Here is a 288,358-nt window from a genome sequence, read left to right as displayed (position 1 = left end):
TGAGGGCGGTCTCGGTGCTGTGGTTGGCTCGGAAGCCAGACTGTGAGGGGTCGAGGGATCCATTCGTCTCGAGGAAGGCGGCCAGCTGCTTGTTGACGGTCTTCTCGATGACTTTGGCTGGAAACGGGAGGAGCGAGATGGGGCGGTAATTCTTGAGTTCGGTGGGGTCCGCTGTTGGTTTCTTTAGTAGAGCGCTGATTTCGGCGTGCTTCCAGCTCTCAGGGAAGGTGGCGGTGTCGAAGGAGGTGTTGATGATGTCCCGCAGGTGGGGTGCGATGACAGCGTCGGCCTTGTTGAAGACGTGGTGAGGGCAGGGGTCTGTCGGAGATCCGGAGTGGATAGAGTTCATCGTGCAGATGGTGTCTTCTGTGTTGATCTGGGTCCAGGCGCTGAGGGTGGTGGTGGGGGGCGTTGGTGCGGTCGTGGGGAGCGTTGTTTGTGGGCTGAAGCTGTTGTGTATGTCAGCGATCTTGTTGTGGAAGTAGGAGGCGAGGGAGTTGCAGAGGTCTTGCGACGGGGTGATGTCGTTGATTCCGGCGTTGGGGTTGGAGAGCTCTTTCACGATGTTGAAGAGTTCCTTGCAGTTGTGTGCGTTGTTGTCCAGCCGGTCCTTGAATGCTGATTTCTTGGTGGCGTGGATCAGTTGATGGTGCTTCCGGGTGGCGAGCTTGAGGGTGGTCATGTTGTCCGGTGTTGGCTCCCTTCTCCAGGCTTTCTCGAGGGCTCGGCAGTTCTTCTTGGAGCTCTTGAGTTCGTCGGTGAACCATGGGGCCTTCTTGCTGCCGGGTCTGCTAGGCGGGGTCCTCAGTGGGGCGAGGTCGTCTGCGCAGTTGTGGATCCACTTCGTGAGGTTGTCGGCGGCCTGGCTGGGGTTCGCTGAGCTGGCGGGAGGGTGTTGGCTCAAGGAAGTGGCGAGCTGGTTTGCTGTGATCTTGTTCCAGTTTCTTCGAGCAACCTGTTGCTGGTGGTGGTGGATCGTGGATCTTCTGAAGGTGAAGTGGACGCAGCTGTGGTCCGTCCAGTGGAGTCCGGTGGCGTGGCTGAAGACGATGTCCTTGCTGGAAGAGAAGACAGCGTCGAGCGGTAGATGACACGGCGGCACCAACTTCTGAGGTCCAGGAAATCCTTAGAGAAGTCCGGCAGGGCTTCGCCACTATTGTTGATAAAGTGGACAGGCTAACATCTCGGATGGACACGATTGCCCACAAATTGGATGGTCATGAAGAGAGGATCACAGAGGCGGAACGCCGCATCTCTGATACTGAGGACGCCTCTGCCACTCACGCGTCCCAACTGTCTCGCATGGACAATATATTACGCACCATAGCGGCAAAGAATGGGGATTTGGAGGCGCACAGCCGGCGCAATAACATTCGCCTTATTGGAATTCCAGAGTCCACCAACACTGGGCGTATGGAAGACTACGTAGAGAAGCTGCTTCTGGAGGCTGTGGGTACTGACGCTTTCTCTGCCCAATTCATTGTTGAACGGGCCCACCGCTCGCTGGCACCCCGGCCCAAGCACAGAGACACCCCTCGCCCAATAATAGCACACCCCTTAAATTACAGAGACCGCGATGTGGCATTGCGAGCAGCACGCAGCGGGCGAGAACTGGCTTATAAAGGAGTTACTTTTTCCATATACCCTGACTTCACTTCTATGGTGCAGGAAGAACGGCGTAAATTTTTAGACGTCAAGGCTAAATTGCGCAAAGCACAGATTGACTATGCGCTTCTGTACCCGGCAAAATTGCAGATTACTCATCAGGGGAAGCAGCGGTTCTTTACGAAGCCTCAGCAGGTGGAGGACTTTTTGAAACACCTGAAAAAATCGAACAGGCAGGAAGCGGATGCAGATGATCCTCGAGACCCCCCGTTAGCTGACGCAGATATGGAACATTAGTAAGACTCATGCATTCTTTAACTTTGAACTGGGGGCAGTGCTTGGACTTGCTTTGCAATGTTTTTGATGATGTGTGGACTGTTCAGATATTACATGGTTGGTTCAAGGTATGCCTCCCCCTGGATGCGTATAGTGGGAGGGCTGGCCTCAGGGGTCTTTCGATGTACAGTCTCTCTCTTTTGACTCAAACCAAGCCTCCCCCTGGATGGGTATGGTGGGCGGGCTGGTCTCATGGCCCCTTTGATATGCAGTAATCTTCTATGAGAATAATTGATACCCGTCCACTTACAGCTCTGTCTTGAGACGTCCCATAGACACTGGTCCATCTGCAGTTCTATGTGGGGGTGTCCTGGATGACCCAATGTGTGCCTAGTCATTTAACGTCGGGCACCTCTATCTACCTACTCGAGGCCTGGCTTCTGACTGGTGTGATGGAGGCGAGGTTGTGTCCTTTGACGGCCCCCTGAGGGCATTACCCTGATTTGGTCCACTACTTGAGTTTAGTGAGACCCAAACTGTTGTTGTTCTTTTTGTTGGGGGAAGGGAGGGGGTGCCACCACATACATATAGCGATGTTACAGGAAACCCATCTTAGCCCCGCACTGGGCCCCTGCCTTTGCTTCCCGTTGGTCAATACACAGAGTTTTCTCCTCTTACTCTACCTATGCCAGAGGCGCTGCCATATTAATTAAGAATAATGTGCCTTTTGCTGCGGTGGGTTCCTTCGCTGATGACCAGGGGAGGTTCTGCCTCACATGGGGGGGATTGGGACAGACACCGGTGACTAGTATGCTGCTATGGCCCCAATACAGACTCCCCAGCTTTTTTCCCTTCCCTATGGGATAAAATAAGCGAAATTGGACCGACCAATGTTATTTGGGGAGGGGATTTTAATGTCACTTATGATCCTGCTACTGACAGATCTAATCCTGCACCACACCACCGCACTAAAGCTGCCGCAACACTTCATGATATCATCTCTGATAATTGCCTGTTAGATGCTTGGCGGCACGTCTACCCATTTCGTCGCGAGGGTACACATTTCGCTGCTCATGCCGCCTCTTGGGCGCGACTGGACTACTGGCTCTTATCTCGAGGCCTGGGCCCTCTGATTAATACAACACAACACTTAGCCAGGACATATTCCGACCATGCACCTGTCTTGCTCACTCTTTCCCCCTCGGCCTTTGAATGCCCGCGTAGTGCATGGCGACTAAATACGCGTATGCTGTTAGATGAGGTCTTCCGATTGGAACTGGAAGATGAGATCCAAGGCTATTTTGATATCAACAAAGGATCTGTGAAAAGTGTGGAAACAATTTGGGAAGCATTCAAAGTTACCATTAGAGGGGTGTGCATATCTAAGGGAACGGGTGTATTAAAGAGCATCACTCCTACGCTTCAGAGGCTAGAGCTGGAACTACGTGGGCTTGAAGCTCGCCTATCCAGCCGCCCAGATAGGGACACTCAAAGCAAATTTAGAAAGACGCTAACGGAATTCATGGAAGAGGCAGGCAGAGAGGTGCGCTTTCGGGGCAAACACTGGGTGGAGCGTCGATATGGGGAAGGGGAGCGCCATGGCAGAGCTCTTGATGATGTGATTAGGCACCCACGACACTCCAATTATATCATTAATTTAGAACGGCATGATGGCACGAGATGCTGGGATACCGCTGCAATCCTGGATGAATTTACCACCCACTACACCACCCTATACACGAGCATGGGTCAGCGCGACCTGGACTCCTACCTAGGCGATGTAGCTTTGGGATGGCTTAGTGATGTGCACCGAGAATTCTTAAGTGCACCATTCGAACTTGACGAAGTCCGTGACGCAATCTGGGTTTGTCCCAGGGAGATCCACCTCTCATAATTTACGCATGCTTTTTACTGTCCTGGACACTGTCTCCCCTGACCTCCCCCTGGCAGCGGTGTTTCTCGATGCCACTAAGGCGTTCGATTCTGTTGAATGGGACTATCTGTTTGGTGTCATGCAAAGGATGGGCTTCCCCTCCATATTTATTTCATGGATCAAGCTCCTATATTGTCAACCAGGTGCTAAGCTGCTGATCAATGGCCATATGTCCCCGTCCTTTCCAATCGCCCGGGGCACCCGGCAGGGATGCCCCCTGTCACCTCTTTTATTCGCGCTAGTCACTGAACCACTAGCGGGTAGGCTAAGGCAACGGCATAATGATATGGTTCTGAGATGTCACCTGTGACAGATCCTTGTTTCTATGTATGCCGACGATATTACGCTTTATGTTAGGGATCCCTGCACCAACCTCAATGTGCTCCTCCGAGAGTTTGTTATCTTTGGCGGCATATCTGGGGTCCAGATTAATTGGGAGAAATCATGCCTCTTTCCTCTTACAACATCGACGTTACGCTTCCCTCTAGATTATCCACTGAAATGGTGCGACGACGAACTCCGTTATCTGGGGATTGTAATTACAAGAGATAGGTATGAACTTATAAGGCTTAATTATGGTGTAGCGCTAACGCGCATTACTGACAAGATATTCCGTTGGATAAGGCTCCCTCTGTCACTGGCTGGACGGGCCTCTTTGATCAAAATGGTCATACTTCCACAACTGCTTTATCTTTTCCTTAACATTCCGTATCATCCAGGACGCCATTTCTTTGCATTGTTAAAAACTGAGTCGATTAGATTGGGGTGGGGGGGAAGCAAGCTCGCCTACAATGGTCGATACTCACCAGGCCCTACGCTGCAGGTGGTTTTGTCATCCCGGATTTGGAACTATACTACATTAGCGCACAGGCCCACTATCTATACTATTGGGTGCAACAAAACCAATTTATGCCTCACATAGCCGCCAAATACTGGCTTGCGCACCCGATTCCACTGGATGGGGTGCTATTTGCTGCAATCCCAGTTAGAGAACATACTCAGAACACTGTGAATGCCACGGTCTCTGCGTGGCGCCATATTGTGACCCTATTGGGAGCGGACTCACTATATTCCCCGCTTTTACCACTGACCTACCATCCCGCTATGCCTCTGTTGCAGGAAACGATCTTTCATAACCTCTGGGAGAGGGCTGCACTTGTGACTTGGGGAACCTTGTACAATAATGGACAATTCCGTACTTTGGATGACCTCTTTCGAAACTTGACTCACACACCACTAGATAGTTTTCTATATTTGTGACTCCGACATGGAATCCGAGCCTTGTATGAGGATTTTCCGGCAGAGCCCCCCACCCTTGCACCTCTCCACTTATTATTGCAGCACGAAACGCCTACAAAGCTAGTCTCTTTGTTGTACCGCACCATCCAGGAGCAACAGGTGAAGCCTACTCCGCAGGCCCGATTGAGATGGAGTGAGGAACTAGGGGTCGAAATTACTGATGACCAATGGGAGTTTTGTTGTACCCAGACTGGGCGTGTCTCGGCTAGTAGCAGACTGCGCATTATACACTACAAATACCTTCACAGGCTATATTAAACACCGGCCAAAATGCATCGGTTTAGATTGCGAGACACAGACACCTGCGATAGGTGCCATGCGTCCAACGCAGACATGCTACACTTGGCCTGGAGCTGTATGATGGTCAGTGCCTTCTGGGAAGAAGTCTTTGAGGCTCTACATCGGATTACAGAGATACAACTTGACGCTACCCCACTGGTGGCACTACTTGCCTATGTCCTGCCCGTCCCTCCGTCGTCTCGAAAATATATAGCATTGGCGTTACTAATGGCTAAGAGGTGAGTGGCGTGCCGTTTGGGGAGGGGCAGAGCGCCCAAATTTAAGGAATGGCTAGATGACATGACCTATTGTCAGGAACAGTTGTCAAATTATGCTGAATTACTGCCTCCTTCCTCTTGGCCTCGAGACATTTGGTCACCCTTGACAACTTATCTCTCAGCCAGAACAGCAGACACTGATACGGCGAGCCGGGCTGACCCCCCCCCCCTCCTTGCAATAACCCCACCCTTAGCACATAATTCAACTGTACCATGCCCATTGCTCTACACTCCAAGATGAGGCTAGGTACCAACGGGCATGAGAACTCCCCTAGTTAATGTTGATTAATGCACTCCTGGGACAGAAGAGTGCACTCCTGTCCTCATGTCTGGCAGATATTCCCCCTCCCAACCCCCCCATTTCCTGTATGTTCCTCCCTGAGCAACCCCATTCATATACTAGATTGCGTGTTTTGACTGAGGAGAGTGCGGAGCATGTTGACCACCTGTGTCCACAGTTTTATTATCTTCTTCTTTGAATTTCATCCACAGAATGCAAATGTAGGATTAATGTTAGCTCATGTTCCAATGATACATGTTACATTACAATGACTCTTCACTGATTATCTGACGCGGCCGGCCCGTAGTGGTTGTAGGCGACTTGCTGTGTACCACAATGACTGATATATTGGTTTAATATGATTCATTATATTTGACGAAGGCCGGCCACTCTGTGGATGTATGCTAAACTGCCTAAGTTTGTTGTGCTACCAAAATAAAGGTTTTTTGAAAATAAAAAAAAACAAAAACAAATGTAAATTGCTCTGAAAATTGGTTATTGAGCAGAAGGGCATTATAAAATTTCCATCTGTGTGAAGTGAGTGTAAGAGTATGGTAATCTAGTATTGAACCCATCTCAGCATGTGTCAAAAATTGAAGAGTAGACGGTTTGGAAAATATGTAATCTATTCTAGAGTGGGATCTGTGACTAGGAGAGAAAAAAGAGAACTCTAAAACATCTGGGTTGGAAGTTCTCCAAACATCTATCAGCCCTCTAGAATAGATGGCTTTATGAAAGATCTTATGCATTTTGTTTGAATTAACTTGTTTTGAGATTTCCGATCTAAAAAAGGGTCCACAAGTTGATTGCAATCTCTGTCCACTATGAGATTTTCTGATGCTTGGGAAGAAAGGGGAGTGGAAAATGCATTCTATAATACTAAGTCGACACCATTAGGACCATAAACATTGCAAATAGAAAAATGGGTATTATTTATTTTAATATCTAACAAAAACCATCTACCATTGCCATCTTAAACCTCTTCAGCAATTGAATACATAATGATTTATGACATAACATTAAAACACCATTCTTGTTAATCACAGCAGGGGAGCCAAAAACAATCCCAACCCATTGCCTACGCAAAGAGTTTATATCCTGTTCTTCAAGATGTGTTTCTTGTAATAAAGCTATTTGAGATTCCAATTTTGATTAATGAGACAACACTCTTTCTTTTCTGACTGGGTTACGAATAACTTTAACGTCCAGGAAACAATAAGTAAACCACTGATCAAGGGGCAAACAAAGAGCTATTATAAAGCACGTATGAAGCAAAAAAACTGTATATCGTAACCAACCACAACAATTTTGATAGAAAATAGTAAGAATCAGAGTACACAAGACTACCTAAAAATAGAAAAGCTATACTGAAAAAGAGTATGAGAGAAGATTTAAGATAAGACATAGAAGAAAGGTCGAAATGATATAGATACTTAGCCAACCATACGAAACTGGACAGAAAATAATAGAGAAGCAAAAAAACTAATTTTCATATAAGAAAGTTTGCTGCATAACAATGAAAAAAAGAGTAGAATGATGTTACAAAAGAAAGCACAAAAAAAGATGAAGAAGAGACAAAAGAGCATAGGAAGAACACAAGCTCCCCAAATACGTATTGAGAAGAGAGAAGACCAAAAGCCAAAGAGCTTTAGCCATGAGAGTAAAGAAGAAAAGAGATAATGACATTGAGAGGGGGGAAATGAAAAAAACAGACATCGCTCAAAATAGAAACACAGAGACTTAAGTAAATATGATAGCAACAAGTTGTGGAAAGACAATGTACAAGAAAAGAAAACGTAACCAACACGGAACCGTAGGGACTTACCATACATTAAGGAGAGAGCACATCTGAACAAAATGTGGAGATTGGATAAATGGACAATACTGAATAGAGACATCTCCCTCAATACAAGAGGGAGTTAGGGTCCTGCAATAGAAGAGAAAACAAGCATTTACAATGCAATGGTCTCGGCAATATTATAGGTAGAGCTATTAGAATTGCTCATTATTTTTTTATCTTTTTTGTATCCCTAAATAAATGGCATTGTCATTTGTATTGGCATTAGCTTTGTTTTTTGCATATGTGATACCTATTGCATTAGCAGAGAGAGAGTGAGGTAGTGAGATAGAGAGAGCGAGTGAGGTATTGAAATAGAGAGAGAGTGAGGTAGTGAGAGAGAGTGAGGTAGTGAGATAGAGAGTGAGGTAGTAAAGAGTGAGGTAGTGAGGGAGAGGGATGTTGTGAGGTAGTGAGATATAAGCATAGAGTGATGTTGTGATGTAGTGAGATAGAGAAAGAGGTAGTGAAAGAGAGAGTGAAAGTGAGTTAGTGAGATAGAAAGAGTGAGGTAGTGAGTTAGAGAGTGATTGAGGTAGTGAGTTAGAGAAAGAGAGTGAAGTTGTGAGGTTGTGAGCTAGAGAGTGAGGTAGTGAGAGAGTGAGGTAGTGATGTTTTGAGAGAGAGAAGTTGTGAGGTAGTGAGATAGAGTGGAGTAGTGAGGTAGAGAGTTATGTAGTGAGAGATAGGTAGATAGAGAGTGAGGTAGTGAGAGACAGAGAAAGTGAGGTAGTGAAAGAGTGAGGTAGAGGGATGTTCTGAGGTAGTGAGATAGAAACAGTGAGTGAGTTTGTGAGGTAGTGAGATAGAGAGAGAGTGAGGTAGTGAAAGAGAGTGAAAGTGACTTAGTGAGATAGAAATAGAGAGAGTGAGGTAGTGAGAGAGAGTGAGGTAGTGAAAGAGTGAGTTAGTGATGGAGAGTGATTTTTGGTGGTAGTGAGATAGAAACAATGAGTGATGTTGTGACGTAGTGAGATAGAGAAGGATTGAGGTAGTTTAAGAGAGAGTGAAAGTGACTTAGTGAGATAGAAAGAGAGAGAGTGAGTTGGTGAGATACAGAGTGACGTAGTGAGTTGGAGAGAGAGAGAGTGAACTTGTGAGCTAGTGAGATAGAGAGTGAGTCAGCGAGAGAGTGTTGTAGTTATTTTTTGAGTGAGTGACTTGTGTTATAGTTAGGTAGTGAGAGTGATATCGAAATAGAGTGATGTTATGGAGAGAGTTAGTGAGAGAGAGTGAGATAGTGTTATAGATTTAACTTGAGTAGTGATGTAGTTATTTTTGTTTTGTGGGCGAGTGAAGTAGATATAGAGTGAGGTAGTGAGAGATAGAGAGAGTGAGGTAGTGAAAGAATGAGGTAGTGAGGGTGAGAGTTGTTGTGCTGTATTGAGATAGAAACAGAGCGATGTTGTGAAGTAGTGAGCTAGAGTGAGGTAGTGTATGAGAGAGTAAAAGTGAGTTAGTGTATTTGAGAGAGAGAGAGTGCGGTAGTGAGATAGAGAGAGAGTGAAGTTGTGGGGTAGTGAGAGAGTGATGTAGTGAACTTTAGAGAGAGTATGTCGTGATATAGTGAGAGAGAGATAGTGAGATAGAAATAGAGTGAGGTAGTATATAGAGAGAGTGTGAGGTAGTGAGATAGAGAGAGTGAAGCAGTGAGTTAGAGAGAGAGAGTGAAGTTGTGAGGTAGTGAGAGAGTGTTGTGAATTTTTGAGAGAGTGTCGTGATATAGTGAGGCAGTGAGAATGAGATAGTGAGATAGTAATAGATAGAGTTAGGTAGTGATGTAGAGAGAGTGAGGTAGTGAGATAGAGAGAGTTAAGTTGTGAAGTAGTGTGTTAGAGAGATAGTTCCTGTGGTAGTGATATTGTGATGCTGTGAGAAAGAGAGAGTTGAGTAGTGAGGTAGAGATGGAGGTAGAGAGAGAGTGAATGAGAGATAGTGTAGTAGTGTGAGAGATAGTGAGGTAGTGAGAGAGATAGTGAGTTAGTGAAAGAGAGAGTGAGGTAGTGAGAGAGAGAGTTCGAAGGGACGGTATAGTGGAGCTGAGGAGAGAGTGAAGGGATGGTGCAGTGAGAGGCTGAGGAGAGTGCATCAGTGAAGGGACGGTACCATAAGAGGCTGAGGAGAAAGTGCAGCGGTGAGTGATGGTGCAGTGGAGGAGTGAGGGCTGCAGCCTGGATGGGGGGCGGGGCTGAGCAGAGAGTGCAGCAATGAAGGGACGATGCAATGGGGGGCTGAGCAGAGAGTGTGTCCGTGAATGGATGGTGCAGGGAGAGGCTGAGGAGAGTGCAGCAGTGAAGGGACGATGCAATGGGGAGCTGCAGAGAGTGCATCAGTGAAGGGACGGTGCAAGGAGAGGCTGAGGAGAGTGCAGCAGTGAAGGGACAGTGCAGGGACAGTGCAGGGAGAGGCTGAGGAGAGAGTGCATCAGTGAAGGGACAGTGCAGGGAGAGGCTGAGCAGAGAGTGCAGCAGTGAAGGGACGGTGCAGGGAGAAGCTGAGGAGAGTGCAGCAGTAAAAGGACGGTGCAGTGGGGGGCTGAGCAGAGAGTGCAGCAGTAAAAGGACGGTGCAGTGGGGGGCTGAGCATAGAGTGCAGCAGTGAAGGGACGGTGCAGTGGGACTGAGGAGAGAGTGTAGCAGTGAAGGGATAATGCAGTGAGAGGCTGAGGAGAGTGCAGCAGTGAAGGGACGGTGCAGTGGGGAGGAGGAGTGAGTGCAGCAGTGAAGTGACGGTGCAGTGAGAGGCTTAGGAGAGTGCACCAGTGAAGGGACGGTGCAAGGAGAGGCTGAGGAGAGAGTGTATCAGTAAAGGGATGGTGCAGGGAGAGGCTGAGGAGAGAGTGTATCAGTAAAGGGATGGTGCAGGGAGAGGCTGAGGAGAGAGTGCAGCAGTGAAGGGATGGTGCAGTGAGAGACTGAGGAGAGTGCACCAGTGAAGGGACGGTGCAGGGAGAGGCTGAAGAGAGTGCAGCAGTGAAGGGACGATGCAATGGGAGGCTGAGCAGAGAGTGCATCAGTGAATGGACGGTGCAGGGAGAGGCTGAGCAGAGAGTGCAGCAGTGAAGGGACGGTGCAGGCAGGGGCTGTGGAGAGAGTGCATCAGTGAAGGGACGGTGCAGGGAGACGCTGAGGAGAGAGTGCAGCAGTGAAGGGATGGTGCAGTGAGAGACTGAAGAGAGTGCAGCAGTGAAGGGATGGCGCAGTGAGAGGCTGAGGAGAGTGCAGCAGTGAAGGGACAGTACCGTGAGAGGCTGAGAGAGAGTGCAGCAGTGAGTGATGGTGCAGTGGAGGAGTGAGGGCTGCAGCCTGGATGGGGGGGCTGAGCAGAGAGTGAAGCGATGGTGCAGTGAGAGGCTGAGGAAAGTGCAGCAGTGAAGGGACGATGCAATGGGGGGCTGAACAGAGAGTGCATCAGTGAAGGGACGGTGCAGGGAGAGGCTGAGGAGAGTGCAGCAGTGAAGGGACGATGCAATGGGGAGCTGAGCAGAGAGTGCATCCGTGAAGGGACGGTGCAGGGATAGGCTGAGGAGAGTGCATCAGTGAAGGGGCAGTGCAGGGAGAGGCTGAGGAGAGAGTGCATCAGTGAAAGGATGGTGCAGGGAGAGGCTGAGGAGAGAGTGCAGCAGTGAAAGGATGGTGCAGTGAGAGACTGAGGAGAGTGCAACAGGGAAGAGACGGTATAGTGGAGCTGAGGAGAGAGTGAAGGGATGGTGCAGTAAGAGGCTGAGGAGAGTGCATCAGTGAAGCGATGGTACCGTGAGAGGCTGAGGTGAGAGTGCAGCAGTGAGTGATGGTGCAGTGGAGGAGTGAGGGCTGCAGCCTGGATGGGGGGGGCTGAGCAGAGAGTGCAGCAGTGAAGCGATGGGTCAGGGAGAGGCTGAGGAGAGAGTGCAGCAGTAAAAGGACAGTGCAGTGTAAAAATAAAAATATGCCTTACCTATAACATAAACTAAAATCAACATACATACCTGTCTGAACAACTCCGTGCACAGCGGTGCACATCGCTGAAGGGAATCGTGACGGGCCATGTTGAACCTAGAAAAGAGAGAATAAACATAAGATTAGCAAAAAAAAAAATGGCTTACCTCTGAACGAAAACAGAGACAGAGAGTGAGGTAGTGAAAGAGAGTGAAAGTGACTTAGTGAGATAGAAATAGAGAGAGTGAGGTAGTGAGAGAGAGAGAGAGTGAGGTAGATAGAGTGAGACAGAGAGAGTGAGGTAGTGAAAGAGTGAGTTAGTGATGGAGAGTGATTTTGGTGGTAGTGAGATAGAAAAAATGAGTGATGTTGTGACATAGTGAGATAGAGAAGGACTGAGGTAGTGTAAGAGAGAGGGAAAGTGACTTAGTGAGATAGAAAGAGAGAGAGTGAGTTAGTGAGATAGAGACTGACGTAGTGAGTTGGAGAGAGAGAGTGAACTTGTGAGCTAGTGAGATAGAGAGTGAGTCAGCGAGAGAGTGTTGTAGTTATTTTTTGAGTGAGTGACTTGTGTTATAGTTAGGTAGTGAGAGTGATATGGAAATAGATAGAGTGATGTTATGGAGAGAGTTAGTGAGAGAGAGAGTGAGATAGTGTTATAGATATAATTTGAGTAGTGATGTAGTTATTTTTGTTTTGTGGGAGAGTGAAGTAGATATAGAGTGAGGTAGTGGGAGAGAGTGAGGTAGTGAAAGAATGAGGTAGTGAGGGTGAGAGTTGTTGTGCTGTATTGAGATAGAAACAGAGAGATGTTGTGAAGTAGTGAGCTAGAGAGAGAGTGAGGTAGTGTATGAGAGAGTGAAAGTGAGTTAGTGTATTTGAGAGAGAGAGAGTGCGGTAGTGAGATAGAGAGAGAGTGAAGTAGTGAGTTAGAGAGAGAGTGAAGTAGTGAGTTAGAGAGAGAGTGAAGTTGTGTGGTAGTGAGAGAGTGATGTAGTGAACTTTAGAGAGAGTGTCGTGATATAGTGAGAGAGAGATAGTGAGATAGAAATAGAGTGAGGTAGTATATAGAGAGAGTGTGAGGTAGTGAGATAGAGAGAGAATGAAGCAGTGAGTTAGAGAGAGAGAGAGAGAGAGAGTGAAGTTGTGAGGTAGTGAGAGAGTGTTGTAGTGAATTTTTGAGAGTGTCATGATATAGTGAGGCAGTGAGATAGTGAGATAGTAATAGAGTGAGGTAGTGATGTAGAGAGGGTGAGGTAGTGAGATAGAGAGAGTGAAGTTGTGAAGTAGTGTGTTAGAGATATAGTTACTGTGGTAGTGATATTGTGATGCTGTGAGAAAGAGAGAGTTGAGTAGTGAGGTAGAGATTGAGGTAGAGAGAGAGTGAATGAGAGATAGTGTAGTAGTGTGAGAGATAGTGAGGTAGTGAGTGAGTTAGTGAAAGAGAGCGTGGGGTAGTGAGAGTGAGGTAGTGAGAGAGAGAGTTTGAAGGGACGGTATAGTGGAGCTGAGGAGAGAGTGAAGGGACGGTACCGTAAGAGGCTGAGGAGAGAGTGCAGCAGTGAGTGATGGTGCAGTGGAGGAGTGAGGGCTGCAGCCTGGATGGGGGGCGGGGCTGAGCAGAGAGTGCAGCAATGAAGGGACAATGCAATGGGGGGCTGAGCAGAGAGTGCATCAGTGAAGGGACGGTGCAAGGAGAGGCTGAGGAGAGTGCAGCAGTGAAGGGACGGTGCAAGGAGAGGCTAAGGAGAGAGTGCAGCAATAAAGGGACGGTGCAGGGAGAGGCTGAGGAGAGAGTGCATCAGTGAAGGGCCGGTGCAGGGAGAGGCTGAGGAGAGAGTGCATCAGTGAAGGGATGGTGCAGGGAGAGGCTGAGGAGAGAGTGTAGCAGTGAAAGGATGGTGCAGTGAGAGACTGAGGAGAGTGCAACAGTGAAGAGACGGTATAGTGGAGCTGAGGAGAGAGTGAAGGGATGGTGCAGTGAGAGACTGAGGAGAGTGCACCAGTGAAGGGACGGTGAAGGGAGAGGCTGAGGAGAGTGCAGCAGTGAAGGGACGATGCAATGGGGGGGCTGAGCAGAGTGCATGAGTGAAGGGACAGTGCAGGGAGAGGCTGAGGAGAGTGCAGCAGTGAAGGGACGATGCAATGGGAGGCTGAGCAGAGAGTGCATCAGTGAATGGACGGTGCAGGGAGAGGCTGAGCAGAGAGTGCAGCAGTGAAGGGAGGGTGCAGAGTGCAACAGTGAAGGGACGGTATAGTGGAGCTGAGGAGAGAGTGAAGGGATGGTGCATCAGTGAGAGGCTGAGGAGAGTGCATCAGTGAAGGGACGGTACCGTAAGAGGCTGAGGAGAGAGTGCTGCAGTGAGTGATGGTGCAGTGGAGGAGTGAGGGCTGCAGCCTGGATGGGGGGGCTGAGCAGAGAGTGCAGCAATGAAGGGACGATGTAATGGGGGGCTGAGCAGAGAGTGCGTCAGTGAAGGGATGGTGCAGGGAGAGGCTGAGGAGAGTGCAGCAGTGAAGGGACGATGCAATGGGGGCTGAGCAGAGAGTGCATCAGTGAGGGGACGGTGCAAGGAGAGGCTGAGGAGAGTGCAGCAGTGAAGGGACAGTGCAGGGACAGTGCAGGGAGAGGCTGAGGAGAGAGTGCATCAGTGAAGGGACAGTGCAGGGAGAGGCTGAGCAGAGAGTGCAGCAGTGAAGGGACGGTGCAGGGAGAGGCTGAGGAGAGTGCAGCATTAAAAGGACGGTGCAGTGGGGGCTGAGCAGAGAGTGCAGCAGTGAAGGGACTGTACAGTGGGACTGAGGAGAGAGAGTAGCAGTGAAGGGATAATGCAGTGAGAGGCTGAGGAGAGTGCACCAGTGAAGGGACGGTGCAGGGAGAGGCTGAGGAGAGTGCAGCAGTGAAGGGACGATTCAATGGGGGGCTGAGCAGAGAGTGCATGAGTGAAGGGACGGTGCAGGGAGAGGCTGAAGAGAGTGCAGCAGTGAAGGGACGATGCAATGGGAGGCTGAGCAGAGAGTGCATCAGTGAAGGGACGGTGCAGGGAGAGGCTGAGGAGAGAGTGCAGCAGTGAAGGGATGGTGCAGTGAGAGACTGAAGAGAGTGCAGCAGTGAAGGGATAGTACCGTGAGAGGCTGAGAGAGAGTGCAGCAGTGAGTGATGGTGCAGTGGAGGAGTGAGGGCAGCAGCCTGGATGGGGGGCTGAGCAGAGAGTGCAGCAGTGAAGCGATGGCGCAGGAAGAGGCTGAGGAGAGAGTGCTGCAGTGAAGGGATGGTGCAGTGAGAGGTTGAGGAGATTGCAGCAGTGAAGGGATGGTGCAGTGAGAGGCTGAGGAAAGTGCAGCAGTGAAGGGACGATGCAATGGGGGGCTGAACAGAGTGCATCAGTGAAGGGACGGTGCAGGGAGAGGCTGAGGAGAGTGCAGCAGTTAAGGCGACAATGCAATGGGGGCTGAACAGAGAGTGCATCAGTGAAGGGACGGTGCAGGGAGAGGCTGAGGAGAGTGCATCAGTGAAGGGACAGTGGAGAGAGAGGCTGAAGAGAGAGTGCATCAGTGAAAGGATGGTGCAGGGAGAGGCTGAGGAGAGAGTGCAGCAGTGAAAGGATGGTGCAGTGAGAGACTAAGGAGAGTGCAACAGTGAAGAGACGGTATAGTGGAGCTGAGGAGAGAGTGAAGGGATGGTGCAGTAAGAGGCTGAGGAGAGAGTGCAGCAGTGAGTGATAGAAATAAACATAAGATTAGCAAAATAAACCAAATGCCTTACCTTAACTGAAAAACAGCAGCATACATACCTGTCTGAACCACTTCGTGCACAGCAGTGCACACAGCTGCACGGAGACGACACGGGCCATGTTGTATCTAGAAAAGAGAGAAAAAAACCTAAGATTAGCAAAATCAAAAAGATAGATTACCTCGAACATCAAAAGAGCAGAATATCGGAACCAGTTCGTGCACAACGGTGCACACAGCTGCACGGAGACGCCACGGGCCATATTGGACCTGAAAAACAAAGAAATAGACATAAGATTAGCAAAATAAACAAAATGCCTTACCTTAACTGAAAAACAGCAGCATACATACCTGTCTGAACCACTGCGTGCACAGCAGTGCACACAGCTGCACGGAGACGCCTCGGGCCATATTGGACCTGAAAAACAAAGAAATAAACATAAGATTAGCAAAATAAACAAAATGCCTTACCTTAACTGAAAAACAGCAGCATACATACCTGTCTGAACCACTTCGTGCACAGCAGTGCACACAGCTGCACGGAGACGACACGGGCCATGTTGTATCTAGAAAAGAGAGAAAAAAACCTAAGATTAGCAAAATCAAAAAGATAGATTACCTCGAACATCAAAAGAGCAGAATATCGGAACCAGTTCGTGCACAACGGTGCACACAGCTGCACGGAGACGCCACGGGCCATATTGGACCTGAAAAACAAAGAAATAAACATAAGATTAGCAAAATAAACCAAATGCCTTACCTTAACTGAAAAACAGCAGCATACATACCTGTCTGAACCACTTCGTGCACAGCAGTGCACACAGCTGCACGGAGACGCCACGGGCCATATTGGACCTGAAAAACAAAGAAATAAACATAAGATTAGCAAAATAAACAAAATGCCTTACCTTAACTGAAAAACAGCAGCATACATACCTGTCGGAACAACTTCGTGCACAGTGGAGCACACAGCTGCACGGAGACGGCACGGGCCATATTGGACCTGAAAAACAAAGAAATAGACATAAGATTAGCAAAATAAACAAAATGCCTTACCTTAACTGAAAAACAGCAGCATACATACCTGTCTGAACCACTTCATGCACAGCAGTGCACACAGCTGCAGGGAGACGCCACGGGCCATATTGGACCTGAAAAACAAAGAAATAAACATAAGATTAGCAAAATAAACAAAATGGCTTACCTCCAACAGCAAAACAGCAGCATACATACCTGTCTGAACCACTTCGTGCACAGCAGTGCACACAGCTGCACGGAGACGCCACGGGCCATATTGGACCTGAAAAACAAAGAAATAAACATAAGATTAGCAAAATAAACAAAATGCCTTACCTTAACTGAAAAACAGCAGCATACATACCTGTCTGAACCACTTCGTGCACAGCAGTGCACACAGCTGCACGGAGACGACACGGGCCATGTTGTACCTAGAAAAGAGAGAAAAAAACCTAAGATTAGCAAAATCAAAAAGATAGATTACCTCAAACAGCAAAAGAGCAGCATATCGGGACCAGTTCGTGCACAACGGTGCACACAGCTGCACGGAGACGCCACGGTCCATATTGGACCTGAAAAACAAAGAAATAAACATAAGATTAGCAAAATAAACAAAATGGCTTACCTCTAACAGCAAAACAGCAGCATACATACCTGTCGGAACAACTTGGTGCACAGCAGTGCACACAGCTGCACGGAGACGCCACGGGCCATATTGGACCTGAAAAACAAAGAAATAAACATAGCACGGAGACGCCACGGGCCATATTGGACCTGAAAAACAAAGAAATAAACATAAGATTAGCAAAATAAACAAAATGCCTTACCTTAACTGAAAAACAGCAGCATACATACCTGTCGGAACAACTTCATGCACAGTGGAGCACACAGCTGCACGGAGACGACACGGGCCATATTGGACCTGAAAAACAAAGAAATAGACATAAGATTAGCAAAATAAACAAAATGCCTTACCTTAACTGAAAAACAGCAGCATACCTACCTGTCTGAACCACTTCTTGCACAGCAGTGCACACAGCTGCACGGAGACGACACGGGCCATGTTGTATCTAGAAAAGAGAGAAAAAAACCTAAGATTAGCAAAATCAAAAAGATAGATTACCTCGAACATCAAAAGAGCAGAATATCGGAACCAGTTCGTGCACAACGGTGCACACAGCTGCACGGAGACGCCACGGGCCATATTGGACCTGAAAAACAAAGAAATAAACATAAGATTAGCAAAATAAACCAAATGCCTTACCTTAACTGAAAAACAGCAGCATACATACCTGTCTGAACCACTTCGTGCACAGCAGTGCACACAGCTGCACGGAGACGCCACGGGCCATATTGGACCTGAAAAACAAAGAAATAAACATAAGATTAGCAAAATATACAAAATGCCTTACCTTAACTGAAAAACAGCAGCATACATACCTGTCTGAACCACTTCGTGCACAGCAGTGCACACAGCTGCAGGGAGACGCCACGGGCCATATTGGACCTGAAAAACAAAGAAATAAACATAAGATTAGCAAAATAAACCAAATGTCTTACCTTAACTGAAAAACAGCAGCATACATACCCGTCTGAACCACTTTGTGCACAGCAGTGCACACAGCTGCACGGAGACGCCACGGGCCATATTGGACCTGAAAAACAAATAAATAAACATAAGATTAGCAAAATAAACAAAATGGCTTACCTCTAACAGCAAAACAGCAGCATACATACCTGTCTGAACCACTTCGTGCACAGCAGTGCACACAGCTGCACGGAGACGCCACGGGCCATATTGGACCTGAAAAACAAAGAAATAAACATAAGATTAGCAAAATAAACCAAATGCCTTACCTTAACTGAAAAACAGCAGCATACATACCTGTCTGAACCACTTCGTGCACAGCAGTGCACACAGCTGCACGGAGACGCCACGGGCCATATTGGACCTGAAAAACAAAGAAATAAACATAAGATTAGCAAAATAAACAAAATGCCTTACCTTAACTGAAAAACAGCAGCATGCATACCTGTCGGAACAACTTCGTGCACAGTGGAGCACACAGCTGCACGGAGACGGCACGGGCCATATTGGACCTGAAAAACAAAGAAATAGACATAAGATTAGCAAAATAAACAAAATGCCTTACCTTAACTGAAAAACAGCAGCATACATACCTGTCTGAACCACTTCATGCACAGCAGTGCACACAGCTGCAGGGAGACGCCACGGGCCATATTGGACCTGAAAAACAAAGAAATAAACATAAGATTAGCAAAATAAACAAAATGGCTTACCTCCAACAGCAAAACAGCAGCATACATACCTGTCTGAACCACTTCGTGCACAGCAGTGCACACAGCTGCACGGAGACGCCACGGGCCATATTGGACCTGAAAAACAAAGAAATAAACATAAGATTAGCAAAATAAACAAAATGCCTTACCTTAACTGAAAAACAGCAGCATACATACCTGTCTGAACCACTTCGTGCACAGCAGTGCACACAGCTGCACGGAGACGACACGGGCCATGTTGTACCTAGAAAAGAGAGAAAAAAACCTAAGATTAGCAAAATCAAAAAGATAGATTACCTCAAACAGCAAAAGAGCAGCATATCGGGACCAGTTCGTGCACAACGGTGCACACAGCTGCACGGAGACGCCACGGTCCATATTGGACCTGAAAAACAAAGAAATAAACATAAGATTAGCAAAATAAACAAAATGGCTTACCTCTAACAGCAAAACAGCAGCATACATACCTGTCGGAACAACTTGGTGCACAGCAGTGCACACAGCTGCACGGAGACGCCACGGGCCATATTGGACCTGAAAAACAAAGAAATAAACATAGCACGGAGACGCCACGGGCCATATTGGACCTGAAAAACAAAGAAATAAACATAAGATTAGCAAAATAAACAAAATGCCTTACCTTAACTGAAAAACAGCAGCATACATACCTGTCGGAACAACTTCATGCACAGTGGAGCACACAGCTGCACGGAGACGACACGGGCCATATTGGACCTGAAAAACAAAGAAATAGACATAAGATTAGCAAAATAAACAAAATGCCTTACCTTAACTGAAAAACAGCAGCATACCTACCTGTCTGAACCACTTCTTGCACAGCAGTGCACACAGCTGCACGGAGACGACACGGGCCATGTTGTATCTAGAAAAGAGAGAAAAAAACCTAAGATTAGCAAAATCAAAAAGATAGATTACCTCGAACATCAAAAGAGCAGAATATCGGAACCAGTTCGTGCACAACGGTGCACACAGCTGCACGGAGACGCCACGGGCCATATTGGACCTGAAAAACAAAGAAATAAACATAAGATTAGCAAAATAAACCAAATGCCTTACCTTAACTGAAAAACAGCAGCATACATACCTGTCTGAACCACTTCGTGCACAGCAGTGCACACAGCTGCACGGAGACGCCACGGGCCATATTGGACCTGAAAAACAAAGAAATAAACATAAGATTAGCAAAATATACAAAATGCCTTACCTTAACTGAAAAACAGCAGCATACATACCTGTCTGAACCACTTCGTGCACAGCAGTGCACACAGCTGCAGGGAGACGCCACGGGCCATATTGGACCTGAAAAACAAAGAAATAAACATAAGATTAGCAAAATAAACCAAATGTCTTACCTTAACTGAAAAACAGCAGCATACATACCCGTCTGAACCACTTTGTGCACAGCAGTGCACACAGCTGCACGGAGACGCCACGGGCCATATTGGACCTGAAAAACAAATAAATAAACATAAGATTAGCAAAATAAACAAAATGGCTTACCTCTAACAGCAAAACAGCAGCATACATACCTGTCTGAACCACTTCGTGCACAGCAGTGCACACAGCTGCACGGAGACGCCACGGGCCATATTGGACCTGAAAAACAAAGAAATAAACATAAGATTAGCAAAATAAACCAAATGCCTTACCTTAACTGAAAAACAGCAGCATACATACCTGTCTGAACCACTTTGTGCACAGCAGTGCACACAGCTGCACGGAGACGCCACGGGCCATATTGGACCTGAAAAACAAATAAATAAACATAAGATTAGCAAAATAAACAAAATGCCTTACCTTAACTGAAAAACAGCAGCATACATACCTGTCGGAACAACTTCGTGCACAGTGGAGCACACAGCTGCACGGAGACGGCACGGGCCATATTGGACCTGAAAAACAAAGAAATAGACATAAGATTAGCAAAATAAACAAAATGCCTTACCTTAACTGAAAAACAGCAGCATACATACCTGTCTGAACCACTTCGTGCACAGCAGTGCACACAGCTGCAGGGAGACGCCATGCGCCATATTGGACCTGAAAAACAAAGAAATAAACATAAGATTAGCAAAATAAACCAAATGCCTTACCTTAACTGAAAAACAGCAGCATACATACCCGTCTGAACCACTTCGTGCACAGCAGTGCACACAGCTGCACGGAGACGCCACGGGCCATATTGGACCTGAAAAACAAAGAAATAAACATAAGATTAGCAAAATAAACAAAATGGCTTACCTCTAACAGCAAAACAGCAGCATACATACCTGTCTGAACCACTTCGTGCACAGCAGTGCACACAGCTGCACGGAGACGCCACGGGCCATATTGGACCTGAAAAACACAGAAATAACCATAAGATTAGCAAAATAAACAAAATGGCTTACCTTAACTGAAAAACAGCAGCATACAAACCTGTCTGAACCACTTCGTGCACAGCAGTGCACACAGCTGCACGGAGATGCCACGGGCCATATTGGACCTGAAAAACAAAGAAATAAACATAAGATTAGCAAAATAAACAAAATGGCTTACCTCCAACAGCAAAACAGCAGCATACATACCTGTCTGAACCACTTCGTGCACAGCAGTGCACACAGCTGCACGGAGACGCCACGGGCCATATTGGACCTGAAAAACAAAGAAATAAACATAAGATTAGCAAAATAAACAAAATGGCTTACCTTAACTGAAAAACAGCAGCATACATACCTGTCTGAACCACTTCGTGCACAGCAGTGCACACAGCTGCACGGAGACGCCACGGGCCATATTGGACCTGAAAAACAAAGAAATAAACATAAGATTAGCAAAATAAACAAAATGGCTTACCTCCAACAGCAAAACAGCAGCATACATACCTGTCTGAACCACTTCGTGCACAGCAGTGCACACAGCTGCACGGAGACCCCACAGGCCATATTGGACCTGAAAAACAAAGAAATAAACATAAGATTAGCAAAATAAACAAAATGCCTTACCTTAACTGAAAAACAGCAGCATACATACCTGTATGAACCACTTCGTGCACAGCAGTGCACACAGCTGCACGGAGACGACACGTGCCATGTTGTACCTAGAAAAGAGAGAAAAAAACCTAAGATTAGCAAAATCAAAAAGATAGATTACATCAAACAGCAAAAGAGCAGCGTATCGGGACCAGTTCGTGCACAACGGTGCACACAGCTGCACGGAGACGCCACAGGCCATATTGGACCTGAAAAACAAAGAAATAAACATAAGATTAGCAAAATAAACAAAATGGCTTACCTCTAACAGCAAAACAGCAGCATACATACCCGTCGGAACCACTTCGTGCACAGCAGTGCACACAGCTGCACGGAGACGCCACGGGCCATATTTGACCTGAAAAACAAAGAAATAAAATTAAGATTAGCAAAATAAACAAAATGTTATGTTATGTTATGTTACGTGGATTTGTACTGCGCACAGCTGCCCCAGCTAAGGGGCGTCCCGGCGCACGGCAAGGTACCACGCAACAACCACTGGAAACACAACCGCTAAGAAAGAGCCAAGTTAAAATAGAAAGGTTTTAATAGCCCTGCGAAAGGACAAGAGGTCTTCCAACAACCGAATCCCCACCGGAAGGGAGTTCCACAATTCGGCTGCTTTGACCCGAAAAGACCGGCCACCAACACGGCACAGCTTGTATCTGGGAGTAATAATACGAGCTTGGCCCAGAGATCTCAAATGCCGAGTGGGGACGTACCAGGTCAAGAGGTCCATAAGAATTTGAGGAGCCGTACCATTTAAAATCTTGAAGGCTAGACACAGTACCTTGAATTGAATTCTAGCCCTGACTGGCAACCAGTGCAGAGCTTTCAAAGTACTGGAAACAGGGCAGAATCGAGGGAGACCAACAATTGCCCTAGCAGCGGCATTCTGCACCCGCTGAAGGCGGGTGATTTCAGCCTGGTTAGCGCCCACCAGAAGGGAGCTGGCATAGTCCAGGCGTGATATAACAGTCGCCTGTATAACCAGCTGCCGGGTGCGGGGATCGAAAAACTTCAAGATTGGACGCAAGGTCCGGAGAATTCCGAAGCAGCAGGCCGCCGTTTTTTTTGTATGCCCCTCAAAGCTGAGAGTAGGATCCATCCACACTCCCAGGTTTTTCAGTTCCATCACCGGAAGAGGGGCCGGCCCAAGCTCCGGAGGCCACCACATATCCCCCCAGAGATCCGCCCGTCTGCCGACGATCATGACCTCGGTTTTCTTCGAGTTGAGCTGGAGACAGTTGGTCTTCATCCAGCTTGCCACTGCCCTGAGTCCACTCTGAAACCTGGGAGCGTCCTGTTCTACATCCCCGCTGATCGTAACCGCTAGCTGGGTGTCATCGGCATATGATACCATGGTCATACCCCATTGCCTGACAACCTCAGCCAGCGGTCTCACGTATAGATTGAACAACGTGGGACTCAGCGAGGATCCCTGCGGCACTCCCTGTTTCAGAGGATGGAACTTGGACTGGAACGGTGGCACCGCAACGCTGATGGCTTACCTGCAACAGCAAAACAGCAGCATACATACCTGTCTGAACCACTTCGTGCACAGCAGTGCACACAGCTGCACGGAGACGCCACGGGCCATATTGGACCTGAAAAACAAAGAAATAAACATAAGATTAGCAAAATAAACAAAATGGCTTACCTCTAACAGCAAAACAGCAGCATACATACCTATCTGAACCACTTCGTGCACAGCAGTGCACACAGCTGCACGGAGACGCCACGGGCCATATTGGACCTGAAAAACAAAGAAATAAACATAAGATTAGCAAAATAAACAAAATGGCTTACCTCTAACAGCAAAACAGCAGCATACATACCTGTCTGAACCACTTTGTGCACAGCAGTGCACACAGCTGCACGGAGACTCCACGGGCCATATTGGACCTGAAAAACAAAGAAATAAACATAAGATTAGCAAAATAAACAAAATGGCTTACCTCTAACAGCAAAACAGCAGCATACATACCTGTCTGAACCACTTCGTGCACAGCGGGACTACACAATGGGACTACGTTTATGTACAGATTTAAAGATAGCATTTGTATAAACATTAGATAATGATTATATGTGATGAAACAACATATAAATGATCTATGAATTTGTAAATGATCAAGAAACATATTTGTGAAATGATGAAACAAGTAAATATGATGCAACATACCAATTGATTTGGATTATGATTGTGGCTGAGAATAATTAACATTGTTAAAATTGGTGAACGGGTTGTTCTATAGGTACAGTGCACACTAGAGCAGGTTATTCCTGTTCATGGTTTGAATACTACTTTCATGTGGAGCCAACACATAATTATAGTGTAGCACCCTTGTGTTTAAGATAGGTTGAGTCAATTAATAGTGTTTAAATTGTGTGCGCCTCACACCCTTCGGTGGGTATTGATTTTGAGTGCAGTTTTAAACTGCCATTTAGACATTGCAAAATAAACCATTTGCCAGGCCCAAACCTTCCTTTTTCATACATGTAGGTCACCCCTAGGGTAGGCCCTTGACAGGTTAGAGGGCAGGTTGTAGTGTATTTAAAAAGTTGAACATGTACTTTTTAGTTGTACATGTCCCGATAGTGAAAAACTCTTACATTAGTTTTTCACTACTGCAGGGCCTACCTCTCGCACAGCATAACATTGGAGATACCTTATTACATTTAATAAGTGATAATATCCAAATGGGAAGAGGTAACCAGTTCATTTTGGTGCCTTTGGAATTGTAATGAAAAACACTCTCTCATGGCTAAGTCAGATTTTAAATTACAATTTAAAAAATTTGACTTTTAGAAAGTTGGGATTTTCCTGCCAAAGCCATTTAGTGCCTGCCGCCTGTCTCTGGGTCACATGACTGGTTGTTAATTGACAGTTGGGCTTTGTGTTTTTCTTCTAGACAGCCACAAGCAATTGAGAGCTTAGGTATGTCTGAATGCGCTATCACTGGCAGGGTCGGAGGGAGGAGCTGGGCAGAACCCTACTTACACTTGAATAGGCTATGTTCTGCCTCCACACAATGGGCTGTATGCTACCTGTAGTTAGCCTGGAGCCAGGGATGGGAAGGAAGGACGCCTGTGAACTTTAAAAAGGACCCTCTAGAAGTTTCTCCCACTTCGAAGGAAGGCCCAGGTATAAATATTGGACCACAGACACAACTCTTCAGTGCACTACTGGACCTGTGGATAGTGTACCAGAAAGAAGGACTGCTGTGCTGCTAAATGGACTACCACTCTGCTGGACTACTACTCTGGAGGACTGCTGCCCTGCTGTACTCCTGCCTGGGTGAGAAGGACCAGACTTGCATTTGTTGAACCCAGGACCCTGGAGGGACTCCTAGGGCTTTTTGGCTGGCCTCCTGATTATAGCTTCAAGGACAGAAGGCTTCAACAACCTTAAAACCAGCAACTGGACTCTGCCACCTGTGAGACCTACCCTGCCAATTGGCGCCATCCCAGTCCGGGAATCTTAGAAGGGGGCTTAAAGGTGCCATGACAACCTATCAGTAGATCCAGCACAAGTGATGCATCTCCTCTGCTGCATGGCGCAACCCTAACCAGAACCAATGCATCACCTCTGGTGGGAGGATTCTCTCAGCGCAAGGACTCAACATCAATCTTGCAGCCCGCATCAGAACCACTGCGGTGCGTAGCTTTCCCAATGCAGGCCCTCACATCGCAAATCTCTTGTCGATGGCTTCCCTTGATGATAACGCAGGTTCTCGCATCACAGCTATTGGAACCAACAAATCACTACGACTGCGTGACAAATCCTCTATGCCACATTGCGCATTGCAAGCCCTCGTTGACGGGAACCCTAACAATGATGCAGGACCTCACTTCGCAACTTGGCAGCTTCTCGGAACTAACACATTGCCTTGGCTATGTGACGCATCCTCGACCTTGTAACGCTCTGCAACTAGGAGTTAAGGTAATCTAGTTCAGTGGGCCTAACTTGTTACTTGATACTGGCCTGCGCTCCATTGCGGTCGGCCGGAACATGTGTCTTTGTCCCCTTCCGGTGTGACAGTTGGCGCTTTGTGCATTTTGGTGCTATTTTCACTTAAATCTTTAAAATCACATATCTCTGCTTCTACTGATTGGATGTTTGTTGTTTTGGTCTTGTTTTATTCATTATAATTTTTTCTATTGTTCTAAACTGGTGTGGGCTTTTTCTTGCACTTGGTTTTACTTTATTACTGTTTGAAGTGCTGAATAAATACTTTACACCTTGTCACTTTGTTAAGCCTGACTGCTCTGTGCCAAGCTACCAGAAGGTGACCACAAGTTAATTTGGTATTTATTTGTGACTACACCATGACAAGAATTGTGGTTCCTGCTAGAGTAGGGGTTTACCCTCCTCAAGTAGTAATCTAATTTCTTACAATCCCCATAAGAAACATTTTTAAATATTTTATTTAAATCTCTGAGAAAGTACTTTTACACAAGCATAAAGATTCACCTTTACAAACTGAAATATGCTAGTTCGACAAATCATGTAAGCAAGCTAAATCAAAACTGATTGCTACTATCAAAAATGGCAAAAGAAAACTTGTAATTGTAAATCAATCAATTGGTATTAATATAGAGTGACTTGTCACCGAGAGGGTATCCAGGAGCTGTGCTACGAGTGTTATTGGAAGAGCCAGGTCTTGAGTCCCTTTCTAAAGATGGGCAATAATGATGAAGTGCAGAGGTGAAGGGGAAAGGTGTTCCAGGGCTTGGCGGCAAGGTGGGAGAAAGAGCGTCCTCCACAGCAACAGTTGAAGATGTGTGGTATCTGAGCGAATGCGAGGTGGGCGGATCAGGGGAAGTTCATTCAGTGTTTCATGTAAGTGGGTCCTTCGTTATGGAGGGCTTTGTAGGTATGGGTCAGGAGCTTGAATTGGCATATTTTCGGGATGGGAAGCCAGTGGAGGCCCTTCAGGTGCTGGGTGATGTGGGTCCGCTTGGATAAGCTGAGGATCAGTCTGGCCCCTGCGTTCTGGATGGTCTGGAGTCTATTCAAAATCTTGATTGTGGTGCCTGCATAGCGTACTTTGCCGTACTCAAGTCTGCTAGTGATGAGGGCCTATGCCACCTTTTCCTGGTGCTGATAGGGAGACACTTGAAAACTTTGAGGAGCATGCGAGGAGTGTGGAAGCAGGCTGAGGCGACGGCGTTGACCTGGCGTTTCATGGAGAGTTTGCTGTCCAGGATGACGCCAAGATTACAGGCGTGGTCTTTCGGAGTGGGTCTGAGTTCTGATGGCCAACAGGAGTCGTTCCAGAGGGCGGTGTGTCTGCTTAAGATTAGCACTTCAGTATTGTCCTTGTTGAGTTTTAGGAAGTTGTCCTTCATCCAGGCTGTGACATTCTTCATACAGTTGGGGAAATTGGTCTTTGTCAAGTAGAGGTCAGCTGAGAGCGAAAGGACGAGCTGAGTATCGTCAGCGTAGGAGATGATGTTGATGTTGTGGGTTCTGGCAATGCCTGTGAGTAGTTTCATGTAGATGTTGAAGAGGGTTGGACTGAGGGATAAGCCTTGAGGAACTCCGCAGATGGTGTGCTTGGGTTGTAAGGTGAAGTGAGGGAGACAGATTCACTGGGTGCGACCCTTGAGAAAGGATGCCATCCATTTCGGTGAGTTGTCTGGGATTACAATCTTGAGCAGTCGGTGGATGAGTGTGTGGTGAGAGACTGTGTTGAAAGATGCGTTACAAACTTGCTCAGGGGATAGGCAGGAGATGCTGGGAGGAAGCAAATTGGTGTGATCTTGTGACTGTTGCAAAACTTAAGGATAGTAAGGCTGTTTGGCATACACTTGCACATGGTACCCACAAAATATTTAAGGGTGAAGATTTTTATTGCCAACCTTAAGTTTGGATACAACACTTTAAAGAGCGTTATACTCTTCTGGTAAGGATAGAGTGCTTAGTAGAGAATATATCATATTTGAAGAGTTTGAGTATGTCCAAGGGTATTTTCCCAGTCTTCTTCACTATGGAGGAGACCTTAGCAACTGTAAAGACCATGAAAGCTGGGAAGACTCCAGGAATAGATAGGAATTCAGGTGACCTTTATTAATCAGATCCTGTTGTATGGGGGGTTCATGTTGAATTCCCTAACCAATGCAATAGATAGGGGAGCTGAGATGCCTGAATCATGGAGAGGTGCCAAAGTCATACCGATTTATAATACTGGGGATAAGAATAATCCTGCCAAATATAGGCCAATAAGTCTGAATGATAATGCCCAAAAGATATTCAGCAGGCAAGTACTGGCCAAAATACAAAATTGGATGTAGGAAAATCATTTGATATCACACCTCCAGGCTGTATTTAGAGCTTATATGAGTACTATCAACCAGTTTTTTCATTTTATTTAAATTCTTTTGTAGACATTAACCCTGAGAAAGGGTCTTTTGTATATAGTATTTGTCAGTCTAAGGGAAGCTTTGATCTTCTACCTCAGACAAAATTGTGGGCTATACTTGAAGATTTGAAAATGCATCAAATTTACTTTAATAAATAAAACGTCTCTCCATCAAGAACTATGCTCAAGTGAGATGTGGTAGGAAGTGAAAACTAACGTATTGTATAATTATCAAGAGGGGTGTGGTCAACCAAGGATGTGTCCTCACCCCTACTTTATTCACATTATACATAAATGGGGTGACTGACACACTTTGAGTGTACTAATGATTCCCCTAAATTGGCTGGCCAGAATGTTCCTGCTCTTACTTCTCGCAGATGACACACTACTAACCTCTATGTCCACTATGGGCCATAAAAATATAATAATAGGAGACCATAAGTAAGATTGTTGCCGGTAAGAGATCTCTTTGCGACCCCACTAACCCATCTGTACTCCTCGGAGGGCACTCTGATCACCTGAACAAAAGTGGGGGTAAAAAAATGAGGAAATGCAACAACTTAGAAAATGAAAGCACTATGGGAGGTCCAAGCACCTCGAATGCATTGGGAGGTCTACGCGCATCAAGAACTGAAGGAGGACTAAGCTCCTCAAATAATACGGGAGGTCTACTCGCCCCAAAAAGACTACGTGCTCATAACAGCACATCTCATTTGGATGCCCTAAGTGGCTCACAATATCAAAGTGCTAATACGGATCCCCTTTTATCCAATGACACTTCTAATGAGTCCTAAGATGAGTATATTTTGGACCTAGATCAAATTGACGACGACATCGACCGTAACCTCTCTGAGGAGGAACACCCCTCCTCCTCAAAGGAGATTATATTTGACCCCCTTGGCGGGGAAATGTTCTCCCCTGACAACATACAACATACCCTAGGAGCTCACAGTGGTGGCCCCAAAAACATGTGTGTCAGGCCCACGCTCCATCACAGACACCTGGGGCATGCCCAAAATAGTAGGACATTTCCCTTGCACAGACTGCAGTGTATGCCATTTGACAACTGCATCTAAACAATTAGAACTTGAGCAGGGAAAAGTATGGACCCAAAGAGACCACACTAACTGCAACTCACTAAATGTCATCTATCTAATCACCTGCCCCTGTGGGCTTCGTTACATAGGAATGACCACCAGAAAGACCAAGCAGAGAATATGTGAACACAGGAGTAACATCAGGTGTCGGAAAGCAACTACAAAAATGAGCAGTCACTTTTTACAGTACAACCACACCACCAACAATCTACGCTGGACAATAATCGAACAGATCAATGGGGGTAGAAACATCTCCAATAGACTTTTTGAGAAAGAACAAAGATGGGTTTATAGATTGGGAACCCACCTAAGGGGACTGAACGATGACATCCCTTGGAACTCAGTCCTTAAATAAAATTCCTTAGTGGTTCCTTCCAATCCCAGCTGTACTTCTAAACCCACAGGACTCAGTCTACCTGGCTGCCCTCTCACAGCCTGGCTGGGGCTATAACCGAGAATTCCACCTCTTCATCCTAGTTAACTGATAGCCTAAGTGCGCTAACCCCTCTATGTCACGCAATTCGACTGGAATCCTATTTGAGAATCACGATCCTTATGGAGAATAGCAATTCTGACATCAACTACCTGTTTTTTGTCGCCCTGGTTTCTCCTTCGCAATAAAGTTTCTCCAACTGTTACCATGGTAACACTTTGGTGTCCACGCCCACCCCTTTTCGGAGATGCATTACGTTCCGACCGCACTATTGGGGACCCGCGCACACACCCGCGCTGCCTCCTTCATCCATTGGTCTACCCGCTGTGACAGAGGCTCCCACCCCCGGTACAGTACGCGAGCATGACTCTTACCAATCAAGCAACACCTATTGGATGATGAATCAAACCCCACGCCTACCCCTCCCCGTAACCACGCCCACCACGGAAGTGTGGCGCGAAAACATCCGAACATTTATACCACTACGTCGGAGTCCACATTCATCTTCAGGACCCGTAAAGGGGGTGGCAGCAGGTTCCGAACGGGTGCCTTGCGTCGAGGGCGTAAGTTGGCTATCTGGACCAGCAGCCCTCCTTGTTCGATGTCATTGAGCTAAGTAGAGCCTTTTCATTTCACCGCATTTACTGTTCGGTTCATGTTATCCCTCTCTACAGGGTGTGCCAATTACGCCACCACCCCCCTCCCGAGATCCATGGTGTGTATTCGATTCACCATTCAAGTGAGACATTTTAATTTTATGTTTTTTACAGGTGGGGTCACTGGCCATTGAGGTCCATTGATCCTATATTCTACACGTGCTAGCGTTCCCAGCAAAGGCTACCTATCATTCGTACATCACCTGTAGCCCACTGCACCCCCAATAAATCGAGTGCAATCTCCCCTGGGGCATATTATGGTGTTAACAATAATGTTATGTCGCCATCCACTGCCCTGTCGTCACAACTGGAGCACTGCAGATATACCAATGAGCCTAGCAATCTTCTAATCGTTTGTATTGTGGAGAAGTGTGGCTCACTGGTTAGAAACGGCAGACCCTGAAGCAGAGGTCAGGCCCGGGACCAGGGTTCAATTCCCGACGTGGCACAGTCTTGGGCTCAATGTCTGCGGACTCGATAATTCTCGCCTCGGTGCCTACTTTAATCAGGGGTCCCCCTCTGCAACTCTGGGCAATAGCTTGCTTAATCTCCGCAACGGCCCCAACATCGCTGGGATGCCTGGCTTCACCTTGGGGGTGCCCTGGAGGGGGCATCTCACAGGGAAAGCCAGGATGGGTTCCACAGCGGTATACAGCGCCAGGATGCCCCGAGATGGGGCGGCAGTGCGCTTTACAAGTATACACACATACATTGTCTCCTATGTGTATGTCTCTGTCCGTTTTTCTCCACAGGTGCATTTCTTATGACACATTGAGAGGTCACCTAATCGTTAGAACCTCAAGAGGAGTTTGCTCCTTTTAAATGCACTTTTTACACATTAAATATATTTTTTCACTTTCACGTCCCTAGGTTAGGGTGAGCCTTAGGGTGCTCATACCGCCGGGGTTTAGTACACCACTGTCCTGATGAATGCCTGGTAAATCTACACCGTTTCAAGGCAGAAACATGTTGACTGATTCTTAACTTACTGTAAATAACCAAACAATTTATTTGGACCCTTTTCCTACATGATTTTAAGTCTGTCCCAGTGATCAAGCAATAAATATTTTTTTGATACACTGCAGACATTCTTAGACATCACTTTCACCTCTTAACTCACTACACGTCTATTTCCACAATAACCCGCTCCGCAGTAGTTCTGGCGTTGCAGCACACTGAAGAGGCACTCAGCCTCTTCAGTGGAGCCCGATGATGAAGCATGTCACCAACCAGGTTGGTGAGTGAGGGCTTTTTATACTGACCTTAGAGGGGTCATTGACTTCTTTTTGCTCCATTTGTATCCTAGTTATGCCCTTGGACACTCTTGCTTTGTTTGAACAATCATAACCGGGGACTAAGAGTGTTCTCCTGACTCTCCCTACCTCTCCTTTTGTTGTCCCAAAAACATACGGCCAGGTTTATTAAAAGATGGGTCAAGCACCCACTCGAAAGAGAGGCAAGAAACATCCTGAAGTTAGAATGCCCACGTCCCGTCATCCAGGACAAATACTGCCCTACACCTAACCTGGACCCCAAACTCATCAAGTTCCTATTCAACTTGGGCAGGGATCCCAGGAAAGGTATGGAATGCTCCTTCAAATGCTGTCAGGACAGCATGCTTGATATGCTTGGCCCATCGTGCCGCATGATTGATTTAATTGAGGAGAGCTATATCAACGGTTCGGATCTTGCGATGATGGAGCCAGAGAACATTATTCCTCCTCAGTAACGCCAACGCTTCTCTAAATACTGAGAGAAGGAAAGTGGTATTGTCTAAAATTGACCCCAAGCTCTGCGACATGGCAGAAAAGGAATCCTCATCCTACCCAAATGGCCTGCTCTTTGGCAAAGATATGATTAAGGGTTTGGGAAAGTATGTGGCACCCTTTACGGCTCTGGATAAAGCGCAATCCAACATGTGCAGAGTCTTCAATCCAAGTGTTTTTGCCAGGGCCGGCAGAAGGGGTCGTTGTGCCGGCCACCTCTTCCAGAGACCCTTCTCAAGGCAAAGAGGTTTCGGACGCCCGTTCCAGCCTAATGCTTCATTCTACCCTCAACGAGGTCGATCTTTCCGCTCAATAAGCTTTAGAGCCAGAGGCGCCAACCCCTCCAACACCTCAAGTAAGTAGCCTTCCTCCTCATTCTTCATCTTTAACGCAGAGTGTGGGGGGTCACCTAAAACATTTCCTACAGGCTTGGAAACAAATTACACATGATCCTTGGGATTTAGAAATTGATTAGGGCTTCAGAATAGATTTCACGGAAAAACCCATTGAAGTTTTAACTCCCAAAGTGTTAAACCTGACATTAGAGCAACAATCTATCGTGGCAGAGGAGGTAAATTCAGTGTTAATGAAGGGCGCGATCGGAGAAGTTCCTTGGGAACGCAAGTTTTTCTTGAGCAACATTTTCCTAGTAAAAAAAAAAGGACAAGGGGTGGAGACCAGTAATAAACCTAAGACAATTAAACCAATATCTCACCTACAATCACTTCAAGATGGAGGATATCCATCTCCTCAGGGACATACTTTTAGAAAAAGACTGGCTACTGAAACTACACCTAAAAGACGCCTATTTCACGATTCCAATGGCAGAAGAGTCACAATCCTTCCTTCAATTTGCATGGAACAACCACGTTTCCCAGTTTCAAGCTCTCCACTTTGGCATGTCTTCAGCCCCTTGGTGCTTTACCAAGGTAATGAAGGCCATTACCACGGTCCTGAGAGAAAGGGGTGTCCGCCTCATAATCTATTTAGATGACATTCTAATCATGTCCCAAGACCACTCTCAAATTCTAAAAGACTTGAACACCACTGTGAACTTAATAGAGAGTACAGGTTTTATTATAAACAGAGAGAAATCCATCATGACTCCCACCAGGTCCCTAGAGTTCCTGGGCTTCACGGTAGACACTGTGAAGTCTGTGCTTTTACTTCTTGCAAAGGAGATATCCAAGATTCGGAAAGAGATACGTCATGTTCTGAAATTACATCTTGTAACCTTAAGGGAAGTAGCCAGACATCTGGGCCTACTATCATCATCTATCCAGGCTATCTTCCCTGGCCCTCTACATTATCAAGCCCTTCAGAAACTGAAGGGCAGGGCCCTCCATTCTGGTATTTGGTACAGAGACAAAATTCACCTAGACACAGAAGCCAAGGCAGAACTGACTTGTTGGTTAGAGAATATAGATGCATGGAACGGAAAAGCCATTTTTGGGGCATCCCCGGATTACGTACTGGAATCGGATGCCAGCCTTCATGGCTGGGGGCTTGTTTTCAGATTCAGAACACTGGAGGTTTAGGGTCCTATTCAAAGAGTTTGCACCACATAAACTTTCTGGAGTTAACCGCCGGGCTTTATGCCCTAATGAGTTTCAAAGAATCCCTTCGGGGCGGGGGGGTTAGTCGTCCTCAAGATGGACAATATGTCAGCTGTCACCTATATAAATTGCCTTGGGTGCACGAGGTCACCAGACCTCTACAACCTAGCCAAAAAACTGTGGATGTTCTGCTTGGAACACCAGATTTCCCTAAGAGCAGAATAACCTCCGGGTCTAAAGAATGTCTGTGCGGATTGGAACTCAAGGTTCCTCGTAGATCACACCGATTGGAAATTAAACGCAAACACGTTCAAGAGTCTAGACTATCTTTGGGGTCCCCTAGAAGTAGACCTCTTTGCGGGCAGACTCACGTCCCAACTTCCCAGATACTTCAGCTGGATGCCAGACCAGGGTGCTCTGGTGGTGAACGCCTTTCTCCTACAGTGGAATGACATTTGGGGATACGCTTTTCCCCTCTTTGCGATGATCCAACGCTTCCTTCAGAAGTTGAGGACAGAACGATCTTCGATAGTCCTAGTAACTCCTTTTTGGCCGTCCCAAGCCTGGTTCCCAATGACTTTGGAATTAGCTTACGAAATACCTTTTCTACTTCCAGCTTCACCGCCTCCTAAGAGACATAGACGGTTTGGATCACCGGCTTCTTCTGAACGGGACTTTTGACCCTTTTTGAACCTTCTTACCTGGAAAGTAACAGGCGAGCCAATTAAATCTCTGTGCTTTATGCGCAAGCTTCTTCTCTCCTCCAAGAATCTTGGGTCCCCAGTACACACTAAAGATACAACGGCATCTGGACAAGATGGGTTCGTTGGTGCCTGGAAAGGAACCTGGATTCCGTGGAGGTGCCTATTGTGCATGTAGCAAATTTTCTTGTCGAACAATTTGAAAGAGGTCTTTCCTATAGATCAATTAACTGTTATAGATCTGCCATTTCTGCGGGTCAATTCTTTTAAATGGCAGAACTATTAGGAAATACCCTATCATTTGCAGAATTATGAAGAGTATCAGACTTAAAAGACCGCCAAAACCTAAATATGACACCCTCTGTGACGTTAAATTGCTACTTGATCTATTTTGTAACAGGCCGAAAAATAACTTGTTACATAATAAGAGACTCTCTCCATCAAACTAGCTTCTCTCCTTTGTCTAATTTACTGCCGTAGAGTTTCGGACGTTAAAGCTTTGGAAATATATAATAGACGCGTTCGGTGTCAGATTTGAAATTATCAAATGAACTAAAACGATGTCAGATATGATTTTTACCCGTTTTGACGCTTGTAAAAAATTATGTGTGGTGTATTGCATGAAGTAATATCATTCAAGGATGGACCCTCATCGTACCGCTTGAGTAAACCAACTTCTTATATCCTTTGTTAAGTCCTTCAAACCTGTCTCTTTTTCATCCATAGCTAGATGGGTTAAACTGGCTATGTTCGATCTCCTTAGGTTTCAGGCACATTCTTTAAGAGGGGCTATGGCTAGTCAGTCCTTTTGGAAAGGAGGTAAGTTGGATGATATTCTATTCTCAAAGCAGCAGACTGGTCAAGCTCCTATACCTTTGCAAAACATTACTGCAAACCTTTCGAACTCATGTCTGATGTAGTTCTACTTGACTACCAAAATGCATAATGTAGCCTCTGGTCTTGTAATGAAATTGCGATTCTCCTATCACCATGACCAGATAATCTGGATTTCACGGAGGCTAACGTTATCCCAACCCTCCCTCCCTCCCGGGAGTTGATTTATTATACTCTTCTTCTTCCAAGAAAAGTTTGTTTTAGGTGTAATGTTTTGTTTAGATTACAATAAAACTCCGTTTTTTGACTGTATTTTGCCTTTATTATGTGTAGTATAAATTAACACCATTTATTTTTCCCCTTTACATAGGGCGTTAAGTACAAATCCCTAATATTATGTATTTTTCAGATAATTCGTCTTGATTGGCTCATCATCATGATCCGTTGCAAACAACTCTCGACTCCTCGCTTTTCCTCTGTTCCAAGGAGATGCCTTCCCTGCATAATGCCAGCTTCTGGACTTTGTTACCTTTAGAAGAACGTTTGGTATTGCTCTCACTGCATTTAAAAGAGGTAGATCTCTGTGCTGCTGTTGCCAAGTTACACTTCTTTATTCTAGAGCTTTGCTTTATGATGTAACTTTTAACTAGCTGTACTTGAAGTTGCATTAAAAGAATAATGCATAATGTTAGCCTCTGTGTATTTAATGAAATCCAGATTCTCTGATCATGGTAATAGGAGAATCGCAATTCTTCTCCTCCAGTGGAAAGTATGCTTTAGAAATAAATGATACTAAAAACAAAATTACGGCTTTCATCCACACAGGTCCTTCAGGGGGAAGGTGAAGATGTGGACCACTGAATTGGAGAAAGTTAAGGATTTAGACTATTTATGGGACCGGTTAGCGAATACACTGTCATGGTTGCCCCAAATTATTAAAGGTCAAATTACATTACAGCATACAGGTTCAGTGGTCCGGAAAAGACTTAGATCTTCCAACTTTTAGCATATATCACCTGCATTAGAGATTTACAGTGCAAGAAGGCTTGGTGCTGTGCTTTATGGTGCTGAGGTCTGGGGGCAGATACTATCATATGTCTGACAAAAGTAGAAAATAGGTTTATGAGATCAATTCTCAATATGTCCCAAAGAACTCCACTTCTACCTATGTGCTTTGTCTTGGGTCTCAAGAATATAGTCAATATTGCAAATCTCAAACCCATAACCTATTTGGTCTGGTGCAACAAATTGCTTCCACCTTATAAGGAAGCATTTGAGGAGTTGAAATGGTTCAATATATTTTGTGAAATAAAATGGTTTCATCTCGTCAAGTGCTGCTTGTACAAGCTGGATCTGCATCTAGCCTGGGATGTCCCTGAGTTGATCACAATAGGGACGTTGGATCAACTGAACACACAATACTGGCTGCATGTGCATGAAATGTGTGTACTAGAGTGTACAGCAGGTTACTTGACAAGAAGAATCCTTAATTTTAAATGAAATCTGGAATTTTAACAGTTTATGTATTTTATAGTCCCGCCCCAAGCAAGATAAATTTTTGTGAAATGCAGACATGATATTTTACTAGATAATAATTTTCGCAGCAAATGGCGAGAGCCTCCTGATAGTTCACTTCTTTTTCCATCTTGTAAAGTAAAGCCTGACTCAGAGCACATTTTTTGTTCTTCTGTCCGTCCTACCACTATTTAAGGAAGACCTAGATAATCCCAAATTGTCGATCATTGGGCATGAGCTAACATGCGGATTCTATATGAATTTTAAGATCAGATAATACTGTGCGGATGGTGCGGATGGTGTTTGTTGAGTCGATGGGCCATATGTATAGGTAATCTCAATTTACCTATTCTTACTGATTCGGTATTTAAGAATAGGTAAATGGGATGTAGATAATTATTCAGTAAATATTACCGAATCAGCAAGATTCAGTAATTAAGAATCTGTATTTACCGATTCGGTCATTCCCAATCATTCCTATGGGCCTGGAGGCCCATAGGAATGAATGGGAAGCCATTCAGTATTACCGAATCGGTAATAGGGGGAACATTTTCAAGGATGGCAGGGTGTCACATTGACACCCTGTTGCACCCCTGAATAGTGCATGGGTGCACATGTGGCACACTGCCACTTCGCACTGTTGTAAAAGCAAAATAATTGCTTTTGCAAAAGTTTTCGATATTTACCACCAACTTGTAGTTGGTGGTAAATAACGAATCCTTAACTCAAGAATGCACTAACTTGAGTGCACCCTACATTACGGATTCGGTAATTTACCGAATCGGTATGTTAAGAATTCAGTAATTTACCGATTCCTTACATTACTGATTTGGTAAAATACCGAATCCAGGAATCAGGCCACCTACATCTGAAAAGCCCAATACCGGTCGGTAATGGCCGAAATTCGGTAATTTCGGCCGTGACCGACCGGTATTGGGCGACCTACATCTGGCCCGAAATTTTATATTTTGCCTGACAGTTAAGCCATAGATCAACTGAAGAATTTTTAACCCCTTAATATTTTCATGTAATGGAATCAAGTTGCTCATATGTTTATTGTTTTAATATTGAAGTTATAATTATGAATTGTTGAATCAATCGATTTTATGCATGTTGTACTGGATTTTTCCTGTATAAAATATTATACTATTAATAAAAAAGCATTTCCCAGGTGAAGATGGATAATCCAAGTCAATAAACTCCTTTAATATTGTTTTAGGTCTGGTATTTATAATAATTTTATGTGTATTATTATCTCTCTCATGTATACTCTGTTTAATTTTATTATAAATATTGTGTTTTGATTTGCTCAGTCACTTGAAGTTGTTTGGTATTCTTATGTACTTTTTTGAGTAATACAACTAACACATAGCAAATTAATTGTTAAATTCTAAGGCCTCAATTATATGTTGCATTGTACTGGTGGAGTGCCAAGTCATCCGTATTTACTGATACTGTGTAGCAATAGCCTGCCAGTTCTGTGCAATCATGAGTTAAACTCCACTAAGACAGTGGAGTATTACGAGTATTATCAGCCCACCTTATACAGTCACCAATTTCTCCCTTATCATAAAGTACTTCTGTCTAGCTTGATTTTTTCTAGGTTACAATGTGCTAGGTCCCTGAGCTTACCTACTCTGGAGTTTAATTGTTGGGCGTACTCTAGGAGGCCCTGTGCATCACCACCTGCCTTCTTTTTCCATGCTTCTTTGGTCATCTCCAAAAGACTATCAGCCTGATTCATCATTCTCCTGTTTTGCAAGCCCCTAATAGCGATTCATAACGAATCTCTATTAAGGACTTGCAAAACGGGATTCATGTAGGAATTGCAATAAATATTGCGATTCCTACATGTTCCTTATTTGCGATTAGCTAATTGTTAATCGCTAATAAGGAATAACTCCCCATGCATTCCTATGGGCCTAGAGGCCCATAGGAATGCATGGGGAGTTATTCCTTATTAGCGATTAGCAATTAGCTAATCGCAAATAAGGATGCGATTTCAAGGGTGCAGGGGTGTCCGAAGGACACCCTGTAGCACCCCTGAAATGTAATCTACATTGGTGTTGCGCACACACATGTCCAAAGGACATGTGTGTGTGTAACATGCAACTTAGAAAAATGCATTTAAATGCATTTTTCTAAGTTTTTGCTATTTTTCCCGAGAGGTCTGACCTCTCGGTAAATAGCGGCCCAAAATTGCAATTTCGCAATTTTAAAATGCTTCATGCATTGCATTTAAGGAATCTCAAATAGAGATTCCTTAAATTCAATTCTTCGCAAATGTGCAAATTCTTAAATAGCGAATTTTGCATTTGGGATGATGAATCCCAAATGCAAAAATTACACTCGCAAAAGGCAAGATTCTGAGAATCTTGCCCTTTGCGAGTGCAATTTAGCTTGATGAATCAGGCGGATTGTGTAGGCTGTGGGCTTTTAGGTTTAAACCTATAATAACTGATAAAACCCCACTGGAAGAAAAATAGCCCTCACCGGTGAAAACATATAAACACTGAAAAAACACCTGCACAACCACAAACTAAATGCCATTCAAAGAAAGGAAAAAGAGAGTGAAAGAGTCATTTTTTTCTTCCTGAAGAGGACAATACAATTTAACTGTATTAAACAAGCTAGCAGTAAGAAAGACTTGCTAACATTATTCTGCTTGAGTTTTGTTCTTTAGGGATGCCACTAAAATATGGTTTCTTCTTCCTTTTACTTTTTCCAGTTTTGTGGCCTTTGGTCTAAAGATGCAGGGTTTAGTTTCATATTTTATGAGTAGTTTAATTATTTTATAAACTGAAGAGAATCAGGAAATATCAAACTCATATTTGATATTTTGGCTTCATTTGTTTCTTTCACTGATAGGTAAAATGGCTGGTTTCATAAAAATCTTTCCTAATATGTGTCATCACATTTACCCACAGAGAATGGGTAAAAACGCTTTATACATCAGACCATAGTTTCTAGTGGGTCTGTATTGATAGTAGGTGAATTGCCAACACCTCAGGCTTTAAACATTTAATGCAAGGTATAGTGACAAGTATATATATCACCAAGCATCTGGAATAGTGGTGAAAACATGACACCAGACTTTTGGAAAACATGAAACGCAGTGTCACTTGTAATGCTGTGCAAAAAAGGTTCTTTCCAACTTCAACAAAGATTGGAGTGATATTGTTTGTATTTGCAGTGATTCAGCTATGTATATAAAAAAGTTGTGTGATGACCTGTCAAATTGATACCCGAGCTGAAATGATTCCCTGTAGGAGATCCTTGCCACTTATTAGATGGTATGCTGAAAGCATTTTTACAGTCTTCAGAGTTAATGACGGATGCTATTGACTTTTTAGTCCATTCTGGTGCACTGTTTTCTTATGCACAGGAACTAAAACGCAAATATTTATCATTTTGTGCTTTATGTGGCATCAAAGAAAGAGTCATCCCAACTGTGTCCCTTAGCTGATGGTTCTCATCCCAAGGGTCTATGAATGCTGAGAGGGCCTTTTCACAGAAGTTTACATGGGAAGGAAAGAGCGAGCACACATGACCCAAAGACTCACTGAAGAAGTATTGTATGGTGTACTACAATAAGATTAATTTGCAAAAATCTATTTAGACCTCATATACACTATGGGGTCGATTCCGATCCGGTAAAATCCCCGTCCGTACGAATCGTATCCGGAGCCGTTTCCGTACGACTCGTACGGACGCCGTACGACCGGACGATTCCGATCCCGATCGGCCGACCCGGACGCGATTCGTACGGTACACGTCGATTCGTACGGAAAAGCGCACGATCACCTACACACCGTACGGCGCGTATCCCCCATGATCGCAGGGGTACGCGCCGTACCCCTGTGATCATGCGGGGTACGTGCCGTACACCCAGCGTACATGGGATACGTGCCGTACACCCACCGTACATGGGGTACGGTGCGTACCCCATGTACGCTGGGTGTACGGCACGTACCCCGCATGATCACAGGGGTACGGCGCATACCCCTGCGATCATGGGGGGTACGTGCCGTACCCGGGGGTGGCGTTCCGTACCTGTTTCGGCGCGAACTCTGCATTTATGACTGTTTTCGGCTCCCGTAGGAAAAGGGTCGTACGGCGCGTACCCGACACGAATCGTACTTGCTGGGTCGTAAAAACCAGCCGCGAACCGTAGTGATGTCGCGTACAGCCGGTTCCGAGTGAAACTCGTACGGAGATTTGAGTCGTACGGAGTCCTGTACGACTCGTACGGAGTTTGGCACCTGGTACGGGTCGTACTTCGTCGTACGTACGGGACGTCTACGGGTACGATTCGAATGGGGAAAAAACTCTCCGTACGATGATTCGGAGCGCATTTTACCGGATCGGAATCGACCCCTATATGTACACTGTTTATATACCATGTTCTTACAGTGAGGAAAGCAAGCAATAATAAAAGCAAAACGTTCCATAAACACCGGAAAAACACTTTTTCTGTTGTTTTTAGTGGCGCGAAAATGTGTAACCACCGATAACAACTGTTTTTTAAGATATTGAACACTGAAAAAAAACACCAGAATTTACCAAAAATAGAAACTGAAAACAGGAAAGCCTAACTATGTGGTTGTCTGCAATACAATAACTCAAAGGAAGAGCATCCTAGGTTGCTCTGTACCTGACCCTGAATGATAAGAAGGGCCAGTGGAAGAATGTGATCCCAGTTGTTACCCTCTCCTGTGAGCATCTTTTTCAGGGTCAGCTTTAGGGTGCATTTATAAAGTTCAACTAATACATAAGTTTGGGGATGATACACAGATGTTTTAATGTGGATTAAGTTGAGGACCTTACAAACATCATTCATGAGTTTTGATACAAACGGAGTCCCCTGGTCTGTAAGGATTTCCTTGGAGAATCCTATTCTAGAAAATACTTCAATAAGTATCTGAGCAATGTTCTTAGATGTGGGTGTTTTAAAAGTTATAGCTTTAGGGTAGCACATAATCTAAAATGACCAAAAACGCATTGGTTCTCTTTTGTAGATTTTTGTATTGGGCGAATGAGATCCATTCCAATACATTTAAATGGCTTCCCTACCATGGGGATAGGTTGGAGGAGTACAAAAGGAGGTCTATATGTTTTTTTTCGCTGGCACTTGGAGCATTCTTGACAGTATTTATTTGTAGTCACACAAATACCTGGCAAGTAGAAGTATCTAAGGACCATTTGGGCCATCTTTTTACTCCCTGTGTGTCCGGCCAGGATGGAAATGAGAAAAAACATGATTTGTTCCATAAATTCATGGGGAACTAACAACTGGGGTTCTTCTCCTATTTTACCCATCTGATATAACAACTTTTTTTGTATAATGAATTGGGTATAGACTGAACTGGGGGTAACTTGTTTATATGGGCCTCTCTCCAGGTGTTTTGTAAAGTAGCCTCATTGGACTGGGCGTATTCGAAGTCTTGGTCAGCTGCCAGGGTTCGGAAGATAGCAGGGCATTTTGGAGATCTTCCCTTTTGGAGCTCCCCTTTCTTGGCTGATAGAGCGTACATTGTTAAGAAACGCATCCAAGAAATCAGGATTGTCAGTGCCTAGGATCACATTCTGAAACACTACATAGGACACCCACTACACCTAGCGTTACACCCTTCAAGGTAGTTAAAGATATGTGAGCTACACGATGGTAAGTAGACATAATATCGAATTTTAAATATCGATGTGACAGAATATCGATGTTTTAATATCAATGGTAATATATATCGAATTATTTAATATCGACTACAAAAATATCGTTTTTAGTATGTGTACTTTAATATCGAAGTAAAAAATATCGAATGACAAAATATCGTTGTTTTAAAATATCGTTAAAGTGTCGTTTTTAGTAATATTTGTTTATTTATGTGAATTTTTTTGTTTGTATTCAAAATTTGTAATTTTAATGTGTTTATAAAAGCTATTTTTTTATAGTTGTTTACAATTCATATATAAGTTTAGGAGCAGGATGTTGGGTTTATAGGGGATAAGGGTGGGGAGTGTTTTAAAAATGTATAAATTAAAACTAATATTTTTTTAAATTAATTTAATTTTAGATTTTTTTTAAAAAATTCTATATATTTATAGAAAATATTTTAGGAGTGGGATGTTGGGTTTATAGGGGATAAGGGTGGGGAGTGTTTAAAAATGTAGATATTATAGGTAAAATATTTAATTTATTAAAATAAAAAAATAAAACATTTTTTTAAATTTTAAAAAATTTAAAAAAATGTAAACAAAATTAGGATTGAGTTGTAGTGTTTATAGTGGATAAGGGTTGGGTTTCTTTGTAAAAAGTAGATATAGGTAAATTGTTAAAATTTTACAATTTATAACAAATAAAATTGGAAATATTTGTTAAATAATTTGTATTGATTTGTATTGTTTATAGTGGATAAGGGGGGTGATTTTTTTATAATTTACATTTTTTTATCCAATATTTTTAAAATGTATATAATTTAATACAAATTTAAAATGTTCAATGAATTTGTAAAAAATGTAAATTAAACAAAAATCTTAATATTTAGGGGTGAGTTGTAGTAGTTATAGGAGATAATGGTGGCAAGTGTTTAGGAAAAATTTATTATTTATTTATTTATAAAAAAATCAAAACCTTTAAGTATTTTTTGTATATTGATTACAAAATGTTTAAATTAAAATAGATTTTTAAAATATTTATATATATTATTTTAGTATATTATTACATTTTATTGTATATATTGGATTTGGAATTATTATTTATTTTTTATTAGTGTCCAGCACCTGCCCCAAATTAATGTAGACTGGAGTGGAATAGTAAAATATATTTAATTAGTGTCCAGCACCTACCCCAAATTAATGTAGACTGGAGTGGGAATAGTAAATTATATTTAATTAGTGTCCAGCACCTACCCCAAATTAATGTAGATTGGAGTGGGAATAGTAAATTATATTTAATTAGTGTCCAGCACCTACCCCAAATTAATGTAGACTGGAGTGGGAATAGTAAATTATATTTAATTAGTGTCCAGCACCTACCCCAAATTAATGTAGATTGGAGTGGGAATATTAAATTATATTTAAATATTGTCCAGCACCTACTCCAAATTAATGTAGACTTGAGTGGGAATAGTAAATTATATTTAATTAGTGTCCAGCACCTACCCCAAATTAATGTAGATTGGAGTGGGAAGAGTAAATTAATTTCAATTGGTGTCCAGCCCCTACCCCAAATTAATGTAGACTGGAGTGGGAATAGTAAATTATATTTAATTAGTGTCCAGCACCTACCCCAAATTAATGTAGACTGGAGTGGGAATAGTAAATTATATTTAATTAGTGTCCAGCACCTACCCCAAATTAATGTAGACTGGAGTGGGAATAGTAAGTTATATTTAATTAGTGTCCAGCACTTACTCCAAATTAATGTAGACTGGATTGGGAATAGTAAATTAATTTCAATTAGTGTCCAGCACCTACCCCAAATTAATGTAGACTGGAGTGGGAATAGTAAATTATATTTAATTAGTGTCCAGCACCTACCCCAAATTAATGTAAACTGGGGTGGGAATAGTAATTTATTTTTAATTAGTGTCCAGCACCTACCTCAAATTAATGTAGACTGGAGTGGGAATAGTAAATTATATTTAATTAGTGTCCAGCACCTACCCCAAATTAATGTAGACTGGAGTGGGAATAGTAAATTATATTTAATTAGTGTCCAGCACCTACCCCAAATTAATGTAGACTGGAGTGGGAATAGTAAATTCATTTTAATTAGTGTCCAGCACCTACCCCAAAATAAGGTAGACTTGAGTGGGAATAGTAAATTAATGTTAATTAGTGTCCAGCACATACCCCAAATTAATGTAGACTGGAGTGGGAATAGTAAATTAGATTTAATTCGTGTCCAGCACCTACCCCAAATTAATGTGGATTGGAGTGGGAATAGTAACTTATTTATGTTAATATATACATTTTATACAATTTTTTGACAAAAATGAAACAAAAATATTAGTATTACATTTTCAGTTCATATAAATATATTGAGTCATATATTTGGCAAAATATTTTATGGTCATTTTACATTTTTTTTTTTTTTTATTTTTTTTTTTAAAAACCTTTATTGTACAGAGAAGGCTCACAAATACGGGCCTACAACCCAGCGGGCCGGCCACCACAAAGAAGAAACAGAGTCAACAGCACCGAAACGCATACAGAATATCACAACAAAGCATACAGGAAATAAGGGCTAAAAGCCATATAGCAACCAGCAGGGGCAGGATACGTGAAGGTTGATTTTCTAATATAGAAACGGGAATGACAGAATAATAACAGGTAGGAAGTCTCGGAGGGTCGGGGTGGGCCGCGAACAAGCCGCGTTGGAAGATACAGGATAACGCAATAATGACAAACACATATCGATAAAGGCAGAATAGGAGTCCCGCCAGAAAAACAGTGGCAACCGCCGTGCAGCGCCCACCCACCACAACAAGAACATATCATATCAAACAGGATCGAAAAAAGCTTATCAAATAAAGCCCTCCGTCACACAACCCAAAGAAAAAAAAACCCACGAGAGGGGGGAAGAAGGAAAGAAAAAGAAGAAGAAGGGGACAAAAGGGGAAAGGAAGAACGCCACCTCAAGCACGCGCCCCATGGCAAACGAGATCGGGACCCACAAATCGGTATACAGAACCAGTAGTAACTGGAGCAAAATTACGTAGTGAGCCCAAGTCACAGTAAGACCAAACGGTTAGTGCAACAAAAATAACCCACCCAGGGGGACATATGCTGAGACCGCGCCCCGAAAAAGAGGACACACAAGAGCCATAGAACCAAAGAATAAGAAAATGAGGGGAGAAAACCCCAAAGAAATGACAGACCCCCCCCCCCACCCCACAAGCCCACCCTGCACCCCTGCAGAAGGCTATGGCCTACCCCCCAGCAGCGTGCCTGTCGCCCTAATCAGAACCCGAAATATAGAAGAACTAAAGCAAGATTGAACCATAAAGACAAAAAAAGAGAAAAGGAGGAACAAGGGAGGAAAGAACACGGGAGAGGGCCATAAAACAGAATCATATGCTCCCACCCTCCCGTCCGAAACAGCAGTGCCCACGGGAAGACAAAGATTCTAAGGACACATTACAGGAATACGACAAGAATCCGACAAGGTCATACCGTTACCAGCCGCTCATCCAACCACTACAAAACACCAGTCCACAAAGACAAGATCGTCTCATCCCTGTCCTTGTTTTTCCAAATCTGTGGCAGTCCCCCTCACGAAGAACCAGACCATGAGGAGCAGGAGGCAGAGAACAGGGAGGTCAAACTTCAATCCGCAGAAGATGTTTTGTGTACCACTTGGATGATCTGGAACAGTCAGAAACCATTGTACACAATGCAGGCACAGTTCCGAAGATGATCTGAGGAAAGCCGACCCGGCGGAGTCAGCACAGGATCTACGGTCGGCCATTCGAGGAGATGAAGCACAGGAAGAACCATCGCGTCCGGTCCGGACAGGACCCGGCCTACCGACCCACAGCCCAGGAGAGGACACATCACGATGGAGGGCAGCGGAACTCCGCATATCCGCAGAAACGGCAGCCACGGGTCCATAATTTCCAGGATAGTTCCAGCCGCACCCAGTAGCGACGTAGCCGCACACGCCAGGGGGGGCTCAAACGGCCCAGCGAAACAAGCCTCCTCCAGGTTATCAGCGGGTGCGGCCACCGGAGCACCCCAGGAGCGCAGGGCAGCGAGGACGTCGGCAAGTGTAGGAACACCTTTACAGTATCCGGCCTCTGTGCCACATCGTGGACCACCGCCGCTCATCTCGGTCCGGCTGAGATATACAGTGTCGGCCGCCATTTTGGAAGCCCGGCGGGGTCGCAGCGATCCTCGACCCCGGCCCGGGCCGCAGCAGGGCAAACAGAATTCAGCCAACCATCAGCAGTGGCACTTCCAGAGCAAGAAGGGGGGCCACCAGAAGAAAGGATCGCAGGCCCCCCAATGCCACCGGCCCCGTTCTCCGAGTCCGGGCGAAGGCACTCAAAATGGCCGGACCGGAGAACAAAGGGGGGGGACAAGCCACATCTACGGTCAGCCCCGTCAACGGAAGGCAGCGCCTCCACCCCAGGCCGCGGGACCGTCTGATCAGGCCAGAAAGCCGCAACCGGCCTATCTGCACAACCGCCTCGTCGGCCGAGCCCTCTGCGCCATCAAAGGCCGGCCATAGCGTAGCGCCCCGTCCGGGCGCCGCCGAGGAGACTCAGGCCAGTCCGCTCCAAAGGCCCCGAAGCGAGCGAAGGCACAGCTCCGGAACCACGGCACCCAGAGACAACCGGAACAGACGGTAAGTGCCTAGAGATCGCCGCAGATCCACAGCATAGCAGGAATTGTCTTCCCGGGGCAGGATAAAGGCAGGATTTATGTTTCGAACAGGAAAGTAGACGGAGCCGAGCTAAAGCGCGGCCATCTCGGACGCGAGCTTGGCTCCTCCCCCTTACATTTTTAAATGTTTATTGAAATTGTACATTTTATTAAATAAACATATTTAACATAGATGTAAGTATTGTTTGAAATTATAAAAAAATACAATTTTTTCACATTATAAACAATTTTTATATTGTTATACATGTTGGTTGTACATAGTATTTTAAAATTAATATTAATATTAAAAAGATTAATATTACTTTTGTTAACAATATATTTAAATGAAGAAAACATTTTAACAGGTATTTATATAAATTTTGAAAAACATTTTTACAGATTTTTGTAAATTTTCCCAGATTATATGAATTATAATAATAAATATTATGTATTTTATAATATTTATTTTTATAATTTTAAAAAATATATAGATTTTGTTAAGTATTTTAATACAAGTAAAAAATAACACTTTTTTTTACATAGTATTGATTTTATATTCCGTAAAGGAATATTTTAATAGATTAAATAATATGTTTGTAATGTTAATATTTTTCTTTAGTTTTGGGTCATTTATTTTGTAACCGCTTTAGGTCGTTTTGTGTCATTTGGATGAAGACCAGCTCGCGGTTGGGAGACACTTCACGTCGCTGAAGATAAGGTTTGTTTTATATGTTTTAAGTGTGTTTTATATTAATTTTGATAGTAGTTTGGTACTATTTAGTGTAGTTAGAAGTAAGTTAGTTGTATTAGGCATTTTGATATGTTGTATTTACGTGTGGTGGATGTACGTATTTTTTGTGTTGTTTAGGCTTGTTTGTAGAGTTAGTGCTTCGATGTTTTAAGTATTTTTAGGTGAAATCTAATTTTAGTATTACTGTTAGTAGGTGTTTATGTGTTGTTTTATGTGGGTGGGAATGTATGTTTTATGTATTTTTATTGCAGGAGTTCATGATATCGGAAGGAGTCGTTTTTTTAGAGGTGTTTGTTAGTTTTATTAACTAATGGATTTTTAACACTTCTTTAAATTTTTCAGTTTTCCTGGAGCGTTTGTTCTATATTTTATAATTTTTCGGGTTTTTTATGGTTTTTTTGAAGGACCTTCGTTGAATGGATTATTCAGTTTTGGGACACTTGTAATTTTTCTTTTTTTTTTTTGGGCAAACTTTTTCTAAACTGGATTGTTTTGGTGAAAATGGATTCTACAGCCTTTGGGATATGCTTGGTAAGTTTTTTAAATTTTATTTATGGTGAGTGGGTAATGTTATTTTGATTATTGTTATGTTTTATTTATTTCAAATATTATTAATGTGTGTATATATATATATTATAAAATATTACATATATTGCACACATTAATTATTTTTTAGATAAATATATTATTGTTATTTACATTGTATTGTTTGTATTTTTTAGTACTGTTTTGTTGTTTAGAGTAATTTAGGGTAGTGTTTTGGCTATTATGTTGAGGATTTCAATGCCTTTTGTGCTAGGGTACAACTTTACTTTTTGTTCTAGGTATTTGTGCATTTGCTTGGTTTGTTTAGATGTTTTTGGAGTTAGTTCAGTAATGGTTTGTTCCATTCGGAACTCTTGATAGCGTTGTTCCTTTTGTAGGCATTTAATAAATGTTTCTAAACTTGGTTTAGTTCTGGCATTATGCCAGCCTTCGACAGTGTTGTTTGTTTTTGATTCCCCATTTAAGGTGCTTCAATAAACGTTCCACCAGGCTATTAAGAATTTAGGATTTCTCCTGTGACCAGATCCATGGAGTCTACCGATCCATGTGTTCTCAAAGTAGTCTAAGAGTGGACTTAATTTAGCTTCATTTTGTTTGTAAAAGGTGCTATCTATTAAAATGCTATAGTGTTCTGCAACGTCTGTTCTGGAACGTAAGCTAGTGCTGTTAGTTTTTTTATTTGATATGCAAAAGATGAATTTGTTGTATATTCTATGCTTAGGGTTGTCTTTTGTAAATGTCTCCGTAGACACTGGTTAAAGTGATAATAGCATTCTTGGATACAGGTATTGGGATGTATTTTTAAAATACTTGAAAGCATTGCTTGTTCAAAATCAAGTATTATTTTTTCAGGGGAATAGTCATTAGTCTTTTGTTTGTTAGTGTTTAATAATTCCATATATGTGGAATTAGTTTTATTTGGGAGCAGTGCATAAAGTAGAGGCATGTTGCAGTTTTGATATAGGCCATGTATCGTGTATCATTGGAAAAAAGGTTTGGGACAGATGTTAAAAGTCCCATCCATCATCCAATATTGGCTTTGCTGGAGTTTTAAGAGGTTAATAGCTGTGCCAAAAATTATCAGTCTTTTGTCATTGTTTTCATTGTCGTAAATGACAAATGGTCATTTGTTTAAAGTTATAATTTGGTCAGGATTTAAAATGATGTCGCTATTTGTTCTAGGAGGTGGAGTGGTAGTGGTAGTTGTTCTTTTGGTACGTAATATTGTTCTTTTTAGGGAAACTATATTTGCCATTTGGGTAGTGGCTGTTTTAGGTATTTGGAGAATCTGTTCTTTTAAGATGACGCTTGTTGGTTTTTGGGAACCTGTACTTGCTTCTTTTATGTTTTCTAATGCTGTTCTAACTTCAATTTCTGTTATGTTTGGTGGGTGGTTGTGTTCCCTAGTATAAAGTACTGTTGCTTCCCTAGTTGTTGGCCTTCCGTAACATTTGTTGGAGTAATATTTGCAACATTTCCAATTAACTTTCCTCCCAAATTGTTTTTCTTGGGTATAAGTGTAACCCATGTAGCAGAGTAATAGTTTTCCTTTCTGGCTGCTAACAAATTCAGCTCCTTCTGTCATTTTGTTGTTTGTTATTCTATAAGAAATATATGTTATAGTTATTTAAAATATAGCTGTATATTTTAGGTTAACTTTAAAAACATTTCTATAGTATATACTTACATTTTTGGAAATTCTGTCTTTGATTTTGATGTCCTTTGCTGTTTAGTTGTGGCCTGTATTTTCTGTGTTTTCTTTATCTGAAAGACAAAATGCATTCATTTGTGTTAATTGTTCAGATATATTTTTTAGGTTGCAGTTACAGTTTTTGCTATAAGTTTTACCTTAGACTTATTTAATGTTTTTATAAAAATCTTTCGACATACTTTGTTAGTTGTATATTGGTTTTCTGAGTTCTGTTCTCTGTTCTTTGTCAGTAGAGTATTCTGTAGTGGTAGGAGAAAATAAAAAGTAGATATGCATTAGTAATTGGATCATGTTTGTTATTTTTAAAATTTTAGCAGTTAGTTTCATTTAGTTTATTGTAGTTACTTACTTTTAATCCACTGAATTTTATGTTGAATCTTGATGTTCTTGTAGGTGTAGTCGAATTTATCCACAGTATTTTCTCCTGTCGTTTTTTTTTCTTGTTGTTTGTGTTTAGTGTTTAATTGTTTATATAGTGGTTTAGAGTTAGTAATTAGTTTGCTATTGGTCATTTTATATTTGCAGTGTTTTTATTGGTTAGTTTGTATTTTTGAAAATATGTTTGGGTATTTACTTTCCATATAAGGCAAACGCTAATTAATATTTTGGTGATTTAATTTTATATTATTTATTTTAATAGTTTTAGTTACATTTCTATCGTTTTGAATGTATTTTAATTGTAAAATGTTATTATATTTATAGTTTGTTATGAGATATGTGTATTTTTGTGTTAATTTTATTTTTAAATGTTAAAACGTATTATTATATATTTCTAATAATTTTTTATATTTATAAATTAACGATGTTATTGTTGTCGATAATTTTACTCTCGATATTTTTTACTTAGTGGTTATTTTTTTAGTAGTCGATATTTAAACATTTCGATATGTATGTTGTCGATTTTAGTGAGATCGATGTTTATGGACATTGGACACCGCCACCATATTATTCCCTTTCCGCCTCGGTCACAAGGCGACCAGGGCGGTAAAGCGGCGGACGGTCTTTCCGTCTGCCGTGTTCCTCCGCCTAATACGGCGGGGGGAATCCGGGCATAGGTTTTGGTGCCGATTGCCTCCGTCTGGCCGGTGGTGGCTACCGCCAGCCTGGCAGTGATTCCTACAAGATATGTTTTAATGTCCCCGCGGACACAACGTATCCTTATTGCCCTGCCAGGAAGAATCTGTGAAGGTTGTACTAGGCCACTCTGTATCACTGATTGTCTTCATCCGGAATCAAGTAGAGAAGTTACCCATTTGTCATTAATTTGCAAACTTACATAAAAGCAATTTCCAAACTCCTGGGTATACAAGATGGAACGGGGTATTATATTAACTTCTATAGGTTCCTCTGCTAGTTTTCTAACTGGGCAAAATCTTGCTATATGGCCCTACTTACCACACTCAAAACACTGGGGACCTTTGTAAAGGGGATCCTCTGACTTCACATTTGAGTTGGGGGTGGTTCAAAAGTATGTTTATGGGGTCTTGTCAGGGCCAGTGTTGGTGTGATTCCATTGCCCCTTTTCTGGTTCTAGGAAAACCCCAGAGGTTGAGCTCTTGCATAAGTAGTAGCCATTTCAACAGCCTGGTCCACTGTAAGATAGGTTTGTTGACGTAGCCACTTCTGGGAAGATACTGGAATGACTTAAAAATATTGTTCTATGTATATCAGAGTCTATGGGGGTCATTAGGATGGCGGGCGGAAACGGAGAACGGGACCGCCCGCCATAAGGGCGGGGGTCCCATAGGGGGAATTAGGATGTGCCCGCCACAGTGGCGGGCACATCCTACATGTTTAGCATTGTGGCAGGCGGTGCACTCTGCACCGCCCGCCACAATGCTAAACAATACTGAACGCATTTGCATATGCAAAACGGCAGGCACCGCGCGGTGCCTGCCGCTTTGCATATGCAAATGTGGGGGGTACCATAAGTATCCCCCCTGTGATTACCCACCTCTGCCATCACCTGGGGACCCCGCAGGGGGCCCCCACAGCACACACCGCCTGCCTTTCCGTGGCGGCATTGCCGCCGCGGAAAGGCCCCTTACACCCACCATCGTAATATGGCTGGCGGTGTCCTTTGGACACCGCCACCATATTATTCCATTTCTGCCTCGGTCACAAGGCGCCCGCGGCGGTAGAACGGCGGACGGTCTTTCCGTCCGCCGTGTTCCCCCCCGCCTAATACGGCGGGGGGAATCCGGGCATAGGTGTCGGGCGGATTGCCTCCGTCAGGCCGGCGGTGGCTACCGCCAGCCTGGCAGAGGCAATCCGCCCGATATCATAATGGGCCCCATAGTTTCTTGTTTTGTATTTTCCTTTGGCTATATTTCTCAATAGGGAGTATCTGCCTGTTGGCTACTTAACAAGTGGCCTGAACTTCTCCAGTTAGAAGAGCTGCTAGAAAGAAAGCCATTTCTCTGGAGGCCATGCTGATGCTCTGGCGTCTCTCTCGAAGTATAGAAAAAGGCATCTCCAGGAACATATTTCTGTAGTGCTACATTAGTCCCCACATTAGTTGTGGTTCTAACACCCGGATGATTGGAAGTGATCTAAAACGGATCTTCAGTGACCTTATGCAGAATCTCTACATGGCTTTTTTTTGTGTCTCTGAATATGTCCCTGTCCACTTGTGCGTAGGACATCTGTCTTTCCAGGTCCCATTCTAGCTTTCATTTTCTTTGAACCAACTGCTGAACAACTGCATCCATTTTTCTCAATGGAGGGCTGTCCGCATTTTCCACCATGTGTAGGATGGGGTAGATTTTTAACACACTTGAGTCAGGTGTGACTGACTGTATGTTCAGTCAGCTTGAGCATGTCTTGAGCTTCTCTTTCTCTTCTTCGTTCTCTCTTAGGATTCTTCGAGCTCTGGTGGACCCAGGCAGATATTCACCCTCAAAGAATGATAAGCCAGAGGTAGTGAACCGAAATAGTGTTACTTTTTCTTCTTTTAGATTGCCATGGGATAAAGGGAGGGAAGGGAACGTGAGGACACCACGGAAAGGTAATTTACCTAATAGAGAGGCGTGGCTTGTAAGTACAACTGTGTCTGAAGTACTGGTTCTTGTTTCCTCAATGGAGGTACTCCTAATCCACAAATAAAATGTTCCGGGACACATTCCTGGGGAGTAGTCGGGGTTGTCAAAAAGCGGCATTAGAGAAGAGGGAAAAGAGCCGAGACTGCATTTTACGATGGTTTGTGACCAAACGTCCATGGTCGCTTTTGTGATTGGGGATAAATAAAGACTTTTGGGTTGGTGCATCTTCTCCAAAATGAGAAATTTCCACAGGGAGGTACCTGTCACAGCTCTGTCATGGAACAGCCAATGTCTTTCAGATCTGTCCCTGTTCCGGTCAACCAGAAAGCGTAATTGGGCTGATTGGCAGTATAATTGGAGGTTCAGGATGCCCAGGCCTCCAGCATGAGGTGGGAGGTAGCTTATCTCTTTCTTCATCATGCGTGGCCTCTTCCCAAGCCACACATATTGATGTAGCCCCATTTGCAATTTGGTGATCATCCCTCTCGGAGGTGCCATGGGAAGTGTTTGGAAGAGATTTAGGATCTTAGGTAAAACAGCCCTTGCCAAGAGATCTGATGATGTTTTCAGCAGAGTAGATCAGATCTGATTTGTCTAAAGTATAGTAGTTGAGAGTAAAAATCATCAGTGTGGTAGAGGCCAGCTGAATCCCTAAATTGGGAGCCGACATCTTCACCCACTGGATAGGGTATTGTGATGCAAATTGACCCACCTGGGCTGGGGACAATGACAGCACCGGGACTTGGCTACATTAACCCAAAATCATGAAGCCAGGCCACAAATCTCCAGTTTGGTCAAGAAGGCTGTAAGGGCTGAGGCGGGTTTGTCAAAGGTCACCAGCACGTCATCAGCGTATAAGCTGATAGTGTGTTGTCCCCTCGAAGGCAGCCCGGCTGATCATGGGGTTGTCACAAACCCTTTGTGCTAAGGGCTCCTTGTACAGAGCAAATAGCAGAGGCGGCAATGGGCACTAGGGAAGGGAGTCGTGGGGAGGTGGTAGCAATTTATCATACCCATGTCCTAAATCTCTCGCCCATTATCACGTGGCTTTCTCTATGATGTGTAGTATGCACATAGTGTTATCGCTTGTTTGTCTCTAGGGTGTGGATCCCGCTTGATCTGGGTCGAAGATAGATGACATATAAGGGATCAGTAATAACTTGAGATCCACACTCAAGAGGGAAATAGGTCGATATGAACTGCACCGTTGATTGTCCTTGCCAGGATTACGTATGTCCGCCAGTGAGGCAGTCAACATTGAGGCAGGAATGGCACCAAGGGTGGTAAAGGTGTTAAACAATCTTGTGAGAATCGGGGTGATAGCATGACAGAATGTTTTATAAAAGATAGCTGGATACCAATCAGAACCCAGGGATTTCGAGGATTTCAGTTAAGACATGGCTGATATAACTCCTTTTAAGTGTGTGTGCATCTTGGAGGTTTGTTGTGCAGTTTACAGGGTCAAGGTGTTGGCTCGTTTATAACTCGGCATAAAAATCTCAAAATGTGTTTGCTATTGATCTATCGTCAGTAATGTGTTTTCTTTTTGGGGTGCGTAGTGAAGACACTCCAGAGGCCTGCTGTTGCGCACGCAGCCTATTGACCAACAGGCAGCCACACTTGTCCCCACCGACATAAAAAGAATGGCAGAGGTGAAGAGCAGCATATTCAGCCCTATCAAGATCTATTCTTGCCAATTGCGAGAGGAGAGCCGTCAGTTGACGCCAAACCCTTCGACACTCGCCGGATTTCTGATGGATAAGTTCCAATTCTTGCACCTGCTGAGAAAGGTGTTCCCCTTTCTCCTTACCCAGTTTATTATCTGTGGCAGAGATAGCAATGAGTTCCTCTCTTATAAACATTTTGAAAGCTTCCCATAGTGGGCAATAGAAACCTCTGGAGCGTAATTTAGTGAAAGATAGTTAGGTATGGCTTGATGGACCTGTGTCAGGACTTCCGGGTGCTGTAACATTGTATCTCTCATCCGCCACGTCCGTGTTGGATATTCCATCAGGGGGAGTGCCATTGAAAGTGATACCACTGGGTGACCAGACAGCGAAGCTGGAAGTATCTCTGTTTTGGAGGTTAGTGTGCATATGTCATTCTTACAAAGTAGATAACTTAACCTAGAGTAGATTTTGTGCACATGAGAGAAAAAGGAATATTCCTGCGTGTGACAGTGGAACATTCCCCACAAATCCGCTCCAGTGTAGACATCACCCCAGTAAGAGCTGTGTAGTTTCTTGTCTTTCATTTGGGGCATAGTTAGTGCCCACCACAAATGATTGCGAGTGAGAGAGGAGACGGCCCTTCAGTTCAGCCCCCTTGGATCTGATCCCATCCTTAAAAGTATGTGTCACTAAGATGGCCACTCCTGCTGTTTTAGTGGGTGCGGAGGAGAAGAATAGGTGTGGGAAGGTGCGTGAGTGCGTGAATGAAGTCAATGACTGTCCTTTGAAAGGAGATTGTGTCTCCTGGAGCAGGTATATATCTGCCCCTGAGGTCACCAGGTATGACAGAACTGCTCTGCATTTTATTGGATTATTGAGGCCCTTCCCACTGAGGGCAAGAACCATAAGGGTTGTGACTGACATTATTCGTACCGATAGGCCTAAAGGCTGTAGTAAGTGTCATTCTGTTTCTAGAAAAGCACCCGGTGTCTTGTCTCCCAGACCTTGCTGATGCCATATAGGTACTGTGTTGTGCCTGCTGTGGAGCTGATATAGCCCCAAACTAAAGAACTACAAGAGAACACAAATGAAAATAGTAATGGAAACATGAACGCACTATTTAAGAAAATGGATGTACTGTACCAAAGGTCCGAAGATGAAGGGTCTGAACCATGGCCACAATTCCCCGTCCCCTGACCCACCACCAGGCTGGCCAACAGTATGAATAATGATAATGTGACATGCCCAGCAATCAACTCCAGCACCACTTATTGACCCTTGGCAATCGTTACAGGATCTGGACGAGTATTCCCCATCCACGCCCTGTGTCCATGCTAGCGAGGCTGGCGATTTGTTGAGCCGGACGGGGAGGTCTTCAATGGCGATGTGTCAGCTTCTATGTCTATGCCCAGTACACAACATGTTTCTTCTAGGAAACGTCGCTAGAAAAGTTTTTTATCCAGACGAAAGATGAAGCGAAATGGATGTCCCCCTGAATAGGGCACCCCCATGCTCAGCAAGTGAAAAGTGGCAGATCGGAAGGCTCACCTTTTCTGTAAGATGATCGCCGCCAGATCCTGGTAGAGAGTTGGTGGTTGGTTTCTGAAATTAATTGTATGTTTCTCCCGGGACTTGTGCACTATATTTTCTCTCACCTGAGAATCGTGGATGCAAACCAGAATGTCTGTGGGGGCCTTCTCTGATTGCAGCAGGCCAGCTTGGTGAACTCGGTCTATTTTTATTTTCATGTCTGGAGGGACTTTCAAGGTGGACCGGAAAAGCTCTGTAACGTAACTGGATAGATCCTCGTCTGCCTCCTTTTGATGAAATTCGGCTGATTCAGATATTATTCCAGCGAGATCTGTTTTCGAGATCCTTGCATGGGCCTGAAGATCGAACGGCAGTCTCACCAGGCTGTGCTGCCGGGAGAGTCAGGACACACAGAACACCATAGGCCGTGATCTAGATCAATGCCTTTTGGAGATAGAGGACACTGAGCTGAAGCAGAGTTTTGACCCCAAAGTCTCAGATGTCCAAGCGATTGTGGAGCTCAGATTAAAGAATAGCCAACACAGGGTGGTCACACCAAGTGAAGTGGCCCCTGAGTTAAAGTCAGGGCACCCTGTTCCAGCCCCCAGCGAGGACAGCCGAAAAGAAGTCCCAGCATTGGCAGCTTCCGGGCGCTGAAATACCACAGGTTTTCTCATGTGCAATTAAGTTCTCTCTGTTGTGACGCTGGAGGGTGTGTTAGCCTGAATATTTATAGGTCTCTTGTGCCCTGCACAGAACTCCCTCAGGGCTGAGGGACGGGGGCATAGGGAGTGGTTTCCAGGTAAGAACGACCACGTCCCCACGTGCAAGGTGGTGTAAATAGGGTAGCCAATCAGCCGAATGGCTACTTCCTCGCTGGTATAACTCGGGAAACACTGAAGCAGAGTGTGACAATAGGCGAGGCCGACCCCTCCAGAGCCCGCCAAGACGGAGGCTCACAAGTTCAGCCCTAAGTCCACACAAATGATAGGCCCGTTGCCCACTTGCCGTTGTTTCATAGCTGAAGCACTCTGCGCCTCAGGGTATCCCAGAAGGTCCCTCCTCAATCGTTAGCAGGGCTGCCGCTGTGGACCCTAGAAGAGCTCTCTTCCCTCAGACACCCTCCAGGCAGGTGCCAGCCAGCACAAGCACCTCTGTCAGTTCTTGGCCTGAGAGAGCGTCCCAGACCCGGGAGGCAGTCCGCTTGTCACCGTTTCACCGCGGCGCTGGGTGAGTAGATGTTGGTACACAATCTCTGCAGATTCCTTGTAATCATTGACTCTGATTGGAGTTTGGTTTGGGCAGCCTGGACTTGACAAGCGCCCCTCGCGTGCTTCCACAGCCACGTTGCCCTGTTTCAGATCAGAGCATCCAGCCGTTGGCATTCCCTGTAGGCCTCCCAGCTGCCGGAGGCCGTTCCCAGAGCCAACCAGGAGAACCGGGAGGATATGATTCTGGACAGTGTATGGGGCTGCACTCACGTCTGCAAAGTGCCAGACCCATCCTAAATCTGTTTTGAGGTGGTCGTGCTCTGTTGTACGGCTGAGGCCGGCGGCAGGAACAGAGAGGAGACAGGAATGATGTCTTACCCATCTGCCATCTTGGCCATGCCCCTGAACTTTTGTTTAAAGAATGTGTTATGAAATCCTTTTTCAAAATGGAGGCCGTTTATAGCGCTGACCCATCTTCTACTGTCAGCTCTCCCACCATCCGCCTCTCAGACCTTCCCAGTAAACAGTTGCATACCTCACTAATCCCCTTGGGATGTGGTGGGACTAATCGTCTTGCCCGGGATCGCTCTACATCTCCTTCTTGATCTGTTTTCCGCCTTTGCTCCTTGTCTCCTTATGGTTGGGCCGAGCCTCCTGCACTTCTACACGTTAGCCGCTCAAAGCCAGTTCAACCCCGTCTTCTTCTCCGCCCCGCTCTGCTGTGTGCATTAGGGAACTCGTCCACACCAAAGTGTCTCCTATCATTGGCTTTTGAGCTTGACTCCTCCTGTCTGACTGTACTTCCTGATAAAAGTCATTGTCCTCATTAAAGGGGCAGTGTGTTTGTACAGGTTAGTTGTGATCCAATGACGAGTAAGAGTCACATGAACTCACAACCCTCCATGATTGTCTTTCCTCATAAGGCTGGAAGAAAAGAACGGAGTCGTGATGTAAGGTTTGTTCTGACTTCTGGCCAAGGAACTCGGATCAAGCTCATAGTGTCAGGATCTGAAACCCGGACCATGGCGCCTACCTAGTGTTGAGGAACTACATGTCCCAGAAGTCCCGGCGACATGGAGGCGGGAGCTACATATTCGGACTGAACCCGGAAATAGGGTTGTATCGGATTCTGTTCGTTGAGCTGAGCTAACGGTGCAGCTGCCCGTTAGTCACTTGCTTTCCGTGGTGCTTCGCAGGTCTAGTGGCGAAGACACGGACTTCTGCTAGTTTGACCCGGCTGGGTTGGAATCTTTACCATTTCTGCAGAGGAGTGAGGGGGCGGTCTCCCTACTGGAGTGGTGTGGTGTGGTGCTTCGTAGAGACTGTTCTGCGTGAAGACACAACCACCCTTGGATCGGTGTTTCCTGGACGGAGGAGGTGTGTTGGCTGACACGCTCTGCGGCGCTGTGGTGCTTCGCTGTCTTGAGCGCGAAGACACGGACGCTGGACATTGTTTTCTTTTACCAGACTTGGGGAGGTAAGGCTAAGGGAAGCCTCTTGCGAGCAGCGCTTCGAGGGAAAGAAGAGGAGCCTGTTTACTGCCAACAGGGGAGCCCAGTGACACTGTAGACTCCATGGGTGATTGGCGGTAGGCAACGAGGCTACCATACCTTTTGAGCCTCCTTGTTTTTTATTTCTTCTTTCTTTGTTTTCTCGTTTGTTTTGGGCTCTGGTGCTATAACATTGGATTCCAGCTCTTGCTTCTGTGACGGAAAAGAAGGAGGGGTGTTGGTGAACCTTTGATGATCTTGCTGTTAGAACCGGTGAAGGGCGAGGCCTGACATGCTTATTAGTGTCTTCGGGGTGTGATGCTCTGGTACCTCTTGGGGGGCTTCACGCACGAGAAGAGCGTCAGGTGACCACGTTGATTGTTCCGCACCGGTACTCTTAGCAAGGTATGATTATCGCCTCATAGAGAAATCTATACAGAGAGGTGCCCTAGAGTGGTTGTATCGGGTTCTTCCTTTGTCTTTCAGGTTGATACCTTTCAGGCCGCACCATCCCGGCCTTATACATTTTCCCTCGCCAGACCACCTCTAAGCTCTGGGTACAGGTTTGAACCGAGCTTGGGGAGGTCTGGAGGTGGACCCTTTTGAGCATCACCCGGATCCCGAAGAGCTGGGCGATACCTGACAGAATCCGATACCCACGAATTACTGCTCTTCTTGGTCTGGGTGATTCGCAAACATGGCAACCTTGGATGACGTACTGCAAGCTCTTGTGCTGGTACAGCAGGAGCTGGCAGATTCCAAGGCTGAGACCGCAGCTTTGAGGGAAAGGGTGGATAGGCAGGCTTGCAACCCTTTTGATGCTTCTTCATCCAACCCTCAGATACACGTCACGGTTCCCCCGCCAGTCCCCTTAGCCACACCGGAGAGATATTCAGGGGACCCCCTTAAAATTCAGACTTTTCTTACGCAAATAGCATTGCACTTTTCTTGTCGACCTGCGTCTTTCCCTACTAACGTCTCTAGGCTCGCGTTTGCAATATCGTATCTCACTGGGGATGCGGCCGATTGGGCGGGTCCGTTGGTGCGGAACGATGACCCACTGCTTTCTAACTGGGATGATTCCAGGAAGGAGTTTGAGAGGGTGTTCGACCGGAGGGCAACCACGTTCAGTGCGGATAAAGAACTTTTGGAGCTCAAGCAGGGCAAAAGGGACCTAGTGTCCTATATGACGGCGTTCAACCGCTTGATTGGGGAGACCGCCTGGCCGGAGAAAAAAAGAATGTCCTTATACTACCAGGGATTGTGCGAGGAGATGAAGGATGTGTTGGCACAAATCGATCCTCAACCCACCTCCTGCATCGATCTCATTAACCTCACACTAAGGCTAGACCATCGTATGTCTGAAAGGCATGGGGGAGGACGAAGGGGGGAGAAGCCATCTCCGGTAAGAGAACTGGATAATCGATCTCAGGCCGCTCCTAAGGACGTAGGGCCGGAACCGATGGACATAGGGGCCGTTAGGCCGCCCTTATCTAGGACTGAAAGAGAGAGCCGCAGAACTCAGGGTCTATGTCTCTACTGTGGCAAAAAGGGACACTATGTCCGAGATTGTCCGGTTAAACCCAAGAGACGGAACACCTATTTTCCAGGGAAAAAAGTGGCGGTGAGTGTGGTGGGAGACTCTGATAAGAGTCTTCCGTTCACTGTAGGAGACAGGGAGGAAACACGGGGTGCAGGATGGCAGATACCCTCTTTGGCTATAGCGGAATAAAAGAACTCGGAATCGCACATAATTTTGGACATGCTGTTGAAAGTCCATCAAACAACATATCCCGTCCGGTCCATGATCGATTCAGGTGCCACGGGGAATTTCATTGGCCAAGGGTTGGTACAACGGCTAGGGCTGACGCGAGTGCGCAGCAAGAAACCTGAACCGGTGTTGGCTGTGGACGGCACCCCTTTGAAGTCGGGCCCTATTATTGAACACACGGAAGCATTAGAACTGACTCTTCCTGGGGATCCACACGATCATGTGGAAAGTATTGTCCTCAATATCATTGAGGCTCCTCAGTATGAGCTCATACTGGGCATGCCGTGGTTGTGGCGACACAGTCCTACCATGGACTGGCGACAAAAAACTATACAATTCCGGTCTGGGGAGTGTGTGTCGCAGTGCATGAAGGACCACCGATCTATAGCTTTGACTCTCGCTCTGGTCCACCAGGTGGCCACGGTGGCAAAAAAGGAGGTAGTGCTACCGTCGGAGTATGTGGAATTCCAGGACGTCTTCAGCGAGGATAAGGCCGAGAGGTTACCACCCCATCGCGAGTATGACTGCCGGATTGACCTGGTGGATGGTGCAGTCCTGCCTTCCTGTAGGGTCTAAGCCCTTTCCGAACCAGAGAATAAACATCTACGCGATTATTTGGATCACTACTGTGCCTTAGGGTTTATTCGACCATCACGCTCTCTGGCTGCCTCTCCACTCTTCTTTACAGCTAAAGCCAACAGGGATTTACGGGCCTGCATAGATTATCGCGTCTTGAGCAACAATACTGTGAGGAACCGGTACCCGCTTCCGCTCATCCCCGTGTAGTTGGACCAGGTGAGAGAGGCTACCATTTACACCCGCCTCGATCTTCGAGGGGCCTAGCACCTTGTCCGTATACGGCAGGGAGATGAGTGGAAAACAGCGTTTAAGACACGATATGGCCTGTACGAGTATTTGGTCATGCCGTTCGGGCTGTGTAATGCCCCGGCGGCATTCCAATATTTCCTGAACGATGTGTTGAAAGAATACCTGGACCGCATAGCGGTCGTGTATATTGATGATATACTCATCTATTCTGCTTCCCCTGCACAACAATCCGAGCACGTGTGTATGATCTTACAACGCTTGCAAGAGAACCATCTTTATTGCAAGTTAAGGAAGTGTGAGTTTAGTGTAAGGCAGGTGGAATTCTTGGGAGTGATCTTGAGTCCCCAAGGGTTCAGTATGGCGGAAAGGAAAGTGTCAGCCGTGCAAGAGTGGCCTATCCCCAAGAACGTGCGAGAGGTACAACGTTTCCTTGGTTTCGCCAACTACTATAGGCGTTTCATTTCGCATTTTTCACAGCTGGCAGTCCCAATCACCCGGCTGTTGAGGAAAGGTGTTCCTTATGTATGGACTCCGGAGTCTACGAAAGCGTTTGTACAGCTCAAGGAAGCTTTCTGTTCTGCACCTATCCTACGCCATCCTCAGGTCGATGTTCCTTTCATCGTTGAGGCGGACGCGTCGGACTTGGCTATAGGCGCAGTCCTGTCACAAAGGGACCGGGAGACAGGACAGTTGCATCCGGTGGCGTTTCTGTCCAAAAAGCTGAATCAGGCCGAGACCAACTATACCGTGGCAGAGAAAGAACTGTTAGCGATTAAACGCGCCTTCCAGGAATGGAGGCACTACCTGTGGGGGGGCTCAACACCCTGTCACGGTATACACGGATCATCGCAATCTGCAGTTTATGAAAACCGCTCGAAACCTATCACAGATGCAGATGCGATGGACTTTGTTCTTTGCGGAATACAATTTTGTAATAACCTTCCGTCCTGGCATCGACAACCGAAAAGCTGATTCATTATCGAGACAAAGCGAAGAAGATGCCACGAGCCTGGTAGTCCCGGAGGCCATTGTGCCACCTGAGAAGGTTTTGTGTGTGGTCACAGCGGACACATTCCTGGATCTGGTAAAGAATCATCGCACTTTAGCCCAATGGCAAGAATGGGTTAAGATGGATAGACAACGCTCCTTGCATCATGGTATACCATTACATCGTAACCGACTGTATTTGCCCCAGCATGAAGTGTGCCAGAAGGCGTTCAAATGGTGTCATAATGCGGTGTTAGCGGGACATCCCGGATGCAAGAAAACACTGTCATCCTTGCAGCGATCCTTCTGGTGGGAAAACATGGCTAGAGATGTGAAAACCTGGGTATCCCAATGCGACACATGTGCTCGGGCCAAGGGAGAGAACTGTAAAGCGAAGGGGTTTCTGATGCCGTTGCCCACTCCTTCCAGCCCGTGGCAGACCATCAGTCTCGATTTTGTGGTGGGATTACCTATGGATCAAGGGTGTAACACGATCCTGGTGGTGGTGGACAGCTTAACCAAAGCCGGACATTTCCTTCCATGTAGAAACTTGCCTACGGCCGCTCAGACAGCCCAAATGGTACTTCAACAGGTGGTCCGGTTGCATGGCCTCCCTAAAGTCATTGTATCAGACAGGGGACCGCAATTTGTTGCTCGGTTTTGAAGGACATGGTGTAAGGCGTTACGGGTGGAGGTGGCCTTATCCACAAGCTTCCATCCGCAGACGGATGGCCAAACCGAGAGGTTAAATCAGACTCTCAAGAAATACCTGAGATGTTATGCAAAGGAGGCCTCTGAATCATGGGTATCGTTGTTGTGGCTAGCGGAACTCACGTATAACAACTCCTGGCACAGTTCCATCAAGGAAACCCCTTTTAGGGCGAACACCGGGTACCATGCCAACACGTTGCCTGTGACGGTGCCAAGCGAGGTACAAAATCATCCCTCGGTACATGCTCAAGTGACGGACCTATTGAGGATTCACAAGCGCATACAGGCAGAGCTGGTCCGGTCCAAGCTCACATATAAGAGGTGGGCAGACCTCCGTCGTCAAGCTGGGCCACAGTTATCGAGCAGGGGACCGGGTGTGGTTATCCACCAAGAACATCAGGTTTCGCTATTGCAGTGTGTTCCATCCTCGCTTCATTGGTCCCTACGTGGTTGTCCGCCAGGTGAATCCGGTGGCGTATCGGCTGAAGTTACCTGCATCCCTGCGGATTCATCCGGTTTTCCATTGCAGCCTGCTGAAGCCGGCTATCAGTCGCAGGCGCGTGGCGGTTCCTCCCGTGGTGAGAGATGGCCAGCTGGAATATGAGGTGTGCAGGATCCTGGATTCCCGGTACCGGCGGGGCCGGCTTTGGTACCTTGTGTCATGAAAGGGCTATACCTCGGAGGAGGACTCGTGGGAGCCATGCTCGGGGGTACATGCTCCGAGGGCAGTGCGTCTGTTCCATGCTCGCTTTCCAGGGAAACCCGGTTCTAGGAGGCACTTGGGAGGAGGACGTACTGTCAGGATCTGAAACCCGGACCATGGCGCCTACCTAGTGTTGAGGAACTACATGCCCCAGAAGTCCCGGCGACATGGAGGCGGGAGCGACATATTCGGACTGAACCCGGAAGTCGGGTTGTATCGGATTCTGTTCGTTGAGCTGAGCTAACGGTGCAGCTGCCCATTAGTCACTTACTTTCCGTGATGCTTCGCAGGTCTAGTCGCGAAGACACGGACTTCTGTTAGTTTGACCCGGCTGGGTTGGAATCTTTACCATTTCTGCGGAGGAGTGAGGGGGCGGTCTCCCTACTGGAGTGGTGTGGTGCTTCGCAGAGACTGTTCTGCGCGAAGACACAACCACCCTTGGATGGGTGTTTCCTTACGGAGGAGGTGTGTCGGCTGACGCGCTCTGCGGCGCTGTGGTGCTTCGCTGTCTTGAGCGCGAAGACACGGACGCTGGACTTTGTTTTCTTTTTCCAGACTTGGGGAGGTAAGGCTGTTGGAAGCCTCTTGCGAGCAGCGCTTCGAGGGAAAGAAGAGGAGCCTGTTTACTGCCAACAGGGGAGCCCAGTGAGACTGTAGACTCCATGGGTGACTGGCGGTAGGCAACGAGGCTACCATACCTTTTGAGCCTCCTTGTTTTTTATTTCTTCTTCCTTTGTTTTCTCGTTTGTTTCGGGCTCTGGTGCTATAACATTGGATTCCAGCTCTTGCTTCTGTGACGGAACAGAAGGAGGGGTGTTGGTGAACCTTTGATGATCTTGCTGTTAGAACCGGTGAAGGGCGAGGCCTGACATGCTTATTAGTGTCTTCGGGGTGTGAGGCTCTAGTACCTCTCAGGGGGCTTCACGCACGAGAAGAGCGTCAGGTGAACGCGTTGGTTGTTCCGCACCGGTACTCTTAGCAAGGTACGATTGTCGCCTCATAGAGAAATCTATACAGAGAAGTGCCCTAGAGTGGTTGTAACGGGTTCTTCCTTTGTCTTTCAGGTTGATACCTTTCAGGCCGCACCATCCCGGCATTATACATTTTCCCTCGCCAGACCACCTCTAAGCTCTGGGTACAGGTTTGAACCGAGCTTGGGGAGGTCTGGAGGTGGACCCTTTTGAGCATCACCCGGATCCCAAAGAGCTGGGCGATACCTGACACATGCGGGGTCCGTCTGAGACTATGGGACAATGGCAGCATCTTTAAAGAGCTCCACCTTTGTCCTACCAGTATTTGTTCTAGTGTTTACCCAGGGCCACTGAAATTATGCAATTGTGTGGGCGTGGCAATTTTTGCATAGTTATAGATTTGACGCATAATCCATCATCTGCCTAATAATCTGCAGATTTTAACGAAAACAATTGTTTTGAGCTGAAACGATTAAAATGTTACTAAAAATGCAGCAACTTGTGTTGCAGCTCAGTGAAGGCCCTTTGCAGAGCTGGACTGATCACCTTTCTGTAGTTTATTGCTATAGTTGAGTGTTAAAGTGCTACTAACGAGGTACAACTAATGCCCAAAGAGTGTTACCAAGTTTAAAAATGATGAAATAATGAAGTAATAATATGACCAAATGTGCTGCATTATTTCTTGCTGCATAATTTATTCAACCCGATGTATAATTTGGCCCTCTCATGCTGCATATTTCCAGTGGCCCTGTGTTTACCCATGCAGCCTCCAGTATTTCAACTTTTGTAGTTCTGCTGCTCTTCCTTGCGCACATTTTCTTAATGCACCTCCTACCTCAGCTCTCTTGGCCATGCTCTGCTCCCAGTGTTCACCCACACCTGAATTATTCAGTCTGAGAACATCATTACTACCCTACACTAACTTAATGTACTTATGAAGTAGCGCAATGGAGAGACAATACAAGCATATCATAAACATATCAACATCATAAAAGCATACAAGGTCGACCATATACCTTTGTCCTGCCCAAGGCAAAAATGTACAAGTAGGATCTCCTACACCTGTCGCTTCCTATAACTTATGCATAAGCTCCCACCTGTACACAAGCAAATGACAGTTTCACCAATTTGAAACCACATGTATCACTTTTACACTTAAAGTAATATTTTAGCTTGAACTCTGTCGAAAGCACCTTAACTTGGTTAGAACATTACAAACATGTATTTTGGAGTGCTGCTGAGTAAATAAAATGGGTCTTTAAATTTTGTAAAAAAAATTTTAATTACCTATTTAGGGGTTGATTACGATGTCATCCGGAAAGGCTCAAAATGGAATTGGATTCGTCTGAATCCGATTCAGAACCCGCCTTTCCGACCGACTCGGACACATTTGCCAGTGAACGATAACAATGGCTGGAAAGCGTTCAGACTGTCCGACTCGATTCTGAAAGGCATTGGAAGTAACCAAGTCGGTCGGAGCCGAATCATAGCAGTCTACGGACTTCATTTCCAGCCGAGCGATTAGGATGTCAGATTCGGCAGCCTTTCCGAATCGGTTGTTCCGAGACAAATCGCCTGTCGGAATCTGACTTTGGGGGTCCACGCAGGCCCCCCTTCACCCGGGGCCCTCCGAATCGGGCTTGTGGGGGTACCCATGGGTCCCCCTTCTCATCATGCATAGTGTGTCAGGCACCATGGGGTGCCCGCCACAGGGTGCAAGGTTTTCCCCAATCACCCCTTTTGTCAATGGGAGCCTGTGTTCACGTTCGGAACACAGGCTCCCATTGAAGTCAATGGGAATCCGACCAAACGATGTTGGGAAGCATCGTAATCGGTCGGTCGGACTTGCAGAACCCAATTCGTTCAGAAACAATTCCAAAACCGAATCGGTCTGAAGAGTTTCCATCGTAATCAGCCCCTTATTGTGTAATGAATCAGGCATCACACAACAAATTACCTTTTTTTAAACTACATGCAACATATTGTATTTACTCATTGGCAGCAAGTATCGTATTGAAAGCCAGTATGTTTCAGCATGTGTTTCTATGGCAGTCTTCGGCGTGCTGATCACTTTTACATGTTCTTTTTGCAACGTGGCTCATGGCAATAAAGTGATTATGCTGGGTTGAAATAGATTTCTGGGGCAAAGGATTTGGCTGCACATTTCTCCTGCTGCCCATGTAAAATATCTGCATGAAAAAGGTCAAGGACCAGCACCTCTAATAGTGTTGAAAACATGGTTATCAAATGTTTTTTATTAAGAATTGTGTGTTTAAAAGCTGGACAACAATTACAAAGAAAATAAATCATCTTCACTATCTGGTTGATATTTGGTTGCCTCCTTTCTCTGTGAAATAAAAACAAGAACGCAATGTCAGAATTTCTCCTCTAACACATTAACTTTTTTTTTTTTTTTAAAGCTCTCAGCGTCTTTCAAAATTGCATTGAGGAGAACCTAATACAGCATTATTAAAGGGATGGATCCAACGGTACCAAGAGATCAATGGTTAGCATTCTGCACTTTACAAATGTGGTCAGTAGCAATACTATGGAGAACTGGGTGCATGCTGTCTTTCTTCTGGACGGTTACCAGATCACTCCATGGCATCAGGCACATGTGCTCTGGCTATTTAAATACGAAATGCATTCTGGGAGTTTTAGTCCAGATTAACTTCAGTTTGAACTAATTAGACTAACATTCCAGATCAAAATGGTGTTGTATAATGGAAAATTGGACTGGAATATATTGTTTGCAATCATATGATGTCTGGTAACCCTGACAGTCAACAGTAAGTTTGACCATGTAAATTATTTCTTCATTGAAGTACCAGGCTGACATCAGGGCCGTCCTGGAAACCAAAACTAGCCCTAACTAAATTGTTCAAACCAGGCTCACGCTGTAGCAGGCCGTGACTAGAGTGGGTACATGGGGATTCTGGTGGGTGATTGTCAGAGTGGCAGCATGTCCACTTCTGCCCTAGCCAGGGGTGCCGTGCATCCCCTGCTTTAGCAGCTACAGCGGGGGTCCTTTATGGGCCTCTTCCGTCTGCAATTTAGCAGATAATAGTTCATCATTAATGCCGGAACACAGGGTCAATAATAGAACAAGCGGGAGCAAGGAAAAGTGACAGCTTGGTACATAGAACAGGGAAAGAAGGAATTTTAGAAGGTAGGGGGAAAAGAAGGAAGTATGGATGAATGAGTAGGTGGATAAATGAGTATGTTGATGAATGTGTGGGTGAAAGCATGAGTGAATGCTAGGTGGATGGACAGGTGATAGAACGGCACAGTAAACAGAATGGTGGATTGATGAGTGTGTGTATGGATAGACAAGTATAGCAGAGTAAAGGAGTAAATGGATGAGCATGGATAGGTGGATGAACACATAAAAGGTTGGCAGAGTAAACAGATGGAGGGGTAGGTGTATGGGTGGACAGGTTAAAGGATGGCAGAGTAAAGGGATGGATGGATAGTGGATAGGCATGTGAAAGAATGGCAGAGTAAAGGGATGGATGGTGCATGGATGGGAGTGAATGGATAGGTCGATCAACAGGCGAAAGGATGGCAGAGTGAAGGGATGGATGGACTGGCAAATGGATGACAGAGTAAAGGTGTGGATGGATAGGTGGATGGATGGATGGTCGAGGGGATTAATGGATGGCAAAGTGGATCAATGGATCTCAGAATGGATGGATGGATGGCAGAAGAGTGTGAGGATGGTTAGATAGTAGAGAGTCTATATGGATGGATCGCAGGGTAGATGGATAACAGAGTGGATAGATTGATGGGTGGCACAGTGGATGGATGGGTGGCAGAGTAGGTGGATGGCAGAGTGGATGGACGAATAACAGATTGGATGGCGGGAATTGTGAGAGATTGAATGATGAAAGAATGAATGGCTGACAGAATGTAAAGGTGAAATAGTCGCTATCAGTAGGTCGATGGAAGGGTGAAAGAATGAATGGATAGATGCTTGGATAGAAGAAAAAAGGAAGCTGTTGCATGGAGGGTTCAGCTCACCTGCTTCATTTGCTTGGTGGCATGAGCTCTTGAGTTCGAAGTGGGGGCTATTTACATTTTCTGGCTACTCCCTTGGCCCTAGCTGACATTTTAACTGCGTTTTTTCAGCAGTAATACTTGCCATCTGAAACAATGTTAGCTTCCAAAGAGGCCTCTAACATGATGCAGCCTGACAAATGTTTGACTCAGCAATTTAAGGGCCAATGGTGGTACATAAAGCATCTGGCATAATAAGCTACCTCATAACTCAGCCTCTTTTGGATGGTGTCATCCACCCTGTAATCGTGTTCACCCTCTGAGCAAGCCACAGACTTTCCATAGAGTTCATTGAGGTCACTAAACCTTCACACCACATCCCTAAAAAAATACAGCTCCATGGAATTCAATTGGATTGCATGCCACAATATCAAGCATTCTTAACTTACTACTTTTATTATAGCAACCACTTGCTGCTCAGCCATGAGTACTCCATGTCACTCCTTTCAGCAGTCAATTGTAATGTGTTTGAAATGTTTGTCATATATCTGATAATGTATTTGGGCTTCAGCAGACTGTTTCACACAGTCATGTTTATCATTTGCTTTGCTTTTATATATATCTAGATTTTTGGATATTGATTTCCCTTTCCTGGTAGTTGGATTCCAAGTACACGTACAGCTTATTTTAGGCACTGACATTTTCTTTATAATTGACGTGGATACAATAATGACCAATATGCATATTGTAGAATAGATTCAGCACGAGAATAATCTATTTATTATAGGTCCCATGACAGCACAGGTGCATTTATGGCTTGTACCTAGGATGCCTGTTTATTTCTTTCTGAGGAAGCATTAGAGAAAACATTTGAATGGTGATGGTTAATGGTATTCGGCTATAGATGGTACATTCTCTGGTGCAATGGCATGCACTGTAAAATTAAAATGATTCCTTACATGAGTGTGGCCTTTCTGATTTCTAAACCTTGAATTTCAATCTATCTATTTATCTATCTATCTATCTATCTATCTATCTATCTATCTATCTATCTATCTATCTATCTATCTATATACAGTTTGACTGTTTGACTGCCTGTAAATGTTTTTTAAGAGCAAGAGGCATTAATCTTTTGACACATACTCATAGGCTTGTGGAGATGATTAACATCTGCCTCAATGAAAACAAATCTATTCAATAAGCTTCTCTACAAATAAACACAAGGTGCAGCTATGGGCACCTGTTTTGTCCCCAGTTATGCCAATTTTTGGGTTGGCTGGTGGGAGGAACAGGTGCTCTGGGAAACAGAGATGTCTAGGAAGTCTGGCCAGATAGTAATCTGGCTCAGTTACATTAATGGCGTCTTCTGGGTTTGGAATGGTCAGGAAAATGAATTGCAAGACTTTTTACATGACCAGAACTCCAACAGTGTAAATTTACATTTCACAATGCCCTATAGTAAAAGCACTGTAGAGTTCCTTGATCTGAGACTAACTGTAGTCAATATTTCTTTACAGTCCAAATTCTTCAGAAGAAATACTGCAGGAAATATTTATTCTACATGGTCGCAGCAGTCATGCACCACATTTAAGGTGGGGTATCCCTTACGGGGAATTCTCTCAGCAAAACGAAATTGTAGCTCAGAGATGGAATATACAACAGCCTGTGATGAAATGATTATCAGATTCAAAGTGAGAGGGTACTCCAAAAAACGTCTTGATATTGCAAGAAAAAAAGCTGACCTAATAAGCAGGGAAAAAAATTCTATTTGAACAATCAAAATCTAAAACTAGTGATAAAAGTGGAATACGCTTCACCACCAAATTCTCTGAAGTGGCACATGATTTACATAACGGTCTAATTAATAGACGGGACATTTAAAAACATGATCCAATTTTGTAGGATACCATAGCTGAATGCCCTAAGATTACCTAACAAAGAAATACCTCACTTAGGGAATGCTAGTACACAGTTTCTTAAAACCCAAAGAAGGAACATGTGTCCAAACACCAAAAGGATTCAAAATCTGTAGTCGTTGCAAGGCCTGCAGATTTAGTAATAACATTGAATATGTAACACTGTGAATATAGAACACAGTGAATATGGAAAATCAAAAAATGTATAACTTGCAGCACTGATATTATGTAGTATATGCCACTGTTTGTCCTTGTGGAAAGTAGTATATAGGGTCCACCATTTTCCCAATAAAGAAATGCATCCTTGAACATTGGCGAGCCATTACTAATAATGATGAAACATACAGCACAGCAAGGCACTTTAACAAATACCATGTAGGCGACTGGAGAGTAGGAAAATTCTTTGGTCTAGACACAATACCAAAAAATCCCAGAGGGGGAAATCGACAAGTCATCTTGAGGAGATTGGAATCAGGCAGTAGGATTCCAGTGGGGATGAATGCAGATGCAGAATTATCCATAGATTTGTGAGATGATTTAGGGAGTTCATAACCCTTTTGACCTCAGCAGAGTTCTTTGTAACAGTAGCTTATTTTAACACTAGCACAAAATTAGGTGACTTCTATGGGCTTGTTTTTTCTAGTTAAAACATTTTTTTCATTATATATTTTTTGCAGGTGATTTACGATTGCACCTTCTTCAAAGATTTATAAGAAGCATGTTGGGATCGAAGTAAAAAACTATGAATTGCAAAATAAAGCTCCTGCAGCTTGATTCCTGGTCATTATGAAATCTAAAATTAGTACTCATAGGATGATTTGTCGATGTGATTAAATAAATATAAAATAGAATCAATCGAATAAGTCATTGATACACTGTAATTTTAGTAATAGTTACTTAGCTAAAGATTACATGAAATTGTTTATACTTGATGAACTTTTTTGTAAGTATGGGTGAATTTTGCGGATCTGCGGTCCGCGAATTCGCACGAAATCGCAAAAAAGTCAGCAAATTCGCAGATTTTCCCGTGAAATCGCAGATTTTTTTGCGATTTCCATCTACTCAACTGGAGTACTTTCTACTGGCTAATCAGTAAGTGCTATCTTGTTGGGTAAATGTATAGTGCTTTTCCTACACCGCAGCTGCGTAAAGGGCCAGAAGATTTGTCTCCACTGACTATGTGTGCCTGTAACTTTGCCATGGCGCCAAAAACGCTGAGGTCCCTTGAGTGAGCTGTCCATTATAGTTGGGAAAGGGCGGGAAGACGTTTGATACCGCTAGTGTGTGGTGCAGGGCTTCTATGCGTGTCAACATGCCTCTTGTGTATAAAGGGTCAGAGAGCGAGCAGGGCAGCAGGTGAGGAGAAAGCAGCCTCCTGGTCACAGGAACTACACTGGGATTGCGCTCGAGAAACTCATGGATTCAAAGACCTCCCTCGAGTATTACAGCTAATTTTCGACTGCAGATATGGGGTTAAAGTAGACTTGCCCAGCCTCGACCGTGCTCACTAATGTTTTGGGCTGATTAAAACGTTACTGAATTTGAACTTCAACTCGGGCACCTGCTTTATTTATATCTGTAAGTGCTTCCTGTTGAGGTTTCCTTTTTGTGACAGGAGCCTCGTGCCAGAATGAATCCTGCCCTGCATAGTTATCCACGAAGATGCCACCGTTTTGTGCAATACCTCTACTCAACTGGAGTACTTTCTTCTGGCTAATCCAGTAAGTGCTACCTCGTTGGGTAAATGAAAGTGCTTTTCCTACACTGAAGCTGCATAGGGCCAGAAGATTTGTCTCCACTGACCATGTGTGCCTGTAACTTTGCCACAGCGCCAAAAGGCGCCAAGGTCCCTTGAGTGAGCTGTCCATCATAGTTGAGAAAGGGCGGGAAGACGTTTGATACCGCTAGTGTGTGGTGTGGGGCTTATATGCGTGTGAACATGCCTAGTGTATAAAGGGTCAGAGAGCAAGCAGGGCAGCAGGTGAGGAGAAAGCAGCCTCCTGGTCACAGGAACGGGGGTTGCGCTCGAGAAACTCAGGGATGCAAAGACCTCCCTCGGGTATTACAGATAATTTTCGACGGCAGATATGGGGTTTAGCACACTTGCCCAGCCTCGACCGTGCTCACTAATGTTTTGGGCTGATTAAAACGTTACTGAATTTGAGCTTCAACTCGGGCACCTGCTTTATTTATATCTGTAAGTGCTTCCTGTTGAGGTTTAATTTTTGGCCCACAGGAAGCACTTACAGAGTTAAGGCAGGTGCTCGAGTTGAAGCTAACACTGTAACCATTTTAGAATGGCGCCAGCAAGCACTCTGGCAGCTTGCCGGCGCCATTCTAAAATGGTTACAAAGTTAGCTTCAACTCGAGCACCTGCCTTAACTGTGCTTCCTGTGGGCCAAAAAAAAAAATACGCCCGCTCACGAATTCGTGAATTTTTCGTCAATTGCGCGAGATTTGCGGATCGCGAAATTGCCGAAAGTTCACAAATTTCGCGAGCAGATTTTGCACCCATCTGATAAGAATATCACATTTGGAATCTGTGAAGTTTCTCCACTAGAAATGAATTATGTATAGTATGAGAATTAAAATGAATTCTCATTCCATTTGAGTAATCCCTCTGAATTTAATTCTAACATTTCTTGGGAAGAAGTCTTTGAATTTAATTGAATTTAGTGTTTTAGGTTTTGGTAATTAATATATTTTAGAAGCTCTTTCATGTACTTTTGATGATGAGAATGTCTTCTACTTCAATCGAAATGTAAGAATGCCTTTAAAAATACATAATGGCAGCTATGAGTCACTTGGTCAAGACTGAGTGCGGTCGAAACGTATTGTGTTTCTCTGCGTTACTTCCAAGTAAAAATACTTTGCAAAACAACTCGTAGGTGTGGCTCATCTTTCCGAAACCGTGAAATCAAGGTTGGGAACACAGAGAATATGAGAACGGTTTGCGGCCTGCCGTCGTACCGGGGCTCTGACGGCAGGCGGCAAACTGTTCTCATAATCTCCGTGTTCCTAACCTTGATTTCCCGGTTTCCGAAAGATGAGCCACACCTATTAGTTGTTTATATATATATATATATATATATATATATATGTGAATACTGTTACAGTAGTTTTCATAGTAAATTTAAGAGTATGATAACAATATTTATGATTGGTCTGGTATTTTTATGATTCTAAATTTGAAGAGAAAGAATTGATAGCATATAACCAATATTCTTCTCTTGCTATTTATTTTAAAGTTCATGTTTAAAGATATTGGTTCCTGGGTCTGTGCAGTTACTGAAACCCTGAATTTCACCAGTGGATAGTAGCAGGCTGCTTCCATGCCATTCTGAAGGTGTGCACTTTTTTGGTGATTCTGTCTCCGTAGCCAGGGAAATTCAGACTTCAACTGAAAGACGTGAATGTTCTCTAAATCTAAATGTGCACTCTCATAAAGTCCAAGAGCCTTCTATATTATGTATTTCTGACTCTGTCAATATTGTGATAAGCGGTTTTTAACTGCCCAAAGATAATGACAATCAGTCTGTCCTTTGATCCTCACGATTGGAGAATGAAATATGAAGAAAGTACCTAATATTGTTTTGGAGAATACACACTAATATGATAATGCCCTTGACAGGTATTCTCAGTCACCTGTAACACTTGGGGTGTTAGTTGAAAAAGAGAGAACATGAGGATAAGAGAATTTGTGTGGATCCTGTCAGGTTACCGAAAGACACTGCTTTTGTCCTACAAGACTTCTGTCTTTTGGTTTATTGTGGGTACACAAACACCCAGCCCTCAGATCCCAACTGTAGTGTGACTGAAGACGTTCACCATATTAAAAATACCCTTACACATTGCATTTTGGGCCTGTTTGCAGTAAGGCAAACAGGAACTACTAAAAAAGTCAGTAGGGTTGTCCCTGGGAACTTTTACCCCATTGGTTAGGGCATGCCTTGGAGTCACCCCCACTCACTAGTTAGTGCCAAACATAAACGTGGCATTCCAAGGCACCCTCTTCAGAACACTCTGGAGCTGTGGAAGATCAGAAGAGGACTGGACCAGCTGTCTACCCTGAAGGACTGGACCTGCTTCCTCTTGTACCAAGGACAAAGAACTGGACTCCAAGCATCAGTTGGCCAACTTCCTGTGTGGCTACAGGGAAACAAGAAGCTGGAAGTGGCCTGTTTCTTGAAGAACCCAGATAGCTAATGGCAACTGGACCTTCAATGGACCCTGCTGTTTGCCTCTGCTTGACACCCTGTGAGTCACCAATGCCTCCCCAAAGGTGGTGGGCTCTTAGAAGGGTACTACTGTTCTTGATTGGGACTGACATATACTGGTGGAGAGGGTACTCCATCACAACATGTTGCCATTTCGCCAATGACCCTTACTCCCCAGGGCCATGTGAGAAGTTTAGCCATGGTGGAGACAGAGTAGTCTTTGCTGTGGCCAGTTAAGGTCCACCCACAATTAGATTTGGCGGGCGCACCACTATATTAGTGGGGAACTCTGACACCATTGCAATGGAGTACCCTCTCCGCCAATATATAAATCAGACTTAAAGTCAGAAGGTAAAATATTTGAGCAGGAAGAACCTGAGAACCTTGTTGGTATATCCTACCCACCTTTAATTGCAGTCACCCTCAGCCCATGTCTAAGCCCCAGTCTACTATGACCATTCATTATCGTTGATGCTTTGTGACTCTTAGTGATAGTTTTACTTTAAACTTTCAAAACTCATCTCTCTCGTTCCTCTTATCAGATTGTTGGGGTCATGGTGTCGTTTTGTTTACTGAGTTTAACTCTATATTCCTAATTCACTTTGGAATTTTTATTGTTTGGCATTTTGACTTTATTACTGCTTTGGTACTGCATCATACTTTCCACATTATGCTTGTCTGTTCCGTGGCATAGCTACTGGGAAGTTGAGATCCGGTTAATTTAGTGACTTTGAGGGTTCACCATGACAGGGGTTGTGATTATTCCTTGAGGTGGGTAGTGACCTACACCAAATAATAATCCATCTACTTACTACCAGTTACTGAAATGATAATGGTTGGAGCAATAGGACTCCCATGTTTTTGATTTGGCAGTCTGGTGTCACAGTATACCCACAGCCCCCACCCTTAATATTTTCAGGAGTTCACAAGAGTTGTCTCTGCCCAATTTAGGCCATCCTCTTGTTTGCTACTGTGAGGCATTTCACACCTATTCAAGGCTGAATGCAGGTTAATAGCTGGCAGAAGCTTATACTAATTAGCCTCTGACAGTTCAAGCAGGTAAAAGTCATCTTTCTAAAAGTTACTTTTCCTTAATAGTTAGTAAAAATCCAACTTCACACTGAACTGGATTTTTAATTACTATTATAAATAGTTGTTTATATTATTTTTATTTTTTAGCTGGTCTCCCTCCTGAGATACAGTTTTAGTGGGAAACATCCTTTACAACGCAACTTTTACCACGCAGTGCCTTTACGACGCAACTTTTACAACGCAAACCATTACAACGCATTGCGCTGGGGGGCGCTCTAGGATAGGGAATAAGTTTAATTTACTATCCCACACCTTCCCTAGTGTCCACGGGGACTGGAGTTGGAATAGTAAATTAAACTATTCACTATCCAGCACCCCAAAGCGCTATGCGTTGTAAAGGTTTTCGTTGTAAAAACCGCGTTGTATAGGCATGCGATGTAAAAGCATGCGTTGTAATGTCATACATCCAGTATTAGTATTTTGATCTGTATCGACGGAAATCTTGCTTTTCCTACTAGACCGCTCCCCTGAGTTGATTTTTTTAACTGAAACCTGGCTCCATGATAGTTGTGATCCAGATATAGTACAAGCATTGCCCCAGGGGTACGTGATCCAGAGAGTAGATAGAACCTCAGCTAAAGGTGAAGGAATTGCGATTGTTTATAAGGACCACCTCACTTGCCGCCTTCTCGGCAGCCCTCTCCTGAACTGCGAGAATGTCCATTTCTCTGTACAATTCTCCCCTCTTCTCTCACTTTCAGGCATTTTGATCTACCGCCCCCCCCCCGGGGACAGTAGGCGCCTTTTGTAACTCCCTGATAGAAAATGCTATCCACTTAGCCAGCACCTCCGCAAATGTTATGCTTCTCGGTGATCTCAATCTTCACTTTGACGACCCTAGGTCCACAGTAGCAGTTGAATTAGCAAAGGACCTTGCGTCCATCCAGTTGGTGCAAAAAGTTCTTCTTCCCACACACTCTCAGGGATACTGCCTTGACCCAGTATTCTCCAATTTGGAAACTCTCTATGGAAACGACCCGATCCCTCTCCCCTGGTCCGATCACCACTTGGTGCCCCTCTCCTGGTATACAGTCAAAATATCGAGTTAAAAATATAGAATTGCAGTAATATCGAATTAAAAATATAGAATGGACACAATATCGATTGGACAGAATATAGACAACAAAAATATCGAATAGAATAGCAGTAATATCGAATTCAAAATATAGAATGGACAAAATATCGAATGGACAGAATATAGACAACAAAAATATCAAATTTGAGGTAAGTTAATATCGATTTTTTAATAATATTGAATTTTTTTAAGTGTTTTTTATGTTAGTATATGTGTGAAAAGTGTATATTTATTTTATAATTTATTTTAAGTAATTAATTTTATGGTATTTATTTTTGCATAATATAATTCTGTAGCGGTTTGTGGATTTATAGGGGAATAGGGTGGGAAGTAATTTAATTATAATTAAATAAATATTTTAATTTATTTATTGGTATTTATTTTGAATTAATTGTTAATTAATTTTGAATTGGTAATTAATTAAAATATAATTGGTAATTAATTTGTATTAATTGATTAATTGATAATTATGTTAATTTTATTAATTTATTTTCTGTAGCGGGTTGTGGGTTTATTGGGGAATAGGGTGGGAAGTAATTCAATTCTAATTAATTAAATGTTTTAATTTATTTATTGGTATTTATTTTGAATTAATTGTTAATTAATTTTTAATTGGTAATTAATTGAAATATATTTGCTAATTAATTTTTATTAATTGATAATTATGTTAATTTTATTAATTTATTTTCTGTTGCGTGTTGTGGGTTTATAGGGGAATAGGGTTGGAAGTAATTTAATTCTAATTAATTAAATGTTTTAATTTATTTATTGGTATTTATCTTAAATTAATTGTTAATTAATTTTTAATTGGTAAATAATGTCATTATAATTGGTAATTAATTTTTATTAATTGATTCATTGATAATTATGTTAATTTTATTAATTTATTTTCTGTTGCGGGTTGTGGGTTTATAGGGGAATAGGGTGGGAAGTAATTTAATTGTAATTAATTAAACATTTTAATTTATTTATTGGTATTTATTTTGAATTAATTTTGAATTATTTTTAATTGTTAATTAATTAATTGTTAATTGGTAATTCATTTGTATTAACAGGTAATTATTTTTAATAATTAATTTTTATTTGTATTTTTAATTGATCAATTATTATATTATATTAAATTGGTAATTACTTTTAATTAGTTTGTAATTGGTATTAATATTTAATTTATTTTTATTCATATATGAAGTATTTACTTTCCCTACTGTTGCACTCACTGGAGCGGGAATAGTAATTTTTACTCCTACGCTATCCAACGCTTTCCCTACTGTTGCACTCTCTGGAGTGGGAATAGTAATTTTTACCCCTACGCTATCCAGCGCTTTCTCTACTGTTGCACTCACTGGCGTGGGAATGGTAATTATTACTCCTACGCTATCCAACGCTTTCCCTACTGTTGCATTCACTGGAGTGGGAATAGTAATTTTTACTCCTACGCTATCCAACGCTTTCCCTACTGTTGCACTCACTGGAGTGGGAATAGTAAATTGTACCCCTACGCTATCCAACGCTTTCCCTACTGTTGCACTCACTGGAGTGGGAATAGTAATTTTTACCCCTACGCTATCCAACGCTTTCCCTACTGTTGCACTCACTGGAGTGGGAATAGTAATTTTTACCCTCCCGCTATCCAACGCTTTCCCCACTGTTGCACTCACTGGAGTGGGAATAGTAATTTTTACCCCTACGCTATCCAACGCGTTCTCTACTGTTGAACTCTCTGAAGTGGGAATAGTAATTTTTACCCTCCCGCTATCCAACGCTTTCCCTACTGTTGCACTCACTGGAGTGGGAATAGTTATTTTTACCCTCCCTCTATCCAACGCTTTCCCTACTGTTGCACTCAATGGAGTGGGAATAGTAATGTTTACTCCTACGCTATACAACACTTTCCCTACTGTTGCACTCTCTGGAGTGGGAATAGTAATTTTTACTCCTCCGCTATCCAACGCTTTCCCTACTGTTGCACTCTCTGGAGTGGCAATAGTAATTTTTACCCTCCCGCTATCCAACTCTTTCCCTACTGTTGCACGCACTTGAGTAGGAATAGTAATTTTTACCCCTACGCTATCCAACGCTTTCTCTACTGTTGCACTCACTGGAGTGGGAATAGTAATTTTTACCCCTACGCTATCAAACGCTTTCCCTACTGTTGCCCTCACTGGAGTGGGAATAGTAATTTTTACCCCTACGCTATCCAACGCTTTCCCTACTGTTGCACTTACTGGAGTGGGAATAGTAATTTTTACCCTTACGCTATCCAATGCTTTCCCTACTGTTGCACTCACTGGAGTGGGAATAGTAATTTTTACCCTCCCGCTATCCAACGCTGTCCCTACTGTTGCACTCACTGGAGTGGGAATAGTAATTTTTACGCCTACGCTATCCAACGCTTTCCCTACTGTTGCACTCTCTGGAGTGAGATTAGTAATTTTTACCCTCCCGCTATCCAACACTTTCCCTACTGTTGCACTCTCTGGAGTGGGAATAGTAATTGTTACCCCTACGCTATCCAACGCTTTCCCTACTGTTGCACTCACTGGAGTGGGAATAGTAATTTTTACCCCTACGCTATCCAATGCTTTCCCTACTATTGCACTCTCTGGAGTGGGAATAGTAATTTTTACTCTACCGCTATCCAACGCTTTCCCTACTGTTGCACTCACTGGAGTGGGAATAGTAATTTTTACCCCTACGCTATCCAACGCTTTCTCTACTGTTGCACTCACTAGAGTGGTAATATTAAATGTTACCCTCCCGCTATCCTACGGTAAAAATATTGTATATTTTTTATTAATATTATGTTCATATATATATTTGTATTAAAAAACTACATTGTATGTTTTTTTAACTTACATTATTTATTTATTAATTTTAAGGTTATTTAGGTATTTTAAGTATGTTTAAGTTAATTATATTTATTATTTCATTAATTTTCAATTACTTTTAAAACATTTTAAAAAATCGATATTTTGACTAACTATATTTTTTACAACAATATTTTTGTACTTACCTGTTTGGAGATTGGGATTCGATATTTTTGCATTCTATATTTTTTCCTCGATATTTTGGTACGTCTATATTTGTGTAATCGATATTATTCCAGTGATCCCCCTCTCCTGGTACCCCCAATCTTTTATCCACCCGGCTCCTCCTCCTTGTTCCCTCATCCGCCCCTGGTCCAAGCTCCCCCAGGAGAAATGGATCCATGAACTGGGAAAGAACATACTCCCGCCTACCTCCTGCCCGGTGACAATGTACAACAATTTCTGCAGCTGGGTAGGTGACTCTTTAAACACCATCCTCCCTAAGGTCCGGGTCACCAAAAAGCACAGCTCCACCTGGTCACCTTGGTACTCAGCTGAATTGCGCATCATGAAATAGAGTTGTAAAGTCTTAGAAAGAAGATGGGGGAAAGACTTTGCAGCTGAAAGCAAACTCACTTATAGGGATGCTATATGCAACTATAGAGAGGAAATGAGGAAAGCTCAGGCAACCTTTTACGAGGCAAAAATCGGGCTAGCTGCCAACTCCACTAGAGAGACGTTTGCCATAATAAAAAGACGTCTTAAATGTCTAGCCCCCCGTCCCGGCTGACCCCCACGGAACTCGCTACGAAAACCAAGCTGAATTCTTCGATAACAAAATCCTGAATATTTGAAAAACTCTTCCTCCACTCGACCCTTCAGTGACCAGCCCCACAGCCGTCCCCCCCCCCGCCATCCACCACCTGGAACATTCCCCCCCTCTCCTTGGAGACGCTTTTTGCCTACATTAAAAAGTGGATCTCCAAGAGACCCGGCGCCTATGAACATCTTAACCAAAGTTGCCTCCACTATTGGCCCCACAATCGACCATACGATCAATGCTTCGCTCGGCTCAGGCGTAGTGATGGAGCAAGGATTCGCACGTACAGCACCTTGCTTGAATTCAAGAACCTCGAATAACTTTAATGAACTAAATCAACTTGTTTGTCTTACTAATTTTCCCTTTATTCTGACATTTGGGGTGTCCCAGCGAAGCTTGCTTATGTGTTTACTAATCCTAAAAACGCTTGACACTAAAATTGCTGCTGCTACGCGGGAATTTCTTCTGCGCATGCGTCGGTCATACCCATGTGATGTGACGTACTCGCAGTTCTGATGGGAATCTGTTGCACTTGCGCATTAGAAATAAGATGGCTGCTTTATGTTCTCACATGTCTGAAGCTTGCAGCTGCGCTTTTGCTATGCTGTTTGTTTTGCATTAATTCTAATGCTATAATTATTATAAAGTAATTGGAGTAAATATAGGGATTCCTGGTATACAGTGTAATCATTTATTTCTGTGTTCTAAATTGTTTTCCTTTACTTTTCATGTATCGTATCTTTTGGGCCTGGGAGGTGCTTACTACTCCATCCTAGAAGTCCCTACTGCGCAAGTCACCATGGCAGAGGTAAGAAAACCTTGTAGCAATGGAACCCAGCCAGCTGGCAGCCACAGCCAAGATGCTCCTGGGATCCGACCTGTGACCCAGCAAGACGAAGCTGAACTGTACTGCATTTGTAACAATTGTATATAAATATTGTATGCACCATTGTTATGTGTAAAGCACATGTCATGGGAACCCCAAATTCGATGGGCGGTCCCAGAGAATGTAAATCATGGGCTTGAGAAAGTCAAATCCTAGTTGGTGTGATGACCTGTCCTTTCTTTTGACCAATCGAAATTGGGGATTCTTACACTTGCAACATTTGGGGGATGGTACACTGACCCAAAAACAGTATAACTAGCCTAGGTTTAGCTAGAGAAATTGTCCCACTTGTCCGAATAGCTGACCTGTCACTGACCCAACGCACTCAATAGCTGATCGAGAAACAGAGGTGCTGCGGAGCACACTGTCAGACTGACTCATAGACCCTGTCGGGGTTTTGAGAACCTTAAGTGCTGGCGATGCACTTTGCTGGGGAATTCGAGAACCCAATCGGGGTTTTGACTGATAACTGCAGAGAGGGTGTAGCGCAGGCGTTGCAACTGAAACTGCGGGTGCTGGTCTCAACTTTGATGGTCCTGTCCTGATCCTAATCTGGTTTTCCTGTCCTGGGGTCCATTCTGCACCTGCTGGCCTACTGGCGACTGTCTTCCTGTGGGTTTCCTCTGTCCTTGACTGGCCCGTGGCCAGGGTTGGTCTCCACACCGTTCTAGGTAAATATAAATCTGTGAGGGAAACACACTTGCGTCCTTTTTCTCTTTACCCTTTACTGAAACCTTGCAAAAAAACGTAATTGCATATGTTCCTTTTTTCCTTACCTTTCCTTGTGATAAAATACGGAAGTCGTGAAAGTGCCTTTATTAGCATGTTCCATTTTTTCTTCTACCTTATAGTTGAATAAAATACTGTCTCTGAATAAATAGATGTTCCTTCTCTTTACCCACCCTTTCACTGAACTAAAGAGGTAATTCTGAATTATTAGCGTGTTCCTATTTTTCCCTTCCTTTAACTCATGGTAAATTCAATATCGTCATTTAGATTTATGTTCCTTCTTCTTACCCATCCTTTAGGAAACACCATTTCCAGTCTGATTCCTATACGTTAATTTTCAGTATGCTCCTTGTTCTTACCTTCCCTTTAGACCTCTAAATGGTTGGCCTTATTTTGTTCCTACATGGATATACACTTTTTATGATTCTGATTATTGATAGTTTGCTTGCTGTAAATCTTTTACTTTCAAACACTGAAGAAGATTAGATAAAGGTTTTCAAAACTTCCCATGTCTCTGGTTATTACATGAGTGCAAATGATAAATGTTTTGGTATATTTTGACTGCTTATCTTTTTCAGCTAGCTCCCTGATCCATTGCGATCATAGGTACCCGTGACTTGGATTGGTAAGTCGGGTACATTGGAAATAAATAGGAATGAACTGGGTTACTGGTAGTAGAGTGTAGGTTACCCGATTAATAAAATTTGGTAAATTGAAATTTATGGGTCCAAATGGGCATATGGTAAAAATTATAGTCGGGTGACCTGCGCGCTCTATCAGTAATTTTCTGGTAGCAGAGGAAATGGTTAGGGACTAGTTAAAGGTAGGTAGGACCAGTTAAGATCGGTAGATAGGTTATTGCTGCTAACTGTGAAAAATGTTGCTGCTAAAAGTATCGATCGATCAAATGTAAAATTGTTGTTTTATTGCTTTGAAATGTTATGAAATGTTTTAAAAGGTTTTCTGATATGCTGCTATATTGATATATGTACTAATACACTCGTTAGTGATTGTTATATGTTTGTCTGGAATCCCCGGGGGCAGAATAGCGGGTGGTGAGGAGAATCCATCTCGCAGTGAGGTCAGTTGCTCGAGGAAAATTGGTGCAGGTTAGGCAGATCTGGAAGCACTAATTAGGGTTTTCTGTATAAATGTATGAATAAATGATAGCAAAGAGTTCACTGGCAAAACTTCTATTGTGATATCACCTAGTAAGGGTCACACGGAAGGAGTAGCAGGTTCGTCTGAGCTTGATTGATAGCATAGGGGTTCACTGGTGAAACTTTTGGCTTAGTATATATCCCAAAGTGGATGAGTCAAAGGAGTAGCAGGTTCTCTAATGCTTGTATGAAGAGTAGGCAGAAGGGATCTACTCGCAGTATTTGAAAAGTAAACGGAAGAGATTTACTTGCAGTGAAACAAATCTTTTCTTTCTAGACACTCGAGTACAGTGGCAAATGTTTTGCGTGGTAAATTAAACAGAGCACTTGCACTTTAAAAGGTAGAAATTGAGTTTTCCGTTACCTTGTGAAGGAGGGAGTCAGTTGCGGAGCTGCGCTGATGTCACTCAGTGCCGCGCTGGTATTGGTCGAGACAGCGGGCGTGTAGCTGAGACAGCATTGTAAAGGAGGGGTGAGCACAGGAGCATGAGAACTCGTTTACGAGAAACGCCGCGCACATATTGGTTGAAATTATTTTGAAACCGCGCATTTGATTGGTTGCTGAAAATTAAAAGACGCATTTGTATTGGAAGAGATTTTTGTAAACAGAAGTAATTTGCGAAAAAGGTATATGTGGTATTTGAATCATCCAGAGTTCCGACCGGATCCTAGATATCAAGGGTTTGTGAAAGATCAGTGGAGAACAGCTAGATACGACATTATGTATGGGAGCAAGAGAAAGATGACCCTAGTAGACAAAGTAAAGAATTATTTCAAGAAAGACAAGCCTATCAAAACTAGAGAAGGAGTTATCATTCCACCACCTAATACTCCCGCATCATTTATGATGTTCGACAGAGGCTACCATGCTTGTGTATGGTCGGAAAATTGGGTGGAATATACTAAAGATGATGGAATTTTGGCATTTCCGTTAGAAGGTACCTTTAATGGCAGGATACTGTTCAATTTGAGAACCCGAATGAATGATTTACATCTCAGACCTAGACTAACGTAGTATGAGGCCTTAGAAGAATGGGAAATAGAAGCTTTTGAGCGAGACAGACCCAGAAATGACAAAGGGTTGACAAAATATTACCCGAAAGTAAATAGAGAGATCCGAGAAAAAAGAATGAAAGAATGGAGACAGAACATGATGGTAGAAGGACTATATCCTGTAATAACAGTAGACGAGCCCATGGGAGGAAAAAGGACAGAGAAAACAAAGCATTTAATGACCAGTGGTGATTCAGACGATGATTATCTGGAGGATTTATTAATGAAGAATCCACCACCCTATAATGAAGGACCAAGATCCTTAAGTGGGAGAGATACATGACTGAGGCCTCCTTATCAGGAGGAATCAAGATCCCTAAGTACGGGAAACCCATTCCTGAAACCTAATTATGGTGAGGGACCTAGTATGACACACTCGACTGCCCCGTGTTTTAGCCCTCCGTTAGTTCCGCAAATAGTACATGAAACCTCCATGGAAAGGGTACTGCAGGATAAAGAGCGAGAGGCTTTAGTTAAACAAAGAACAGAATTAATTCAGAAAATCTCCCAACTGAATACAAGTCCTGAAGCTCTGACGATTCCAGTAACTATTGGACCAGTTGTTCCTTTGTACGGGGATAAGCAAAGTAGTCCGAAAACTCCAATTATAACCCCATCTGTAGAACAGCCAAGAAAAGAGCCCTTAATAGTAGATGATCAGGCAAGGGAATGCGAATCTGTGATTTCCTTGATGGATTTACCGATAAGGGAACCAGAAGGAAGTTCACAGAGAAAGAACACTCCTTTCACTTCGAGAGAAGTGCAGATTGAGTCATCTTCGGGTACTAGAAGTGCCACGGTAGTGACTCCTGAAGAAATCGAAAGATGGACCCGAGAATTAGAGAAACCAAATCCTCACCAAAAACCATTGGATATATACAAACTGAGAATAGAATTGGAGGAACTGATGGCTGGAAATGTGGGTTTGGACAGACTGAACACCCTTAGTGAAGAGGAATTGTTATTCATTTGCAAAAGTATCACCCGTAATACCCGAGTGTTCCATGAGAAATTAATGGACACTGAGGCTAGTATGGGAATAGATATTGGTGAATCTAAAGTGTTGCAAAAACCCTACAGAGCAGAATTCTCAGACAAAGATTTGGAAAACATGAATGTGTCAGGGAAAAAGGTACAGATCAGAGAATTGTTAAACCTGTTACAAAAATGGGGGGAATTAGAAAAATGGAAGGCCAGATGGGCAAAGAAAAAAAGAGGAAATTAGATCCAAACAAATGGCTTCTGAGTATGTCTTAAAAGAAGCAGACAAGGCAGAAAAATTATATCCTATGCGAGGAGTACCAGGTGGAGGATATGTACATGTTCCATGGTCCCGACAGGATATTGTGTCCTTTACAAATGACTTCCCAAAATTACGAGAAAACCTGTAGATTGGTACAGACAGGTCGAGAGATTTGTGAAAGTTCAGAAATGTCTCCTGAAAGATCTAGATGGTTTCTTTGACATTGTAGTTCCTGTAGATCTGTGGACAGAATGTAAAATTGCTGTTGATTGGCCTAGTGAAGAATTCCCTAGAGACCCGAAGGCAGGGGCTCCTTCAGGGGATGTCATGAAGAAGTACAACCAGGTAATGTTGTATCTAAAAGGAAAGGTGCCTGCAAAAGAAACTGATTGGACCCGAATAGATAGAACTACCCAGAATCAAGATGAAACTGTGCATTCCTATTATGAACGAGTGTTACAGGTGTTCAAAACGTACAGCGGACTGGATAACATTGAGATGAAAGACATGACCCACTTCATTTATCGATTTGTGCTAGGGTTAAGGCCTGAGATCTCACAGTGGCTCAAAGACAATAAAATTTGCTGGCAGTCTAAACCAATTGATGTAGTCCTGAAGTATGCTAAATATTGCGAGGATGAGCTGGCAGATAAACGGAAAGAGTTAAAGGAAAAGGTCATGTGGGCACAGGTAAAATTAGCAGAACACCAGGAACAACAGTTAAGTAAAATGACTAATAATCAGACTCAAGGCCCCGGGGGTGGGGGAAAGCCCAGAGCAAAAATGAGCCGAGAGGAGGCAAAGAAGAAGTTCCCCTGTCACTGGTGCGGAAAGATAGGTCACTGGAGAGACGAGTGTAAGGCGGTGCAGAATGGTAATGTACAAATTAATGATTTAAATCCACAGACGCAGAATGAAACTCCACGGAAGACCCAGCAGCAGGTAAAACAGAATCAGTTGCCTCGTGCACCTAGGTCAAATTATAGGAGCAAAGCACAACATAGTGAAGACACTGATGGTTGGGAAGGAAGGAAGGATAGAAGTGCAGCGACTTCACAATTTCTGTTGAATGACACATTTCTCTGTGATGACACCTACTGACGGTGCCTGAGGGGGGAGGACGAGGAGTGCGTGCTTGGCACCTCCTTGCCGGTGGACCAGTCAGGGCCATACATTGAAGGAAAGGTTGAAGGAAATGACGTCACCTTTCTGTTGGACACTGGTGCTACCCGTTCTACTGTGAGAACAGCAGACGTTCCAAACCTACCCCTCTCGGGAGAAGCGATCCAAGTAGTGGGCGTTTCTAATCAGTTAATTAGTACCCCAGTTACAGAACCCATGGAGATTAAAATTGGAAATTTTAAAGAAATGCATAGATTTTTTAAAGCAAGATGTTCTATGTAGCAAGGGGTCTTTTCGTCTATTATTGACTTTAAATTTAATACTTTCTTATCATGATTTTAAATTGTAAAGTATTTATTATCTTATATGCAAAATGCTATTTTTATGTGTATGTGAATGTCTTTTATGATGTAAATCGAATAAAGACCTCTTGACTGACTGGCATAGATTTATTGTTTGTGATTCCAGTCCTGTAAACCTTCTAGGACGAGATTTGTTGTGTAAAATGAACTGCACTATCTTTTGCACACCAAATGGCGTCGAAATCCAGACCCCAGATGAAGATGGATTTACAAATTAATGTTAGCAAGACTTGACTCAGAAATTAAAAGACTGACAATACAAGACTTACCTGAAGAACTCCAGGAGACAGTGAAACCAGAAGTATGGGATTTTACTGGAAAGGATGTAGGATTAATGGAAAATGTTGACCCGATTAAAATAGCCATAAAAGAAGATGCAGTCTACCCAAATACCAAACAGTATAAAATGAGTGCAGAAGTGAAAGCAGGAGTTGCCATTGAAATAAAAATATTGCTAGAAACAGGAATTTTGCAAGAAGTGTTGAGCAGTCCTTGTAACTCACCGATAATTGGCATAAAGAAACCGAGCGGTAAGTACAGGGTAGTACAGGACCTGCGCATGGTTAATAAAATTGTTGTTCCTTGCTGTACTGTCGTGCCAAACCCTGCAGTGATTCTATACCAAATACCATGGAATGCTGGATGGTTTACCGTCATTGACCTATGTCATGCATTCTTTTCGATTCCCTTGCATCCAGACAGCAAATTTCTTTTCTCATTTGAGTTCGACAGCCATGTCTACGTCTGGAATCGTGTCCCTCAAGGGTACACGGAATGCCCTTCAATCTTTAATCAGATTCTGAGAAAATGCCTTGAAACCCTAGTATTGCCCGGAAAATTAGTCCTGGTGCTTTTAGACGACCTCTTGGTGGCGTCTAAAAGCAGGAGAGACTGTGTTACTGACACAATTGCCTTACTGAACCATTTAGTTGAAGGTGGACATAAAGTACCACCAGAAAAGCTGCAATTCTGTACCTCATCTGTGAAATATCTGGGGCACCAGATAGAGAGAGGTATCAGGAAAGTTACCACAGAAAGAATTAGGATAATTCGAAACATGGAATTGCAAATACCCAGAAAGAAATCAGAATGTTTCTAGGAGTTGTAGATACTGTAGGCAGTGGATTGTGGGATTTGCAGTCCTAGCAAGACCATTGATAAAAAGGACAAAGAAAGGAGCAAAAGATCCAGTGGAATGGGATGACGAAAGCAAGACTGCTTTTGTAAAACTGGGAGAGTGTCTGTGTACTGCTCCTGCATTGGGAATGCCTGACTATTCAAAAGATTTTGCACTGTTCTGTGACACACGAGATAATTGTGCACTTTCAGTCCTGACCCAAATTCATGGTTTGACCAGATGTCCAGTGGCATACTTTTCTTCCACATTGGACCCAGTAGCAGCTGGATTACCTGGATGCTTGAAAGCTGTAGCTGCAACCTGCACGAGTCTTGAACAGAGTGAGTCCATTGTTATGGGACATCCGGTAACTGTGTATGTTCCACTTTCTGTTGTAATTCTACTGACAAGAACAAAGACTCAATATCTCACACCAAGTCGGCTGACTAAGTATGAGAGAATCCTTGTAGGTGCAGGAAATGTAACAATTGCTAGATGTAATATTCTAAATCCAGCTACCTTACTGCCCAGCTCATTCGCCGCAGAATTGAGGGAGGAAATTGAACATGACTGCATTGATTTGACTGAATTTAGTACAAAACCACGCCCAGACATAAAAGAAAACCCTTTAATTGACAAAGATTATGAGCTGTTTGTAGACGGCTCATGCATGAGACATGAGGAAGGTGGCCTAAGTGCTGCCTACTCAGTGTGCACTCTAGGAGGTCCAGTGGAAGCATCCTATTTACATGGAGTCAAGTCTGCACAAATAGCTGAATTGGTTGCATTGACAAAAGCCTGCAAATTTGGGAGGAACTCGAAGATAACCATATATACTGATAGCCAATATGGTTATGGGGTTGTGCATGATTTTGGCCAGTTATGGATGCAAAGGGAGTTCCTGACTTCTTCGGGCACCCCTATTAGAAATGGAAAATATGTACAGGATTTACTGGAGTCAATCCAGTTACCAAATGAGTTGGCTGTGGTCAAGTGTGCTGCTCACAAATCTGGCGATGACAAAGTGACAGCAGGTAATCGATATGCTGACCAGTTAGCCCAACATTGTGCAAGATACCGAATAGCAATCAATATAAAGGTTGGGGGAAATGGAAACAGCTGCCAACTTTTTATGCTAGAGGGAGTGAATACCTGGGAGGAAGTGAGGGACTTACAGGAAGATGGAAAAACGTTGGTTGCCAGAGGAGGGTGGACGATGGTGTCATTGTTTACTTGGATGGTATGCCTGTATTGCCAGACTGTCTGCTTGCTCCTATGGCTAGGTTGATACATGGAGACACACATTTAGGAAGAGACACCATGATACGAATGTTTCGTCAGACATGGTTCAATTCGAAATTCAGAAACATAGCAGAAGCACTCTGCCAGAGGTGCCTGGTTTGTCAACAATTTAACCCTGGAAAGAAAACTGTAGTGTTACCAGGAAAAATTGGAAAGGCAGAGGGCCCTTTTATTAGATTACAACTTGACTTCATTCAGTTGCCCCCTTGTCGAGGAACGAAATACCTACTTGTCATTGTCTGCCTGTTTTCAAAATGGGTGGAAGCTTACCCTGCACATAGAAATGACAGCATTACAGTAGCCAAACTATTACTTAGGGAACTAATACCTAGGTACGGATTCCCAGTCACGATTGAATCAGACAGAGGAAGTCATTTCCAGAATGAAATATTAAAACAGATCTGTGAAGCATTTAAAATCACGCAAAAACTGCACTGTGCATATCGACCAGAGGCGTCTGGAGTGGTAGAACAATTGAATGGCACAATTAAAGCAAGATTGGGAAAGATGTGTGAATACACTCAATTGGAATGGCCAGATGCTCTGCCACTTGTGTTGATGGGACTCAGAAGTATTCCAGATCGGAACACGAGCTTGAGTTCCCACGATGGGAAGAGAAATGCGGCAAGCATGGGTGCCAGGATACAAACTGATAAGCATATCTGGTGATTTGGTACTAGAGTACTGTAAAGAACTGGCTGACCAAGTGCGTTCTATCTCTCACCAGGTTGGGGGAGACGCCGTCACCAGGCCGACGACTCCAGCACATGACCTGAATCCAGGTGACTGGGTCGTAATAAAGAAACATACTCGGAAAAGTTGCCTTGCACCGAGGTGGGGAAAGCCACGACAGGTGACCTTAGTAACCATCACCGCTGTGAAGTGTGCAGGAGTACCTCGCTGGATCCATGCCAGCCATACGAAGAAAGTGACTGAACCTGAAAAAACTGAAGCTGAAGGTTGCCCGGCTGAGGGGTCCCAAGATATCGGTCCTAAAGTAGCTGAAGAAGAAAAACCGAGCTCCAGTCAAGATGATTGGGTCCCAATAATCGACCTGACTATCGACCCTATACAAATCAGAAGACAAATCTATTTAGATAGACAGTGGGATAGTGAGGACGAGACAGGTATAGAAGAAGGTACTCAGATCATCGAAATCCAAGTCAAATCTGATTCTGAGGAGGACCAGATAGGGAAAGAACAGGTAATTGACACTCCACCAAGAACACCTGCGCCAGAAGAGGGACAGATAGAAATTACGGCGGAAGTTCAAGCGGAAGAAAGTCAAGAGTTCGAAGAGCTTGAACAGGAACAGATAGGACTAGACAATTGTGTGCAGGAAGAAGAAATCGAAACAGATCAAAGCCAAAATCTGCATACACCTGAACAAGACCTGTTTAGGGACCAGGCAGAAGAAACTGATGAAAGACCTGGACCTAGTCAGTTAGGGAACGATACAGAAGACGAACTTGATCCCAATGTGCCACAACTGAACGAAAACAAAAGAGTGTTTGAAGAAGGCCAAGACACAGTGCCAGTTAAAAGACTTAGAAAAGGTGACTCAGTACCTAGATTTGTGAACAGACTGAGATTGCGTCTAAAGACAATAAACGAAGAGCCTGAACAGATAAATGAGGTCTCGAGTCAAACTGACCCAGCCGTAGTAAAATCTAAGAGAAGAAGTGCTCGTATAAAGAAACTTAACAACAAATACCCGAGTCCTGAGTGGACTTACTTTGTATTGGAGGAATTTGAGAATCTGGAAATAAGTGACGAAAGTGATGAAGAATTGATTACTGATCAAGCCAAAGAAGAAGCGAAACCCACCTGAGAAGTTACTCGAGTAAGCAAGCTGTGCAAAGTTACAAAGAGGGGTTAAAGCTTCTTGTGAGCCAAAATGTCTGATTTTTCTGTGAATGGGAGACCGAGACGAGGTTGTTTAAAAACATGCTGCCAAGTATGTTTATGTAGTGTAGCAATAGTACTAATACTTTGGATAGGACTAACAATAACTATTCCTTCTATGATGAGTAAAAACCCAAGTCTGTACCCAAATAATAATCTACCTGACGACACTGTAGAATCACACACTAGAAGTACACCACAAAGAGTAGACGCACTAGACAAACCACTTAGCCTGAAACAAACAAAGTTAGACTTAGAAGCACCAGATGAGGAAGGATTACACTTTAACAAAATCAAGAACAAAACTCATTTAAATGTTTTCGCAAACCTGTTAGTACATTATGTAGAAGCTATGGAAATAGATGATTGTTATGTCTGCATGAAGCTACCCACTTCAGTAGCTGAAGGTGTGACTTACCACCACTTGCCCTTAACCTATGGAATCTCCTGTAGTATTCTAGCTAGTCTATTTTATAGAAGAGGACCTTTGCAGTATTATTACTCAAACCTTGATGTGACCTTTTCTGAACTTCCTGTTCGAAGAAACCTGAACCCTGTACATACAACTAGAGATGTAGCTAAATACATGAGTGATTATTTTCTAACTGTAGGTAAAATAAATATAGATGACGCACACAAAGATAACTTGACCTGTTCGTTACACGAAAAGGAGAAAGAGTTTCTGAACATGGTAGAGAAAAGAAGAGAAAGTTTCCAAAAGAAAGCCAAAGACAAGAATCAGAAAATTCCTAAATGGGCAGAGAGTATAGGGAGCACCTCTATTGGTGGAGCTCACGCTGCCATGTTCCTGGATTTCGAAAAGAAAGGGAAACTTTGTCTTCGTAGAGAAATGAATAGTTATTATAATAACATATTCATTGGTTCCAGTGAATGCGAACATAATTACAAGGTAATTGGGGGTTGGGGTTTCAAAGATGGGTCAGAGCCTGTGTTTCCCGGAATTTATTTTATATGTGGGAACAAGGCTTATTTCAAATTGACCGACCATTGGTACGGGAGCTGTTACTTTGGTATTGTCTTCCCAAAGATATACCATGTGGGGAAAATCACTGGAAGCACTGAAAAAACTAATGAATTAGTACGCACCAAAAGAGAAAGTGTTGGTGAAATAGTAGGCGATATATTTAGTGCAATGATACCTACAGTGGGAGTGGCTCTGAATACACACAGAATTTTCAAATTGTCAACAGTGGTGGATAGGTTATCTACTGACACTGCTGGAGGTTTCCTGATGGTCAATACCGAATTGGTTGCGGTCAGATCAATGGTTTTACAGAATCGACTTGCTCTTGACACATTATTGGCAAAAGAGGGCGGAGTCTGCAGAATGTTGAAAGCGCAACATTGCTGCACTTACATACCTGACAAAAGTGTGGCAATCAAAGGGTATGTGAGGAACATTACAAATTTGGAAAAAGAGCTCAAACCACTTGAGGTTGACACTGCATGGAAGAGACTTACTGATGGTCTCTCTGCTGTAGGTCATTGGTTTTCTAACCTAGGAAAAAGTCTTTTGAGTAAAGTACTGATGCCAATTGTGGGGATAGGTATAGCAGTATTCATCATAATAATCTGTTGCAAATGTCGAAAACACCAAAAGAACTACACTGTGAACAAGAGAGGAGTGAAATGAAATGTCGATGAACTTGAATTAGAAGAATTAAATAATCAGATTTATAAAAGGGTGAAAAATTCTCACCCTAATAAAGAGACTAAAGAAAAGCTGAACCGAATGTTTGAAGAGATTGAACTGTGAAAAATGTGAAAAGTTGGCATCTGGTTCCATTAATTTGTGATGATATAAAATATCATCAAAGAGGGGATTGATGGAGCAAGGATTCGCACGTACAGCGCCTTGCTTGAATTCAAGAACCTCGAATAACCTTAATGAACTAAATCAACCTGTTTGTCTTACTAATTTTCCCTTTATTCTGACATTTGGGATGTCCCAGCGAAGCTTGCTTATGTGTTTACTAATCCTAAAAACGCTTGACACTAAAATGGCTGCTGCTACGCGGGAATTTCTTCTGCGCATGCGTCGGTCATACCCATGTGATGTGACGTACTCGCAGTTCTGGTGGGAATCTGTTGCACTTGCGCATTAGCAATAAGATGGCTGCTTTATGTTCTCACATGTCTGAAGCTTGCAGCTGCGCTTTTGCTATGCTGTTTGTTTTGCATTAATTCTAATGCTATAGTTATTATAAAGTAATGGGAGTAAAATATAGGGATTCCTGGTATACAGTGTAATCATTTATTTCTGTATTCTAAATTGTTTTCCTTTACTTTTCATGTATCGTATCTTTTGGGCCTGGGAGGTGCTTACTACTCCATCCTAGAAGTCCCTATTGTGCAAGTCACCATGGCAGAGGGAATGGTGGGAATTGTAGTAATGGGACCCAGCCAGCTGGCAGCCACGGCCAAGATGCTCCTGGGAACCGACCTGTGACCCAGCAAGACGAAGCTGAACTGTACTGCATTTGTAACAATTGTATATAAATATTGTATGCACCATTGTTATGTGTAAAGCACATGTCATGGGAACCCCAAATTCGATGGGCGGTCCCAGAGAATGTAAATCATGGGCTTGAGAAAGTCAAATCCTAGTTGGTGTGATGACCTGTCCTTTCTTTTGACCAATCGAAATTGGGGATTCTTACACTCGCAACATTTGGGGGGTGGTACACTGACCCGCAAACAGTATAACTAGCCTAGGTTTAGCTAGAGAAATTGTCCGACTTGTCCGAATAGCTGACCTGTCACTGACCCAATGCACTCAATAGCTGATCGAGAAACAGAGGTGCTGCAGAGCACTCTGTCAGACTGACTCATAGACCCTGTCGGGGTTTTGAGAACCTTAAGTGCTGGCGAAGCACTTTGCTGGGGAATTCGAGAACCCAATCAGGGTTTTGACTGATAACTGCAGAGAGGGTGTAGCGCAGGCATTGCAACTGAAACTGCGGGTACTGGTCTCAACTTTGATGGTCCTGTCCTGATCCTAATCTGGTTTTCCTGTCCTGGGGTTCCATTCTGCACCTGCTGGCCTACTGGCGACTGTCTTCCTGTGGGTTTCCTCTGTCCTTGACTGACCCGTGGCCAGGGTTGGTCTCCACACCGTTCTAGGTAAATATAAATCTGTGAGGGAAACACACTTGCGTCCTTTTTCTCTTTACCCTTTACTGAAACCTTGCAAAAAACCGTAATTGCATATGTTCCTTTTTTCCTTACCTTCCCTTTTGATAAAATACGGAAGTCGTGAAAGTGCCTTTATTAGCATGTTCCATTTTTTCTCCTACCTTATAGTTGAATAAAATACTGTCTCTGAATAAATAGATGTTCCTTCTCTTTACCCACCCTTTCACTGAACTAAAGAGGTCATTCTGAATTATTAGCGTGTTCCTATTTTTCCTTTCCTTTAACTCATGGTAAATTCAATATCGTCATTTTAGATTTATGTTCCTTCTTCTTACCCATCCTTTAGGAAACATCATTTCCAGTCTGATTCCTATACGTTAATTTTCAGTATGCTCCTTGTTCTTACCTTCCCTTTAGACCTCTAAATGGTTGGCCTTATTTTGTTCCTACATGGATATACACTTTTTATGATTCTGATTATTGATAGTTTGCTTGCTGTAAATCTTTTACTTTCAAACACTGAAGAAGATTAGATAAAGGTTTTCAAAACTTCCCGTGTCTCTGGTTATTACATGAGTGCAAATTATAAATGTTTTGGTATATTTTGACTGCTTATCTTTTTCAGCTAGCTCCCTGATCCATTGTGATCATAGGTACCCGTGACGTGGATTGGTAAGTCGGGTACATTGGAAATAAATAGGAATGAACTGGGTTACTGGTAGTAGAGTGTAGGTTACCCGATTAATAAAATATGGTAAATTGAAATTTATGGGCCCAAATGTGCATATGGTAAAAATTATAGTCGGGTGACCTTCGCGCTCTATCAGTAGTCCCTCCACTCTGGAAGGAAGCAATGGTTAAAACCCTTCTCAAGAAACCACACATCGATCCCGCAGATTTGGGCAACTACAACCCTATCTCCCTTCTACCGGTAATATCTAAAAACACTAAGAAATATGTAAACCACGCCCTCTCTGAGTTCCTGGAAACCTCCAACCTGCTCCACCCCTCCCAGACTGGCTTCCGGCCTAGACAGAACACAGAGACTGCTTTGCTGGGGGTTGTGGAGGAAAACTGGAAATTGTTAGATGCCGGAGGCGCGGCAGCCATCATCCTATTAGATCTGAGAGCAGCCTTCGACACAGTGAATCACCAGGTCTTGATTCACCGCCTCGGCAAGCTGGGAGTATCTGGTGCTGCCCTGAGCTGGCTGCGCTCCTTTTTGGAAGGTCGTACGTTCCAGGTCTTTGAAGAAGGCATGAGTTTCAAACCTCGGCTCCTCCAGTGCGGCGTTCCTCAGGGTTCGTCGCTGAGCCCCACACTTTTCAACGTGTATATGGTCCCCTTGGCATCTATTGTGGCCCCTTTTGAGATCCATATGGTCACTTACACCAACGACACCAACTGGTCGTAGCCCTAAACCAATCCACACCATATTTCACGACCTTGAAAGCCTGTCTTACAGAAGTGGTAAACTGGATGGGTTCCTCCCATCTGAAACTAAACGGAGGAAAGACTGAGGTCATGACCTTTGGCAACTTTGATAACTCTGCACTTAGAACCATCTGGCCAGCATGTATGGGTCCAGTTCCAACCCCTAAGCCTGAAATAAAGAGACGGGGCATCTGGATGGATTATAACTTGACGTTCCAAGTGCAATCCAGCAAGACAGTGGCAACCTGCTTTGGCTTGATCAGAATAGCAAGGAAAGTGCTCCCCCTGCTTCCTCCCCAAGTCAAGAAAACCACGGTCCAGTCTATTCTGGTCTCCAGACTGGACTATGGCAATGCGCTCTACCTGGGATCTCCCACCTCGGTAATCAATAGATTGCAGGTTATCCAGAACTACGCAGCTAGACTGTTGACGGGAACCCCACATCTGTCCTCCGCAAAACCCGCTATTAGCTTTAAATCTCTTTGCATTGTTCATAAATCGCTTCAGGGGCTAGGCCCGCCCCTGATCTCAGCCATAGTTCAGCCTCACAAATCTAGGAGAAAGCTGTGCTCGGGCGACCTTTGTCTCATCGCAACCCCCAGAATAAAACGTTCTAGAAGAGGCGGCAGACTTTTCTCCTTGAATGCAGGCAGACTTTGGAACGCACTGCCTCTTCACCTCCAGAACGAATCCAGTCACTGTTCCTTTAGGAAACAGTTAAAAACCTTCTTATTCCCCTAAAGCAATTTCTTGTTCTGTCCATTGGATCAGTAGGTAGCCTAGGGCTGGGAGGCCCCAGGGTAGCCATGCGCTCTATAAATGCCCTTTTCATTTAATTTCATTTATTTTTCTACATAGGACAGTTAGGCCTGCCACAGTGAAAATAGCGTTTTGGGCCCTGTCACTGTAGGATTACGGTTATGTTCATTTTCTACATGTCCCACATTTAAATACCAAGCACTTTACCTAGTAGGCTGAAAGGTCTAAATTGGGGTGACCTATTAATATTTAAAAATAAGGTTTTCTTCTGTTAAAAAAGGGTTATTTTGACAGGTCATACTGTAGGGTTTACGCTTCAGTAGTCAGGCTACACTGGGTAGGCTTGAAATCATGTGTGTCCTGCTACTGAAGGGGATGGCGTAGTAGGTGCTGCAATTCACTAATGCCATTTGACTTCCAGGCTCTGGGTGCACGTTCTAAACCTATACTAGGGACATATAGCCAAGTTAGATGTGCCAATTAAGAATAAGCCAACTTGGCCCTGTTTAAAGGAGGAGCACATACACTTTTACTCCTAGTTAGCAGGGGCAAAGTGCAGAGTTCTAAAGCCAGCAAAAGGCAAAAAATTGGCATTGACCACGCAGAAAAGGCAGATTTCCTACACTGGTTACAACAGTACCCATACTGTGGTCAGTTACTTAGCCTGGCTTGGGTTTCGATTTCCTCCCCGCAGTGATGCGCAAGGGTGTTGTCCTCTGCATCCCTCATTTTCCAGTGGTATTTGGCTAATGCCCCTTGTCTGTCAGGGGTCTGGTTTCTTAGACCATGCTCGAGACGAATTTGGGATTGTGAAATATGTTGGGGGATTGAGAACAAGTCCTTAAAGAAGGTTGATTGTGCAGAGTTTAGGGAGATGGCGTCTTTCAGGTTTAGGATTTCCGAGTCGTACGAGATCAAGGGTAGGAATTTTGCTGAAATGACTATAAGCAAATGGCCTGTAGAACACCCTGTGAGTTTTTTCTTTAAAACCCTGAAGGCAAACTGCAGTTGTTTAGCTCTGGTACGGCCTTGTCCCAATTGTAATTTGAAGTTGAGGTTACGGTCTATTTGGAAACCTAGATATTTGTATGAGTCTACCGGGGACAAAGGTTGCCCATCCAGGTACCAGATGAATTTGCGGTGTGCCTTTGTTTTAACTCGTCTGGCAAAACACATCACTTTTGTTTTTTGGTGGTTGATGGTTAATTTGGCCATGGTGGTGTAAGCTCCTAGTTTGGTGATGAGTCGCTGTAGACCTACAGGTGTTTGTGCAAGGAGCACAATGTCATCCGCATATTGTAGACTGGGTGTGGGGACGTTGCCCAGTTTAGGGGGGTCAGATTGAATTGACCGTAGTTGTTTGTCAAGGTCGGCAATGTAGATGTTAAAGAGGCAGGGTGCCAGCACACACCCTTGTTTTAACCCATTAAGGGTTTGTACTTTTTGGTTATGCTGTGCCAGTCACCTTTCCTGACCTGAACCCACGTCTGGGAGTACAAATTGATTATGGCGTCCAAGAGTTTGGTTGGGACACCCCAGTTGTTCATTTTTACCCATAGCTTGGCTCTCGGGACTTTGTCGAAGGCTGCTTTAAGGTCTATGAAGCATGCGTACAAAGGCCTGGATTTTGCAAGAGCTTGGTTGGCTGGCAGGGTGACCGCGGAGATGTTCTTAAGTGTGCCCATCCCTGCCCTGAATCCTGTTTGGGTGTAGGGAATGAGGTTGCTTCTTCTGACCCAGTCCTCCAAGTCTGCCAACAAGTTTGATGCATACATTTTTGCCTCCACATCGATTAAGGCTAACAGACGGTAGTTGGAGGGGTCGGAACGGGCACCCAACTTATATATTGGGTTTAAAATACTGCCCCTCCAGGAGTCTAGGATGGTACAGGATGCAAGGATAGAAGAGAAAATTGGCGTGTGGAGTTCGGACCAGAATGAAGAATTGTGCCAGAACAGGCCGTTTGGCAACCCGTTGTTGTCCTGGTGCTCCCTCGGGTCTCAGTGTTTTAGTGATTTTTAGAACTTGCTCCTTACAGATTTGCAGAGAATATTCGGATGCTTCAGGGTTGGGGGTGATTTTGACGCTGCCTGCTACAGTTGACTTCATGCCTGGTTCGGAACCACGAGTTGCCGGACAGACTGTTGACATATCATTGTATAAGTAATCGATGTGGACTCTCCAGGAGTCCTCCATGATGTCAGAGTTGTAATGCCGGTTCTTGCCGTTCGCTATCTGGTTGATTATTTCCCAGAAAAGCCTAGAGTCCTTTTGTTTGGTGGAATGGTGGAGTTTGGCCCAGAGTTGTTCTTGGAACGCTATTTTTGCTGCCTTAATGTCTCTTTTTAGGTCTATTCTGGATTTGGTGATAGTTGCAGGAGGTCCTGGGAGGGGGCGATAATGTATGTGTAGAAGAATCTTAGATCAGTGATTTGTCCAGAGTATCGCAATTCAGGATGTTATCGCTAACTACTGGATCATGTCTATTTGGCAGCAGTGAATGAGCTTTTAACAAGCATAATATGAACCTCTGGCCTTGCAATAAAATACAGATTTTCCTTGCCAGAAGAGTGAAGGAAAGCTCTGACTTTATTAAAGACACTGGGGTGACTATTATCTCCCTCCCCGTGTCTATCTTTTCAGATGTTTTTTCCCTTCCATTTCATTTTGTGTAGTACAGAAGTTCTTCATTCTTTTAGCTTCAATTGCTACAACTCCAGATTCTTTGTAAGGCTTAATCTAAACAGGACATGTATGAAACTCATGCGCCAAGGCTTATGGATATCCTGGCGAGTTTTTTATGGGTTCGAAAGAAGTTGTTCTGCTGTATCTGTTGGGTTTCGTTTAATTGTGTTCTTCTATTTCATTCATTCATTGACTTTAATTTGTCTTCACGTAAAGAAAAGAATCGATTTCATGGTGACTGTTATACATGGACTAAGCTCGTGATTGATTGGTGATTTCAATTTTCCTCAACCTGTTGTTTGTGTGGCCAGGGTTTTCCGGGAAATTTAGTTTTCTGATATTTGTGGCTGCTATAATAAACGAAGCACGTTGAGAAAGCATGATATTCGCTTCTGTGTCTTTAATATAATTAGGACTGCCCTTCAATTCTCCGAGAATGAAAGTCTGCGTTCCAAACTGTGTCTGAGTGGAGTACACCGCCCTCTTATGGGCAAAGACAATAAAATCTGTGTAGTGCAGCATTTTTTATTCTCTACTGTTAATAGCTCAGAAGCTCCACATGGTAACCAAGCGGTTATCCACCTATATGGTGCTTTTTTTACACAGAAATATGAAAAAACGAATCTAACATATCTCTGAATTAAATTATAGGGCACTGCGTAGCCATTCTAATGGTAGCTAGTTCTCTCTGCAAGTCCGAATTAACAATAAAACCATAAACGAAACACGCCGTATTATGGATGCACACAACTCTACAGCAGGCGCATTGACCCACATGTGATATTGGGTCGTGGTGGTGGTTTAACAAGTTTTGTTTGCTGCCTCGAACGGCGCACTTCTACTTTTCCTGCCCAAATTCCTTGTGTCCTCGTTGCGTGTCAACCGTATTTTTCACGTGGGCGAGTTAAAGTAGTTTCGTGATGAAACGCGTGCATTATTCTGATCTATATTGAGAGTGACAGCTATGGGTCTCAATTTCTATGGTAGCTGTCGATCAAGTTCTAATTATTTTCGTACCACAACACAGCTACAAGGAGGACTGCGAGGTGCTACAGTTTGCTAATATTCTAATATGGGGAGCTGGGTTGGGAGTCAGGGCCGGGTGGGCTCGCGCGCTGCCCCCTCCTCTCACACCGCGCGCGGCCGCGCGCTCTCCCCGGAAGGATGTTGACAAGCCACGCTCCCTGCGGCCCTGCGTGGCTCCGCCCTATGACGCAGTTTGGAGGTGTAGTCCATAGCAGCGCTGCTATTGGTCCGCCGAAGAGCTTATCAACTCAATCTCCCCCTTCAGCCCCAGAGAAAGGATTGGGGGTAAAGGGTCTGAGGGAGCCGTGTTAAGGGGGGCCCCTTGCACCTCACAGAACAGCTGACCCAGCCCAGGAGAGCGCCCCCGAACCACACCCACAGCACAGGCCGACAGAGGGCGAGGAGGCGGAGAAAGAGGAAGGAAAGGGCAGGGTGCTGCAGGAATTTCAATATCTCTCTCAGCAATAAAACTCCCAGGTCGAGCAGGGGCGGGAGAATCCGACAGTACACGAGAGGAGCGGACCAGGACAGCTGTGGAAGCAAGTGCCATTCAGGAGGCTACCTCAGCACGTGAAGTCAGAAAGGAAACACAGCGCCAAGAAACCCACCGCTGTCTCAAGAGGAGCTGATCATTTTTTCCAAAACCAGCTGATCTATTTCATTTTGAGAGACTGGTCGATTTCACTCCGCGTATTCATAGTCAAGCCTGCAGGTGCCGAGCCTGTGATCAGCGCACGCCAGACATTCCCTGACCCTGCTGACTCTTGCTTCTTGCTTTCCCGATAAATAATTGTGTATTCGGCCTCACAGACTGGGTCCTCCTCACCGAGCGATTCTCCTCCTGTTTGTGAGTGTGGGGAGATGTTCCCGCTTGACTCAACCTGGAACATTTCCTTCGCCGGCTGCGGCTTCCTGGGTATTTACCACATAGGGGTAGCCAGCTGCCTGCAAGAGCATGCCCCCTTCCTGGTGGGCAATGCCAAGAACATCTACGGGGCATCAGCCGGCGCACTGACCGCCACCGCCCTTGTCAGCGGAGCCTGCCTGGGTAAGCTTAACTTTACTCAATGTGTCTTTTAACTTTATGTCATGACTTTACATTATTATACATGACGCATGAATGCAGTTTCTAGGCGCGGTTTCCTAGGGGGACCATATAACAGGTGTCACTATTGTCCAGTCTGATGATACGTGCACAACACGAACTTTACTACCTATAAAATAGTAAGTACATTTTATATATAATTTCACAATGCACTTCAACCATTTTTAAGTGTAAATATTAGCAGTTACTATTGTAGGTTTAATAGAACTTAATGGTTCTGTGCGTACTCTATGAGCCCTAATTTCTATAATCGCGAGTTTTCATATATTGTTGCACACCGCACTGCTGCCGGTTCTAAGAACTCTGAATAACCGGTCTGTGATCTAGTGGTACTTAAGGATTGTAGGTGTATTTCACGAACTCTACCTTCCATATTATTAATGAGTCGTTTGCATATAGTGCTGACCATCGCACTTCTGCCATTTCAGCGCTGACAATAACAGGTGTAACTATTACTTGTTTTAATGATACTTTATGGACATAGACGCACTCCCAGAGCCACACGTTACTGAATGGGTAGTTCCTGACACAAGTGCCTTGGAAACTGTTCTCCTGAGTTTCCATTCACCACAGCAGAATGCACTTTTGGGTGCCACCTGAACTTAATTTGTGTTGGTGGTTGCGGGATGTGGGACAGGGACTTGTTTCTCATCACCAGACTCTGGCTTATTATTAGAGATGGAAAGGCAGCAGAAGAAGAGGAATGAGTTAGAGAAAGATAGGAAAACAGTGACAGAGTGTTGAGAGGTGGGAAAAAGGGGTAGGAGGTGGAATCAAGACAGCCAACCTTGGGTTTCTACAAAAGTGAGAGCCTCCGAAGAACTTTGCTCCCCTGTACATCTATCTATCTATCTATCTTCTTAAAATTTAGCACTAGCTATTTATATTGTATGGGGCAGTGATGGCAGCGTCTGGCTGTGTACATCAGAGTGCACTTAATATGTTTATGGGGTACCTGGAAGGGTTGAGGAGGTTTTGGGGTTTTATATTCTTGTATTTAGAGGTGTGTGGCTGAATAACATCAAGCCATGGCAGTTGGGCTACCACTTCACACACGCAAGGCGGAGGCATCGTCAGAGCCAGAATGAGAACACACATTAGCAAAGCCAACAGGTTTGCCTTTCATGTGCTAACACATGCCTACAGCATTTATACTTGACAGTTTTTTCTTCAAAGTCAGATCCAGTGCTTAATTTGAGCCGGTGGTATGCAGTGCTCAATACTGGCACTTATTTGTCAACGCCGGCAATGTGACAGCCTGCCACATGGTGGCGCTGTTTGTGTAATTTGGAGATGAGCAGAACAACAGTTATTTATTAGTTCAGTATACATTAAAAAGGACTAATACATGCCTCCCAAGTCAATCTTATAGCTTTGGGGGCCTGGAATAGTTACACCTGTGCGAGTGTGATAGTCAATAGTTGTGATGTTACTGGTACTGACTACACTGGTGGGGGCAGTGGGTAGTGCAAGCTGCAGTGGCCTCCTGACGAGGGCCCTGGCACTTATGCCAGATCTATTGGCTTTTGCCATGCTTTCCACTCAGTCATTTAGCATTGCTGGAGTTCAAGAGTGCCCACCAGAGCTGCGAGCATCAGATGTCTGCAAGATGGTACCAGGTGAGTCCAGTGTCCAGTCTTCATGTCTGACACACAGAAATGAAAACACTGAAGCTTTTTTGGAAAGGTGTATTTTCTTACTAAAAGCAACATAAGGCACTTAATAAACAATTACTTACAAGGAACAAGATTTTCGGGAAGGATCTCCCAATGAGCACATGAATGTGTTCCCACACACAAAGAGAACTAGATTTATATGAATCCCATTAATGATGTGGAGCATGTACTGGGATTAATAAACTTATGGGGTGCTTATATCTGCCTGTCACAAAATGAGGATGGGTCACCAAGGTGCATTCTCAAAGCGGAATAAATAAAACATTCCATAGCAGCAGAAGACGCCAAACTTGTCTTTTTAAAGAAAATTAAAGGTCTTCGATGCAGCTTTTTACATGGGGCAAGTACCCGTGAAGATACCAGCTAAAGCTATGAACAACGTGGGGGGGGGGTGACGCCCTTTTAGCTTAATGCGCGCTGCAGGTCTGGTGGGTTGTCGTAGAGGGGTACATCAGGGTGTTCTCAAAGACGCCAAGTAGTTCCATGGCATCAATGACATTTCAGTTTATCTTGGCATCCTAGCCAACAGTACTTTGTAGACAACATTTCCGTATCTTTCAGAGCAGTTTAATAAGCTGGGATGGTGCCCCCTTTTCACTCTGACTGGTGAACGCTGAGTGTGTGTAACCAGTACAGTTTCATCTGCATGTACAAAACCATTTGGCGACTTGACCGGTCAAGTCCTAGCAAGATGCTGCTACTTACTTGGCGCTATACATTTTTGGCGCAGAAGTTGTGGGCTAGTCTTTAGTGAAGAGCGTCAAGACTTGCCAGATGCCCCAGTGCACTTCCCCCCCAAAATGCTGCCCATCTTTTGACTTGTTCCACTCTCGCAAGGGCCTGTTTGCCACACACACTCGTCCATTACGGAAGTAGGTACTCCTCATTCTGGATTCTCCATTGTTGGGTTCGTTCATGGGGGGCTTAGGACCAGTGCTTGTTAAATAGATGGGCCCCATAATATGGAAGCCTGTAATAATTAGTGCCACCACTGTGCGCCCTGTCGGATGCTCATCTCTGCGTTCAGTCTGTTGTCAATCATTCTGTCGTACTGTGACCCATTGTGTGAGTACTTCACTTTCGTGATATTTTTACCAACCTGCTGTTGCAGGTATTTTTTGGTCTGGCGGAGAGTGATTCAGTAGTGTCACAAGAGTGTTTACAATCTATACAGAGAAAGGTCAGCCAACCCCACCTCAACAATTGGTTGTTTTAAGCATCGTTAACATTTTGATCAGCCCACATGCATCAGCTATTAGATGAGGCAACTATCTTTCTCTTTTATTATGTATGTAGATTTACCCACACCCTGGCATGAGGCGGAAATCTTACAAGCCTACATGCTGTAAAAAAATAGAAATAAACACGGACACTTTATCCAGCAGGTGGGAGAGTTCTTACACTTCTTTCTTGGTCCATATTCTCGTGATGGGGTGTCTGTACAGAAGGAATGTATGATGTTACAACGAATTCCGTTGCAACGCATGCCTTTACCACGCATGCGTTACAACGGAATTCGTTTACCACGCATAACATTTACCTCGATCGCATGCGTGGTGACGTCATATGTCGTTAAGAGAAAGCGGAAGTTTATTTTCCGTTTTCTCTTAAACGACGCTGATTAAATACATTACCCAACGTGACTTCAGGTGAGTTTTTTTTGGGGGGGGGGGGAGACCCCTCCAAACCCCCCCTTTTTTACTTTTTACCTTTACCACATATACCTTTACTACAAACCTCGTAGTAAAGGTATGCGTGGTAAAGGCTTTCGTGGTAACCACGCATGCGTTGTACTGCATGCGTGGTTATCGATTTCGTGGAAACGGCTTCGTTGTAATGGCCGTTTCCCGTACAGAAGCTGTGTGCCCTCTTTCCATCCAGATGTAATGTATTTTAATGTGATTGGCCCCAATAAAGGGTCAGAACCTTCTCCCTGAAGAACAAAAGACCTCCCCCGGAGCGAGAGCATGTTCTTTTGTCCTCCTCCTGGCCTTGCTGGATAATTTATAAATACGTGGCACATGAAGGTCCTGTGAATCGCTGTTGTAGGACAAGCATTCTTTCATAAACACATGGAAATACAAATACAAATACAAACACATGGGTCAAGAGAAAAAACATAGAGCACCGATAGCAATTCAAGAAGTAGCTCCTGTGAAATATACGAAGATGCTGTGCCATCTCTTCGAGTCCTGCGTAGGTGGATGACACGTAACGTTTTGGCTCTTACCTTTATCTTTTCTATGGTTTGTGTTCTTTCTATATGCTAGTGCTAAGAAACCTTTTCGGTTTGCGAGCACCGACTGAAAGCTAGATCACATAACCTATCCATTGTTGTTTTTATATCAGCACTTTTTGTTTTAGCCTTTTTAGCTCCACGCTTTCTAGGGTTTTTTTTGGGGCGGGGCGCCCACAACCATCATCCAACCCATTATTGGAGCCCTAGAAATGGCTGCTACAGTCAGGTTGAACATACAGTCCTGTAATGTACACAGGTTTATCCACCCCTTTAGGTGAAACACACTGGTGTATTCCGCAAGACCATCTGTATTCCTCACAGATCGGAGGGTTTAGTGGTGCCACTTAGGACAGTTCACTTTGTGGCAGTATTGATAGGCTATCTGATGGCATCAAGGGCATAGCAATCAATGCTGTAATTGGAAAACATGTACTCCATGATCCCATAAATTGGGGATCAAGGTGTGGCAGAGGAGAGGGGGTGGTGTCACGATCAGTGGAACTTGAAAATCAGTCTGACAGGCAATTTATACATTTATTTAAAAAGAATGTATGGAATGAAATTGCCAACAGGGAGAAATGGGACATTCAATGTGTTCTGGTTTACTTAATTGGTCACGAAGAGGCTGCATTTTAAAATATCGTACAGGGTTAAGACACCTGCTGCAGAGATCTTTTTGTGGCCAGCAATTTTGAGGGGATTAAAATCGCTGTGGAAAAAACTCTGGTGGTTAATACAGTTCTGTGAGTTTTGTCCAGGCACAGTTTTGGCTGCAAAGTACATAATGTAACATGCAGATCACATATTTGTATTTTATGTTAGAAAGGTGAATGGTCTACTGTTTTCGATACTGAGAAAATCCTCTTGCTTCCAGTTCATAAGTTGCAATCCTTCTTTAAAGCACAGTGATCTGTTTATCTGCATTAAGGAGCTGCCGGCAAACTATAAGTCATGGGTTTAGATCCGTGTTTCCCAGACTGTGAGCGAAAGCTGTTTTCGGTCGATAACCAAAGTCCAGGCAATAAATAAAGATGACTTTAAATTCTGTGTTTATGTGTCACGTTTGCTGTGCTTCAAAGAAAGAGGTCACATGTCGGGCATCTGCTGCTTATTTGTAACAGGGGTTAGGGTTTACAAATACTTCATACTTTGCATTCAGATAAAGAAAAGTGAAGTGAATGTTATGACAATCCTGCTGGGGTACATGCAGCGTGAAGGGAAAGCTGCAGGATGTAATTTTTTCCTAACACACAATGAAATGTAAACTGCTGTAAATGAACGGTACGCATTCAGTAATTAAGAGAGCAAAATGAACCACATTTTTTTGTAATTCTGTGTGATAGAAACAAATATTTTAGTAGGATCAGAACAGATCAAGACACTTTACTTTGTGATGCACAAATGATAAATATTCATGGAAACCCAATTTCATTTGTGTGTCGTATTGTTTTATCTATAAAACGGTATGTACACATTTAGTGACCACTTAAATGGAAAATGTGCTTTCTGTAAATTGGCGTGTACAACACTATGATGCTTGTTACATTAATAATTTCTTTGCCTTCTGTCCATTTAAGCTAGGTGGGTTGTAAACATTTGTGATAGTAAAAAGTGGGTTTGGCTCTGTAAAGTTTGGTAAGCACTGATTTAGATCCTCACTTGGTTTTTTCTCTCTCTTTTTTTATTCTAAGCTTGCGTCAAAGGGTTCCTTTAGGAATTAATAAAGTCTTGTTAGTACAGACAACCCCTAAAAAGGTATAATTTTATATCATGACCTTGTGTTTCTCACGACCATTCACTCTTAACATAGAAGGTCTACAATTATGGATAATATGAGTCATACACCTTTGATAGATATGTTTATTTCAGTTCATTAGAACCATAGCTTTACACAGCACAATTCAATAATTAAGAACATTCATAACAATGACGATAATAAAAATGATGGATTACATTATCCAGAAGCTCATGATGAACATAAACTTTAACATACAAACTCGGGAGGGGTTAAACCAAGGATCATATACTAGTTTAATTTCTACTGTTCAACAACCACCGCAGAGCAACCATACAGAAAATTGGTGTTAACCTGCCCATGGGCATTGCTCATATAAAGTAAACAATCATGAGGAAAATGCGCTGTCAACCTTAACACTACATGGTGTGCATGCCACCCAGAGGTCTCTGTGCTAAAATACGTGTTTTCAATGCAAAGAAAAGATGGTACTCTGCCAAGATGGAGTTCCGGCCCACAAATCCTTACGTGTGCAGCAGTGTCGGATCAAATTCCCTTTATCCTAACATGGCTAGCTATTTCTAACCATATATTACCTCGTCTAATACTTAGAAGTAAAGTGCAGATGTGATAGTGTAAACTTCACTATAAAGTGCTGAAATGAAATTGAACAGCATCAGGGTGGACCACTAGCTTGTTGCTCCTTCGTAGGCAGCAGTGTCACCTCATGTTCTCTGTTTCTCAGTCCTTATAACCCTCATAATCGTATGTAATATTTCTGTATGTGATGTAAAGTGCTCCGACAACCTTTACTGTGATGATTAGTGCTATAAAATAATTAAATACAAAATAAATTATTAGGCGCCATTTAAACAATTATTTGTGTAATTACTCATATGCTCAGATACATCTTTCATTCTTACAGTGCGTGCAGATCTTTTATATAGGGAGCTGAACTAAGTAGGCCTCTGTGTCATAGTTTCCCTGAAGTACTTGTGAAGTGATAAGCTGTGTGCCTTTGTTTCATTTCATGGGCATCTAGGTGTTAGGCTCCACATAACTACCAGCCAAGATGATACTTGCACAAAAGAAGGGCTCATGCCCCTTTAAATTAAGCCTTTGGTTTGAGCCCCTCTGGAAGTGAAAATAAGACAGTCGTCTTGTATTATGTCCGGTTGTCGGAAAATGACACCAGGACAAACTCTGCATATTTTCCTGTGTCGGCCTGATCCCAGATCTGTCCCGGAAATGGCTTCCAGAACTGGGATCCAGTGCAATCTTCCTACATTCCAGTGCTGGTATCATTAAAAACAAGCATTTTCAATGCAATGGGTCTCGCATTTGCGAGTGTTTAAAGCTATTGCAAAAAGAACAATTGATGGACAGAATGCAGAACAATGTCATACATTCACCCCAGTACAGAGTCATTTGTTATAATTATAAATCATTTTTATTGCTGTCAGGATTATATTGTTTACAAAAGTATACTAACAAAAGTATAAAACTGTTGAAAGTTTTGATAGGACAAACGTGTGAGGGCTTTACTTTCTTCCTAAGCTTCTCTGCGCACACACAGGAGTCCTTCATTGTTCCGTCACCCTGCAGAGCTAAAAGCTTATCACGAGGCAGGCACAGAGTGGGTCTCGGATACATTCAGACGAGGGGCCTATGACACACTGGTGGTTGTCTCTGCCCGCCTGTCTACTTGTCTGTCCTCGGCGCAAGGAAGCCGCCTCCGCGATGGACTGGTTGGAAGAGGGGAGGTCAAGGGCAGGCCGGCCTGAATACCCCCGGCCATCGCGCCTGCGGGTTTGGAAGTGACGCGCAACTGACGCTGTGCCCATCCGTTTTGTAAAGGTTACATTTTCGATCAAATATATTGTATCAACAATCCTTTCGAGCATCTTTTTTTGGCGAAAAAAAACCGACTTCCGGGCACAGCACATGTCCAAACCGGGCACACTCTTGCAAGCACAAGCACGCCTCACTTCCGGTACAGTCGGTATTGTGTTGAACATGCTTGGCACCATGCCTAAAGGCCGCAATACCTACAGAAGCTGGCTAGCTCTGTACATTACGTACTGACTAGGAATCTTTGTTTGAGGAATAGTCAGTTCAGCAACAGAAAACATCAAACACTGGGGCAGGGTCCTTAAGTACACCACAGGCCCAAATATGAGCCCCGTTGGTCAGTCAGAGAGCAGCTGATTAAATTGTTCTTAAGAAGAACATTTTAAATCCAGCTATTCAAGCAAGCTTTTTGTGATTGAGTCGTAATGAGTAATGTAGCAGCTGTCCTAACCCCAGTCTCGCCCCTCCCCTCCCCCCATTGCTCTGTTCTGTGCAGTTAAGGTGCACGGGCCACCGCTTGAACGTTCCAAACACCTTCCATGGGCCTGTATGTGCTTAATTTCTTTATAAATGGCTTCCACTAGGAAACAAAATACCATATGTTGAGGTGGACTGGCAAGTTTGAGACTGAAATGAAATGTAGTCTGTCTGTTTTAGGAATTGGAACAATCAGGGTATTGTGAGTAGTGCATCACTTCTCTTCCTCGTTGAACTTAAAGTCTCTGCGTTAAGTTCGACCATTGGACTTGCCCATCAGGCTTGGTTGCATGTCTTCCATGTCCCCGTGGACGGATTACGTGCCAAGGGCACTGTGATCGCATTTATTTCTCTGAGCTGGGCACCGCTCCTCAGCTTGTCCATACATTCTATAAATTATTGCATAATCCAGGTCGTTCTGCTTGGCCTACTTGGTGCATTTCAACAACCCCTCCCTATCCCCAAAAACTTCCTGAAGTAAACTTTGTAGAATCGCTGTGAAAATAAATCACGGACCGGGCCTGTTAAATCTCCTTCAGAAATTCATGTTCTTTTACTTTTGACATATATATTATTGCGTGAATGGTTTTCTGCTTGCTAACTAACTCCTTTCATGTGGTTGGACAAGACACTGGAAAGTTTTTTCTTCCTTTCTCCTTCAGGTCTGGTACATGGCTCTCATCTGCAGGTCAGGCCTCGCCTCTCTTTAAGTTAGCTGTGCCAGTGTGAGCCTAGGCCTCCTTTCCTCCAGCTGATCATGAGTTCCCTGCTTTACTCCAGATTGGCACCTCGCCAGAAATAGTCTTCGCAAACAAATGGTCAAATATGGTTGTCAAATTGATGAGAATCGGTGTATTGAATGTTGTTAATCTAACCGTGATCTTTTTTCCTTTGAAAACATGTGACATAAATAATATATGCCACAGCGCATTAGGACCGAGCACGTATGACTCAAGTGTTTATAGAACACAGTCTTCACTCTGGAAACAAACATTTTCTGTAGTTCTTACTGTGTGCAAACATTGAAGGACAATAACCTGCAGGCCTCATATAAATGGATTCTAGAGATTAGAAAAGGGCAGGCCTGAGACAGGTATGTGCAAGTGTGTTTATGTTAGGGAAGTCGACCAGATCGGCGGTATGTAAATTGTAATGAGTTGATGCATGAATGCTGGACAATAAGGTGTAGAGTGTTAGTGGTAGTGTTGTATGTTATATTCAATTGTTGATAAAGTGAATAAAACGTAGAATATAAACCGGGTAATATATGTTCTCCTGACTCCCAACATGTGGGCGGAGCCAAATCCACTCTCCTGGTGATTCATATATAATTGTCTGGGGACAGCTGTGCTGTTAAACCAGACCATAACCAGTATTGGCAATGGTAAGAGTAAATTGTAAATTGATACTTGTATAGCGCACTACTCACCCGCAAGGGTATCAAGGCGCTTGTACGAATACCGCTGTGGAACCCATCCTGGCTTTCCCTGTGAGGTGTCCACTCCTGGGCACCCCCAAGGTGGAGGCCAGCGTTGTGGGGGCCGTTGTGGAGATTAAGCAAGCTATTGCCCAGAGTTGCAGAGTGGGACTCCATGATTGGAATAGGCACCGAGGCGAGAATTATCAGGTCCGTGGAATTTTTGAGCCCAAGACCCGCCGAGGCGGGGAATTGAACCCTGGTCCCGGGCTAGACCTCTGCATCAGGGTCTCCATTGAGCCACACTTCTCCACTCCACTAAGAGGTCTGGCTTTAAAGGCATGTTGTATGATAATGTGAAGCATTACAAGTATACACCATGGGAATGGATATGTATTTGTGTGGAATTAAAGAACTGTAGAATAATATTGGTGTAGGTTAAAAGGTCAAGTGACAGTTGTGCTGTCAAGCCAGACCTAAAAATCCATGTTGGTTAATGACTGCCCTCTTCCCACCTGTGCTGATGTCAGGTTTAAACAAAATACATTATCTAGGTATCTAAGACACTTTAATAGCATTTCAATGTTAAATGTGTGCCCATTAAAGTTCAAGCTCAGGCAGCTGGATAAATAAAATTATCACAACTGTCTGGAGGGGAAGCATTTTATCTGCAGAAGCAGACACCTACACCCCAATCAAAGCATGTACTTCTGGCTCCCAGAATGTGGACATGGCCAAAGCCTCTCTCCTGGTAATTCTCACATAAAGGCCAGACCATAAAAAAGTCTCTCCAAGCCTCAAGCTGTGCCGTATGTAAAGGTAGCCATATCATCTATTTAACCAGAAGCTTCCAGATTCATGGTGTGTTATGAGTCTGGCTGTGGCAAAATGTATGCATGCCTTTATAAATCCCTAGTCGCAGAGGATGTCATCAACAAAGGGCTTGAGATGTGAAGTCCTGCATCTGGATGCATCGTGCACTGGATTGTTCTGAAGGAGTTGCAGGGTTTGCAATTCAAAGCCCTGCATCATCGTTGAGGCTGCCGTTGACAAGGGGCTTGCGATGGGAGGGCCTTTGTCATACAGCTGAGGGTCCGAGGAGGCTGCAAGGGTGGTGCAAGATCCTTGTGCCAGGAGAGTCCACAAAGCAGTGGCTATGCGTCGGTCCTGCTTGGGGTTGCACCACACAGCGGAGGAAATGCTTTGGGTCTGCCGGGTCTGCAGATGGGCTGGCAGAGAACCTTCAGGCCGTCTTTCAAGTGTCCTGGACTGGGGTGGCACCATATGGGAGGGCAGAACTCACAGATGGCAGAGTTCAAGTTCCAGGTTTAATGTTGATGGAAACCTGTTCTGTCCATGAGACTTATGATCAGGAAGCCAGCCAACTAGCCCTTGAGTCACTCTGGGGTTCTGGCTTCTGAGTTGCAGATCCAGTTGTTCCCGCCCAGGCAAGAGAGCAGCAGGTCAGCAAAGCAAAGTGTCTGTCCTTCAGAGCAGCAGTCCAGCAGAGTGACGGTCCTTTCAGCAGCACAGCTGTCTGTCTTCTTGGCAGAGTCTTCCACAGGTCCAGAATTGTACTAAAGAGTCGGGTTTGAGGGTCCAAAATTTATATCCGGCGCCAACTTTGCAGTGGCGGATGCGTCTAGAGGTTTCCACTCCCCTTAGGTTGCCCTGGTGCCAGCTTGTTGGCGCTCACTAGACTAGTGACAAACCCTTTGCGAGAGTGCTCAGGCAGTACCTTTGTGATGTGCAGGTGTGGTAGGTGACCGCTCCACCCCCTCATTAACTCAAGAGTGGTGCATCCTGCCAACACCTATCTTCCCTTTTTCTCACTGTTGGGAGCAATACACAAAAACCAACTGCCAGCTACACCTAGTCATGTGACCCAGGATCAGACTGTAGTCACCAAATGGTTAGGACAAAAATAATGCCAACTTTCTAAAAGTGCCTTTTTCAGAATTGTGATAATTTTTTTTTTACTTTACCATTAAAGAGGGCTTTTAATTACCCCAAACTCGACCTGTCTACCTTCTCACAGTTGGAAGTTACAGCTTATTAAATGTAATAAAGTGACTACAATGTTTTCCTATGGGAGAAGTAGGCCTTTTCACTAAATTAAAAGTAGATGCTCTACTTTTTAAATGCACTGACTGCACCCTACCCTCTGGATTGTTCAGGGCCTACCCTAAGGGTGGCTTATATGGATTTAAAAGGAATTTTTGGGCCTAGTAAAATATGTGTGCCAGATTGAAATGACAGTTTAAACCTGTACACACACATGCTGCAATGGCAGTCTTCAGATGTTTAAAGGGCTACATAGCAGGTGGCACAAGCAGTGCTGTAGGCCCACTAGTATTATTTGATTTACAGGCCTCATGTTTAAAGTAGAGAGAACAAGCACTTAGCTCACATTACCATTGCTAACCAGTGCTAAAGACGTTAAGCAAGCAAAACCAAAGTCAGCAAAACATCAGGGTTGAAGACAAAAAGTTAGGGGGAAACCATACCAATGATGCCAGGTCTAACAGTCATCCAGTGTTTATTTATTGTTATCACTGTTACTCTTTAAGTATAAATCTTTACAATTGTGCTACTACTTATAATGGCATCTTTGATGGTATTTACAGGGATTTCCCTGCCAAGAAACTAATCAAATTACAAATGGTATAGAATTATGCTGCTGTCGCTTTGCTAAGCCTGATGAAGTAGAGGGTGGAACGCAGTAAACGTTCTTTTGTCCACAAGGCCTTGCATGGCCAGTGGCCCAACCAAGGTAAAGTACTCTTATCGGGCACCTAAGGTTAGCCACCAAATCAGCCTCATCACCCCCCTGATGCAAAACGCTCAGAAGGCAGAATCGTGCACAAGTGAGGATAACCCCTACTTAATTTCCTACTTTACCACATTCATCTTGAATCCGCCTTGGGAGAAGTTCTGGAAAGATCTAGAAATGTGCCAATGTTTCCAGGCTTGTAGACAATGCCTCTGGATTACTGATTTGCAAACCAGTAAACCGTCAACAAACAATCCTTGTTATACGTTAGCCTCTTCATCTTCTGAGTGTTTAGAAGCAGCCCAGTGAGCACTGAACATGACAAAAGCAGCTAAAATAACGGGTGAATGTTTGACTTTAATCAAAGAGGTGAATATTTTCCTTGTTTATTCTTAAAAGAATATTTAGCTAATATCTACTTCAATATAAAAAGATGAGAAATACCCAAGAAAGAACATTGTTAAAGAAGGAATTCAAACAAGCAGGGTCGAACGGGGAGTGTAGAAGGGTTAAAGTATCCAGTTAAACTAGAGGAAAGTAGAAGAGCGAAGTGAAAGAAATGAAAAGAGCTAGTGACTTGAGGAGGAGAGGGTGGGCCCGGAGTAGCTAAAACATTAATTAATGTAAAACTTGTAAACAAGTTAGGAGTTTCTTGATGTCTAAAAAAGGGGGCCCAGCTTGGTTTGGCAAAAATCCAATCATGGAACTCATTGAAGGCAGAGGAAATTGCACGATTAAACAAATATATGCAGAATTGATAGCAAGTAGATAGGATGATCTAGGAAGATATGAAAGCAAGTGGGCCGAGAGACTCCGCGTTCGGCAGGACAGCTTCCATCTCTCACTAGAACTGGGCAGGAACATTCTTTGTTCTGCTGCACTCCAGGCCCAACATTACAAAACTATATACTCACTATATTATACGCCTGCTAGGATTGCACAATGGGGGGGGGGCACATCTGGTACTATTTGCCCTCGGTGTAGTAGCACAGATGCTGGGATAGTACACATCTTTGCTACCTGTCTAAGTTTACAGCCATTACACAAGGCAATAGAATCCTTCTTTGGGAGATCTTTGGGAATTGATACTGCTCTTACACCATCAAGGATCATCCTAGGAGTGGAAGGGGAGGGTATGGATATATGATGTTAGCACGCATACTTTTAGCACGCAGACCATTACCACGCAATTTTTACAACGCAGGACTCTTTACCACGAATACCTTTACAACGCAATACACTACAACGCAGGTACTATTACAACGCATACCATTACAACGTAAGTATAGGTAAGTATATAATATGTTAAAATAATGTAATTATTAGTAATATTTTTTTTAATTAATAAATTATTATTTTAATATTAAATATTTTAATTAATTTGTAAATATATGTTAAAAATACCCCTGTACCCCAAAACCCAAACCCATCCCTAAAACCTAAAAATACCCCTGTACCCCAAAACCCAAACCCAACCCTGAAACCTAAAAATACCCCTGTACCTCAAAACCCAAACCCAACCCTGAAACCTAAAAATAACCCTGTACCCCAAAACCCAAACCCAACCCTGAAACCTAAAAATAACCCTGTACCCCCAAACCCAACCCTGAAACCTAAAAATACCCCTGTACCCCAAAACCCAAACCCAACCCTGAAACCTAAAAATACCCCTGTACCCCAAAACCCAAACCCAATACCCCTAATAAATGTTTAAAAAAAAGATAAACTTACCTATACTTACGTTGTAATGGTATGCGTTGTAATAGTAGCTGCGTTGTAGTGTAATGCGTTGTAAATACATGCGTTGTAAATACCCTTGCGTTGTAATGGTTTCGTTGTAACAGATGCGTGGTAACGGTTGTATACCGGAGGGTATAGCTAACCCAGATGTTATTTTATATTCTTGGCAATGGCAGTGTTACGTCTTTGTGTTGCCTCGGCATGGCTGGATCCAATGCCCCCTACATTTCATCAATGGCTGGCCAGACTTCTCTCTGTTTATAACCTGGAGAGGGGGATATATGCAAGGAAGGGCAAAAGGGGAAGAAGATTAGGCTTGCAAATATGGGAACCCCTGAATAATTGGAAAGATAGGTAGGATATAAGCACGTATGTATGTTCCCCATCTGTTTCGTTATCTATAAATCCCCTCTATTTTTTTGTAATCTTCTCTATGACCATATGCTAGGTACCTTTATTTTTTTTCGGGGATATTACTCCTTGTGAAGAATTGCGTTTTACAGGGGTTATAGGGTTTTCAGGGTCTTGCATTGCTGTGCCCCAAAGCTATTCTTTGTACATGTCATAACTTAATTTACAATGTGATTTATTGATTATTTGTTTGTTATTTCATGTTTATTTTTGTACTGTGCCCTGCCAGGGTAAAAAAGGGGGAAAAATCTTCAATAAACATATTTAAAAAAAAAAAAAGTAAAACTTGTAAAGCATACTGCCACTCACAATGGAGCATTCTGGCGCTAAGGTTGAATCAGATACTCAGCAGAAAAGGAAGATAAGAGGAAAGTCGAAAATAACTAAATATGGAAATAACAGAGTGCATCAGAGGACAAGAAGAGCTAGGTTTTCAAGTGCTTTTTGAATAGAGCTTCCGATTCTGTGAACCATAAATGGCTGGGGATTTGGATCTATGTCTTAGATTCTAGCGTCAAGAAGGATTTGAATAATAAGGGAGTGGGGAATGGGAGGATTCTTTTGTGTACCGGTAACCAGTGTAAAGTTTTTAGAGCTGTGGAGGCAGAATTCCATCTGGGGAGTGTTAGCAGAAATCTGGCTACCGGAGGTTGCATCATCTGGTGGTGGAGAATTGGTTTGAAGATTTTGCATTGAGACTATTACAATAGACGAATCTAGAAGTGATGAGAGCAAAAGTGACCGTTTTCTCTGCAGATAATGGAAGAAACTCAAAACATTTTCTTATTATTGGTTTTATTAAGTTGAAACGCATTCTTGCCACTGCAAGAGCTTGAGGGCAGAAAGAGAGGGAGGTGTCAAATGTTACTCCTAAGTTTCTTGCAACATCTACTGTAGCAGGAGGGGGGGGGCACAGAATTCGGCCACCGTTGTGTTGAAGAAAAAAATTGATTTACTGAACAGCAGGATATCCGTTTTATCTTTGTGGCATTTTAGATGGTTGGATTGCATCTACAGGATGACTTTGGTGAGGCGGTTTTTGAAGTTTTAGTTCTTAACCAAGAGACTGTTTGTCCAGCAATAGAATCAGCTGCATATCATCAGCGTATGATGTAGTGGCAATTCCAAAAGAAGCAATCAGGAAGATTAAGGGGGCATGCATATATTGAATAGTGAAGGGCTGAGAGACGAGCCCTGCTGACCTCCTGAATCTACTGGTCTTTCTGTTGATGAGAAAGGTCCTAATGTGACTGCTTGTCTGATTGGTTAAAAAAGATTTGATCTGAAACAGGGCTTTATGAAACAAGCCACAGTGCTTGATCCGTTGTAGGAGTATGCAGAGTGAAATGGTGTCAAACCCAGCAAAGAGATAAAGCAAAATCAACATTGCATTATTCCGGGTCCGTTTTATGGTGTCAGAAACTTCCAGAAAAGCTGATTCTGTGGAATGTTTTGGGGTGAAAGCCGATTGCTGGGGATGAAGTGCATTGGAGTTTTCCAAAAAGGGAATTAGTTGGCCATTGCACCGTTTTTCAAGCATTTAAGTTGATGCAGGGAGCAGTGAGATGTTGTGACATTTGGACAGTGTGGTGGGGTCTGCAAGAGATTATTTTGGAGAGGTTTCACGACTGCCAGTTTCCACTCTGAGGGTACCTCAGCCATTGACGGAGGTGTTGAGAATTTTAATAATAAACTGTTGACAATGTCAACAACGTTATGAAGAATGGCATGGGGACAGGGGTCATTGGGGAAACCAGATTTACAAGAGAGTATGGCCTGTTGTGACTGAGACAATGTAATCTCCTGAAAGGATGCCATGATTGCGGTCCCTGCCTTTAAGAAGGTATCTAATAAAACAGTCAGAAGGGGGCACAGTGGTTGGGAAATCCTGTTGATTGGCATGTATTTTCCCTTACAAGAAAGAAGAGATCTGATTGCATAGATTTTAAGAAGGAGGAATGTCTCTAGCAAGTGCCTTAGGTTGTAAAACGGATTTTGAGATATAAAAAAACAAAATTAGGATCAAATTGGGTCTCTTCAGTCTGGGCAGCGAAGTATACTTTTTTGGCTACTTTAATCTGGGAATGGTAAGCTTTTGCACAGTTTTAAAGCTAAGCAGGTCCTCTGGATTTTAGACCTGCTGCCATTTGCCTTCTAATTGTTTGCAGAGCAAATGTTGCTCTGCTACAATCGAAGAGAACCATGGAGCTGAGGGGTGGGATCTGTGTTTCTTCGAAGATATTACAGGGGCTAAATCATTAGCTGTATTCGTAATCCAGTTATTAAATGAAATGAGGTCAGCTAAGTTCCCTGTGGGGACCGGAACAGAGGTGGATAAAAGTGAGGTTAGGTTGGGGTCAGTCATCATCTTTCCCCAATTACGTAGACTGTGGGGTCCTGTAGTCGTGGTAGACAGGAGGGGACTTTTCTGGGTTGATCAAAATTCAAGGTTGGGTCAGTTTGTGATCCGACCAAGACTGGTGAATAGGGGCTTCTACTACCAGGTTGGAGTTGTTAGAACAACCCTCATCCAGGGCATGTCCTGTGATATGCCTAGGAGAAGTTACTTGCTTGTTGAGGCCATTAATGCTCAAGGTAGCAAAAAAATTAGATACATTGGCTTGTTGCTGATTTCAAGGTGGTAATTTAAGTATCCAAGAAAAGTGAAATTTGCATCTCGAAGTAGAAAAGGTACCAGTGCTTCTCGCAAGGAATCTAAAACGTAGATCCTGGGACCGGAAGACAGGAGATTAGACCGCCTGCAAAAGATTGAGTGGGGCTAATCTTAAAACAAAGGCCTGGGGTTTCTGCTCCTTTCAGGGTCTTTAAATAAAAAGTGTAGCATTGAAATGTATTGTGGAAAATGATGGCAAGACCACCTCCGAGACCCTTCTCTGTCTCCCCTAAGAATAGTATACCCTGTGGGAAGAGCAAGGACAATATCCGCGTTACAGCATTCTTTAAGCCAGGATTCTGTAATAAAAAAATTCGAAATGGTGGTCCTCGATCAAGTTGTGGACTTCTTGTGCATGTTTGCTAATAATTACTTCTTATCGGGACTGTGGGCCTGGATAGTAGCAAGTGACGGCTTTACTAAAAGACCAAACTCGCCTACGGACATGATGCAAGCTAATGGGCTCTTGATACACGAACGTGACCACAGTGAGGAGCAAAATGCGTATAAGATTTCAATAAGTCTGAGGAAAGAAAATGGCCTAGGGTGACGGGGACAGGGGCTGCGATCGGTTGCAGATGGGCTTGTCTTTGGCGCGCCAGTGGCACAACTGCACTTCTGTCAGGGGCGGTGGGTGACATTTGAAAGTGGTGGGGCGCAAAGTAATTAGCATCCAGCACCGTAGCGAGCGAGCGCAGCGAGCGAGCCCGAACCCCAAAAGGGGGGTTTGGGGGGATAACCCCCCCACGAAAATTTTGAAAAACAAAGAGGACAAATCGTGCATTTTCAAGCAAATTTGAGAAAGCAGGAAGGTTAATAAAGCAATTGTGAAAGTGCAGTTATTACATTAATAGATGGCATAACATAGGTAGCTGCTTATTCAGTATAACCACAGAGCTTCATACATTCCGTCCTATTACGCTCAGGTGTTGAATTCAGACTATAAGACTTTCATGAAAATCTCAGCTCTAAGAGTAGAAGAAGTTGCTCAGCAGTTGGGAAAATGAGAGGCAATTACTTGAAAGCAAACTGAAAGCAATGCATCAAGTAGTAACTTAAAGCAATGCATCCAGCAAAACTGTGCATGCAGTCAACCATACAAAAGTAAACTAAAGCAAGTGTGAACCTGTGAACCTTCACTTTGAAAGCAGGGTGCTAGTCAACAGGCCAGTCACATACATTTAAACTGAAGAAGAGTACACCTCAGCATGCAGGCACCAACATAAAAGCACCAAGCAAGTCAAACAGTTTAATGAAAGAAAAATGAAAGCAATACATCCAGCAAACTAGACAGTGACTCAAAAAGTAAACTGAAGCAAGTGCACACTGAAAGGAATGCGCAGTCATTAGTCAGACATTCACATAAAAGCAACTTACCAAGACACCTAATCAATTACATGGGAAAAAACTTGAGCCAATGCATCCAGAAAACCAGACCAGCACACCAAAGCATCCCACCACTGATAGGATGGCAGCTGTGCTCTTAGGGTCACCCCTCAGTTTTTTGGCAGGGTTGAGCACCCCCCACTTGTATGCCCTGTGTGTCTGAAAGGGAGACAGGCAAAAGGGGTCATAATGGGACATCTGGCACAGCCACTTTGTAATCGAGGTCACCCACCCAGCTCAAGACTGAGTTACAGGCTGATCCTAAATCTTTAAACAACCACAAGGGTCTCCAGCTAGTTGGTTCTTGAGCCAAAAGAGTCCTCAGCTCACTGGGAGTCTTTACATCGCGCCTGAGATGACATTACAATGTCCCTTAATCCGGAGCAACTGTGGGGACTGGTCTGGGTCTGGATCTGGATCTGACTTGGTACGAGCAGGATACAAAAAGTAACGGGTAGGTGGTAACCCACTTCAAGTGAAGGAGCTGTAAGGAACCTACGCGCACTGGTGTTGATACCACTAACAGGGCAGCTCTGGCTTTCTCAGGGTGGGTGTCAGCTGTGTGATGAAACCAGCATGTGAAGCAGTTACCTCAAACAAACTAAAACCAATGCACGCATCAAGACAAGGATTTACATGAAATCAAATAGAAAACCACCATCAAGCCAGGTAGTCACCTAAAGGCAAATTGAAGTGACTGCACACTATGGGAAGTGCACTTCACCAGCCAGCCTATTACACTAAAGGAAAATAAAAGCAATGCTCCCAGTAAACAAGACAACATAAATTGAAAATGTTTCCCCGCAGGACCAACAGTCACAAAAAGTAAAGAAACAGAACGAAGTCAGAGGCACTCCAGGAATCCAGGTAGTCACACAAAATCATAACTGATTGAGCAAAGTGTGTACTGAAAACTATTGCAAATAAGACAATTATATCAGAACAAACTAGTCACAGGAAAACAAACGCATGCACCCATCAAGCCGTGCATCACAAGTCAGCAAACTGAATCCAATTAAACCAGCAATACTTGGTGTCACCCAAAAGCAAAGTATAAAGTGCACTTCAGCACCCGAGATGCAATATGTACACACAAGGTAGTGGCACTCTTACCTGCAATAGGCGTACTTTTTGCCCTTCTTGCCCTGGACGGTTTTCGGGGAGTCGTTGGAAGCGGGGGAATGCTGCAGGAAGTAGTTCATGCGGGCTTTCCAATCTTTCAAACTAAAAAGGAAGAATAAAAAGGCACGTTAAAAACATGTCCCTCTTGGCAAAAGCGAAACAAATGTGACAACGAACTACAGTAAGCATGCACAAAGAATGACAGGGGTCACAGTGGGGGATGGGCATGCACAAGATCACATGGCGCGGCCGCAGCGCTGGAAGCAGCGTGCATCTAATTTTCACACACCCACTCACTCGCGCTCTCAGACACCCCAGACTTTTCTAGTCGATTCCAGAGCCAAGTATGCGGCACAAGCTCGAAAGAACCACCACAATCCCGGAAGTGACCTTTACACCAAGGTGCGGTGAAGGAGTCTCAAAGTAAAGCTGATAATCGCTTTCCTGCACTCTACATATCATCGCGTATTTACAGACGTTTATGTTAACCCTTTGTTCGGCTCATTTATCGGGCACTGATGGGATTTTGGGAAGGAAGGCAATGTACCCAGATGTGGGTATCGGTCGCAAAAGATATACTCGCCCCCCTTAGTAAGAAAAGGAAATCTTCCTAAGTACAGAAGAACGAACTTCTTAGTCAGCCCTTTGGGGCGCTTCAAATCGATCTGCACTTGCATATTTCTGCAGCAGATGTATTAACCCGCTGAGGTAAATAAAAGGGGCTTTCACACCAATTTAAGTGCACTGGCGAGAAAAAAAACACCTTTCTGTTACAATGTTCTTTAGAACGACTTTGGAAATCATAATCGATTCCATTATCATTTTAATTACATAAAAATAACTAGTTATACAGCCGCCATCGAATGCCGGGGTAGCCTAGCCAACAAGGATGCTACATTGAGGACGGTAGTCAGAACAACTGGATACTCGCAGTGAAGCGCGCCAACGAATGGCCAGGGGTAGTAGGCGCTATATAAATGCAATTCCCAGTTTCCCTCGTAATACAATAGGTACTATCCTGGGATTCGGCAGAACTCCCTTCCCATCCAAAACTGTTTAATGTACATTGGCAACAGAGGTCAACTGACAGCAAACATGACGTACATATAAACACTGCGCAGACAGGGCTTACAGGCAACTCTCGCCAGCAGTTCTGCAAACAAGAACACACCAAGCCCAGACTACTGCATGTGATCACTTTCAGATGCTTGTAACATTCCTACTCCCATGGGTCCCGCTGCCCCTGTTCCTTTAACCCTACTGCAAGACCCACCTCCTGCCTCACAACACATGGATTTGATCAACCTCATCGCTGGTACACACATCTGCTTCCTAGGACCGGTTTCTGGCATTAGAGCTGTCTTCAGCCAGGCTTGCTTGAATCCAGTGGCAAAGTGAGCAAGGGACTCGCGTCTGAGCATACCCTGCCAACTTATGGCGAACAAAGCGGTACAAAAGGGGTTGGTGATGGACGGAGCATCTGAACCAATCAAACACTCACACCCAGTCAATAGATCTGGGTTTAATCCATCACCATTCTTTAGCCCACTCTGCCACCCCAGTTCAGACATGGCCTGCTGCCTGTCAAGCAGAGATGTTTTGAGGCATGGGCAAAGTGGGCTCAGGCCTGGGGCCTCTGCCTTTAGCGCCACCCCTCCCTCCCCCCATGGAGCCAGCTCTGTTCTGCAGAGAGTCTTGCCCTGACAACCTTGAATAATATTTAAACAGATTGTTGTACATAGCGTTTTTGTATCATTTATTGTTAATATTATGAAAGTCTATTACAGACATATTGCAGACAAAATGTGTTTATGATTCATGCAAAATCCATACAAAATATTCTTTTAAATCAATACAGAACCTCACATGTGAGAAATGGGTGGGTGTCACAGAGATATTAGTGAGCCGCTGCTGTGTTACAAGACTGAAAACACACATCACTATCCCTGAATATCACATTTAGAATCTGACCCAAGAGGGCATGAAAGAGATGAAACTGGATCCTAAAATCAAAGCTGTTCCGAAAATGGGTCCCTAAATACATTTGACCCAGGGCCCGCAAAATCCTTAAAATGTCCCTGCTGCTGTCTATAGCCACAATCCAGCTTTCTGGACAGGGAGAGAGCTGGCAACAAATCACAGAAAACAGAGTCTCAAAGTGACACTGGCATTGCAAGGGCACCCTAATGAAGAACTGCATCTGTGCAGCCAGGAGGCACAAAGGCCGCCCCATCATGGCACCAGCTTCATCCACTCGGTGAATCCGCGCCAGCATTTGCCGCACACAGACCCGGGTCCACAGTTTACTTCTGGAACTAACTCATTAATAGGTGGATGTGGATCAGGGGGGAGAAATAGAGAAGCACGCATGAAAGTGATTAAATCTACTAAGCATTTTAAAGTAATGAGTAGTTGAACATACATGATGAAGTTCAGCAGTATTTAGCTTTTGCATCCTAACCATAATGACACGTCACATGAGGGCTTGTAGAGAATTATATAGTTATCTACATATAATGTGACTCTCTTTGGTATAAGGGTACCTTTTGTCCCTCATATTATCAGTAAACTGCCCCTCAATGACGAATGGTGAGAGCCATTTGCAGGAATAAATGAGTGCAGGGGTGTAACACAGGCCCCTGCAGCCCCCGGGGGGCCCTCAACCCTTCAGATGGCCCTCAGCTCTTCAAGGGGCCACCACTCAACCCAAGTCAAATCATATCTGTGAGATATGGGACACTTGGGTGCCCTCTTCACATTCTGCAGCGATACACCATTTTGCATTAAACAAGTTGTCAGTGACAAGTTTCTTCCTATAATGTTACGATTGGAAAATGGCGCATGTGCACTCATGCGTGCTTTCAAAACATGATGTACTAGAACATGTTTTCATGTCGAATTTTTGAATCAACAAATTAATGTGAATAATACAACCGTCGCTTCACACACAGTAGAAGACATTTTGTCCCCCAGAGTTACACCATTACACATTGAAAGTTTGTAACCTCTCTGACCAAGGGACTCTGTACCAAGGAGCTACTACAGGGCTTCAACCCGTAGGTTCCCCGTAGTATTTATTTATTTATTTATTTATGCAGTTTTATATAGCGCGGACTTTGCCCGAAGGTGTCAGAGCGCTTCACAAAAGGAACAGAAATGGAACATAATGAGAAACATTACAAAAGCATACGTTACGTTACATAAATAATAGTGACATTTGTGATCAAACAATATACATGAGGTATTAAAAATTGTGAGCAACCAAAAATACATGAGGAAGTAAAGATAATAATGACAATTGTGAGCAAACAGAATACATGAGGTAGTAAAAATTGTGAGCAACCAAAAATACATGAGGTAGTAAAGGTAATAGTGACAGTTGTGAGCAAACAGAATACATGAGGTAGTAAAAAGTGCACAGGAAGAAAAAAGTGACAAGTGTGCAGTTACAAGAGAAAACAAAGTATCATTTTAGGTGTAATACTGCAAAAGGTGCTAGACACTCAGGCACACGAACAAGCGTTATGTAGGCAAGGTGGCACTTGTGCAGGTATCAAAGATAAAAACATGTGAGAGCGGGGTGGCGAGCTTGGACGGACTTAGTAGGCTTTGCTATCGCCCGTTTCTGGAGTTTCGTTTCGTTGCCGGGTTTCCCTTCCCATCCTCCGTTTCAGTGGCCAGATACAAACAGAGCTCTGTGAGATAAATTAGCTCCGGTGCCATTCGGCTCAATGAATTAATAAGAAGCGGCGCAGCAGCAGTGGGGGAAATGGCTTCCCTTCCCCCCTCAGCAGCTCGCCTCCAGCGAGCAAGCCAGACATTTTGCAAATGGACATTCCCAGGTGGATGAGGCAAAGAAAAATACATACGGTGTTTTCTGCTAAAAAGAAAGCAACGGTAGAGCAATATTTGTTTTCCCTTGTAACCAAGCACCAAAAACACGTGACCAAGCATTTGGCAGGAACTATGCGTGTCTGTGTTTTTTTAGTTGTTCGTGCCAGGAGATACGAGTTAAGTTATTATTGCGGCATAGAGGGTTCTAGATGGCATTAGCATGAGATAATTGCATATCACACAATGATGACGAGCAAATCAATTACCACTGCGGTGTGTATAAAGACAGCTCTGCGATCTACAGCTAAAATCGGAATATTCCGACCCCCTTCATGTAATGGACGACGGGCTTGAGCAGCTTACACAACAGGCTGTAAAAAAACAATAACGGGAGAAAGGTTCCCAAAGTTTTCTTACCGCGGCGCCGACATCCTAGCAGTCCGTGCGTCAGACAGTGTGTGTGCCACGCTGACGCCACCCCCAAGCGCGGCATCCAATGGGATGCTGCACTGGTGGACAGCAGCGCAAGGATTGGCTAGCGTGGCATATTTGCTGCTCGCCCTGTCGCCCTCTGTAAACCCGGGCTGTGGCAGGCGAACAGCACCCCTGGGTCCCGCTGGGGACCTTATAGTGCGCATGCTTGGGAAAGTTTTCAACTTTCCCAAGCATGCGCACTAGAAGTTCCCCAGCGGGACTGCCCACTACGGTCTACTGCAGCCTGAGTGTCTGTCACTCAAGCTGCAGCAGGCTACACCCCCCCTGCGCATTCCCGGCGGCTGATTGTTCAGAGCAAATTGCAATGTCTTTTATTTAGATAGGCCGGCGGCCGCGATGCGTCCATGGTGGCTGGTGGGGCTACGCCCCTACGCCCCAATGGACGCACCGCTGCTGACTTCTGTCCACATTTAAGGGCCACGAGCTCCAACAGGCTCCGCCCACCCTTGTACTGATTAGAGTCTACTGTCCAATCAGTCACAACTAATGTTGCAAGTTTGTAGGTTTTTAAGTACATTTCTAAATAAAGTGTCCCCCGGGTGCTAGCAGGAACAAACACACAATAGTGAATTAAAAGATCTGAAAATTGGCGTGTGTTACAGATTGAAGGCGCGACCGCGCTGCTTTCCACATTTAAGGGCTATGAGCTCTAACAGGCTCCGCCTACCCTTCTTCTGGTTGGAGAACGCGCCCTTGAGCGTCAGCGACGACTAATGCGGCAAGTCTGTAGGTTTTTAAGTACATTTTTTAATAGAGTGCTTCAGTGCTTCACAGGTATTAGCTGGAACAAACACACAATAGTGAATTAAAAGATATAAAAATCGGCAGATTCCAGATGGAGAGCTTGAGGAAGCTGGAAAGATAGAAAGAAGTAGGCGAAGAAAGTCCTGCCTCTGAATGGGAACGTGAGTTCTAGGTACCTTTCATAGAAAGGACTATGGTGCTGACAGCGAAGTGAGAACTGATGAGAGACAGTGCCTTCTGAGCGCACAGTTCCTTACCGAGAAGGGTGCGTGCCCATTAGTGTGTCTTTCCTGGTGACACTCATGCCTCCTGGAAGAAGGCGCCTGCCAAAGACCTCACATTGTGCGCCAGAAATGCCGGCAGGCCCTGCTGACTCATAGTGCAGTTAAAAATCAGTGCCTTGGCATCCAAACTCAATCTAATAAAGGTCACATATTGTTTTTTTATGTTTATAGTGTGTAGTGCCATCGGGGTCTCAAGTCTGCTGGATCTATCCAGATCATGGCCATGATACATGCTAGTGTGCTACTGAACTGGGTCGCTCTTTATCATCCGTCCTATTCGCAAAGCTAAAAGTCCTCTCCAGCTTTCGCCACTAAAAGGGCTTTGTTGCTAACTAAAACTACTTTTTGCCAACTTTTTCGAAAAAAAGACATGGAAATGGGATGATTTTATTTCTACAATATACTTTCTCTGGTGCAGAGGGCAGGAACTGAACCCTCTTTTAAGACTGCATGTGAGATGGTTTTTCTTGTGTCGAGGTTTTCTGGCTTCTTCGAGATGCTCCTTATGCGTATGAAGCCTTAAAGACTCGTAAAACCCACTGCGCTTGCTTTCGGGCGGGACCGAAAAGTCCTCTGTAAAGTAATGGACATGTACCCCCGCCCTGAGTGCCCCAACTGTACTGATGTCTGGATCCTTAATGCTGATTTTGGGTGTCCTAGGTAAACACTGATCATGCGTGTGCGACCTGTCTCAAGAATTCCGGTCTTGCTGGACGGGGAAGGGTGCCCAAAGTGCTTCCCTTGAAGTGGTGGATGGCTACTGCCTTTACCAGGATAAAAGCAGCACGAGTGCGGTGGTGGCAGCGTATCATGTAGTGACCAGTAGGAGTGACAGTCGCGGCTGGCATGTCTCGTGGGCATGGTGTAGTCGTGCGGTGGGCGTGGGAGTTGCGCGATGGGGTGTTTAATTTAATTAATAATAATTTTAAAAACTTTTAAACCTACGTTTTTGCCGCTCCGGCCGGGTCCCGTGTCTTCAGGAAGCAGGCAGCCTCTCTCCCCTCCCCCTAAGTCAATCATAACACTCTAATGGAGTGTTGTGATTGTTCGGGCCGCCGCCCAGGAAGGACTTTACGGGGAGGTCATGTTCTCTATGTAGGCTGCATTGCAGCCTACATTGAGAACTATAGAGTGCGCATGACTGGTTTGGGCAGCCCCAGAGGGCCGACCAAGCAGTCCGCGCCCTCGGAGCACTGGGCACACCACTCCTCCCCTGCCCTAGAGCACACCCGCCCACCTGCCTCCAACCAAACCCTTCTGCTTTCTCGCAGTGTGGGAAGCAGAAACATAAAATTATGGTTATTACCATTTTATGTTTCTGCGTCTCGCACTGTGAGAAAACAGTGGGGCGACACTCCTCTGCCTTAGTGGAGGAGCCACCCCTGAGGAGTGAATATGTCCTTTTTTTACCTGTGTCACTGGAGATAGGCTTAGTGGCTCACTGTTTTAAATTTTCGCTGCTGTGTGCTTAACTTGCCCTTGGCCTACATCAGGTTGGTGTGTACAGTGCATGCAGTGCATGTGTGGTGTACATGTGCTGAATGTATGTGTGCCTGTAAATGGTACAATACCGGGCGAATGAAGTTCTTTGTAGTGCACGTATGTTATATGCATCTGCTGGGTGTATGTGTGCTCATGAGTGGTGCAATAAATGAAGGATGTAGTGCTGTGCAGTGCATATATAGCGTATGCCTGTGATAGGTGTATGTGTGTCTGTGAGTGGTCCATACATGAAGGAGGTAGTGCAGTACACATATGCAATATACATGTGCTGGTTGTATATGTGCCTGTAAATGGTACAGTACGTGGCTGACTCTGGGGCCAAAGCCTGCTAGTCTCCCAGCTGGCTGAGGAAACGTCACCCAGAGAATCAAAGACAACCTGTCCCTGGAGCATCAGCACCTACCTGCATGCTAAAACCAGTGTTCCCTGTGAGGAAGAGGAGAGTGTTGGAGGGAGCTATGTCCAGTGGGACATCCGGTCAAGTAGATTACCTTAGCAAACTGTAAGAAGATGGTTTATGCACTGATTGGGTCATTGCCTATGGGCAGGGAAAGTCAGCGACCAAGGTATGCTAAAGGAGACCTGCCATGAAGTGAGCCGTGATCATCACTTTGTCAAGTGGGTCATCGCCCGTGTACAGTGAGGAACCGATGACCTCGTATTCCAGGAGGGGCTGCTGTGAAGAGATTGCCATATGGAATGGGCTGTCGCCTGTGTGTGGTGGAAAGTTGGTGACCCATGCATGATAGGAGAAGTGAAGAGTTTGCCATGTGTGGTGGTGGGCCATGGGTCCTGGTTGTGAGCCGGCGACCTCGTATGACGGGAGGAGCTGACATGAAACCAGAGGGGCCACCAGGACCAAGCAAGAAGTTGGACCTGAGTGGGATCGTCACCGTAGAGATACCTCTGTGGGAACCCATAAGGACCTGCACCATGACTGAGGACCATGTCGGAACCTTTGACTAATTCCACCCCCATCCATTTGCTGTGGGAAGGATCAAAGAACGCACCCAGCTTAGAGGTACCATAAAGAACCTCTGGTTTCTGCAGCTGCATGACCGCGTGTGATGAATTTGAGACTGCTGAGCACAGCCCGTCTGGATCTCATGAGGAGAACTTAACAGAGACAGCCGCTACAGCTCCTGCGCTTGTGGAGGTGGCATGCTCAGCTACTCCGGTAGCACCAATCCTGCAGGTCTGAGTAAGTCTGCCCCAGAGGGACTTGATGCCCAGATTCAAAAAGTGGGGGTGGTGATGGACAGAGTATCTGAATTAAACAGAACACTCGTACCCAGTCAAAAGATCAGGGCATGATCCATCACCGTTTTTTAGCTCACTGCACCATCCCAGCTCAGAACCTGGCTATATGCAAATTAGTCTGTCCCTGGCCCAGTGCATCATGGGAACAGGGCAGACCAAACTACCAAGCCAATTCTTTACTGGAATGGAAACAAGCTTCCGGGGACCGGTTTCTGGCATTGCAGCCGTCTTCGGCCCGGCTTGCTTGAATCCTGATGGTGCAGTGAGCAAGGGACTCACATCTGAGTATTCCCTGCCACACTTGTGGTGGCTAAAACGATTCAAAAAGTGGGGGTAATGATGGACAGAGTATCTGAATTAAACAGAACTCTCGTACCCAGTCAAAAGATCAGGGCATGATCCATCACCGTTTTTTAGCTCACTGTACCATCCCAGTTCAGAACCTGGCTATATGCAAATTAGTCTGTCCCTGGCCCAGTGCATCATGGGAACAGGGCAGACCAAACTACCAAGCCAATTCTTTACTGGAATGGAAACAAGCTTCCGTGGACCGGTTTCCGGCATTGCAGCCGTCTTCGGCCCGGCTTCCGTGAATCCTGATGGAGCATTGTCATTCCTGTGGGCAGTACGGCTTCTCTAGAGGACTTCTACCCTTTAGAATGCATGCACGATTGCTCCAGAGCCTACATAATAACTAATGCATATAGGACAATCTGAATAACTGCTCCATTTTTACATTTAAGACATTTGGAAAGCGCATGTTCTGCCGTCAGTGTGGTCTCAAAGCACTAACGGAGCTGGCACCTTCCAGCCTACCCTGTACATATCCTCATTAAAAATTGCATAACCTTTAAGTTCTTTTTATGGTATTGATGTTAAACTGACCAACTTTGGGTCACGTACCCCAGTTAGTATGCTTTTAGGCTCAATGTGTATGCATAATTGTTAACGAGTTAGTATTGGCTTGGATTGTCCTCATCCAATTCTCTGTATGCAATATAGAAATTAACGTTCCTGGCCACCCATCACAACTATTTCCTCAATAGTGGCGCCGCAGAGTGAAGTCCTGACCACTTTAACCTTAGAATCGATGTTTACTGACCGAACAATGTGATTTCCATGCATCCTGGTGCAGAGGTTCAGAACACATGGAACAAACCATGTTGTGATGTTTACACCTAGGTGCAGCAAGTTCCGGCACTGCTTTGTGCGATCACTGACATTTTGCATATGATTGCATACATATGCATAGGGTTGGAATACATACTTATTGTTCTTTTCCAGACTCTATTGTACAGTGCTCTGGTCTCTTCCAGGACTAGGTAAAATAGAAACTAGTCATTTCTTAGAAAACGGGTACCTATAGTAATGTGTTCATCATAGGAAAATCAAAACTGCAAGTACCAGAGTGTGCAGAAGGAAATGAAGCTTGCTAACCCATTTCTGTCTGATCTGCAGCCCTCTCTTCTGTTTGTCCTCTGAGGCCTTGCTTGGCCTGGCCTCTACCCTAGGTATAATGGTCAACCTGGGCCTACCTCTAATCTGTTTTTTTCTTGCCATCTTTGATCGTTGAGATTGAGGCAGTCACGGAAGCCTGAGCTTTTATGTTCTTCCAGATAAGATAGCCATGGCTACCGAGTAACACCCCGGCAGGGGCCCCCTGGCTCTGAACTTCGCTGGAGCCTCAGGAATGCTGCAGAGCGGGAGGGCCTGAACTTTGTTCCAGATCGGGCTGCAGGGCCGTCAGCAATGTGTTTTTCTATGGGTTGAGTTCTTAGAAATGGGGAAGTCCTGAACACCCATCAGAGGCGTGGTGTGTTTGTGTGCCTAGTCCCCTCTTGCAGATCAAATCACTTCTTTAAAAGAGTATTCCTTGAGCCGCCCCCTTCACTTTTGTGGGAAGTCCTGGGCTTTCGTTTAACAAGCAATTGAACTGAAGAACCCAATTAAACTTAACCAATTATACTGAGTTATTAGGTTACCTGTGACACAAGACATCTAGGAGCCTGAACATTTCTACCCAGCTGTAGTCCTAGACAAATGATGTTCCTACACATCACAGCCTTCTTTATTACCCTTTTTTTACCCCCCTGCCCCACACCTGCTGCCTTTATTAGATCCAAAACTCACAAGTGTCCCTCATGGCTTCTTTATCAAGTACTTTATCACTGGCTCGCAGCGCTTTACATGGTGGGAAACTACGGGGGCTAAATTATGGACAGGGTTGGCTGAATCTGTCATATGCGACTTTCGACTACTTGGCATCTTTACAAAGTCAAACCCCAACACTTAGCACACATAACCCCGGTACTGTCTAAAGCCTCAACTGCTGCACCATTTGTGTAAGGTGCATAGAAGCCAAAACAGACAACGGTGTCAGATGAAGGTTTCATTAACTGGACAATTGTTCATGTTTTTTCAAAACGGAAAAACAAAATAAAATAGAAGTAAAAAAATGGAAGAAATGTATTAAAGGCCTAACATCATTTGAAAAAGTCCCCCCTCTTTTCTTTTCATTTTCTTTACACAGTTTACCCTCTGGTCAGCAGTGACAATTCTGCCTGAGGTGGGACTCCAGAAGAGGACATGGCTCTGAGTTGGGTGGCCAAGTGGCACTTGGTAAATCCAGGCCTGCCAATGGCCAAGCCCTACTACCAATATGAAACGTGAAGTCCTTTGATAAGGACTGCAGGAATAGGGTGTATGGTGATATTTTCTACTGGAATCATAGGCAAACGCTATTAGAGATGGGAGCAATTTTGTGGCGACTGTGCCATGGGCCCTAACATAAACAGGTAACAGAACTCCAGTCAACCCATGGCTTGGTAGTAAAAGACCGCATAATTGGGGTACAGTGGGCCATTCACACCTCTGGCACCTGGTACCACTACATGATCGCTAGCTAGACCCAAACAAGGGGCAGGACAGTCATTCACATGGCTCATCTACGCGTGCTGACGTTTTAAGGAGTGTCCTCTGACATTGAGGTGCTGGTTCCACACCAACTTCCCATTGCAATGCATTGGACGGGGAATGTTTTGGGGAGCGGGAGCATACAACATTTCACTCTGTGGCAAAATGGTCAACCTGCTTAGCTGCCAAGTGGTTCCATGGTGTGCGTTCCTGCAGTGCTCAATTTGTGCCAGTGGTTTCATGTGCTCAGCACTGGCACTTTATTCTCAACACCGGCTCTAATGAAAGGCTACATGGTGGTTCTATCAAATTTATGAGATGAGCCGACAGACTGTGTTTAATAATGTGTATGTATATTAAAAATATAATATCTGCCACCAAAGCATTCTTATACCTTTGTGTGGCCTGTCGAACTAAGGATTGTCACACCTGTAGACGTGAGATGGTTATTAGTTATGTTGGCACTGTCATTGGCAGCGCTGGTCAGGGCAAGGAGTGGTGCAAGCTGCAGGGGGCTCCCGAGAGAGGCACTGGTATTTAAAAAAAAAAAAAAGCAAATTAAGCACCAGTGCGTAGCTCCATTTGGCCAGTCCTAGTTTTTTACCCAACAGCATTTGGATGTCCAAACGCTTACTAGTGTTTTAACGCAAAAAGTTAACCAGCCCCTAGCCTGCAGCCGACGTGGAAAAGGCCCGAGTAACAAGATAACGGGTCCGGCTGTGGCAGACTGTGCTTGAAGCGAATGAGTAGCTAGCATATAGCCGTTCATTGTTTGTTTATGTGGTCTATCATTTTATTTCGTTACCTCGACCATAGACAGGGAGTCCGGTGTGCCCCTCAGGCATGAGGTCTCCAGTGTGCCCTTTGAAGAACCTGTGCCGCGAAGACTGTCTCCGCCGAGGGTACTGGCGGTGAATGAACCCAAGTCCCCTCCCCGCCTCAGGGCCTGAGGTGTGCAGTGCACACACGGCGCGGAGGCAGGCACTTTAAGCAAACAAGCCGAAGGCCCCTGTAGATGAAACGCCCGCATGCGCACTCAGCAAGCGCACACCTCTGCAGGGCCCCTGCCCGCTCCAGAAATAAAGGGAATATATATTCATTCAATCGTACGTCTTAACCTAGGCCGTATCGATACCCTCAACGGGTGGCAGAGTGTTTTTTTAATTAATTCTAACTCTCTATTCTTTTTATTAAATGTGTAGTTTTGCGACCTTTGCACATAGCTCTGTAAGGTCGCAGAAATGTCCTAACTAGACGTCAAGTGGCAGCACCTCATTTATGTGGACTTCATGTCAGTCTCGTTCCTTCAGACAAAAGCACTAACATTTCTGAGATTGAATGGAACAAAAAAAATTGCTAGTCCTCAGTTTCGTAATGCTGTTGAATTAAAGGCGACCGCTGAGCCTGCTTCAGGCGAGGTCGCCCCCACACACCGCTGCTCCTGCCCGCTGACTGTCAGGTGCTCTGCTCTGCTGCCTTCGTTTTGCCTCCTGTGCTCCTGTGCTAATCCCTCCTCCCCCATCTGCTGCCTTTGTTTTTTTCCCTCTGTGTATTCCTTTCCCCCCATCTGCTGCCTCATCTTTCCCTCTGTGTTTTCCTTTCCCCCTCCTGCTGCCCTCCCCCTACCTGTGTGCTGTTCTCTTCAGCCGGACGACCCAGCGCCAGGACCCCTAGCCCCCGCAGACACCAGCCCACCCGCCGGACCTACGACGCCACCGAACTCAACGCACTCAACACCGGCCGATCCCCGGGATGCTACCGAGCCACCCCAAGACGCACCCACGGACCCTTCAGCTGCCACTCGTGCAAGTTCACCTGCAACCGGACCTGCACCACACCAGCACCCAACAAGCCGAACACCAGCAGCAACCACCTGAAGTGCATCCTGCTCAACACCCGCTCCGTCCACAGACACACCATCGAACTCTGGAACCTCCTCGACACTACATCTCCAGACGTTGCCTTCCTCACGGAAACCTGGATGAACGCCTCCTCAGCACCCGACATCGCCATCCCGGACGGATACAAGATCACCCGGAGGGACCGCGCCAACCAGACGGGAGGAGGCATCGCCATCATCCACAAGAACACCATCCGCATCACGTCCAACACCGACGACGCCATCACACCCGCCGAACACCTGCACTTCCAGATCCACATCGACCCCAAGACCACCCTCAGAGGCACCCTCATCTACAGACCCCCGGGACCTCGAACACAATTCAGCGAAGACATCGCCGACTTCATCAGCCCGCACGCCCTCCCTTCCGCTGACTACATCCTCCTCGGGGACCTCAACTTCCACTTGGAGAACAACAACGACCGCAACACCACCACCCTGCTGGACAACCTCATACACAATAGCTTCAGCACACAACCAACGCTCTCCACGACCGCACCAACGCCCCCCACCACCGCCGTCTGCGCCTGGACCCCGATCAGCACCGAAGACACTATCCGCATGATGAACTCCATCCACTCCGGATCTCCAACCGACCCATGCCCTCACCACGTCTTCAACAAAGCTGACGCCGTCATCGCACCCCATCTGCGGGACATCATCAACACCTCCTTTGACACCGCCACCTTCCCAGAGAGCTGGAAGCACGCCGAACTCAGCGCTCTACTGAAGAAACCATCAGCGGACCCCACCGAACTCAAAAACTACCGCCCCATCTCCCTCCTCCCGTTTCCGGCCAAAGTCATCGAGAAGACCGTCAACAAGCAGCTGGCCGCCTTTCTCGAGACGAACGGATCCCTCGACCTCTCGCAGTCTGGCTTCCGGGCCAACCACAGCACCGAGACCGCCCTCATCGCAGCCACGGACGACATTCGAGCCCTACTGGACAACGGGGAAACAGCGGCCCTCATCCTCCTGGACCTCTCCGCGGCGTTCGACACCGTCTGCCACCGCACCCTAGTGCAGCGCCTCAGCAACGTCGGAATCCAGGAGAAGGCACTAGAATGGATCATCTCCTTCCTCGCCGGAAGGACACAGAGAGTCCGCCTACCCCCGTTCAGATCTGAAGCCACCAAAGTCATCTGCGGCGTTCCTCAAGGCTCATCGCTCAGCCCCACCCTCTTCAACGTCTACATGAGCCCCCTGGCGGCCATCGCACGACAACGCAACCTCAACATCATCCCCTACGCCGACGACACCCAGCTGATCCTCTCCCTCACCAACGACCCCGCCACCGCCAGAACCAACCTACACGAAGGGATGAAAGACGTAGCCGAGTGGATGATGAACAGCCGCCTGAAACTGAACTCAGACAAGACGGAAGCTCTCATCCTGGGCTCTTCGCCCTCCGCCTGGGACGACTCCTGGTGGCCCCCCGCCCTGGGCTGCGCACCCAAACCTACAGACCACGCACGCAACCTAGGATTCATCCTGGACTCCTCCCTCTCCATGACCAGACAAGTCAACGCCGTCTCCTCGTCTTGCTTCAACATCCTACGCATGCTACGTAAGATCTTCCGGTGGATCCCCACCGAGACCAGGAAGACGGTCACCCAGGCCCTCGTCACCAGCCGACTGGACTACGGCAACGCCCTCTATGCCGGAACCACCGCCAAGCTCCAGAAAAGACTCCAACGGATCCAGAACGCCTCAGCAAGACTCATCCTCGACATCCCCCGACACAGCCACATCTCCGGACACCTGAGAGACCTGCACTGGCTCCCGGTCAACAAGAGAATCACCTTCCGTCTCCTCGCCCACGCACACAAAGCCCTGCACAACCAAGGCCCAAGATACCTCAACAGCCGCCTCAACTTCTACACTCCCACTCGCCAGCTTCGATCGACCAGCCTCGCCCTCGCCGCCGTCCCCCGCATCCGAAGAGCCACCACAGGAGGAAGGTCCTTCTCCTTCCTGGCCGCCAAGACCTGGAACTCCCTCCCGACCCACCTCCGCCTGACCCAAGACCACCTCGCCTTCAGGAAGCAGCTCAAGACCTGGCTGTTCGAGCAGTAGCAGACCCCCCTACCCCAAGCGCCTTGAGACCCTCCGGGTGAGTAGTGTGCTATATAAATGTTGTTGATTGATTGATTGGAAAGTCACCCTCACACGTGTATGTGTCTGTGAGGTAAGATCAAATACCCAGATCTATACCTGCATTCACCCACAGCCCGCAAATGTGTTGTATTGAGAGAATCCAAGGTGCCCCTGTGAGGTGCGTACATTCTGCCAGCCTGGACTTTTAAGTCGCATCACTTTGTATTCGGTACTTGTACCTTTACCTCCTCACTAGAAATGCAGTCAGGCTCGTACCGCGATGCTATGCGATGCAGATTATGCGAACCGAAAACCAGGGCTGGCAGATTACTTCTAATCTAGCCACTTCATGGCTATTTGTACCACGGCCTCAAGTGGAAGCGCAGAACTGAAAGCGCCAAGCATGGGTTTCCTGATTTAAAGGATTTACCCCAAGATTCATCATTGTCCCGTTTTGCGAGTCCTTAATAGCGATTATTAAGGAATTGCTATTAAGGACTTGCAAAACGGGATTCATGTAGAAATCGCAATTTTAATTGCGATTTCTACATCTTCCTTATTTGCGATTTAGCAATTTGCTAATCGCAAATAAGGATGCGATTTCAAGGGTGCCAGGGGTGTCCAAAGGACACCATGTAGCACCCCTGAAATGTAAATGTAGCCTGATGTTGCGCACACACATATCCAAAGGACGTGTGTGTGTAACATACCACTTAGAAAAATGCACTAAAGTGCATTTTTCTAAGTTTTCGCTATTTACCACGAAGTCAGACTTCGTGGTAAATAGCGACCAGAAATAGCGAATTCGCAAATAAAAAATGGTTAATGAATTGCATTTAAAGGAATCTCAAATAGAAATCTGCGAATCTGGCCCTTTGCGAGCGCTTTTTTTGCATTTGGGATTCATCATCCCAAATGCAAAAATCGCAAATTGCGAAATCGCTAAATAGCGAGGAATTGCATTTAAGGAATCTCTATTTGAGATTTCTTAAATGCAATTCATTAACCATTTTTAAATTGCGATTTCGCTATTTTTGGCCGCTATTTACCGCGAAGTCTGACTTCGTGGTAAATAGCGAAAACTTATGTTACACACACACACATGTCCTTTGGACCTGTGTGTGCGCAACATCAGTCTACATTTACATTTCAGGGGTGCTACAGGGTGTCCTTTGGACACCCCTGGCACCCTTGAAATCGCATCCTTATTTGCGATTAGCTAATCGCAAATAAGGAAGCTGTAGAAATCGCAAATAAAATTGCTATTTCTACATGAATCCCGTTTTGCATGTCCTTAATAGCGATTCCTTAATAATCGCTATTAAGGACTCGCAAAACGGAACAATGATGAATCTGGGGGGAGGTGGTGTGCAGAATCGCATCTGCTGTGCAATTTAAGAGTTGCCCAAGGGTGCAGTTTGTTATTTTTATACCAAACTCTGTCTCTTTGAACAAATGAAATGCTGATTTTAGTTCTAGTTTGGCGCTCCTGTTTGTCCTGAATATTTTCAGTGTTTCTGCAGCAGCATTTGCCGTGCTGCACGCGCCAGGCGATCTTGCACCGCTGCACCTGACGCTATAATGACAGCCTTCATGTGTTCTGCTGTGGGTGAGGGGGGACCTTGCCCTGCTGCAGCTGGCTGTTGCTGTGGCTGTTAAATACAGTACGTGAGGTCGCCTGTGCAGTACCTGGTTTGTGTGTCTGGGAGCGCGCAGCAGTGCGGCTGCATGCACAGCAGCGGTGGGCGTCCTTATGCAGCTGAAGGTCGAGTTCTTTCCATAAGTCAAGGGACAGTTCCAAAGAACAGGGGGAGGTGGTGGGGTGACAGAGTCGTCACGAGGCAGCTCCCCCTGCCAACGCGATTGTTTACAGTACACCGTGTACGGAAAGCCAACTCGGACATTCCCCGGGAGCCAAGTATGGGCAGCGCAGTGCCTTTGTCTGCATCAATGGCTCGTGGGCCTCTGGAGCACCCAGAAGACGCCAGGCAGGATTCTATGATTTTTGCGGCATGGACAGATAAGGAAGATGCAAGGCTCCTCAAATTTGCATTCAAAGTGGCACATTCTGTGATGATTGCATCTCAGTCGATGACCCTGTCCCTGAAGCTGATTTGTGCGGACCCTCCCTGGGCTGCAGCTCCTCCCTTACAACCCCGCTTTTACAGCTGTAAAGGGCTGCTATCATGAGTTGCTTTTCATCTAGGAGAGCTAAACTGCGAGGGCTAGCTAAGAGAGCTAGCCGGGTCTGGTGGATTAGTGGACAAAATAGTCCACTGTAGGGGCCTGTGTTTAACCTCATGGTCGTAGGTTCAAATTCCGTCAGGTCCACTCAGCCTTTCATCCTCCTGTAGTTGATAAAATGAGTACCATTGAGTTGGGTAACAATAAACATGTTATTCAGGCCAACATACCCTTCTGGGTGAATGTATGCTTTACAAATACACGTTAGGTCAAACACATGTTATGTAGAATGGGTGTCCGGTGTTACCTCTGAATGGGCAGCAGGGCAGGAGGCCCTATGCAAAGACAAACTTGCAGAATGTGTGGTAGGACTATAGGAGGGAGCTTCCGTCCCCTAAACCACAGCCACACCATGGCTGCTAGGCCTAGGGGAGAGGGCCCCCTTCCATGGGCCCAATTGCTGCAAGGAACTTCTCTGAATTGGATTGGCAAGGAGCACCAGAGGACTTCTGTGAATGGCTGTATCGCACTGTGGCGAGGGGTGGGCTGAGGGAGGGGCCCTGGGCAGCTGCCCATACTGCCCATGCCTGGTGCCAGCGCTGTGGCAAGGGGCAGAGAAAGGGTGCCAGAAGAAGCACGTTTCCCAACCATAGTGTGGAAGTGGGAACTAGGCCCATAGAGTGAAGGGCATGGCTGGACAGTGGGAGTGGACATACAGAGAAAGAGATTGTACAATCCAAGCTGTATGCATGTGCACAGAGAACTGATTGCTGCATGATTCAACCCCATCTTATCACTAAACTACACTTTTCTGTGCTAAATAATAGAGTACATTCCTTACTACTATGCCTAACACTAAAACGTTCTACTTTTTTTTCAACAAACGTTATTCACAATTTTAATGAACTGTGAACGAGAAACAGGAGCACAAATACAATGATTGAATATCGGTTGCATCGAGCCGCTAACTGTTATAAAATGCTCATACTTAAATACTTTTAAGTGGTAAACGTAGGAGATGACATGATTGTTATTAAGGATAAGGATGCCTCTTGAAACATTTTACGGGAGCGGTAAATAGTGGAGTGATTGGAAGTGTGAGATGTCATTTGCAGATTTTAAACAAGCATTGGCAGAGCCAATAGGTTGATTGTTGACTGCCAGCCTTTGATGATGCTGGTTTTATCTTGTTTTTTGTAAAACTTAATTGCGGGAAAACTGCTGACCCCTCACCAATATTAAAATGTAAATTTTTTTTTTGCTCTAAAAAAAAAAAAAGCACACCTCTTGACAGTTATCTTAAACACTGAAGGGAGTTACTTCTTTGTGTGTGGATGTTCTCCTTATGAAAGATCAGAATGTCATGTGGATTTGTATAACGCACTTATCACCCAAGGGGTATCTAGGCGCTGAAGTATGTGAGTAGACATCCGGCTCCTAGTTGAATAGCCAGGTCTTCCATAGCCAGGTCTTCTGTTTCTTGCGCAACTCAAGTAGGAATGGGGAGGTCCTGAATGGTGTGGAAGGTCGTTCCAGGATTTGGCAGCGATCTAGGAGGAGGGACCTCCTGATTTGCCCCTGCAGATGTGTACTCGCGTGAGGTGGAGTGTGGCTGAGTACAGTTGCCTAGTGGGTGAGTGGAGGTTGAAGGAGGCAGGTACAGCGTTGTGGAGGGCTTTGTATGAGTGGGTAAGCAGTTTGAATTGGCATTGCTTCTGGATTGGTAGCCAGTGTAGCTTTCTGAGGTGGGGCGTTATGTATGCGCTGCAAGTGATATTGAGAATGAGTCTGGCGGTGGCGTTCTGGGTGGTCTGGAGTCTGTATGAGTTGATTTGTAATGCCGGTGTAGAGAGTGTTGCCGTAGTCTAGAATGTGGTAAAAGTAGAAGTAAAATGTGAATGACAACAGACCAGTGGCTTACACGTGCATTCTATATATAATTTTAATAAAAGCAAAATGTCTTGGTCATCGTCTAGCCTAAAAACCATTGTATGGGGGTTTTCTCTGCTGTTTCTGTGTCCACCGCTTGCACCAATTCCTTATCTTCTGAGCCGTCTTTGTGTGGATACTCTGATCTGCTGCATATGTTTTGCCTCGATGGTTGGTCTCCAAGGGCGAGCTAGGTTTTGCAGCTGTCTACCAAAGTTGCTCAGTAAAGCTTGTATTTCACTTACAGTGCATGTCTCGGCATCTCCATGTCCCATCGTGGGAATCTGTCTCTCTGTCACAGTGTATCTGTCCCTAGGGTTGATGTGTTTCTCTAAGCAAAACAGTGGTCATAGTTCCATGATTTGTGATTTGATAAAGATCTGGGGATGGTACAGAATTTGCATAAAATACTATGTAGTTGTGTTTAACAGTACACTGTGGATTCTGTGTCATTTAATAATTGTTTAGGAATCGTTTAGACCAGTCTAAAATATACCTTATCGGATTTTTCCTTGCGTTTGCGGTTTAATGTTTATATGTCAAAGAGGAAATATCAGGGCCTCTGCTGGCTACACATAATGAGCATCCTTTTCACAGGTCGATTGTGGGCGCTGCAGTGGTGGGCCTGAGTACAGCTGGAGAAGGGAGCAGGAGTCTGGTACGGTGACCTTGTTGAACCCTTCACTGGTACCAGCGCTGCCCGGCTGACTCTGGGAGCGACAGGTGCTCTCCACCAGTGTCCTCGTGAACCCCCTCCCATATAGCAGCTTAAGTGAGGGGTAACTACTAAACGTTTCATAGTTTTAGATTGGCCTATGTGGGGCTGCAGACAAAAGCCAAGCATGACTAAAAAGTGGCAGTTCAGCGACACGCTCAACAAAAGAGAGGAAAATAAATTATATAAAGAAAAAAGTTACAAAGAGAGCAGAAAATTGAGTTTTAGAAAGGCAACTAAGAAAAATAAACGTGAGAAAAGAAGGAATTGCGGTAGCTGGAAACTGGACTGGAGAAAGGGAGAAGTCAGAAGGTGAAAGTAATAATAGTTGCAAAGAAGGAAAGAACAGCAAAGTGAAAGGAATGTTGGTCGAAAAGGAAGAGTGAGAGCAAGGATGGATGGTTGAAAGGATGGAAAAAAGATTAAACGGATCCGTTTGTGAAAGGATGGAAGAAATGATTGATGGAGGAATAGATAAGCGGATAGGAAGATGGACAGAAGAATGAAAGGGAAGAAATGATTGAGGGGAATTAGATAAGCCGATAGAAAGATGGACAGAAGAGTTATTGGGGAAGAAATGATTGAGGGGGAATAGATAAGCGGATAGAAAGATGGACAGAAGAGTGAAAGTATGAAGGGCTGGAAGAGTAAAAGGATGATAGATCTACATGCAAAGTGAATGGTTGATCGATCAATGGATAGACGGACGAAAAGAAGGATGGATATGTAACATTGATCAATATGTGAACGGTTGGATGTGATTTCAGTAGCTGGTTAAAATAGTGACACTATGGATGGAAAGGTGAAAGGATGATGGATGAGTGGAAGGGTGGCAGGATGGATGGACAGATGAGCAGGTGCAAGGGAGAAAGAATCTATGATTGGAAGAGCCAGGCTTACTTTCTTTGCTCGCTCGGTGTCATTCGAGGTTTGATTCAAAGTGGGGGGTATTTTAAATTTCTGGCTACTCTTGCTCACCACCAACACAGAAAATTACTGCATGACCCAAAACACGAGATGCAGGGTCCAGTGACCTGTTTCCCTAGCCTATTGTTTGTGAATTCCCGTTGGTGAATACATTGCCCAAGTGCCAGTGTATTCAGTGACTCTGTAATAGTGTGTTCTCCCTTTCCTCTTGTTTGTGTAATCTGTAAGTGTGCTAGCGCTAGCAGTCTCCGTTTACTTATTATCCAAATTTCAGTCCATTGATGACAGCGAGAGAAAAAGCTACATTTTTAACTGTATCCGATGGGTTGTCCTACATTTTTGTTCAATTTACAATTTATCTTTTTCGTTTATTTTCAGCCCTTTAGGTTTGTCTTTATAATACCGAGGCTCACTGTGACTTATCCTTTTGGAGAAGGAAGAAAGAACAGGGGCCTTGCCTTGGACGCATTTTCCATAATCTTTGATTGACCGAGAAAAGGAGGAAATAACTTTTCATTTACTTTTTATAATGTAGTGTTGGCGTTTAAGTTTCTTACCACAACAAACTAGCATCTGATGTTTTATTAGTTAGTGGTCGTGCCAGAATGATGCCGTCTTCACACAATGCAGCGTACCCAGGCATTATATGAAACGGGCACATTTTATGTGATTGTATTTGCCTCGCAGAGCCTGCGGTAACAGGAATTTCTCATTTCCAGTCGCATGCACATTGGCAGTGCCTGGGACCCCTTTACAGGCAAATGCAATACTTGATAGCACGGCATACAGAATGAAAATATAATCTATTATTTTGAAAAAAGTCAAAACACATCCAATCCTTCGAAAACCACAAAGTAAGAAGAACACATAGTTAATTGTATTATATTTTCCATCCATTTGTTCATGTTCGAGCAGTACTTAATTTAAGCCAGTGGTTTCAGCCGGGGCCACGCGGACTCGTTTTTGTGGACCTCATCAGACTTTGACCCGGAGCAAGCCAGAGGAAAAACACAAAACCCTGCAGCTTGGCGCCCCCTTAAATTGACGTATTTTGGCCTCCGTACAGTTGGGTTGCAGCTGCCCAGAGGCCCCGTAAGGGAAGATACGGTATGCTGGGCACGCTGCAGCCTGGCGCGGCGCCAGGTGCTTCTCAAGAAACATGGGTTCCAGGAATTGTTTGCACAGCAAGTCCGATATCTGCGCTCGCGCGGCCCCAGCTGAAGAAAACAGCAAAAGCAATCAGTGCTTGTTGCACGCGAGAGAAGAGCGTGTAGGTAGTGGTGTTGACCGAAGGTGCCCTCCAAGGTGGACTGGCAAGGTTGGCAACTTGACCGCTGATTTCTTACTTAGACTATTTACTTTAATTATGGGCATTTTGCCAAACCGTTCCCGTTTCGTAGCACTGGAAGTACTGCTGCACAATTCAGTCGACCGCGGAAATGCGAAGGCCGAATCTGCAGTACATAATAATAATGGCATATTGATTACTTTTTTTACAGAACCCCACGCACGGTAATGGGAAGTTTTATTAGTCATGACAATTCTACTGGTTTTCTAGACGCTCTTTGAGTTATGTAGCCCAATGGTTTTCATTTTAGCACTTTCAGTTTCTCACACATTTAATGCAAGAACAATAGCGATAAAAACATAACAATCCCAGTTCCAAAACGAGACCAAAAACTTGAAGGGGAGTGTGTGAATGGAAAGGGCGGGAATTAGTGTTTGCAAAGAGAAGCAAGTCTTTTTTGGGAGAACGTTTTTTATTTCCTCTTCAGAAAAGAGGTCTGGGGAGAAAGGATGTCCTTTCGTCTGCATCTTCTTGCAAATAGGGGGTCGTAAGGGACTTTCATTACGCAAAGTCTCACAAAGATCCTGATTATTGGCCTACTGGTAGCTTGGGAGAGTACCCAATGTCCTACGTCTATGCAACCTGCATAGTTTTCACTTCAATTTCGCAACATTTTTACTGCGATTGCCAGGATTTCGTAACAGTGGTTGGGCACGAGGCAATATTTTTGTCATTAACCATGCAGGGTTGTGGTGGGGGTTTGGCGGAGAAACTGTCCAGGCAGATCTTCCTCAGTAATTTGCATATCACAGACAACTGTGTCTGGATGATTAAAACTAGTTGGGCATCATATGAATGAACATAAATTGTTTAAGGATGGATTTCTCCCTCACCCAAGGTAGCATGCTTAGTAAGGTGCCAAGTGGGTAGAATTAAAAACATAAGTGAATAATTCAACTCTTGTTAGATAAGTCAACATGTTTCATGCCTATTTAATGGCTTTCTTCAGGACCCACCCTCTCAATTTAAATCACCCAAGTAGGTATTTTTTATTTTCAGTACAGAAGAAACATACATAGAGAATCTAGGTTTAACATGCGTTGTACTATGATTTTCTGTACGATTTGACCCTGATTGGTTAATGGTAATGCCTCCACTCTAAGGATCCAAAGGAAAGAAGCCTTCCGTGCTTTTCCTCCTTACTTTGTTCTGATCAAAGTTATGTGATATGATGAAAATAGAAAAAACATTTATGTAATTAAAATAGAGAGAAGAAATCCCTTAGCACCTGATTTAGGGCATTGAATAGGGCTGAAACATGTCAACCTTCGTTACAAGGGTTGAATTATTCCCCACTGGTTTCTAATCCACCAGAAGGTAGTTTTAACAGCTGCCCTCTCTACATTACCCACACCTGATCATTGAGGTCTCCACCTCCACTGACGTGGACTCCTTGTATTCCATCTACAGGAGCTCCCCTGCTTTGTCAGTGTAGAATCCCAGTTGGTGGTCTGTTTCACCAATGCGAGGATGGGCCCTATGACGAAGCATGTCACCCCTGGGAAGGTGAGGGCTTCCATCCTTAAACAATGTATCTTCAGTAGGTTCATATGAGGTCAAACTAGTTTGAATTATTCAGGCACCATTGTTTATGATCTACGAATCATTGTTGCCATCAGGCCCTGCAAGCAGACACAATTCACACATAGGCTTTTCCGGAAGGTGCCTGCACCCATTTTACTAAGACAAAGAGGCAGTGCCTGTTTTGTTTCATATCCGATATGTGGGACTCTTATCCCATTGGATAAGAAGTCCAAGTTCAGGGCAACTGACTACACTCCACAAATTTGTCTATGTTTCTTTTCGCTTTTGATTTTTACGCATATCTTTAACTAGTTCAATGTGGTTTTAACTATAAGTATGGATGTGCCCTCAGACCCTAGCAACCCCTTTCTGTCGATCGTACCCAGCTCTCCTGATGACTATTAACGGGATGCCAGTCTATTTCCCTTCTTGGAATATTCTTTCCATGCTTTCTACCATGTGCCTTGAGGCTGACCAAGATCTTTCTACAGGGTATCTCTGTAGTTACTTCCTCACCTTGACTAGCCCTGCACCGAGAGGTGCCCCAGTGTCACGTGGAGGAGACCTGCGTGAGCTTCCATGCTCCAGAACCCAATCCTGCATGCTAAAACATTTCCAGAAAATTTATTTTGTTCTTTTTTTAACATTGGGCCCCACACCTCCCCTATTGAGTCTCTTGAAATGTCCTCCCTTTGTGCTTGTAAACAGCTGCAAGGCTAGGTGTTTCTCCGTTATTTCTTCTAGGCTCCCCTTGTTCACGTGTGAAGAGCAAGGAGTGGAACCCGGGGCTCAGCAAGTGCCACTTCCTTTTTTATGCTCAGCAAGGAAGTGATGCAAGAAACCCCTTTAGCTGCTTCCCCATTTCCTATGCTTCCTTAACTCTGCGTGCCAGGCCCTTGCAATGTTACAGAATAGATTACACGCAGCTACCTGTAGGATCCAAGCGTACCAGCAACACTGGCTAAGGGCTGAAGAAACGCACATGAAAATGTGCACGCCTGAACACTATCAAAGTTTTAGAATGTTTTCTCGAAGACCCTCTTAGACACAAATGGACCCTCTTAAACGGAATTATACTCGGAGGGAAAGCCTGGTCACTTCGCGAGAAGTTATGAAAGGCAGCGTTTTCTCAAAATGCAGGTCCTTGGATGTAGTGCATCTTCATCTGTGAATTTGTATGTTCGAGGCATGTGGGCTGCTGAATTTATATCTGTGCATAGATCGCCGCCTAGTGTTGGGTCCGGATGATTGCACATTGTTGTCCTGGAAAAGTCTTCGAAGTATCACGAGATAGGTGGCTCCTCCCCTGGACTACAGTGCGCATGGGCATCCTCTCCATCCTCAGATTGTTTTTTTCCGCCATTGGGTTCGGATGTACTTTCTTAACTCACGTTCGGAATATATGTAAAAACTTTTTCACAAGGCCAAAAGGCCTTCGGGGCGTCGGTATTGTCTTTCGTTCGGTGCCTCTTACTTGTTCCAGTTGTTCGAGCAGGACGTCGAAGGCCGCTTGCCTTTTTGACACCAAAGGCCCCATCGACGATCGACGATGGAACGGAGTCCATTCAAACGATGTCCCGTTTGCAACTCCAAATACCCTCACATCGATGTGCACCCGGTGTGCAGTAAATGTCTTTCACCGGACCATGACAAGGCCAGCTGCATGGCCTGTTCTCGATTCAGATCGAAGAAAACTCTTCGGCGCGCCGCAAGACAGTCGGCACGGGAGTCAGCGCCCGAACCGGAGGACATCTTCCAGGCTGACGACGAAGAGGGTGTAGGAGAAGAGGATCCTGATCAACAGTCAGATCCCGCGTCGGAGCAGAACTCGAACTATGATGAGGACGAAGAGGAAATCTACGTCCATGATGAAGACATCGTCGAGGTAGGAGACGACGCACAAGCCATCGGAGCCGTCGGCGACGACTCAAGCGATGAGCAAGGCCCAACCGCAGTAGCGGGGCCCAATAAAGACTCTATACCTTCCAAGGCTCAGGTCGAGGCATCGCCGGAAGCCTTAGCCAAGATCTTCATCCACGTTCTATAGCCCCGCTTCCAGGCCCGGCTAAGAACATTTCAAAAGAGCCATCGGTCAATCAACCACAATCAGTGGCAAAATCAAAAAGGAAACCTACAGACACTAAATCGAAACCGAAACTGGTGAAAACCGTCATCGGCTCGACAACTTCGGAACCGATCAAGTCAAAAAGTGTCATCGACCCCTCTGGGTCGCAAGGAGGTGTCGACCCGAGGAACGGAGCGACTAAGCCCGTCTCTACAGTCCAGCACGTCACGCTCACGTCGTCGACGTCCGGTCCAAAGATGGCGACGCTACCAGAGGACTCAAGACTCAAAAGACCCTCGATCCGACGCTTCGGAAGCCACTAATGGTCAAGGCCTTCGAGTCAAAAACAAACCTCAACCCCAAAGAACATATCACGTCGAAGCAACAGAGCGTAACGGCTGCGCACCAACAGCTTGAGTCGACGCCTGGCCATAAGCAACATGCTGAACACTCGAAGTCGGTCGGGTCGAAAACAACGCCTCCCTCGAAGAAGGTCAGTCCGTCTTCTATGCTTACGGCGCCCATAAAGTACGGACTGCCCCCAACCGCACGACCTAAGGCAGTGCAGCTCCAAAAGGGCACCAACACATCCAAATCATTTTCGGTAGCCTCAAAGAATCAGCCCATGGAGGAGGACGTTCTGTTCCAGCCCCCATCCTATGACAATCAGTCGAAACTATTCATCGACTCCGATTCAGGAAGACTCACGATTTATAGACGGAAAATCATTCCAGAATATCCTATGGAGTCATACAAAATACCAATCAAAAAGAAGAGGGACTCTGCCACCTCACCTGCTCTTTTTGAACCTATACAGTCCTTTGGACAAGAATGTGCCTATTCTCCCACACATGTCACTGAGGATGTAGAGGAAGGGTACAATAAAGAACAATTTATTTATCCTATTGACACGGATCAAGAGGAGTCCCAACCATGGACCGAACCTGTTGACCCTGATGAGCCACACACCACGCCTGACACTCAGTCCTATGCGGTCAAGACATCACCTACTGAGGATACTGCTGCGTTTAACGCATTAATTGAGAGGGCAGCCCTTAACCATGATGTGGATATGCACGCTGACCCAGTAGAGGAAGACTTTCTGTTTGATACCTTCTCAACTTCAGAAAGATCAGTGAAGACGTTGCCTATGCTTAAAGGTGTGCTCAAACACGCTAGTGACAACTTTAAAGAACCAACAAGGGCAAGGGTTGTGAACCCCAGAATTGAAAAGAAGTACCAGCCTGCGCCTGTAGACCCTACGTATATCAAAAGCCAACTCCTGTTGGACTCCTTGGTAGTGGCTAATGCTCGTAAGAGAGCGAACTCTCAGACAAGTGGTGATGCTCCTCCTCCGGACAAAGAATCCAAGATCTTGGAAGCTTCTGGCAAACGTGTGGCAGCACAAGCGGCTAATATTTGGAGAATCTCCAATACACAGGCCCTCTTAGCCAGATATGATAGGGCTCATTACGACACGTTAGAACAGCTACTGCAACACCTGCCTGATGCTTATAAGGAGGGAGCAGAAATGCTGATACAGGAGGGGAAGCTAATCTCAAACGCATCCATTAAATGCGCGTTCGATGCAGCTGACACAGCAGCTAGGGCCATCAACACTAGTGTGATGCTCAGAAGGCATGCCTGGCTACGCATATCTGGTTTCAAGTCAGAAATCCAAACAACTCTGCTTAATCAGCCAGTTAACCCTGACTTTCTATTTGGTCCTGATGTAGACACGACCCTAGAAAAAATGAAAAAGGACACGAAACTGCCAAGTCCATGGGAGCTCTACAGTCACAACAGTTCAGGGGCGGTTCCTTTCGTTGCTCCGGTAACAGGGGAGCTTCTAGGGGACAAGCATCGCAGCAAGCCCAATACAATAAAGGCGGCACACAAACCACCTATAACAAGAACAATAGGGGTGGATACCGTGGGAACAGCACCAAAAGCAGAGGACGGGGAAATAATAATGCCAGGTCCTCCACCACCAATAAACAGTGACGTCTTGTCACTGCCCCCGGACAATATAACACCGGTCGGGGGAAGACTTCAGCAGTTCCTGCCAGTCTGGGAAGGCATTACCACAGACAGGTGGGTGCGACAGCTTATACAATACGGATATTGTCTAGAACTAACCTCCACTCCACCCAACATACCCCCAAGGCACCGTCCTATGTCCGCAGAGCACATGCACTTATTGCAGCAAGAAGTCATCTCCATGCTGCAAAAAGGGGCCATAGAACTCGTGCCTTTAGAACAACAGGGTACAGGGGTGTACTCTCTGTACTTCTTAATCCCAAAAAAGGACGGGTCTCTCAGGCCCATTCTAGACCTCAGACCCCTGAACCAATACATCCTGTCAGAAAATTTTCACATGCTCACTTTGCAGCAAGTTCTACCATTGCTCAGCCAGGGGGATTACCTGGCAACCCTAGATCTGAAGGATGCATATTTCCACATTCCCATTCACCACAGTCACAGGAGATATCTCAGGTTCACCATAAACAACCAGCATTACCAGTTCAAGGTCCTGCCTTTCGGGGTCACTACAGCCCCCAGAGTGTTTACCAAGTGCTTGGCGACAGTAGCTGCGCACCTTCGGAGACAACACATCCATGTCTATCCATATCTGGACGACTGGCTTATCCAAGCAAAGTCGGCCCAGCAATGTGCCAGCAACATATCCCACACAATTCACCTCCTGCACAGTCTGGGATTTTCACTAAATTACCAAAAATCTCATCTTCAATCCACACATCTACAACAGTACTTGGGCGCAGAAATAAACACTCTGACAGCAACAGCACGGCCAAACTCAGCAAGAGTCAACAGCATGCAATTGCTGATTCAAAAATTCAGGCCCCAACACTCACTCCCAGCGCAAGTGTTTATGCAGCTGATAGGCATGATGGCCTCCTGCATCTTTATAGTCCCGCACGCGAGGCTGCACATGCGTCCGCTTCAGGAATGCTTGGCGCGACAGTGGAACCAGGCTCAGGGACAACTAAAAGACCTAGTGTTGGTGACCGGTCGTGCATACAACTCTCTGCATTGGTGGAACACACAAAACCTTTGCAGGGGACGACCGTTTCAAGAGCCTGTGCTACAGATAGTGCTGACAGCGGACGCATCTCTCCAGGGCTGGGGAGCGCATGTCCTCCATTACACAGTGCAGGGCCTATGGACGACGCAGCAGCAAAAGATGCACATCAACCTACTGGAACTGATGGAAATCTTCATGGCAATGAAGGCGTTCAAATTGCATTTGTGCAACAAAGTCGTGCAGATCCGGACGGACAACATGACTGCAATGTATTACATCCAAAAGCAAGGAGGGACACACTCTCCACAATTGTCACACCTAGCACAAAGCATGTGGAAGTGGGCCATTCAAAGGAACATGTTCCTCATGGCGGAACACCTCCCAGGCAAGGACAACCAGATGGCGGACCTGCTCAGCAGGCACAGCCATCAAATGCACGAGTGGGAGCTCCATCCCTCAGTGCTACAACCGTATTTCCAGCAGTGGGGTCATCCAGAGATAGACCTATTCGCCACACAAGAAAACGCAAAATGCCAAACCTTCGCCGCCAGGTTCCCACACTCGCAGTCTCAGGGCAATGCGATATGGATGAACTGGTCAAACAGATTTGCGTACGCTTTTCCTCCAGCACCGCTCATTCCACTGGTAGCGCGCGAACTGCGCCAGCACTCCATGACGCTCATCCTAGTTGCTCCAACGTGGGCAAGGCAAGCATGGTACCTAGAACTTTCAGTGGTGCCCCACCAGCGACTGCGACTCACACCCAGTCTCCTCACTCAGAGCCATGGAGACATTCAGCACCCAGATCCGCAACAGTTGAGCCTTGCAATATGGCTCCTGAGGTCATAGAGTTTGGCTACCTAAACCTGCCCCCTGACTGTATGGACATCATCAAGGAGGCTAGGCGGCCTACAACCAAGGTGTGCTATGCGACAAAATGGAAGCGTTTTGTCATTTATTGTTCTAATAATACCATAAATCCGCTAGATGCATCAATGCAAAACATCATAAGTTATTTATTGCACCTCTACAGATGCAGTCTGGCCTATAGTTCCATCAGGATACATTTAGCTGCTATGGCAACTTATCTTCAGAACAGACAGCACCTTTCCCTTTTCAAAGTGCCTGCCATTAAAGCTTTTATGGAGGGACTCAAAAGGGTAATTCCTCCAAGACGCCCACCTTCACCTGTCTGGAATCTAAACATAGTTCTCACCAGACTAATGGGTCCACCCTTTGAACCTATTCACTCTTTTGAAATACAATTTCTGACATGGAAAGTGGCCTTTCTAGTAGCGATCACATCGCTAAGAAGGGTTAGTGAGCTGCAAGCCCTCACTATTCAGGAGCCTTTCATTCAGATTCATGCTAATAGGGTAGTGCTGCGTACCAACCCTAAATTTATGCCTAAGGTGGTGTCACAGTTGCACATTAACCAAACAATTCAACTGCCAGTATTCTTCCCAAATCCTGATTCAGTGGCAGACAGAGCACTGCACACACTTGATGTTAAAAGAGCTCTCCTGTATTACATAGACCGGACTAAAGATTTCAGGAAATCTAAGCAACTGTTTGTTGCCTTCCCTCCACAGCACAAAGGCAACCCAATTTCAAAATCAGGTATAGCCAGATGGATTGTTAAGTGCATACAGATCTGTTATCAAAAGGCTAAACGCACATTAACAGTTTCCCCAAGAGCTCAGTCCACACGCAAGTTAGGGGCATCCATGGCTTTCCTAGGTAACATTCCTCTAGAGGATATATGTAGAGCAGCCACATGGACCACCATGCACACATTCACCAAACACTACTGCGTGGATGTACACTCCAAACAGCAAGCTGCTGTAGGTCAGTCTGTTCTCAAAACTCTTTTTCAGACTGCTGCAGCTGGCACGGGCAACCGCCGCTAAGGAGGATACTGCTATTTAATCTATGCACAGATATAAATTCAGCAGCCCACATGCCTCGAACGGAATATGCTACTTACCAGTATGCATCTGTTCTTGGCATGTAGGGCTGCTGACATTTATATCGCCCGCCCTCCTCCCCGGTGCCTGTCGCAGCTGTAGCACTCAGAATAATTCTCAGGCATGGTCATCACTTACTGTATCATACTCCATCTCTGCCACAATGGCGAAAAACAATCTGAGGATGGAGAGGATGCCCATGCGCACTGTAGTCCAGGGGAGGAGCCACCTATCTCTTGATACTTCGAAGACTCTTCCAGGACAACAATGTGCAATCATCCGGACCCAACACTAGGCGGCGATCTATGCACAGATATAAATGTCAGCAGCCCTACATGCCAAGAACAGATGCATACTGGTAAGTAGCATATTCCCTTTCTGCCCAAAAGCGGAGCCTATGCACTGTTTACAAGCTGTGTGTCCGCCCTCATAAAAATCAGTGCAGTGTGTTAGAATGCTTGTACTAAGTACATGATGAATGTAATAGAATGGTTGCAGTCTGTGTAACCCTACAGTAAGCACATGATGCGAAAACTGTAGTGTCTGTCTGCACTCAACACATCTTATGCAATGTTACCTGTATGTAAGTCTTGCTCGTGTGCCACTGGTGTAGCCTGTTGGTGCTGGAGACTGTCTGAAGGTCTGGTCTGTTTTGAACTGGTCTGTTTCAAGGGTGCACTTCTGCCTGAATCTGGGCTGTGCGTGATCTCTTGCCACTTTGCACATGTTGGTTCACTCGCATCTGGGTGTAAATAGATTTGTGAAAATGTAATCCTGTGTGAAGGCAGTATTATGATAAGACATGCAGGAAAAGTGGATGCAGGGATTCAAGCGGCAGAGATATGAGTATTTAATGTGCCAATATTCTATTGGGTGTGGTAACAGAAGGTGTGAGACTGAGGCAGATGGGTGTAGTGTTTGACACTGAATGGGAAGTACTGAGCACGTGAGAAGTATTTTATGTTATAGATTTATACAGCGCACACCTACTCCCAAGAGTGTCCCGGCACTAATAGACAAGACAGCACCTAAGGATAAGACCTAAGAGTAGGGAGTGTTTAAAGTCTGTAATAGTATTGTGGTGTTCATCTGGGGAAAATTCAGGTTTTGTAGGATTCCTGGAAGGACAGATGTCTGTATATGGTGCGAACTTAACATTGAGAATTACTTTAAAAGTGCAGTGGCCTGTACTGAGTCAAGGTGACCTTATATGGCTTTCAGTTGATGGAGCAGGACCATCGTGATATGAGCAGATACTGATTGAGAGGAACCCCTTCATATGTAACTAAGGTCGAGATACAGGTACTGAAATGAAAATAAAATTTGTAGAGTGCACTACTACCCTGGGGTGTCTAGGTGCTAGACTCAGGGAAAGAATAGCCAGCTGAACTGAAGCAGGATGCGAGAGAGAAAGCCATGCTTACAAAGCCAGGTCTTGAGGGCTTTCCGGAAAGCCAGCAGATACATTTTCTTTTTTAGTTTAAGGGGTAGGGAGTTCAAGAGTCATGTAGTGCTGCCCACAAAGCTCCTTCCACCCCGTTCAGCTTTTTTACATTTAGGGGCAACCAGAGTGTGTGTTGCAGCAGAGCGGAGCATTCTTGATGGGATGTACCAACAAAAACTTTGCCTTAAGTAAGGGCGTCCACTAACATGAAGCGTCCTAAAGGCAATACAGAGGGCTTTAGAATCTATGTGCTTCTGGATGGGGAGCCAGTCAAGGTGGATAAGGGCGGAGGAAGCAGATTCACGTTTGGCAATGCCCAGACGTAGTCGGATGGCCACGTTTTGCAGGATGTGCAATTTATTAAGGCATTTCTTGCAGATGTTGACAAACCGGGCATTGCAATAATCGATTCTAGAAAGAATAAAGGATGATATCACAGTTTTCTGTAATTCCCTCGGGATAAAGGGGAAGGTTTCATTGTAAAGAATGAGCCGGAAGAGACTGAATTGATGTGGCCTTCAAAGGAAAGTTTATTGTCAAAGACCAGTCCAAGGTTTTTGACCTTTGTAACTGGGGTGCTGATTGTGCCACATTCTGGAGGCCGCCACCTGGGGTACCAAAAGGAGGGGTTCCTTCCGAAATGCAGAACCTCAGTTTTACCAGAGTTTAGCTTCAGACAATTGTGGGACATCCATTTTCCAACCTGAAGCATGCAGTTGTGGAAACGCATGGCCGTGTGTACAGGGTCACATTGACCACAATTTGGCTATCATCGAAGTAAGATACTGCCGTAAACGACGTGATCAGTTTGACCAGTGGGGATGACATGAATAATTTTAAAAGGGTCAGGTTTAACGATGAGCGACAAATTGTTTCCAGTTAGTGACAAAAGATTTAATAAGAGGAAGTGCTTGACCCTTGATGCCTTTAGATGAAAGACGGCCAAGAAGTATGTTGTGATCCTAAAAGGATCAAGGCAACATTGCCTCCTGCATTCATTCTCTGTCTAATTTGCTCTGATGCAGTAATTAGAGCCAGTTCCATGCTGTGAAGGTGTCTAAAGCCAAACTGGGAGTTGTCAAAGTGACCTTGCTCCTCAATAAAGGATGGTAGTTGAGAATTGATGGCTTTCTCAGTGATTTTTGCAGGAAATGGGAGACATGAGATGGGCGGTAGTTATTAGGATTCGAAGGGTCCAAATTTAGCTTCTTGAGAAACGTCTTCCACTTCATTAGGAAGTATCCTGTGCCAGACATCTGATTGAAAATGTATGTGAGATGCATGGAGATAATCTTGGGTGCAAGATGAATTCTTATTTGGTGGGTGGGGGGGGGGCAGGGGTCGAGAGGGGAGCCTGGTTTAATTTGGGTGAGTAAGGTCAAGACATATACTGGGGAGAGTGAGGAGAATGTGGATAGTGACCAGGTCATTTTTCACAGTGGGCTGGAGGCCAATTGACTAATCTGTAGAATTGGCAATGAGTCCTGATGGTCCAAGAGCAATGTGTAGTCCTAGATCGACTGGCAGGACCTCCGCAGCAGAGGCCTTGGTATGCCTGTGATTTGTTGATAAAACTGTTATAATTCACCTTATCTTGAAAAAAACAAGGCTATTGAACTACAAAAAGCTTGACTAATATCGTTAGTTTTGTTTTCTGGGGGCATGGTTAGCTTTTTAACAGTGGCAAAGACTTCTTTCGAGGAGTTTTTTAGAGGACTCTATCTACTGAGTGTAGTAGCAAGTTTTTATATTGTCTTTTTATATTGTTTTTATATTGTCTTTTTATATTGCTAAAGAGCGCTTGTACAGCCCTTTTACGGTTGGGCCATAGTTAAGTCTCAATTTTCTGTACAGCCTGCGGCAGGCCCGTTTCTGGAGTCTTAGATTTTCTGTAAACCAAGGTTCGGAAGGCGAGGTCCTTGGACTTATGTGGGGCTAGCTGATTAAAAGACTACAGTTGATCCATTGATGATAGGAATTGGCTGCCAGGTCAAGGTCATTAGAGAGAACCCGCGCAGTCATGGCTAAGGCAGTTTTTAATGCATCAGTATTGATGGTATGCCAGGGGCGAGAGGGCCCCTCAGGTAATGGCCGTGCAGTAGTGGAAATGTCCGCTGTAAATTTATTTATTTATAAAATTTTATATAGCGCGAACTTGATCCCGAAGGATATCAGAGCGCTTTACAATTTGAGGCAAAGGTACAGCATGTGCAGCAGAAATATGCAGCAGGCATACATATTTACATAAATACATAAGTATATACAAAGACATATATGCATACACGTACAGATACATGCACACAGAAGAGACCAGTTAAGGGAAGATGGTCACAAGAGGCCGCTGATTTGTTCTGCATTCCATTAATCAATTGTGTGTCTTACACAATATGGCATAGTCTCATATGCCCCAATTGTCATTCGATATATCACCAATCTTTTAAGGCAATGAAATAAATTCAAAGGCCCCATCAAGCACCAAGTTTTGCCATTGATTCTTTAGACTTCAACAGACAGTTATCCAATAAAATATCATTTATACAAGTCTTTTCCTGGTCACTGGTTTCATTACTACTCTACTGAGAATGAAAGACCCAGCCACCAATCAACGAGGAGCCTTGCTGGGGGTAACAGTACTAAAAAATATGCCAATTTACATAATCAAAGAGGGAAATGTGGTCCTGAAAGAGGTAAAGGCATTTTCCTTCTAGCAGATTTAAAAACCAAGCTTGACTTCAGTATTTAAGGCCGAACATGACCACCAAATGGAGGGCTAGGAGAATTTGGAGATGAGGGTTGTAGGAAAAGATTCAATCATGCAGGTGACCTGCCGAATGGGCGGGTTCGCTGACTAGCTGTTCTATTAAATCACAAATCTGCTCACATAACGGACATGATGGATAGTATGGCCTTAGATTTTCTAGGTGGTTAAAAAAAGTAAAAAGTTATAAATGCTCATAATCGAATAGCATTTGTTAAAGTCTTTCCTAAAAGTTTAGAAGATTGATATCAATTTATAAAATGTTTGTGTAGCAGCAAAGCTCAGATATGCTCTTAGTGTTTAGGAACTTTCTTAATGCATCATTACAACTCTGTTAGTTTGTTAACGAGCATGGTCTGTTTTATATAAATTGGCTACATAGGGAAGCGCTAACAACTCATGTGTAGCCGCAAAGCTTGCAACTTTGGTTTGTGTATGATTCAGAGCCCCATAATGAGTTGACATCTTTTAATAGGAAAGAGCATGAATCTAATTTGAAATATTTTCTGTTGTGCTAGCTTATGTAACTGTTCCGACAGGCAATAATGAGTGTCCAGAGAATTGTATGAATCAATAATTAACTCCTTCGACGCTGATGACTGAACCGCTCCGTCATCAGCCGCGGTGGCGCTGTGCTGATGACGGAGCGGTTCCGTCATGGCCCGCCCGACGCGCCTGCGCGGCGCTGATTTCGCGTCTGCGCGGCGCGTTCTATTGAGTGGTCGGTGCCATGACGGAACCGCTCCGTCATCAGCACAGCTCACCCGAGGCTGGTGACGGAGCGGTTCCGTCACCAGCGTGTGAGCGCAGCGCGGCCCCCCGCCCCCTTAGTGCTGCGGCGGAATAGCCGCCGCAGCGAAGAGGTTAAGGATGACAATCATTGTTTTGGATTTTAATTGTGGTTTTGAGGGTCAGTCTTTTGAGGGTCAGTCTTAACGGTTTGTTATCCAAGGTGTTCCCAATTTCTCTCTTGGGTAACATGCCCATGGATTGATATTGTTTTCTACTCCTTCTGTGATTGACCCAGTGACATGTTTCTGACTGCCTTTTTTGAGTTAATGACTAAGTAGCAGTCCTTTAGAAAGTTGGCTATGCATGCATGATCTTGTCTGAGTATACCAAACTCGAGACACCATTGCACTCTTGTGGTACTCTTTGGCAAATGGAAAAGTTTTCTGTATGTGCTACATTGGATCAGATCCTAGGCGGAAGCAGTTCAGTCGGAGAATCCTTGACGTCTGTAGGCCAGTGCTGGCAGGAGCTATGCTCTTGTTGCACATTAAAGTGAACTAGCTGTCGGGCTATATCTTTGGTCTGAAGTATACTTAAGCCTAAAGTGAGAGTAGCACTTCTGTGTCCTATATTTACCAGATGGCGTCTTGGTGTCCCTCAAGATAATTGGAAGTGGCACAGAATCAATGGACCAGAGTGCCATTTTTTCTTGCATATTTCCCTACCTACGATTTTATTTAACTCATTGAGGTTTAACGTATCCTCAAAGTTGAACTTGCAGTTTGCTTAAGACAATATAGGTTGGATCTATTATTACAATGTCATCAATGTACAGCAGGATTTGGATCCAATGATTGTGTTCTGGGAGGGAATGATCTTGCTTTACCATTATCAGCAGTGTACAGGTTAAAAACCACTGGATCCAGGCCGCATACTTGTTTGAGGCCTCTAGTGACTATTATTTGGGTATGCCATGACTTTTACCAGTTTTAGCTTTTATCCAGGTATCAGAATATAGTAACCTCCTAATGTCCCTCAGAAGAGCAGTTGGAATTCCCAGTGCTAATAGTTTTTTCCCAAAAATATGTATGTCTACTTTGTTCAAGGCTGTAGATTAATCAATAAAGCGGGCACAAAGAGGACCCCCATTTTGTGTGATGTGCATGCCATGCCAAATACGATACGGTCACAATATTGTCTATTGTTCTGCAATCGTGCTTTAATCCAGTTTGGAAAATGTGATAATTTTTTTTAGCAGAGTTTTATATAGCGCGAACTTGAACCGAATCGGGTATCAGAGCGCTTTATATAGCACCAGTTAAGTTACGTGAGGATACACGTTCATTTTTGTTAGGCACGGGGAGATTAAGTGATTTGTCCTGAATCACAGGATGTTTGGCGTCGTTACGAGACTCGAACCCAGATCCCCAGGTCCGAGGTCGAGCGCCCTAGCCGTTAGGCCAACTCCTCTCCCCATGATTTGGTTTTCCTCTAGCCATGCCTCTAGTTCTTTAAGGATAATTATTGCCTATGCTTTGCCTTCTACATCCAGTAGTGAAATTAGCCGGTAACAATTCTGACCCGAGTCATTGCCTTTTTTAAAGAGGAACATAAGACTGAGCCATGGCAGTATTCTGCGACGGAAGCTTGTTGAAATGATTCTTTGTACAACGGTGGTGTCCAAGTTGCCCAGTAGTCTAGATTGGCTTTTCGCAATGTACTAGGTATTTCATTAGGCCCTGGGGCTCCACCTGATTGACACTGCTTTCAGTCAAATTAGTATATCTGTGTTGCTAGATTTTAGTTTGATGTTATTTTGACACATCCTTCAGTGACACTAGTATTGATGGAGCAAGAGTGGTAGAAAAATCAACTGAAGAATGCTAGGAGGCCTAGGGTAGGGTTTACTCTGCACTGGGGCTAGAATATGTCTGCGTGAGACGCTGTCCGTATGTTGCGTCCCTCATATTGCTGCAAATGAGGGCTACAAAAGTGCAGAACTAAAAATAGAATGAGCATCGTCATGAACAAAAATAAACATGCCAAGTCACAGGCCTGCATTTTGTTTATGGAAAGCCAATCCCATAGAGGAATTCTCCTGTGTGAGCTGTAACCGCCCTGGTGTGTCATCGCCACCCTCACTCTATTGGCTGAAGAGTCACTTCTCTTTGGAATTCTAGCTCCATAATTCAGGGTTTGAATTGAAGTGGGAATGTCCCTGGAGCAGGCCCTTGCCCTCTGTACAGGCATGGAGCTCACCCAAATAAATTCTTAGCGAACTGCCAGAGCAATCTAAAACCTCGTTGTGGGGTGTGTTGCTGTATCTCTTTACAAGCTTAAGTGCAGAGATCCAAGTCCTAGTTTTGGCACTGGCACAACTCCGAGGGCATCTCCACCTGCTGACCTTCCAAGCAGCTTGAAGTGTGATGCGTGGGAGGTTGATCTGGTGATGTCTGCAAGGCTGATTTATAGAAGTGAAGTGTGCTATCTGTCGGAGGGTGGTGTTGGATTGCTCTTGGGTCAACCAGGAAGCAGTTCGGCTTCTTGGAAGAGTGACGTTGCTGGGAAGGAAGAACCTGTCGGACATGCTGGCAGCCCATCTCTTTGGATATCCGCCTGCCCCGTCATGTAGTGCAGTCATCTTGGGGTGTATCTCAGGTGAGCCCAGCCCATGAGGGTGCAGGTTTTCTCCGCATGTGGTGTATGCTGTATTTTTGGGGCTATTGTATGCATCAACATCAGAGCAGCACTGAGCCCAGTACAGGGTTAAGGAAAGCAGTCCAAAGCGGCGTCGCCCTTTACACAGACTTGGATCTCGTCCAAAGAACGCTTGTTGCGAGCTGCCGTGGGAATCTAATTCCTGCGTTTGGATGTGGAATATTCTCTTCACAGCCCAGTGCAGGCTGGCACTTGTAATTTTAGTAGCACATGTCCCCGCTCTGACGCAGCATGTATCTCTGCTGGCGAGCTTGGATGTGCTCCATAGTTCGGAGTGCAGGCAGTTCATGTTTTTGGATGGGCCTCCGCTCTTCCTACGCAGGTATCTCTGTGGTAGTGGTCATCTGCCCCATCATGTGCTTGGATGGGCCTCGGCTCTGACCGCAGGTAATAATAATAAATAATAATAATCCACATTTGTAAAGCGCACAATCACCCGTAAGGGTCTCTAGGCGCTGGGGGCCGTTGGGAAGATTAAGCGAGTCACATGGTGCTGGGCTAACCTGCCGCCGGAGCCGGGGATCGAACCCTGATCCCCAGATTCCAGCGTCAGTCGCCCTGGCCGCGGCGCCACACCTCTCTGGTAACTCTGGGTAAGTCCTCATCTGCCCCATTGTTGACAGTCCATGCATTTGAGTGGACCTCTGCTCTTACTCTGCAGATAGGTCTGTGGGGAAGTCTTCATCTGGCCCGTCAGGTGAGTGCAGATAGTCCATGTGCTTGGAAGGGCCTCAGTCTCTGTGAGTGTTCACATGTTCTCCGTTGTTTGCAGTGCAGGCAGTGGCAGTCCTGACAGTACAGATATGGGATGGATGTGAATGGGCCTGGGCATTGCACAGCTTTCAAAGTGCAGGAGATGCCTCATTTCCAGGGGTGCAAGTTTCTCTTCCAATGTCATTGACAGATGTGAGCTGGGCGACCCTCCAAATACTACCCTCCAGTGCACTCCATGCTTAGGAGGGTGAGTGGGCAGTTCATAGTCCACGAGCATTCAGTACCTGCCTCCTCTGCAGAGGTACCGAATATAGAAGCAATTTCTTCCAGTCGTGATATGTTCTGCTGAACTAAAATTCTCTTTCATGGGGACTGGTGTGTTAAAAGCCACTCTTTTCTCATGGAATATGAAACAAATCAACCCAAGCGAGGTGGGACCTCCAGGGTGTGAATCAACAACCTAAGGCAGCAACAAGGCAGCAAGGCCTTATAAATCTGCATTATCATGTTGCTTATAAGTTAAATCAAGTAAAATATAAATGAAGAACCGTATACCCTAATTTAAGCATTCCTGTTTAAGGACTTTCTGCAAGAAACAGGACCTCACATTTTTCCTGATCTCACTTTACACTTGGGTCATTAAGGAAATCCTGTCACAACATAAACCTACCAAGACTGGACCAGGGATTTGTGTATGTACTGGGCTCAGAGTGGATACAGTGGTTACATTTGAGGTTGTCCTTAGACTATTTCGGCAACTCCACAGGCCAAAGATCTGACTCTGCTTTGGGCCTCTGAGAGCAAATAGAGGTGTATGTGGGACAAGCCCGTACATGTCTTATTACTTGATCAACGATACATCAGAAGAAGAAACTATGACACAATGTGTGATAATAGGCCTTTTGAAGTAGAAGACACCCTCACCCTCTGCCCTAATACATCCCTCTATGAGGCATCTATTTCCTGATTGTCTTCATAGACACCAGCAATTGGCACTTGCTTTGCACGTTCCTCTTTCTAGGCTTCTCCAACGAGTAGCTCGTGAGCTACCAGTAACTCTCCAGCTACCTGTAGTAGCTCTTCTATGTGCAGCTTAGCCTACTAAATCAATAGCTTTTGATTGGTTGAATTAATATTTGTATGGCAACATTGACGAGTGTGTATACAAGATGAAAATGTGTATGTTTGCAGAAATCATAAGCTGTTTTTTGGAAAAAACAGCAGAATAAAAAAAAAAAAATATATATATATATATATATATATATATATATATATATATATATTTGAAATTTGAGTGACAAATCGTACAGCGTTGGGGAGACTTATTACTAGTATTATTCCCATCTTATGGTCTGGCTTTACAGCACAACTGATGCCAGACAATTATGTAAGCATCACAAGAAAGGGACTTAGGTGCCGCCCACATGTTGGGAACCAGGAGTACATGTCTTTGATTTGGGCAGAAGTTGTGTGCTTCTACAAAAAAAAAATGCTTGCCCTCCACGCAGCTGTGATCATTTTGGTTGTTTATCCAGCTGCCTGAGCTTGAACTTTCATGGACACACACGTGACATTGTAACAGTATTTAAGTGTGATAGATAGATATAGAATCGATGATGTTTTTCTCTGGCAGCACCACAGGTGGGAGAAGGACAAACATTGAATTTACTTGGATGTTTAGGTCTGGATTGACAATTGACTTGTCATCTGTGTTTGCATTTGCGGGGCTTAGCTAGATCTTAGGGCTTCTTTGGGCACTGATCGCGGTGTTTTGGCCGCCATCTTAGGTGGGTGTGCTGTCGACTTGGGCCGACTTTAGGCGCCATCTTTGAGTGGGTCCAGTGGCTTCACTCGCAGGACTCCCGCGCACTGGAAAGGGTATTTAAACCACTCCCTTTTGGCCACAGGTAGACCTACTTGCATTTACTATTCGCGCGCTCCTCAGCGCTGTAACTGCCTTATTTTAAGCTTTTAATCCGCTATTGCGACTTGCACTACTACTGTGTGGGCGCTTGTGGCTGTACTCGGGGGGTATTTAGGGGGCATACAGTCAGGTACTCACTTGCACTGTAATTGTTGACCCACCCGCATTTGCGGGGCTTAGCTAGATCTTAGGGCTTCTTTGGGCACTGATCGCGGTGTTTTGGCCGCCATCTTAGGTGGGTGTGCTGTCGACTTGGGCCGACTTTAGGCGCCATCTTTGAGTGGGTCCAGTGGCTTCACTCGCAGGACTCCCGCGCACTGGAAAGGGTATTTAAACCACTCCCTTTTGGCCACAGGTAGACCTACTTGCATTTACTATTCGCGCGCTCCTCAGCGCTGTAACTGCCTTATTTTAAGCTTTTAATCCGCTATTGCGACTTGCACTACTACTGTGTGGGCGCTTGTGGCTGTACTCGGGGGGTATTTAGGGGGCATACAGTCAGGTACTCACTTGCACTGTAATTGTTGACCCACCCGCATTTGCGGGGCTTAGCTAGATCTTAGGGCTTCTTTGGGCACTGCTCGCGGTGTTTTGGCCGCCATCTTAGGTGGGTGTGCTGTCGACTTGGACCGACTTTAGGCGCCATCTTTGAGTGGGTCCAGTGGCTTCACTCGCAGGACTCCCGCGCACTGGAAAGGGTATTTAAACCACTCCCTTTTGGCCACAGGTAGACCTACTTGCATTTACTATTCGCGTGCTCCTCAGCGCTGTAACTGCCTTATTTTAAGCTTTTAATCCGCTATTGCGAATCGCGCTACTACTGTGTGGGCGCTTGTGGCTGTACTCAGGGGGTATTTAGGGGGCATACAGTCAGGTACTCACTTGCACTGTAATTGTTGACCCACCCGCATTTGCGGGGCTTAGCTAGATCTTAGGGCTTCTTTGGGCACTGCTCGCGGTGTTTTGGCCGCCATCTTAGGTGGGTGTGCTGTCGACTTGGGCCGACTTTAGGCGCCATCTTTGAGTGGGTCCAGTGGCTTCACTCGCAGGACTCCCGCGCGGTACACTATAAGAGGAGATGCATAGGCAAGCGCGCAGCGTGGGCGCGCAGCGGGCGCGCCGGCGTGGCGCCGGAGGTGCGCCAGAGGTAAGCCCGTTTGCGCTCCGGACGCGCGTAGCGCTGGACACGCTGCTCCAACTCGCCTGGCATACTCCAGGGAAGAACTCTGCTTGGTGAACCAACACCCTAGCATGGGAAAACAACTGGCCTCCCCGGCGGTCCCTTTGATGAGTGTAAATTGCGGACTATTGAATGTCCGTTCGCTCTGCAAACATCATGCAGAGACGGCTCTTCTTATTGATTCATTGCAGCTAAATATTATGTTTCTGACTGAAACTTGGACCAGAGCGGAGAGTAGTGTGGAGCTTGGCTGGGCTTGCCCGTCAGGTTATTCTATCAGGCACATCCCGCGAACCAATGGGAGAGGCGGTGGAGTGGGCTTTATTTTTAAGGACTCTTTTTCGTTTTCTCATCTTGAAGTTAAATCAGTCAAGGGCTTTGAGCTCATGGGCTTCTCTCTGAAAGATCAGAGTGGAACACTGGTTGCGGGGCTACTTTGTTATCGTCCTCCCACCAGTGTGATATCATCTCTTCAAGATCTGATAGATCTGATCTACGATCTATCCAATTCCCTCGCCAGATTTTTAATCCTGGGCGATTTTAATCTATGGCCCAGCGGTCCTTATGATCTCGCATATCGAGATTTTTGCCAAGCATGCAATAATCTTCATCTCACGCAGCTTGTGTCCGCCCCTACTCATGTTAAAGGCCATATCTTGGATATGATCTATGCAGCTGAATCGTTAGTCTCGATCAAGGAGGTTGTGGCCCAATGCTGGACAGATCATGCACTGATCCATTTTTCTATTCTCTTACCAGCTGGGTCGCTGAGTAATAGCGTCCCGGCCAGGCCTAAATTTAGGAGGCAATGGGCTCGGCTATTGAAGGGCTCTAACTTACCCACTCTTCTGCCTAGGGTTTTTGCCTTGGGTCAGAATGTGGAGGAGAGCTATTCCACTCTTTGCCAGCAGCTGCTTGAGTCGCTCGATAAGGTGATTCCACTGCATAGGGTGAAAGATAAGCCGCTAAAAGCCACCCCCTGGCTCTCTAGTGACCTTCTCCAGCAGAGACTTCGCTGTAAACAGGCGGAGCGGGTCTGGAGAAGGCACTACTTGGAAGCAGATAAACTGCTTTATAAAAAAAACCTCCAGGACTATAAAGTACAGATCAGGATGGCCAAAGCCAAGTTCCTTGAGGCTACCTTGGCTAAAGCAGGTAATAAGTCCCAAACTTTATTTAAACTGGTTAAGAACCTTTCCAATCCAGCCTGCGCCACATCTGCCATTCCGGCCTCTCAGGAACTATGTGACTCTCTAGCCTTGGCCTTTGAGGAAAAAATTAATACCATCTTGAATGGACTTTCTGCCTCCAATCTGACTAGTCTACCCGCCTCCTGTTCCTCAGATCTGGTCAGTAGTGCAACTCGGGAGGTTCTTGTGGAGGAGGCAGCACAGCCCCGGCTGACCTGCTTTCCCACTCCTTCCCTGGAGGACTTCTGCCTGTTGGCTAATGGTGTGTCATCTGGTTCCCCGCTAGACCCATTACCACATAAGTTCTGGAAGCTGTTTCAGGGGGAGCTTTTTCCACCGCTCCATTCCATCTGCTGCCAGTCCCTTGCCACGGCCTCGGTCCCGGATAGCTGGAAACTGGCAGTGGTTACTCCACTGCTAAAAAAGGCCACCTTGGACCCTTTATGCCCGACCAATTATAGGCCCATTTCACTTCTGCCTTTCTCGGTAAAAATCTTAGAGAAATTGGTCACTAGGGTCCTGTCCAGCTTCCTTGAATCCAACGACCTTTTGGACATGGCCCAATTTGGATTCAGGCCGGCCCACGGCACGGAGTCTGCCTTGGTGACCGTTCTGGACGACCTGCGTTCGCGTGTCGACATGGGAGGAGCGGCGTTCTTGGTGCTGCTCGACATGTCGGCCGGGTTCGATACGGTTGACCATGCGGTTTTACTTGGCAGGCTCCGGGAGTCCGGGGTGACCGGCTTGGCCTTGGACTGGCTGGCCTCGTACCTCTGTAATAGGCAGCAATCTGTGGCCTTGCCGCCTTTTCGATCAGCGGTAAGAGATGTAAAACAGGGTGTGACGCAGGGCTCTGCAATTAGCCCGATTATTTTTAGTTTATATCTTTGCCCTCTAATAAGTTTGATCAAGTCATTTGGCATGTCTGTCATCAACTATGCCGATGACACTCAACTTATTTTTTCTTTTGAGGGCAGGGAAGCGGTCTCCATGGAATCCTTTCACCGCTGCATGACTGCAGCAGCGGATTGGTTGCGTCAGAACTCGCTGCAGTTCAATGGAGCAAAGACTGAAGTCCTCTATTGTTCATTGGACCGAACGCCCCGTCCTCTGCCAGAGGGGTTTTGGCCTTCTTCTACTCTAGGCTCTGTAGCGGCGGCAGAATCTGTCCGCAACCTAGGCGTCCTGTTCGGGCCTAGCCTCCAGCTGGATGCCTTCGTCAATAAAACCACGGCGACTTGCATGTTACTGCTCCACATGTTGCGGAAAATTCTTCCGCTACTTCCCCCCTCGGCAAGGACGGAAGCAGTGCGTAGTATCATCCTCAGTAGATTAGACTACTGCAACGCACTGCTTCTGGGGGCCCCTGACACCTTGGTCATGAAGCTACAACGGGTGCAGAACATGGCAGCCAAACTAGCTCTTTCACGGCCATGGTCTGCCTCGTCTTCTCTTGCGCTTTCGGATCTTCATTGGCTACCGGTTCAAAAACGGATTTGTTTAAAATCTTCTTGTCTGGTTTTCAGAGCCCTGCATGGGCTTGGCCCAGTGATGTTGCGAGATCTATTCTCCTGGTACTCCACTGCCAGACTTCTGAGATCCTCTTCGGCCTTCCTGGTCACAGTCCCCAGGATAAAAAGTGTGAGGATGGGCGGCCGCTCTTTCAGCTTTACGGCCGCCAAGCTTTGGAATTCCTTACCTTTGTCCCTAAGGTGCAAGCAGGATCTCTCGTCTTTTAAAAAGGATCTCAAAACTTACCTCTTCCCGAGAGCAGTGTAGTTAACATCCGTAGGAATGTCTGTGGTCAAAGTGCCAGGATACCCTTTGGGTGACAGCTGCGCTCTATAAGTATGCCTACATTTACATTTACATCTGAATCTGACCTTTTAACCCACACCAGTATTACTTTGCTTCCACACATATACATATCCATTCCCTTGCTATTAATTGTAGTGCCTCACGTTACCATACAATATTTCTTTAAAGCTAGACCTATTGGCATTGCCAGTGCTTGTTTTTGCATTACTGCTGGCAACAGTACCTGCTGCACGGAGGGGATCACTTCCGGTATCTTGCATAGAGTGCCCAGTAATGTAATATTGTTTAATGTGGTCACTATTACAACACTTATAATATTAGTAGATCTCGATGCTGGAATTTAACAGAACCAGTGTATCCCAAAGCCAGGCACTGAACTGCTCTCTTCTGCCTGACTCTGAATTGACAGATGTTAGTCACCATACCCATCTATAGTTTATCCTCTTCCGAATCTCCCAGCAAGAGTTAAAGTGTAAAGTAATTTTATGGGGAGCACTTCACAGCAACAACTTGATGGAAACCTCCAAGCTGTTCCATAAAGAACACTCGGCACAATATTAAATATAAATGACATTTTGCACACTCTTTAACTGGGCCAGGTTTGAACCACCAACTCAGATATGGGGTGCCTTCTAGCATGGTACAGAACCTTCTGGTCCACTATCTGCATATATTAAAGGAGAAGCACCCAGGTTAGGTGTGATTTGAAGAAAATGATGACAGCAGATTCAGTGCTTCATGAATGATAGTCTCGGAGGTGTGAAAAGACCTGACGGCTTATCTTGCTTCACATTTGGCCGGACAGATTCAATCCTGTAACACAACTGTCATTTTGTTTTTGTTGCAGGTGAAGCTGGTGCCAACATCATAGATGTTTCCAAGGAAGCCCGCAAGCGGTTCCTCGGCCCCCTGCATCCCTCCTTCAACCTGGTCAAGATCATCCGCAAATGCATGTACAAGACCCTGCCCGATGACTGCCACCTATTGGCCACGGGGCGCTTGGGCATCTCACTGACCCGCGTGTCTGATGGCGAGAACGTGCTCCTCTCAGAATTCAATACCAAGGAAGAGCTGATACAGGTGGGTGGACAGCTGGCCACGGTCGCGGCTGGTGGCAGATATGGCTTTGGCAGGGTGGGTTGAACCTGTAGGGTTGTACTGGGGTGGAGAGGCCATTGCAATGCTACATCAAGAAAATGCGGGGTGACGGGTGGAGTGGGTATGCAAGGGAAGTTGAAGGAAGGAGACCACATGGGCTATTGCTTCCTCATCGCATCACAGTGGGAGTCATTTGTCGATGCGGAACATGTTGAAGTGTCATTATGTTGGTGGAAGACGTGCTTTGCCCCTAAAATCCTGTGGATCAATAATGTACATAAGCAGGGGCAGTCTGTGTCACACGTGCACCCTGGTGGAGGTCATTGAATATACTGCAGGGACTTTGAATATGCACCCTGAGTGGGTTTGTTTAATGCCCTACCATTGACCGGATCTGAATTTACTTTTAGAGTTTGAAGAGGGCTGGTGCACCGGAGATTAGGTAAGAATAAAAATCATTTTCTTGTGCTCTAAAACCCGTCCTACTCATCCTTGCGTCTCTATCTGTAGGAAGGAACATGGCGGTTTGTTTCGGGTAGACAACAGATTGAAGAGCTGACTCCTTCATAAAGTATACGTTGACAGCATTCTGAACAAAGTAAACGTTTGCAAAACGTGTTTTTTGTGTAACGTCTGGCCAGAGGGGTGGCGAGGAGAAGAGCGCAGGCCAGACCTCCTGTTCACATTTGTCACTTATACCAGGGCCCTATTTAGAATCCATTATTTCTGTTCACTGATGCCACATGTGTGAATGGTCATTAAATTGTAGCACCTGAGCTGATATTGCTAACTCCGTGCAGTGAGGTAATATCATAATGCACATAAAAAAAAGGGCCAACGTTCACTTACCTTGCACGTTTAATGAATTTACAAATATGGGTTGGCTCTACCAGCCAAGAGGTTCTGTAGAGCTCCCTTTATCAGGGCCGGCTTTGGCGCTGTTGGCGCCCGGTGTGACAATCTTTTTTGGCACCCCCTCCCCCCATGACCTCCTTCTCGGATTCCCTCACTACCACTGGGCAAAAGTGGCCCTCATGCCTTAATAGACAAACTCTCACATACATTTCATTTGTTTTAAAGCACTGGTAAAAGCTGAGTTTACTAATAAGAATGTACCCAAACAAACCATTTTCAGCAACATTAGGAATAGATAATGAAAGACGGGGGGGCATAATGTCCTAACCTATTTTATGTACTTTGCATGCAGCTCTTGGATGACAGTTAGCAACAGTCACTGTTCTATATTAGGGTTGTATCTTATGAACTGCTGTGACAACAGGCTATCGGTGACAAAAGTAGTAATCAACGTAGCTATCCACATCAAATACCGATCTGTGATCTGCACGGTATGAGTTCTTTGCAGTTGGCATATTAACCCTCTGCGCTACTTTATAGTGAGTCATAGCTGCCTCTAGGCAAAACTCTGATCTCTCACTCTAGCAGGAACATTAATCACAAGAGTTGTCTTGACATTTTTAATGCTGCCTGAAAAGTGGCTGCACCAAGAACTCTGCTACAGGTGTTTATAAATCATAATTTATTGCTAAACACAGCGCCCCCCCCCCCCCCTTCGCCGAGATCAGCGCCCCTCTCCCCAGGTCAGCGCCCAGTGCGGTTGCACCAGTCTCACTGCCCTAAAGCCAGCCTTTGCCTTTGTTGCTACATGAGGTGTTTGGTGATAGTAATGACTGCTTTTATTTTTCTTCCAGGCCTGTGTCTGCAGCACGTTCATCCCTGTGTACTGTGGCCTGATTCCTCCAACTCTGCAGGGAGTGGTAAGTGCTCGTTTGTTGGGCTACCAATGTATGTTATGCCATGTTTGGTCATGCGTGGGTTATTTCTAGGGCAGCAGCATGCCGAGGTAGTGGCCCCAGGGAGTTCTCGCCTCTGTGAAGTGGAACTACTTCCCCAGAACGCGCCCGCGTATGCTCAGTGCACCCTATGAGCTGATGCGAGTTGACGGCTGCTGTCGGCTTGGCCGAGGTTGGCTTCCTGATGTGAGCTATGGAGGCTGCCTGCTCCCTTCCCCCCACTGCTGCTTGCCATTACTCAGGCCTTGCGCCATATCCCTCCGCTGGGGACATGGAGTTTGGACAGGAATCCTGATGACACCGTGCATTCCGTGGCTGGGCGCAGCTGGCATCAGTGGAAGAGCTTTTGCACTGGAGGACAGGCAGGATGGGCAGAGCTTTGCCAGGGAGCTCAACGTGGACAAGGCAAGATCGTTGCCAAAGTCCAAAGGCCAAGTTGATGTAAACTTGAAAATTACAGTCCATGGATGGAGGGCTAAGTCCTTAATTCTGTAATGAATTAATTTGCATGAAAGATAATGATAAACATGTGCCTGTAACTCTACGTCATACATCCCATATAATGCTTCTATTGAGTTGTGATATATCGTGATAGTAATCTCTTAGGTCAAATCTTCAGCCTGATGTTGTATAGGGTGTCTCTGAAAGGGTTCCAAGTGGAGGAGGGGATTGTGAAAAGTCAGTTACAAGGAAATGCAAGGCTAGTGACACCGCACTGAATTGTTTGCTTTCCACGGGGGAAGATTACAGGATTCAGCAGACAGTGGCGTGGGGCTGGATGAGAACCACTGAAGCAAGTGAGGTCATTGATGGCTGGATTAGTGAGACCCATTGAGTGCATGCAGCACAGCTGTAGTTGAGGAATGAGTGAAAGCCCACCAGCTTCTAGGACTCTGCGGTGACTGAGTGAGGCCTCTTTGAAGCCAGTGATAGGGGAAAGAATGAGTCTGAGTTTAAAAGAGATGGTGCCTGTGATGACATCCTTGGGGAATGAGACACTATTGAGCTGCATATAGGCAATGATACAGGAATGAGTCTGGCCATGTTAAAGTGTATGAGGCGGCTTTGGAGTGTTCAAGATTGATGTTTCAGGAATGCGTGAGGCTTTGTTAATAGGTGTGAGCCGGTGATGCTGTGAGGAGGGAGCCCCTTGATGTGCAAGAGGGCAGTAATGTGAAAATAAGAAAGACGATGTTAGAGCAAAGAATGCCAAAGCTGCACTGCCATCAGACAGTCTCATTTGTTCACTCTTGCCATCTTCTCAGGGGCATAAACCTGTTTAGACTGGTAAAGGTTAGGCAACATCTGTTAGAAACTCTCCTGTTGCGTTTGTCAGGTTTTTCCCTTCTGGCTATCCATGGAATCAGCTATTTGTGTTCAGTGAACATTCTTACTGATCTGAAAGAAATCCATCACACCCTTTTAAACCCCCCAAAATCAGCTTCCAGTTTTTCCAAATAATATATATTTTGAGAGGAAGGTGTACCTATTAATAAAATTTTAAGGCTACAAAGAGAAGGGTGGATTGTCTCAAAAATGTGGGAGACCTCTTAACTTTCCAGAGATGGTTTGAGGGCTATTGGTAGTTGATAGAGATCGGAAATTGCCTCGTATGCTCTGGATTGATCTGCCAGTCTGATTTTGATGTCGTGGATTGGAGCAGTTTTTCTGAGTCTCTTAATTTAATTCTGGGTTGCACAGTTCATTTTAAGGGGTAGCACTACTTTTGCTCTGCGAGTGGGCCCATACGTAACCAGGCAAGTCCCCGCTGGTTCGATAGAGATTGCTCTAAGGCACTGAGGGAACTGAAATGTTCCCTCAAGACGAAACCACGGGATTCACAGATTATTAGGCTCAGTAGAGAAAGGTATAAAAAAGAGATTAAAAGGAGGAAACTTGCCTTACAGGCAGAAGCATGGGCAGATCTAAGAGAAGCTGGGGAAAGAAAAGATTTAGCGGGGTTCTGGAGAATCATCAATAAACCGACCTTTTTAGAAAAGGATTCTCCGGAGATAGGGGCTAATATTCTTCCGGAGCAATGGGTAACCCATTTTAGGGGTTTATATAATTACGAGCCGGGTACCCATGTGGAACCACCGGAATTTTTAAGTCAGGCCCCACCAGTTACATTCACTCTTAAGGAGATTATGACAGGGATGGAGGGTCTAACAAAAAATAAAGCCCCGGGCCCGGACGGAATTCCGCCAGACCTGTTCCTCAGTAATATAGATCTATGGGCTCCCTTGATGACTAGGGTCTTAAATACCGCTATTACCTGTGGTCTCCCCCCTTCATGGTCCAAGGCGATCATTGTACCAATTTTTAAGAAGGGTAATAGGGATGACCCGAAGTGCTATCGGCCCATTTCCCTGATTGACGTATCGGCCAAACTTTTGGGAAGGGCAATCCTGAATAGACTGACGGAATGGACAGAAGAGAACAACATCTTCTCGGATACCCAGTATGGGTTCAGGATAGGGAGGTCCACCAGTGACCAGTGCCTAAACCTATATATGCTGACTGCCAAGTATACCCTGGCCAGCGACGAACCCATGTATATGGGATTCATGGACCTGGCAGCAGCATTCGATCACGTCAACAGAGGAAAGCTGTGGGATATGATGTCAGGTATGGGGATAGAAAGTGGCCTAATCACCATACTGAGGGAACTGCATAGTGACACCACGGCCAAGGTTAGATTCAACAGGGAGGGAGGCCTGTCTGACTCCTTTCCATGTAGGAGTGGAGTCAGACAAGGTTGCATACTTGCCCCTTTTCTGTTCTCTCTTTATATCAACAACCTGGAGCAGTTCCTTCTGGGTTTAAAAACAGACTGCCCGAGGGTTGGGCTGCGGCATATCCCCGTCCTGCTTTATGCAGATGATGCGGTTTTATTAGCAAGAACACCACGCAGCCTACAAACCCTGATAGAGGGGTTTGTGGAGTTCATGAGTAACCTAGACCTATTTGTTAACCTAGGGAAATCATATGTGCTTCTGGCCGGCAAAAAACCTTTCACCAAATTTGTTTACACAATTGGCTCACATTGCTTGGAGCAGGTCAAGACGTTCTCCTACCTCGGGGTAACTTTTGACGGTGCCCTGCAATTTACCCCTCTGGTGACGGAACGTTGCACAAAAATGATCGCTTCTAATGGGGCAATAGCTGGATATGGCAGGAGGGTGGGCAGATGGAGTCCGGAACAGGTGATGAATCTGTACGGCTCCATAACATGCTCCAAAGTAATTTATGGGGCAGAAGTCTGGGGGTTTGTGAATACAATTAGTATCCAACAGGAAGAAAATAGGTATTTGAAAGCAATCCTGAGGGTGCCACCCAGCACGGCTGGTTTCATAGCCCACAGGGAGTTAGGGAGACCATATTTGGAAGATTTAGTAAAACTTAGACCTATAGTGGCGTGGTTAAAAATATGGATAAACCCGGATGCGCATTTAAGTAGAGAAATACTATTGGACTGCCTAGGTAGGACCCATTCAATGCGCATCCCCTGGCTCAAATACGTGAAAAATACCCTGGAGGAGATAGGGCTGGGGAATCTTTTCACGAACCCTGCCATTATTTCAGCACAGCACAAGAAACTAGTAGGGGAATTATTTTTGGGGCAAGAAACCCAACGTCGAGCTGATGCTGAAGGAGTGAAAAAGACTGTAAGGGCCCATGGATTGGTAAAAAGTGTGGAGGGTATGGAGCCTTACTTATTTCTTCTGCATAATGCACAGGACAGATTTTTAATGTGCCGTCTCAGACTGAATCTGCTCCCCTTCATGTTGGCTATACCTGCAGGGTTTACCTCATCTATTGAGCAGAAGGGTCCCTGCGGCTGCGACAATCGGTCTCCGCAGGATACCCTTCACTTTGTTTTGCTTTGTCCCTATTTTTCCATGCCCAGGCGTAGATTCCTTGTAAATATTTTAAAAAAAGCGCGACTGGAACACGCCAGGGATGCCCTAGTATTTCTGTTAAAAGCCTCTGACCCATTAACGCTATGTAGCATTCTGAATTTTATTAAAGTCGCTATTCGTTTAAGACAGACAGGCGGAGATGAATGAAAAATTGTGAATTTGTATTTATTTGGCCCTTTGTTGGCAAATCTTTTTACTGTATCAATTATGTACAAGGATCCCAATTAGTATTTAATAATGTTTTATTCTTATTTGTGTATATAAATGTGCTTTTATGGTGTTTTTTATTCACCGAATAAAGATTCTTGAATTGAATTGATTGCTCTGCGAGTGTCAATCTGCATTGATTGAGGTAGCATTGAGACTGCCACCTCCATGGGGACACATTCAGAGGAGACGTGGCTTGGCATATGCGGAATATGTTAGATTTTCTCACTGACATTTGGCTCCTTATAAAATCATTAACTGCAAGCTGGACATGTCCGGCACAAGTCCACGCTGTCACAGCATCCTTCTTCCACACCCTGAGGATGCTGAGGAAGATCTTCAGATGGCTCCTGAGCATCACTATGAGAACCGTCGCCCACACTCTCGTCACCAGCAGGCTGAATTACATGAGCTCCCTCTGTCAGAATCACCAAGCAATTCAGCAGAAGACTACAAACCATCCAGAACGTAGCAGCGGGACTCATCCTCAGCCTTCCATGCAGGACTTATATCACAGGACACACCAGGAGCTCCACTGGCTCCCAATACACAAGCATGCTCCGTTCAGTTCAGTTCAAAAGCTTTATTCGATTTGTAAAACAAACCATACAAGCAGAACAAAATTACCTGTGTAACATACATTGCTAAAAATACATCAAGGTCACTAAATTTAAAAACAATCTAAAAACCATCGTAGACATAATAATAAAAAATGTTCTAAAAACATGATTTGACCGGAAGAAATGGGTTTGGACAATACATATTCTGTTGCCTAATAAAACTAAATTCATTTATAATACATTATACATACACAAACAAATATACAGACAGGAAGCCAAAGTTAAACCAAACACAGTCAGATGTATCAAATGACTATGGCTTTCCTGGCAGCTGTACATTTTAATATATATGATGCTACGAAAAAGCAGGTATCCATATCCTTTAAGGAGCATAGTAGCTGTAAAGCATTCTTCGTAGAACGAACATTGTTTTTTAAAAAGACGGGCATGCTCCATTCAAACTCCTCACCCAGAAAAGCACTGCACAATACAGGCCCAACTGGCCTAAAGAGTTGCACCTCCTTACAGCAGAGACCCCTCTGCTCAGCTGGACTCCTACTCGCACAAAAATCCCATGCATACACAGAGACAAAGCTGGAGGTCAAGCCTTCTCACACGTCGCTCCTAAAGCGTGGGACGATTTCCCACAGCCCATCAGAGCCTCTTCCTCTCTTTTTTTCTGCAAGACGCGAAAGACTTGGCTCTTCGAATTACCTTTATCCCACCCTTCAAGGCGAGGCTCTTGCACCTACTTAGCACCAGGATACCCCCGCAGGTGATAGCTCACTTTACAAATACACATAACATAAAAAGCCCAAAGGCCTCGGACAGTCCTCCTTATTTCCTGAGGTGCGACTGACTGCCGCAGCCCTGCCAACCTTCTACTGTAACTTGAACAGTGTGGAAATCTGTCACATTTGGGCCAGGCCATTTGTGAGGTGCCTTAGGCTGGATAAACATAATTCTAAAACTAACCTCAATGGTAACTAGTGTGGAGAGTGGTATAATTGGGTAAGCAGTTGGGAAGAAGATGTGGCTTAACGGTTAGAGTGGGCAACCTTGAAGCTGAGGAACTCAGTTAGAGTCTGGCGGCAGGCTTAAACATCCTGTGATTTTGGGCAAATCACTTAATCTCCTCGTGCCTAAAATTGAATGTGTCTGTCTGTAATGCAACTAATGGTCATGTAAAGCGCTCCGATTCCTTCGGGTCGAGTTCGCTATATATTAAACTGCAAACAAAAAAATAAAAAATTGCACAAAAGAGGTGCAGCTTGGTGAGTGAGCTGTAGAAGGGGTAATGTCCAACGTGCAGAGGGAGATGAGTAAGACATTGGAGCTTAATAGTACTGCTCACACGTCATGTGGTCCTTTGTACCCCAGCCTCTGGTGGGCTTGACACATGAGGCAACTAACTCCTGATTCTAACAATGGAGTCCAGTGGGCTCGGCTCTTGATAGGTGTCTCTTACCTCATTATCTTTAGTTGAACACACAATTGCCATTTCGTCCTTAGTGCGTTTTTGAAGAACATTTTTGAAAATGTAAGCGGTGATCTCTTCAGCCCAGTTGATTCAAAAGTCGATCGAATGCTCTTAGGACACTCCAATTGCACCCTTTTTGTGTTCTGCACATCGTGGATTTTCCCGCTAAAAACGAGACAGGAGGCAGTTGGAGTGTGCAACAAACTGCATCCTCACTTGTCATGTTCAACTGTGAGCTGTACTTGCATTTCTGCCTCCAAAATGTCTGTTTGAACCTGCTGCCTCACCGAATTGTTTCATGATCTCTGAGAGAAAATAATGACATTAATCAAACTAAGTCGGCATTGTAAGCTTAGGTGCTAGTTGCTCTAACGATCCGGAAAAAATGTGTCTTAATTTGTCCAAAGCGTTCCCCTTGAGTACTGGCCTGTGTGTGCTGGGGCCAAGAGAAGACACAATTGAAAATGGCAGCGGCGGAGGCGGGAGAGTCGCGCGCATGGAGTTTTACAGCTTTCCCGGTAAGCGGCTCACGTGCCTTCCACGCGGATGGCAGCCTCGTGTGAGGGAAAATAGGTGAAAGGCCACCGGGCGAGAGTTATTTTCAGAGCCGCCTGGTTAATAATATGTAGACAGTGCAGAGCAGGGTGCTGACAGGGGAGTTCCAGCTGCTTCCACAACACGAAGCCAGGCGTGTTGTGTCACTCAGTGTTTTTGTGGTGCTGCATGCCACTTCGGCAAGCCACAGCTGGGCGTTTTTGGGAAATTAAATGTTTACGCCTTAGAGTATCTGCGGTTATACCGTGTTGGCAGACTATTGCATACATGCCAAACCATTTTTTGTGGAATGTAGACAATTCCAATGTCCAGTTGACACAAGAGAATGAAGCCCTCTTTAAAATGTTTCACCTTAGGTTTCGCCCTTGTGATTAATAATAAACAGTTTTTTGTTGTAAGTTGTAGCTTTATGACTAATTGTACAATATAAGTTACAGAAAGTCTGGTAAAGTGTTATGACTTGTTTTATGTACAAAAAAGGTATTGTTTTGTGTTGTTAGAAGTGGTATGTGCGGGTAAGTAAAGCAACATTTTGAAATAATAAAGAGGGAAATAATAGAATTCATTAATGTAATAGCAATATTAGGTGTTTGAGGAGTCTGACAACTTTTGGGCCTGGTGCCACTGTACCTGCTGCACCACTCAAATCATGCCCCTCGTGCCTGCAAGATAACTACATTTGTAAGTGCCTGTGTAATTGTAAAATATATCAACATTTGTTGTTCAGAGGAGTTCTTACAGCTTTTACCCCCGGTGCTACTGCACCTGAAGCACCATTGAAATCATGACAACAGTGCCTGCTAGATAACTGCACTTGTGAGTTTCGTGTTTAGTAGTACAATTTAGCAATATTCTGTGTTTAGTGGGATCCCTAGAGCTTTTGGCCCCGGTGCCACTGCACCTGCTGAATCATTCAAGGCAATCTCCTTTTAACTGCAAGGTAACTGCAAATGTGACTGCCTGTATAGCAGTAAAATATAGCAATATAAGGTGTTAAAAGGAGTTCTGACAACTGTTGGGCCCGTTGCTTCTACACATGCTGCAACATTCAAATCATGACCCTAGTGCCTGAAAGATAACTGTACTTATGACTGCCTCTTTAATATTAAAATATAGCAATATTATGTGTTTAGTAGGGTGCCTAGAGCTTTTGGTCCAGGTGTCACTGCACCTGCTGCATCATGCACCTGTGAACTACATGGTAACTGCAATTGTGACTGTCTGTTTAGTAGTAAAATATAGCAATATTAAAAATACATTTTAGTAGAAAGTAGTATGTGGATCAGGATTTCAGGACCCTCATTGCATCTGGCTCAGAGCTTGGTGGGTCAACTATCCACCGTCACCCAAAAAACAATGTAATGCAGTTTACATAATTCTATAATGTTGATTTCTACCACAGTCCCTGGCATACTCTGGGTCAATGCCAACAGTGATCTGTGCTGCTGAGCCAGGGGGCAAGTAACAATAGACAGCGGATGGCTGAAAGGCACAACATACCCTTTTGGCAGCGACAGGTAAACGGCTCCGTCTGCTGAGGTTTTCAGTATTGATAACTAACACAAGCGCATAGAATGCCAGCTGAGGGCTAAATTTTAGGAGGCACTGCAGAAGGCTAGAGCGTAAGAGGGACATCGTGGACATACTCGCGCACAAGAGGTACTTTCACAGCCACATTCTGCCAACAGCGCTATAAATGTGCAAACTGCACATTTCGGCCCGCAGGCTGGTTCTGTTTGGATTTCTGCTTCAAGCGGATATTCAGAGGGGCTGAGACTGTGCCCTTTACAGCGGCAGGTCCGACCCACTAAACAACAGCAACAAAGTAACGGGCTGCACCAAATGCTAAGCGGACCTTTGGCAAGAGAGCCAAAGAAGCTGCCCCAGATTAAGGGGAAAACGGCACCCGCCCAGCGGGAAATTGCCCTGTACCAGTAAGGCCAATCTGCCATGATTTCACATCAGAAAACTTAGGATCGATCCCGGCTACCCTGCCTGACCAAAATGTGTGATTGTAGGCAATTGCTTAATTTCATGTACCTTCTTCTCCTTTAAGTTCACGTTTGAGAGCGTCCTGAAAACATCATTTTGGGATGTGCGCTGTACACACCCTCTCTAGAATATGTTTTAAGAGACTTTCATATTACTCCACTTGAAATAGCAACAGACACTACATGTAAGGTACATGACCTCTGTCTTGTCACTTGGTTCATTGATGGCCTCCACTTCAGAGCTTTGTGGGTGGGGAAGGGACGCAATTAAGGTTTCACATTCATGTTTAGAAATATACTTATTGTAAAAGGTCACTCGGTGCGATGAAACTGTCCAATGTACTGGATGAAGTGAGACCCACCCGCAGGTAAAACATTTGAATTTTGAAGAAGCTTTATTAGATTGTTACATGAAATTCTGCATGTATTGTATTGCTTGGGCGGCTGAGTGAGGCCGACGGATGAGCTCTCTGCATTAATCTGCTGGCTCGCCCAGCTCCGGGTGCAGCAGATCAGAATGGCGATACCTTAGTTGGCAGGGCCCACTCTGTTCCTGGCAGGGTGGGCCCTGCAGCAAGTCAGGACTGAGGTTCACAGAGAGAGAGCTGTTCGCAATAGCTGCCCAGCTACCAAACCAGAGAAAAAAATAGAAGCAGGACAGATCCTTTAATATTAAAATAAGCTTGAACACTAAGAAGCACCATAAACAATGTATTTGGTCTAGCAGGGACCGGTCCTGAACACCAAGAAAGACGGATGTAGTCCTACCCAATAGTGGCAGTGGGCTGGCACTCAGCTGGCATCAGTGACAGGAATATGAAAGGAATTGCTTAAAGACAATTGAGTCAAAAACCCTATAGTGGGAAATAAGAACAACAGTGGCATGAATTCACAAAAGGAACATGTATTTGCGGTGCCAGTGATATTGTAGAAAATAAACAGGCCATGACAGTTCAGTGCCAGCTTTGACATCGCCCCCGCCCTACGCACGCACATTCACTGTGTTTTTGCCTGTGCACGAGCTTGCAGTTTTCACACCTGGCCGATGGCTCCGCTTTTGCAGCGACAATGTGGCATATTTGCAGCAAGTTTACTAGTGTGCTTGCACAACCTTAAAAAAAATAACGAGGTCAGTTGGACACATGTAGATTCTGTTCTCACTTGCGTGTAAAGCTACCAGCTGATGGCGACCAGCTGCCGTGCCACTCGTGAATCACCGGCATACTCACGGACTGCGCATACAGACAGAACAAAGGAAAAAGAAGGTATCGCTTTTTAGGTCTCGCCTGTCGATGCGCATGCGCATCGAGCAAGCGAGACTATAGGGGCTCATCCAGACTTTATCTAACTTGCAAGGAATCGTGGCGATTCCTTGCAGTGCCCGTGACTTTTAAGCTCAATGCGCATGTGCATTGAGCTTAAAAGCGCGTGCACATGCCCCCAGCCGCCTGCCTTGCCTACTCTCTCTCACAGCCTCCCCCAGCTCCGCCCCCTCACTACTTGATTGCACGGCCGCTAGGCCGTGCCTCCCCTACTCTCCTCCCCCCTCCTCCTCTCCTCCCCTGCCTGCCTGCCGCTAGGCCGTGCCTCCCCTACTCTCCTCCCCCCTCCTCCTCCTACTGCCGTGTCGCACCTCTCCCCTCTCCGCCCCCTCCCCTGCCAGCCGTGTTACGTGTTCTGCTGCTTCCCCCTGTCCTGTCTCTCCTCCTCTCCCTCTCTATACCCTCCCCCTCCCCCCCACCACTCCCATCAAGTCCCTCTGGCCCTTCCCTCCTCCCCGGACCCCTCCTCCCCTGCCCCCTCCTCCCCTGCCCCCTCCACCCTTTCTTGTCTATTGCACTTCTCTGCCATCTGTCTTTTCTTGCGGAGTGATGCTGGCTTTCACAGCATGCCGAGCTGCTGCGTGCGTCCCTTCTACATTAACTGGCTCCTCTCTCTTCACCGACCACTTTGGCGATCGGCGTCCTGAAGCAGCAGGTAGAACAGTGTGAAACAAGCAACAGGGACCGATGCTGGGGATTAACCTTCCGCAGACCAAAGCCACCCGACCTGTATAACTCTGTGTCAGTGGTGCGTAGTGTCCTGTGGCCGCATCCAACACTTCCTGTGCAGTGCATATCTGCCCTGGTGAAAATACTTTCTCTGGGGAGTTTCCAGCAGTTTAATGGCTTCACTGGTATTTCCTAGGGAATGGGGCATTGCACAGGAGAGTGTGCCGTCGCCTTTCGGTATCTTTTTATGCGTCGTCCCGCCATGTACTATACTGTCCCCTTGCACACGTACAGTTATATGAGAAGGTGCTCAGCAGGGGTAGGCTGCATACATCCTTTTGCTGCCACTGCTCCGAATGCTAGTCTTCGTTCTCCCTGCTCCTCAGTTGCGGGGCTGTGCTCACACCGCAAACAGTGGTCATTAGAGCTCGGCCATACGTGTCAACGTTTGGGAGTAAGCGAGAGGGAACTTAAAGTTGTCCCAAATTGGTTTGCACGTTAACTTGCATTTAGCTAAATTCTTTGTTTCTTTATGGAATGCATTAAAATCGCCAATCAAAAGGATACACTTCTTTTCAACGTGCAGGCTTCAAGACAAACCAGCATTGGCCAGGTGATTATTTATGCAGCCCCTCACCCTCCAGGCTCATGCTGTGACAGCACACTCCTCCATCCCTATGGGCGCCCAATACTCTCCCCCTCCAGGCTTGTACTGCAACATTACACCCCTCCACTCAAAGACACTCCCACGCCCCTCCCCCCACGCACCCCCCATGAACATACTGTACCATTGCACTCTTCCATCCCAGGACACTCCCAGGTCTTCACCCTCAAGACTCATGTTGTGCATCACGCTCCGCCGTCTCTGGAGGTGCCCAAGCATCTCACCCTCCAATATGGCACTACGACGTCACACCCACCTTCCTCAGAAACTCCCTGGCCCCTGACCCTCCAGACTCTTACTGTGACTTCGTACTTCACCATCCTTGCAGGCGCTAAAGCTCCCCACACTGTGCCACCCCACGCCTCTATCCTAAGATACTTTCAGGCCCCAACTCTCCATTCTCATACAGTGTCATCATTCCCTCCAACACTGGACACTCCCAGTCCCCCAACCTCCAGTCTCATGCTGTGCCATCACACCCCTCCATCCACAGGTACTCACACGCCCCCCCACCCTCCAGTCTAATACCGGTGCAGTCACACACCTCCGTCCCCAGGCACTCACAGACCCCTCATCCTCCAGTCTCATGCTGTGCCATCACACCCCTCCATCCACAGGTACTCACACGCCCCCCCACCCTCCAGTCTAATACCGGTGCAGTCACACACCTCCGTCCCCAGGCACTCACAGACCCCTCATCCTCCAGTCTCATGCTGTGCCATTTCACTTCTAAATTCTCATTCAACTCTTGTATTGCATCCTCTTACTCCCTGGCCCTGTAATCTCCAGTCTCGTATTGTGACATCATACTGCTCTATCCCCAACCACTCACATCCCCCCCACCCTACAGTCTGATTTTGTGCAGTCATGCTACTCCTTCCCCAGGCACTCCCAGGCTGCCTACCCTCCAGTCTCATACTGTGCAGTAACGCTTCTCCTTCCCCAGACACTCACAGCCCCCCACACTCCAGTGCCAATCTGTGCAGTCACACTTCTCCTTCCCCAGAAACTCACAGCCACCACACTCCTCCTTCCCCAGACTCTCACAGCCCCCACACTCCAGTGCCAATCTATGCATCTAGCGAGTCACCCTGCTGTGGACGGATTGGTTAGGCAAGTGATGCTGGGTGGGTGTCCAGGTAGCTGGCATTGGCAGTGCGCCTTGGAGCATTCAAGGATGGGACAATATTTGCAAATCAATCTTGAGCGACATCTGAGAGGGTGGCTATTTTAAATCCTACCAGGACCGCCAGAGTTCTCCCTTAACAAATGCCAATTTTTCCACTGCCTCCAACTCTAGCCTGCACTCTCTGATCACCAGGCAAGGCCATACCGGGCATCAGGTGTTTCCCTAGGAGGCTGAAAGGTATGGATGCCGGTTTGGGGGCTTCCGGTTGCCTGCTAAATGTATTATAAGGCCGACAGCTGATAAACCATTTGCTATTGGCCAGCTCGCTATGGCACCGAATTTTGCACATTACAAGAATGTGTTCAATTGTGGCCCGCGCCACACAAACGCGACATCGCCATTCATCAGCCTCCTTGTACCCACTGGAACCTGTGAAAAGTAAAACTCACAAACTACACATTCTTCCCTGCACTTGTGAAAGGGCAATACGAATATTTAGGCCGAAAATGTTCTGCTGCACACTTACACTGCAAGCTAGCGCCATCTAATACTTTTTAAAGAAATAAACTAAAAATAAATGTATCCATTCCAACTAGACCGACATCAGCGAGCCTTGGTCCCAACGCATTTCTTCGGAATGACCTCTTGCTTTCCAACGTGCTCAGAAATACTTTATGGCCTTTTATGCTTCCATATCCAGCAGACAGCTGCAGTGATACACTTTTAATAAACCGGTAACTTGAAGCGTCACCAAAGTAAAGAGAAGCTTTTTATTGTGTTTCCGGTGAGGCTTGGAGCGAGCCCTGCCTGGTGCCTGCACCCCGCTGGGCCCATCCCTTCAAATGTTCACCTGCTGTGAAAAGTCAAGTGCCTCCCTTGCCCGGCAGTATACTTGAACCCTGCCAGAGGTCACTTACCCTATTCCATGACAGGTATGGCTTTCCTGTCTCTCCTGTAGTTGTCTTTCGTGTCCCACCTATGTCAGGGGTTGCCCTTTTACTCTCCGGGGATGGCACTACTGGATGCTGCCCCTTCCTACCAGGGTTGGCCTTTTAGGCCCACCCTCTTGTTGCCTCCTTCTGTCGACAGGACTGCAGCATCCCTAAGCAGTAGCAGGCACCATTACAATATCAGGAGATCTTTTGGGCAGGATAGATGTACATAAAGCACAGACCTGCATTCCCTGTTAACTTGGCCTGGAGCTGGATGTGGGTGTAGACATTCAGCTGCTAGTGCACATTGTTTTACATCAGAACATTTTTAGACTTAAACAGCAGCTACCATGCCATGTTAGAGAGCACTGGCTGCAAGGTGCCCCTACTCTCCTCCCCCCTCCTCCTCTCCTCCCCTGCCTGCCTGCCGCTAGGCCGTGCCTCCCCTACTCTCCTCCCCCCTCCTCCTCCTACTGCCGTGTCGCACCTCTCCCCTCTCCGCCCCCTCCCCTGCCAGCCGTGTTACGTGTTCTGCTGCTTCCCCCTGTCCTGTCTCTCCTCCTCTCCCTCTCTATACCCTCCCCCTCCCCCCCACCACTCCCATCAAGTCCCTCTGGCCCTTCCCTCCTCCCCGGACCCCTCCTCCCCTGCCCCCTCCTCCCCTGCCCCCTCCACCCTTTCTTGTCTATTGCACTTCTCTGCCATCTGTCTTTTCTTGCGGAGTGATGCTGGCTTTCACAGCATGCCGAGCTGCTGCGTGCGTCCCTTCTACATTAACTGGCTCCTCTCTCTTCACCGACCACTTTGGCGATCGGCGTCCTGAAGCAGCAGGTAGAACAGTGTGAAACAAGCAACAGGGACCGATGCTGGGGATTAACCTTCCGCAGACCAAAGCCACCCGACCTGTATAACTCTGTGTCAGTGGTGCGTAGTGTCCTGTGGCCGCATCCAACACTTCCTGTGCAGTGCATATCTGCCCTGGTGAAAATACTTTCTCTGGGGAGTTTCCAGCAGTTTAATGGCTTCACTGGTATTTCCTAGGGAATGGGGCATTGCACAGGAGAGTGTGCCGTCGCCTTTCGGTATCTTTTTATGCGTCGTCCCGCCATGTACTATACTGTCCCCTTGCACACGTACAGTTATATGAGAAGGTGCTCAGCAGGGGTAGGCTGCATACATCCTTTTGCTGCCACTGCTCCGAATGCTAGTCTTCGTTCTCCCTGCTCCTCAGTTGCGGGGCTGTGCTCACACCGCAAACAGTGGTCATTAGAGCTCGGCCATACGTGTCAACGTTTGGGAGTAAGCGAGAGGGAACTTAAAGTTGTCCCAAATTGGTTTGCACGTTAACTTGCATTTAGCTAAATTCTTTGTTTCTTTATGGAATGCATTAAAATCGCCAATCAAAAGGATACACTTCTTTTCAACGTGCAGGCTTCAAGACAAACCAGCATTGGCCAGGTGATTATTTATGCAGCCCCTCACCCTCCAGGCTCATGCTGTGACAGCACACTCCTCCATCCCTATGGGCGCCCAATACTCTCCCCCTCCAGGCTTGTACTGCAACATTACACCCCTCCACTCAAAGACACTCCCACGCCCCTCCCCCCACGCACCCCCCATGAACATACTGTACCATTGCACTCTTCCATCCCAGGACACTCCCAGGTCTTCACCCTCAAGACTCATGTTGTGCATCACGCTCCGCCGTCTCTGGAGGTGCCCAAGCATCTCACCCTCCAATATGGCACTACGACGTCACACCCACCTTCCTCAGAAACTCCCTGGCCCCTGACCCTCCAGACTCTTACTGTGACTTCGTACTTCACCATCCTTGCAGGCGCTAAAGCTCCCCACACTGTGCCACCCCACGCCTCTATCCTAAGATACTTTCAGGCCCCAACTCTCCATTCTAATACAGTGTCATCATTCCCTCCAACACTGGACACTCCCAGTCCCCCAACCTCCAGTCTCATGCTGTGCCATCACACCCCTCCATCCACAGGTACTCACACGCCCCCCCACCCTCCAGTCTAATACCGGTGCAGTCACACACCTCCGTCCCCAGGCACTCACAGACCCCTCATCCTCCAGTCTCATGCTGTGCCATCACACCCCTCCATCCACAGGTACTCACACGCCCCCCCACCCTCCAGTCTAATACCGGTGCAGTCACACACCTCCGTCCCCAGGCACTCACAGACCCCTCATCCTCCAGTCTCATGCTGTGCCATTTCACTTCTAAATTCTCATTCAACTCTTGTATTGCATCCTCTTACTCCCTGGCCCTGTAATCTCCAGTCTCGTATTGTGACATCATACTGCTCTATCCCCAACCACTCACATCCCCCCCACCCTACAGTCTGATTTTGTGCAGTCATGCTACTCCTTCCCCAGGCACTCCCAGGCTGCCTACCCTCCAGTCTCATACTGTGCAGTAACGCTTCTCCTTCCCCAGACACTCACAGCCCCCCACACTCCAGTGCCAATCTGTGCAGTCACACTTCTCCTTCCCCAGAAACTCACAGCCACCACACTCCTCCTTCCCCAGACTCTCACAGCCCCCACACTCCAGTGCCAATCTATGCATCTAGCGAGTCACCCTGCTGTGGACGGATTGGTTAGGCAAGTGATGCTGGGTGGGTGTCCAGGTAGCTGGCATTGGCAGTGCGCCTTGGAGCATTCAAGGATGGGACAATATTTGCAAATCAATCTTGAGCGACATCTGAGAGGGTGGCTATTTTAAATCCTACCAGGACCGCCAGAGTTCTCCCTTAACAAATGCCAATTTTTCCACTGCCTCCAACTCTAGCCTGCACTCTCTGATCACCAGGCAAGGCCATACCGGGCATCAGGTGTTTCCCTAGGAGGCTGAAAGGTATGGATGCCGGTTTGGGGGCTTCCGGTTGCCTGCTAAATGTATTATAAGGCCGACAGCTGATAAACCATTTGCTATTGGCCAGCTCGCTATGGCACCGAATTTTGCACATTACAAGAATGTGTTCAATTGTGGCCCGCGCCACACAAACGCGACATCGCCATTCATCAGCCTCCTTGTACCCACTGGAACCTGTGAAAAGTAAAACTCACAAACTACACATTCTTCCCTGCACTTGTGAAAGGGCAATACGAATATTTAGGCCGAAAATGTTCTGCTGCACACTTACACTGCAAGCTAGCGCCATCTAATACTTTTTAAAGAAATAAACTAAAAATAAATGTATCCATTCCAACTAGACCGACATCAGCGAGCCTTGGTCCCAACGCATTTCTTCGGAATGACCTCTTGCTTTCCAACGTGCTCAGAAATACTTTATGGCCTTTTATGCTTCCATATCCAGCAGACAGCTGCAGTGATACACTTTTAATAAACCGGTAACTTGAAGCGTCACCAAAGTAAAGAGAAGCTTTTTATTGTGTTTCCGGTGAGGCTTGGAGCGAGCCCTGCCTGGTGCCTGCACCCCGCTGGGCCCATCCCTTCAAATGTTCACCTGCTGTGAAAAGTCAAGTGCCTCCCTTGCCCGGCAGTATACTTGAACCCTGCCAGAGGTCACTTACCCTATTCCATGACAGGTATGGCTTTCCTGTCTCTCCTGTAGTTGTCTTTCGTGTCCCACCTATGTCAGGGGTTGCCCTTTTACTCTCCGGGGATGGCACTACTGGATGCTGCCCCTTCCTACCAGGGTTGGCCTTTTAGGCCCACCCTCTTGTTGCCTCCTTCTGTCGACAGGACTGCAGCATCCCTAAGCAGTAGCAGGCACCATTACAATATCAGGAGATCTTTTGGGCAGGATAGATGTACATAAAGCACAGACCTGCATTCCCTGTTAACTTGGCCTGGAGCTGGATGTGGGTGTAGACATTCAGCTGCTAGTGCACATTGTTTTACATCAGAACATTTTTAGACTTAAACAGCAGCTACCATGCCATGTTAGAGAGCACTGGCTGCAAGGTGCCCCAGAGCTTCACCATCAGAGCGCTTTAAATCAGCATGCTTATAACAAGCAAGACTAGCACTCTAAATTACTTCCAAGTTTGCTTAGCATAAGCAACAGCTAACCATTCACAAACAATGTTTATATACCAATTGCAAATTAAAAAAAAATTAATGCAAAGCATTGTCATTTACAATGCCATTAACTCTAACTTTAATGCTGCGAGACCTATTGCATTGTAAATGCTTGTTTTTTTTGAAGCGGCTCGTCTGGGGAAAAACGCACAAGCTCGCTCACAGATTAAACCCAGTTTGCTACAAACTAGCCTCCCTGTCATAGGATTGCAATGGGATGGAAATGCAGCAATACCACCGGTAGGATTACGGCTTCACAGCACTGTAAATGCTTAACCATAGAACATCAAAAAGGAAGAAAAAAAGAATACAGCTGTTAAGGACCGTTGAGATGCGTGCTTACACAAGGTGAAATCAACAATAAATGCTTCAAATACTTGCAGACACAGCAAATAAATGCTATGCAGCCATAAGCTAATAAAAGATGTTCCCATCAAGGCGTGCGGAAGAGACCTGGGCTACCTGGGCCCCGGAGCCTGATAAGAGAAAAACACACAAGGAACACAGGAAAAGAACGCCTACAACTACAACCAATAGAAAGGAGGAAAAGAACATTGACAAGTACACAGACCAATAAGAAGGGAAGGCGGGTGTAAGCCCCTTTTAAGATATATTTAATACAATAGGCAAAACCTAAAAAGGACAATGTTTTATACAGCTGCTGATTTTTGGCAAGCCTCATCTGGAGCGTTATTCTAGGTAGTAATATTGTAGCCACTTTAGACTCTTCCTTTACAGTAAGTTTTCAGCTTTCGAGGCATCCTCTGCAGCATTACCTCCAGTTTTGCAGGGTAATCGGGAGCACAGCATTCAGTTCCAGATTCTGCATTTAAAGCATTGAACAAAGTATGGGGAGAGCCTCGCAAGGTGATGCAAATTCTGCACCAGAAATCATTTGTTGACGAATACAAGGTCCTCTACTTGTATAGGACGGGAAAAAGGATGGAGAGAAGAAAATTAGAGATAAATAAATAACTGGGATTTTAAATGCAGCTGACAAGTAGTGGGGCGAAGGCACGCACGATGTGAGCTATGGCTGGAGAGCAGAGCTCAGGATACCATTTGTTTTGTCACATTCAGGGCATGGCTTTAACGTGGATCAGATCTTTTCTGCACCAGCGGTCTCAGGCAGTTCATCTGTCTACTTACTCCGCCCCTTATTCCCCCCTTTCCTGTGGAGTCCCACAGGGCTCTGCCCTGTCGCCACTTTTATTTAACCTTTATATGCAACCCCTTATAGCTTCCCTCCGTCACACCCCGGTTACCATTTTCAATTACGCCGATGATTTACAGTTGATCTTCCCTGTTGATTCCACCCCTTCCTCCCGTGCCAACTTTCAATCCACCATGCTTGCCATCTCTGAGTGGATGCACTACAGCCAGCTGAAGCTCAATCCCAACAAGACGGAGTTAGTACTGATGGGTGGGTTGGCTAAGCCTTGGAACTCTAGCTTTTGGCCCTCTTCCCTTGGGTCTCTGCCCGGCCCTGTCAATTCGGTAAAGAGCCTAGGCGTAATCATATGTAGTGACCTGTCTATGAGGCCTCAAATTAATGCAGTTACATCTTCCTGTTTCTTTCATTTGCGCAGAATTCGCAAAATGTATAGGTTTCTTACCACCGAGGCACTCATTCTCGTCATTATGGCTCTTGTCACCTCCCGTATTGACTACGCTAACACCCTCTATGTTGGGATACCTGCTTACCATCTTCACCGGCTGCAGCTGGTGCAAAACCAGGCAGCGAGACTGGTTTTTCACCAGCCTAAACATCAACATGTCTCGCCCCTGTTGAAGAGACTGCACTGGCTCCCAGTGGCTTATCGCTGTATGTTTAAACTTGGCTGTACTGTCTTCAAGGCCCTTTCCGAGCAAGCTCCTGTATTCATTACGTCTAGCCTTCAGCGTTATGCTCCCACTAGAGATCTTCGGTCCACTTCACACAACTTGCTGATTGTCCCAAGGTATAAACGCAAAAAGCATGGTGGCCTGTGCTTTTCTTTCCAGGCCCCCACCTTATGGAATTCCCTCCCGATCTCCCTCAGACTTTGCCCCAGCTATGTTTGCTTTCGTAAATTGCTCAAATCCCACTTCTTTCAATTAGCCTATGAGTAACCTCGGTGCACTGTCTCCCGCATTTTTTTTTGAGCGCCATGAAACCGTTTGGTGAACGAGCGCGGTATAAATGTTTTTAACATAACATAACATAACAAAAAGTTGATAAGTGATGGGTACCGCTGCCTGCATGACTTCAGATCCAACTCCACACTGGATTGACTCTAGAAACAAAGTACCTGTTTTGTGGCAGGGAAGGCAATTATTAAAATGTTAGCATTTCTTCTCTGGAAGATTTTCTACTGATGCCTGGCAGCTGAGGCTATTCGCACCAGCTTTTCATTCAAAGCTGAAATGCAAAGGGTATTAAAAAGTAATAAAGGAAGGATTTGTCTCATAAGCCTGCCATATGTAGATCCCATCTGGCAGGCTCGAGGCATATAACTTCAGTAAACCCAATGGGGTGTGGGGCGGATGAGACTCCAGCACTGGGAACCTTGCTGTTAAAAAAACATGAAGCCTATTGACCTATATTAAAAGATTGGTTGTAGATGGTGAGCTTATATTTTTCAAAACATAAATTACTAACACATTAAGATTTTAAAGTAAATCTTGTCTGTCACTTGGGCTGTTTATGATCTTGATGTGTATTGGCCATTAACATACGTGAGACGCAGGGGTCCTTGCACTGAAATAGACCTGTTAGTCACCAACATAGTTTATGATAAAAGCTCTAGAGTATGCCAGACTGGCAGTGAAAGAGGTCTGGGGAGAGCCTCTGCGATTCGTGTGTCTTTGGGTTGCCTGCCTCTCTGATCTCTTCCCCAACTTAGACAGTGGCTGAAGCGATGTGTTCTTGTTGGCCTTCATAAATTGGTTCACAACACTCTTAATGGCCACAGTGTGTGTGTGTGGAGTGAAGTGTGGACCAGAAATAGGAACCTGAGGGTGGGTGTCCAATCTCCCACCACCTCTCCAGTGACCAGGGTTTAAAGTCTCCAAGAAACATCCCTTGTGGCAGTCATGAATCCTGTTGGGCATTAAGGGACACCGCACATTTAGACTGAGATTGGAAACATTCCTTTAAGAGTTGGTCTGGCATGGCATTACCATGACCGTACTGCTGGACAGACACAATGCTCCTTTGCTGAAATTTCAAAGGATGTTCCCAGGTTCAGGTATCTTCTAGAAACCCATTTGCTAGATGAGACCCAATTTGGGTTCAAGTCTGATCGTAGCACGGAGTCGGCTCTGATTAAAGCCATGGAGGAAATCCGAGTCGCTCTGGACAAAGGTGGGGCTGCTGAACTCCTCCTTTTGAACCTGTCGGCAGCATTCAATATGGTCAGTCAATCATAGGTTATTGATCGACTGTCTCAGGCTACTGGGAATCAGAGGAAATGCTCTGGCTTTAATCTCCTCTTTTCTTTCAGACAGACTTCAATCTGTAGCTCTCAGTCAATCTGAATCCTCCCCTTTCTTTTTCCCTGGCGGGGTCACACACTGATCCTCTATTAGCCCAATCCTTTTTTAATATTTATGTGATGGAGTTGGCTTCACTAGTCTAATCCTTTGGCCTCTCCGTTACTTCTACGCTGATGACACACATTGTTGCATCAGCTTTTAATCCAGGCACCGAGGTAGCTGCTCATTTCCACGACTGTATGCTAGCAATCAGCTCTGAGAGATCAGACACTGCATGAAATTCAATTCTAATAAGACAGAGGTTGTACTGTTTCGCAATCTCCCCCCCCCCCCACTAATCCCCCACGTGGTGGCCAGAAGAAGTAGGATCCCCCGATGCCAGTGACTAAGGCCAGAAGTCTAGGTATCCCTTATAGACACAAATCTTTCCGATAACCAACAAGTCAGTAATACTTTTTCTTCTCAGGGCAATTAAGAAAATACTCCCTTTTATCCTGTGATCATAGCTTTAATCCTCTCCAAATAAGATTACTTCAATGATCTCTATATAAATATGCATGAAAAACTTCTTAATCAGGATTAAGTTCAAGGCGCTCTGCACTGCCTTCAAGGCACTGCACAACTCTGGCCCTGCTTTTCGTAAACACTCTTTTGAGTGGTATGTCGACAGCTTTGCTCCTCTGGAGCCAAGCTCGTGAGGGTTACTAGAGCCTGCAAGTCCAATTGGGTAGGTAGGAGCTTTACCATCGCCAACTGCAAGGTTTGGAACTAACTCCCCCCTCACATTTGAGCTCTGCCCACCCTAACCTCATTCAGAAAGGAGCTCAAAACATGTTTTTTTAAAATCTAGGCCCTTACTTCCAAGCTCTCCTTGTTGTCATTGGCACCCTTGTGCCAAGACACCCTCAGGTGGACGTGTTCTTTTATAAATCATTTTAACATAACATTATATAACATGCAGGCCTCACGGTAGCATGGAACTCCATTTTTCTCTTCAACTCCTGGGCAGGGTGCAGGTTAGGTGATGCCTCATACAGGGGCTGGACTCAATGGGGGTTTAACATTTATATAAAGATCTTCTGGAATTTCAGATTAAATCTTCATTGTAACTTGTAACTTGTTTGAGTACATGCTGTCGGCTGGCCTCCAAAACGTTTTGTATCCTTGATAAAATCTTTTCAGGCTGTGTACAGCTAAAACAGTTTGTGATGTGACACTGAAGTGAGACTTGTTCACAACTAGGTACGTACAGAATGTTGATACATGTGTACAATATAGCTTCAGATAAAATGACTGTCTCTTCAACAAGCTGACGTGATGGGAAATTCAGAGGTTTGCTGGCAGGCCTGCTCATCTAAACTGCATCTAGAGCTGGGGAAGATGGCTGTCACTTGACCGGTTCTGAAAATCTACCCCGCCGGGTGGACTTGGTGTGATTAGGTGACTGGCTATTGGCCTTTCAAGGTAACCTCTTGATTTCAGCTTAGGCCGGTCTGCTTCCCTCTGCAGATGGCAGACCTTCATGTTATCCTACAGTAAAAGATCGATCCCCAAAATATTTCAATTAAGGTAATTGATTGGAATCAAGTGTGGAAATCCTCCTACTAATTATCATCAAATACAGTAACTCTACTTCTTTGCAAAACTGCTAAGCAGGTAACGCAATATCCATAACACTGTATTTTCCCAAGATGAGTTATCAACAAGATGGCACAAGCAGTAGACCACTTCTCAGATACATGAGCACTGCAGCAACTGGAAGGTGACATTGTCACAATATCACAAAAAAGGGTATAATTAGTACAACATGAAATAAGACTTTACCCTGTATCTTATCCCAAAGTAAGAGTCATGGTAGAACGGGCCTTCGGGTGTGGTAACTTGAGTTTCCTTTAATCGGGTGAGGCTGTAAAACAAAAAACTAAAATCAATGTTACAGCCTCTTCTGAGAATTCTGCCCTTAATTAACTCAGTTTACTCCATTCTGCCGCACTTTTCCTCTTCAGCCGGAATAGATTTGAGGCCTAGAATAAAATGGTGGTTCATAAAAGAATATCCTTTTCTTTAGAAACTGAAATGCCTGTAGGCGCATATGAGAATAGGTGCTGTTAACCGAGCTACTTAAAGAACACAGAAGACTAAAATGTGTGGCTCACTGATTTAGTAATTTTGTACCAGTTGTAGAATGGAAAAGACATCGAAACTTTGCGGAGCAAATCTGCGAAACATTCTTTCCAGACTGTTGGGTAAAGCCGGCACAGGTTTTGAAGTGGGGGAGGGGGAGAATCCACCCGCTGCTCAAGTTTGTGGTTGTGGGTATGGGGGTGTTGAATGTGCGGGTATAGTTGTGTTTCTCGGTGTTAGGTGTATTGTGTGTGTGGTCAACAGACAGTCCCATGGACACGTTCCCCACAGTACCTATGCGAAAATACATGCAAAAAAAAATCTTCATTTGACTGAGGGGAGTGGTCCCTCTGCGATCCACCCAAACCCAAAGTGTCTGAGTACTCCTACTTTGCCCAGTATGCTCTATTTGTATGTGTTTTTGATGATATGGGCAATGGGGACTGGAACATTTCTCTTCATTATGTGGCCAACCAGTCAGACCATGTGTTTGACCTCGCAGCGCCATGGTACTCCTTGGTAATACCGCAAAAGTACTGTGGCCTGAAATGTCAATACATTTTGAACTTTCATTTTACAAAAACTATTGAACAGATTTACAGCAAATCACAAAAACGCATGCTCTCTGGGTAAAGATCTAGCTTTCTAACAAATCTGGTTGTTGCACTGTTCAAAATTCCTATGGGAAATTGCATGTGGAAGAAGATTTTTGGGCCCCTGCCTCTTTTTTTTTTTCACGACCCTTCCCCACTCCCCACCCCCTACTTCATGGAGAAAAAAACACCACAAAATACCGACACCAACTCAACAACATAACAACATAACGCACAAAAAAGATCATAGCAACACAACACGGAAAAAGATTACAACACAGACCCACAACAAAATAACAACTGAAGCAAGCAACACAACAACCAGCTCCATCCAGCACCCATTCATTTTCACCACTTGGTAACCTTCAAGTAGTGGGCATTTACTATTCTATAATGCTTGTACTTTAAAGTGAAAGTATTTTGGCCTGGAAAGTGTGCATTGTCGGGTTTCATATATAAAATATGAACGGCAGTTTTTGGGTATACAGTCTACATCTAGGGACTCCTTGGGGGTGATGGTGCTCATATGTCCCTTGCCCTGGCGTTTCAGAGTATTTGAACGCTGTCTCCTGTCTCTGGGTCCAATGACGTATATTGTGTACCTCGAATACAGTCCACATTTCATATATAGTATATGGGGCCTGCATGTTTCTTTTTGGGATGAAGTACAATGATGGCATTTGTGTTTTATTGGTTTATGTGTTCAGTCCCCTTAGTGAGCAGAAGGCTAAGGTAGAATGATCAAGTGCTTTGTAAAGAAGGTGTTGAAATGCTTTCAGTCCCTGACCAGTCATTGCCATTCTCTTTCCAGAGGTACGTCGATGGAGGAATTTCAGACAATCTGCCTCAATATGAGTTGAAGAACACCATCACAGTATCACCATTCTCAGGGGAAAGTGATATCTGCCCACGGGACAGCTGCACCAACCTCCATGAACTGCGTGTCACCAACACGAGTATCCAGTTCAACCTCAGCAACTTGTACCGGCTCTCGAAAGCCCTCTTCCCACCAGAGCCACAGGTAACCAGTCATGCCAGGGCCTTCATCCCTCAACAGAACTCCTATACACATTGTGTTTGAGGCTAAAGTAATAAGGTGTACTGCTGCCTCGTGACCCTGTCCTCGTCCTGCTCAAGTCCAATCGTGCAGTGTTTTCGGGATCACAGTTACGGGCTGTACCTATAGCTCACCCCATATTGTATTCCTTGCTTGCACAGTTTTAGGGGATCATTTTGGTATTTATATAGGATTTCTATATGCAGGGGATCTGCCAGCATCTATAGAAAGGGTGCCTGCCACGTTTAACCCAGTCCTGTTCATCATGATCCGCTAGTATCCATAGAAAGAGTGCTTGTCAGGGGGCAAGCATCTATAATAACGGTGCCTGCCACCTTTAGCCCCGTCCCATTCACCTTGATGCGCCAGCAGTCACTGAGGTTTACGCCGTTTGAGAGGTGCGTTGAGTCCCCTATAAAGAATTTTTAGTATGCCTCAGGATTGGTTTATTTTTAAATTGTTGAAGCAAAAGTTCTATACAGTGGGGGCATCAAATGGGCTAAAAGTGGCTTTTCGGTGTTTGCATAGAAAAGCCAGGATGTGTAGAAGAGAGCGCACAGTAAGACAGTTCAGTGAAGTTCATTTCCATAGAATTTTTTTAAGACTACCATGGTGTACGCTGCCATGTACCTGAGACCATTTCACTTGTAAAAATATATATTATATACTGTTGGTAGAGGTCTGTAGCAGTGTGTCTGGGAATATGAATCTAAGATGGCTTGTTAATGAGCTCTACAGGGACTAAGTACTGTTGATGCAGTCAGATGACTAAATACTACAAGTGTAGTCCATGGATGGACAAAGGGTGGTGGTTGAAGTAAGAATTCTTCATGTTGTGTTTTGGTGCTATGCATGCGGCTTGGGGAGAGTGCTCCAGGCTTGGCCAGGCAACATGTACATGTGTCTTATTCATGTTTCTTTAGATGATGCGAGCTCAGTATTGCAAGGTGAACATACACACCAGTCAGGGCTGCGGCCTCGAACTCAGCTGGGTCCAGAGTTCGGGAAGAGTCGAGCCTTTATTTCTCTTAATTCTTAGCTGTTGACGGTTCTTATCTTCTCCGGGAGCATATTCCAAAGTTTGCATGTCTGTACAGAGAAGGAACTTCCATCAATGTTGATATTTTGCAAGGCAACATTAATCGTTGTGGGGCCTTTCTGTACCCAAAGTTTCCACTTTGATTTACAACCCAAGTTTGGATTGTGAACCTCGCCCACACTCTCTCTCACCCACCGAATACCACCCTTCCCCCTATTACTGCAGAACACTCCACTGACAATGGCACACCCCACCCCCCCCGACCCCAGCTCGCAGTTCAGCTCCCTATTCAACAACCTGCCTACGGCCTTCACCTCCAACGCTAGCCCCTACTCACAGCTCGACCTGATTTTAACAACGCTCCTACAAGTCAAAGAAGAGGTCAACACCATCAAAGAACTCCTCCACACACACCCCAGAAAACACCGACCTACAACCAACACCTCTGTGTCCAACAAAGGTCACACCCTCCGCACAGGCCCTCGCTTTCATCTCGCTCCAGGGGTGAAACGGGTGGGCTCACACTCTACGCGCTGGCCCACTATCCCCGACCGCAACAACGGCCACCGCCCCCGTCGTGCTCATAACTCCCTGATGGCTCATGACATAAACACCCTCCTCCGCTCATTTGGCCCTGGCCCGGTAAAGCGCACAACGCCCTCACAACTCCCCATACCCACAATTCTCTCGAATCCCATTAGGCACCCAACTCTAAGCAGCCGATGCGCCATCCCCAGCAATCTCAGAAAAATACCTCTCGAGCTAGAACACTCAACCACCCCTCTCACCCCCAGACTCAAATGCATCCTACTCAACTGCAGATCGGCCCAGAGGCATTCCTCCAACATTGCAGATCTCGTCACATCAATGGATCTTGACCTAGCCATTTTGACGGAAACATGGTTAACTGAAGCCTCCACACCTATCATGGACATATTAGTCCCCCCCAATTACCACATAATTAGACTTGACAGAACCGACAAGACGGGCGGGGGAATCGCATGCATTTTCAGGAGCAACCTCTCGGTTGCTAAATTAACCTCCCCCTCCATCACGTCTTGCGAACTCATGTGTCTTGATATCTCCAGCGAGGGCAAACCAGTATGTGCTCTACATCTCATCTATCACCCGCCTAGGGACAACCTCATCTTCACCCAACAACTCATGGACACGATCGCATCCAACGCTGGTCGGCAGATCCCGCAAATCTACCTGGGTGACTTCAATCTCCACTGGAACGATCAGAAAGACGCAGTGGTGAATAGTCTCAAATCCTTCCTTGACGCGTTTAACCTCATTCAAATATGCAACAGCCCAACACACGACAAAGGCTCCATACTTGATCTCATCATCGCCAACGAAGACTCCACCCAATTAGGGGCAATCCAACCTTGTGATTGGTCAGACCACCACATTATCTCCTTCTTCATCAATGAAAAGGTTAAACCTGTCTCGGCGCAACCCACCAAATCTAAGATCTGGAAAAGGGACATGAAGAACCTTAACCCCAACTCCCTGCCTCCCCACCTCACCAATAGCCTCCTTCCCCCTCCTGGCACCTCTGATGTTCAATCACTGACTGACCACTACCTCGACTCTATGAACTCAATAATCAATGAAGCCGCCCCACTGCAACTAAAGAGTCTCCACCAAGATCTCGAACCCTTGGTATGATGGTAGACTCAACGAAGACAGGCGGGCTATGCGAATGGCAGAACGCACATGGAGATCAGTGCCCTCATCGCGGCATCGCAAAATGCTTAAGAGCAAGAGAAATGCCTACTTTAGGAAAATAAAGCGCGCAAAATCTGACTTCTTCAGCCTCCAGTTGGACCAAGCAAAAAACAGACCAAGAAAGCTGTTCGAACTAGTCAAAACTCAAACCAAGACACAACCCCTTCTCTCAAACGACTCAACAAACATCATCCCACACTGTGAAGACTTTTCTGCCTTCTTTAAGCTAAAGACAGACAACATAAGGAATGACCTCCTTATTGACGTAAGACGATACCCGAGCATCACCAAAACGCCCGACACCATCCTAAAAATAACGCCTCCTGGTCGTCTTTCGAAACCTACTCTGAAGAAGCAATACACAAACTGCTCGGCTCACTGAAGCCTTCTAATCACCTCACAGACCCATTACCTGCCAATGCTGTTAGAGACTTCATCCCCGTGCTTCTCCCACTCTGGACAAAAATCATTAACAGCTCCCTTCAGCAAGGTCTCATTCCAGACTCCCTCAAAGTGGGGCAAGTCACGCCCATACTCAAGAAACCGACAGCTGATCCGGCTGACTTAAACAACTATCGCCCTATCACCAATATCCCCACTTTGGCCAAGCTGTTGGAAAAATGTGTGCAACTCCAACTTACAAAACACATTGATCAGTTCGAACTCCTCGACCCTCACCAATCAGGTTTCCGGGCGAAACACAGCACAGAGACGGCCATGACTCACATAATTGATGACGCCCTCCAAATCCTGGATCGCAACGACTCCTGCCTCCTCATTCTCCTGGACCTCTCCTCAGCATTCGATACGGTCAAACATGAGAACCTATTAGAGCTCCTAAATACCAGAATGGGCTTATCAGGGACTGTACTCAAATGGTTCACTTCCTTCCTTCACAACCGATCCCAGAAGTTCAAGATTAACAATGTGCTGTCCTCTCCAGTGCCAGTAGATTTAGGCGTCCCACAAGGATCTTCCCTCTCACCCACGCTGTTCAACCTCATCATGGAACCACTCGCTACCCTGCTCCAGGCATCCAATGTACACTTCCACATGTATGCCGATGACACTCCACTATACCTAAAGGTACAATCCCCGGAAGATATCAAACTTCTGAACTGCACACTTAGGAACACCCAATCTTGGTTGGCCGACAATCACCTCAAACTAAATGCATTGAAGACTGAGTTCCTCCTGATTTCACCCCCTTCGAAAATTTCCACCACCCAAATATGGCTCAATCACCTAACCGCATTCAATGTCCAACCCACCATCGTGGACTCTGCGAAGTCTTTAGGCGTCACACTTGACGCAAAGCTCAATATGCAACAGCACATTAGCAAAACTACGAAAGGAGCTAACTTTCAAATTACACTCTAAGGAAACTCAAACCCTTCCTCCCAGCCAAGGACTTCCAAACTGCTGTACAAGCCCTAGTCATCCCCCGCATAGACTATGGAATTGTGGCCCTCAGCGGTCTCCCCCAAGCAACAACAGCACCCCTAAGAGCCTCCCTAAATGCGGCCGCGAGACTCATTTCGGGATCAAGGAAACACTCTCATATAACCCCTGACCTGAATTTGCTGAAATGGCTTCCACTCGAAGCCAGAATACAATTGAAAATCGCGATTATGACACACTCAGCCATGCACCACAAGGCTCCCACCTACCTCACTCAAAAGCTGACTATATCAGGAGGTTCGAGATCCAATAGAAGTACTAAAAGTCTGCTCCTGAAACCTCGCAGATTCCGTAAGGAAAAAACGTACAAGCGCTCCTTCTCAGGAATGGCTCAGAGGATCTGGAATGCACTCCCTCCTGAAACGAGGACTATCTCCTCCACTGTACTCTTCAAGAAAGAAGTGAAAGCCATCCTTATGGCCAAGTTTACATGATCCACACTGTTGCTGCTCAGAGTCTATGCACCGATCTTGAAACGTTGGATAATTAGTGATCCATTAACTTTCTGTTCATGACCTATTGACCTCTTTTGCAGTTGGATCATAGACCCTGCACCGTGCTATAGTATTGTCTTTTAAGTGTTTACTGGTATCCACTGATCCCCATGGCAGCTGGACCGGAGTCCCGCTGCACCACCCTATCCTAATGTCTATTTGAATGTTTATTATTATCTTTAGACCTGTGTTGTAGCTAGCTCAGACTCAGCACTGTCTTATATCTTTGTCTATTTGAGTGTTCTCTTCTACCTCTTGATCTCTATTTTAGTTAGATCATAGACTCTACACCACCTTATTCTACTGTTTAGCTGAGTATTTATCTGTATCTAATGCACATGACTGTTATCCTATTATGCTACCGTGCACTATACTGTACCCAATTACGATGTCTACTCACCCTACTGTAAAGCGCTCTGATATCTGCTAAGATCTTGTTCGCGCTATATAAAACTTTGAATAAATAAATAAATAGGGGTTTGAAATATATTCTCATTGGCACTGGTAGCAGGGTAAGTCTTTGAAAGTAGTGATATTGTTGTCCATTCTGCTTAAGTTAAGGACCGTGTCTGACAAATTCTGAATCCTTTGTAGCTTGCCAGTTAGTTAGTTTGTAGTGAAAGTGAGGTGGAGGCCATTTGCAAAGACCATATGATCCATTACATGAGTTATTCAGTGTGTGATCCCTAAGTTGATAAGGTACGTCTGAGTAGTCTCGGAGTTTACAGCCAGTCCCTTGTCAGTTTGTTGCTTTGGGATGGATGATGGGTGGCGTCTGTAATCACACCAGAAGAAAGCCTTTCTCAGAAGCACTGATGACGTTTGCTCCTCCTGTGTGTTCTTTCTCCGCTTACTGATCTCGGTAGTGATTTTCTTTTGTATTGTTTCCTCCCACAGGTGATGAAGGATATGTGCCGACAAGGATATCGGGACGCCCTACACTTCCTGAAGAGAAACGGTATGCCTGCCTGGTCCATCAGATGGTCCCTAGGGACCTGACCTCTAGCACTGCACTTACGCCCCCGGCACCCTGCTCTAAGCACAAGAGCTTTCAAAGATCTGAGTAGAGACTGTGGCCTTACTGTTGCACACGTGCCCCTTACAGCAGGGTGTGAGCCCAGACCTGCCAATTAAAAAAAACAATCGGTGTATAAGGGGTGGGGAATGTGGCCTTGGAGGTGGCAGAGCCTCATGCAGAGAAGCACCTAGGAGGGACTTTTGCCCCCTCCCTACCACCAAACCCTCTTCTGTCCCCCCCACAAGAAAAACCTTACAGAGGCTGGTGCAGATGCACCCCTTAATGGACATCAGCTGTTCAAAGTTATGAAAGACTAGCTACAAATCCACTTTTTACAGTGGTTTCCAGCTTGTTTTCCCTGCCACTGTGTGCTATCGGCTTCTCTCTGGGTGACTGTGTGAAGGGTAAAGGGAGACAATATCATGTGCCACATGGTGGCACGGTGTGAGTTGGCAGGTCGGTGAGCCGAATAACTTCCACAGTTCACTGGAAGAAGGGTCTTGCTGCTCTGTATGTAGTAGCTAATGTTGCAGTGGGGTGGGGTTGGGTTGGTAAGGCTTGAGTCCTTTGTACAGCACATTTCCCAGAACGAAGAGGCAGAAATCCCTTTACTATGTCGTTTCCCTGCATCTAACTCCTGCGTGCTCTTAGGTTGCCTCTGGCTGTGGTCAAAGGCTCTGTAGACTCTTTCTCGGATGTCTTTGCTAACACGTGCCTCTGTGCGGGGGATGGGATGGAAGGAGGAATTGGGTACTTTTGAGCTGTGTTAAAACATTTTTTTAAAATTGGGTCGGAGGTATTGATACCAGATATGACATTACTTTGATCATCATTACTAAACCGTATCATTACTGACACCCCTTTATGGCATCCTCCCAGCACCTCAACTCCCTAACCAAGACATTAAAATGACCATCACTAATCCTCCATCACTTAGATTTCTATTCCCTGTTAGAATGCTCATCGCACACACCAATTATACAAAACAGCGATGAATGAAATGCTTGAATTACTTGCAGCCGCTGGTAATCACTTGGGCCGCTTTCCAATCCATTGTTATTTTGCATACCATGGCACCTCAGTTTGGACCCAGCTATATGCTAATCAGATTTGGCCCTGCTACAATGCATTCTTCCCTAGTGCTCTGTTCTATTGTGATTTTAATTGCAGGATTATATTGTTGTAGTTTTTAAGTACGTTCATTTTTAGTGTATCCAATTCATTGGATCTGTTTAATTATTTACCATCTTCGGTCCTGTTATATTTTCTATTGTAATTGTCTTTATTGTATATTTATAAAGAAGGGAGATGTGTTCTATCAATGCATCCTCCTCAGCGTTCCAAGTACCTGCTGCTCAGCCAGTGTGTGAGGTCATGTAGATTGTTGAGTGTTTGTGGGGGAAGGAGGGTCAGTTGAAGATATGGGCTGAACAGCAAGGAGGCCTCTCCTGGTGGGGCCCACTTAACAGCTTACCTACTTGAAACTGAGATGGAATATACCTTCATACACCCTACACTATGGCTTTTAGACTCCGTTTAAAACACTGGTGAGGATCAGGACACAGCCCACCAGTGTTTTCTAGCATCAAACAGCCTGCACTCCAGGGCATTTTTGAGGATACATTAAGATGCACCACTGTACCAGCTGATGAGCCCATAATTAGGTTACAACCGGTCCTGGGTTGCTTGTGTCCCGGTCAGGGAGGATCTGTCTGGGTCCAAACTGAGGTGACATGATGTGCAAAATAGCAATGGATTCGTATGCGGCCCAGAGTAATTACCAGTGACAATTCAAGCTTTCCATCCATCCCTTTTTAGGTCTCGCACCTGGCGAATACAGCGCGAAAGCGCAGTCTCGCCTGCGAGACCTATAGTCACTGGTTCTGCTTCCCAGGAGACAGGAGATGGGCTCGCGCATCTGTAATCAGATCAGGTCGCGGGCGGACAGCATGCCAGAAAAACACACACACACACGCACACGCACAAACACAAACACATGTGCACAGACACACACACACACGCACCCCCCCCCCCCCCCATCACTGGGCTCTTTCTGCTACAGGCTCAGTCACTCTGCCGCATGCCCCCCTCAGCCGTCTGCTCCAGTCAATGCGCACTCCTTTTCGCAACAGCACAATTGCATTTTACTTGTTGTAATTACTCCCGGGTCTGACACCAGAAAGGACCCGCCCCACAGACCCAAACTCGTGCTCAAGGCTTCAGCTACTGGCCGGCCACCCACTCACTCGGGCTGTGGAAGGAGCGAAGACCTCGGCGCTGCCCGGGTGTCACTTGGCAGCCTCTCTCAGCAGGTAATCTCCTGGGGCAGCCTCTTTCCACGGGCGGGAGGGCGTCTGTCGCACTCACAGCGACCACCACGGCTGCTAAGAGCGCGCACAGGAATCCGGGGAGATGAGACTGTGCGCACATGGTCACGGGACAGCAGTGTACCAGAGGAAATGAAAAGAACTGGAGAGGTTGGCAACGCGACGTGACGCGGTAGAGGCCGGGTGACTCTTAACCCACGGGTTGCGCCACAGAGAAGGTGCTGCGTAGTGAAGTTAGACTCATTTTACTTGTTTTTCTTCTTCATTCCAGGCGATGTGCACGCGAAGGGCACAACGCGCGCATGGCGTGCTTGTTTTCTCAGGCCGCGCTGCGCCAACAGCTTCTCCTCGTTTTTTTTTTGTGGCCGGCTGTAGCTCTCCATTGATGGGGCTGCGGAAGTCTCTCCTCACGCTAGAACTTTTTGGGACAAAAGTAGTAATTTTAACAAGTTATTAATTCACTGTGTTATATATTTTATTTTAAGTATTTTGTATAGCTCTTTGCCAGCTAACACTGAAGAGGTTGTACCCTGTCCGCAAGTGCACACTAAAGAAATTGTGTGCGCCCTGCCAATGTGCTTGGAGGATACGTCACCTCCCCTGCCAAAGCGTAAAGGGATATAGGGCACGCTATACCACCCGCTAGCAGTCTAAAAGCAGAGCCCGCATTTGCTAAGCGCAGGGGGGAGACAGCGCCCCGGATACCAAGACGTCCCCACGAGGTAGCGCCCACCCTGTTGACGTGCACAGAGGAGCCGGAGCCCACCCTGCCAACGCGCACTGGTGAGGCAGTTCGCACCCTGCCAGCTCGACTCCAGGAAGCAGTGCCCCACCAGTTCGCGCACACTGTCTGCCCGTGCACGGTGGTGACACCGTACACTGCCTCCTTGTGGCCGGCGGGGGGCCAGTGCACGGGTGGAGCATGGTACACAGTGCGGACTTGGTGCACTGCCTGCTAGCCTGTGCCATGCCAGCCCCCTGCAGAGCATGCTCCATGCCCGGACGAGCACCTGGGAGTTCAGTACAGCTGCACGGCGGGGGCTCAGGACACTGCCTCCTTGCCCCCGCCCCCTGCAGGCTATGCTCCCTGGCGGGGCGGGGGCTGGTTTCATTACCTGCGGATTATCTTCTTGCTGAGATAAACCCCCGAATCAGTCTCTTTCATGTTCCAAAAGCCAATTTCCTATCCCCATTACCTTCTAAGTCAGTCAACATAACCCAGTCTTTTTTCTGTTTATTACAGGAGTTTTTCTTCTGTATCACAAGCCTCTGAAATTCGAACAAAGGGGATTTGTTGCTGGGGCAAACCCATGTAGCCCGGTGGACCTATCTCTACATTTAAACACAACTGGCCAGAGGAACACCCTAAGTCTGGTATATGAGATCACTATGAACATCTCTAGATCAGAAGAGCCTACAATAGGCTGTCCGTGGAGTACCAAGCAGTGCATACTCTGGTACACCGACAAACGTTTTTGTAATGGGCCATGAATAGCGTTGAAGACCATCAGTTGTTATGTGACTTGTGTTATATAATTGTATGCTGGTTCTTTTTTTTTGTGTTATAGCATTTTTAGGTCGAGTTAGAACAGCGCTTGCGCTGTTGCTCGACTTATAGTAAAGGGGCTTTTCAAAGTGCGACCCACTGGCCTAAAGCTTGCGTTCATGTGGCCTAAAGCTTGCGTTCATGTGCGCGTGAACGCGCGCTAACGCCATCTGCCTTAAACAGCCTGCAGGCTCCTCTGCTGCTTGCATTTCCCCCTCCCTTCTCGCCCAGTCCTTCACCTCGGCGTGCCTTCACCCCTCCTTTCTCCCCTTTTGGCCGCTTTAATTTTCTCAGTTAGCTGCGCACTCTCAGTCTCCTCTCTGCCTTTTACCTCCATATTTCTTGCTCTAGGTCCATTCCTTTCTCCCCATCGTTTCCTTCCTCACTGACTTTATCTGCATCTATCTCCCTATCCTTCCATCCTTCCTCTTTCTCCACCTTTCTTCCTCTGTCTTTCCCCTCCTCCCTCTCGTGTGTGCTTTCTCCACGTGCTTCTGTCTCCTCCATAGTTGATTTCCCACTCCCTGCCTCTGCCGCCTTCTGCTTGCACTGGCAGACTGTCCGTTTCCTCTCTGCCAGTGTCTGCTTGCTAAATATTGCAACTGCTGGTTTTATACCACCAGCCTAGGTGGGGCGTCTGCTGTGGGGTATGACCTAGCCATATTCCTCTGCCAGGCTTGGACCTCGTCTATGGCTCTGTTTACACGAGCAGTGTGGAGCCCTGCCGCTCCCGCCCCTTCCTGCAACGGGCACACTTGAAGAAGCAGGGCGCACTGAGCCCTTCTGCACTTGGCGCAGCCCCTGGGCTGGTGACATTTCTTGCCTCTCAAATCTGTGTGTTATATTTTTTTTCTTGCTGTTGCCGTGCTCCCCCGGGTGTAATGAACTTTGTACTAACAGGCCTAGCACCTTACGATACCCACGCACAGCGAGGCTTTGCCCAAGCATTCCATGGACTGCACTAGTTTTTCTGCGCAAGCACATCCCAGCTCAGTTTCAGGTGCCTGCAGAGCCAGCTCACCAGGCTCTACTCAAAGTGCCCACAGCCTCTCGGTGTATCTATGCTCCCCGACGTAAGCTCACGTGCCATGGCACATTTGAGCTCTGCTCCAGTTGCTTACTCTGCCTGGCACCTCCTGATATGATCAGGTGGTGAAAGTGTCCAAGTACACCCAGACTTCGACTAGGGTGCCAGGGCACGCAAAGGGCGTTCCTCTGGTGCTGACACTTCCCGATGTGCCTGGGCACTGTCACCTCTCAACACACTTTTTTGTGAAGTGACTTCTCCTGAAACCTCTTAGCGTTGTTTTTAACATGAATCTGTCATATTGCGCCCAGGTACAAAAAAGCTCCTCTTAGCGCAGAAGTAAGGTCTTCTGTGCGCTTTGTATCAGTAACTTACATTGATTTTCAGATCACTAACGTTGCTGCAAGTTTTCCAGGACCCCGTGGTAGTGCTGCATTCTGGTGCTGTTAGCTTCGGCGCTTGATGCGAGTACTGCCAGCCTCCGTGCTCAGGTCTGTGCTTCTGATCGGAGTCCATTGCTTAGTGTGATACTGGCTGGAGGGCTCCATTGTAGTGCCATGTACCACTGGTGCCAGTGCTCATTGGTGGTTCATTGTACAGCCGGCCCAAGTTCTTGGTGCTAGTGCCACAGAGCGCAAAGTTAGTGTTGTGTGATACTAGTCATGGGACTCTAATGCTGATGGCTCTAGGGATCAGTGGTGGTGCTGTGTGTTGTCGACTCCACTGCCTCTTGGTGTGCTGTGTACTTGTGGCTTAGGAGTTGATGGTAGTGTAATGTAAAGAAAATGTTGTTTTAGAAAAGTAAGACCTGAAATTACTTCGCCCCACTAATCCAGACTGTAGGCTGTAGTATGTGAAACAATTATGGTGGTACTTTAGTGCCTATCAGTAATTTCATCTGAAATGACGCGGTACCCTGAAATGGGTGCACTGTCCACCAGGCAGCTAGTATATAGAGTTGAAAACTACTCCGTGCGCATGTTAATTATGAAAAGCAGGTAATTGGCGTCTGTGAGGGACACACACCACCAGCCGTCACTGCTCTCTTTGCCACCAGCCACACACACACCACCAGCCGTCAGTGCACGGTTTCAGCAGGCACACGCACATCACCGGCCGTCAGTGCACACTTTCACCAGGCATACACACCACCAACCGTCAGTGCACTCTTTCACCAGGCACACACACCACCAGCCTTCAGTGGAGGAGTGTGGCTCACTGATTAGAGCTGCAGACCCTGATGCAGAGGTCTGGCCCGGGACCAGGGTTCAATTCCCGACGCGGCAGGGTACTGAGCCCAAAAATGTCCACGGACTCGATAATTCTCGCCTTGGTGCCTATTCTAATCAAGGGTTCCTACGCTGCAACTCTGGGCAATAGTTGCTTAATCTCCACTACGACGGCCCACCCACGGCGGGATGCCTGGCTTTCACCCTGGGGATAGCCAGTAGGGGTTATCTCACAGGGAAAAGCCAGGACGGGTTCCCAAAGCAAGCGCCTTGATGCCTTCGGGTGATACGTGCGCTATATAAATCGCAATACGCAATACAGTGCATGCTTCCAGACACACACACCACCAACTGTTAGTGCACGCTTTGCCAACAGGCACACACACCACCAGATGTCAGTGAACCCTTCCAACAGGCACACACACACCACCAGCCGTCAGTACACGCTTTCACCAGGCATACACACCACCAACCGTCAGTGCACACTTTCACCAGGCACACACCACCAGCCGTCAGTGCACTCTTTCACCAGGCACACACCACCAGCCTTCAGTGCATGCTTCCACCAGGCACCAAACCACCAGCCGGCAGTGCACACTTCCACTAGGCACACACACCACCAGCCATCAGTGCACAATTTCTACAGGCACACACACCACCAGTGCACGCATCAATTGTTAACGCATCCACAATTAACTATTGTAGCAATCGTAGTATGGCACACTTTACTTTTAAACATGTCAGTGCACACTTTTCCACCAGGGACACACACCACCAGCCTTCAGCGCAGGCTTCCAGACACACACATCACCAGCAGTCAGTGCACGCTTTCACCACCGGCCGTCAGTGCACACTTTCACCAGGCACAGACACCATCAGTCATCCGTGCATGCTTTCACCGGGAACAAACACCACCAGCCATCAGTGCACAATTTCTAGAGGCACACACACCACCAGCCATCAGTGCACACATCAATCGCAGTATGGGGCACTTTACTTTTAAACATATTCATCTAAAGCGCAGCATGCCATCAATGCCACAAAAATAAATACACATTTTTTTTGGCCTACAATTTATGGACTTTTGTTGCAATTGGTGTTGCAATATTTAGCAATGCCAATAGCTCAAACTTAATTAATGCGAGACTTATTGCATTGCAAATGCTTGTTTGTATACTTTAGTGCATCACACACACATCAGCCTGGGCTCAACAGTGCTCCGAGACCAATCCTAAAACTATAGTGAAATATTACCCTGACGCTGTCATGTGCCTTAATGATGAGCCCAAGTCTAACCCTAAAACAAACCCTAATCCTAATGTTCACAACTACCCCAACCCCTGTCCCCAATCCTAACACCGGTTGTATTAAATTAAATCCTAAAAGGAAGGCATATGGTGGTAAATATCAAGTTAATGTGTTTCTGTAATTAGATTATCGCAATAAAGTACATTACGTTTCTTAAAATGGGAAAGATAACCGCAACTTCAAACACTTGGAAATCATTTTTAATTTAAATTAAAGAAGTGCTCTTTTCTATACGCGGTGCCATCTGGCTATTGTTCCAAGATGGACATGGCACGGGGGTATTAAATAACGACTGTTGAAGCCTGTGAATGAAGCTTAAGAGTAACCAACATCAAGTAACTGTAGTAATATGCTGCTTATAACACGAGGAGAAAAATGAACCCTTCTCTCTTTCTGCCTTTTGCCTTTTTCTCTTCTCTTTTTCCCTCCACTCATGTATACTCCGTGCTCCATGTAAATATATATTTTTTTATACAATAAAAAATTACAGAAATAAAAAAAAAAGAAAAGGACGGCTACACGCTTTCAATATAGATGCTAGCTCTTTTGATGGTCTGCATCGCCACCATGTGGCCACTCTGAAGCACCGCCAACAGGGCAGTTTATTTCTTTTCTTCTTGCCGGAATGGGAAGGGCGGGAGAGCTGTACTGCCTCCAGGCTTTTGCAGTAAATCCCGTTGGAGCTGTGCTGTGTTTTGTGGGGTATGTTGCCGGACTGTTCCTAGGTTTTGGACCATTGTGGCTTGCAATATTTGCAAAGGCTCTCCCAGAGTGAAGGGATTGCACCAATTTGTCAGGAGGAACTGGGTAGAGACACAAGTTTTTTATGCCTGCTTTTGCAGGTCAGTGGTTGCTGCTTATGTGACGTCAGCTGCTTAATATACAGGCTGCAATCAATACAATGATCAAGGCGGTGCATGTGATGCTGACACACCAACCAACACTCCGCCTGGCCACAGTCAAGGTGTTTGCATACAGACAGAAACATCCCCTTGTCATAGTGGGGCAATTTAGCACTGTCCACTCCCTTGGGAGCACGCAGATGTCCACCCCAGTCTCCATCACCCAGGACGTGGTCGGAATGCTACTGAGTTGCTGCACGGTGGAGCAACTAGCACGGTCACAATTCACCTTTTAAGTGCACCTACCGGCCATTGACGACATACTGACCACTTCCAAGACCTGTTTGAGACAATTGGGTGCTTTAAGGACAAAATAGTGTTGCTCCTCATCGACCCCTTGGTCCAGCCAGTTGCCCTGTGGCACGGACACATTGTGTTTCACTTCCCACCCAAGGTCGACATCATAGAAATGATGGAGGGCCTCACGCCCCGGGTCTCCCTATTAGTGATCATCAGAAAGTCAAAGCAGCCAGGGGAAGTGAGATTGTGTATTGACATGCGCCTCCCCAATGCTCCCATCAGAGGTACCTCATGCCCACAGTCAAAAACATCAACAGGGAACTGAGCGGGGGAAGGTGGTTTTGCAAAATGGACCTGTGTTCGGAGTACCACCAACTATTACTCTACCATGCCACAATATTTTCCACTTATTTGAGACTCCCCCACTACAAAAAACTTAATTTTGGCATAATATGCTTTACGGAGGTTATCCAGAATGCAATCAGGGAAGTACTAGCAGGCCAGGCCAGTGTTATCAAGGTCAGCAATTACATCCTTGTATACGCCAAAACTATTGAAGAACACCACACTCACATAAGGTGCGTGCTACAACTCCTGGAGGAGAAAGAAGTGACACTCCACGGAGTCAAATGTGTGTTCATGCGGAATGGCTAAGACGACAATACCTGCTCAGAAGCAACCCTTCATGTCCCCAAGGCTGAAAGACTATTGTGTGAGCAGCACGGGTGATGGTGGGGGGCGGAGTTTAGAAATATGATCAATTATGTTTGTTATTCTGTGTAGAGATACAATATTTGCCAGGGCACTCCCACAGTGAAACGAGTGTACCACGTTGATAGGGGAAATTGGGAAAGGCACAAGTGTTTTTCTACCTACCGTTGCAGGTCAATGATTGCTGTTTACGTGACGTCAGCTGGTTAATAAAATAGGTTTAGCGGGGTTTCCGTCAGCTTGGTGTCAGTGGTGCCCTATAGGCAGCGTTCTGTGGTCTTTGAGGCCAGAGTCCCGACCTCACATGGCCCTCCAGGACGCAGTCAGGATTCCGAGGAAGATATTCACGTATCCAGTTTTCATTCCCATCAGTCACTTTTCACGAGAGCGTGCAGTAATCTATTGCTGGCAGAAATTACTTTTTTGAAAGTCACGGGATGCTTCAAGCCTTTGGTACGAGTCAGACGCACTATAGTACTGGGGTTCATAGGTCTGGTGTCCAGAGCATCCCAGCGGCCCTAGATCGAATCGGCGGAGTGACAGAAATGCTGTTTTGCCCTACACCCCGTTTCTTCTGTACCCTGGGAGCTAGCCACCATCCATGATACACAGTGCATACCACCTTTCTGAAATACATTTTTGACCACCATTCATTCGAAGGGGCCGTATTAAGGTGTAATGGGGTGCATTCAGTCTCGGCCAGTGCACATCGATTCTGCTTTGAGAAGGTGTGAATTAGAAAATTGTCTGTAGCTTGAACAAACCCCGTTTCCATTGAATGATAACACCTCCTTACCCACCTTTCCCTCTTTCTATTCCAGGCCTCCTTCACCCACCCCGGCCCACAAGTGGCGTTGCCCTCCCAGCTCCAGAAGATCCGGACAGAGCAGACAACCAGGAAGAAAAGGACGTGGTCGCCGAAGATGCTGAGGCGGATAATGCAGCCCTGGTGGCTGCGGAAGAGCACATCTTTGAGCACCTCCCTCAGAGGCTGAACCAAGGTATAACATTGCGCCTGCACATGATTCCTGTAGTAAGAGTTTAGCTGCCGCAAGGGTAAATTCATGATAAGCAAAATACAATTTGATGCAGGGTACAGGTTTCCTTTTAGCCTGAAGTCATGTGCGCGAACCTGGCGCCCATCAGTTTAGTCAGCTATTTTTCAGGTGTGACTGGCTGCAGAAACGCATTCTGGGAAATAGGCGAACCAATGATAAGGCGCAGCCTCTTAAAGTATTGTGCACTTGACCTGGCTGCCTCCTTTATTAGCATTGCTGGCAAATGTCTGGGAAAGGCCAGAGATTGAATGTGAAGTCCTAGACCGGCATATATATTCTCTAGTCTTTGTTTCATATCCTCTACTCTCACATTTATATTCTTCTGCTTCACATGTATACTTGTCTAGCTCATAACATTATCCATCTGTCTAACGCCAAAGCCCTCTAGGCTTGCATTTATATACCCCTCTCTCAGGTTTGCACTATGTAATCCTGTAGAGTTGAGGTGGGTTGTTCAAACCTTAGATGATCTTGCCTTTGATAGACACAGGCCCTTGATAAAATGGATCTATTCTGTGGCCAATTTACCCTTTTAGGATCACTAGGCTTGGGATAGCACCCCAGTTTCTCTCCAGGCCAGGCGCTCACTAGCCGTGGGTAGAATACGTGAACTCTAAGGCCGAGACAGATGGGCAAAATAAGTGCCAGGACTCTCGTCCGGAGACGACTGCAGCTTGCACTACACATTGCCTCTGCCAGCGCTGCCTGTGATAGTAACAACACGACTACTAACCATGACACTCCTACAAGTGTGACAATTTTGACTATTTCAGGCCTCCGAAGCTAGAAAAATGGCTTGGGCGGCAGGTAATAGTCATTTTTAATGTATATTAAATAAATAATTAACTGTTGTTGTGGACATCTCTGAATTAGCCAGACAGCACCACCTTATGGCAGACTGTCACAAGCGCCGGTGTTCATAATTAAGTGCTGGTGCCGAGCACTGGAAACAACTGGCTCAAATTAAGCACTGGTCCCACTGCTCTCTTTCTCTTCTCTCATTCCTTCTCTCTGTTCTTCAACTTTTAAACCATTTTAGACCTGATTGAATTTCCTTTTTATGATTGCATGCCATACTATATTTTAAGCCTATTTCCACTCCCTTTTTCTCCTTAATGCCGTTCAGCCCTGGCCGAAGCCTGTTTGGAGCGTAGAAGCATCCTGGGATCCATCTCCAACCTTCTTCCGATGCGACTGGCCTCCGCCATGATGTTGCCATACACGCTGCCTCTGGAGTCTGCTGTCTCCTTCACTGTCAGGTGAGTCGGCCCCTTCGCCAGCCTGAACAGTTAACACCTGCAGGGCAGCCAATTAGAGACACAAAAAAACATTGTACATCGTACTGCAAGGTGTCAGTGAATGTAATATTTGTTTTGGTGTTGCATGGTTGTAACCTAAGGGCAAGATCTACTTACCATCCCCTATACAAAGCTCAGTGGGCCACTGTAACTGTCCATCTTTTCTGCTCATACCGAATGTGTGGGGATATTGTGAATGTTGATTGTAATTGCATTTATATAGTGCTTTCTACCCCTGATGAGGCGTTGGAGCTCCTTTTCGGCTAGCAGCACGCTACTCCGGAACCCAAAAAGGATTAGTGGTGAATTAATCTAGGGAAATGTGAAATTAATTCGAGCTGTGGACATGTTAGTCTATTATTTGGATTGAAAAGGATACTGGAGGGATAGAAGAGGGATGGGTTTGCGTTTACATAGCTCTTGCTACCCCGTATGTGGTATTGAAGTGCTTTTCAGCCGGTAGCACGCTAATCCGGAACCCAAAAATGATTAGTGGTGATTTAATATAGAGAAATATGAAATAAATTTGAGCGGTGGACATGTTAATCTGTTATTTGGATTGAAAAAGGATGGTGGATGGATAGCAGTGCGAAGGATTTCCATTTATATTTATATAGTGCATGCTACCCCTGATGAGGTGTCAATGTGCTTTTCGGCGGATAGCACGATACTCCGTGATTGTGTGTAAATATGGCAGATATGTCCATGAGGAAAGGTGGTTTATCCACTTTGTAGGGACATTGTTGCTGGGAAAGTTTACTTGAGCCCTACAAGGGGTCCCCCTGAACCTGCAGAGTTGTGCAGAGGTCTAGTGCTCTGCTGGCCACAGAACCCTGAAATCGGAGCTTGTTGACAGGGATTGTGAGCTCTGCTGTATGAAGGCAGAGGTAAAGACATGAGATTATTAACATTTTTCCTGTACTATTATTTTAGGAGGTTTATTAAAGTGACATATACTTTAAGTACTAACCATTTATAGGTATGGAGTAAGTTATTCTTGTAGTATACTGTTTTGATTCAGACGTCACACCTTCTACTTGAACCTGAACTTGACTGCTCGTCCATGCTGCTTAGGGAGTCAAAGGCTTTGGTAAATCAACTTTAAATCACCCAACAAGTTGCCAGTATTCACTTAGTGGGGAATACAAGCAGTCTTAACTGCAACTTGGTACACCTGGGAAAATGTCTCATTAACAATTAGGATATTTATAGCCGTTCAGAGACTTTTTTTTATCTCGGAGTAAGGAGAATGCTAAGTGATCTGCCGGACTTCTAGCTGACCAGGGTGAGTGTTAGCCAGTTGGGTGGTAACAGATTTCTGGGTGGCCTGGTTAAACTCTCGAGAAGCTTCAGAGTCAGCCTCTGCGGCCTTTATACAATGTGGCTGCTACAAGCCAGGTGCGGTAAAAGCTATGGGTTAACCAAGAATGTATGGTTTCTGTTATTTTGTCTCAAAACTGGTCGAACCATCTCCAGTTAGGTATCTTATTGAGTTTAGTGACCCTTCAGTTTGTACGTTTGAATGTCATTGGATGGCTTACTTTCATTCAGCCTAGTCAATTCAATAAGTATGACAGAATTTTTAAATAATAGCGCATATTTTAAATGTCTAGGAGCCCAATACATTTTCAGTATGCACTTTATGTATTCAATTTCTTTCTTCCTACCTTACCTTCCTGTTCTCGTATACCACCATCATTCTCATCTAACTTTGGAAGTTTGGGAGGCATGTCTGTTAATATTTGTACACGGGACCCATGCCTGTGAAACCGCACCAGCCACCCGCATGGACGACTTGGCCGGCATTCCTTACTGGACACTTTCACTTATAAATAGTAAAATTCCAGTGTTCAGAGTGCGACTTTGTCTGTCCGAAAGGGAGAAGTTTTGAAATATATATATATATATACTGCAGTCGCGGGCCCGTGGTGACTCTAAACAGGGTCACCTATGACGGGAGGTAATGCCTGGAGTTCATGCGCAAATGGCAGCGGCTTTGAAACAGGACTATGTTTTTACCCACTGGGGTTTGACATTTCATTTATCGATGCAAACTGGTTGGCAGGCTCACAGAATAGTTAATTGTTAAAGTGCGAACTACTTGAACCAGAAAGCCACAGGAGTGGCCACACCCACTGAGGGAGGTTCTAGAATGTATTTAGGAGCACTGTTCTGCCTTGACATTTTGCTTTTATGAACGCCACCGAAGGAGGGGGAAACTCGAAACGCGTTTGGCGAAGGGAGCAATAAAGCACGTCGACTGCCAAACCTGTGTGCTGCATTTCTTCTCTATAGGGGCGATATCCATTTACCTGGCAGCCTATCCATTGAGGCAAACTCTGTTGTTGAAAATATATATATATATTTAATATCGGTCTCCGTTTCACTTTACCAACGTAAATTCATATATATATTTATATTTAGTGCAGGGGAGGTTCTGCACGTTAAAACATCACTTTACTAAATTCCCGTGAGTGCTTTCCTGTTTTCCGGTCGACCTGGATTTTCCACCGTTGTGGAATCATTTATATGTGTTTGTTTATCTATTGACATGCTCTATCTCTGTTTGCACTGATCCCTTACAATTTCGATTTTTCTCTTCCCACATCAGGCTCCTGGAGTGGCTGCCGGATGTCCCTGAAGATATCAGGTGGATGAAGGAACAAACAAGCAACATCTGCCACTGTGTGCTGACGAAAGCCAAGAAGAAGCTGGGCAGTCAGATCTCTGCCAGGTAAGACTTCCCCCTATTTCCTTCTGCAGTGGGCTCCTCTTTGGGGGTCAATGGGAGGTTTGATTAAGGGATAGGGCTGGGCTCAGGCCGTTATGTAATGGGCGTAATCGATATCAGACAGGTGGTGACTTCTCCCAGCTCCTGTGGGTCAGGAATACTCCTGTCCTTCCCATGAGCCATTCCACCTTTCTTCTCCCATCTTTGAGGTTGTGGTGCTTATTGACAGCGCTGAATCAATATCTCTTGATTGCTGTTTCCATTTCTACACAATATGGCTGCGGTGTAAGAGAAGATGAAGAACTCTATTACTTTGTTGAAATTAGTGATTTTGAAGACGACACACACAAAACTTATTTTAAAATTCTGTTTATTAATTTTCAAATCCAGCATAGTTCTAGAGAATACAGCAATCGTGGAGTACAATAATGGCAGAGGTACAGAGAACAGTATATGTTAGAAGTAGACATTGTTATTCATAGTCTGCTGTGGAGAAAAGCAGTGGGAGGGGGAGGATTGGAACAAAGAGAGAAACAGTCCCTCAGTGGGATCATGTAACAACATTTGTGGTAAAGGTGACTGCGTAGGAAGGTCCATATCATGCAGTAAATTACAGAATGCAACAGTTATTGGTCCTTTCGAAGAGGATTATGCTTACTCAATACCTACTGGAGCTGAAGGCCCAGCCTCTGCATCGTCTTGCTCATTCTCGGCTGCGTCCACTCGGGCATAAAGGTACCTTTCAAGGGGATGCTAAATATCCTTAGGTCGGGAGCGTATGACCATGAGTTCCCAGAAGGCAGTAAGCTGTTCCTGACTACGCCTCGTCTTTGAGCCAGTCAGTTGCAAGTGTCAATGCTTGTCAACCCCTTCCCACACAAAACCTGACGCCCTTTTGACATAAAGGAACGCAAATTAGATGGCATCAGACAATGTAGTGGAGGGATGACTTGGAGTCCTTCTGCCTGGATGGGCACAGCTGTGGGATGTGTTGTCTTGCCATTTTCAGTTGCTTTCGGGGACATCATCCCAGATGTTTGAAGGGCTTTTCCAATGTCAATGGCATGGCCCACTTTGAAGCCTTGGTGTAATGGAGGACACTGATTGTCCGGGGGGACCTGCGTTTGTAAAACTTTGATGTTTGCAAGGATCTTGTTTGCCTTGGTGATGCACATGATCCTTCTATTTCAATTCAATAAATCTTTATTTCGGCACATTGTGGCCATAAATGATACATAATGCATAAAACGTTAAAAACAGCAGTTCATGGCATCTTGGTGGTAAAATAAATGGAAGCTTACATGCAGTTGGAAGGGAGTTTAAGGAAATACAATAAAAATACATAATTTAGTTAAGAAGGCAAATATAAAAACATATATTTAAAATACAGTTGTACAGTTCCAATGGTTCCTTAGGAGTAATTCTTTATTCCTACCAATTATTGAACAAGACAGAAGAAAACACGCATATTTGATATTTAAACACAGATTCAGCCGATTATAACTCCAAACACTGTTTCATGCATACATGACTTACAGCCAGAAGAAATCTTGTCTCGTGTTGGTTTTAAATACTCTGTAGGCTTCATTGTACGATCGCAAACCTATAGCTTTACACAGTGGCTTAATCCACCTTTTCCTGGCTGTTACATAAGCAGTACAGAAAAAGAGGATATGGTTGTCATCTTCTTTTCTTCTAAACTGGCAACACGTACATCTCTCACTTACTCCAGATCCAGCTGATTGTGACCACCTTGCTACGGTTACATTGGTTTTCAATATTCCATACCTAAACTTCAGATATAGACTTTTGGCCAACGGTGGACGGACCTCATCCAGAAAGTCCTCAAGGTTAGGAGAGTCCTTAAAGGCCAAGAAGTTTCTAGTAATGGATCCATCAGCATGGCTATTTGGGAGAGTATCACCAGTTTTTTACAGCTTTGCCTCAGACTTAGAGGCTCTTCCCAAAGATGTGTCAGCCCAATTCTAAACAGCCATCATCGCACATGCTTCAACCATACATTGGTATTATAGCAATCCAGCCTCATTATTTCCATAATCCCAGCTCTGTACTCACCAAGTTCAGGCGAGCACCAAAGTCTCACCCAATAAGAGAGTGGGCGGAGAATTGCATAATGATCTGTACGCTTCATACTTAAATCGAGCATTAGGGGAAGGAGAGGGGTCCGTTTTGGTATTTTTAGCAAACTCCTGTAAAAATTATTTTCACCTTTCATAAAAAGGTTCCCAGCTATTGGGCCCCAGATTTCTGCGCCATATAATGCGGCAGTCTGGGCCTTAAACTTGAACACTTCTAATGCCGGTGATACCGATTTGCTAAGGCTCGCCCCGTGTTTCTTTACAATCGGTTGACAATTCTGTGTCAGAATAGGTTTGCTTTTCTCTGCTTGGGTTTTCCACGTATTCTTTAAATCTAGAGAAACCCCCAGGTAGGTAAAATTAGAAACAAGATCTAGTTTTTGATTATTTAAAAATAGGTTCCCTTTAAAGGTTTTATGCGGATTCAGGGCCATAGATTTAGTTTTTTTCGCATTTATTTCTAGGCCTGTTTTATTACAATAGATTTGAAATTAATTTAGCAATGCTTGCAGACCTTTGGGAGTTTGAGAAATTAGGATAGTATCGTCCGCAAAGAGAAGCGCAGGAACCCTTTCTCCATTTAGCTTGGGTGCGTCATTAATGCACTCATCCAAATGGGCTGGGATATCGTTAACAAACAGAGAAAAGAGCGTGGGGACTAACATGCACCCTTGACGAACCCCACGCATTATTGGAACAAGTTCAGTCAGTTCTCCGTTTCGTCCCCAGCACACTCTTGCATAGTTGTTTTCGTGGAGTCTTATGATCTGTTGTAATAAACAGACTGGCAACCCCAACGAATACAGACAATCCCCTAAACGATTGCGCAAAACTAAATCAAAAGCGGCCCTCAAATCTACAAATGCCACATATATATGACCTTTTCTTAAAAAAACATATTTCCAGCAAAGGCAACAAAGTCTAAAAACCTGATCTATCGTGCTTATACTACTTCTAAAGCTTGCTTGGAACTTCGTAAGTATGGCATTCTCATCTATCCAAGAATTCATACGTGTTAAAATATGCCTTGAAAATAACTTCTGTAAAATATCCATTAAACTAATAGGTTGATAGTTAGATGGATCGTTCCTATCGCCCTTTTTGAAAATTAAAATGATTTCCGCGCCCCTCCAACTATCAGGAAAAACTGTACCAGCAGCCAGAATATTAAATAATCTATTAATATAAGGTGCCCAGATGTTAACATCATGTTTATACAGATCACCTGGGATTTTATCAAGGCCTGGTGCCTTACCAATTTTTACTAAACTGATTGCCTGCACAGTTTCTTCTAATGTAAATTCCAAAGTGCCAGTGCTAATTGAATACCGGGGATACTCATTTTCCTTAACCTCCATGTGTAGTGGGACTCCATACAAATGGGTAAAATGGTCTGTTCTTCTAGAAACACATCTTGGGCAGTCCTACCCACATGATTCCCGTTTGCCACTAGTCTCCAGAATCCCACATTATCTTTTGTCTTTGCTGCCAATAACATAGTCTCCCAACAATCCTCATCCCAGTCTGATCTTGCTCTTGCCTGGATCAGTTTATACTCCTTTATTGTCTTCCTTATCATATCTGGGACTCTGCCTTTTATAGCCTCTATAAGTAATGCCTTACCTACACGGCAGTCCTTGTTATACCACGGATGTCTGCCTACTAAACCAATTTTGTTACAACAATTTTTCTTAGGCATTTTAGTAACATGGGGTATTAATGATTTGAAGAACCCATAATGAAGATCAATAAAACATTGTCTCCTGCCATTGAACTTGCGTAACCTGAAAATGTGTCAGCTAGAAGTGTATAAATACCTGCTAACACTTCCCCATCATCTAGAATTTGTGCCCATTTAAGTGATCGTCTATTGTTGCTTACAAGTGGAGCATCATTAGAAATGTTGCCCAAAACACAGATCTCGGTCACAGGGCTATTACTCGGGAACAAAGATTGATCAATTGACAATTGGAGTGGGTGATGATCACTTTCAAACCTAGGCATAATCTCAAGGTCTCTCAAATAAGGCCAAATATCAAAGGATGCTAGGATATAGTCTATACGGCTTTGAGAATTGTTTTTCTATTTGTTCATGATGTTTGTGCCGAATATGGCTCTCTTGAGCAGGGCTGTAGTGTTGGCCTGTTTATGGGTGACAGGGACTATGTTCATGTTATTATTTAGTCACCCTTGTACCTAGACAAGCCGGCCTTCAAGGCACTGCTTCACTTTAGTTAATTTAGAATAAATATCACTTTGAGGATTTTGCAGGCAAAATGTTTTCAGTAGATGGTTTTGTTGTTGTGGTGGTGGTATATATTTCTGGGTTAGGTGTCATTGGTGACCATGTGCATGCTGCTTTGCTTCTGTGTTTCTGTTTGAGAGATCTGAAGGAGCCGTTAAACCAGATTGGTTTTTTTGGGGGGGGGGGGTGCTGTCTTGCTGCACTGATACTTTGTTGTGCAGGTGGTAAGGATAAGGTTGTCAACGCTGTTTCTGCCATTCCAGTGCATTCTACTGCAGCCTGTGGGTGCTGTGAGGGTTGCTTGTTGTTGGGAAATGGAGAAGGTGATGCTGTTTGGGGGTCTTTCACCAGTTAGTGGAATTCCAAGTCTTTCAGTTTTAATGCAGGATGAGGCAACGAGGTGTTACGGGGAGGTGCTCTATAGGTTGATGTTTCCAAGTAATAGCATGTATTGTATTCATTAGGAGAGCTGGATCAGTTATCACAACAAACACTGAGTACCCTGGCTCATAATGCAAGCAACAGTTTGGGTTCAATCCATTTGCAATATTTTGAGTAAGCTAGCTGGTGAATAATTAATAGTTATTAGAAAGGGTTCTAAATCATTTATCATACTGAAGTCTGCTTGTGTCAATGACATTGTGGAAATGAAATTGATTAAAGTTTTACAAAACGTAAGGTTTGCCTTTGGTCTGCAACAGAGGAGCATGTCGTTGTGTTCATGTTGGTTTTGTTGAGGTAGTAGGACGGAAGTTTCTTATAGGATTGTTTGCTGATAAACTAGGTATGGTTCAGGTCTATCTACTTGCTTACGTTTTTATTTACTCTCCCCTTCCCATTGCTTTAATTAGCTTGTCTTTTCTTCTTACGCTCTCTTTCATTTGTATCTGAAGTAAATTACCCACCCCAGTGTCTGCTTTACCTTCTGTCAGTGTACATATTCTCTGGACCAGACTAAATTGACTCTGTGCATAAATTCTTTTTTTTTTTTTTTTTTTTTTTAATAGACGCAGATCTGCTTAGTCTTTTTGTACAAAAAACAAGATTAACATTCAAACCTATACCTACCACCAGGTGCTGTACTTCCAGTTTCCTATGTGCTCCATATGATACGTGAGCGTATGCATTTATTCCTAATGTCTTCTGATTGGGAAATCATCACTGTCCTCTCATTACATTCTATTGGTGAAGCTGGGAGAAGCTGTGGTCTGTACTGTGTCTCGGGGTCTTTTGAGGAATAGTATACTCAGTGCCTAATTTGAGCTGGTGGTTGCAAGTGGGGTCCACCAGCAGTCGTTTTTGCGGAGCATCACTTAGCCTGTCTCTTTAGTATCGCCATATTTTCTGGAATGAAGCATTGCGGGAAAGCCTCGAGCGCTAGGCCAGTGCCATCGTAGGCTGCTCTAGATTCTTAGGTGAACTGAAACGGTGGAGAGAAGAGGTTAGGCTCCGGCTAGGAGCAAAGGTGCCTCTCTTGGAGTCCTGGTTCCTTCAGACTGCATTCTGTGAACATGGCCAAATGAACTCGTATACCAGCTCATAGGATAGCGCCACAAGCCGGTGTCCTTGCATGAAGCAGTTACATTGATAAAGGATGACTGGCCTGTGGGACTCTGTGGAGTATTCTCTGACCAGCTGGTAGGCTGATTTAGCCTTGGTGTTAACATCTACTCTTTTTGTTTACCAGGCTTTATTACCACCTGGAGCTGAGGAGAACCCAGAGCCTGCCGGTGCCCATGGTTCTGAACTACAGCGAGGCGCTGCCCAAGTGGGTGCGGAGCAACACCTCCCTGATGGACGTGATGGTCAAGTGGGAGGACTACCAGAGGCAGCTCATGCCTGGACTCTTCAGCATCAACCTGGACATGCAGGCCTCCCTCTTTCACCAGCAGGACCAGCAGGGCCTTCAAATGAGGCAGGTGAATGAGCAGGAGTGCCTACAGATCAGGCAGGAGGCGGAAGGCCAGCAGCTGGAGAGTCTGGAGCCCTGCTGAGGATGCCGCGAGAGCAGTCCGCCTCTATGCTACAGACCCAAAGACATCTCAGTAGCTTGTTTCTCAGCCATCGTCTGCTCACAGACCCCCTACAGGTTTAGTCTGTTTGTAATGACGCTGATCTACAGTGGACTGGGCAGAGACGTCTTTTGTAAGGACGACTAGAATTGAAAGTACTTATGCCTGTGTTTGCTACATTATTTTATCAGGAAGCACTTTGCAGGTGGTTACTACTTCTAATAGTGTGTGTATGTATGTATGTGTGTGTGTGTGTGTGTGTGTGTATGTATATGTATGTGTATATATATATATATATATATATATATATATATATATATATTTACATATATGTATATGTGCAAATACATGCATATACTTGCATATCTTTATACTTGAGTCCCTCGCGACTCCATATTAAGAATATGGCAAAAGTCTCATAGGAAAAGCACTTCTTTTCATTTCCTTGTTCTATTGTGTATATAACTAAATATATGTATGCTATACCGCATATATTCAAATATGCCCGAGTGGACAGTGTTGTAGCAAATACGTTCTCACTCCTGAGTGAGAGGGGGCAAATGCCCTTCAAGACAGAACATCAATCAACTGTGAAAATGATGCTCGTATTACTGCGCCGACTGGTGCACTCCTAGGCAGCAATGTGTTAAAGCATTTCAAACAGGGGCAGTTAAATTCTCTTGCAGATTACCGTGGCAAATATATTGCTGCCAATATAGTTTAAATATTTATGTGTGCGTATTTATATATCATCGGAGAGGGGTTTTAATTATATAGTAAAGCTATATTACTCTTCCCCTTAACTTCCCACAACTATGACCCAGAGCCCTAAAGGATCAGGAAACTATTATTCCAGTACAAAATCACTGTTTAGTTTCTAAAAAAAAAATATATATACAAAAAGAGCTAGTCTTCAAATGTATTTTTTCTACATTGTTCACATTAATAGAAGTAGTTTAAGAATAATAGCGCTCATATTTTGACACATTTCTCAAAATTGTCTCACTTTTCAGTATTTTCTGAAAATGTAGCACATCCTCCCCACTTTTTTGTGCTGGAAGTTTTTTCACCTTCTTATAGGGTGGCTCACCTGTGAATAACCACCCAGCATGGCTGAATGGCAAATACAATTCCTTTCTTTACGATTGTGAAATCCTCCACATATCCTTGCGAAGGACAGCAGAGCACACAAAGTTTTAAAGTGGATTTTCCCTTTATAGTTTTTCTTGAAGAGTGGATGAGGATTGTACACTCTATACAGAAGTGAAAGTATAATTTGCAGTGAGTGTGCACTTGTAACTCTGTATTTGTTTTCAGTTGACTGAATAATAAATTGGACATCATAGTGAGAGTGCCAATCACGGACACCTACCACATGCACTTTTCCACCAAGTCCGCGGTTTCATTATACGAGATCGATTAAAAATACGAACTAAATGTGTCCAGCTCATGCATTAGGCTGAGAAGTGGCCTTTGTAAAAACAGATCCTTTTCATTAATATTAATCTGAGTAAGAGATGACCTCTCACAGCTCGACTTGTGTTTCCTCCCTAAATTGCCCATCACGTAACCAAAGACCATAGTTGCAGGGGAGAAGGACAAACTCATATGGCTGTGCAGTGATCTCATTGAAAGAAATGGACTGCCTCATCCAGAGAACTATACAGAACTGGTGATTGGAGTTAAATCTAAAAATCTATTGATTGAATGCGAAATGTACTCACTGTTATTCTAAAATGTTCAAAGTCCCTGTATTACAGAAAACCCATCGCTCAGAGATAGTGCTGAATTTTTCTTTAATTAAAAAAAAACATTGAACAATCTAATTGGATTCACCGTTGGCAGGAATCACTGTTAAGTAGCTGTGCTCTGTAGAACCGCATAAGGAGATTATTTTAAAGTACAGTTTTTGTACATGTAAACAGTTTGTAATACAAGAATAGCACCATAAAGGAGAATTTTTTGGGGGGTAAAATTGCAAACTGTATTGTTCATCAGTAGGACTCATCACAGGCGTCCATCTTCTGTTCGTCGTCAGATGTCAGCGTGTTTGCTGCCTGAATTGGCCAATTCATCTGGTTGGTTCATGCAGTAAATTTGCTGACGTCTTCTGGCACATTTGACTGTTGTTGACAGAAATAGTTCCCGCATTTAGGGTGGGAACATTCCACACCACTTGCTGCGTTTGTGTGCCACAGTGTCCAGGGATATCCGCCAACGCTTTGCTGTGAATTACAACAGCACTGCAAATAACAAAAAATCACTGCAAACATTTTCAGTTCCGAGTATATTGGGTACTCATGGAAAACTACTGTGATTTGAATAGCTACTCTTTTTTTGTTGGCGATGCCACTTTGAAACAAAACTTCTCTGTTTTTAAAACTCTTAGATGCTTCTAGGGCAAACACTGTTGGCGTGGCTGTCCAATAATCCTTGACATTTATGTGAGGCATGCAGGCACAGTGAATACTTAAGATTCCTACACACCAAACTCCAGCTCCATTGAACGTGCCATGCTTGTATTGTTACTCTTGAATAACAAAATCCTTATAGAGTTAACCTGAGTCAAGATGTTAATGTTCTCAACACCTGCCTTATTCTCTCAATCTTCCTGGGTTCTTCTTTTTCAGCTTTGAGAATCAGTACACAAATTACCTTCGTAGGAGTTGACGTATGTAACGCAGGGGTTCCTAACCTGGGGTGCCTGTACCCCCAGTTGCTGCGAGATGGCATTCTAGGGGGTACGACAAAGAATCCGAATAGGAATCCGGTGAGACTTTTGTAGGGTGTGCAAACATTAATCAAACATTTCCTAGGGGTGCGGTGCATAGAAAAGGTTGGGAACCCCAGAAGTAATGTCACTGCCACATGGAATTATGCAGGTTTCTTCAGTGACGAGGTGGGAGTAGTCTGGCGCCATCATGGCTGGAGAGGCATATTGGATAGGCCAATATCTGCTAATTGAGTCTGGCCCGGCATTGTGAAAACCTTTTGATAGGCGTAATTTGAAGGTTTTTCAGTATGGTTTGCTTCGACTTTTGCCATTGTCTTTCTAGCACCTGTGATTATCTCCTAGCCAGTTTGCCCTGTTATGCATATTTAGACTGCTAGCCGTTGTGCCAAACTCAAATATTGAAATATTTGAGATAAAAAAAATGAAAGCTGTGGAAAGTGGACCAAGAATCCTGACTGAAACTATGGGCAGACGAATCTGGGAATATGGGTACATTATTTGACGAAGAGGCTTCCCCATTGATGGCCTGTAGTGTTGCATTAACCACATCGACGCTAATGACGAGCTCAGCTCGTCATGAGGTACACCTCTCGTACGCTCATGACGAGCTGAGCTCGTCATGAACCGCGGGTTTTTAAAAACTTCAACGCACAGCGGGAAAATGTGCTGCACCGTTGCGGTTAACTGCATTGTGTCACATATAGTTCTTATTTATTGCTTACTTGATAAACCTGTATAAGTCCTTAAAGACCTGCAGTGGGCTGGTTAGCTCTGCAGTTGATTGGTTAACTCTGAGCTTGTCACACATTGGTTGTGTTTCAGATCTGATGGAGCACTTACAGTATGTGCATTTAGACCTGGAAGGGTCATGTTGAAACCAGGGCTGGATGGGCCTTTTATTCCACTGGCCATTTCCCCGGTGGGCTGGAGCCTTTGGAGGCTGGGTTTGAAAGCCCAGGGGCCATCCTGGTATCTGCCACTTTCCCCAGCTGCATCAAGAGAGTCATCAAGAGAGAGGGATGCAGGGGGAAGGTAGAGAGAAAGTGATCATAGAGAGGGAGGAGAGGATGATGGACGAAGGGAGGGAGTGAGAGAGGATGAAAAGGAGGGAGTGAGAGGGAGAGGGAGCTTGTGCGAGGAGACATCAAGAGCAGGGCTGGTTTGAAAGTTTTTGCCAAGGGTGCTTTATGGTTTCCTGTCTGGCCCTTGCTAAAACAGGCAGAGGCCACTAGCAGCCTCTGATTGCGAACTGTATATTTGTAAAGGCAACCGAAGGAGACGGCAGAGGTCGGAGTCTTGCTTCTTGGCACAAGCAGGTCTCTAAGTTGTGTGCAATGCAACAACAGTATGTTGGCAAGTGAGGACCTGTGTGCCATCTTCCACCAGGGTCAGGCTGAACCGCCACAGATGTTGTTGCGATCTTCACAGATCCCCATTGTATCCACCAGTTCCCAGAACATATCTTCATTTGAAATTGCTTTCAAAATGGTAAATATTATGAGTTACACACTTACTGGTCAATTTTATGAAAACAATCTATCACAAATTACTTTACGATCACCTATGTTTGAATGGGATTACCATTTAAGTTAAAAGGAATAGGTTCCCAAATCCCACGTGTAATTAGACTATTTCGTTTTATTTTCAAAGCCGTAATCAACTGGAAAATACCTCAAGGAAGGGGCTTGAATTTCAGGTGACCTGGTTATGACTTGTAATTTGCTTTGTGTCTTCCCTCTGTTCCCATTGCATTGTGTGAGAGGTCTGTAAATGCTATATAACACTTGGCTTTATTGCAGCAGAGTAGTTATGTTTTAATAATTACTGTACGCATTCAAACATGGAGCGCCTGTGTAACAGCGATTTACCTCAAAAGTGACAGCTTTGTGTTTCCAAACAAGCGTGGAGATGGTTGAGTAGCCTTTTGTGGTTTGTGGGTGCTATGTTATGAATGCTGTACCTGTGCAGTGGTGGGGCTGTTTACTGGCACTGCAACGAAAAAGTAAAATATGACGTGCAATAAAATAAATAAGGGGAAACAAAATTGAATGTCGTGATCGTCCTAACAGGACACAACAAAACGGCGTCAATGTAATTGACTAAAGAAACCATCAACATTTCCAATAAACAATTATGTGATACAATTTATCTTTTAGTTTTATGTAAAGTGAGTCATGAAAAATGCATATTTTGTTGATCACTGGAAGAATACTTCCAAGTATGTAGTGCAAACTGCTTAGCAGTTAGGACTAGTCCCCTTGCCCCCTACTCTCTTCGCACTTTTGTTAGAAAGTAGGTTGAATGTGGATATCTCGGTTCAAGCTAAGCAAAATACTGTGTGTGCTAGAGTTTGCAGTTTATTTTAGTACTTGCAAAACCCAGCTGAGCAAGGAAGGGGAAACATTTAGATCGAGGCATGAGAGCTGTAGATCACATACTGTGCATAGATCGCCATCTAGTGTTGGATCTGGATGTTTACACTTTGTTTTTCTTCGAAGAAGTCTTTCCAGTCATGAGATAGGTGACTCCTCCTTTTGGTGATAGTGCGCATGGGCATCGACTCCATCTTCAGATTAATTTTTTCCACCATCGGGTTCGGATGTTAGCTGCTGCGCTCCGGTACAAAGCCATTTGTTCGGTTTCCCTCTGTGCGCAAGACACTCACCCTCAACGGTATTGTTTCCGATCGCGTATACCATTCTTTGCGTGTCGTGTTTAATTATAAAAACCCTCTTTCGATTGGAGAGCTTGTGGTAGGCTGTCAGGCCTACTCGAGTCGGTTTGACTTGCAGTAGATGGAAGGAACTCCCTTCTAATTCTGCCCTTGGTGCCACGTGAAGTACTGCACACTGACTCACAAAGTGTGTAACCTGTGCTTTTCTCCTGAGCACAGAGAACAGGACTGCAACGAGTTCGAGGCTTTCCGCTCCAAGAAGACGCTTCGCGACTGTCAGGTTCGATGTCGTGACATGCAGAGTCAACACACAAGCTCTATTCCAGACCTCTTCGGACCAGAATCTGATGAAGAAGCCAGGGACGCTATCGGGGCCGAGGAGGAACAGGAACCGATCTCAGTTTCCGAGTACAGCTCCAGCCAGGATCCCGCATGGACAGCGTACTGTAGGTACGGAATCTCCCTCGCCCCGACATCCATCTCAACCGAAAATAATTTTCTGGACCAACCCACGCCCTCGGGCCCGGTCCGCCCCGAGATCACGCTTCTGATGCCCCCCCCCCTTCTGGCTCTGCACCGAAGCCTGCAAAAAAGCCTTCCGGATCCGAAAAGCCCCACTCTAAATTGGGCACGGAGCCAAAACCTTCGGGATCGAAGCCAAAAATTCCGGCTCCGAACCACATTATTTGGTACAGAAACATACTTCGGATTCAAAGACACCAACTCTGAAATTTTCGGCATCGAAACCTTCGGCGCCGACTGATGCACCGAAGTGACCAAAAAAGCACAGTTTTGACGATCCACTCGATAAACCGGACCCGAAACAGATGGTGTTGTTTATTAATCCTCAGACTGGACATATTACTACAAAAGTGACTCTAAAAAGAAGGACTGATGCAGAAGAGGACTATCACATTCCCTTGAAGAAGATAATTGTTGGAACTAACTCTTCCCCCACCTCCTCTTCCTCCTACTCTTCATTCACCCTCTTCTCAGTTTCTACCTGTGCCAACTTCACCTGAAAATTCACCACTTACACCTCACAGTCAGGATGATGGGGATGATGATGATATTCAGCCTATACCTACAGACCTATGGAACGACTACAACACTAACTCGCCCACAGGCAATGATCCTGACTTATACCCCACCAAGCCCTCTCCACCGGACGAAAGTGTAGGCCACATTGAATTGATGGGTAGGACAGCTAATTACCATGGGGTGCAGCTCCACAAAGATTCTCTTGAAGAGAATTTTCTCTTTGAAACCCTTAGCAGTACACAAAAATCATCCCACACGTTACCCATGCTCAAAGAGAAGATTAGGCATGTAGACAATATCTTTAATGATCCTGTCAGGGCACGTATCCTTACCCCTAGGGTAGATAAGAAATCTAAGTCAGCACCATCCGACCCAGTCAACATAAAGGGACAATTACCATTGGACTCATTGGTGGTGTCCGACGCATGCAAAAGAGTCCACTCCCAAACTACAGGCGATCCTCCACCCGCATATAAAGAATCTAAGCTTCTTGATGCTTCTGTGAAAAGGGTAGCCTCTCAGGCAGCAAACTTCTGGTGCATATCTAACACACAAGCATTGTTAGCTAGATACGACCGTGCACACTGGAATTAAATGGAACAATTACTCCAATTTCTACCCCAAGAACATAGAACTAAAGCTTAAGACCTAGTGAGATAGGAACAACTTATATCAAATAATCAAATCAGGTGCTCCCTAGATGCTGCGGACACAGCTGCCAGAGCGGTAAACACCAGTGTCCTGTTACGAAGGCACGCCTGTCTTCGCATATCTGGGTTCAAACCTGATGTCCAGACTTCCATACTAAACACACCCTTAGATAAGGAACACCTCTTTGGTCCAATGGTAGATTCTTCACTGGAAAAGATGAAGAAAGACACTGAAGTGGCCCTTCAGTCAACACAAGGCCGTGGTTCCTTTCGGCGCTCATTCAATCGAGCAGGGTCCAAAAATACTTCCTCAGAGACTACATCCACCTACAAGGGCAATAACCAACCCTCTGGCTTAAAAAATTACTTCAGTGGGGGTTGCAGAGGAGACAACGGCAGAGGTAGAGGGTCAGACACACGTACCTCCCCCTCTAATACAAAACAGTGACTTACCTATACTTCCTCCCGACCACTTAACACCTGTCGGGGGAAGACTGTCACATTTGTTACCAACTTGGCAGTCAATAACAACAGATAAGTGGGTTCTATAGATTATCCTTTCTGGTTACTGCCTGGAGTTCATCAACATTCCTCCAAACATTCCTCCAAAGGCACACAAACTTTCACGGGACCACCTACACCTCCTCCAACAAGAGGTACAGTCTCTATTTCTAAAAAGAGCTATAGAACCAGTACCGCTACAACACCAAGGATTGGGCGTGTACTCGTTTTACTTCCTAATACCCAAAAAGGACGATTCTCTCAGACCAATATTAGATCTCAGGGAACTAAATGTATACATAGTCGGACCATTTCCAAATGGTAACACTTCAACAAGTACTACCTCGTTTGCAAAAAGGCGACTTTCTGTCTACTCTAGACTTACATGACGCTTACTTTCATATTCCAATCCACCCTGCTCATCGCAAATTTCTCAGGTTTGTGTTAGCGGGTCAACATAACCAATTCAAGGTACTCCCATTCGGAGTCACTATTGCCCCTAGAGTCTTCACAAAGTGTCTGGTGGTAGTAGCTGCTCATCTAAGAAGACAAAGCATCCATGTCTTCCCATACTTGGACGACTGGCTCATCAAAGCCAACACATACCAACAATGTCTCAAGCATACTTCCATAACTATTCAGTTACTGCATCAATGTGACAAAATCACATCTTCAGCCAACCAATACTCAGAACTATCTAGGAGCCACCTTAGATACTCAAAAGGCTCTCGTGTTTCCCAACACAGCCAGAATTTGCAACATTCAGGCTTTAGTTCTCCAGTTTCAACCCAATCAATCACTTCCAGCTTGGGTTTATATGCAACTGCTGGGGATGATGGCATCTTGCATCATGATAGTTCCCCATGCCAGTCTGCACATGCGTCCACTTCAAGAATACTTAGCCAGTCAGTGGAACCAGTTATATGGTCAATTAACCGATCTAGTGTTGTTAAGCAGCCGTACTCATCGCTCTCTGTAGTAATGGAACACACAAAATGTATCAAAAGGACAGCCCTTTATAGACCCGGTTCCACAGATAGTACTAACAGCAGACGCATCCCTAACTGTCGGGGGGGATCTCATCTTTGGCAAAACACACTGTACAAGGCCTGTGGAGCCAACAACAAAAGTTGCTCCACATCAACCATTTAGAGTTGATGGCAATATTTCTGTCAAGACTTTTCAGACCCATCTAGCAGGCAAAACTGTCTTGGTTCATACAGACAACATGACAGCTATGTATTACATACAAAAAATGGGGGCGGGAAACACTCTCTCGAACTGTCCCACTTGGCCCAAGACATCTGGAGGTGGGCTATTCACCACAAGATCTATCTTCTAGTGGAACACCTCCCAGATTGCGGACCTCCTCAGGAGGCAGAGTCACCAAATACACAAATGGGTACTTCACCCTCAAGTTCTCCTCCCATACTTCCAAGCTTGGGGAGTCCCTCAGATAGATCTGTTTGCCACACACCAAAATGCTAAATGCCAAGCTTCGCCTCCAGGTACCCACACCCGTTATCCAAGGACAATGCACTATGGATGAACTGGTCAGGGATATTTGCCTATGCTTTTCCGCCTCTCCCACTCATTCCATCAGTGGTTCGGAAACTCAGACAAGTATCTCTCACATTAATCCTAGTAGCTCCTACATGGGGACGTCAACCTTGGTTCCCAAACCTGTTGGAGCTCTCTCTGGTCCCACATCAAAAATTGCATTTAACTTCCAGTCTCCTCACACAGCCATGGATAAATCAAGAACTCAGATCTCAAACAACTGACTCGCGATCTGGCTCCTAAAGTCATAGAGTTTGGTTATCTGAATCTTCCACCAGACTGTATGAACATCATTAGAGAGGCTAGAAAACCTACCTCAAGAGCTTGTTACGCAGCTAAATGGAAACATTTTCTTATTGCAATAACAATCATATCAAACCTCTTGATGCTTCAATACAAAACATTATCTGTTATCAGTTACACTTGCAGCAGTCAGCATAGGCTTATACCTCCATCAGACTGCATCTTGCTGCAATAGATGCGTATCTTCTGAATAGACAACATTTATCGCTATTTAGAGTGCCTGTAATTAAAGCTTTTATGGAAGGACTAAAACAAGTCATACCACCAAGAATTCCAACTGCCCCAGTGTGAAATCTTAACATATTCTTCACAAGATTAATGGGCCCACCCTTTGAACCCCGGCACAAATGTGAACCAAAGTTCCTCTCTTGGAAAACAACTTTCCTCAATGCGATCACTTCATTGAAGAGAGTGGGTGAACTACAGGCACTAATCATAGAACCTTTTTTCCAACTACACAAAGATAAAGTGGTTCTTCGTACCAATCCCAAATTTCTACATAAGGTAGTATCTGCATTTCACAGAAATCAGTCGGTAGAATTACCTGTATTCTTCCCTCAACCTGACTGTGTTGCTGAACGAGCTCTACACACCTTGGATGTCAGAAGAGCCCTTTTGTACTACTTGAAAGAACAAAATCATTTCCTAAGACCGAATAACTCTTTGTTGCTTTTGCACCGCCTCACAAGGGTAATCCTATCTCTAAATCAGGTATTGCAAGGTGGATTGTTAAATGTATTCAAATTCCACATTCACGCTAGGGGTCACTAAGGCGTTCTTAGGAAACATTCCTATAGCTTACATTTGCAAAGCTGCAACATGGTCTACACTGCACACATTCACAAAGCAGTATTGTGTAGATGTGTTAGCATGACAACAAGCTAATGTGGGTCAAGCAGTACTTAAACACTGTTTCACACAACTCCAACAGATACAGGATAGCCACCGCTTTTGGGGGCTACTGCTGTATAGTCTGCACAGCATGTGATCTGCATCTCACTTGCCTCAAATTGAAAATGCTACTTACCCAGTATACATGTGTTCTTGGCATGTAGGGCTGTAGTTACATGCGCCCACCCACCTCCCCGGGTACCTGTAGCTGCTGTAGTTCTCGCTTTACTATACATACAGATGCATGCACATCTCTATTCTTTACTACTACTCCATTCTCACCCTCTGCGGGAAAACAATCTGAAATTGGCGTTGAAGCCCATGCGCACTATCACCGAAAGGAAGAGTCACCTATCTTGTGACTTGCCAGGCGTCTTAGAAGAAAAACAAAGCGTAAACATCCAGACCCAACACTAGATGGCGAACTATGCACAGCATGTGACTCAACAACTCTACATGCCAAGAACAATCAATCAATCAGAGTACTTGTAAAGCGCACTACTCACCCGTGAGGATCTCAAGGCGCTAAGGGGAGGTGGGTGCCGCTACTGCTCAAAGAGCCAGGTCTTGAGGAGTCTTCTGAAGGCGAGTAGTTCTTGGGTCTGCCGTAGGTGGGTAGGGAGGGTGTTCCAGGTCTTGGCGGCGAGGTAGGAGAAGGATCTGCCGCCGGAGGTCGTTCGTTGGATGCGGGGGACAGAGGCGAGGGCGAGGCTGACGGAGCGGAGCTGGCGGGTGTGGGTGTAGAAGCTGAGTCTGCTGTTCAGGTAGGCTCGTCCGGCGTTGTGGAGTGCTTTGTGTGCGTGGGTGAGGAGATTGAAGGTGATCCTCTTGTCGACGGGGAGCCAGTGTAGGGCTATCAGGTAGGGCGTGATGTTGCTGCGGTGGGGGACGTTAACGATCAGTCGGGCGGAGGAGTTTTGGATGCGTTGTAGTCGTCATAGGTGTTTGGCTGGGATTCCTGCATAGAGTGCGTTGCCGTAGTCCGGTCTGCTGCTGACGAGGGCCTGTGTCACCGTTCTTCTTGTTTCGGTCGGGATCCACTTGTAGATCCTGCGGAGCGTGCGGAGGGTGTTGTAGCAGGAGGAGGAAATGGCATTCACCTGCTTAGACATGGAGAGGGAAGAGTCGAGGATGAATCCTAGGTTGCGTGCATGGTCGGTGGGTGTCGGTGCTGTTCCCAGTGTGGTCGGCCACTAGGGGTGGGTCCAAGGATGAGGACCTCCGTCTTGTCCGAGTTCAATTTCAGACGGCTGCTCCTCATCCAGTCGGCGACGGCCTTCATTCTCTCGTGGAGGTTTGTTTTGGCAGTGTGTGGGTCCTTGGTGAGGGAGAGGATGAGCTGGGTGTCGTCGACGTTGGAGATGATGTTGAGGTTGTGATGGCGGGCCACTTGTGCAAGGGGGGCCATGTAGACATTGAACAGCGGAGGGCTGAGGGATGAGCCCTGGGGGACGCAGCAGATGATGTTGGTGGCTTCGGATGGGAAAGGTGGGAGGCGGACGCTCTGGGTTCTGCCGGAGAGGAAGGACGTGGTCCAGTCAAGGGCCTTCTCTTGGATTCAGGCTTCTTGGAGGCGTGTCTTTAGAGTGCGATGGCAGACCGCGTCGAAGGCGGCTGACAGGTCCAGGAGGATGAGGGCTGATGTTTCGCCGTTGTCTAGTTGGCGCCTGATGTCGTCTGTGGCGGCGATGAGGGCTGTCTTGGTGCTGTGGTTTCGTCTGAATCCGGACTGGGACGGGTCCAAGATGTTGTTGTCTTCGAGGTGGCGGGCCAATTGCATGTTGACGATTTTCTCGATGACCTTCGCCGGGAACGGGGGCAGGGAGATGGGCCGGAAGTTCTTGAGGTCCTTTGGGTCCGCCTTGGGCTTCTAGAGGAGGGCGTTGATTTTGGCGTGCTTCCACCTTTCCGGGAATGTCGCTGTTTCGAAGGAGATGTTGATGACCTTCCATAGTTGGGGTGCGATAGCTGCGTCTGCTTTGTTGAATACGTGGTGTGGGCACGGGTCTGACCGAGATCCTGAGTGGATGGAGTTCATGACCTTGCATGGCTCGTCATCGTTGACGTTTGACCTGGAGGTCAGGCGGTTGGCGCTAGTGGTGTTCGCAGGGGAGGTGTAGTCGGGGCAGTCGTGGTGTTGAAGCTGTCGTGGATGTCAGCGATCTTGCGGTGGAAGAAGATGGCCAGTGAGTCGCACAGTTCTTGTGAGGGCGGGATGTCGTTGGCGTTGGCGCTGGGGTTGGAGAGTTCTTTTACGATGCTGAAGAGCTCTTTGCTGTCATGTGCGTTGTTATCCAGGAGGTCTTTGAAGGAGGATGTCTTGGCTAATCTAATGAGGTGGTGATGTCTGCAGGTGGTGTCCTTGTGGGCTGCGTGGTTGTCCGGTGTGCGTTCATGGAGCCATTTCTTCTCCAGTTTCCGGCATGCGCGTTTGGAGATCTGGAGCTTGTCGGTGAACCAGGTGGCTCTCTTGTTGGCGTGGCTGTTGGAGGGTTTCTTGAGTGGGGCGAGGGTGTTGGGGCAGTTGTCGATCCACTGTCTGAGGTTGCGGGCTGCGGCGTCTGGGTTGGTGGGGTCGGTGGGTGGGTTCTGGGCGAGGGTGGTGATCAGCTGGTCTTCGGTGACTTTGTCCAGCAGCGGCAAGGCAGCTGTTGGGTGCGGTGGTGCGTGGTTGGTTTCTTGAAGGTGAAATGGATGCAGCGGTGGTCGGTCCAGTGGAGTTCGGTGGTGTGGTCGAAGGCAACGTGGGTGCTTGTGGAGAAGATGGGGTCCAGCGTGTGGCCGGCGGCATGGGTGGGTGCGGTAACGAGTTGTCTGAGGCCGAGGTTGGCGGTCAGCGTGGCGGAGTTGGCGTCGTCGTTGTTCTCGAGGTGGAAGTTCAGGTCCCCAAGGAGGAAGTAGTCCGTGGAGGTGAGTGTGTGGGTGCTGGTGAGGTCGGCGAAGGAGTCGCAAAACTGAGCCCGGGGTCCGGGGGGTCTGTAGACGAGTGTTCCTCTGAGGGTGGTGTTTGGGTCGGTGTGGATCCGGAAGTCTGCATGGGTGGCGACCTTGAGGGTGGACTTGTGGACGATGGCTACTCCTCCTCCGATTCCGTTGGCGCGATCCCTGCGGGTGATCTTGTAGCTGTCTGGGATGGCTATGGTAATTTCGGGCTCCGAGGAGTCGTTCCACCAGGTCTCTGCTCAGAAGGCCACGTCTGGGGCGGAGGTGTCGAGCAGATCCCAGAGCTCGGCGGCGTGTTTGTGTGCGGAGCGGGTGTTGAGGAGTATGCAGCGGAGGTGGTTGGGTCCAGTCCTTGGAGGTTTGGTGGCTCGGTCGCAAGTGAAGCTGCAGGCGCGGCAGGAGAAGGGTCCTTGGGTCCGTTTCGGGGCGGCCTGGAAGCAGGTGTGGTTTTGGCTGGCGTTGAGTGTGTAGAGGGTGCTGGCGTCGTAGTGGAGTCTGGTGTTGCGGCGTTCATGAGGTCCAGGGGGTTTTGGGGCTGGTCCAGGCACGGACGGGCGCAGACGGGCTTGCCTTAGGCGTGACTTCGGCACGCCAGCGGCGCACCCGTAGCGCGCGGCCGCGCAGCATCTGGTATATATGGGGAGGGAGGAGCAGCTGGCAGGCGGGAGGCGGGAGCAGCAAGTGGGCAGGGGGCGGGGAAACAGTGAGACAGAAAGCAGAATGGGGCGCAAATAGGGGGAAAACAGTGGCACAGAGATCAAGAACGGGGCACAACCGAGGGGAAAAACAAGTGGAACAGAAGCAAAAATGGGGCACACAGACCGGGAGAAACAGTGGCACAGACAGTAAAAACAGGGCACACAGAGGAGGAAAACAGTGGCACAGAGGTCAAAAACTGGGCACAACAGGGGAAAAGCGAGTGGCACAGAAGCAAAAATGGGGCACACAGAGGGGGAAAACAGTGGCACAGAGGGCACAAATGGGGCACAGAAACGGGGGTAGAGCACACTTACCAGCGGGTACTTGGCAGCAGGGGCAGACAGGCAGAGCTGCGTGGAGGGGGAGCAACCTACCAGGAGAGTCAGGGGTCGCTCACCTCACTGCGCAGTGTATGGCATATATGGGGAGGTGGGAGGGAGGAGCAGCTGGGAGACTGGAGCAGCGAGTGGGCAGGGGGCAGGGAAACAGTGGGACAGAAAACAGAATGGGGCGCAAAGAGGGGGAAAACTGGCACAGAGGTCAAGAACGGGGCACAACAAAGGGGAAAAACGAGTTGCACAGAAGCAAAAACGGGGCACACAGAGGGGGAGAAACAGTGGCACAGAAAGCGAAAACGGGGCACACAGATGGGGAAAACAGTGGCACAGAGGTAAAAACGGGGCACATCAGAGGGGAAAAACGAGTGGCAGAGAAGCAAAAACGGGGCACACAGAGGGGGGAAAAAACAGGCACAGAGGGCACAAACGAGGCACAGAAACGGGGGTAGAGCACACTTACCAGCAGGTACTCGGCAGCAGGGGCACACAGGCGGAGCTGCTTGGAGGGGGAGCGACCTACCAGGAGGGTCAGGGGTCACTCCTACTGGGTATGTAGCCATTTCCTTACAATGCAGGCATTACATCGTAGTGCCTATACAACACAGTCAGTACTACGACTACGACGTTACCACGAGTTCCATTACAACGCAAGTCATTACAACGACTTGCTTTAGGCAATGCGGTATTGTACTAATACACGACTGGAGTTGAAATAATACTTTAAACTATTCTAAAGTCCAGCACCCGTTTTAGTTTCTGCACGAGTGTGAGTTCTCCAATTAAGTAGTGAGGAATCCAGATTTTTTGCCACAATACTTTGAAAGAGAAGCTTGCTCAGGCGTGGCAACAACTGAGCACTTACTAAGTTTTAGCAGGAGAGGACAGCTTCGCCATGATAGCACATAAAAACATTGACTGAAAAAACATAATTGCAGAAGCTGATTCAGGAACGCCTGCTATAAAAATATCTAACATACACAGGGCTGTGTGACTGGTGCCACCGCAACAGGTGCTGAATTTTCCAGGGGGCACCTGTTTGGAAGTATTTTATGGTTTTAAAAGCACCTGCTACTCCATTGTTGGCCTCTGGCAATTTTCATACAGCAATAAAATGTCAAGATAACTCTGGTGATTCATGTTCTTCCTGGAGAGAGGAGGAGTTTTGTCTAGTGTAAGTTTTAATTCATTTTATGGTAGCACAGAGAGTTAATGTGCCGTGTGGGGCACCAATAAACATTGTCGTGCAAGGCGCCACCAGCGTTAAAGCCGGCCCTGAACATACATAACCAACTCACTAAAAACATTCCTACTAGCTCCTAAATCCCTGTACCAAATACTTACTGCATATATGTTTAGATTAGGGTAAAAGTACTAAAGTAGCCAAAACTATATATACCCAACACACAATGCGTTTTTGGCCTTGTAGTGGGGTAGGGAGGCCCTGAATCAGGTTAGCTACGTCTGTTTCGGTTTTTCATCCTGGGTCAAGAACAAAATACAAAACAGTGACCTCTGCTGAAAACAGAAAAGAGAGCCCGGTATACATCTGGGCCTTTATAATGTGTCATGCGCACTGTTAATGTTTGCACCATGATGCACCTTTAAACAGGTGCACAGGGTGCAAACCTGTGAAGTGCACCCAATTACAATAAACTTGGGTCTGTCCTAGGGGCAGCACAATCAATGGGATGCAGAGTGGCTGCTTTAATCAGCCACTCAGTGTTTCAATGTGCGGGAGGCACCCACTTGCACTTAGAGAGGGACAGAGATCTCCCGGCAGGCAGGTGCAGTGTATGACTGCACTCTCTTGCAGGGGATGTCTGGTCGGTCCATGGGAAGTGCTTTGACAGTGTGCCACCTTTATATGGTGCACTGTTAGTGCGTCTCCTGATAGCTTCTTTGCCGTTGCACCCTCATCCATAATATGGCAAGGGTGCAGAGGTAAATAGATTCCCTCATTTGATGCTACATGTGCACTTGTGAAATCACTATTACAGAAGAGCCCGCACAATCGTATGCGACTCCTTTTGTAATAACAAAGTCACCTGAATGCACACACAGCGGGAGAAAACACCTGTTGCTCCCCAGGGCACTGTATGTAATATGGCTCCCGAATGTCAAAATGTGAAACCAGATTACTTGGATTCAATACTGGCTCCCCTGCATGTTTAAATTGTGTGTTCCTAGGCAAACATTTTATTTCAGAGCCTCAGTTTACTTTATTATCACACATGAGAGCACTTTTATATACTTAAGTTCAGGATGTCCACCATACAAGCACCTCTTATTTTTGATTTAATATACTGTAATGTTGCTCCATCTACAATAAGAATCTAGGCCATTTTTAGGGTTCACATGACTACTTTAGGGGATACGTGAAGGGCCTGAGGACTATTCACAAACTGCATAGTGCAGCACATTGTATTGTACTGCAATAGCTGTACAAACATACTACAACATGCTATTCACAAAGTGCCCTTCTAAAGTTCTTCTGTTTTTCACAGTAGTATTTTAGTACTGCAGTTTTTGAATAGGCTTTTGTAAGATGCTTGTACTTCTACAAAACATACTTGCAAAATGCAGTTTGTTAATAGTCCCCAGGCTCTTCAGCTTAATGGAGACATGTAAGTTACACTTTTGGGAGTACATTCACACTAGGATTTCAAGAATAGCCAAAAAGTAGTAAACATACTCAAAAGTGTAAATTAATTGTGTAAATAGTGACTGGTTTACCCAATAAATTGTAAATCTGCATCCATAGAAATACTCCTTGAATGAGTGTAAATTATTTTTGGGATTCACAACCATTGGCAGTAGTGGACTTGGGAAGCTGCACCAGTCACAGGTTTCCATATGTACTACTTGCAATCAAACACTCAAAAGGGGATGGGATGAATACTTGCTAATAGTCTAACCAGAGACAGTTGCTTGGGGTAACATCCAACCCATCGCTTTTCACTCACTGTGCCATTCTAGGCGAAGCCCTCCTAATGCCCATTAGGCTCTCTTCCCCATGGTAATTGTTCATTCTGTCTCTTGGTCATCTCATCCCTGCACCCTGCAGCCCACTACTTTTTTAGTTTCGAAATTTCAGATTCAAATCCCCCGAATCTCACTGACTGAATTCTATACCCTGTTTATAACTGCCTGAAGCGTGTGTGTGTGTAATTGATGTTTAAATGCAATAGTTATTTTAGCACTAGATGTTCTGTCTGTTTTTTCGCAGCCCATTTCTTTTATTCTCTATTTCAATGGGTGTTTGGCATTTTCTTTGCTCTGCAGTGCCGCCTGACAAGCGTTTTCACAGTTTCTTGGGGAATCGTGCCACCTACTGGTGCTTAGTATTGGTACAACACCCTCTATTAAAAGAAATGAAAGGAAAATCGTGTGTACGGCTAGCTCTGCGCTACCTTTGACTACCATTTCAGACATGAACTGGTCTTTCGGGAAGCCTTGGTGTTTCTCTTCAGGCCATTGACTGCGCAGAGGTAGACATTTTGCTGGCCAGGCCACACCGGCTATTCAGAGACACCGGTCTCGTCTATCTGGAAAATGTCGCAGAACAGTAGAGGCTACAGTTACTCCATCTTTCTTTCTTCCTTCCTTCCCCTTCCACTTGCACTCAGTCTACATAAAGGCACTTTTGCAAGTATCACTAAGTACTTGACTCCAGAATGTTCATTGTATGTAGTGTGTATATTCAGAGACGTGCTACTTCTATTGTTGCAATCGCCCACATGTATTAAATGCGTGCCAGGGTTGAACTTTCCTATAAAGTTCTTTATTAACATAATGGTTAAATTAAATGAACAAAGACAGTCTTCCAACGGTGGCTTCACAACTGTGCTGGGTACTGGCGTGAAAAGACCCAAGGCCCTGCAGCACTCACTGTCTGCAAATAGCAGGGCATAAGTAGGGGCTACTTGCAGGAACACGGTGTCCGCCCACTCATTTCACAGGGTGAACGCCGTCCCCCCTGCCAAGAAGTTGGGCCCCACAGAAATATGCTCAACTTGGCCCAGTGTAATTTTCAAACACAAGACACATTCAGCAGCGCTTGCACGTTGTCTGTGTTCGATTCCCAGCAGCAACATGCAGGCAGCCAGGGAGATTTTTTTCACCTCCAACTGGGTCGAAGTTAAGGGGCCGTCAGGCCTCCTTTTGTTTGAATATCCTGTGGTCCGGAACCTCACACTTAAATGTAAATGCCACGGAGGGGAAACATAGAGGCACAGTTTATTATCTCTTCACGAGTACTTCAGAGGCAGCTTTTGCCTTTGTTCAGTCCCTGTATATAATAGATGCATGCACTGTAAGACTGCCAGGTGTGTTGGTCTGTCCCAGTATTTACACAAATTACAATCTCAATAGCACTATTTTATTTTTTATAGCGCTATGCAACCCAATGCAGGGTGTCAGAGCTCATTAGTTACATGAGACAATGAGGGCTACAAGGTGTAAGAGTCACATGTCCTTCATACCTCACTGTGGTCTTTTAGAAGGAATACAATGTATGAACTGCAGGTAACAAAAGAATCTCTGTGTTAAAGGCAGTATCCCACTTTACTATCTACATAAAATAAAAATCTGTCATTTGCGTGTTAGATGATGTGCTTTGCAGGAGACACATTTACCTTCTCTACTTCTTTGATTCAAATCTGGGACTTTACAAAACACACATCTCTTTGGCAAGTGCATTAACCACCGGAGTTATCTCACCATTATCAGTATTCCCTGAGATTTACTGGGCACCTTCACAGCAGATGCCTTAACCAAATCAAATATTTTAAAATGTAGACTTTGAAACCAAGTAAGCTAAACAGATCTACTACCATGCTTCTCCTTGTTGCCAATTTCTTTGTGGCAGGGTTCAAAAAAATAAATGTTTTAGTTGAGGCCCAGATTTTGTGTTGCGATTGTGTCACTTTTTTGGCACAACCCAAAGCCAAATATAATTTGGTTAGTCTCTTAATGCGCTTAAATGTACTAATTATATACATGATAAACATATGTGTGAGGTCTTAATATCTGATGTCACTTCTTGTGATGTCACTTCCAGTGAGGTCTCTTCCTGTGATGTCATGTACAATGTCTCGCGTCATGACATCATGCACTGTGATGGCATGTGTCATGATTTCACTTGCATACTTCCTAACCTGGTTAGTCTCTCCACTTCTTTTTTTTTTTTAGGACTTGTGCCCTGGCAAATTGTAAGGTTTCTCAACTGTGGTACACGTAGGGGTGCATGAAATCTTCTATGAGTTGTGCCCACCCTGCCCGAACCTCCTGGCCCAGTGCTTAATTTGTGCCGAGGTTTCCGGTGTTCGGCAACGGCACTTAGGGTTGTGTGCCACATGGTAGTGCTGTTTAACTGGTTTAGAGATTGGCACAACAACAGTTGTTTATTCATTCAAAAAATATTACAGACAACTAATACCTTGTGTCCGAGCTATTCTTATAGCTCTGGGGCCTGGAATAGTCTAAATTGTCACACTTTAGGAGTGTGATTGTTAGAAGTTGTGTTGGTACTGTTGTTGACTGCACTGGCAGGGGTAATGTGAGCTGCGGTAGCCTCCTGACGAGGGCCCTGGCACTTATTGTTTTACAAATTAAGCATGACTTTGCCTCCTCTTGTAAGAAGACCCAGCAGAACCTCATCTTGTGAGAAGACCCAGCGGAAGTCAGTCTCCCTATTATAAAACACTTTAACGGGGAAAGCTGGAGGAGATCACATCAAAGAGTTTGTTTGACATGTTCTGTACTGACCCCTGTTATTATTTTGTAGGACATTGTGCCATGTCTGTTAGAACCTTATCACCTCCACAACATCCACTTGCAGAAAGATTCCCAGAGTGAAGTGGACAGAGGAGAAACCAGAGGGCAATAATGCATGATAACACCCTGCCCGGGATAGCTAATTGTTTTCTGTTGGTAAATTATTTTTAATGTGTTTGCCGATCCAAATAAACCATTTTCCCAAATTCAAAGACTAGATTTGAGTATTTGACTCTGTTTAACAGTGCTTTAAATGAGAAACAATAAGTGCAGGTACTCATTAAAACGAGCTAGAGGTGTTGCAGCACATACTAAGACACATTAGAAATGCTTTTATATAAACAAAACCGTTTAACTCGTTGCACAAAATAGAAGCCATATGTGATGATATGTTAACACTTCCTTGTTTTGTAATATTTCCAGCTTCTTAGTGTCATTCTGTTATTTGCCGTTCGGCACAATACTATCTATTCTCGAGAGTGCACTCACACGGAAAGAAACAAGCAGACATGCACACACAAAGCATTCCACACATTTCCTTTAATATACCTCCTGACAGTGTCCACATTTATAATAGTGCCCCTTTATTAGTAAAATAATACTCTGCAGGCTGTAATTGTGTATAAATGTATATTTATTCCCGGAGCGCCGGGGAGACGCGACCGCTAACTAACAGGGCTCGGCCGCTATGCCAAAATGGCCGCCCTTCTGGTTCCGGTCTGAGCAACGGGTGAAAGACTAGACCGTCACCACATATCGCCCCCCTTTAAACGCCAACAACAATATGTACGGTTTACATTAGAACAGTCTTACTTGATGCTCAAACCTCCTAGGCACTCTCTCCACTCTGCCTGCTCTCGTTCTCACTTCTCCCTTCACTGTCTCTCTCTTGATGATGCTGGGGGCACTGTCCTGCCAGCTTCTCACACTTTTGTTTCCTTGATCGACCTCATTCAGACTCTGGTTCCTCTCCTTGCTACTTTCCTCCCAGGCGGTCCCTTCTCCTATTGTAGTTTCTTCTCCTTCCTTGGTGTCAACGTGCTCATTCTCCATTCTCCGCACTTCCTCTCTTCTTACCCGTCCTTGTTCTTCTTTGTCTACAGCAGGATGTGGTTCTTCTTCTGAGACTGTCCCCCATTGGAGAATCTTGTTACACTTCGCCATCCGATCTTGAGACCACACTTTGCCGTCACTTAACAAAGCTGATCTGGTATATAGTTCAATGACCTTGAGGGGTGGAGTGAATTTGCTTTCTCCTTTTCTCTTCATTATCGCGTCAACCAGACCAGAGGAGGCATCGCCATCGTCCACAAGAACACCATCCGGATCACGACCAACTTCGACGTTACCCCCACAGCCGCCGAACATCTCCATTTCCAGATACACACGGACCCCAGGACCACACTCAGAGGCACCCTCATCTACCGACCCCCAGGACCCCGCACACAATTCAGGGAAGACATCGCAGACTTCATCAGCCCACACGCCCTCCCCTCCGCTGACTACATCCTCCTAGGGGACCTCAACTTCCACCTGGAGAACAACAACGACAACAACACCACCACCCTTCTGGACAACCTCGCCAACCTCGGACTCACGCAACTGGTGAACACCCCCACCCACTACGCCGGACACACGCTTGACCCAATCTTCTCCTCCAGCAAGCACATCTCCTTCAGCCATTCCACCGGACTCCACTGGACAGACCACAGCTGCGCCCACTTCAGCTTCAGAAAGACCACAAATCACCACCTCCCGCAACAGGTTTCCACGCAGGAACTGGAACAAGATCACCACCGAGCAGCTCACCGCATCACTGAATCAGAACCCTCCCACCAGATCAACGGACCCCAACCAAGCAGCCCTCAACCTCGCACAGTGGATCACCAACTGCGCCGACGACCTCGCACCCCTGAAAACCCATCCCAGCAGGCCCGGAAGCAAGAAAGCCCAGTGGTTCACCGACGACCTCAAAAACTCCAAGAAGAACTGCCGCACCCTCGAGAATGCCTGGCGAAAGAACACGACCACAGACAACATGACCGCCCTCAAGCACGCCATCCGCAAACACCACCAGCTGATCCACACCACCAAGAAGACAGCATTCAAGGAACGACTAGACAACAACGCACACAACAGCAAGGAGCTCTTCAGCATCGTCAAAGAGCTCTCCAACCCCAGCGCCGGAAACAACGACATCACTCCCTCGCAAGACCTCTGCGACTCACTCACCACGTTCTTTCACAGCAAGATCGCCGACATACACAACAGCTTCGGCGAACAGACCAAGCACCCCACCACGGATCCGACGCCCCCCACCACCACCCTCCGCGACTGGACCCCGGTCAGCACTGAAGACACCACCGGCATGATGAACACCATCCACTCCGGATCACCAACCGACCCATGCCCCCACCACGTCTTCAACAAGGCCGACTCCGTCATCGCACCCCAACTCTGGGACATCATCAACTGCTCCTTCAACACCGCCACCTTCCCGGAGAGCTGGAAACACGCCGAACTCACCGCCCTTCTGAAGAAACCATCAGCAGACCCCACCGACCTCAAGAACTACCGCCCCATCTCGCTCCTCCCGTTTCCTGCCAAAGTCATCGAGAAGACCGTCAACAAACAGCTGGCCGCCTTCCTCGAGACTAACGGATCCCTCGACCACTCACAGTCCGGCTTCCGAGCCAATGACAGCACGGAGACCGCCCTCATCGCAGCCACCGACGACATTCGAACCCTGCTCGACAACGGGGAAACAGCGGCCCTCATCCTCCTGGACCTCTCCGCAGCATTCGATACTGTCTGCCACCGCACCCTAGTACAACGCCTCAGCAACATCGGAATCCAAGAGAAGGCATTGGAGTGGATCATTTCGTTCCTCACCGGAAGAACCCAGAGCGTCCGCCTCCCCCCGTTCAGATCAGAGGCCACCAAAGTCATCTGCGGCATACCACAAGGATCATCACTCAGCCCCACCCTCTTCAACGTGTACATGAGCCCGCTCGCAGCCATCGCATGCCAACACAGCCTCAACATCATCTCCTACGCCGAAGACACCCAGCTGATCCCCTCCCTCACCAACGACCCCGCCACCGCCAGAACCAACCTGCACGAAGGGATGAAAGAAGTAGCAAAGTGGATGAAGAACAGCCGTCTGAAACTGAACTCAGACAAGACGGAAGTCCTCATGCTTGGACCATCACCATCTGCCTGGGACAACTCCTGGCGGCCCCTGGCCCTAGGCAGCGCACCCATACCAACGGACCACGCACGCAACCTGGGATTCATCCTGGACTCCTCCCTGTCGATGACCAGACAAGTCAACGCCGTCTCGTCCTCGTGTTTCAATATCCTACGTATGCTTCGAAAGATCTTCCGCTGGATCCCCACCGAAACCAGGAAGACGGTCACCCAGGCACTTGTCACCAGCCGGATGGACTACGGAAACACCCTCTACACCGGAACCACCGCCAAACTGCAGAAAAGACTCCAACGCATCCAGAACGCCTCCGCACGACTCATCCTGGACATCCACAGCCACATCTCCGGACACCTGAAAGACCTGCACTGGCTCCCCGTCGGAAAAAGAATCACGTTCCGCCTCCTCACCCTCGCACACAAAGCCCTCCACGACCTAGGTACCTCAACGACCGCCTGACCTTCTACACTCCCACCCGCCAACTACGATCGACCAGCCACGCCCTCGCCGCCGTGCCACGCATGGGAGGAAGATCCTTCTCCTACCTGGCAGCCAAGACCTGGAACTCCCTCCCCATCCATCTCCGTCTTACTCAAGACCACCTCTCCTTCAGGAAGCAACTCAAGACCTGGCTATTCGAGCAATAACGGACCCCCCACCCCCAAGCGCCTTGAGACCCTCTGGGTGAGTAGTGCGCTATACAAATTTCTTGATTGATTGATTGATTCTTTCACTCTCACCCAGTCACCTTTCTCCAAAGTCACACCTCGCACATTTCGCCTTTTATTGTAATGTTCAGTATATACTTCCTGCGCCTTCTCCAAATTTATTTTTACCACTGTGGGATACCATTTACTTTGTACTACCATGTGCTTCCAAGCCAGATTGTCCTTGGTAAACGGTTCCCTTCCTCTCAACACTTTGAAGGGACTGTATCCCGTGCCCCCTGGGGTGATGCGGTATGCCCATAACGTTTTGGGCAGTTCTTTCTCCCAATCTAGACCAGCGCCGATCGCTGCCTGAATGGTCCCCATGATCACTCTGTTGAAATGTTCTACCAACCCATTTCCTGCTGGGTGGTAGATGGGCGTGTGTTTCACCTCTATGCCATTGCGGGCCATGAACGCCTCCCATTTGACAGACACGAACTGTGGCCCATTGTCGCAGGTTATTACTTTGGGGATTCCTTCCTTCACAAATACCGCATTAAGAAAGGAAAGCACCGCATCCGTGTCAACGCTTTCCCTTACTTCCACTTCCGGCCACTTAGAATACCTGTCCACCATCACTATGGCGTATTTCTGCACTCCTTCTATGTTGAGAATAGGTCCTATAATGTCAATGGATACCATTTCCCACGGACTGCTGGGCATAGGAAATTTCCCCAACGGGGGCCTTATCAGGGTTTGGGATTTGTCTGCTCGAGAACACGATTCACACATCCACACATACTTCTCCACCTGGGTGTCAATTGCAGGCCACCAGTATGCTTGTTTCGCTAATGCCTTGGTCTTCGTTATTCCTTGATGCCCTTCATGTAAGATCGCCAATATGTGTTCCACTAGTTTCTGGGGAGGGATCACTCTGTCCCCTCCCAGCAGAAAGATGGGATTTTCTCCAATAGATAGTTCTTCTCTAACTTCCCAAAACTTCCTCATCTGACTGTCCAGGTGTCTTTTATCCGGCCATCCATGCATCACGTACCCTTTGATTGCCTCCAGGGTCTCATCTTGGCTGTACGCTTCAGTCCATTCCTGTTCACTGATTACTTGTTCTAGGTCTTGCATGGTCGCCACCATGTACCCTTCCCATCCGGGGGGTTCCTGTTCGTCCGCTCCTTCCTTGGCTGCCGCTCTGCTTATAAAAGCCGCTACTCTGTTCCGGGGACCTGGTATGTATTCCACCTCATATACATAATCCAAAAGTCTTAGCATCATCTTCGCTATCCTTGGAGTCGCGTTGGCATGTCCGCTTGAGGTGAGTACCTTTATCAGGGGTTTATGATCTGTTCGTACTAGGAACTTGGCCCCTCATAGGAATTGCCTGAAGCGTTCCATTGCCCATTCCACTGCTAGCATCTCTTTTTCAATGACACTGAACGTTTCTTCATTGGGTGCCAATGACCTGGAAGCGAAACACACCGCTGAAACTTCACCATTGACTGCCCTCTGCATAAGCACTGCTCCCAGGCCTCTATCACTGGCGTCTGTGGTTAGTATTGATGCTGCTGCTTGGTCGAAACCCTTGAGTGGTACAGCCTCACTGATTTCCTTTTTCAATGCCTCGAACTCCTCTTGCTCTTCCTTGTCCAATTTGAATCCATTCCTCTCTTTCAGCAGCTGTCTAAGATGGTGGGTTTTTGTTGCAAAGTGTGAGATGAATTTGCTATAAAATTCAGCCATCCCCAGGAATGACCTGACGTCTTCCTTCCTTGCTGGGGTAGGCGCATCTCTTATCGCTGCCATGTTGGCTCTTTTGGGCTCAATACCTTTCTCACTAATTTCATGTCCAAGGTATGTCACGGATGGCACTCCGAACTTGCATTTCCCCCACTCTGCCGTGAGTCCATTGATTTGGAGTATTTTCAGGACTGAATGTAACTTGTCTTTGTGTTCCGGCCTAGACTTCCCCATTACCAGAATGTCGTCCTGGAAATATTGGACACCTTCCACCTTTTGGAATAACTTGTGCATCAATTTTTGGAAGACTGCCGCCGCAGATGCTAACCCGAACGGCATCCTCATGAATTTGTAACACCCAAACGGTGTAATGAAGGATGTGAGGTGGCTACATGTAGGGTGTAATGCTATCTGATGGTACGCCGAGGATAGAAAACCACTTTATACCTTTGGTTTTCATGAGCATCTCATTTATGCGTGGCAAAGCGAACTTGTCAATCAGTATGTTGTTCCCTGAGGTCCACACACAGCCTCACCTTCCCGTTGGGTTTCTGCGCCACCACTATGGGCGAAAGCCATTCCGCGCTTTCGATGGCCTTTATTATGCCACTCTTCTCCAATCTGTCCAATTCTTCTTGTACTGCTTTGCGGCACCTAAACGGGATGTTCCTTGGCCTTGTGGCTCACCGGTTTGGCTCCTTCCTTCAAGTGAATCATGTGCGAGAATTTCGTTAACTTTCCTATCTTCCCGCTGAACACTTCCGGGTACTCTCTCTTCCAGGCTTCCCCTTCGTATCCTTGTTCCGAATCCGTCAGCATTACTTTTTCCACTCCTCCTGGGTTGAGCTTGATGCCTAGGACACCTTGGTCTTTCCATCCTAGTACCGAAGGCCCTTTTTCCGACACGTATAGCTTGCATTCGGCTTTGCGTCCTCGGAACTTAAACAGTAGGGGACAATACCCTACCATGGGTATCCTTTGTCCTGTGTACGTGACTGGTCTCACATCCATAGGAAGTAGTTCCTTCTGTATGGTTTCTTGGAATTGGTATTCCCATACCTTCTTTTGTACAATTGTGATGAGGGATCCTGAGTCCGCCACTATGTCGACCAATACTCCACCAATATTAATTTTCAACACCGGTTTGTTGGAACCCTTGCAGTCCACATCCAACACTTGGTCCCCTATGTAGAGAACTTCTTCACCATACTCTTCCCCTCCTTGCGCCTCGTCTTCGTCTGCGCTTCCGTGGTCAACGTATTTAAGTTCAGCTCCTCTGGGTTTTCGTCTGCAGACTTTCTCATAATGTCAAAAGATTCCGCAATACGCACACTTCGCTTTGAATGCAGGACATGCCTTGTCGTTGCCTATGTGTGAAGTGCTTCCACACCGGTAGCAATTCGTTTTCTTCTCCCATGTGGTCTTCTGCGTCGCTCCTGCTCCTTGCTGGTTCCTTTTCGAGAGGTAATTTTTGGGTGGTCCCGTTTGTCTGGCCTTGTCCCCTTTGTTGTTCACCATCACTCTGCATACTGTCTGTTTGTTGCTCGTCTCCTTCCTGGCAGCTTCTGCACATCTCTTGGACAATTCTGCCTTCTTCACTAAGGCCCATACCTCCTTAAGGGGGGCATCCCCGTTGACCCACAGTTTTTCCTGCACTGCTGTGTTTGATGTGTGCATGATTATTTGATCTCTCACCAATTCGTCATGTAACGCTCCAAACTTACACGTTAAAGCCAATTTCTGTAAAGCCGCTACATATTCATCTATGGTCTCGCCGCTCTCTTGCTTCCTCTGAAAGAAGTTGCATCGGTCTATGGCCACACATACCACCGGTCTGTACTGTGCGTCTATGTCTTCAATTGCGTTTTGGAACACATCTGTGTCCGCCGCTTGTCTCGTTGCCTTTACTATGTTGTCGTACACTCTTATTCCCTCCGGTCCGAGGTTATGTAATAAATCTTCAACTTTCGTGGGCTGGAGTATTTCGCTTCACTCTCCTCCTGTAGCGCCGCCAAATAATTCAGAAAGTACCTCTTGCAATCTTCCACGACATCGTGGGTTCACCTCTTTTTAGTAGGAACGGCACCATGCTGGTGAGTGATGTGGAGGTTGCAGCCATTCTCTCGTTGTCCCTTGGATTTGCTTGGGCTTGTCTGTTGTCGTTAGGCGGACTGCCTGGTGCTTACTGTTCCTCGCTTCTTCTCCCCTGGGTAGGGCTGCTTTCGCCACTGCCTGAGGCCCCTCGGGATTCCAGTATTGCTTCCCGCCTTATATCTCTGACCGCGGTGTGAGCTCCGCCTTTGCTTGCCTGACCTGGTGCCCTTAGGTGTTCTGCGTCTCGGTTGGCCCGAGTAGATAACCTCACCTCGAGCTAAGTGGCTTCTGGTGTGCCGCTTCCAGTGGCTCTGTGCCCCTTTTTGTTGAGGATCAGTTTTGGAATTCACAGTGCCCCACCTCCTAGGACTATATGCTCACTTAGGCGTTAATGAGGGCTTACTTCAAAGTTGACCTTTTTGCTAAAGGCTGGCTGTGACTGCTCCGTGCCTCTTTAGTGGCCCTGTGCTGTGCGCACCCTGTGCCACGCTCCGAGAAGATGGCTCGAGTAATTAGGGGTATAAGTATCACTGTTCGTTTTTTGTTTTTTTGTTATTGTGTCAGGTCCTCGATGATTTTCGGATCCCGCCTCGTCGCCATTATATTAGTGCCCCTTTATTAGTGAAATAATACTCTGCAGCCTGTAATTGTGTATAAATGTATATTTATTCCCGGAGCGCCGGGGAGATGCGACCGCTAACTAACAGGGCTCGGCTGCTATGCCAAATTGGCCGCCCTTCCGGTCCCGGTCTGAGCAACGGGTGAAAGACTAGACCGTCACCACAACATTCTCTCCCTCTTTCTCTCGGTTATCTCTCTCGCAAAAACGCACACACAAGCAGGCAAACACACAAACCTTATCAGACACACAAAAAAATCCTTCCCTCCCATGGCTTTCTTAATTGCTGATGCCAGCGGGTTGCCTCGATTCCTGTGTTTGCACAAATGCATACGATAGTGTGAATGTGAATGACAGCTCAGGGCCTGAATGGACCCTGCTCTGTCAAGCACAGCGTGATGGCGAACACCTGGACATTATGCGAATGAATCAACACTGAATAGTTTGGATGGGGCTCCTCTCAGGGCTACAGAAGCGCCTTGGCTGTCAGAGACCGGTTCCATTCTGACAGCCTAGTGTTCACCAGCTCTAGCAGCCAATGAGCCTACCTTTTATGAGTACTAGTACTGTCCTCGGCAGCAGAAAAGTGCCAGTACTGAGAGTGATAAAAATAAGAAGTGCTGGTACTCAGTACCTGTGAGTGTCGCCCATTTAAAGCACTGGTGTTTTGAGCTGAAGTGGTTAAACCACGACCAATCATTCCGGAGCAGCCACACTTCGGCTGCCAACCTTCAAAAGCCCCATGATCTGCACTGCACAGTCTATGGTAATTTAACACTCCCAAGTGTAAAGTGAGATACTACCTTCAGAATTAGACAGAGCAGTCAGCCAATTACAATTCCAGCCATGAATGCTTGAAACAACTGCAGTTAAAGACCAGTGTAAAAATCTCCCAGGGATGTTGCATGGATGTGCAACCCCATTAGAGCATGACCAGACTCACTAGGTTTTGCACATTCTTGGTGGGGCCTAAGCCATCAGGTTTATACTTCAGTCCTCTAGCAAATTCTGTCTGCCTCTTATACTACAGAACACTTTAGAAAGAAAAGCATGTACACATCAATCTCAGCACAGATATGCAATGTAGTTGGGTATCCAATGCACACAGAAGAAAAGTAGTGCAACACCTAAGGAAGTATGTTTGCATGCATTTCCATTAAAGCTCATGGCACACCCTCGCTAGCAGTTCTCCCTCAAGTATTAAAATTGGTACAAAATGTGCACGGAGCTGCACTGGCTCTGGACGTAGGTATGAAGTTAATGGGAAACTTCATTAGGGAATCGCCCTGAGGAGAGAAGGTAATATGAGTAGCTTTTTCCACCATAATGCCTGAAGGCATCAGTGAAATTTACACAAATGAGTGGGCTTTAAAACAAACTCCATCTCTATATAGAAACCAAGAGGGGTAAGATAGACATTCTATTCCACGTAATTCCCTTACGCAGTCCCAAACACAGGTTCAATATCCTTTGAAGCCAGAAGCAAAGCACAATATAAAGGCACTACTAAATAAATCGCTATGCCAGGTCATTATTGCACTTTGTTTTTTTTCCAAACAACACTCTTCTCTTCCCATCTCAAAACCAGGCGGATCCTATAGAACAGTTTTATATAATAGAAATCTAAACACACACAATCATAGGCTGTTCAAAATGCACATAGCACAGGTTTAATTACATCTTCTTTTACAGAAAAAATAGAAAACAACCTTGGACATTTCCAGTGGTTTCTTCAGTCAGAATATAGCACCTGAAAGTGAATATCTAACTGCCTTCAGTTTCAATGGAATGCAAAACTCATTCAAATAATTGCCCATGGCTTATAAGAACAGCCCTGGCCTATTCTCAGGATGTATAATGGAGATTTTACAACCAGATTCCGAGGCGCTATCACACATTGATGACCTCTAGCTCACAGATGGCAATTTAGATGCACACCTAAGTTTGGTGGACCGGAAAGTGACAATACTAACATCACACGAGTCCAAAAATAACTTTAAAAAGTCTAAAATCATCTACTTCATGGTAACTTTTCTTGGATATGAATTGTCCAATGAGGGCACGGACTCAAACCTAATTTCTTCTATAAATGTCCTACCTTGTAGCCTCTCCGCACGCTGAAAAAATCACAATCCCTGTTGGGATTTCTAAACTTGGAACAGACTTACTTGCCACACTATGGTGAGCAAGTGAAACCCATGTATGACTTAATTTCTCCCACGTTTATTGCAAAACAATGGACAAGCAAACACACTGATATCTGCAAGTACACAGCTATTACAGACTATGGTTAACACGATAAATCTACTACTTAGACTCGTACTAAGCTATTTAGGTTACACATATGTAATCTAAAATGAAGGGCAAATGAATCCCATAGTGTAGCATACAAATCACACTTGTATTGTCCAACTGAAGCATGTTTTGCTTCCATAGAGAAAAGCCTTTCAGATGTGCAGACAGCTATTATGAGACAGTGGAAAACAAATAATTGTGGTTTCTCCCGTACCGGGACTGGGAGCAGCCAGTAAGGCAAGCATCCAAATACTTGAGCTATTCACTCGGGATGGGTGGAGTGGGCCTCTTTGTTAAGTGCAGGAGATGTAAAGTCTCAGTATTGTCCAACTCTTCAAACACAAGCTTTCCTCCTATATGAAGAGAATGGCACTCTGACTCCAAAAGCCTTACCAATTGAGTCATACCAAAGCATGTTCTACATAGACAGCTCTGCACAACCTGCAGTAGGAACTAAGCAAAGTTCTGCTACCTCCACTGGCTCCCCATCAAAACTAGAATAACTTTCAAGCTGCTCACACATGCCTACAAGGCCCTCCACAACATCGGACCACAATACCGCAACAACCGCCTCTCCTTCCATACCCCCAAGAGAAACCCCCCCAAGAGCAACCTCTACTCAGCCAAGCTCGACCTAGCCCGAGCCCCCGTCCCATGCTTCTACAGGAACAGAGCGGGTGGAAGGTCCTTTTCCTACCCCTCAGCCAAGACCTGGAACGATCTCCTTCATCACTACCGGCGAAGCTCTACACTTCACAAATTCAGAAAAGACCTCAAGACCTGGATCATCGAATGACCCCAACGGAGCTGCATACACCCCCCCCCCCCAAACCTCCCCCAGCGCCTTGAGAGCATAACCTGTGCGTAGTACGCTTAACAATCCATGATTTATTGAATTCATGTCTTGATTCTTGCATTGCAGAAGGTTGACTTGTCAGTTCCCACGCTCATTGAGTCCGATGTATCCTTCTGTTTGCCAGGTCTCAATGTAATCTAAAACATTGGTGCTTGACTGGGCTCACAGATTTGAAAGAAAAATGATTAATAATAAACAGCTCTGGGGAAAGGTAGTTGTCTTACAAGTCAAGCTTGCATTGGTCCATGTGAAGCACAGTTTGGGCCGTCAGTATGACAGGATTACCGCCAAAGGAAACTGTGCAGCCAATGTAGTAGCAAAGGGTGCAGTACAGCCTGTTAAGTTAGTGGCCTTAACCAAATCTCACATGATGATTGACCCAGATGTACTAACAGCAATACAGGCCACAGTGAAGAGTGAAATGCCCCCTGCTGGTTTTACTCTCAAATATGCATACACCCTCAATTCAGATAACAATCCTATGGTTATAGTGAGTAAATATGGTGTATTATATGGTGTGGTTGCGCGACCTCACCATGCAATACACTACCAGCCCATGTAGTGCCATTAGGTTTTGTTTGGTAAACCTGCAAGCTGAAAACTTGGGTAGCTGTGGCTCTGAGCAGCAAGGCTTACACAAAGGACAAAGTGTAAAACATTTAGACAGCACCCAAAGAATTGAAGAAGAAAGACACACCACACTCAAGAAATCCAACACCAATTTATTAAAATATTTTAAACACCACAATGAAAAAGATCCACCGGAAGGTTCAGAGATATAGATTTGGCAAGGTACAGTAAATATGCACTTTTTACTCAACCACAAACAAGAATTGACAAATTCAACAAATGTGACCCTTTGAAACTTTTTGAGCAAAAACATTTGTCTAGTTGTATTGCAAGTGTTAGAGTTACTTTGGGCAGCCAACTCTAACAGAGAGACATTCAGGTGGACAATTAAGGTCCTCAGAAACCGTTCCATGGCAGATGAAGCAGTCTTCAGTCATTTCCAAGCGCTTTTATCTTTTGCTGTAGGTTCCTATGGAAGTGGTCTTAATGAAAGGGATACATGCCAGTAGCCCGGTATCGCGGTCACAGGTAATTCTTCACCTTGTGATAATTTGTCTTCTGGGTGACCATGCTGCACTCTGATGACTCTGCTGTGGCCAGCGGACTCGGTGCAACTTTGAATATCAAGTCCTGGTCTCTGATACTGCATGGCGGCGGTTGGCGGTGGGGTGAGGATTCTGGGCTACCAACTTGCCCCAGCAGGCTTCTTAAGCTTTTGTGGCCCTGTGCCGTGAAAGGGAGGTTAGTCAATTGACCATTGAAGTCTCTTGCTTCAGCTGGGCTTTAGAGATAACTTCTTCAGGAGCAGGACACAGCTGGCACAGTCCCTTCTCCTTTGATAGCCACAAGGTTCAACAGGTGCAGTCGACACTGGTGCAGCCTCTCTTTTCTAGTGCAGCATGGCAGTCCTACTTCTCGTCCAGTTGAGATCTGCATCTTTGGTGCCAGAGGTGCCCTATTTATGCTGAGAAAAAGTCCTCAGATTAGAATGCTTTCCATAACCAGTAGGCTCCCAGGTTCCTTTTCTTCAAATTACCACTTTCTGTGAAGTGTGGCATCTGACTATCCCAAGATGCACCACTCTGTCAACTTCCAACATGGCAGAACCCCTCTCTTGATATCCAGAACTCCCTAGCCCAACCCAGAGGTGTTGCTACCAAGGGGGTGATATGCGACCGAATAAAGGGTTTTACAACTGGTTTCCCCCTCCATTTTCCTAGTGCCAGCCTGTCTACCTAGACAATGGAGTATCCCCTCTCCCAAGTGTTACCCATTTGCCCTTCAAAGGCGGGTTCTCCTTCGAAGCGCACTTTTTGGGTCAACACCCATGTGGCTTCTGCAGGAGGGAGGTAACACCTCTCTCCAGTGCAGGCTTTTATTGTCTCCTTTCCTAGGAGTTGTCAGCAAGTCTCTTCAGGAGGGCAAAAAGCTGTGTCTGGGACAGACTTCTTGTGCAACCGTTCAAGGGTCAGCACAACTGAGGAGTCAGGGTGTAACTCTGTACTCGCCAAAGGGACAACCAAGTCTTTCCACAGTAAAAATTACAGTTTCACACCTTTACTGTCAGAACATGTGAAGCACATGCTCTGCCCATGAAATAGGCTGCACCCTGCCTTAGTGCTTTGTAGGTCTGCCATAGAGGTGACTTATACATAATGTAGGAGGTGACTTGGCTTTGCAATTGCCTTAAATGGCAGTCGGGCTAGCATTTAAAATCTGCTCTTCCAATAAGCAATGGCAGACTGGAAGATGCGTTTTACCGGTGTCACACCAAGGGTGGTACAACCAGTGCTGCAATCCCTGGAGTGACCTTCTGAATTACAGGAACATGAGAAATGTGGGTGCTTGAGCACTCGTAAAAGACTTCCAGTGTCTGATAGCCATGGTAGCAGTACATTCCTTTCATTCAGACAATGTCCTGTATTCACTTCCAAGGCTTACAGGGATGCTATGTCTACTCTGAGAGTATGACTGTAATTCAACAATCCGCTTTAATTGGAGAGTAATGGGTTAACCAAGCAGGTGAACAGCACGATTAAACAAATCCTGGCCATTAGAGTACCCAGTTCAAGCCTAAGTTGGTACCATCAGCTGTATGGGGTTCAGAGAGCATTAAATAACTTGCATAGATGAGTATTGGGAGGACGTACAACATATGAAGTAGATTTCGAGGTGCTAATACCTTGCCTATATAATCCGGAGAAGGTGGCAGAAGAAAATGAATTTGACTTCAACCAAAGCTTAATAGTTTTACAGAGTGTCTAAGTGGTCAGAGACAAGCTGTCTAATTTGAAGCATAATGAAGCAATGAAGCCAAGACTAGAAGGTTTTAACAGTTGCTGACAGGTGGGGGTCCCACAAGTAGAGGATATAGTTTGAGAAAAAATCCACAGTAAGCAAACTTTAGGAACATCTTCCGGGCCACTCATTCTAGTTATTGGGGTAAAAGATGAACAAACTATAATCCTACCTCCTTTGTCCGGTGAAAGAAAAATCAACAGGTGTCCCTTGACCATGTTAACCCTTTCTATGCTGATGACGGAACCGCTCCGTCATCAGCTGCGGTGGCGCTGGGCGTTCTATTGAGCGGGCGGTGCCATGACGGAACTGCTCAGTCATAAGCACAGCACAGCCCAGCATACGGCCGCCGCGCCCCCTTAGCGCTGCGGCGGAATAGCCGCCACAGCGATGTGGTTAACAGACACTATGGGGCCAATCTGTACACCAGGCTCTCCTGGACATCAAGAAGGCTTCAGAGTACAACCTCCCAGTATCTCCCTACTCTGAATAAAATTCCTGTAGAAGAGTGCAGTTAACATCACTAGCTTGAGTACCCAGCTGGGGATATTTGAGACTACTGTGTCTCCAGTTTCACCTTGCATAGCAGATTCCATGGAATTATCTGAAGCTGCAATTACTACTGTTGCAAATGTTCCGTATAACACTGTGGTTTACTATGAGCTGATACCCTTTCAAGAATCGATGCATGAATCTGAGTTCTGCACAGTGGACTTTTCATCACAAGCCTCAGTCACTCTATTCCATCGATTTCTTCTTGCTTATCATTGGTTTCATGACGTGTATCTGATACCACTGTGCCCCTATGTTTGGATCTCTATAGTAGTGTTTATTTTCAGAATATGGCCGATAATGCGGAGTGGTACTGAATGGACATTAATGAAAGAAATATTCCGCAACCCATGGTTTGAGAACTACAACTGCATCTCTCATCCCACAGAGTTTGGCGAGATCGCTACACTGCAATCAGAGCTAGGCCTGATAGTTGAATTCTGTTCCATTCTTGGAGTTTGCTAGGTTTTTCGTGCTCCGCGTAGAGTTCTGAAAAACTCTGTGTAGCGGCACAGAGACTTTCCTCTTCCACTGCTCGCCTACATTAAATAGGCGAGTGAGGAAAATCTTACTCTAGACCACCTCCTGGTGAGGTTTCTCAACGTGGGTGGTCGCAACTGGTCTGTACCACTCGCACTGAGAAACCTTATGCTCGCGTTGAGGAAACTGCTGCTCTAGTAGGATATCTACTTGAGAGGCAGAGAGAATCAGCACACTCTTGCGCTGTGTGCGGTGCTGTTCACACTGGTGTTAAGCATGTGACAAACACTCTTGGCTAAAAATCACTGTGAGCAGTGTGACGTATCGCACTACCAGCTTATCCAGTGCCTGAGAGCACAGTTTGTGAAAGGTGTACCCATCGGGTTATAAGGCTCACTGAGACATTGCAATTAGCATATGTGTTGAAAGTTTCAATAAATGATGTGATTATTCTTAGTTCTATTTCAGATTACTAGGACACTGGGACTGTAAAATGTGTGATGTCTGACATACTGGCATATGCCATATTTAATAATGAAGATCCCTATTTGATTGCATTGAATTACAAAGAAATGCATTATTATCATCATTATGCGCACCATTACATGCATCAAACTAGTTATCACAGAGACATCTACTTTGTGAAGCTCTTCCCCTTAATAGTAATTTCTAGAGTGAGGACAGGCCACATCCCTCAACCTTGTATTGTTCACAATGTCCACAAAAACTCCAGAAGAATTTAATTACAACTAATAAGCGGATCTATTCAGAGGAATTCAGTGAGAATTTGTCCATATAGGGATATGGGTATTGGGAAGAAAATATTGATGAGAAAAGTATTTGGGGAACCAAACATTGGCAAGTTTAAGGTAAAGAATCCCTATTGTGAGTACACATCATGCTTAAAGAAATACAGTTCTTAATGAAACTTTCCAGCAGAGTACCTGCCTAGGTTTTTTAACCATGAAAGTCCATAAAAAGCCCTCTATACCACAGATCGATTCAACAATAATCCCAAATTGGCAAACACAAATAAAAATATCCTACTCTGAAATAAATGCTATGATTCAAAATGGAACTTATATTCCTCAAAGTTTCCTCCTCGAGGTTTAGGCTTATGGCCTTATAATTTCAATACATGCATACATTGTTTTCTTTCCAACAACCCTGGTCCAAAGACTACTCGCCCTAATCAATGGTAAAACAGGCGCATACCTGTAGTCATTACTACATGTAGTGTGGGTAAGCTGTGCCAACGATGGCTAGTACATTTCAGTCTTATGGCTGTGAAGGACATTTGTCCCTAATTATAAAAAGAAATATTCTTTTCTCCTATTTTCTCTTGGGACTACACCCGCTAGAAATAATCTATATATAGCGACTGGAATGTATGTCTTTAATAATGAATTGAACAAATACTCAGAGAGGCTGATGAAAGAATTTGACAAATAGATATTGGAAACATGCAAGCAATCTTTAGAATTATACACAATGGCATGCACACACTTTAACAAAGAGTATACTCCTTAAATAACATCATGTATTCAGTATTAGATCCCCCTAAAGGAGGCTTAGGTCTTTTACAACATGGCCAGGCTCAGTTAAGAGCTATAATCAGGGCAACTGGAACTATGTGCATGAAAGGGTTATATTACGCGGCAGGGTTGAGTAGATTATGCCACAAGAAAAGCCAAATTACGGGATGTAATGCAGCACATTTTGTGATAGTATAATTTCATTATTTCTAAAATGATTACACATGTTATCATGGTCTGGGCATTGGTTGCACCTCATTAGAACTAGTTTAAAACCCAAATATAGCAATAAGCAATAGAAACGTGACGTGTAAACCTATGCAAAGGGCCTTCCAGTGTGCAGCAACACGTCACTGCGTTTTTAGTAAATTTTGAACTGTTTGAGCTAGCTACAAATCTATAATTACGTGAAAAATGCAGCCAACGCACAATCAGATAATTTCAGTGGCCCTGGCTATAATACTATTACACTGGGCTTTACAAACTCGAAGATCGGTGTATTTGCCCAGGCAACCTCTAAGTGAAATAGCCATTGTTGTGCCTTACAACCTAACCCTATCACAGAAAACAATGCCTAAAAAGTAATCCACCTGTACTACGTTAAGCTTTGGGAAAACGAGGGAAAGCCTATTTTCTGTTAGTGAAACTGATACATGGAGTTACGTGGCTGATACATGGAGTTATTCCTCTGCTAATGGCAACGTTCCATTTTCCTGATGGCCACAAATATACATTATTGGGCTGGTACCAGAAAACACACAATTCACATCTATTTAATTTGTGGAAATGTCCTTTCTCCTACATGTGCTTAATTGAAGATGGGCCTATGTTCATAAGTGTTTGCAGCTGCAGAAATCCTCTAGGTCATTCATTACTGTGTGATTCAATTTCTTTACATGGAGTGTGTAAGGTTTTGATGTCTGGATTGAATTGTGTCCTATCAGAGCTCTCATTTCATCCATCCTTATTTTTATTTATTTTATTTTATATTCTTCTATAGCGCCTGAATAGACCCCCGAAGGGGTATCTCCGCGCTTTGCCAGAAAGAGCGTAGCTTCAAATGGTCTGTGGTCAGATAAGATTGTACAGTTTAACAGGGAGAGATCAATTACTGGAGAATAGGTGCGTTTTAAGGTCTTTCGAAATGTCAGATGACTGGTGAGTGATCTCATCTCGAGGGGTAAAGAATTCCAGAGCTTTGGTCCCATATGGGCTAGTGCTCGGCCTCCTTGTCTGGACTTTTTTATTCTAGGCACCTGCAGAAGCTGCAGGTTACCAGAGCGCAGGGTTCGCCCAGGGGCATATGGCTGGAAGATTTTGGCCAGATATTTTGGACCTTCTCCTATCGCACTTTTATGAATAGTGCACAAGGTCTTAAACTGCACTCGTTTCTTCACTGGTAACCAGTGGAGTCTGGTCAGCAGCGGGAGAGAGGGAGTCCTGGGGGGGGCATTAAGGACTACCCTTGCTGCCGTGTTTTGGATCACCTGTAACTTTTTGAACTGCCCTTCATTTGCACCTAGTAGAAGGCCGTTACAGTAATCCACTCTGCTGATGACTAATGCCTGCACAAGTGTTTTCCTGTGACAGTCTGGCAGATAGGGGAACACTCTCCTTAGCATCCCAATTGCCCGAAAGCAGGTACTAGCCACCTGATTTACGTGGTCCTTAAAAGAGAGTGTCTGGTCTAGTAACACACCAAGATTTTTAACCGTGCTTTTAGGGCTGGGGGCAGGGCCTAACTCTAAAGGCCACCATTCTGGTGACCAGTGGGTTGCTGCTTGTCCAAACAGCATGACCTCAGTTTTCCCTACATTACATTGGAGACAGTTTGATGACATCCATGCAGATATTGCTCGCATGCCATCTGCAAAAGATCTTTTTATTGCAGGTGTCAGATCTTTAAAAGGAAAGAGAAGTTGGGTGTCGTCGGCGTACGACACCGGGGTAAACCCAAATGATCTTGCTAAGTTGTCTAAGGGAGCTACATACACGTTAAATAGTGTTGGGCTCAAGCAGGAGCCCTGTGGCACTCCCTTATTGAGCTCCCTATAGATGGATTTGTGGGAGCCCAGCCTAACTTCTTGGGAGCGGCCAGATAGAAAGCTTTCCATCCATGACAGAGCCACTCCTTCCACACCTACGTCCTTTAGCCGCTCAAGAAGCACCTTGTGAGACACCGTATCAAAAGCGGCGGAGAGGTCCAGCAGCACCAGAATCATAGATCTTCCCTCATCCAGTGCCATTTTGATGTTATTGGTCACTGTTTGAAGGGCTGATTCGGTGCTGTGGTTCGGCCTGAAACCAGATTGTGAATAGTCCAGGCCCTCCGTCGCTTCAAGATGTTGTGATAGATAGGTGTTTACGTGCTTCTCAGCTATTTTGCCGATGTATGGCAGGAGTGAAATAGGACGCAGGTTGGAGAGGTCGGTCCATGGGGAAGCCGCTTTTTTTCGTATTGGGTTTACCACCGCTCTTTTCCAATCTGCTGGGACCTGTCCTTTGATGAGGGAGATGTTAATAACACTCTGTATGGAGGGCCCCAGGAGATAAATCAGAGGAGGAACCATTTTGGCAGGGAGGAGGTCATTTGGAGATCCAGATTTGATATGAGTGATAAGAGGTAGGAGCTCTGTACTATCAATTAGAGGAAAGGATAATAGTGGATGTACGTTATCCTTTCGCAGAGTTGGGGGTATAGACTTATTAGTGTCACTCATACTGCTACTATTACTGGCCGCCACTATTTTTTCATAAATAGTGTTTATTATGTTCTCGAAGAAAGATGATATTTCGTCGCATAAAGTCTGTGAGAACTCATCTGAGCTCTCACATGCGGCGGGTTTAACAAAATTTTGCAGGATTTTAAAAAGCTCCTTGGGACAGTTACCCGCTTCTACTAGCTGTTGCAGTAGGCGGTTTTTCCTAGCCTGCTTAATGTTTTTATAGTATTTTAGTTGAGCATGAAGAAAAACCGCTCGAGTCTCCTCAGTCTTATTTTTCCTCCATTTTTTCTCTGCTCGCCTACATTTCTGTTTTTCTTCCCTTAGCTCCTGTGTGTACCAGCTTTCTTGCTTAGAAGAGGGATGCTCTTTATATAGTTTTAAAGGGGCCAAAATATCAATGGCTCGCTTGATTGAGTCAGTGAGTTTGGCCAATGCCGTGTCTACTGTATCTGCTGTTAGTATGGTGGGTTGTACCCAAATTTCCTGTAGATTATTTAAGGAAATTTTATGCCATTGACGGCGCCAGGTTGGAGGAGATGGCGCTTTATTGGTGGGTCTCTTGAGAGTCAAAAGTTGAAATTCTAAAAGGAAGTGGTCTGTCCATAGAATCTCTCTTGCTGGGGAACAGGTGAGCTTGGTACAGTTGGAAAGGACTAGGTCCAACGTATGGCCACCCCTATGTGTGGGTCCGTTGTTTTGTAATTTTAGACCTAGGTTAGATAAGTCCGTGATAAGGGAATAGGATTCAGGTAATGTTGGTTGGTCAACATGGATATTAAAATCCCCTAAGAGGATAAAATCTTCGTTGGATTTAAGTCGGGGAGCTAGAAGCTCTTGAAGAATGAGTGGGAACTCTGGGTTCGGTGCTGGAGGACGATAAACCAGAGCACCTTTCCAGGAGGTGTGGCTGGTTAGGTCAACTCTAAAAAACATGATTTCTAGTTGTAAACTTTGATGTTGTGCAAGTATAGTGACCTTTATATCGTCTTTGTGTATTATCGCTAGGCCACCGCCTATCTTCACTTCTCTGTCTAAGTGTTTGAACTTATATCCTATTGGGATCCCCATTGTTACAGCTGTAATAGTATGGGGCTTCATCCATGTTTCGGTGACAAAACATATGTCCGGCTGGATAGTGTTGACTAGATCCCAGACTTGATGCTGATGTTTGGGCAGGGAACGCACATTTAGAAGAAAACACTTCAGTCCATCTGTAGGAGTTCCTACATCAGATTGAGTGTTACTGCTGAGCGTTCGACGACGACACTCTAAACATGAGAAGCCTCCCTCAACTGTATGCCATGGTATTTTAGTGCTGCATACAGAAGACGGCTTTAAGTCTAATAGGGATTGAGCAGGATATGTACACACCACACACTTTCAAATAATGGTTCCTATTTAATGGTAACCAACGTCAGCTGGTGTGGGTTGGTTATCCCTGCCAACTTTATGTGATTATGGTTTCTTAAACAGTACAGTGTTGTGGATGAACCCTGTAACCACCGCTTCAACACATAACCAAAGGTGTGCCTTGGCCTAAAATTGATATGAAAGATTTGTATTGACACAATTGGCAAACTTGTCACAATTTTACTACAAATAGAGGTCCCTTTACTTCTGCGGCAGAAGCATACGATTTGCAGACAGCCAAAACAACTTTGGAAGTGCAGAGGCTTTTACAAATACAATACCCAACTCATTTTGCCAATATTGTACACACACATTTTAATGCGTCCAGTACAACTGGTATTGTGCACTTTTTTTAAAAACCTCAGGTCTGGTCTGATGATTGGATTTAAAGCAGTATTCAGACACATTAATAATTTTTCCACTCCATGTTGTCAAGCCTTTAGGAGGATTCCCCACTATCCTTTTGCTTATCAGCTGTGATATTGTTATCTTCCTCCTTATCCGGCAAGGAAATCGACAACAAGGAGTACACGTTTCCAACTGAGCAAAAGTGCTGAGAGACCCTTGTGCACTATTTGAGACATAAGTGGCTTACTGAACTCAGTGAAAAGTTGATTCTGTCTTTTCTTATAATGGATGCTATACAAGTAAAACCTGTCTGTTGGTGTCTGAAATGTATAACTGAAATCATGCTTGATCCAAAGCTGGAGCAGCCCCGAGTGGCTTGCCTAGACATATAAGTGCTCCTGCAACCACTGCGGGCACAACAGAAGCAATGCTGAGCAATGCATCTTCCCATGCTGCGAAATGCTCATCATGATTGCCCAGCATCGCCCTTTAAAGAGCTTCCCGAAGATTGGCTCATATCACTGATGTCTTTTAAGACATCAATTGAAGCACTCTCACCATCTCAGAATGCTTAAGAATCACTTGTAACAACAAGAGAGGAAGGGAACAGAATTGGTGCTCCTATCCCCCTCAAGGTAATTCAAAGAAAACAACAAAGGCTCCTTTGTTGTTTTCTTTGCTTAATAATCACAGCATCTATTCCAGTTGTCTGGTCTATCCACCTCATGAGTAGCTGGTAACATGCCTGATTTACCATCCAGCTCATTGATCACTCATATGCTGCCTGCTATCCCAAAACCTCCTCACTTGATGACTGGGAGCCTTTGTCCCCTGATTCATCAAGAAACATGCACAGAATAAAAAATTTGCTAGCATTCGCGCCAAGAATTTTCAATTCTATTAAGGACACGGAGGCGAGGATTATGCTATCTCTTTCTTTACTGTATAAAACACAGCAGCCAATAAAAACATTCAATTAGTTATAACAAACTACATTGCCCATGATGCTTTGCAATGGTAACGCCTCCTTGGCCCTCCATAGGAGCCCCGAGTCCAATCCCATCATCCTCTTTCTTTGCTTGAACTGCAACAGTCCATATATGATCAATAACTTGTGGAACATCCTCCAACAGGGAAGTTAATATGGAACCAAGATCCATTTTTTGGTCTTCAACTGGAAGAACTTCTTATTCAGACTTCTTGTCTGCGCCTAGGAAAAAATGAACAACCCGTAATATCTGTGTATGAAAATTCCTCATCATGTCATCAAACACGGGTGGGTAATATGAACAATTACTTTGCACATAGACGGGGGATAATCCTCGCCTCCGTGTCCTTAATAGAATTGAAAATTCTTGGCGCAAATGCTAGCACATTTTTGATTCTATTACAGGACCCGAGGTTTCGGATTATGCTAATTTAACGCTTTATTAAATACAACAGATGTTATGTCTCCCACCGGCTTATAATAAAATTGCTTAAAAGTCGATTCTGCAGACCAATCGGCACAATGCATAATATCCTTGATATTAGAACCTAACATTTAAGACTTGGATGCCATGGCATCTCTTACTGAATGTGCTCCAAATTTCTGAATGTCAATACCATCCTCTTTCATTATATAGCGAAGCCGTTTGGCAATAGTTGCAACCAACACCGGCTTAAAAGGTTTCTGTACTGCAATGAGCAGTTGAGTAGACCCCTCTGGTCCCAACAACCTAGTACATTCTTCATATCCCTTCAAACAATGCACAACACATAATTTCTCATTGCTGGGAAAAGCATTATATGTCACATGTCTAGATAGAGTTTTCGTACGCCCTGTAATAGTAAAGGAAACTCCCTCCGGAGTAAATACTCTACCCGTAAGTTCCAGTGCCCGTACATCCGATGAACGCCTGCATGCCGAAAGACATAGAAGCATTGCCAACTTGGCAAACAACTGTTTCCGGGATAGAAGATTATTCACCGGCCAGTTATTAAATAAGGAAATAACAAGTGAAACGTCCCATAAACCAGAGTATTTGGGTTTAGGCGGGTTTGCCACCCATATACCCTTAAGAAGCTTACAAATCAGTGGATGCATACCAATAGGTTTCCCGTCCACCTGATTATGTCACGCCGAGATGGCCGACCGAAAATTATTTACCGATCGGTAAGCCAAACCCTTGGCAGCCTTTTCCGACAGAAAATTCACAACATGGGGAAGGCCTGACCCCACGGGATCCAAATGTCGTTCCATTCACCAACCCATCCAGCCTTTCCAAGCTGAAGAGTACCGCTTCCTAGTTGACGGAGCCCAAGCTTGCTTGATAAAGGCTGAAGCTGTCTCCGAAAATCACACTTTGTTGGAGCGTAATGGCGACTCATGCAGACGTGAAGTAACAACGCCGAAAGAAGTAAAAACGGCAAATTATCATAGAGTCCCGTTCAGTAAGGAGATTAGGTAGAGAAGCAGTCACAGTATTTTAATGCGCTGGCTGTCTTGACTATTGGTAGTTTAGATGACGCTAGCAAACCCACTATCCTGGCAATAAGTCTGAGAGAAGCCTGCTGCTTGCTGAGTAGTGATGTAAACTCTTTCCTGAGATCCTTCAACTTCGATTTGGGAAGATTCAATTGTGCTTACTGGGAATCTATCACAAAGCCCAGAAATTCTGTCCTCTGTGCTGGGATCAGCGCAGACTTGGCGTGATTGATCACAAAACCCAGACTCTGCAAGCGGGACATTGTCATTTGAAGATGTCTAGTCACTAATTCCGGGGTCTGCGCCATGATCAGGATGTCATCTAGATAAATAATCATGCACACCCCCTGTTCCCTCAGGTGTGCCACTAACGGCTTCATCACCTTGGTGAAGCACCAAGGAGCCGAGGAAAGCCCGAAAGGAAGGGCCGAATACTCGTACCACCGACCTTTCGATTGAAATTGCAGGAAACAGCGGTGCGGTGGAAAAATGGGGACGGACAGGTATGCATCCTTGAGGTCCAACCTGACCATCCAGTCTCCATGCTTCAGTAGATCTGTCAAAAAATGTATCCCTTCCATTTTGAAATGTTTGTAAATAAGGTACTGATTGAATTCCCTCAAATTCAAAACCAGTCTGTGTCCACCACCTTTCTTTCGGACCAGAAAAACATCGCTACAGAAGCCGCGAGGCTTACCGTCCCAAAGCCTGATTGCATGTTTCCGCAGCAATTCTGCTATTTCGAAGTCTATAAAACTGTACTCTTGTTGGGAAAAATGGAGAGGTTTGGGCAAACTGTCCTCAAGTGGTACACTGTAGAACTCCAGAGGAAAACCCTGGACTGTCTGAACCACCCACGCATCTTGCGTAATCAAACACCAATTCTGAACAAAGGCCTGAGTTCGACCCCCCAATGGAAGTAGAGATACATCTGATAAGCTTACCTGAGGAATTCTGAGCTTGGAAACCAGCCCTGTTTCCACCGCAGTGGAAACGTCATCTGTTGAAATGCCGATGAGTGGGGTAGAAGGTGCCCCCTCTTGTTGAGTCCCATTCTCCTCGTCCACGACCATAGTCACCTCTGGGGGAACCTTGGTTATATCCACGGCCTGACGAGCATCCCCTGCCTCGTCCGACCTTGTTAAAAAGGCCTTGCTGAAAAACGCGTTTGATACCTTGCTGCGCCTTGTCCAGGGATGTGAATGTCCCTACATATTTCGAATCATCCTTTACGAATCGGTCTCCGAAGAGATTTCCTTCGGCCAAGGGACCAGGCTCCACTGTTGCAAGGTCCATAAGATTAGTATCCATGCGCATGAGCAAGGACTTACGCTTCTCGTGGATATGGCGCAATTCGCATTACCTAAAAGGCAAATCGCCCTCTGGGTCCAGCCTGCTAGAATGTCTGGGTCAACTGGGGTTGCTGCCTCTGGTTATCACTGTGCACTCTACGGTCCTAGTGGAAAACTGAAGAACCTTTAACTCTGGGAAGTATGAATTAGTAAGGACATGAGGACTGACGATAGGATATTCAGGCATTACAGATGGTCAAATATCCAGGTTTTTAGTTCCTTACAGAAAAGCTTATGGTCAGTGATGGAAAGGAGATGTGGCGGAAGCGTGTTCCAGAAAGCAGGTGCAAGAAAGGAGAAGGATCGACTGCCATTCCTAGCGGTGCGAAATCTGCAAGGGGTGAGGAGACATTTAGTACTTGACCTAAGCATCCTACTTGGCTGATACCAGCTAAGTTTCTTGGGCCAGTTCCATACATGCTCTTATGGGTGATACAGAGGATTTTGAAACAGCATCGCTTCTTAATAAGGAGCCAGTGAAGAGTCTTGAGACTAGGCACTGATGGGGCTCTTGATGGAAGGTTTAATACTAATCTAGCAGCGATGTTTTGCAAGACTTGAAGCTTGGAGTACAGCTCCTCGTTTATGGAAGCCAATAGGGCATTAGTCAATACGACTTATGATAAGTCCCTGGACTCTGATCACCACACACACCAATCAACTGTTCTGCTGAATCGTTTTGGTGTGTAATCGTGGAGGTCTTTTGGGGATGGTGCAGATATGGATTACGGATAGTGCGAGGGCAGAAACCTTCTAAATATTTCCACAAAATATGCCCCTTTAAACTTACTTAAAGAACCTAGGAGTTCCATGCTTTTTCTAGGTTGATGAATCTTTGCTGCCATATTAGGATGGAGCTTTACACAACAATTAGATTATTAATTGTAGTTGACATTCCGTCAATAAAGAAATAATAAAATAAGATTGATTAGAACAAGCATAGAGAAGTAAAAATAGTGTGTTCCATTCAGAATATAGTCCTATTCTAAACTAATGACCTATCCTATCATAAAAAGAACTCATAAGGAGTTCCTTCTGGAAAACAGCAAGTAAATTTTAGAGCAAAGTCAGATAACTAAGAGGAAGATCGAACTCCCCATAAAGGGTAGTTCTGGAGACTCAGTAAAGTTCTCCAGACAATTGCAATTGCAACTGTCTGAGAAGGAGAGAATCACAGCTGTAGCTATGATCAGTATAAAACAGAAATCTCCTCACAATATGCAAGGAAAACAAAAAAAATCACCATAAGCACTAGCTAATGGCAAGTTAGGCTAGCACAGCAAAGTGCAGAGGGGCATGATAAGGTAGGAAATGCTTGGAATGGATAAAACTCTCTAGCTATGGAACACTAGTCCTATGTAGAAAGCATCTAATGTTACACAAACAGGGGAATATGTCATCATTGTCCAATGGTGAGAGGGATTTCGATAGTCTGTCGTCTTCGTCCTTGGTTCCATGGTAAACATCCACGCTAGCATGAAGTCCGTTGGAAATGGCTGCAACGTATTACAAAAAGTTACATCTAAGAAAGTTCTCATGAGAACCTTTTGAAAGCCTACTCTGTTAGCTGTCTGGTATCTCGTCGTATAACAATGAACTACTCTATAAAATGAAACATTCAGATTCTGGTATGTCCTGGTTATATCACAAAATGTAAGCTGCAGCAAGCATTGTCTTTTCCTTAATGCTGTTGTTCATTGTTTATATGTGGCAGAGAATACAATCTAAATTCAGTGAAGTCCGATGGTGTGAGGAAAGAAGGAACACATTTTTCATAAAACAGCACAGTTCACAAAAAGTCAAGCCCTAGGATTCGATTATAGCGTTAAATCACTAATTTATGAAAAGCATTTATTTTCTTTAAGGGATAGAGCAGAATAAATGAATAGTGAAGTCTAGCAAGGAGAGAATGATAGAAATAAATTAAAGCTTTCTGCAGAAAATAAACACAAATTTTCATGTTTGCACATTAAATAAAGATCACGGGCCACCACAGATGTGGGAACTGCGTGTCCTGTGACTCAACAATTGAGGGCAGTGAATTCCTACACAGGAACATAAGATGGAAGAATGAGAATTTTAGCAACTGCAGAACCAAAAATGTGGTTTATGCAATCACGTGCAGTTGCAATAAATTGTACATAGGCAAAACGAACCAGCAAATTAATACCCGTGTTACACAACACAGATCACGCATCAAAAATAAAGTTGTATCTGCTCCCATGGTCCAACATTTTATTGAACAAGGCCATTCAGAAATGGACTTTAGATGGACTGTTTTGGACACAATTGGGTATAATAAACGAGTACAAGATGTTGATGATATCCTTCTGAAAAAGGAAGCCTACCTGATACTGAGATTTAATAGCTTCCAGACTGGGCTAAATTCCATGTCTGAGATATCTAGGCTGTAAGAACCACGCAAAAATAGGATTCAGAGCTAAATAGGCATTTCACACAAAGCATTACGAGTATATGTGTTTCAGGGGACTACATATCCCACAATTCCCTAATGTCATGTGAGCTGATAAGATATCACCGCCTCTTTCCAAACATGGCGCTTTGATGCGAGGTCGCTAGGAGTTGGAATCACAGCCTAACACCGAAGAGAACGGGTAAGTGACCTCTCCCCCGGTCGCGCTGAATTTGAATAGAGTCACAGATGGCAAGCAGCGAATAACCGAGCGCTCATCTGTGTTTCAGCACCGGGACCGCTCTAATCTGTACCGAGTCGTCTCAGTTTGACGCCGCCTGAAGCAGTGAGGATTTTTTCCACCAAGCCCCGGAGTTAAAGGTACATATTACCGGCAGTTAAGAATGGCATCACTTTTGTATTATAAAATGAGGAGAAGTTTGAGCTCTCCTTTACCAATTCTTCTAGGCTCAAAAACGGGAACCCTGGGCATTTGGGAATCTCACATTAAATCACATTGAATGTCGATCGAGCTTGGACCTTAAGAAGGGAACTCACAGACAAGATTCAAGGTAGGGGTGCACATTAATTTGGCATCAGATAACCCGCTCTAATGGAACATTGTATTGATGAGGTCTTTCCTCTTCCAGACAACACGGCGGTAACGTCATAAAATTATTTGAACCCCAGCTAACTGCGACTACACCAGTAAGGTAAACCCCTTGCTCTTAATGTATATATGGAGCGACAAAATGAGGCTATTTACTATTTTAGAGGAAGTGATACAAATTTTCGTTTTTTATTTTTTGCACACAAACCTGCAGGAAAATTCAAAAAGCCCTGATGAAAACACGCAAATTAAATTAGCGAGTTCGAAACGCGTCGGCCTAATGGAGACAAGCACCGTTTAAAGATCTGGGATTAATTTGTTCCCTGAATGACTGAAAGTTTTTGATTAAGCATTTCAGCCTTACCTACACTGTGCATGATATTGATTTATCTTTTCTCCATCTGATTTTTCTTTGATTTTCCTTGATGTTTGGAATTGGAAAACCAAATGTAAATGAGTATTTGTGTTGGTACACAAAGAGTTGTGCAATTGTATATAGATGTGGATTTATGTTTTTGTAAATGTTCTTGTGATTTAGTACAGTCATTTGAAGTTTGTTCTTCTTTTTCATCCCCCTCTTTTTTGAATAATTGTATGTATAAGGTATGTCTTTTTGTCTAAACTATTTTCTAATTCGAAAACAAATGAAGTAAAAGGTATAAATAAACAATACCAAACAAATCTTTAACTAAAGTTGATTTGTTACTCTAAATACGGAGTCAGTATAATTCTTGTATGGTCAGCAATTTTTTCTCTAAGAATGCACATTAAATAAAGGCACATGTTCTAATGTTTGACTTATTTTGTATTTTCATGTTTAATATTTAGTGCGTTTCTATATTATTGTGCGATGAAATTTGTGTAAACACTTTTAGCTTCCTCAATTGCAAGTATTCAACAATTGCTCAAAGGAGAACCCCCTTTCATGTCTATCCATCGAATAAAACTAATTAATAAATGAGACATTCATAAGTATCAGCTGTATTTGTTTATTTATCTTGTAATTTTGTAAGCAATGGACAAGACCCAAGGTGGGCAGAGTGCTTACACTGGAGTGTTTTCCCAAATAAATGTTAGGAATTGTAACATTCAAAAAGGATTAGAGAGCTTTATCCATAAAATGCATTTCAGTAGATGTAATACTTTCATATAATAGATTGCACAAGACCAAAAACAGTTACAAAGTAAAAGTTCTTAAGATAAATTTGTGATATAAATGACAGCTGTTTAAGTGCTCAGTTTTGTTACTTGTTGAACACTGTTCCTAGAGAACCATGAACTGTGTATGGGGTGACATTGGAGTTGCAGGTGTATCAGTTCACTTTAAAATGATTTGATCTACGCCTGAAGGAAATGAGTTCCATATTCTGGGAGTGCTCCTGGAGAATGTTTGATGTAGTGTTTTTGACCACTTCATAGCTAGCTTTTTAAGGAGAAGGTTGTCCCAGGTCCTTAGTTGGTATTGGCCACCATAGAGCTGCAGTTGTGCAGGCCTTGTGCACATTGCAGGAAAGTTTGAAGACAGTCGTTGCTTCAGTGGATAGTCACTTTAAATATATAAGAATGTGCGGGATACAGTCACATTTTCTGCATCATTTGACAAGTCTGCCAGCTACATGTAACGTTTCTTTGAGGAGTGACAGGTTGGTTTGAAATTAAGGTCTTGTGAAACTGTTTGACATCTTGTAGTAGTATGAGCTGAAATTGCACTCACCTAGCAACATTATTAGTACGTTGTTGTAAATTCAGGTGTTTATCTCAGATGAATCCCAGGAATTTACCCCGTCTATACAGTTGGGATTGTTGTCAAATACTGTCTTCCCCCTTAACTTTGTTTGATCCATTGTGCGAAGCTATGAGGAGACATGAGGAGGAGTTCTTTTGAGGTAGTTGAGTATCCGCTTACCCCTTTCTTTTCACAGCTTCTCAGGTTGATCTGTTCCTGTTTATATGACTTAGCAACATTATATCATATTATCTTTCTCACATGTGTACACACATTGTTCATTCTGCTGTATCTAAATTAGTAAATGACCCCCCCTCCCCAAGGCCCTAACTTCCTCAATAATAAACAACAAAACCACAGTTATCCTGCAATACCTGGTTCTGCTTTTCATAGGTTAACTCAAATTCAGTTATTAGTCTATTATGTTAACTGAATTTATAGAGTACATATTCACCACACGAGGGGGCATATTACCAGGGGTGGCGATAGGCAATTATTGCCGGTTTAACGGCCGTTTTCGGTCGCTAACCGGCGATAAATCTATCGCTCTATTAGCAAGCTGTCGCTAACTGATGTTAGCAACAGCTTTTAGGTGATAGCCAGCGGTTTGGGGCCCTCTTTGCATGTCAGCGATGTTTATCGCGAATGACATGCAAAGTGGGCGTACCCAACCTGTTAGCGACTGAAAGCAGTCGCTAACGTCTATTAGCAAGGCAGGCGTAGCGATGGAAATATTCCCGCTATCGCCAAAAACCAACGCCTGCTCAGACCAGTTCTTAGCCATGTTATCCAATGGAAGTTGGATAACATGGCTAAGAGCATTTAGTCGCTAATGCGTGAATATCACTGTATTCTCCGCGATATTCACGCATTTCGCCTGATTTTTATCGCTTTTAAGATAAACCTTGCTAATAGCAAGTTATCTCAGCGATAAAAACCGGTGATGCGCGGCGATAAAAATATTGCCACTAACCCTACTTACCGATAAATATCGCTATATGTTGGTAATATGCCCCAAGGTACCTTGATGCCAATGAAGTCAAGAAGTTACTACGGTGGTGTCCTGCACCCCGTAACTTTAGTTAACTTGCAAATACATTTGACTGCTTTCCACAATCCTTGACCCACCCAGACCCCCTACCGCTGCCCTGCTGGCATCAGTGTGGCCCTCGGTCACACCAAAGAGTGTACTTTGTGGCCCCTAGGCAAATGTTTGTGAGTACCCACGGTGTAGGGCAATGGCTTAAATGTAGTCCAATCAGGTGCTAGAGGTCACATTCCACTCGTACAAAACCAGTGAATGGATAAATATGGTGAGGTCTGTATTAAAAGAACAAGCCAGCATTTTACAAAGAGATCATCTTGCCAAGTCCAAAAAAGAAGGAGGACGCAGATTGAGGAGGCATGCTAAATGGTCAGATATTGTTTTGGGTGACTGGGTTATTGTAAAACAAATTCAAGAAAGTAAAACAGATCCTTTGGTTAAAAAAAGTATTTGCAAGTTACACAGTTAAAAGGAACTATGATTTCTGCAGTATCTCCAAATAAATCCATCACCAGGAATGTTTCACACTTCAAGAAAATATTCACTCACAATGATAAACCAAGAATATCCTGCACAGGTGATGTACGCAACAGAAATAATAAATATCCCCTAAATGCTGAAGTAATTCCAGAACAAAGTAAAGAGGAAGATCGTAAAGAATAACAAGGTCCCACCAGGAACATACGCTGACCACAACGACTAATTGTAAAAATGAGAATGATAGTTCCTCAATAATTAGACTTGTATTTCACATTGTTTATTCATTTCGTTTAGTGATTTAATTTTCTTTTCTTTTAAAAATAAGGGAAGACGTAATGTTGTGTGAAAGAATGCTGCCTACGTGCAGTCAAGCATCTTTTGTTTCAGGGATTCCATTCTGGTATATGAGGGTACGGAAGAGTACGGCGAAAAGAAGGAGCACCAAGCAGTCTGTTACTAAATTTATGGTAAATCAGAAGCTGCTGTCGCTCCTTTTGACATAATAAAACACAGAAAGGGGGCCCGCAGAGATTTAAAGACCAGCAGGAGTTGACTCCCCAAATCCTTACATTAACCACAAAATAAACACCTGAGTCAATTCAATTCAATTCAATAATAACTTTATTCGGTAGTTTAAAAAAAAAACACCATAAAAGTTCACATTAAGCAAATGACAAAGTTTACAAGCATTAAAACCACTTAAAAATACAATTATTAAAAAACAGTTAAAAAAGACGTCTCAGTTTATATATTTTTCAGTCATACCATAACATACAACTTTCCATTTATCTAGCAGTCTTTCATTTGGGCAGGGCTTATATATAGTTCATAATCAAAGGTTCGCACGATGACGGATACAAAATTTAAGAAAACATACAATCGCTTTGGCATAATTTTCGTTTTCAAGATACTGAAGTGCCAAGTATGCTGGACGACACTGTCGAAGCCCCCAGGTTTTCAAAATGGGCAATATCCAGCATTTGCGCGGTTCAATAAAAAATTTACAAAATAACGTTATATGTATAGTTGTTTGTGGTGACACCAAGTCACACGGACACATGGACAGTGTAGACGACCAAACATTTTGAATTGGAAATGCGACCAGTAGATGAAATATATCAAATCTGAAACGGGTAAGCAGCATTTTTTCATATTGCGTTAAGCTACACATCAAATAGGGTTCAACAGAAAACACAGTCTGCGCTAATAAAGAGTGTTGAACAGATGGCTTATGAATCTCTGATAGTAAGCGTAGCTGGCGCAAGTGTACAAGACACTCTTTTTTTAGATCCTTCTTGGAAATTTCATTTATCGTTGACGGGTGGTCAAAAAACTTCCTATAGCCTAGATCTGTTAGTAGCGCTTTGACATAAGATAACCATTTGATTTTCCTACACTGATCAAGTGTCAAAATATCTTGAATAATCGCTCTAGTTAGTTGACATTGTTCAGTGACCCATATTCGTCGCCACAGCATTACTGGTTGTAATTTTATAATATCTGCTATGTAATCAATACCCAGTTCTGCGTGACAGGCATACGTGGAACAACTTTTAGGTACCGCAAGCAGGTATCTCAAAAAGGGGTTCTCGACTTTTTGTATTGAGTCCACGTTCACAAAGCCCCATATCCCCGCCCCATATGTGGCCGTGCTTACACATTTCGCATTATATATTTTTAACAATTCTAATGGTGGTCGCTGCCCCAGTCTTTGTGAGAAAATTTTTAACGATACCGTCTCTTGCAGGAAAAAAAGTTTCCTTGCATTAATAGCTGGGTTCCATTTACATTTTTCGTCTATAACAATCCCTAAATAGGGGTAAGTTGTAGTCCTGTCCAATGGTTCACCTTGTACAAACAGCCTCCGATTTTTTACTTTCTTTTTCCCCGCGTGCATAGTGTATGTTTTCTTTGCATTTAATTTCAAGTTTAAACTTGCCATAAAGGCGCAGTATCTGTCTAATGCCAGCTGGAGCTCAATCGGTGTTCTTGCTAGAATGACAGCATCGTCGGCATATAAAAGCGCTGGTATCTGCCGACAAGCAATTAGGGGAAGGTCTTTACTGCCTTGAAGCATGGCAGTCTCTAAGCCGTTAGTATACAGGGTGAATAAAAAGGGGGCCAGTACACATCCCTGTCTGACCCCCTTTTCCACCCTGAAAGTATCCGTAAGCTCACCTTTCACGCCGAATCTTACCCTGCCTGTAGTGCCAGTATACAATTCTCGGAGGAAGTCCACAATGGGGGGGGCAACCCCCATTTTCAGAATAATGCTCCATAGCGTTGATTGTGCCACGCAATCAAACGCTGCGGAGAGGTCAACGTACACCATGTGGAGCGTGGACCCCTTAGCCTCCACATATTTGCCCGCCAATAGGGACAAATTTAAAGCTTGGTCTACTGTTCCTAGCCCCTCACGAAACCCGTATTGTATATCTGAGATGATGCTATAGTCAGTGGCCCACTCCTGGAGTCGATCGAGAAGTATCCGCCCTGCCATCTTCCCGAGCGAATCCAGGAGGGAGATAGGCCTATAGCAAGACGGGCTATTTCGGTCCCCTTTTTTTAAATATGGGGACCAACGTCGATGTTCTCCAGGAATCTAGTAATCCCACTTCAGTGGTGGCATTCAAGACATAGGTCAGCAAGGGAGACCAAAGGTCCGCTTGATACTTGAAGATGTCAACAGGGACGCCATCCGGACCGGGAGCTTTGGCTGTTTTTGAGAGTCTTAGAGCTTTTTGGACCTCTTCATGGGAAAACTGCAGCTTTATTGGATAGGAGACCTGTATCAAGGGGTCTGATTGATCCATATCTACTGAGGCGTCTTTACTAAAAACTTTTGAAGAATGACTCACCCACTCCCGTTCGCTTATGGCGACATCAATAGAGGGAGAGTCATCTTTATCTGTTAGAAAAGGGGACCGAACTACCTGCCAGAACATAACACTATCTTTTAGTTCTGAACTTTGTTTAAGGCGTTCCCACAGTTCAGCTTTCAGTTCTTTTTTCCTATTGTTTAGGGCAACCGCATACTCCTTTCTAAATCTGCTAACTTCAGCTTTGTCCTTATGATCTCTGTTTAGGGCTTCCTTTAAACTTGAGTGTGCCTTTGTGCATGCTGAATTGACCCAGCCTTTTTTCGGTAGGGACTTTTGTTTGTGCGTCCTGGGTAATTCTTTTTGAAATTTTTTTATAACAGCCAAAAAACTCGTTATAACTTCCTTAGGTTGTAACTTAGGGTCAAGGCAATTTATGATAGCAACTTGATTATGTTTAACTATTTTTCTAGTTGTTGCTTCCTTATCAATACTACCCCATTTCAATGTGTAACCGTTCAAAGAGCCTAGTACTAACTCACGTTGGTGTAAGATAGTCATGATATCATGTGGTTTGTGTATTTTTGTTTCAGATAGGACCATGGTATTTGGAAAGTGGTCACTCAAAGGGTTTTTAGCAACCTCAAACGATCCTATAGTGGATCCCATAGAGACTGAAATTAATATGTAGTCTATCAAACTTGTTAGACCTCTGCCATTAAACGTGGGCAGGAAAGGCACTGATGGAATCCTTATTTCGTTAGCGAAGCCTAGCTCTAATTCTGTCATGACCTCGCTCATTTTCTCTCCTTCATTAGAATGTATGAAGTGTGCTACATTATTATCATCCTCATCACTGATACCACACTTATCATTATTATTATTCCTACATAGGTGGAGATTAAAATCTCCCCCCCCCCAAATTATTGTACACAACTTTTTAATATATCTTAGACGTTGTTCTTGTAAAACTACAGATATCTCTGAGAGGAGGGTGATCAAGTCAGCCTGACACAGATTATTATAAAAATGTACTACTATATATAATTTTTGTTTAGTACTCTTTAAGACAATGATCTGAAAATTCTCTTCTAGTCTTAAAGGAAGTATGTCGTCAACAAGTAGAGTGTTTATAATATAAGTGACTAGGCCACCACTATTTCTACCAGAGATTGATTTCTTTGCAGGTGACCAGAATGTCTTAAATCCCGCTATATGTGTTGGCCTGATAGCCCAGGTCTCCTGAAGACAGATGATACCGCTCATGTTAATCTGACTCAGGAAGCTGGGATGTGTCTGTTTAGCAGCCAAGCCTGCAATATTCCAAAATGTAAAGTGTACTTGCAGGGTAGTCGAGGTAGGAGCTGCAGCAATAGCTGTTTCGACTATATGATCTACTGCTCCCGAATTAGATGGAGCAGGTAGTACAGTCATCAGATCGTCTGTCTCATGATGTTTTATTGTGGGATGCTTACATTTACCAGGGGTAGATATAGACTGATTTACCAAATTATCAGAAGTTGTAATTGTTAGAGTCTCCCCTATTTTAAAAAGATGTGAGGTTTCCCAGTTAGTTTGAGGACTGTCAAGTCAATCATTAAGATCCAGCCCAGAAAAAACATTAAATCTGTTGTAGGTAGGAATGCTATAGGAGCTAGCTGTTACCGGAGCAGCTTGTCTCCATCGATTATCCCTATTCTCTTGATGTGGAGTTACAGAGAGATAGGGATGGATAGATGGAGGTATGTGTGTTTGGCTCTGATGCCATTGCACCGAGCCTGTTGGATAGACAAACTTGGAGTTTTGATGGAAAAAAGGAGTATGCGTTTCAGAGGGAAAATGCCTTTCTTGAAATATGTTCATGGGATTGAGTGGCATATTTGAGTTTGTTGTTAACAAAGGCCTATAGAAGTAACCCAATGGGAGAAGAGTTGTGTTGAATTCCCATGTAGAGGGTGGAGGGGCCTTAGCTAGTGTCTTTTCAGCCCATTGTGGGTTCCTAAAATTAATTGTTACGCAGTCCCCCTCAAACATTTTCCGTAGAGGGCCTATCCAACCTACTCTCTGAGTATGAGTAATTTCCCCTGAGCATTCCATTGGAAAATTACAGCTCAGGGTCAACCAGTGTAGGATCTTATTTTTTAAAGAGGAAGTGGTTTCACTCTGCTCTTGTTTAAGTGTCGGTACATTTACTAATACAAGTACATAAGCTCCGCATTCAGGGGGGAGAGTAATGCGCGAAGGAATCTGTCTTAACCTGTATGGGTGTTCGTACGGAATCTTGGGCTGCTGCATTGTGGCAGCCAATTGATTAGATTGGCTAAGTATTTGTGATCCGTGTTGGAGTGCTGAATGGATCTTCCCTGACTGGTTATTAGCAAATTGAGTGTTCATGTTGGTGGTGGGGGTGGAACTAGTAGATGGTGCAGGTTTATTCGCAACAGGTGGATTATTGGTAGTGGTCTTCTGTTTCGCCGTAGGTACTAAACCGTAAAACCGGGGATAGCTTTTGATTGGGGGATGGTTGTTTTACAAATATTTGCTTTTGGTTTTGGGGTTACAGCAGTATTTTGGGGAACAGTGGGTGGTTTTATTTTGTTTAGGGATACTAGTTCTTCAATTTGTTTCTCTAGTCGAGCAAGCCTGGTTTCGACTGGTGACAGATAGATACTTAGAAGATCCCCAATTCGTTCAATCAGATGATCACTATCTATAATGGTCTCATATTTATCCCTGTATTCCTCCCCGTATTTGTGTCCGAAGCCCCCAAAGATTGATGTGTTTCGACGGCTATCTCTTTACTTTTTTGCCCTCTCGCAAGTTTGCGCTTCTTGGGAACCCGAGACATCGATGGAATCGGTCGCTTGCTTTGTTTTGGAATTGCGCCCCCTAGTGTATTAACGGCGTCTTTCTCATAGGTGTCATCCACAAGCTCAGGTGTTAACCCCACATTAAGAGCTGGAGATCTTTCTAGATCACTACTCAGATCACAATTAGTGCTAGAGTCCGACACTGACAGATCGACCTCGTTTGTTAGAATATGGAGGTCGTTTTGAGTGTCATGAGTGGCAGCAGGATGTGAATTACTAGAATTACCTGGTGTTCTAGATAGCTTAATGCTACCTAGGGAAGAGCGTTTGGCATTGTTCAAATCACACGATACTCTTCGTTGCAGTATTGAGATACTGAGATCGATAGCGTCATTTGTTCTTGTAATAAATCTATCTATTGGCCCTATAACTGAAGCCGCTCCTGCGGCAGTCTTACTTCTACTGCCTCTCGTAGACATTTTGCGATCGTTGATGTTATATCAATTAAGTAATATGAGTTCCCAATATGAATTAACCACTGCTGATGTATATGGCTACACCTTTGGAACACAGTAATACAATAATACAAGTTAACAATGTCCTACTTGTTCAGCAGGCAGGAATGTTAGGGGGGTACACCCGACCCGACCTCTTCGTCCTCGGACGGCCGCAGACGGCCCGCCCTTTGCCCGGGCTTAGCCCGGCGCTCCCGCGATGCGGGTAAGCACTCGCGCTTTTAGCGCCACCAGTCGCGTTGTGAGCCTGGCCCCATTCAGCTTCCAGCTGCCGAGAATGCTGGGAAATGTGGTTCTCCCCTACTCAGCGGCCGCGCACAGATGCCAAGTGCGGCAGCGGCGAGGGGAACACGCTCCGGGTCCCAGATGGCAAGTTGATGCAGAGAAGGTTAAGGTCAGTCCATTAAAGTTGCAGAAAAGTGCCCCGCTCCACCGCTAAGCACTCGCGCTTTTAGTGCCACCAGTCGCGTTGTGGGCGTGGCCCCGTTCAGCTTCCAGCTGCCGAGAATGCTGGGAAATGTGGTTCTCCCCTACTCAGCGACCGCGCACAGATGCCAAGTGCGGCGGCGGCGAGGGGAACACGCTCCGGGTCCCAGATGGCAAGTTGATGCAGAGAAGGTTAAGGTCAGTCCATTAAAGTTGCAGAAAAGTGCCCCGCTCCACCGCTAAGCACTCGCGCTTTTAGTGCCACCAGTCGCGTTGTGGGCGTGGCCCCGTTCAGCTTCCAGCTGCCGAGAATGCTGGGAAATGTGGTTCTCCCCTACTCAGCGGCCGCGCACAGATGCCAAGTGCGGCGGCGGCGAGGGGAAAACGCTCGGGATCCCAGATGGCAAGTTGATGCAGAGAAGGTTAAGGTCAGTCCCTTAAAGTTGCAGAAAAGTGCCCCCTGAGTCAAATAGAGAGAGCAAGAAGAAGAAGAAGAAAGGAAGGATGTGCCTAGAGCATGTGGAGCATCCCCTTTTAAGGATGAATTCCCTCAACCTCAAGACAAAGCAGCCAAGCCAGTGTAACATTTCATTATCACTGTCTCAAAACTGCTAAATTCCTCCAGAATCTAGGATCAATGTACATTTAATTAAGCAGCATTCATTAACTCTAACATTCCGCCCCTCTTGACCGGTTGGGAGACTATTCCAATAGCCGTTACCATGAAAATGCAAGATAGAGCCCCACAGAAAATGTTACAGATAATAGCATAGTACAAAGCACAAATTTGTTACAAAGCCAATACATTGTCCACCAAACAAAACGTTTTAATTGTTTTAATGACAAAATTAATCAGTTTAACTACTTTTTGTTTCTATCATTTGTATGGCATTTGTATACTCTGCAAGGAACCATATCTTGTCCATTTCATTTGGTACTTAACATGATATAATCATAATAGCGTGCCCTGTGAAATTGCTGCTACTGTAAAACATAACAGTAAGGTAAGAAATGCTGTTACCATTTAAGTTTAAAGATTATGTTTTGTATTTATTTGTTTGTTTACATTTTCTGTTAACTTCAAGTTTCTTTCTCTTTGTGCTTTATTTGTTTTCTGAGGAAAGATGTTGTATGGGCCCTAGATATTTGTTACTACCAGTGCTTACAATTGCGCTGTATTCTCCTTATTATGGTACCTGGAATGCCAGCGTTACCCAAAGGTTGTCTTGAGCAAGAAGTCTTGCTCCTGGTAGCTTGTGGGACAGGTATTCTCGATGTTGCTTCCCCTTATGGGCTTCTATCCTGTCCCTGAATTACCCGCAGCACATCTTTCTCCATTCTGGCTACCTTTGGTTATTTTAGAGGACATCACAAAGTGTGTGATGTACTGAACAGCCCTTATACAAAGTAGGACAAGTTTGAAAGTTAGTGTAAGCATATAGCATTTTGTGCTCCTAGGGTAACCTTCCAGTACACAATGTATGCTAGACATCTTGCACACACCCTTGCACTAGGCGCAAGTGTTTGTGTATGGCACTGGCAGCCTGATTGTGAGTCAGTGCTGGGGGAAAGCAGGACAGTGCCATACCTCTGTAGAAATGGCACTAGCCTGCACTCTCTCTCAAGCGACGCAGTGTAGCAACTTTGGCATGGCAACTAGACTGTGATACATTTTAATCTACCTCTGAGTTTCCTGTTTCTGTGGTGATGACCCATCTCAGAAAAGTAAGACCTTTGATGAAGAAGACTGGCGACGTAGTGAATAATTCTTTCAGCACTGATACTTTGTCCCTACTCCAAAGAGTTTTGGTAGCAGAGTCTCCTGTTTTCTAATCTCCCCTTGAAGTGTTTCCAATTGGTGATAATCACTGGCATAACTCTTACGTTTGCCCTTTTATCTCAGGTGTAATATGTTTTTTCGTCTTTTCAGTTTTTCCCCCTTGCATCTGCATCATTTTTCCTTTTGTGCCACCAGCCACACAAGAGAGCAAAAACGGACATAGAAGAATACAAATGGTAAACAATGAAAAAAAACAGCCACTGGAGATCAAAACGTGCAAATACAATATATTTAAGTTGAGTATGAAAGATCAAAACCAAAATATAACTGAAAACAAATCGATGAAAAGAGAACTGCCTAAACAAAGTGGAGAGCCCACATATTGCCAGTGGATGGCGATGCTGCACCAGTTTTCGTACATTACATAGCTAAATAGCAGTTCTCAAGAAAGGAGCAGCACGATGAGGGACGGGGTCTGCTTCAAATGACGCCACCCGAGTGGAGACATCAAGGCCTAGATTTACTAGGTGCTTTGCCAGCGCTGGTGTGGGGCTGTGCAATTTGGCGATGAGCCTACAAGACTTTGTATTTGTACGTAATGCATTGCGTCCCTATGCCCCCAAACGCGTAGTACGTAACTCCCTCAATGAACATGCGCTGACAAACCAATTAGGTCTGGCGTTTTAAGTGAAAAAAATAATTTGCGATTTGAACATGAAGATAATTTTAGGTTTCAATAATTGCATTGGGCCATACCAGGAACAGAAATCAACAATAAGTACTTTTCATTGTCGTCATTAAATTCAAAAGGGGAGCAATGTACCACTGAACCAAAGAGAATATTAAACGCAATTATACTAAGTAGGCCTGAAGGGGAGGAGACAAGGGAAAGAGGTGAAAACAGGTCAGTCAATCAATCGAACGTTTATAGAGCGTGGCAAATAACCTGTGAAGGTCTTCAGTAAGCTGCTACTCACTCAAAGCCCCCCTTAATCTTCCCTCCCAGGGAATGCCCCATCTCCTGTTCGAGCCACAGCCAAAGGCCTGCAAGGGCCCTAAAGGTTATCCCAGCATGCCGCATCCTCTTCACCCAATTCCACCCCCAGAAACCATCTGGCAGAGCAGAGGCGTCTTGAGGCCGTCTCTTATCACTCATTCATCGTGATTCAAATTCCAGCTCGCCGAGCCCAATGAGCACCTTACATAATTCTTCTTTTTGGTTGGAACATTGGATCCTTGAAGGGAGAGTAGGGTCTCCCGCTGAAGGTGGCTCAGTCTCCTAACGGTTGCCTCCAGTAGTGAAACATACTTATTCAAAAGTCTTCCAAATCTTTTACTGCTGTGGACACATCACCCAGAGGGGTGTTCGATGTTTGCAGATTCTCTGACTTCGAAACCTGCTCCTTCTCAATTCTTGGAACACTGTTAGCTAGACCCTTCATTTACTACTCCTCCGGCATCAATGCCTTCTCTATGTTCGCTATCCTTTCCTTCATTTCCGATAGCATGTCACTGATGGAGTGCGACAGCCAAGGGTTCTCACTTACGGGGTGAGCTCCATTCCCATATCATCCAGATAGGGCATTTCTCTCCTTGCCATGCGGTTCCTCTTGGAGGATTTATTTATTATTAACCATTGTCACCAAAGCTCGAGGGATCAAAGGGACCCTAACAGTCCAAAATACACTCAGCGACTGTTAACTAGGGTTGAGCAATAAATTCCACTCTGCCAGTGGAGTTTGTGGAGATTTGGCCACTCCACGTTGCGCTTGTAACGCAGAGTTTTTTCTCATGCGAGTGTCGCCAACGCTAAGTTGGCTGGTGAAGCGAGAATTGGAGTACCTTAGCGCGATTTTTAGGCACTAGAAGGGCATTCAGCAAGATATGCTGTCAGCAAGGGTCAGCAAGAGCTTCAGGCAGTGAATTTGTCCAATAACTGACAGATAGACAGTTTCAAGGCTGGTGAAGTCCTAGCCCTGGCCTTAGAGGTCTGACATGCTGAGAAACCACCCCATTAGTGATGCACTGAATATCTGGCTGAATTATTCCGGCTGTATACTCCGACCCGTTCATTGCGCTCCAGCAACCAATTATTGCTGCAGGTCCCTCGTATTAGGAAGGCAAGACAAGGGGGTCGGGCCCTGTCCTATAAGGGCCCCACTCTGTGGACACTTTGCCCCTCTTTTTAAGACAAATTACTAACATCTATGCCTTCAAGAAATCCCTGAAGACTCATCTGTTTCCGGCTGTGTAAGATCTAGGGCTCTCTATGACTGTGATTCCGATCTGGCATATTGGAAGATAATACGCGCGGAGATACCCCCCGGGGTCGATTCCTGCGCCTTAGAAGAACATAAAATAAATAAAATAAATAAAATAAAAACAAATTCAAGAATATTTTGGATGAGTGGAAGTAGGTAATGGTCCTGTATGGTGACTTTATTCAACCTCAACAGTCAATACATGGTCTAAACTCATTGAGTTGTTTCAGGGACGAAGAAAAGAGGAGCCCCAGCATGCCAAAGATTCTAAGCAATAAGGCCATCATGAAGATTTTTATCCAAATATTCTCTCAGTATCTGTTCTCATGCTGGGAAGGCAAATATATCCTTCCATAAGGATATATGATTCCAGAAATATTTGAGATCCCACACTTAGAATCTCAATAAGGATAAACTGACATAGAGGTACAATTCTGAAAAACATCAAGGTATTCTTGCTAAACCAGTGGGATGGACCTGGTCTGAGCAATAGTAGAATGTGACTTATCTTCAGTACGGTCTTGTATAACTTTAGTCCAATAGCCCCAAACAGAATAACAATTGTCTCCTCTGAACTGGGAAAAAGAGACACAGAGCAGGTTTCTGAATTGACATAGGAATTGTGTTGTTTAAACCAAGGTATCCCAGGCACAATGGCATAATTGGGAGACGTTATCAGATTAAAGGCAACCATCTCTTTATGATAACCGAAGGCAACTAGCAGAGGAACAGTGATGGAGGTGAAGAGACCCCGATGTCAAAGAAAAACCATCAATAGTTTGTACATGATCGGGGAAACTTTTTCGTGACCAGAAGTTGGAGTCTCTGGGCACAATTGAAGACCATAAATATTGCAGAAGCACCTGAATGTAACAAAACTGGAACACATATAGTCTGACCAGGATGAATTTGCAGAGTTGAATTCAGCACCAAAGAAGCATGAGATGGAACTATCAGAGGAACTGAAAACTTCACGGCGAACAGAATCTCCAGTCCCTTTCTCCATTATAAAGGATGGGATCTGGTGTTTCCCAAAGGTCTGGAAGGTCATACTGGGCAACCTCACAGCAGATGACTTGCACTTGCACAATAGAGTCAAGCCGCCCCTACATCTTCCTTAACTTTCAGTTTAGAGCAATGGGCTTCTAGCAAATCTGACCTGCATTGTTTCTTCCGGAGAAGGGTCAGTAGATTCAGTAGCAAATGTAGCCTGTCTTAACACTCTAGGAGGATGTGTAGAGTCGGACCTTAGATTTTTCTGCTTTTCTATTACCCTCTCCCTAAATGTGCTTTCTATCAGGAGAACTTGAACCAGGGGTGTCATAAAATGAAGAGTATTAGGAAACTCTTGACAGCTCATCATTTCACTCCTCCTTTAAACCTTTTTGGAAAAAGATCATCTGAGTTTATTCCACCCAAGTGGTTTCAACAGCTAGCTCACAGAACTGAGTACAATAGGATAGTAAATCGGAGTTTCCCTGAGAAATGTCACACAAGGCATCCTCTGCATACGCTTCATGATCTGGAATCTCAAACATCATCTTGAAGTTTGGAAAAATATTGGAATACTTTTTCAGGCAAGGATGTTCAACTACAACGAGAGAAGTTGCCCAGACCAAAGCTGAACTGGTCAGAAAACCAATCAGTTACCCCACCTTTTGTCAGTCATAGGGAAATTGACCAGGTCAAAATGCAAAATAAACTACTGAGCAGTTTAACACTGATTTAACATTGAAGGATATCCAGAATACATAGTAGTTAAGGAACTGATAGCAGGAAGATTGCAAGACCTGGAGGGGATTGTTCGATTAAGGGCAATAATCTTAGTCTTTTTAAGTTTAAACAGAGAATTTTTTGGGGGAAGAGATGCAACCAATTACAAACAATCAAATAAAGTATCAAAATGTGGATTAACAATAAGTGAAATAACGTCATATCATAGAAAAAGAGACGTAAGAAAAGTCAAAGTAGTTTCATATAAAAAAAGCTTACAATAACTGTGGACAGGAGGGAGGGAAAAGAAAAAGGGAGAAGATGTAATAATAAAATGACTAAGGGCCAGATGTAGGTAGGCCAATACCGGTCGGTAATGGCCGAATTTACCGATTTTCGGCCATTACAGATCGGTATTGGGCATTTGGGATGTAGGGGACCCAAAAACATCCGAATCGGTAAATTTACCGAATCGGTAAAGTTACCGAATTGGAAACCTTACCGAATCGGAAAAAATACCGAATCGGAAAATATACCGAATCGGTAAAGTTTCCGAATCGGTAAATTTACCGAATCGGAAAAATTACCGAATCGGTAAATTGACCGATTCGGAAACATTACCGAATCAGTAAATTTAATGACTCGGAAAATAAGAAATGGTAAAAATTAGTATTTGAGATGTAGGCAACCTCTTAAATACCGAATTTGCATGAAATTCGGTATTTAAGAGTCGGTATTTACCATGGATTCAAATCAGGTGGTAAACAGGTGCAGGGTATAAAAAAGGCTCCAAAATGCAACATTTTCACCAGAATGGCGGCATTCTATGTCATTGCGAGGCGGCTACGGCTACAAGCAGAAGGAGAGAGGGTCTGGAGGAGGGAGGAGCAGGTGTACAGGCAGAGGATCACTCTATTCCAGCTAACTGAGCCAGAGATCCTATAAAGGTACAGGCTGGCTCCCCAAACTATCCTGGACCTAATCAGGGACCTTCACCCATTATTGGAACATCCAACCACAAGGGCACACGCCATCCCACCCCATGTGCAGGTGCTGTGCAGCCTACATCTGCATGCATCTGGGAGTTACCAGAGTGTGGTTGCTGTGGTAGGTGGGGTGTCCCAGAGTTGTCTGTCAAGTTTCTTAAAAAAATTCCTTGATGCCATGTTGCAGAGAATGCATTTCTACATCAGCTTCCCTGCAACGCATGCAGAACTGCTAAGGACAAAGTCAGACTTTTATCAGATGGCGCATTTCCCAAACATAATTGGCTGTATTGATGGTACCCACATACCAATATGCCCACCTGATGCCACAGAGTACATTTATCGGAACCGGAAGTCCACCCACACCATAAATGTACAGGTGATCTGTGATTCCAAGTACATGGTCACTGACCTAGTAGCCAAATTCCCCGGGAGTACCCACGACTCCTACATCTTCCAAAACAGTGGGATCTACGCACGCCTGACAGCGGGGGAATTTGGCGAAGGATACTTGCTAGGTAACACACTGTATGAAACTCCCTTGATACGTATTACAGGTGGATGTGCGTGTGTGCATGTGAGTAATGTTTTTTCTCTTGTCATTAGGGGACAGTGCATATGCCCTCCGGCCCTTCATCCTCACTCCCTACCTCAACCCTACAACACCAAGTCAGAGGAGATACAACAGGGCACACAAAACAACCTGAAACATTGTGGAGCGCACCTTTGGCATGTGGAAGAGCAGGTTTTGCTGCCTCCATAAGAGTGGAGGTGCCCGCCAGTACACACCAATCACCTACTGCAAGATGATTGCAGCCTGTGCAATGCTGCACAACCTTGCGGTCAAGAAGGGCACAGCAGTGGATCTCTCAGATTATGAGGACCATGATGATGAGGAAGCAGTGCCTGAACCACACGCATCTGGAGTTGCAACACCAACTGATGGCAGACACAGGCGGGATGAGATCACAGGCAACTACTTTTAAGTAAGTAAAGAGACACAGACAGGTGGAGTATGCACCAAATTTAGTTTAATTTGGTTATTAAAGCACAGCTGTGCAACAAAAAGTATTTAACTGCAATGATGTCAGTCCTGGTTCACCTCACCATGAACTGTAAAAGTCATTTCCTTCCTCGCTTCCTTGTAACACCTGTAGGTTGCTCACCCTGCTCACTGTCTTGCTGGCCTGTGGCCTCAGCGTGGCGCCTGCTCCTCCTTGTTTCAGGGACAAGGGTGCTTTCTATGCTGCTCCTGCTAGTGCTCTCCTCACTTACACCCCCTCCAAAAACCTATTTTCGCCATGCGGAAAAATACAAGCATAGGTCAACAGCTAATAAAAGCAGACAGTTCCATTCCCAAGCAGAAAAGTGATCTTATAGCGCAGTGGAATTTAAAACCGATATGTGGGCACCACAAATGTGGCAATTGCGTATCCTGTGCAACGACATTGGAAGGAAATGTTTTTACCCATGATGGGGTTAAATGGAAACATGATGCATTTACAAATTGTAAGACCAAGAATGTGGTCTATGCAGTGGTGTGTCCGTGCAATAGAGTGTACATTGGGAAGACAAGTCAACCCATAAATGTCAGGATCACACAACATCGTTCTCGAATAAAGAAAAAAGTCTTGTCTGCACCAATGGTTGAACATTTTGTGAACAGCAATCACAGGGAAAATGATTTTAAATGGACAACATTGGTCACCACATGACCAAATCTTAAACTCGCCGGCACGTCCGCGGATACCGCCAGCAGATGGAACCCGTGTTGGAGTGAAACTGAGAAACGCTGTCAACCGTGCCACAATACAGTAAGCCACTAAAGCAGAATGGGTTGCCTCATCTAGCTTCATAACGTGAGACCAGTTTAGTGATTCTCACTCGCCCTTCCGTTTTCCACAGAACCAAACCCCCTTGAAGAAGCAGCGGCATTAACTTCCGCGCATTCCGGGTCGTCTCACGAGTAAGTTTCCAACCTTTCAGACAATTGACTGTTTTTTCCGGACACACAAAATCCTGAATGCGTGTCTAAACTCTTTCAGAGATGTGACCCCATCTGACAAATTACTTCATCAGTATGACGGCAGTCACGTCGCCGGAGCAAGAGGATTTTAGGTAAAGAATTTCCCCCCCCCCCCGCCCACTCGAGCATCAGTTCGCTCAATCTGTAATCATCTCTGATTAAAAAACTCACTCTACTGCAGTTGACACCCACAGCACTGACGACACTGCAAAGCAAGCGCACCCTTGGTTACGAAAAAAACAAGGTATGCCGCATCGTGTTGATGCAACTTATGAAAATGTTGAATGGATTGAGGACCCTTTAGTTAAAATTCCCTTCTTTTTCCTTTTTTGTAAATAGTTCTCATGGACCTGACTAATACCGCCCTGATGAGAGTCCTCTGATTCGGAGAACGGGACTCGAAACGCGTCGGCATTTCTCCCTTCAATGACATTCAATGCCAGCGATATTTGCTCATTAATTAGCTTTCATTTCCTGATTTGAATACGAATAGATTGACACTGTATCAGGAATTGGGGTGATATTTGATACGTTTCTTCACACTTCATGTATTGTATTGATTATTGAGATTCATGATCAATGAATTTTTCAGCAATGAGTAATTGTTCCATGTTTTA

General features: G+C 45.2%; 1 protein-coding gene across 1 annotated transcript; it reads left to right on the top strand.

Moving 5' to 3' along the window:
- Positions 1–101,126: 101,126 nt before the first annotated feature.
- Positions 101,127–220,936, top strand: PNPLA2 (patatin like domain 2, triacylglycerol lipase). The gene is made up of 9 exons (XM_078682800.1): positions 101,127–101,905; positions 167,524–167,756; positions 169,484–169,549; positions 194,089–194,298; positions 199,960–200,020; positions 210,192–210,371; positions 211,555–211,687; positions 214,338–214,460; positions 220,489–220,936. Exons 1-9 carry the CDS (start codon positions 101,719–101,721, stop codon positions 220,793–220,795), a joined length of 1,500 nt encoding a protein of 499 aa, XP_078538926.1. The 5' UTR covers positions 101,127–101,718; the 3' UTR covers positions 220,796–220,936.
- The last annotated feature ends 67,422 nt before the right edge of the window (positions 220,937–288,358 follow it).

This window comes from Lissotriton helveticus, chromosome 3_1 (assembly GCF_964261635.1).
Source record: "Lissotriton helveticus chromosome 3_1, aLisHel1.1, whole genome shotgun sequence".
Classification (NCBI taxonomy): domain Eukaryota; kingdom Metazoa; phylum Chordata; class Amphibia; order Caudata; family Salamandridae; genus Lissotriton; species Lissotriton helveticus.
Note: the sequence above shows the minus strand (reverse complement) of the source record. Positions and strands in the feature narration are given on the sequence as shown.

Excerpts from the sequence above, each read along its gene's own strand:
- PNPLA2 (XM_078682800.1), top strand. The coding sequence starts at position 101,719 with ATGTTCCCGCTTGACTCAACCTGGAACATTTCCTTCGCCGGCTGCGGC. Across the intron at positions 169,550-194,088 it reads CTCCAACTCTGCAGGGAGTG|AGGTACGTCGATGGAGGAAT; the intron begins GTAAGTGCTCGT and ends TTCTCTTTCCAG. Across the intron at positions 194,299-199,959 it reads TCTTCCCACCAGAGCCACAG|GTGATGAAGGATATGTGCCG; the intron begins GTAACCAGTCAT and ends TTCCTCCCACAG.